This window comes from Podarcis gaigeae (assembly GCF_964106915.1).
Source record: "Podarcis gaigeae genome assembly, chromosome: 2".
In the NCBI taxonomy this organism is placed as follows: Eukaryota; Metazoa; Chordata; class Lepidosauria; order Squamata; family Lacertidae; genus Podarcis; species Podarcis gaigeae.
In genome coordinates this window covers 106,217,683-106,429,546 of record NC_139679.1, presented here as the reverse complement: position 1 = coordinate 106,429,546, position 211,864 = coordinate 106,217,683, and the positions used below count along the sequence as shown (strand labels likewise).

The following is a 211,864-nucleotide window of genomic DNA, read 5'->3' as shown; positions in this document are numbered from 1 at the left end:
TGATGGCATGTGGTGATGGTGTAGGGAATTATTTCCTCGTGCCTGGCTGCTAGCAGAAAGAGGAAAACAATGTGTCACATACAGTATGTTCTCTTCTGACAGTTCCTTCCAGGCTCTAGAGCTGGGAAGTTAAGAAGAAATGGGCATGACAACCTCCACATTCCTTTGTCATTGACACAGCTGAGTTGTCAACTGTTGGCAAGGCCATGATGGGTAATGACACACTCAGGCGCCCATCTGTGCACAGCTTCCTAAATTTTATTAGGAACACGCTGTTTTTTGTCAAAGCACTTCTGCGTGAACTGGGCAAACATCCAGATATGCTCTCTATACCGTAAGGACACTGGGAAAACACTGCTTTTATCAACTTCTCCTCAACACTATTACTTTCCATAATATGCAATTTGATAAGATAGCAAAAAACCGAATTCCTGTTTTTTCAGATGAGAACCAGCTATCTTCCACATATAATTACACCCAAAGGGAGAAGCAGTTTGCCAACGTGATGCTTTAACATCTTTCCCCTTGCACAAAGGCCAGCAAGGCATATACAGAGTTACCCTGGCTGGGACTGACTCGTCCAACATCACATGTTGGTTGGTTTGCAAATGTGGGATTTGTGCCCAGGGCCACACACACAAATGAATTTATCATGTCCTATGGCTCTGTGATGCCTGGGAATCGACCTCTTAAAATGGCAAGGCATCTTGTGACACTTTAAAGACTAGCACATTTATTGTGGCAAAAACTTTCCTAAGCCACAGTCCACACTTCAGCTTGATGCATCGCCTGTAGTCCCATGGGATGCGGAACGGGGACATACAGTAGTGAATATACGTTTGCCAATTCAAGATTCACTTTGTGCATCTGATGGCTGTGGCCCCATGAAAGCTTATGCCATAATAAACCGTAAGGTGCCGCAAGACTCCTCGTCGGTTTTTTGCTACGACAACTCGACGTTGTTTTTGCCCATCCTACCCATCTGGAAATGTTTAAAATGTGAGTCAGCACTTAAAAGACAGGAGCATTTTTGGCCACCCTGGACTGCTTGGACATTTGATCCGCCGCAGTCCGCGTTCTATGAGTGCAGCCTTTTGAACTGGGTGGGGATCTCTGGCTTCCTGTAGCATCCGTGCAATTGGCATCTGAGCTGCTTGATCCTGTCTCCCTGTCCTGCAACTGAGAAGGGTTTTCCTCTTAACTTCCTCCCCCCCCCCCCCGCAGATGTTTTGCACGATGGTTTGATGGGATCTTCTCTTGCAAGGAGCTGTGAATAAAGGATGTTCTCGTGGTGAGTGGGGTAGCAGCACGGGATAATTCAGGTCAGTGTGCTGTGCGTTGGGCTCTCTCTGCATGGAAGAGAGAACAAGCCAGGAAAGGCACATTCCAGCCCAGCTACAGGACCAGCCCACTCCGCACAGGGGAAAAGCTGGAGCATGCTCAGTCCTCGCAGGAATGGGAGCCTTCATTCACCCACCACAGTGAGAGAGAGGCACTGATGTGACACTGGCAAATCCAAACATCGAAAACAAGATGTTGCCCGTCCATCTCTCTCTCTCTATGATTTTACTCTTCTTACAATAACTTTGAAAGCGGTAGTGTGCCATGCAGTGGCAATGACTTAATGTTGGGCCTAGCGATCCCCGAGTCTTGGCAAATGTTGGAGATAAAACATTGCAAACATTGAATGCAAAAACACTGCCCGTTTAGAATGATCAAGAAATATCCACACAGCTTCGAAGGAACTGCAGGGCTCTCTCAAGAGAGACAGAATGTGGCAGAAGAGCATGTTGAATTTTCAACTTTCAAATTCCCAAAATGAGGGGTGCCAAAGTGTTTTAACATAACCTGGGAATTCAGAAGATATTTTGGTTAAATTGATATGATTTAGTTTTGGTAAGTAAAATGTGTGTAAAATTACATTGAAATCACCAATGATTGTCAAGTACTTGCAGTATTATTATTATTATTATTAAGCATTACTTGACATTTTCAGTAGGTAAAATTAAAAACTTACTTGGTTTTCCGAAACAGTTCATATGCTTCTTAATCAAACGTAGACTTACCAAGCTAAGTGTTGTCCGATCACAGCAATAATAGCAGATTTGCTCACACTCAAAAACATATTTTTAAGATCCCCCTCACTGAAGAAATTTGCAAAAAAAAAAAAAAGTTTCACCCTCCTAAAATGAAATGCCCTAATGTGGCAGTTCACATCTGGGTTTCAAAACCCTAAACACTGGGGGTAGGAGAGAGCTTTGCTCCAGTTGCTATAGAGTCCAAAGCGACCAGAACAGACTTCTCTGCCCCAAGCTTTCAGTCTTCTGAAAGTGGAACCCAGAAGCGGATTGCCACATTCTAGGCATATTGATTCACCCAGCTTTAAAAATGTTCTAAAAACCATTTGAATAAATAAAACATTTCAAATAAATAAACAGCATACTCTTTTTGTACAGGTAATGCAGAGTGGGGTTGGGTTGTTGTTGTTTTTTGCGAAACCCTATTCCTGTAAGCATGCATCAGAAAAGAGGGAAGCTTCTTGGGCTTGTCAATCGGAAGGTCGGTGGTTCGAATCCACGCAACGGCCAACCTAGCAGTTTGAAAGCACAGCAGTGCAAATAGATAAATAGGTACCACTGTGGCAGGAAGGTAAACGGCGTTTCCGTGCGCTCTGGTTTCTGTCCCGTTGCACCAGAAGCGGTATAGTCATGCTGGACACATGCCCTGGAAAGCTGTCTGTGGATAAACACCGGCTCCCTTGGCCTGAAAGCGAGATGAGCGCCTCAACCGCATAGTTGCCTTTGACTGGACTTAACTGTCCAGGGGTCCTTTACCTTTACCTTTTACTGCATCAGAAAAGAGGTGAAGGGAATCCACCCTTTTAATCACCTTTGATTCTCAGTTGGTAAGTGATCGTGAATATGTCCAGAGTTTTGGAGGAGATATATATGGTTGTCAGCTCCTGAACTGAAGACGACTCCTGAGTTTTAAAGAGACAATGTACAACTCTACATTTATGGGAGGAGGAGGAGCTCCTATTAAAGGAAAGAGAAATAACCATCAAGGTCAGAAGGGGATGGAGAACTCAGTGATGACAGCACACATGCTTTGCATACTAATGACCTCTGTTTGGGTCATTTGCATATCAAGGTAATGTGGGAACCCTGGAGAACCACTGCCAATCACTATAGACAACATTGAGTTACATCAGTGGTAGGGGAACCTCAGGCCAAGGGGCCTAATGTGGCTCTCCAGACCTTTTTATCTGGCCCTCAGGACCATGACCCCTCTCCCTGTCCCTGCTCCATGTTCTCCTGGAGTGCTTTTGCCTGGCTGGAATGTGTTGTTAAAGGGAGATATTGCCTCTTGCTAGCCTGGATTGGAAGATGTCTGAATTATCCAGCCGTGCTGTTCTTATATGATTCTGAGCATCCTTAGTGTGACAATAGATCTTTTGCAGTAGCACCCAAATATTAGCATATCCAAGCAGATCATGCTAATAAGAAATCACCGTCCTTCTGCTGTAAGGTTCAAGCACAATTGCAGTTGGGTTTCTACGCTGCTGGGAATATTGCACTTTTTCTGCACATTCATCCTGTTAAAAAACAAAAAGAGAGAAGAGGGGGAAAACCAATAATAATGATAAATACTAAAATACAAATAACGATAGACAACCAACAGATCACATCACTATGTGAATCTGAAATTAAGCATATAAATTAATACAAGCTCTCCAGATGTCCAAATTGATGCCCATGTCAAATACGTTTGAATGTAGCCAGAGTAGTGAGTTCCTCTGACCTTTGTGCAGTATACGATATGTATTTGCCCTCCCAAGATCAAAGTATCTTAGCCACCGTAAGAGCTTGGAAAATCCACTTGTGTTGTCCATCCTTTCATCTCCTTACTGCAGGTATATAGTCTAAAAGCACATAAACATCTCCAAATATCAAGGATTTTGCCACTGCAAAATTGATGCGTCAGCTTCAGACCAAAAGGAACGTCTCACTGGACAAGCCCACACCATATGCCTCAGTTTGGCACTTCCAACATCTAATTGTATTAAGACAATGCCTTCCTATACAAACGTTCCAAGCCTGAGGCCAACACCACATCTTACTGCAGTGAATTCTGCATGTTACTTTTGTGTTGTAGGAAGAAATCCTTTCTCTCACCTGTCCTCCATCTGCTACCAGTTTGCCTACAATGCCACCTCCTCTTACCTTATGATGCTCTGGTTTCCCACTCCCCTCCTGTTTAATGAAATCTTCCTTTTTTATTATTCCTGCAGACTTTTTGCCTGACAGGTTGATAATGTTTTTCCTTTATTTGCTGTTTGATATTACTGTTTTATTGTGAGGCTGTGAGTCTAACCATTGTTCACTAAACCTTGAATCTGCTCCTTTCCAAGCATTCCTCCCAGACTTTCCTAAACAGGAAACATACAATTTTGGATCGATTACCTGCATTCAAATGATGTGGCCTGTGATTGACAACACATGTAGAATTCCAGACACACCCTCCTTGAAAAAAAGGCAGAGCAATGAAATAAATACACACAGCTATTCAAATTAGGGGTCCTGATTTTAAATCGAAAGGCAGATAATTTCAGGTAATTCTGAAATTAGGCCTAACCTGATTGTAAAAATCCTAAAAAGCAGTTTGGTGGGACTTACTTATTTGAGGTTAGGCTTCCTATGTGCTTAACAGCCATGTGATAGACAGAAAGTCAACAAGTAAAGCTTTCTATTCACTGTATCTTTATGCTGTGGAAAGCTGCAACTGAATAATTTCTGCATGTCATCATGCCAAAGTGATAAAATCTATTCCTATTTGAAAATACCTCCACAGGTGAAAGTCTATTTAATTCCTCCATGAACGTTGTTATTAATGTGTGCACTCACTCACACAAACCATATTGTTTACAGTGGAAATATTTCCCAAGAACAAATCTCAATGCAGCTGCACTATCACTTTCTAGTGATCGTTCCTAAAGATAGCCTCACTTTTACGTTAAGTCTCAAAACAATGGCAAGTTAGACTCACACAAAGACCAACATCTCAAAACAAACAGGAATGCCATATTTTCCAGCTCTTGAAAGCCAGATGATGCTTGTAGCCTGATGTTGAGGCTATCATCATGTCTCTTGCTGACTATCTCCTGAGAGCAGGCAAATTTTTTCCTCATGACTGTTTTAAGAAATGACTCCCACTGTCATTGCAATTACTTCTCCCTCCCTGCAAGAAAATAACACTCTGTTCCGAAGACTTGTTGGCCTGAGACTAGGGATCCAGACTCCATCCATCAGTCACAGAAGAACCAAGGTCTGCTCTGTTGTACGTGTTTATGTGAGCAGGTTTCCTCAGAGATTAAAAAGATATCAGGTTAATAATAATAATAATATAGGGGCCTTCCGGGTCGGCGCCATCGCCGAATGGCGGACTCCCTCTGAGCTCCGGAGGGAGCCTGCTGGGTAGGGGTTGGGTCCTGCCGCGCCGGCGACGCGGGGACCCTCAAAAACCATGGGCGGTGATGCCCATGGACTTGGTGACTCGGCGGGCACCGCTTGCGCCCCCCAACCCGCGAAGGAGCCTTTTTAAAGGCTGCGGAGCGGGCGACGGGTGTGTGTGTGTGTGTGTGGTGCTATGAGTCCCCTGCTTCTCCTGCCCAGCGAAGCCGCATGCCATTCGGCGGAGAGCAACGACTTATTCTTTGGAAAATTTTGGATTTGGATTAAAAAGAACAACCCGTGAGTAAATTTATCGGACTTAAAAGGAAAAATTTGATTTATGAATTTGGAGCGAGTGGGGGAGGTGCAAAAAGGAAGTCCGCCCCCCCCCTGTTGTAGATGTTTTAACGTAAGGATTTGACAACTAAGATCGAGAGATGAACTTGTTTATTTGAAAAAAAATATTTTCACGAAGGGAAATTACAATAATTGTGCTGGAGGAGAAGATTGGTTTGTGAGAACTAAAATGCAACCCTCCCCCCCGGGAACCGGGAGCGATCCGTTATGAGAGACTGGTGAAGAGACACAGAAACTTTGACAGCTGTCAAAGTAGCTGTCAAAGCAGGAAAATAAAAGAGAACTTTGTTACGATGGCTTTGCTGGTTAGATTTGTTACAATTTGGACAAAAATTATTGGAAATAAAGGCAACAAGTTATTTGACTTTTGGGTCTGATCTGGAAAGAAATTAAGTTACCATATTCCCTCTAGAGCAGTGTTTCCCAACCTTGGGCCTCCAGCTGTTTTTGGACTACAACTCCCATAATCCCTTGCCACTGGTCTTGCTAGTCAGGGATGATGGGAGTTGTAGTTCAAAAACAGCTGGAGGCACAAGGTTGGGAAACACTGCTCTAGAGGGAGGTTGGGACATTGCAACAGTAGCAGCAAGTGGAAAAATATTATGAAATTGAGCAGGATTTGTTATCTCTTGGGAAAGCTGCAAAAACGAAGCATTATTTTGTCTACAGAGGTTTCTACACTAAAGGAGACAATGGATTTATCTATTGAAGAAAGGAAGGGACTTGACGTAAGTTTATGTTCCTGAATAAATAAAGCCTCTGTGGAGAACAAGAAGTTTCTGAATTAGAAGGTTTTTGCAGCAGAACAGGAAAAGAAACCTGAGGAATAAGAGCTGGACTAAACTCTAAGTTGGAACATTTGGGACATCCAGACTTTAAAAGGATCAAGAAACAGAATTTGAGTTATACTCTTAAACATAGAGGTCTGGATGGAAGAAGAATGATCTTTTCTGAGAGTTTCTCCGAGATTGGACTTTCTGAAATCAAAAGCTATCAAAAGACAGCAAAGTAGAACTGAGACATGGACGTGGGTTCTCCAGTTTGGCAGTAGACAGATGGATGAACTTTGGGGATCGGAACCGGGAAAAGGGGGAGGGAGATTTGGAATCCAAAGGCTGTAAAATTACATATTTTTTCTTTCTTTTCTTTTTTCTTATTTCTTCTGGTTCTATGAAAATAGGGGAATTCGTGGAAGGGAATTGGGGTCGAGCTTAGGGAAGCATAAAAATCATAAGGAGAAATGGTTAAATAAGATAAATTAATTTTGAATAAATGGGTTATTTATAATTATAATAAGGTTTTAAAATATGGGGTAAGAATTTGTGGAATTAATTTTATGGAATGGGAATACGAGAGGGGGAGGGGGGGGAAGTCCGGGAAAGATGTCAACGAAACTAAGTGTAAACTTTATTCTTTTCTTTTTTCTGTCTTTCCTTTTTTATTCTGGAAACTTTAATAAATATCATTTAATAATAATAATAATAATAATAATAATAATAATAATAATAATAATAATAATAATAATAATATAATGATGGTGGTGATGACAAAAATAGAAAGAAAAACATCAAAAAGAGTGGACATAATTTAACTATTTTTTTATTTTACAAATGCTTTCCTAGTCTTTTCCTGGGGAAATGTACTAATTATTGTGGGCGAATCTAGCTTTCAGGCAATGTCACATTTGACCTTAAGTATGGCACTCTTGTCTCATAGCTGAACGGTGATCATTCTTTACCTGCTTTATGAAAATTGTAACTTTTTAATATGAAAGAAGCTGTAGCTGTCTTTTTTTTAAAAAAGCATTTCACTAACTCACGTCTCTTATTTGCTTAAATATGCAGCTCCCAGTTGAGGGTTTGCGTCACATTCTGAGCCGATGTGCATAAAAGCATGGTGTGAAACATACTAAATGCCAAAAAACCTAACCAGTGTCTAAATTTGAGGCCTCTTTTGAGCTTGAGACTCGGGCTAAATGTCTCCCCACTCCACTAATGGGCCCTAACATTAGAAAGAGTGAATCAGATGCCTCAGAATATTTTGATTGGAAGGTGGAGTATAAACCTTCAAAAAGAAAATTCAAAAGAATCAATGTGACAGAGCAGAGACTTTAGGATTCAGCTACAAATAGCCCAACTCTGTGCCATGTGCATAGCCTTAAAGAAGAGAAGCTATTTTTGTGTGTCACTTTTTAAAAGGTTCATAATAGGCAGCTTTGTGTGAATAAAATAGGGCTATGGACTAGCCCATCCTGAATATCTGGGCTGAAGCAACAATTGTATAAACAGTTATGTAAATGAGAAATGCCACCATGACTTGTGTATACACGATACAATGAAAGCACTCACACATAAATCCTAATAGTTCACCCCACACAGAGCTACAATTCCCAACGCCTTTAACAAACTACAGTTCCCAGGATTCCATGCGGGACGTGCTTTAGATGTATGGTATCAGCAAAGACTGTTGTTATGCGGATAATAAAACAGTTTTGCCGGATCCCTTCTCAAAGCTCAGCAGATCTTCTGAAATATATCGTAAGCTGCCAATTGAAAAATACACTGAAATGGGACTAATCTACGGATATTTGGCTTTATATATAATTATGTTGTGCAATATAAAGATAAAGCCAAATACCCAAAAGATTTGCCACATTTGAGAGCGTTTTCCAAGCAAAGTGAGGTTTGCTATAGAGAGAGGACAGGATTGTAAACAAATAAATCCATGCATATTAAGGCTTTAGTTTTGTTTAATTTGCTTCAAGACCTGGCACTGAGCCTCAGCTAAAAATGCACACACACACCCTCACCTCCTAAATAAACATCGTTCACCTCATTTATTTTTATTTTTAAAAGAGAGAAAAGACCACCCTTTCTGGATGTGCGTATGTATCTGGCTGCTGGCTTTACGCAGCAGCAGCACCAGATCCCGGCGGAATCCGCCCCGCGCTTTCCCTCTGGCCTTTTCGCTGCTAACTTTTTCCAACTAAGTTTAGCTTTTGGATCAAGCCGAGGAGCGGCGCGAGGCGACTTCTTCTTTCTTTTCTTTTCTTTTTTCCCCTAAGGGGAGGACGGGGGGCGAGGAGGGTTTTCTCGGGACGGAGGCGCCGGGGCTCGGGTTAGGAAAGGCGCAGAGGCATCCAGCGGGGAGGAGGCGGAGGCGGGAACGGCCTGCATTGGGAAAGGGGTCCTCCCCATCCGGAGCGACCCACAGGCCGCCCACGCCGCCGGGGTCCTCTTCGCCAACCCTTTGGCTTTGCCCCCAATTCAGCAGAAGAAGAGCCGCCCGGTGCGCGGCATCCACGGAGCTGCCATGAGGCTGTGGGGTTTGCTACTCGCAGGTGAGTCTCCGCCAAGGATCGGGGTCGCGGCACCTGCCTGTCAAAGTCCTGGCAGGATGGCCAGGAAGGAGGGAGGCAGAGAATAGGGAGCCTCATGCTGAGAGGAGGGAGAACTTCACTTTTGAAATTGTCTGTGTGTGTGTGTGTGTGTGTGTGTGTGTGTGTCTACTTGGATAGTGACTTTTAAAACTATTTTTTAAAATCGAGGACGGCTTGAGGGCTTCTTACATCTTTTCTTGGGTCTGCATCGTGCCAACCTTGCCCTTCCCTCGGGACAGGGGGCTTCTTAACAGCCCAAACCAGAGAAATCTCCTTTTCTTCTCACACAAATGCCCTCATGGTTGTCTTCACTGTGGCCGCTCATCCTGGTGGGGCACTGCCAGGCTTCTGCTTGGCCTGATGTGCCCTGTTTGAGGGTTGGGGGCATCTCCCAGATTCCCCAGAGGACAGGCTTCAAGATGGTATAAATAGTGTCTGGTGGTCTTCTTCGCAGGACGTATGTTCTAAACTCCTACTTTCTACTTGGGGCATACGGTGGTCGAGATTATATTGGCTAAAGTGGGTGTGGGTGGGTGGGTGCTGATATTGGGGTCCTATTTGCCCCATCCTAGAATGCCTCACTGCTTGAGGGTTGCCAGCAACTGCTGCGTTCCCCAGGAACAAGATGCTATGGTGGAGAAAGCTGCACCTGTTGATTTGCCACTACCTCTGCTTCTCTCAGACAAGTAGCCCGATCCTATGCAAGTCTGCACGGAATAAACTTTCACGGATTGCAGAGGGACCCTCTGTGAGCGGCAGCTGCATAGGATCGCGCCTTAGATGTGTCTCATACGGAGGCTAAGGATGTGGGTGATGCCTGGATGGTCCATCTGCTGCCAGCGGACACCTGTTTCTGCCTCGTTCACAAGATCACACCTTCCGTTTGCACACTCGACAATCACTTATGCAGGTTGAAACCTCCACTTTGCCGACAGATATGTAATGGGGAAAGAACCCATCCCGGTTCTGGGTGTGCAACCACAAGCATTCATTTGAACAACGCTGAGGAGTTGCTAATCTGTGTCTAGTGTTCTTGAGTGCGTACCCTGAGAGCTGATGTAACAAGTTAAACATTTGTAGAGCAAGGAGCCTAGGCTTTGGCTGAAACCAACCATATGGGGTCGTGGCAATAAGCAAAGACAAAATTAGAAGGAGAGTAAAAATGTGTGTGTGTGTGTGTGTAAGTGAATAATGTCTGTGTGTGTGCATGGAAGATGCCTCTATATTTGGTTTTGGTGAAATGTTTCAGCCTCTGTGAAGTCGCTGTGTCTCCCTTCCCCTTGGTTCTTGAACTGGAGCTTATCAGCAGTAGGCTGATAATTTAATTCTGGGTTAAGTGGTTTGGGGGATAATTATTATTGCCCCCCCCCCAGATCAGCCTTCACCAGCCTGGTGCCCTCTGGATGTTTTGGATGACAGTGTTGGCTGGGGAGGGGGTCATAGGGACGTCATCAAAAACATGTGGAGGGCACCGGGTTGGCGAAAGCTGCCCTCAGTTCCTTCTTACCATCACTAACTCCCGTTTCACTTGGCAGTAGCTGTGTATTGAAAGAATAGCAGGGAGGGAAACCCACCTTTGGCTCCGAGATGTTGAGGGGCAACTGTAGGTGTCCATTCTCAGGGCTACTTTGATGCTTGGCACACTGCCGTCGCTTCACCATTTTAGCAACTAGGATGGCTAAAGACTATATATAAGCGATGGCTCTTCCTGCCCTTTTAGGACGTGCATAATGAGTTGGGTTGGGATCCTAAACCGTGCTTGTAAACACGAATCGGCCTGCTATTCCAGTTTGCTCAACTTAAAAGAGTACGATAGACAGTCTATATGTGGGGTGAGGAATTTTAAACATGCATCTTCGGTGGCAGCTTTGCGTCCACCCCACCTGCTTTGTTTTGTCTCTCCGTGCCCCTTTCCTGCCTCCAGAGTAGGGTGGGTGCCTAGTCTGCGTACTCCCACCCTCCATTCCCCCCCAACCTTGGGTTGGGGGAAGCTGCACGCCCAGCCCCACCAGCTGGAGTCTTTGTCCCTGGCTCCCTTTGAAGCTCTGGCTCCAGGGGATTTGAGGCTCAGAGAGCTGGCATGGAGCCTGGGAGCAGCCTTGCAATGTGAGAAGGTTGGGAGGGGGGCGCTAACAGGAAGGACCCACACTTGCCCCACCTCAGCAGCTGTAGAAGGAGTACCAAGTGCCGCAGTGTTGGGAATGTGCTGGCAAAGGAAGGAATGGTCCTTGAAGTTTTCTTCAGCTGCAGGGCCATCATCTCTCTCCCCCCCCCCCCCGCCCCATGTTTCCCCTTGCCAGTTTGCAGTGAAGTGGAGGGGCAAGGTTTGTGTGCAAAGACCGCTTGGCATCCAGCGGGACCCAAACTTATCCGAGCTGCGATCTCCGCTTGGTGCTGTGCCACCGCCTCCCTCTTTTTAGCAGGCTCTCCAGTGGATGTGAGCTCTTATAAAGCCATCGTTTCACGGCTTTCAGCCCCCAGCCCCCACGTTCCTTGGCGCGGGGCCAGGCTGGCCAGACAACAGAGCCAATCCCTGCCACGGTTATTTCTGGCAGGGCTGCGGCTTCCGCTCCCAGGCCCCATATAGTTGCTGAGGGCAGAGGAGGCAAGCAGAGGCATTTCACGCACACACCCCCAGCCCCACCCTTGCAGGGTGAGCAGCAGAAACAGGTGGAAGCATCTGGTGGCGGATGCCTAGCTGCATGCGAAAGGAGATGCCTAGGAACCTCCATCTCTAGCGCTGCAGTTATCTATTTGCACTGGGCTGGGATTGTTGCACTGTCAAGTCCTGGGTGTGTGGCCAGATCAAAATGGCAAAAAGACCCATCATACTGGGGGTGCCCCTTTAATCTGAATAGGGTTGGGCAACCTTCATTAGCTCCTAGTATGTTGCTGAGCACAATTCAAAGTGTTGGTGCTGACCTTTAAAGCCCTAAATGGCCTTGGCCCTGTATACCTGAAGGAGCGTCTTCATCCCCATCATCCAGCCTAGACACTGAGGTCCAGCGCCGAGGGCCTTCTGGCGGTTCCCTTGCTGCGAGAAGTGAGGTTACAGGGAACCAGGCAGAGGGCCTTCTTGGTAGTGGCGCCTGCCCTGTGGAATGCCCTCCCACCAGATGTCAAGGCAATAAACAACTATTTTACTTTTAAAAGACAACTGAAGGCAGCCCTGTTTAGGGAAGTTTTTAATATCTGGTGCTGTATTGTTTTTAACATTCAGTTGGAAGCCGCCCAGAGTGGCTGGGGAAACCCAGCCAGATGGGTGGGGTATAAATAATTAATTATTATTAATTATTATTTATGGTGAACTGACTAGATAGGTTGCTGTTATTCCTGTTTTCTCAAGGAGGAATGGAGCAAAAGAGAGAGTAGGATCCGATTACTGAAGTATACTCGGAGTCGTGTATTGATTTAATGCTCTTTATTGCAGCTCGTAGAAGTTGAATCCCCCCCCCCCAAAAAAAAACTCTCAGGCTTTATATACATTATTTACACAATGGGTCCCGTCTGATTGGCTGGTTCTGCTTCCCTCCTGGAGCCTGATTGGGCTGCTACTGCAGGCCAATCACTTGTTGCATTCTAGGATCCTACCAGCCTAATAGGCTGATTAACTTCCTCCTGGGGCCTGATTGGGCTGCTCCTGCAGGCCAACCAGTTGTTTCATTCTAGGATCCTTCCTGCCTATTGTTCTAGGATCCAAGCTTAGTACATAACAATTACCATTTTGTTTCATGGATTCTCCCCCTTCCTATGAATGGTTTCAGTGGGGCTTGCAGTGATTTGCCATCCAATGCAGTGATTTGGTCCACATATCTGCAGCATCACCAATTATCTCGACAGAAGTGGTACTTCTAGTACAGTCCCTCGAGGGTTGGATCACACTGACCTTCCCCTCCCCTCGTATGATTAAAAGCACTTTGGTAACTCTGAAGAACTGGCACTTGCCTGTCTCCCAAACTAAACAAAGGGCTCAGCCACACTTCCATAGCTGCCAGGGTTTCCAGGACAGTGTTTGAGTAGTTTCTACTTTTTGCCCTGGGAAAGCCTGCATTTTACTTGCTGAATCGGAGCAAACAGCAACCGGGTTTTCCGCGGTTATTGCCATTTGCTCCGATTCAACAGTAAAATGTGGATTTTCCTGGGGAAAGTGCCAGGACAAAAAATCAAAACTGTGCTCAGATGCAGACATAGAAATCCCAGACCTGTGCCTAGATAGCATGGAGCAAGTGTTAAGTGTGGATGAGCCTCAAGTGTGACACGAGAGCTGTGCAAATAGGAATAGCTTTCAAAAGATTTAATAGTAGCCATCTGGACTGGGTGGCTTCCATTGGAATAATGGGAGTTGGTAGTGCCCATTTGCCCCACAGGGCAAAATAAAGAGGTACCGGTATGCTTATATGATTTTCACATCAAGAGTGGGCAGCAATGCAAAAAAAGTCGCTGTGCAGTGGTACCTTAGTTCTCAAACTTAATCCGTTCTGGAAGTCTGTTCCAAAACCAAAGTGTTCCAAAACCAAGGCGCGCTTTCCCATAGAAAGTAATGCAAAATGGATTGATCCGTTCCAGACTTTTAAAAACAACCCCTAAAACAGCAATTTAACATGATTTTTACTATCTAACGAGACTATTGATCCGTAAAATAATAGCAATAGTCAATGTACTGAATCACACAATCAATCCATCAGTAGCTGAACTGGGTTCCACACAGTCACAAAAACAAAAACAAAAGAGCCGCAAAAACAAAAACACTAAATAAATAGCAAAAACAGACAGACCTCAGCATAACACTCAAAACGGAAGCGTGGCACTCAAATTGGAAGCGTGGCACTCCAAACTGAGCACATTCGGCTTCCAAAAAAAGTTCGCAAACCAGAACACTTACTTCCGGGTTTGCAGTGTTTGGGTATCTAGTTCCAGTTACAGATAGGTAGCCGTGTTGGTCTGCCATAGTCAAAACAAAAAAAAAATTCCTTCCAGTAGCACCTTAAAGACCAACTAAGTCAGTTCTTGGTATGAGCTTTCGTGTGCATGCACGAAAGAAGAAGTGTGCATGCACACGAAAGCTCATACCAAGAACTGACTTAGTTGGTCTTTAAGGTGCTACTGGAAGGAATTTTTTTTTGTTTTGGGTATCTAGTTGTTTGAGTACCAAGGCATTTGAGAACCAAGGTACCACTGTAATTCAGGATGCTTACAGACTGCTGCTGTTTTCGGGTGGAATTCAATCGCATATCGGCAATTTCAGGTTGCACCATTATGTTTGACTGGGAGGTCTTCTTGTGAAAAAAACCCAATTTCCCCAAAGGCTCAGATTTTTTTGTGATCATGAAAGTGGGTGGGGGGTGCATTGGGAAGTGTGGGACGACACTTGCTTGACATTGCCTGACCTCCCCACGAACAAATCAGAACGACTGCTCAATAAGTAGCTGGTGTCTTTCTAATCTCCCTGCAAACAGATCAAGACGACTGCCCAGTAAACAGGTCATCTGGAAGCAACCTTGGTGTGTTGACTCATAAACCAAAGAACAAAAATAGTATTTTGGTGCCAAAGAAACCCAGATTCTCTGTTCAAAACAAATAATGCTGAGAAGCAACAGTATAACAGAGTTGGTTAAATCTGAACAAATGCTCAAGCTTTGCAGCGGGCTAAAGAGTTCAAGTTGTCCCTTTCCCCTCTCTGAATGTAAAGGTTTGTTTTGGGGTGGAAAAGTAAATAGTGACGGTTGGGGTAAGTGGCGGTGTCTGTGAATGGGTGTGCATGAAGGGGCTTGACTGGAGGCCAAGTGAAATGAGCGAGAGCCCTGGAATGCGCAAGAGTTCGGTGTATTTCCAATCACTGCCTTTATATTGTCAAGAAAAAGAAAATAAGACGGTCAAAGCAGCAGATCAAATGGGAACACCCATAAACTGCTCTTAACAGGAAAACCTTTATTGTCCAAAAAATCACCTCAAATGGAGTAAATCGGATATAGTTTTGCATAAACTGTATCCTCAGGAATCTGGAGGGGGGGGGGGAAATCCAATTCTTAATCAGAGTGCCTTGATGACATCATTTCATTAAATCTGGGCATTATCCAGCCAAATTAAGTGCTTGGGAGCGCTCCTGATTTCAGTGGCAGTGCTGTGGGCTTATTTCTGAGTAGATATGCATAAGGTAAAAGTAAAAGGACCCCTGATCATTAGGTCCAGTCATGGCTGACTCTGGGGTTGCAGCGCTCATCTCGCTTTATTGACCAAGGGAGCCAGCGTACAGCTTCCGGGTCATGTGGCCAGCATGACTAAGCCGCTTCTGGCGAACCAGAGCAGCACACAGAAACGCCGTTTACCTTCCCACCAGAGCAGTGCCTATTTATCTACTTGCACTTTGACGTTCTTTTGAACTGCTAGGTTGGCAGGAGCAGGGACCGAGCAACGGGAGCTCACCCCGTCACGGGGATTCGAACCGCCAACCTTCTGATCAGCAAGTCCTAGGCTCTGTAGTTTAACCCACAGCGCCACCCGCGTCCCTAGATATGCATAAGACTGGGCTGTAAATCTCTCTCCCTGAAATTAGCGGGACTTTAAAAGTGCTCACCAGTGAGTAGACTGTGTCTTTTGATTCCATGCTCGCTTTCAAAGGTATCTCATGATAGCTGAAACCTTGGTTTTTAAAATGGGCGAAAGCAGAGATTGTTGATAATCTACATTATATGTCCTCTCCTTATTGGCGCCATCTTTCTCTCTGTTATGACCTCAGATGTTGAAGTTATATCTTTATAATATTTGGATGTCCTATCATAATCCTCTGGACCGTGGAGTTCCCTTGTCTTGCCTATTTATGGATGCCAAATCTTCCACCACTCAACCTCTGACAGCAGTCTATCTAGTGGGTCTGATTTGCACTTGAACTCCAGTTAATACATAAGTACCATCCCTCTACCATGCCAAGTTGAACGAACTCTTCCAGAGGACTTTTTTTTAATTCAGTATTCATATGGATTTGCTTGCGCAAACTTCACACTAGGGTTGGACTATGCCTGGTCTTTATTGAGCATTCATTTTGATTTGTTTACAATGTGATTATATCACAAGCAACATTCGTCCAGAGGTCGCCAATGTGGTGGTCTGCAGATGTTGCCGGACTCCAACTCCCATCAGCCCCAGCTATCATGATCAGTGGTCGGGGATCATGGGAGTTGTAGTCTAACAAACACCTGTATGTCACCCTGTTGGCTACCGCTGGTTTACGGGCTGTTTGCATGTCTTTCAGTTAATCCTTTAGTCACCCCACACTTTCTGAGACAGTTCCTCTCCACTTTCCAAACCGCAAAAAGTCAGGTTTGTTTATTTCTTTAAAGGGCAAAGCTGTCAACTTTTCCCTTCTCTTATGAGGAATCCCATTCGGAATAAAGGAATTCCCCTTAAAAAAAGGGAAACGTTGACAGCTATGTTAAAGGGGTGGATTTGTTGTATAGTGGTACCTCGGGTTAAGAACCTAATTCGTTCTGGAGGTCCGTTCTTAACATGAAACTGTTCTTAACCTGAGGTACCACTTTAGCTAATGGGGCAATTTCTGTTCTCATCCTGAAGTAAAGTTCTTAACCCGAGGTACTATTTCTCGGTTAGCGGAGTCTGTAAACTGAAGCGTCTGTAACCCGAGGTACCACTGTACTAGGATGTTGGAGCACTTTTACCTATTTAAAGTTTTGGTATGCGCTGGGATCCCCCCCGGCAGTCTGGAATCAGTCAAAAACTCCTCATATCTATTACATTTAACCATTTAAAAGCTTACAGTGGTACCTCGGGTTACAGACGCTTCAGGTTACATATGCTTCAGGTTACATACGCTTCAGGTTACAGACTCCACTAACCCAGAAATAGTACCTTGGGTTAAGAACTTTGCTTCAGGATGAGAACAGAAATCATGCTCTGGCAGCGCAGCGGCATCGGGAGGCCCCATTAGCTAAAGTGGTGCTTCAGGTTAAGAACAGTTTCAGGTTAAGAACGGACCTCCGGAACGAATTAAGTACTTAACCCGAGGTACCACTGTAATTGCATCCGTCACCTGTAAGATGAGCCGAACCTCATGGACCCAGCCACAGCGTCCCTTGTTCTGTACTCTCTGCTCCTCTCTCTGCCTTCCCTGTCTCCACAGTGCTGGGGGGAGCTCTCTGCCAGGAGCCTGAGCCCCCCCATGGCTGTTCTCAAGGCAGCTGCTACCCAAACACAGGAGATCTGCTGGTAGGACGGGCTGACCGCCTCTTCGCCACCTCCACCTGCGGCCTGCGGCGTCCCCAGCCCTACTGCATTGTCAGCCATTTGCAGGTGAGTGTTGCAGAGCGAAGGTCGGTGGGAAAATTATTTCTTTAAAGGACCTCTATTCTGAGCCGGAGAGACCCGATAAGGAAAAAGCAAACACTAGAAAACTGAGCACTGACCAAACTAGCAACTGATGCTTACTTCAGCACTGCTAACAGGACAGCATCCTCTGCTCTACCTGGAAGCAGCAGTCAAAATATTTTTATTTTTTTAAAATTGCCCAGTAGCACCTTAAGGGAAAGGTAAAGGGACCCCTGACCATTAGGTCCAGTTGTGGCCGACTCTGGGGTTGCGGTGCTCATCTCGCTTTATTGGCCGAGGGAGCCAGTGTACAGCTTCCAGGTTATGTGGCCAGCATGACTAAGCTGCTTCTGGCGAACCAGAGCAGCGCACGGAACCGCCATTTACCTTCCCGCTGGAGCGGTACTTATTTATCTGCTTGCACTTTGACGTGCTTTCAAACTGCTAGGTTGGCAGGAGCAGGGACCGAGCAACGGGAGCTCACCCTGTTGCGGGGATTCGAACTGCCGACCTTCTCATTGACGAGTCTTAGGCTCTGTGGTTTAACCCACAGCGCCACCCGCATCCTTAGAAACCAACCAGGTTTGTTCTGGGTATAAGCTTTTGTGTGCATGCTTAAGGAGCGCACACCAGGTTTGCTTCCTGCTACCCTTGGGAGAACTGCAAACACGAAGACCCCAATTCAACCTTGGGTTGGCCACACCTTCTCTCAGCCTAACTCCTTGCAGGAGGCAGGAATAAGGGAGAAACATGCATGCCACTCTGAGTTCCTCACAGAAAAGGCTGGGTGTTTTTTTAACAATAATAATAATAATAATAATAATAATGATAATGATGATAATAATAATAATAATAATAATAATAATAATAATAATAATAATAATAATAGTATTTTATTTATACCCCGCCCTTCCCGGTTCAAAAACCAGGCTCAGGGCGGCCAACAAAAAATTTAAAACACTTTAAAACACTTAATTATAAAAGCAGCATAAAATACAGTATAAAAACATGAATAACAATAAAAATCAAAAATCAATTAGGTAATCCCCAGGGCTAGCTGGCTGAACTGTAAAATAAATAACTAAAAACAAGTAACAAAGTTGGTAGGGCCCAACCCAATTGACTTAAATGACAAGAAAGGGAGTTTTAACTGCACATTAGGAAGAACTTGTTGACAGCGTGAACTGTTTGAGAGGGGAACAAGACTAACTTGGGAACTGCTGGACTCTCCTTTAAGAGGTTTTTGAGCAGAGTGTAGACTGCTCTTGAATCAGGTATACTAAAACAGCAGATCCGGTGGCTGGACTAGATATGACTTTGAAGGTCCCTTCCTGCTCTTTGATTCGATGGAAGTTTGCGTGCGCACACAAACACACAGATCATTGGCACCCTGTATCACTAGCTTCTGAGATTTCACCTAGCTCTGCTCACACATGCACACAGCTTATCCTTGCAACCTGAGGACTGTGATCATATGGCGCATGTGTAGCTCAGCATACGGGTATCTCTCTTGCAGGACGAGAAAAAGTGCTTCGTGTGCGACTCACGCCGGCCCTATCAGGCCTTGTCCAATCCTAACAGCCACCGCATTGAGAACGTGATCACCGCCTTTGCTCTCAACCGCAAGAAGGCCTGGTGGCAGTCGGAGAATGGTAAGGAGTGGGGGGTTTCATCTCTGTGAGGTTGCCACATGATTTGATTTTTGCACAGTGTGTGTTTACTTGTATACGTGTATATATTTCTTGCTTGCTTGTATAGCAGGTTCTTTCAGCTACAGTGGTGCCCCGCAAGACGAATGCCTCGCAAGACGGAAAACCCGCTAGACGAAAGGGTTTTCCGTTTTGGAGGCGCTTCGCAAAACGAATTTCCCTATGGGCTTGCTTCGCAAGACGAAATGTGTTGCGAGTTCCTGCGGTTTTTTTCCCCTTCCCCCCCCTTTTCCTAAGCCGCTAAGCCGCTTATCAGCTGATCCGCTAAAAGCCACCAAACCGCTAATAGCGCTAATCTGCTAAGCTGTCAATGGGCTTGCTTCGCAAGACGAAAAAACCGCTATACGAAGAGCCTCACGGAACGGATTAATTTCGTCTTGCGAGGCACCACTGTACTTTTAAAAAACTTTTCGACTTGATCCAAGAGGGCTAAAAACTTGGGCTTGGTTCCAAAGGTTCTCTTCCACCTCCAGAAAGCATCTTCCTCTGTCGGAAGAAAGCCACCTCTGAGTCCCACAACTTTTCGAAAATGAGACATTTGATTCTTGACTTCATGCACTGAACTCCACCATGTTAGAAACAGAAGTCCACCGTTTTGGCTGTGAGGATGTTTCCTCTCCCTCTTCCTACATTTGCCCGAGGTCCGGCACTGAGGGCCTTCTGGCGGTTCCCTCACTGCGAGAAGCAAAGCTACAGGGAACCAGGCAGAGGGCCTTCTCGGTAGTGGCGCCCGCCCTGTAGAACGCCCTCCCCATCAGATGTCAAAGAGATAAACAACTACCTGACATTCAGAAGACATCTGAAGGCAGCCCTGTTCAGGGAAGTTTTTAATGGGTGACATTTTAATGTATCTTTAATCTTTGTTGGAAGCCGCCCAGAGTGGCTGGGGAAACCCGGCCAGATGGGCGGGGTACAAATAATTTATTATTATTATTATTATTATTATTATTATTATTATTATTATTAGCACCATTTATCATCAAGTCTGTACACCCCACCCTATATGGTACATGCCAGGGACATTAAATTCCATGTTACATCAGGCAATCCTTCTTTGGAGGGAAGTTTGTGCATTTGTGTGTGTGTGTGTCCTTTCCTGCTCTCGGGGTTGTGTGTTGCCCTGTGACAAGCCCTGTCGCCTCACAGCTGGGTGAACTTGCTGTGCCCCGGTTACGTGAGCCTGCAGAGAGTGCTCTTTGTCTGGGACATGGCACGGCTGAGAGAGTGTCCCCAGAGCCCTGTTCCTTTCCTTTCTCTCCTACGCAGAGGAAATGCTGAATCATACCCAACAGAGTCCCTTCTTTCCTGGACCTGGGCCAGGCGGGGGCGGGAGACAACAGAGGAGGGGCCTGCTACTTGCAGGAACACAGTGCTGCTGCCAGTTGTGGGAGCCTTGGCTCTATCTAGCAGCCCGACTGTTTCCGTCCTGGGTCATCAGCATGGTACTTACACTGCTATGGACCCCCTCCCCAAAATCTGGTACCACCTGCACAAGAATTTTATGCATTAATCTAGAACAGTCTTCAGCAACCTGCTGCTCTCCAGACGTCATTGGACTGTAACCACCAGCAGCCCCAAACCAGTGATATATACTTTTTGGCGTGAAGTTGTCATCCATATCTGTTTCGCATTGGCAAAATCCTTGATATTTGCAGATATTAAGTATAGGCACTGATCCACACTTCCACTTGCCCCAGGTCTGGAAAGCATGATTTGCCTTTATCCCCGCCGCTCTTTAGTGCTAAATTGGAACAAATGGCAATCCACAAAAAAAACCTGATTGCTGTTTGTCCTGATTCAGCACTAAACTGTGGGTTTTCCCAGGGGGAATTGGCAGGCTGAATGGAGGTTTGTGTGAGCCCATAGTCTTTTAGTGTAAGTCTCTGAGCTTGCAGTGGGCTTGCAAATTCTGTTGCCCTACTGTGAATCTTCACGCTGCAGAAATATTATTTAAAAGTGCATTAACTGTATCACTGTTAGTACAAGGATTCACAGCAGGACAGCAGAAGTGGATTTTGAGATCCCTTTGCGAGCAATCCTGTTATGTAGTGAAGTTTCACCCTGGGCCAGCAGGGGGATACTGTATATAGTTTTCACTCAGGTCTGTAGATAGTTTTCACTCAGGTCCGCGTCAGTTATTTTAGGCGGGAAACTCTGGGCTGTTGTTGCTACAATGTTGACAGCCGGCTGCCTATAAAAGCAGGCCGGCTGAGCTGTTTGCAGTCAGTTCTATTCCAGCTTACAAAATAAAGAGCTACTTGGAGAAATCGCTGTGCCGTCTGTTATGTCAACCCACAACTTAACAAATCCATTCGTGCCTGGAAGGATAAATAACCACCATCTATTATGGGACTGTCTGAGGACCTCACTGCCCTTGTTACATTTGAACACACTTCATATAGACATCAATTTCTTATGGAAACCTATTTGGAGATTATATTATATCAGTGTTTATGTTTAGCTTAAGATGGTTATTTCACCCTCAGTGTGAGCTCATGGTAGTACTGTTATTATTAATAATAACAGTAATATCCATATATTACCTTTTCTTTGTTTTATGTATCGTAAATATTTCCCCCCCTTTGTTAGATTTGCAAATCAATCAATAAAATCAATCAATCTTGAGAAGGCTGCAGAGGGGGCCTGGGAGAGGGGAGGTGGTCTGGGGAGAGGCCTGGAAGGCCACATTTTGGCCCTGGGCCTGAGGTTCCCTACCCCTGCTCTGTATCATTGTGGGCAATTAAAACAGAGGTTCCCAGAGCTGAGTCCTATTGGATTGGCGAGGCCTGAAGCTGCTGCGTACATACACAAGGCCTAACAGGGTGTTGGCTGGACTTGTTGGGTTTCCCCCGTTTTCCTACATGAGCCAGACTTGCTCCCCAGAAAGGCACCCAACACATTCTGCGTAGCAAGATCAGTAGCGGTGAGTTAACGGATCTTCCCGCTGAGAAACAAGCCCCTGAGAAGCGTCTGAGAAACTCCTGAGCACAGTTTGAAAACTGGTTCCTCGTGGAATGGAGTTTTGCTGGGGCCTCTCTAGCACCTACCCCTCTGTGTCTGTCTCTCCATTTTATTTTATTTTTACAAATTTTATTAATTTTTCCAATTATTTTTAACAATATCACATGTAATTAACTAAAAGAAAAAGAGAAAAAGGCAGATACAATATTCCCTTCTACCCTTAGACCTCCCTCCACCCTTCCATGGTTTCCATATTTAACATTTCTTGCAGCATATTTTATCTCATTATACACGATAAAGCTATTTTTAGCCATCTCACCCCTTGCTTTTTCCTGTAAGACCAATTGCAGTCGTTAACAGGTTTATCACACCTATCAGGCAATCACCCATTCTCACCACCCTTCTGAGTAATACCCCTCCCCACCCTCTCACTAGATTTAAGGGTCTGGTGACTTCTGTTTCAGTGTTTCTGAAGACGTGTGCATGCACATAAAAGCTCATGCCAAGAACAAACTTAGTTGGTCTCTAAGGTGCTACTGGAAGGAATTTTTTTATTTTGCATATTTTATATCCTCCATTCCACTTAACGTCCATATCCTAAGTCTCTGTTATCTTAAAAAGGTAAAGGTAAAGGGACCCCTGACTATTAGGTCCAGTCGTGGCCGACTCTGGGGTTGCGGCACTCATCTCACTTTATTGGCCGAGGGAGCTGGCGTTCAGCTTCCAGTTCATGTGTCCAGCATGACTAAGCCGCTTCTGGCAAACCAGAGCAGCACACCGAAACACCGTATACCTTCCCGCCGGAGCGGTACCTATTTATCCACTTGCACTTTGATGTGCTTTCGAACTGCTAGGTTGGCAGGAGCAGGGACCGAGCAACGGAAGCTCACCCTGTCGTGGGGATTCGAACCCCTTCTGATCGGCAAGTCCTAAGCTCTGTGGTTTAACCCACAGCGCCACCCGCATCCCTATCTCAGTTATCTTACAAGTGTCATTTAAGTCCTCAGCTATTTACAGGGGTCTGTTTCTGTCTCTCCAGGTGTGGAGCAGGTGAGCATCCGCCTGGACCTAGAGGCCGAGTTCCACTTCACTCACCTCATCATGACTTTCAAGGTATGTCCCAGCTGGGAACAGGTGGGCTTCTTCTCCAGTGGAGGGATCCACGCTTCCTCAAGGACATCAGAAGAACCTTGTTGGGTTGGACCAAAGGACTGTCAAGTCCAGCATTGTGTTCTCGCGGGGATGCCGATGACAAGCCCGCAAGCGGGACATGAGAGCAGTAACACCCTCTTGCCCATGATCCTCAGCAACCGTAATAGTGCCTCTGATCATGCAGCCATCATAACAGGTCAGAATCCTGAACATTAGCCACCATCCCCCACGAAGCACGAGATCCTCGGGATGCACAAGTGACTGTCTGTTTGCGTGTCAAGACCCTGCAGCCACCCCCTTGTTGGGAAGCACATGGATATTGGGTTTATGTTATTGGGCAAATTTGGCCACTACTTTATTGAATTATAGGGACACGGGTGGTGCTGTGGTGCTGTGGGTGGTACTGTGGGTGGTGCTGTGACTTGCCAATCAGAAGGTTGGCAGTTCGAATCCCCGTGGCGGGGTGAGCTCCCGTTGCTCGGTCCCTGCTCCTGCCAACCTAGTAGTTTGAAACCATGCCAAAGTGCAAGTAGATAAATAGGTACTGCTTCGGCGGGAAGGTAAATGGCGTTTCCGTGTGCTGCTCTGGTTCGCCAGAAGCGGCTTAGTCATGCTGGCCACATGACCCGGAAACTGTACGCCGGCTCCCTCGGCCAATAAAGTGAGATGAGCGCTGCAACCCCAGAGTCGGTCACGACTGGATCTAATGGTCAGGGGTCCTTTACCCTTTACCTTACCTTATTGAATTACAGAATGTGAGCGGTATTGGCTTAGGCATTGATTGGACCTGACCGTATCTGACTCCTGCCCGATGCGCAGGAAGTCCGGTAAGGGTAAACCACCGGATGGAGGAGCCCTGTCGATGCATACCAACTCGAGCTTCCCCTGGTGTTCCCGTTGGGGTCGTGTCATGGCCCTAGCCCCCGACCCGGGCTTCGGACAAGATCAACACCCCTGGATTCCTTTAACGGAATACCCTTAAGCTTGGAGGGGCAGGTGATGGCCACACCTCACCTCCCCCATCACAAGGTCAAACAATGCCTAACCGCAACCCTAACAAAGTTGTGACGATTTCTACGAGGTAGGCAAAAACCAAATGGCCAGTGGCAATTTGCCAAGTGGAAAAATTCCTACCAGGCCCCTCAATGGCGACCAGCCGCGGTCCGTAGCAAGGCCAGTGCCTAAAACCTGCAAAATAGGGAGGGAGGGCGGGTGATTGAGGAAGCGAGCCAAAGAGGAAGCCCTCCGGCTCGCGCCTCTGTTTAAAATGGACCCGGCCACGCCCCCCGGCCAGCGGATTGGCTGGCCGGGCTCTGACGTGGCCGGGATCCCCCGGGCAACGGGGGACAAAGTCCCCCGCCCCCGGTGGGGAGTGGGTAGCCACGTGGTCCACCGCAACTCCTCTCCACTGGGAAGTGGAGCGGATTTCTGGGAAGTGGAAGTGGATGGCATCGTAGGATGACTCACCCAATCTCTGTCTGGCTGAGTCTCTACAGCACATGGAGCTGGAGAGGGGGTTGCGTCGGTGCAAACGCCCTAGCAGGAGCACTGGATTGTGTTTGCACCGCACCAACCTTGCCGCCGCCCCATCCCTCCTGGTCTGCTGCAGCAACTTAGCCAGGCGGAGGTCAGGTGAGCGGCAAAGCCCCCACCATGCTGCTGGGTTTGAAGGCAGAAGGTCTCATGTTCAAGTCCTGGCCCCTTCAGGCGAAAGGATCAGGTAGAAGGAGATGGAAAAGGTCCTCTGCCTGAGACCTGTAAGAGCTAGCAGTAGTCAGCGTGAGCATCATTGGGTTAGGTGGATCGCTGCTCTGACGCTCTATATTTCAATGTTCACATCAGAGAACATCTGCTGCCCTTCTTAGGTCCAGGCCAGAGATGACATTAGTCATGTGGTTTGTCCTTGCACGGGCAATTAAAAAGAAACGTATGCACATAGCCAACGTCAGGGTGTGTCTTGCTGGGTCCGTTTGCAGCTGTGGTGTGGGAAGAAGGGTCTTTAACCTTTCCCCCTTGCCACAGTCCCAGTTGGAATTCCAGCCCCACCAGCTCCCCATGCCTGCTTGTTTGCAATGGAAAGAGAAGCTGCGGAAGAATGGGGGTGGATTTTTATGTTCGATTATTTCCCGACGCCCCCAAACTGGGGGAGAAAATCAGAGGACATTGTTGGGAAACTTTTTTCCCCCTGTGGAAATGAGCTGTGCTTAAATTAAACGAGGGGATGATTAAACCGGCATTTCCAAGAATACGCTCGTAAACGCTTTGCTGCGCAACAAGTGACTTGCAGGGCGTCTCTCTCTTTTAATTTTGACTTTGCACGCAGCTGTGACTTGTTTTTGCGCACGATTATTGCTCTCATTTGTCCTCGCTTCCAAGATACAGGGTGGTAGCCAACCACTGCATCCTGTTGGCATGAGGATGACAGCTTGTGCAATGGGTTCCCCGCTCCTGCCTGCGCCCTCCCCAAATCTGCACCAGGTGGTTGGGGACCCTTACCTATGCTGTTGGAATCCACCCAATCCCATGGACGGATTCCTTGGATTTTTTTCAGCAGAGACGGGATGGCCATCTGTCATCGATGCTTTAGCTGAGATCCCTGCATTGCATTGCAGGGGGTTGGACTAGATGACTCTGGGGTCCCTTACAACGATTCTATGAGCCCCAGCCAGCAAGGTCGTTGGTCAGAGATGATGGGAGATGTAGTCCAACCAATAGCATTTGGAGGGCCACAGAGTTCCCAGCCTTGGTCTAGGGCCCATATGCGCTCGTCCCTTGGCAACTGGTGCATCAAGTGATGACGTCCACGTACGAACAGGTTGCGTCATAGCTCTATCCTATTCCACCCCGACTTACTAGGTGATAGTTCTGGACGCATGCAAGGATTCCCATTTTCCTCTACCCCTTGCAGACTTTCCGGCCGGCAGCCATGTTGGTGGAGCGTTCGGCAGATTTTGGCCGCACCTGGCAGGTGTACCGCTACTTTGCCTACGACTGCGCCGCCTCCTTCCCGTCCGCCTCCCGGGGACCCTTGCGGCGTGTGGACGATGTTGTCTGTGAGTCACGCTACTCGGACATTGAGCCCTCTACTGAGGGGGAGGTGAGTGAAAAAAGCAGGGCGTCCGGAGCAGTAGGATTACCTGTGGGGGTGTCAGGGATGGGCTAGATGATGAGGAGTGGGGGGAAGTAGCAGTCCGGGAACCCCCAAGTTGAAGCACTAGAAGAGGAAGGCTCAGGGCCCAGGAATTGGTGGTGGGACACTGAGGAGAGGTTGTTGTTGTTATTATTATTATTATTATTATTATTATTATTATTATTAATAATAATAATAATAATAATACCCCACCCATCTGGCTGGGTTTCCCCAGCCACTCTGGGCGGCTTCCAACAAAATATTAAAATGCAATAGTCCATCAAACATTAAACGCTTCCCTAAACAGAGAGGAATGGTTGGATGCTAAAGAAGCAACAGGCTTTAGTGAGCAATGAGAGCCTGTGACAGGGAACAGCTCAGACATAGAGGCTGAAGCAGAGGAGGGAGGGCAAGTCGCTGGTGGAGAATTCCAGGAATCTGCGTCTCCTACTGCAACTAGCTCCCCTCTCCTTGACTCCAAGGACACCCAGGGCAATGTGTAGGGCAGAACAGAGATTACAGGTGCCCTGTAGTTTGAGGCTGCTTGGGCAACATCCAGCAGAGAAGGAGACCGCCAGTCCTGGAAGCTGCTCTATAGGGGCAAAACCTGTCGGGATGTGTTGCTGAGCAGTAGGCTGTTTTCTTGAATAAAAAAGTAAACTACATTGCCAAACTTTGCATCTTGTGTGCTGACCTGCACCTGACCCAGCTCTGACAGGAGATGTTGGGGGGTTGGGGTAGAGAGATGGGTTCAGCACCAAACACACCATATACGTTAGGTCTCTGCAGACTGCTTCCTCCTTGTAGAGGCCCAGGCCAAGGGCTGCAGGATTATGCTCTTGTAAACTGACTGTTGCCCCTTGACCCTCTGCTCTTTCTTCCTTGCTCCAGGTAATCTACAGAGTGCTGGATCCAGCTATCCACATCCGTGACCCGTACAGCCCCAAAATCCAGAGTGAGTCTCTCTCTCTCTCTCTCTCTCTCTCTCTCTCTCTCCCTCTCTGTCTCTGGGAGAGGTGGTCCTTAGTGAGTCTCTCTGCGGGAGGGAGCCAGAGGAGGGAGGACCTGGCTTAGGGCAGGGAGAGGCTGGGCGTACTGTGTATTTGCCCCCCGCCCCCCAAGAGGAGTTGGATTCCCAGTGGACAAACAAGATTCTGACCTCCGAATGAGAGTAGAATCTTGGAACGTTTCTGCTTCACCAAATATTTCCATCTTAATATAACTATAAATAAATGTGCGCGCGCGCGCTCTCTCTCTCTCTATATATATATATATTACGTAGGCAGAACCCAGGCCCCGAAATTGCAGCAGTAATGTGTCACAACATTGCTTGTGCAAACCAAGCAAGAAACTTGCACACCCATGTTTATTAGGCCATGCGATCGACTGTCGTAAAAGTGGCACTACATGCACACCCTGGGCTATTGGGCCCATTCCAGGAGCTGCATCCTTCCTCCCCTGCCACGAACGTACCTTCTGGTTTGGAGGTCTTCCTACCACTTGAGATGCGGTGGGTGTAGGGCAGGTGCCGTGGAGAAGGCCTTTTCGGTTGTGGCCCCCGGGATTTGGAACTACTTCCTGGGCGAAGTATGCGTGGCCCCATCACTGTTTCCAGACAGGCGGCGGAAACGCTTTTGTCGAGATGGATATTTTCTCATTTCAGTGAGAACTTTTCTGCCTTTTTATGGAGTTGTGGTGCCGTTCTGTCGTTCTGCCCTTCTTTTGTACTGTGCAAAAGGTTGCGAGCCACCTTATGCATCTTAGCAGACGGGCGAGGTAGAAATGAATGGATGAGTCTAGTGGGCTCGTTTGGGAAACGGCAGCTTATTAGTGAATTGTGGTTTTAAATACGAGCGATCACACAATAAGGAATTCTTCTTATACATTTATATCTCTCATGGTTCCCAGTGTGGCTCCCGGGCCGGGTCTCTAGTCCATGTAGAAACATAGGTCGCTGCCCTATACTCATCCAGATGGCTGGTCCTTCTAGTTCAGTATTGTCTATGTATTCAGTGGTCTGTGTTTGCCTGAGCTGGAGTCTGGACTAAGGATTCTGAGCTCCTGTGTTCTGATTCGATACATGATTTCCAGTCACAGAACATTTCAGGATTTGGGCCTCTGCCATTGGCCCTCAAACGCTGAGTCATGATTCGCAGCTTGGAAGTTTAGGCAGCCAATCACATTGGGAGTGGGAGTGGCCCAGGCCTTCAGAAACGTATATAAGCAGTTGCTTTGTCCCTGTTGTTCAGTTCTGTACTTCAGTAAAGGTTTTTGCTGTTATCACTGCGCCTTGCCTTGTGGGAACCCACTTACACTTCAGTCTACACTGATTGGCAGTGGCTCTTCAGGGTTTCATGCAGGAATCTTTCCCAACCTTACCTGGAGATGCTGAGGATTGAACCTGGGTATGGCCCAGTGTGGTGTAGTGGCTAAGAGCAGTGGACTCGTAATCTGGTGAACCGGGTTTGATTTCCCGCTCCTCCACATGCAGCTGCTGGGTGACCTTGGGCCAGTCACACTTCTTTGAAGTCTCTCAGCCTCACTCACCTCACTGAGTGTTTATTGTGGGGGAGGAAGGGAAAGGAGATTGTGAGCCACTTTGAGACTCCTTAGGGTAGTGATAAAGCGGGATATCAAATCCAAACTCCTTCCTGTGCTTAAGTTTAGCAAGGCTGTGTCTCCCGGACCGTCTGACCATACGTTGGGAATTAAGCAGAATGTCCCTTCTGAAAAGGTATTTTGTTCTTTTCACCAGATCCAAATGGCTGAGTAAATCTTTTCTCATCACAAATAACGGATCCTCATCTTTGAGACTTTTTTTTTTTGCCTGGGGCACATTAGGAGAGATAGCAAACAATTATGAACGTGGCAAGACATTGATTTCACAGAAGAAAAACCAGCAAAGCTCAGAATGTTTCCCTCCCTGCCCCCAAACAAAGCAAAACACCTGCATCCCTCCTACACAATTGAAACGCAAGGCAACGACAGGCCGACAACTCCTGAACCAAATCAACAAACGCAGAAGAAGGAAAAACCCTGACTTAAATATATATACAGTGGTACCTCAGGTTAAGTACTTAATTCGTTCCGGAGTTCCGTTCTTAACCTGAAACTGTTCTTAACCTGAGGTACCACTTTAGCTAAAGGGGCCTCCCGCTGCCACTGCACAATTTCTGTTCTCATCCTGAAGCAAAGTTCTTACCCCGAGGTACTATTTCTGCGTTAGTGGAGTCTGTAACCTGAAGCGTATGTAACCTGAAGCTTATGTAACCCAAGGTACCACTGTATACTAAAATTTAGGAGGGGGAGAGGGTGTTGGTGGACACTAAAGGGGTGTTTGGGGGTATCACAGAGATGCCACACAATGGGGACCACAAATCCAGACAGACATACCCAACCAAGATTCCCAGTTCCTAAGAATGAGAAACATATACACAAATAGCTAGCTAGCAAACAGCTCCCTGGGATCCTAGAGTGGATGGCAGCTGGCCCTGCCTTTTAGTTCTATTTGGGGGCTGGTTAAATTTGGGCCTAGACAGATTTCTGCTTTGGCTGGTGCTCGATTTAGCTGTGGTCCCTCTCTGTCTGTCGCTCTTTCTCTTTTTCTCTCTCTCTCTGTGCGGCTGGGAATCTGTTCCCTCTCCCCTCGTCGTGGGGCGCATACTTCTGACTGGTCCTGGCGGATAGCTTGCGTGGGGCCTGACAACTCTGATATTTATAGCCCACCAAGTAGCCCAATTTTCGAACCCACAGCCCCAGCTGGGAAAGCTGTTTCCCAGTGGGGATGCTTCTCTCCCTGTCCGCCTTCTCACCCACTCCAACCTCTCTGCCCCCCCCCCCAGATCTCCTGAAGGTCACCAACTTGCGGGTGAACTTGACCAAACTCCACACGCTGGGAGATGACCTGCTGGATTCGCGGCGGGAGATTAAGGAGAAGTACTACTATGCCGTGTACGAGATGGTGCTGCGTGGAAACTGCTTCTGCTATGGACATGCCTCAGAGTGCGCCCCCCTCGCCCGTAGCCCTGCTGACGTGGAGGGCATGGTAAGGCGCTAGGAACGCTCATAGGCACACACCGCACTTGATTAGGCGTGCCGGCTCCCCCCACAACTTATTTGTTGGGTTTATTTGGTTTATATATCGGCCTCCATCAAAAGATCTCAGGGCGGTTCAGAAGATAAAAATACCAAGATACAGTGGTACCTCGGGTTAAGAACTTAATTCGTTCCGGAGGTCCGTTCTTAACCTGAAACTGTTCTTAACCTGAAGCACCACTTTAGCTAATGGGGCCTCCCGCTGCTGCCACACAATTTCTGTTCTCATCCTGAAGCAAAGTTCTTAACCTGAGGTACTATTTCTGGGTTAGCGGAGTCTGTAACCTGAAGCGTCTGTAACCTGAGGTACCACTGTAAAAGCACAAATAATTGAAACAGAATTAAACAAAACAATAATCCCCTTCCCACAAACACATTTAAAAAGCTGTGGGATATTAATCATCCAAAGGCCTGGCTGAAGAGGAATGTTTTCGCCTAAAGATATGTAACAAAGGCACCAAGCGAGTCTCCCTGGGGAGAACATTCCAGAAGCAAGGGAGCAACCACAGAAAAGGCCCACTCATCTCTTCAATTTTCTAAGGCTGCGAAGAGATGGTGCCAGGCTTACCTCAGTGGCAAGGGAGTTCTGCATTCTTGGGGCCGTCACTGACTAGGCCCTCTCATGAGCAGCTGCCACCCGAATTTCCGAGAGAGGCAATGCCATCGGGAGGGCCTTCTCCGCTGATCTTAATTCCCAGGCTGGTCTGTAGAGAAGGGTGGTGCCATGGTCTAAACCACTGAGCCTCTTGGGCTTCCCGATCCTGGATGATGGGACTTGGAGTCCAACAAGGGTACCAGGTTAAGGAAGCCTGCTTTAGCATTTCTCCTTTTACTAGCTAAAGGCAGAGGTGAGGAACTGTGCAGAGCTCTGGGGTTTTAGCCTCTGACCGCTGGGATATATTCATAATTTCCCCCAGCCATGTGAAAAAGCACATGCATTTTCAATTTTATCTTAAGGACTAGAATCATAACCCAACTACTTATTGGGGCACCAACTTAGTTCAAAATATACATAGCCAACGTGGCCTTTGTCCCCTATGTGGGGTGCAAGCATAACTTCTGGGAATGCATACCTGGGAATGCCACGGCATGCCCATGATGATGTAGGGTAGGAAGGTTGTGTGCAGTCTGAATGCAGGAAGGCAAGCAAAGACCCGCCCTCTTCCATTCACCGTGGGCGTGGCCTGGGTCTCCCCATTTCTCCGCCCGCAGGTGCATGGCCGCTGCGTCTGCAAGCACAACACCAACGGGCTGAACTGTGAGCAGTGCGACAACTTCTACCACGAGCTGCCCTGGCGTCCGGCTGAGGGGCGGCGCACCAACGCATGCAAGAGTGAGTATCTGATTATATACCACTCACGATCCAAAGATCACAGGGCAGTTTACAATATGAGAACACAAAAATACACAACACAGTAACAAACAAAATAATACTGACCCCCAGTTTAAAAGGCCATAATTGTTTGACTTAGCCAAAGGCCTGGGAGAAGATGCATGTTTTTGCCAGGTGCCTAAAGATCTATGTAACAAAGGTGCCAGGCAAGCCTCCCTGGGGAGAGCATTCCACAGGCAGGGAGCCACCACAGAAAAGGCCTGGTCATCTCTTCAGTTTTGAAAGGCTGCAAAGAGATGGCGCTAGGCTTACATCCGTGGCAAGAGAGTTCTGCATTCTCGGGGCCATCACCGAGAAGGCCCTTTCATGAGCCACTGCCCCATGAATTTCCAACAGCGGTGAAGCCATGAGGAGGGTCTTCTCCACTGATCTTAATTCCCAGGCCGGTCCGTAGGGAGGGAGATGCTGTTTCAGATACCTGGGGCTGAGGTTATTTAGGGATTCACATGGATTTGGGGCTTGGTGAGGTCAGGGCTTTGGATGTGATTGCCGCCTCTCGACAGAGTGCAACTGCAACGAGCACTCCCACAAGTGCCACTTCGACATGGCCGTGTACCTGGCCACGGGCAACAGCAGCGGCGGGGTCTGCGATGACTGCCAGCACAACACCATGGGCCGCCACTGCCAGCTCTGCAAGCCCTTCTACTACAAGGACCCCACCAAAGACATCCGGGACCCCAGCGTGTGCCGCGGTGAGAGCCTGCCAACTGTATTGGGGTGGGTGGCTGGGTGGAAACGGGGCTGGGGTCTGCATGTTTGCAGGGACGAAGAACCTTTCTTGTGGAAAGACTTTCAGCACTAGGAAAGTAACTGTGTATGCTTCATAGGGTGCAGGTTTCTGGATCGGCTGATGGCTGTCCTGACTCCCCATTCCTGCAGAACAGGAACTTGAAGGAAGAGCCTTCCTGAGGGCTGTAAATGTTTAGGTTGCTGCGATGGATAAAAAATTCAGTGTATTGTATAAGCCAAAGTCCTTCACAATGAATAACAGAGGGCCTAAGCATGGTATTCCTTTAAAACAGGGGAAGGCAACCTGAGGCCCGGGGGCCAATCGCCTTCTCAATCCAGCCCGCAGATGGTCCGGGAATCAGCATGTTTTTACATGAGTAGAATGTGTCCTTTTATTTAAAATGCATCTCTGGGTTCTTTGTGCGGCCTGCCCGGTGTTTTTACATGAGTAGTCCTTTTATTTAAAATGCATCTCTCAGTTATTTGTGGGGCATAGGAATTCGTTCATTCCCCCACCCCAAATATAGTCCGGCCCACCACATGGTCTGAGGGATGGTGGACCGGCCCACAGCTGAAAAAGGTTGCTGACCCCTGCTCTAAAATCAGACAGCGTAAGGCTATAGAGATTACAGTATAAAAATTTTAAATTACAATGCTGGAGCGAAGCCGTCAGAATGAATTTGGCTGCCAGAGATGCAATTTGTTGGAATTTATCAGCTAAGAGTTCAGCTCTCACTTCCTGGGGGGGATATACAAATTGCTAGCTTAAGACGCAACAGGCAATATGCATAATCAATCTGAGGCAGGGGGTTTAACCCTCAAAGCTTTAGATATTGACCTGAGACCGACAACCCTTACTTTTTACCACATACAGTGGTACCTCGGGTTACATACTCTTCAGGTTACAGACTCGGCTAACCCAGAAATAGTACCTCGGGTTAAGAACTTTGCTTCAGGATGAGAACAGAAATCGTGCGGTGGCAGCAGGAGGCCCCATTAACTAAAGTGGTGCTTCAGGTTAAGAACAGTTTCACCTCTGGAACGAATTAAGTACTTAACGCGAGGTACCACTGTATATAGGAATGGGGTGGGCTCAGCTTAGTGCAGGAAGTGTTTCTGCTCCTTAGCAAGCAATCTTGCTTGCTAGGTGGAATCGCTCAGTAGGTGGGATCACCTGTCCTCTCCTCCTTTGGCACCTCCTGAATCTCGGTGATGGACGTATTCATGCCTCTTCTTGCTTACCTTGGAAAGAGAGGCTTCTGCGTCGCAACCCCTGACTTCCGTGTGGCTGCACTGTAGCCTGCTGTCTTAAGGACAGGAGTCCCATCCTTTGCCTTGTGCATCACTGGCATGTGGCTCTTGGGAGGCAGCCCACTAAGGAATGTGGCTCTTGGGTTGATAAAGGTTCCTCACTCCCTGTGTTCATCTCCTTGCCTGGCGCATTTGAGCCAGACCCCTTAACTCAGGGGTCAGCAAACTTTCAGCAGGGGGCCGGTCCACTGTCCTTTGGACCATGTGGTGGGCCTGACTATACTTTGGGGGGGGGGGATGAACAAATTCCTATGCCCCACAAATAACCCAGAGATGCATTTTAAATAAAAGGACACATTCTACTCATGTAAAAACACGCTGATTCCCTGACCATCCACAGACCGGATTTATAAGGCGATTGGGCCGGATCCGGCCCCTGGGCCTTAGTTTGCCAACCCATGCCTTGACTCTACTTAACTGCTTAGCTTTGCCCTCTGCTTAGTTCCCACAGCTTGCAAAGAATATTGGCATGTGGGTTTTGCTAGCAGAGCCTTTTTTTAAAAGGCCTGTGCCTGGCCTTGGCACGTTCCCTCGAAAGCTCAAGGCCCCACTGTTTGGCATCGGTGCGGAGCGTGAGAATCTGCAAAGGTGGCAAGCCTGGAGTCCGGTTTCGGAAGCTAACGTGGAGTTGCCAAAGCCGAAATCTTCTATTTTGCATCACCAGGACCCCTTTCTTCCTGCACCTGCGGGTTGGGAGCTTCCAAACAAAGTGCTCTTTCTTTGCTGCCGAGTTAGCAGAGGCTGTCTTTGCGCAGACATTGCCATGTGGTTGCAGCAGAGCTTGCTGAGATTTAATTCGAGCAAGGTTTCTGGGCAGGCTTGGGTACTAGAACCCCTCTCTTTAAGAGCGGAAATGATTTCAAATAATAATAATAATAATAATAATAATAATAATATAATTTATTATTTATACCCCGCCCATCTGGCTGAGTTTCCCCAGCCACTCTGGGCGGCTCCCAATCAAGTGTTAAAAACAGTACAGCGTTAAATATTAAAAACTTCCCTGAACAGGGCTGCCTTCAGATGTCTTTTAAAGATAGGATAGCTGCTTATTTCCTTCACGTCTGAAGGGAGGGTGTTCCACAGGGTGGGCGCCACTAGTGAGAAGGCCCTTTGTCTGGTTCCCTGTAACCTCACTTCTCGCAATGAGGGAACCGCCAGAAGGCCCTCGGTGCTGGATCTCAGTGTCCGGGCTGAACGATGGGGGTGGAGACGCTCCTTCAGGTATACTGGACCGAGACCGTTTAGGGCTTTAAAGGTCAGCACCAACACTTTGAATTGTGCTCGGAAACATACTGGGAGCCAATGTAGGTCTTTCAAGACCAGTGTTATATGGTCTCGGCGGCCGCTCCCAGTCACCAGTCTAGCTGCCGCATTCTGGATTAATTGCAGTTTCCGGGTCACCTTTAAAGGTAGCCCCACGTAGAGCGTGTTGCAGTAGTCCAAGCGGGAGATAACCAGAGCATGCACCACTCTGGCAAGACAGTCCGCAGGCAGGTAGGGTCTCATCCTGCGTACCAGATGGAGCTGATAAACAGCTGCCCTGGACACAGAGTTGACCTGTGCCTCCATGGACAGCTGTGAGTCCAAAATGACTCCCAGGCTGCGCACCTGGTCCTTCAGGGGCACAGTTACCCCATTCAGGACCAGGGAATCCCCCACACCCAACCGCCCCCTGTCCCCCAAAAACAGTACTTCTGTCTTGTCAGGATTCAACCTCAATCTGTTTACGGTTTAAGAACCGCAGCTTGGCACAGCAGACCCGCTTTCCCAAGAAGGGAACAGATCTCTTTCAAGCAAGTGGAATGGTTTTCTTTTCTTACTAGTTTAGATAGGGATTAACGGCTTCTCTTTGTGCCTTTAATTTTGGGGTTTGCTCTGCGCCCGCCCCGGACAGCCTGCGACTGCGACCCCGATGGCACCCTCGACGGCGGGGTCTGCGACACCCACGACGACCCGGCGCTGGGGCTGATTGCTGGGCAGTGCCGCTGCAAGGAGCACGTGCAGGGAGTCCGCTGCGACAAGTGCAAGACCGGCTTCTTTGGACTCAATGCGGAGAACCCCCAAGGCTGCCAACGTAGGTATCTCCAATGGGGTTTCCCTGGGCATATCCAGCTCCTTTTCTGAGCCATTTAGATGTGGTTCTGGGTGGGCTGCTTAGCCAGTGCAGCGCACCGCATACACCAGTGGTTCTCAAAGGTTTGTGGTGCACCACACTGGTCAAAGAAACATTTCAGTGCAATGCCATATAGTATATTTTTAATTTTTTTTAAATAGTTTGCAGGGTATTTATTTATTTATTTATTTGATACAGCAAGAAAAGCAAAAAAGAGAAAACACAAATACCAAATTACACACAGGAATAACAATAGATACAGAATTTTCTCAACAAACAATAAGACATAAATTGGTCTTAACACTAAAGACCCAACCTCCCGTCTATTCCATATTTCGATTTCATATAACTTACTGCCAATACACACTTTTTATTTTATTGAATTTATATACCACCCTATACCCGGGGGTCTCAGGGTGGTTCACAGGATAAAATCAAAATATAAAACCACAAAATACATAAATAAAAATTAAAAGACAGCCCAATAGCCCCTCCCCCAAATATATATAATTTTGATATCACCAATAATAGTTTGTTTGTCTTTCTGCTGGTCATCTTTAGGGTTAATTATAAAGGTTAAATATTTTCCATTGTTTTGAAATCAAACAGATATGACATTCCAGTATTTCTGAAAGAAACGTCCTCTGTAATGTATTTCTTCAAAACCTTGTGATAATTCATTATTACCACAAGACAAAGCTACCTGCTGAATATCTTAACTGTTGAATATCTCAGTAGAGCAATCCTTGTGTTTTCACTAGTAATCAGTATAGAACAATGATTATCTGGGGGTTAAGCCATCAGATGTAAAATGAGAACCTGCAAATCTTTTCAAAATAAGAACAAGAGCATCAAGTGATACTGAGGACGATCCCTGGACAATGCTAGGAGTTGTTTCTTTTCATTTTCCAATGTATTTCTTATCAATAAAAAATTTGGTGTGATGTGAGCAAGTTTTTATTCTGAAAGTGTGGCCCAGAGAACCCCTGGCATAGAGTGCAAGACAGGCTAACCACAAACTGGTTAGACTTCAGTTCCCATCATCCTTGACTCTTGGAAAGGCTCGCTGGGGCTGATGGGTCCAAAAATATGGAAGGCACCAGGTTGGGGAAAGCTGGAACAAGACTTTGGGGAGACCTGTGCTCAAATTCCTACACATTCCTGTAGCTCACTCTCAGGACAAAAGTCGATAAAAGTGTTAATGGCGTGATCTCATTTTATCTGTTGGTTGTGGGCAACCCCCTGAACTCCTGTTTGAAGGAGGCGTGGGATGAAACCAGTGCTATTTTTCCAGAAAAAGAGGTGCTCACGGAACTCACCATGATCTCTTGTTCTCTTATCATGGCAATGGCACCCACCTTAGAGGTGCCAGAACTGAGTTCCAGCGAGTTCCAGCTGGAAAAAAAAGCCCTGGGTGTAAGAAATCTGAGTGAGTGCGTAATTAATTCTACAGATTGATGTTTGTTCCAGTTCAGCAGTAAACAGCGGAATTTCTCTGATCTGTGCCTAGAAATAACGGGACAAATGTGGATGAGCTCAGAGTCAACTGGATCGCCTACCTCCCTCCCTCCCTCTCTCTCTCTCTCTCTCTCTCTCTCTCTCTCTCTCTCTCTGCTGGCTGTCACTTTCAACTCTTAATAGGTTCATGAGAGAAGGCTTGCCCTTGCAGAAGCCATGCTGGGGCTGCCTCAGCAAGGCTTGTTCTTCTATGCACTTGGTTATTTTTGTCTTTAACCCACCAGGCTGCCAGTGCGACCCCCGGGGCACAGTGCAGGACGGGCCCCAATGCGACGCCATCGCAGGTGACTGCTTCTGCAAACGTTTGGTGACCGGGCGCAGCTGCAACCAATGCCTGGTGAGCAACACGCTGCCCCCTTCCCCCCTCCCTTTGCTTGTGTCCCCCCCCCCCCCGGACTGGCTGACACATAATTGTGTCTCTCTTTTTTCAGCCGGAGCACTGGGCTCTGAGCCCTGACATTCATGGCTGCCGGCCTTGCGACTGTGACGTAGGGGGTGCCCGCGACAACCAGTAAGGGGGCGCTGGAGAGAGCGTCCTGGGTGGGTGGGGGAGGCTGAGGAAGGTGGGACTGGGAGCACGATCCCAACAAGGGGCGCTTGAGGAGGGAGGGTGGGATAGAAACCCAATAATCAATGAGGTAAAGGGACCCCTGACCATTAGGTCCAGTCATGACCGACTCTGGGGTTGCAGCGCTCATCTCGCTTTACTGGCCGAGGGAGCCGGCGTACAGCTTCCAGGTCATGTGGCCAAGCATGACTAAGCCGCTTCTGGCGAACCAGAGCAGCGCACAGAAACGCCATTTACCTTCCCGCCGGAGCGGTACCTATTTATCTACTTGCACTTTGACGTGCTTTCGAACTGCTAGGTTGGTAGGAGCAGGGATCGAGCAACAGGAGCTCACCCCGTCACGGGGATTCGAACCTTCTGATCGGCAAGCCCTAGGCTCTGTGGTTTAACCCACAGCACCACCCGCGTCTCCCAATAAGCAATACCATAGACCAAAATGTGGGCTTTGCAAATCAGCTGAGGAGCAATCTCTTTGCATGAAAAGGACCTGCAGTGAGTTTTCCTGCAGCCGCTAGAAACTGCAGGAAGGGACAGGGCTCTTGCCCTTGGGTCCTGCTTTCGGGCTTCCCGCAGGGCATCTGGGGTGCTGGCCTGATCCAGCAAAGCTCTTTTGCTCCCCAACCCATATAGGAGGGTTTGTGAGAGGCACAGCACGATCTGCTGTGCCAGAGATAGGAAGGCGAGGTGAGGAAAGAGATGCAGCCCTCATCTCCTCTTTATTTGCTTATTTATTTATTGAATTCCTACCCCCGCCTCTCTGCTGGGGAACTCAAGGCAGCAAGCCTTGTTCATTGGCCAGGACTGAACTTGCTTAGCTTTAAGCAGCAAGGGAGCAGCCTCCCAGCACCTTCCATGCAGGGCCCTTTAGCTTGGTACTGGAGGAGATGGAGAGAGGAAAATGATTTGGGGCTGTATTTCGAGATGGACCTGGTTAATTCACACCTTCCAAAACAATAGTGGACTGAAACACAGGCACCTTTCAAAATTTGCGTTTCTCCAAACTCTGCAGTTCTCCGAGCGAGTAATGTGTGCAAAAACACGCGTGCCGGGGGAGAATTGTGCCTAACAAACGCATTCAGGGAGGGGGAAATTGCTTTGCAAAAATGTGTCTACTGGCCAAACTTGTACGTTGGGAGAAAACCAGCAATGAATTTTCACGAGGACTTGAAGAAACCCGATTTGGAAATGTGGAGAGAGGGACATAAGTGTAGAAAAATGAGAGACTGGAATAGACAGATTTGCCCATCCCTGTGCAGGAAGCGGGTGAGCGTGCTCTCATGGGCTAGAACCGCCTTCCCCGTTTGAGCCTCCCGCTTTGCCTTACTGCAGGTGTGCCATGGAGACGGGGCAGTGCCGCTGCCGCAGCCACATGGTGGGCAGGCAATGCAGCCAAGTGCAGACCGGCTATTACCGCACTGCGTTGGACCATTATACATATGAAGCGGAAGAGGCCCGGCTTCTCCAGGTGAGGACGTGGGCCTGCAGTTGCTTAAATGCAGGGGTGTAGGAAAGTGTTCTCTGCTGAATACCGACAATAGTGTCTACCCTGACCGGCCAGGGTTTTGTAGAGTTGGAAGGGTACCCTAGTCCAACCCCGTCTGGATGGCTGGGGCTGATGGGAGTTGTAGTCCAAGAGCATTAGCACCAGGGTAAAGGTAAAGGTAAAGGGACCCCTGACCATTAGGTCCAGTCACGGACGACTCTGGGGTTGCGGTGCTCATCTCGCTTCCAGGTCATGTGGCTAGCATGACAAAGCCGCTTCTGGCGAACCAGAGCAGCGCACGGAAACACCATTTACCTTCCCGCCAGAGCGGTACCTATTTATCTACTTGCACTTTGACGTGCTTTTGAACTACTAGGTTGGCAGGAGCAGGGACTAAGCAACGGGAGCTCACCCCATCGTGGGGATTCGAACCGCCAACCTTCTGATCGGCAAGTCCTAGGCTCTGTGGTTTAACCCACAGCACCACCCAACAACTAACTAACTAAGAGAAGCACAAAGCCTTACGGATCTTTCTCTTGGCAGGGAGCTGAAGTCATGGAGCGTGTGCACCTCACGGGCCACCCGGCTACGTGGACAGGGCTGGGTTTTGCCCGGGTGCTGGAGGGCGCTGTGGTGGAGTTCCAGGTCAACAATGTGCCCTTCTCCATGGAGTATGACATTCTGCTGCGCTATGAGCCTCAGGTGCCACTGCTTTACCCTACCGTCCTACAATACTTCTGCTCCATTCATAAAGAAACGGGGGATGTGCAGTTTGGGCTTCTGATCTTCACATATATATCAAACTCTTTAGCGAAGCATTCAGAGCTTTACATGAAGTTCAGAGCAAGCATTTCTCAGGGGAATAAATAAAGTTTCGCCTCTGCCCCGCTGCTTTCCCCTGGAAAACCTGCTCCTTAGCACTAAATCGGAACAAATGGAAATCTCAGAATCCGATTACCGTTTCTTCTAATTCAGTGCTAAACTGCGGGTTTTCCTGGGGGAAAGTGGCAGGAAAAAGGACGTGTGGATGAGGCCTTAGTCATATCCATCCATTTCAATGGGTCTATTCCGAGTAAAGCTTAGCTGAATATCACCCAATAGGTCAGCGACATACAATGCTTTAGCACAAAATACTGTATTCCAATTAAATAAAAAAAATCCTTCCAGTAGCACCTTAGAGACCAACTAAGTTTGTTATTGGTATGAGCTTTCGTGTGCATGCACACTTCTTCAGATACCGAGTGTGCATGCACACGAAAGCTCATACCGATAACAAACTTAGTTGGTCTCTAAAGTACTACTAGAAGGAATTTTTTTATTTTGTTTCGACTACGGCAGACCAACACGGCTACCTCCCTATATATATTAGAATTAAGAAGTCTAATCCCATAATTCAGCTTTTCAGAGTTCAGAATGTTCTGAGCTTCAGCTTGAAGAAATGTAAACTTTGAAATCGTTCGGAATTCAGTGTTGCCTTTGCCCCGGAGTTCCCAAATCTTCCAGGTCTGTTCTGGATTTCAGGGCAGCCTTCTCTCCCCACCCGGCCTGGAGATACCCGAGGTGGAACTTGAGACCATTTGCAGTCAGCTACGGCTGTTCCCCCTAAACCAAAAAAACACCTTAAAGGCTGTTTCTAAGGGGGTGCCATCTTACCCTTGGCCTGCCTCCGCATCTCATGCAGCCACATTGTAAGTCCTCCTTTTTACTCAGCTTCCAGGAAAGTGGGAAGAGGTGAAAGTATCTGTGGTCCGGCCTGGGCCCATCCCCACCAGCAGCCCCTGTGGAAACACCATCCCTGCGGACGATGTCATGACGACGGCTCTGCCACCTTCATCCCGGTGAGTGATGAAAAACATACAATGCTCCCCTCTCCCCCCTTCTCTCTCCCCACCTCTCTTTTCCTCTCCCCCCCCTCAACCTTATGCCGTATACACATTCACGCCTTGCGTTGAATATAACTTATCTGTAGAAATGACTTTATAATCTGAAAAGAGAGACGATGTACAGTGGTACCTCGGTTCTCGAACGCAACCCATTCCGGAAGACCGTCCGAGTTCCGAAACGTTCAAAAACCAAGGTGCAAAGGATGGTCTGCAAATTTCATTGAGAAAATTGAGAAGCACGCAGAAGAAGCTGTTTGACTTCCAGGGCGCGTTCAAAAACGGAAGCATTTACTTCTGGGTTTTTGGCATTCGAGTTCCAAAACATTCGCCAACAGAAACGTTCGAGAATCGAGGTACCACTGTGTGTTTTTTTGTAAACCCAAGAAAATCTCTAATAAAAGCAATTTTAAAAACCAACCAGGAATTAGTGGTCTCACCCTGGGAGAACTTCTCTTCCCTGCCTCTTACACAGACTCCTTCCAGAGCTCTGCTGAAGTCAGCAGCGCCTTCCCATCCGTTGCAGGGGACAAAGCAGGCTGCCTAGATGCGCCAGTCAGTGGGGAGCGAGCCAGTCAGTGGGGCAGGCGGTTCCTTCCCATCCTTGGCATTCAGGAAGACACCGTAGGATCATCACACACAGCAAAAATAAAATGCCAGGCCCTCCGCTCCCCTTTGCTGTAAATGGGCCTTTTCTTGCTCTGTAGGTTTGTGGTGCTGCCCCAGCCAGTCTGTCTGGAGCAAGGGCTCAGCTACACCATCCGGGTAGAGTTCACCCGCTATGGAGGACGTGACCATTTGCAAGGGGCTGCGGTGCTGCTGGACTCTGTAAGTACTGAGACTCCAGTTGCATCTTCTGTAGGGGGAACCGTGGACTGCTGCAAATAACACCTCATCTCTGCCTCCCTCTCGCTCCCCTCCCTACTCAGCTGGTCCTGATGCCACGCTATTCCTCCCTGGAGATGTTCATCGCTGGGGACGCCGCCTCCATCGCCCGCAAGGAGACCTTTGAGCGCTACCGCTGCGCCCAGCAGGCTCGGCCCGTGGTTAAGGCGCCGACGCCGGAGCCTTGCGTCACCTTGCTCACCAGCATGTCAGCCATCATCCACCAGGGGGCACTACGTGAGTGTTAAAAACAAGCAACTACCACCAACTTACAGGGACACGGGTGGCGCTGTGGGTTAAACCACAGAGCCTAGGGCATGTTGATCAGAAGGTCGGCGGTTTGAATCCCCGCGACGGGGTGAGCTCCCGTTGCTTGGTCCCTGCTCCTGCCAACCTAGCAGTTCAAAAACACGTCAAAGTGCAAGTAGATAAATAGGTACCACTCTGGTGGGAAGGTAAACGGCGTTTCCATACGCTGCTCTGGTTCGCCAGAAGTGGCTGAGTCATGCTGGCCACATGACCCGGAAGCTGAAAGCTGTACGTACGCCGGCTCCCTCGGCCAATAAAGCGAGATGAACGCCGCAACCCCAGAGTCAGCTACGACTGGACCTAATGGTCAGGGGTCCCTTTACCTTTTGCCACCAACTCAGCATGCAATACACCCTTACTGCACAAGTAGACCAGGAATGGGTTAGCTATGGCCCTCCAGACTCAAACTCCCATCCGCCCCAGCCAGTGTGGCCAGTAATCCACAGGTTGCAGTAGAGGCTTTCGCTCGCCTTAGCAAGCAATGGAAATGTTCCCAAGTGCTACAGGGGGTTCAGGGTGAGCTGAGAGAGGTGGTGCCCAAAAGGCTCACACTAAGAGGGAGCAATGCTGCTCCACATCCTTGCTAGGTTGCATGCATGGGTGGGGCTGCCCGTGCCACATAGATAATGCTTCTTGCCATCTTATACTGGAGTGGGCAAGCTGGGGGCGTGTCGGCAGCTGCCTTTGGCTGAGCCAGATGACTGGCCCAACGGCCTGCAATGCTGGAATCTTTTGCCTAGCATGGGGCTCGAACTCACGACCTTGAAACCAAGAGTCTTATACTCTACCACCTGAGCCATGTAGGCCTATACTGCCTTGCAGCAGCTCTCCAGGTTTTTGGGCAAGATACATTCGCAGCCCTGCCTGGAGATTCCAGGGACCTTCTGCATGCAAAGCAGAGGCTCTGCCACTGAGCTACGGCCATTGCAACCTCTCAGTGTCTTTCACAGGCCCTTTTATGTATATCAGGGGAAGAGAGGCTCCTGCTGGCTTGTAGCAGAAGGGCACTTCTTTCCTTTCGTTCTCCTGCCTCCTACTCACTCTCCCTTTGCCTCCAGCCTGCCTGTGCAGCCCCCAGGGATCGCTGAGCTCCGAGTGCCGTCCAGATGGGGGGCAGTGCCAGTGCAAGCCTCACGTCGTGGGTCGCCGCTGTGAACGTTGCTCCCCTGGCACCTACGGCTTTGGGCCCGGTGGCTGCAAAGGTGAGTATAATTCAGGTTCCGACCTTTCCTCCCCAAACTCTTTCATCTTTCCTTTTGAAAGCATGGGCCAATCCTCTCTGGGCTCCTGCATTTCAGTCAGTGCTGATGTAAACAGTCTGCTAGGACGGAACCACTGGGAACAGAGAGCTGTCCGGTCTCCTCTTGCTCCCGCAAACCCGCATTTGAAACTCCTCCTTGGGTTGCAGAAGAGGAGCTGCTTGCAGAGTTGGGGATGGAGGAGCAATATGGGGGGGAGGAAATGATAACATGCCCCCTGCCTCCCTCTTGCTCCTCCACCCACTATTAATCCCTCCCAGTAGCAGCTGACAAGGCAGGGGTGCTTACCTGACCTCCTGTCACCTGAGTCACCACGACTCACCCAGAAGGGGGCAGGTAAGGCAGCGGTGAGGTCAGCGCAGTGCAAACGCACCAATGGAGCCAATCCTACACTTGCACCGTGCTGACCTCCCCACCACCTCACCTCTCCCTCCCAGTAAGTTGAAGTGATGCGGGTGGCAGGAGGTCAGGTAAGTGCACCTGCCCTGCCAACAGCTACTAGGAGGGCAGAGGAACAAGAGGAGACTGGATGAGACAGACCACGAACCCAGGTTTGGTCAGCATGCTAAGCCAAACCATAGTTTAGCTCACAACAACCCAGCTGCAACAGGACCAGAGAAAAAGCAAAGTGGACTCAATCTCCCCACCTCATGTTTGCACCTTCACAGAATTCACAGTTTGTCTTAGTGTTACATGCAAACGAGCTCACTCTGCTTTTTACTTTCCTCAAGACAGCTCCTCTATTACAGATATTGTAGCACTTGCTCACAAACTACAGGGTTCGGTGTGTTTTTTTTTACAAAACTGGAGCAGCTGTGCATTTCTGTAGATGCCCTCTTTATTTTTCTCTCTGTCCTTTGATGTACCTCTTCATCCTGACGGACGCTGCAAAAATCTTAAATGATCAGGTTCAGGAAAAGATTGTGCGAGTGCATTAATTTTAATGCAAAGCAAGCACATTTCCATTCTGTGATTTGCATAATTGGATGTTGAAACTTCTCGGCACAGACTGTGAAGCACCTTAGCAGACACGGGTGAAGGGGGACGGACTGCAGCAGGGCAGGAGGCGTTCACGGATCATCACCTTGTATGTCAGGAGGAGCAGCGGCAGGGAGCGTGTGTGTGACTTCTCCCCCTCTCCCCTTGCAGTGTGCCAGTGCAACAGCGAAGGCTCTCTGAGCGGTTTGTGCGACAACTTCAACGGGCAGTGCCCATGCCGGCCTGGTGCCTTTGGGCCGCGCTGTGACCACTGCCAGCCCGGCCACTGGGGCTTCCCCAGCTGCCGCCCATGCCACTGCAACGGGCGCTCAGAGGAATGCGACCCGCGGACGGGCAGCTGTTTGCATTGCCGGGGCCACACAGAAGGAGATCGATGCCAAAGGTGAGCATCCTGGGACAGCCCCCAGTGGAAGTAGGGGGTGTATCCATGTGTATGAAGTACCAGAGGGCAAGGCCTCCTGGCGAGGCCTAACTTCCAAAGTTAGACCAAACCACGATCTGCAAACAGCCCTGGGGATGAGCCCCCACACCAATGGCAACAAATATGTTCCTCAAACCCTTTTTGTTCCCCCAAATTGCAGTTGCGTGTCCGGATTCTATGGGAACCCATCGCTGGCCTCAGGGGGCCACTGCCGGCCCTGCCCCTGCCCTGAGGCACCTGGCTCTGGACGCCATTTTGCTGCTTCTTGCCGCCAAGATGGCCGCGCTGGGACAGTAGTTTGTAGCTGCCTCCCAGGCTATACAGGCAAGTCCAACTTTCTAGCGCCCTGTAGCCCTAGGATTGGGAGCTTGAGAGGAGATGAGGAAGGGGTGTAATAGAGACAGAAGCCCACATTGTAACCTCCTTCTCAAGTCACGCTTCTCTGGGAACATGAGTGCATTGATAGACCTGTGGTCACGGTTTATGTGTGTATTGCAGTGGAGATTGGGGACCGGGCACCTTTTACCTCATAAATGACGCCTTTTATCTCACACGGCACCTTTTACCTCATACAGGCCCGCGCTGTGACGAGTGCGCTCCTGGTTACTACGGCAACCCTTGGCAGACCAGGGGGCAGTGCCAGCCCTGCGCGTGCAACAGCAACATTGATGTGGCAGATCCGGGATCTTGTGACCGGCGCACAGGCCGCTGCCTCCGCTGCCTCTACCACACCGAGGGCGACCAATGCCAACACTGCCAGGGCGGCTATTATGGGGATGCCACACGACGCACCTGCCGCCGTGAGTGTCTCTTGTGGAGAGAGATGTGTTTTCCATCTGGTGCATGGTGCTCCCATCGCTACCTGCCTAACCCTGATTCTTGGTGGTCCTTCAGTAAACGAAAGAGGATCAGGCCTCAGGCTTCCCGATTATTTTGTTAACAGCCGGCCTGTTAATTTTATGGGGGAAGGAGATCACCGCAAACACTCAGGGCTTATGGTCCCGGGGCCAGCTGCGCCTTAAATCTTAACCACATATCATTTTATTATTCCCAAGTTCGGATCTCAACAAAATCCTTAACTGTGAATGAAACCCCCTAAGGCACCTACGTTCCCTTCCTGTAAGTAAGGCCACTTATATTGAGACCCAAGAGGAAAGCTTGTCTTCAGAATGCTGTCAGGAACTTGGTGTTCTAATTCAGTATGTGTCATATTTCAGAGGACCAAGAATGTGAGCTTTTTGTTTCTTTTTTAAAAAAATAGGAAAGGGGGGGATGAAACAAAACACAAAAATCCGGTTTCTAATTCCTCAGGATTGCTAATAAGTGGAACTAGTAATGTTGCTGGTGCTAAGGTGCAGTGATAAGAAGGAAGGCTTCTTTGCCTTCCACACAGAACATGGATGGCTGCTTTATCGCACACAAAGGCTTGTGGGGAACAATTTAGGAGTCCGATTAACTGCCATGCCCCTTCCTGCCCCATATCCCCCCCCCCACAGTACCTTGCTGAAGTGTGAAAGCTGCTAGGTTTCTTATGCCCAAATGAGGTGTGGCTTCTTTTTAAATCTACATGATTGCATATTTAATTTTCGTGCCGATCCATTGCTTCGCCCTCCAAGCGGAGCCTCTTTCTTCAACCCGCCTTTCTGAAAGCACCGGTGTTTCTCTTGTGTATGGTATTTCTGTGCCTTCCCTCCTTGCAGGTTGCTCCTGTAACTTCCTGGGCACGGTTCGCAGCCAGTGCCCGTCGCAGGACCAGTGTCAGTGCGAGCGGTACAGCGGGCAATGCCAGTGCCTGCCCAACGTCCAGGGGCAGAACTGCGACCGCTGTGCTCCCAACTTCTGGAACCTGGCCAGCGGTCAAGGCTGCCAGCCCTGCGACTGCCACCCGCAGTACTCCCTGAGCTCGGCTTGCAATCAGGTTAGGATGGGAAGCTGTGTGCCGGGCGAGGCTGGGAGCCTCTAGGGCAGGAGCGGGAGGGAAGCATTTTCTTCTAGGGAACCTTCTGAGGGCCAGGGATCAGCAGAAACAAAGGGGGCTGAAACCGTGAAAGTAAATATGTACCTTTGCAGGCTGGTTTCTGTACTCCCATTGCTTCCATCCTCCATCCAGGCACTCTTTGGGACCCTTCCAATGCTACAATTCAAAGATACATTGGGGGGCAAATTAGGGCCAGTAACAGGAGTGGCTTGGGGAGGTAGAGAGGTCTGGAGGGCCTCTTTTTCACACCCCTGATCTGGTGCAAAGCTGTGTTAGAAACAAGGGGAGGGGAGGGCATAGGAACACAGGAAGCTGCCTTACCCTGAGCCAGCCCATTGGTCCATCCAGCTCAGTAGCGTCTACACTGACCGGCAGCAGCACTGCAGGGCCTCAGACAGAGATGCTGCCAGCCCTTCCTGGAAATGCCAGAGGTTGAACCTGGGACTTTATGCATGCTAAGCAGTGGATGGTGAGCGGCGGCGGTGTCGGCGTTGCGAGGCTCCCAACTGCAACATCACAGAGTCTTATCCCTCTTCATCGCCACATCGTTTGTGGAATCAGATGACCCCAATTTGACTTCAGTATTGGAGCGTTTAGATGATATTAAAAAGAGCAATACTCTGCTTCTCCAACAATTGAAACGATTGATATGTGACCTCTGCAGACTATATAATCTTCCCCAGCATCCCGATTGTTATGTACTGAGTTGAATAGGATCCAAAATGCAGCAGTCTGATTGGTCCTAGAACAATGCAGCAGTATGATTGGTCTGCAGGAACCACCCAATCCAGCTCCAGATGGAAGTGAATCCACAACCTGATTGACCTACAGGAGAATTCCGGAATTAGCCAATCACGTGCAGCCCATTGTGTAAATAATGTATATAAAGCAGATACTTTGGGGGGACATTCATTCATTCCTCCTCACCACTATGAGCTGAATAAAGAGCATGAAATCCACTCTCAACTCTGAGTATATTTCACCGATGTTGAAATGTTAGATCAACCATTGCCGACCGGCCAGAATGGAACAATGGAAGAGGTTACATCAGAAGAAGTGGAGGAGGAAGATATGGGTGAAGATATTGATCTGGATCATTATGATATGAAGGAGGAAGAACCTGTCGATGGAAAGAAGACAGAGGATGACGCCATTGAGAAAGAGAACCTGGCACTCCTAGAAAAAAATCTGAAAGAGTCAAAGGCAAGACCATCTAAATGGGTTTCTGGGTCTGCCCAGGCTTCAGATCGACTTATGAAAGAACTCAGGGATATATATAGGTCGCAGAGTTACAAGTCAGGGATTTATTCAGTGGAACTTGTAAATGACAGCCTATATGACTGGCATGTAAAACTTCTAAGGGTTGATCCTGACAGCCCGTTGCATAGTGATCTTCAAGTCTTAAAAGAAAAAGAAGGTGTTGAATATATTTTGCTCAACTTCTCTTTTAAGGATAACTTTCCCTTTGATCCTCCATTTGTGAGAGTGGTGTCTCCCGTGCACACTGGCGGGTATGTTCTCGGCGGAGGTGCATTATGCATGGAGCTGCTTACTAAACAGGGTTGGAGTAGTGCCTATTCTACAGAATCTGTCATCATGCAGATCAATGCCCACATTAGTCAAAGGAAAAGCCAGAGTACAGTTTGGAGCAAATAAGAACCAATATGACCTAGCAAGAGCACAGCAGTCCTAGAAATCACTAGTACAGTTACATGAGAAAAATGGCTGGTTCACACCTCCTAAAGAAGATGGTTAACATTGTGGACATTTCATACACTTGGACCAATGTCAGTAAAAGATTTTCCTTCCAACACAGATTCAACAATGAATGCCTCTATAACAGCCATACTGAAGATTCTAGCTCATAGATAACTAGTGGACAATCTGTTGACTGACACATCCAGCATAAGCTACAGCTGTACGATTCTGCTCTTCTGTTAAGTATCTTCAACTGAACAGTTTTAAAACTTTATTGTCTCCATGAATTAAGCATACCAATCCCCACTCCATTTTAGAGTGTTATTCCTTCAAACTGGGCTCTTGGGGTTTACTAAAATACCAGTCATTAAGATCTCCCCCTTTTTATATGCACTTATTTGTCCTTCCTTAGACCCAGCTAGGGCTAGGGGCTGAGAGGTAGTGTGAAGCAGTGGTTAGGGTGCCCGGTGAGGATCCAGATCTTTGCTTTTGTACCCTGGCAGTGGCTTCCGTGATTCACTTTTCCACGGGGCAGGGTACAAAGGGCTCGCTTTGGGGAGTTCTTGAAGTTGTCATGCAAACTGCGCCTGCCTTGTAGTTTACAGGGCAATGCCAATGTCGGCCAGGTTTCGGGGGCCGCACCTGCTCGGAATGCCAGGAGAACCATTGGGGGGAGCCCAGCCAGCAGTGCAGAGGTGAGTGCTGCGTATTCTGAAACCCTGCCGTTGCTCTGGGCTGTGCAGGGATCCTGAAAATGTTTTTATTTCATTTAAGCGAGTTTCTGGTCTTGATGCCCATGAAGGTGATGGTTTGGATTCCGAGAACTATGAATTAAATTATGTTTGCTCAGAGGGGTTTGCCCCTATTTCACATTTCAGCCCCTTTCACCTCTCCCCCCCAAAACGACACTTCCTAAGGGTCAAGAGATGCTCCAGAATTGGGTTCCTTCTGCTTGCACAGTCCAAGCCATTGTTTAAGAAAGGAGAATCTTCCTACTTCATTGAGAGTCTCCTGGTAAATTACAATGCACTGGAGACTTCCTGTGCCTTTTGTAATATTTATTTGATCATGTACTGGAAGCAAACTGACTCCTGAAGCAGGCAGCACAACCTATTAATCCAGCATTAGATTCTCAAAGGCTGACATTTGCATCCCAGTTTCAGCAAACTCGCCGGCTAAACATCCAGCACTTCATCTGACTCTCACTTGACGTTTTTCTGCCTAGTCCACTCTCTGAAGGACACGGCTCACTAAAAGGCTAGGTATCCAATCTCATACCAATATGCTTGAAAGTGCATATTAAACCACAGAGCCTAGGACTTGCAGATCAGAAGGTCGGCGGTTCAAATCCCAACGACGGGGTGAGCTCCAGTTGCTCGGTCCTACTTCCTGCCAACCTAGCAGTTTGAAACCATGTCAAAGTGCAAGTAGATAAATAGGTACCTCTCCGGTGGGAAGGTAAACGGCGTTTCCGTGTGCTGCTCTGGTTCGCCAGAAGCGGCTTAGTCATGCTGGCCACATGACCCGGAAGCTGTACGCCAGCTCCCTTGGCTAGTAAAGTGAGATGAGCACCGCAACCCCAGAGTCGGCCACAACTGGACCTAACGGTCAGGGGTCCCCTTTACCTTTACCTAATATTTCAAGCAACGGCGTTTGAGATCAACTCAGCTTCTTGATTCCGTTATGAAGCCATTTGGAGTGGGCGATTTAATACTAGATCACACTCTACTAGCACACATGGTGAAATAATAGGAATGGCATTTAAATAGGCAGAGCTAGGAGAATGTGTTTTTTACCAAGAGCGATTTGGAGACCCTGGGTTCAGACTATTAAGGGATTTGTTTCTTCGGCCATGCTTTCTGGAAAGGTGTAAGGGTGTATCCCTAGTTGGCAAAGAAAGGGGTTGTTGGTTGGAGACACAGAGCACATTGTCGTAGGAGAACTCTGCTAGAGGAAGGAGGGATACCCAGTTGCTGTGCTGGTAGCCGACATAAGGGCACAAATATTGCTGTAAAGTCATTTCAGTTTTCTCCAACTCGGCATTCATCGCAGGATGGCGGGTGGACGAAATGCACAGTTCCACTGCCAGCATCTGCATGAACTGGGCTGTGAACTGGGTACCTTTGTCAGAGACGATCCCCGACGGTAGCTCATGCAGCTTGAAAATGTGGTCTATATTACCAAGTGTTAATATCGAGACGTGGAAAATATGGAAACAACAAGGAGAAGCAGGACTAAGATGTGGAGATATGCTCCAGAGATCCAGACCGCGGGGAGCCCCAAGAAATTAATAAATACAATTTGGACTATAATTTGATCTTTTTTATTTTATTTTTTTATTTTTTTTAATTGAAGTATTATGATTGCATATTAATTATTGTTGTTGTTGTTGTTGTTGTTGTTGTTATTTATACCCCGCCCTCCCCAGCCAAGACTGGACTCAGGGGACTAACACCTGATACACAAACAAATTGACCGAAACACAACTTAAAAACAAGATTAAAATACAACGTCAAGTCTTCACCAAGGTTAACTTTCCAGACTGGTCCTACATGGGCCAGAAAAACTGGATGTTTTTTATTGGAAATAAAAAAAAATGATTTATTTTTTTTAAAAAGAAAATGTGGTCTACAAAGAGTTGGGTGGTTTCCTTGGAAGTGGGGAAGCCCTTTATGTGGGATGAAGCGCTTGGAAGAGGCCACGTGCGAAGGAATAACTCTCTCCTTTACGGCGTTTTTGGAGAGCCAGTGTGGTGTAGTGGTTAAGAGCGGTAGTCTCGTAATCTGGGGAACCGGGTTTGCTTCCCCGCTCCTCCACATGCAGCTGCTGGTGACCTTGGGCCAGTCACACTTCTTTGAAGGCTCTTAGCCCCACCCACTTCACAGAGTGTTTGTTGTGGGGGAGGAAGGGAAAGGAGAATGTTAGCCACTTTGAGACTCCTTAGGGTAGTGATAAAGCGGGATATCAAATCCAGACTCTTCTTCTCATGTTGCGTGCAGCCTGCGACTGTGACCCTCGTGGGATCGAGAAGCCGCAATGCCACCGCATCACTGGGCACTGCTCCTGCCTCCCGGGGGTCTCGGGTGTGCGCTGCGACCAGTGCTCCCGAGGTTTTGCCGGCGAGTTCCCCGCCTGCCAGCCGTGCCACCAGTGCTTTGGGGACTGGGACCGCATTGTGCAGGATTTGGCTGCTCGCACTCGCAGCCTGGCACAGCGTGCCCAGCAGCTTCAGCAGACGGGCCTCACCGGGGCGTTTGAGGGCACCTTCCGCCGACTCCAGGACAAGCTGAGTGCGGTCCAGGCCATCGTCAATGCCCGCAACGCCACCGCCAGTGCAATCACCCACCTCTTGCAGAATATGGATTCGCTGCGGTGAGTGACGCGTGGCCTTGGTTCCTGTACATGTGCAGAGGAAATGGACCTGGCTGGAGCCTAGGAGCAGTGGATAGGCAGGCTAGGAACTGAGCTGCTGCATTCAATTTTTGTCTTTTGTTTGGTTTCTCCCAAAGAATCCCAGGTACCATAGTTTGTTTTGGGAGCTGGGCTTCTCCCTCTCCCTCTCTCTCTTCTTACATTTTTTTACAGTGGTGCCTCGGGTTACATACGCTTCAGGTTACCTTCGCTTCAGGTTACAGAAACCGCTAACCCAGAAATAGTACCTCGGGTTAAGAACTTTACCTCAGAATGAGAACAGAAATTGGGCGGCAGCAGCAGGAGGCCCCATTAGCTAAAGTGGTGCTTCAGGTTAAGAACAGTTTCAGGTTAAGAACGGACCTCCAGAACGAATTAAGTACTTAACCCGAGGTACCACTGTATTTGGAAGTTTCTCAGATTAAAACTTTACCTTCACATATCGAACGTACAACATAGACACAAGATTCCCAAAGAATCTCTAGGACTTCCCTCCTCACTTTTGTGGGTCCTGTTGTTATTCATTTCCTCCTGCATCGTTTATAATAGCCCACATCTTTTACATCTCCGTTGTTTCCAAAACTCACCATTAAACTACTAGTGCTATTCCAATCCTACTAATGATTTTAACTGTTTATACAATGGTTTTTAAAATAGGTTATAAATTTCCCCCATTCCTTATTTAAATTTTGGTCTTCCTGATTTCTGATTCTTCTGGGTCTTTAGCCATTTCGGCAGAATCCATCAACTTAATCTGCCATTCTTCTTTGGTATGGGCTTTATCTTCTTTCTATCTGTGGGCCAATAACATCCGTGCAGCTGTGGCTGCATACATAAATAGTTTTTCTGTTCCCTTGGGATTTCGGCACCTAGAATTCCTAAAAGAAAGGCTTCAGGGTTGTTTCTCTGAAGAGGAGCAGTGGGTGGTTTAGTCCTGGGTGGCAATGCACCTCTTTCCCCACTGAGAGCCAGTGTGGTGTAGTGGCTAAGAGCAGTAGTCTCGTAATCTGGGGAACCGGGTTCGCCTCCCCGCTCTTCCACATGCAGCTGCTGGGTGACCTTGGACTAGTCACACTTCTCTGAAGTCTCTCAGCCCCACTCACCTCACAGACTGTTTGTTGTGGGGGAGGAAGGGAAAGGAGAATGTTAGCCGCTTTGAGACTCCTTCAGGTAGTGATAAAGCGGGATATCAAATCCAGACTCTTCTTCTTCTTCTCCCTCCCGCTTCTCACTTACATCCTCTCACCAGGCAGGAGATTGCCGATGTCACGGAAACACTGACCAGCCTGGAAGGGTTGCTGACGGCCACCCAGGACAGGAACTTCAACGCCAACCATGCTCTAGGCACGCTGGAACGCGGCGCTCGGGCCCTGAACCTCAGCCTGGCAGACCTTGCGCGCCAGCTGGAGGCGCTCAAGAATGCCAATGTGCTGGGTAAGTGCGTTTCCAAAGTGACGCAAGAAACATACACCCCCCCCCCATTTTTACCCAGCACTTTTGTCAAATGTATTATTGTAGTTCTTCTCCCCCACATCCTTTTGACTTGCAGCCTCTGCTCATGAGCCAGAGTGGAGGCCAGGCTTGTATAGGGAAGTTTTTAATGTTTCATGTTGTTTTTATATTTCACTGGAAGCTGCCCAGAGTGGCTGGGCAACCCAGTCAGATGAGCGACATATATATTATTATTATTATTATTATTATTATTATTATTATTATTATTATTATTGGGTTTTCCCATAGGTCTAGCACATGCTTCCTCAACCTTGGCCCTCTAGATGTTTTGAGACTACAATTCCCATCATCCCTGACCACCTGTCCTGCTAGCAAGGGATCACGGGAGTTGTAGGCCAAAAATATCTGGAGGGCCGAGGTTGAGGAAGCCTGGTCTGGCAGAAGAGATGCCCAGCAAGGGCCTCATAGTCCTGTTCTTTAATCCCGCCCCAACTTCCCCCGGCAGGAGCCTATGACAGTGTCCGCCAGTCCTTTGTCCAATCGCGGGAAGCTGAGCACCGGGCCAACGCTTCCACGGTGGGTTTCTCCAGCCCCGTCGGCCAATCGGCCGCATCCCGGCGACGCACGGAGCACCTGATGGCAGCCCGGAGAGACGCTTTCAATCGGCAGAATGCAGCCAACCGGCGAGCTCTGACCGACCTGTCGACACGCGTTCGAGGGCTGAGCCTGCATCGGATCAATGAGAAGGTGGGTGGGGGAAGGAAACACCACAAAGTAAAGCGTGTGAGAGCCAGAAACGGGGAACCAGAGGTGAAGTGAAGGCACAAGACAGGAGTTGACCATCATGTGAGCTGCGCACAGGTGGGCTGAAGCGAGCTGCTGACCAGCCTGTGGAGCCTCCTTTTATTGAGACAAATAGGCAAGCTAGGCAGATACATTTTGGGCTGTGACCTTTACACATCTTCCAGTCCCGAGATCGTGGGGTGGTACAAAGTTATTTTGGCACCTGTTTCCACAGCGTCATTTCCCCCTTGCACAGTGTATGACGAAGGAGACAAAAGGTCTCAGGGACTAAGGTTACAGACAGGTCTCAGACAAGGTCACGCGTGCAGGCATTCTGTGACTGCCTGCTGGTGGGGAGTGTGCTCCCTCTGGAACTCACTCACCACTCCGCAATATCCCTACACAGAGGCCTTCGAAATACCGCCAGACTTCCAGCTCTCATCGACTCCGGCCAGGGGGACTAGTGACACAGTGGGTCACAGTCTCCCCGCATCCCTGAGGTAGCCAATCAAGTCTTGGTTGAGGGGAAAGTCTCGCTCCAGAACTTTTCAGGCTGCTCTGTTAAGTTTCTGCTTAATGTTCTGTTGGTATTTTACTGCGAAATGTTCTTCTGTGGTACTTGGATGTGCACATCTTCTCTGTGAACCGCACGGACCAAAGGCGAGGAACCTTTTCCCGCCTCTTGAGGGCCACATTCTGTTCTGAACAAGCGCCTGAAGGCCACACGCCAGTGGTTGGGCAGAGCCAGAGGCAAAAATGGCCGGAGCGAGGAAGGAAACATTTTGACAGCAGGCGAGTGTCAGGGACTGGTTGGACGCAGAGGAATGGTGAGGGGGGAACCGGCTAGGGAACCCCCAAGGGAAGAAGACTCAGGGACTGGTGGTGGGATGGCGATCGCTGGTCAGAGGGAGAAGACTGGGAGGAGGGTGTCAGAAGCTGAAGAGTTAACAGGGTTCAGCGAGTGGAGGGAGTCTGGCAGAAAGAAGTCCAGAATCAGAGGTAGAAGAGGGAGCAGGACTGTGGGATGAGGGAAGCCAAGAGGCAGAGAGGAGTCTGGCTGGTGAAGAGGCCTTCCTGCTGTGACAAGCTCCCCTCCCTTCCTGGTCTCCCAGTACCAGGAGAGGCATGAAGAGGGCGGAGGAGAAATCAGCATCACATAGTCACACAAGCGCAGCCTCAGATTGCTTAGGGGAAACCCTGGAGGACTTAGGCAGCTGTGGAGAGGCAGGGCCCTTCATCTCCGCAACTGCTCCATAGGGGCAAGACCTACTGAAGAAGAGCTGCTGCGCCCATTGGGCCAGACTCTCCCGTGCCAATCCTGTTTTTTTTTTTTAAAAAAAAAACTTATTTCATGTGATATACTGCTGGCAAGTTTCTTCATGCTTCCTCCAACGTTCTTGTGCTGGTCCCGAGGGTTAACCGTGTGGCGAGGTCCGAGTCCAGTCCGAGGGCGAGGGCGAGGGTGCGGTATGGAGGCTGTCCGTCAAAGCTGAAACGGGGTTCAAGGCAGGGAGTCGGGTGAGGTCAGGAGCTCCGGCAGAAGAGCAAGACAGGGTGCAGGCAGGAACAGGCTACCAACAATGTTGCTCCCGCAATTTAGGCCTGGGGCTGGCTGACTTTTATCTGTCCTGTGGCATAGGGCGGCCCCGGTCCACAGGTGACTCGCCTCTCCTGGCCTGGAGGCGAGCACTCCTCCTGCAGGAACTTAGCTCCCTCCGCCTCTCTGCCCTGAGCCTCTGCAGCTCAGGAGAGGCTGGAGGGTTACCGGACCCAGAGGCAACCTCAGCTTCCCCTGACGGGGCTGAGAGTGGAGCACCTGCAGGCAATGGGTCCTCCATCCCCTCAGGAGCCAGAGCAGACTCAGCTGGTGCCTGCACTTGAGGATCCAGCACAGGTGAGGACCCTTCAGGCTCAAGCCCCACTCCCAGCTCAGCTGGTTCTGGAGGCGGGGAATCCTGTGCAGGCTGGGATTCATCAGGTTCAGCCTCCAAGTCCGAATCCCAGGCCATCACAGCTCTCTCCTCTAGGTGTGCGGTGCTCCAGGGGACACCCCCTGCTCCAGCAGCCCCTGCGGAGGGGCTGGTTGCCGTGACGAAGACGGCCGGCGCCACTGTGGGGGCCTCAACTGCAACGGGGCCGTGGCCACGGCCGACAACGCGCTGGATCGAGCCCGCCATGCCGAAGGGGAGCTGCGCCGCGCTGTGGCTGATGTGGATGTCCTGCTGCGTCAGGTAAGCCATCAGAGAGGAGCCGCAGAGCTCAGTGTTATAGGCAAGGTAACCCATGAGAGACTTTACGTTTGCACACATTTTGTTTCATCGGAAAGACCAACAGCACGAAGGCCTGGATGTGGTTCTCAAGGCAGTAAACAAGAGTTAGCTCTGGCTCTGTTCCTGGAATGCAATGCTCCCTGCATTCCCTAGGCCTCTGCTTCCCCCTGCTGGCTGACCAGGGGACCTGGTGTGTCCTTTGCAGGTGGCCGAGGCAAAGGCAAGGGCAGGTGAGGCGAAGCAGAGGGCACAGGCCGCGCTGGACAATGCCAATGCCACCAAAGCCCGGCTGGAGCGCTCCAACAAGGAACTGCGGGACCTCATCCAGCAAATCAAGGGGTTCCTGAATCGTAAGTGCAGGATATCGGGCTGCCCCCTATGCCAGTCCCTTATTTTCTTTTGTTCGATGTCTTTCTCAAAAAGACAGCTCATGTAACATACGGTACATCACATACCGTAAAATGCCACTTTTAAACGGCTCCCCCCCCCCCCAAAAAAAAAGATTTCTGGGAGCTATAGTTTGTTAAGGCTGCTGAGAGCTGCAAGGAGACCCCATTATTCACCCTCACAGATCAACAATTCCTAAAGTAGCTGGACAGTCGACCCCTCCTCACAAGGAGCTCTCGCAAAGAATAAACAAACAAGTGCCCCAAAAAATTCAGAAAGCAATCTTAATGTTGAAAATAATAAAATGAAAGCCAGTTGCGTTCATGTTCCTGCCAAAAAGGGAAAGGCAAAATTCCATACAAAAAAGTTAAGAATGCCCCTGCACCTCCTTATGCAAGGTCCAGGCAGGGCCGTGGGGCAAGGCAGGTGGACATATTTATCCCTTGATGGTTCCAGCAGAGTGTGTGTGTGTGTGTGTGTGTGTGTGTGCAGTGGGGGGTATTCAGACAGGGATGAAAGAAAGCAGGGCAGAGGGGACATTTGCAGTGGGTCTTGCGAGAAGCAGGGGCCTGCCGTTCGACCCGTCTGTAGCGCTGACTGACCCATCCCTCACACAGTTGACGGAGCCGACCCTGACAGCATTGCTCTGGTGGCCTCCCGCGTGCTGGAACTCTCCATCCCGGCGTCCCCCGCACAGATCCACCACCTCGCTGAGGAGATCAAGGAGCGAGTCGGCAGCCTGGCCAACGTGGACGCCATCTTGGACCAAACGGCGGGAGACGTGCGTGTGGCAGGACAGCTGCTGCAAGACGCACGCCGTGCCAAGTGAGTGTGCGAGGGCCGGAGAGGACGTGTGATGGAGGCTGCTCCTGTCGGACCCAGAGAGGAGGCCATAGGGACAGAACTGTGCTCCCCTTGGTCCTCCTCCCTTCATGAGCAGCAACTAGTTATTCAGCACAGGGAAAGGAAGTTGGGGCAGCGTAGGAGTTTGCTGTGCGGGACCAGCACCCTGTCAGGAGTCTCCACAGCTGCTGTTAAAACCTGAACTGATGGTGGGCTTATTATTAGGTTTGAACATGGGTTCAAATCCCCCCTCCTCCATGAAGCTCACCGTTGGGTCTTAGGCTGAGAGAAAATAACCTCCTTTGTTAGGTGTATTGCAAAGTTAAATGAGGAGAATTGTGAAGCACTGTGCATATCAGATACTGCTAGAAACATGGTGATGAGAGGCCCTTTCATGTGGCTGTGTTACAGGAGCTGAACAGAGTACAGTGGTACCTCAGGTTAAGTACTTAATTCATTCCAGAGGTCTGTTCCTAACCTGAAACTGTTCTTAACCTGAAGCACCACTTTAGCTAATGGGGCCTCCTGCTGCCGCCACGCCGCTGGAGCACGATTTCTGTTCTCATCCTGAAGCAAAGTTCTTAACCTGAAGCACTATTTCTGGGTTAGCGGAGTCTGTAACCTGAAGCGTATGTAACCTGAAGCGTATGTAACCCGAGGTATCACTGTATAAGGGTGGGGCGGTCACTGTTTGGGCTAGTTTGCCATCTAGGCTCAAATACAGGAGTGGTTTAGATGCAAGGAGGGCCAAACTCTCACTGATGTGGGGAAACATGGAGGCAGCTGTACAATTAGCCTTTCAAAAGCGGCGTAGTACAGTGGTACCTTGGGTTACATACGCTTCAGGTTACAGACTCTGCTAACCCAGAAACAGTACCTCAGGTTAAGAACTTTGCTTCAGGATGAGAACATAAATCCTGCAGCAGCAGCACAGCAGCAGGAGGCCCCGTTAGCTAAAGCGGTGCTTCAGATTAAGAACAGTTTCAGGTTAAGAACGGACCTCCAGAACGAATTAAGTTCTTAACCCAAAGTACCACTGTACAAATCAAATTAACTTTGCAGAGCTAAAAACCGAACAGCAGGTCGAAATGGCAAAGCTGACCAGAAAGTTCAGGAACCAAGAAGACCAAAACTTTAATAAAGTACGGGAAATATTTACAATTTACTTGAGAGACCACTGTAAGCAGATGAAAACATTAGCAGGATTGTAATAACACTTGTAATGTAGAAATTACTATAGACAAAATGGAGAGACATAAAACTTGGATGATGAAATAATATACATTTGAAAAGGTTGATAATAGGACCCACGGAGGGGAAGGTGGGAAGTCTACAAATGCAGAGAAATATCTAAATATGGATATGTATTTGGCAATGTTATAATTCTACACTTGTAAAATCAACTAAAAAATTATTTCAAAAATAAAAAGTGAACAGTGGGGAACACAAATGGTCAGCACAAGAACGCTCAGGGAGAAGCTAAGTCAACCAGATTCGTTTTCAGGGCTCTCTTTCATCCAGAGAGAGGGCTTGGCACAGATCTCGGAGGAGGGGAGGGAAGTAAACTATACCTGTACACAGAGATCACACCTGGCAAATGGCTGCCCCTAGATCTCTTACTCCCATGGATTTGTCATCCTGGCCATCACAGCAGTGGGGACGCTAGTGCACATAGCTCTGGGCTCACACTTGCCGCACGTTCTTCCCGTTTGCAGCGCTCGAGCAGAGAGTGTAAAGACTGCAGCCGAAGCAGTGAAGAAGGCTCTGGATGACGCCAAACGGGCTCAAAGCGCCGCCGAGAAAGCCATCCGCAACGCAGCCAGCGACATCTACAACACCGAGAATGTCGTGAATAGGGTAAGCCCCGTCGCTGTGCGCAGCCCTCCCCTGAAAATGTACCATAATCAAACATTGAGAAGGACTTGGAACATAATTAGGTAAAGGTAAAGGACCCCTGACAGTTAAGTCCAGTTGTGGACGACTCTGGGGTTGCGGCGCTCATCTCGCTTTACAGGCCAAGGGAGCCGGTGTTTGTCCACAGGCAGTTTTTCCAAGTCATGACTAAAAACCATCAAAACCAGAGCAGCTCACAGAAACGCCGTTTACCTTCCCGCCAGAGCGGTACCTATTTATCTATGTGCACTGGTGTGCTTTCGAACTGCTAGGTTGGCAGGAGCAGGGAACGGGCAACAGGAGCTCACCCCGTCGCGGGGATTCGAACCGCCAACCTTCTGATTGGCAATCCCTAGGCTCTGTGGTTTAGACCACAGCACCACTCGCGTGCCTTGGAACATAATTAGCTGTCAGACCCTGGACAATTCAGTATCAGACGCTGCCATCTCACTGCTCACCCCTCATTCTGGATTGTTTATGAGCCAAGTTGAAAAGCACAGGTCCCAACAGTGACCTACTTCCTATTTCTCTCCGTTCGGAGAACTGCCCTTTCATTCTTACCCTTTGCTTCCTGCAACATAACCAATTCCTGATCCACAAGAGGACCTTATTCCTTGACTGCCACGCTTACTGGGGAGTCTTTGGTGAGGTACCGTATTTTTCCCTCTATAACACGCAGATTTTTTCTCCTAAAAAGGAAGGGGAAATGTCTGTGCGTGTTATAGAGCGAATGTGTGGTCCCTGGAGCCGAAAAATCAGGCAAAAATCAAATCGCGCTTCACGGAGAAGGGAAACCTGAAAAGAGGAAGCGGCTGCTTTCCTGCATTCTGCCTCAGGGTCTTACTGCCCACCCTTCTCTGTTTCCTTGCTGTGTTTGCTGAAACGGAACATAGATCAGGGAAAGCCCCTCCCCTCCAGGCAAGCAGAGGGGTAATTCCTCTCCGTGCTCCGGTGCTGCTGGGGGAGAGGGAGAGAGAGGGGGGGAGGGAGAGAGAGAGAGATAGCTGGCTTGGGTGGGGGGAAACTTTTGCCTTTCTTTCCTCCCTCCCGTTAAATCCCTCTCCTGCATTCTTAGCCAGCTGCTTCTCTGCACACCCCTCTCATGTCCCTTCTTTGTTTTTCCTTCACTCCCCACTTAAAATGTGGTTACAAAGCATAGATCCACATGGATCCTCAGGATCTTTGCATTGGGTCACCCCAAATTCACCATCAGATCACATAGCATGTCCATGGCTACAGCCTGCCCCCCCAAAATCACGCACCCACTGTTGCCTGGGGTTGCAATGGTGCAAAAACGTGGTTAAAAAGCATGGATCCACATGGATCCTCAGGATCTTTGCACTGGGTCACCCCAAATTCACCATCAGATCACATAGCATGTCCATGGCTACAGCCTGCCCCCCAAAAATCACGCACCCACTGTTGCCTGGGGCTGCAATGGTGCAAAAATGTGGTTACAAAGCATGGATCCACAGGGATTCTCAGGATCTTTGCATTGGGTCACCCCAAATTCACCATCAGATCACATAGCATGTCCATGGCTACAACCTGCACCAAAAAAATCACGCACCCACTGTTGCCTGGGGCTGCAATGGTGCAAAAATGTGGTTACAAAGCATGGATCCACAGGGATTCTCAGGATCTTTGCATTGGGTCACCCCAAATTCACCATCAGATCACATAGCATGTCCATGGCTACAGCCTGCACCAAAAAAATCACGCACCCACTGTTGCCTGGGGCTGCAATGGTGCAAAAACGTGGTTACAAAGCATGGATCCACAGGAATTCTCAGGATTTTTGCATTGGGTCACCCCAAATTCACCATCAGATCACATATCTGTGGCCACAGCATGAAGCACAAAAATGATGCATCCACTGTTTCATTCAGAATGTTTTTTCCCTTGTTTTCCTCCTCTAAAAACGATGTGCGTGTTATGGTCAGGTGCGTGTTATAGAGCGAAAAATACGGTACTTTGCTTAAAGCTTTTTGAAAAACCAAGTCCAAAGAAGCAAGGTGAGTAGCACCCTGGATAGCTCCAAGAAGCAACAAGGCTGAGTGCTTGTCTGCACTTCCACTTGTCTAGAAAGCACGGGTCCGAGTGCTTTTTCCACTTGGCCCACGTTTTCTAGGCATGGAACCAAGCAGTTTTGCCTTTGCCCCACTGCTCCCCCCCGAAAACCTGCTCTTTAGTACTAAATCTGAACAAACAGCAATCCGTAAAGAAACACCAACCCAGTTGTTTGTTCCAATCCAGTGCTAACAATTGAGTTTCCCCGGGGGGGAGCAGTGGCGCAAATGGAGATGTGGGCGAACCCTCAGCCTTAATTAGGCCTACAGCATCCTTGGAGCAGTTAGCCCCAGCCCTGATGAGTGGAGCCTTTACTTTTAAAGGTGAGGTGTCAATGAGTTGTGGATTCCGTTGAAACGGGAGCCCATGGTTCTGTTATGGCCTCTGAGCTGGAGCCCTCCGTGCCTCAAAATGGTAATGCCATTGAGGCGTTGGCACTGAGGGCACCTCTGGCAGGAGAAGAGAAGAAGAGTTTGGATTTGATATCCCGCTTTATCACTACCCAAAGGGGTCTCAAAGCAGCTAACAATCTCCTTTCCCTTCCTCCCCCACAACAAACACTCTGTGAGGTGAGTGGGGCTGAGAGACTTCAGAGAAGCGTGACTGGCCCAAGGTCACCCAGCAGCTGCATGTGGAGGAGCAGGGAAGCAAACCCAGTTCACCAGATTACGAGTCCACTGCTCTTAACCACTACACCACACTGGCCTGAACTTCCAAAGATGGAGGGGCACCAGAGGCTGGTTCAGAGGGCATCAGAGGCTGGTCCATGATGCCCTCTAAATCCCCTGAGTCGTAGCATCTCCTCAGTGAGGTCAGCGCTCTTGTGTAGGCTGGGGAAGACCCTCCCACAAGAGTGAGATGCAGCAGACCTTCTCCAGCTTCCCATCTTGCCTCCCTTCAGATCCAGCAGCAGACTGCAAGTGCCGAAGGTCAGCTGGCCGAAGCCATGGAGCGCGTGGGTCACCTCGACAAGCAGGTGGATGCGCTCAAGATGAAACGGGCCAACAACAGCCTGGCCGCCACGCGAGCTGAGGAGACAGCCAGCGCTGCCAGGGACCGAGCTGGCGAAGCTGAACAGGTATAATAATATAATAATAATAATTTATTATTTATACCCCGCCCATCTGGCTGAGTTTTCCCCAGCCACTCTGGGCGGCTCCCAATCAGTGTTAAAAACCGTACAGCATTACATATTAAAAACTTCCCTGAACAGGGCTGCCTTAAGATGTCTTCTGAACGTCAGGTAATTCTTTATCTCTTTGACATCTGATGGGAGGGCGTTCCACAGGGCGGGCGCCGCTACCGAGAAGGCCCTCTGTCTGGTTCCCTGTAGCCTCACTTCTCGCAATGAGGGAACCGCCAGAAGGCCCTCAGCGCTGGATCTCAGAGTCCGGGCTGAACGATGGGGGTGGAGACGCTCCTTCAGGTATACAGGACCGAGGCCGTTTAGGGCTTTAAAGGTCAGCACCAACACTTTGAATCGTGCTCGGAAACGTACTGGGAGCCAATGCAGATCTCTCAGAACCGGTGTTATGTGGTCCCGGCGGCCACTCCCAGTCACCAGTCTTGCTGCCGCATTCTGGATTAATTGCAGTTTCCGGGTCACCTTCAAAGGTAGCCCCACGTAGAGCGCGTTGCAGTAGTCCAAGCGTGAGATAACTAGAGCATGCACCACTCTGGCGAGACAGTCCGCGGGGAGGTAGGGTCTTAGCCTGCGTACCAGGTGGAGCTGGTAGACAGCTGCCCTGGACACAGAGTTAATCTGCGCCTTCACAGGTACTGTGAAGCTGGGCTTGAGAAGGTCCAGGAGTCTGGCAAACATGGATAAGCATCTGTCTCCTGGGTTAGGACTGAGAGGACAGGTGAAGGAAGCATCCCTGCTGCATTGTGTACACACAGGGTGCGAATGGGTGGCTGCCCACGCAGCAGTGCAAGTTCGAGTTTCATTTTATTTTGGAAGGTTTTCTACCATGTTTCGTCATACAAGCGCCAGGCAGCTTGCAGTGAATAATGCAAAGCAAGTCTTTCTTGTGCAAATTGGTACTTGGAAATGCTTAATATTCTGTAGCTGGTACTTCATGTATCCTCTTCGTCTTGTAATTTTGGTGACGCTGCTGCCCACTCTCATTTGCTTTTTCATTTGTTTGGCTCCAGGAATTCAGTCTTGCTAGTTTCATCCTAATTTCTTAAAAAGGTAAAGGGACCCTGACCATTAGGTCCAGTCGTGGCCGACTCTGGGGTTGTGGCGCTCATCTCGCTTTATTGGCCGAGGGAGCCGGCGTACAGCTTCCAGGTCATGTGGCCAGCATGACTAAGCCGCTTCTGGCGAACCAGAGCAGTGCACGGAAACACCGTTTACCTTCCCGCCAGAGTGGTACCTATTTATCTACTTGCACTTTGATGTGCTTTTGAACTGCTAGGTTGGCAGGAGCAGGGACTGGGCAATGGGAGCTCACCCCATCGCAGGGATTTGAACCACCGACCTTCTGATGTCTTATAGGTCTTATAATAATAATAATGTCTTATTAGAAACTACCAAGCGCTCCAGCAAACTCCGGTTGCTATAATACTGAGCTGCAGAACACAATTGAAATGTGTTTCCTCCAACGAGCCCAGCCTCACCCCCAGAATATCTTCTCCCCGCTTCACCTAACAGGGTTGTTAGGAGGAAAGCTAAGGCTGAGAGATGGTGACTGGCTGTCAGTTTCTCTGGGTGTTTGTGATTCCTGCTAAATTACTCAGAGAATGAAATTGACTGACTGTTTGGAGGCAATCAGACAAAAAACAAATGAAGATGGCATCAGAGATGCTCCTTCACCCAAATGCTCTGCCAGCCACCGTGGCCAAGAGGCAGCTGTGCCTTAAGAGGGACGTCCGCCTACTTTTTGAGACTGCAGGCATGTTACGCAAAACAGGTGGAAAATAATCCTTACCTGTCAGAAAAGCATCAGAGGAGATTTTGCTGGTGTCTCTCCCGTCACTTCTATCTTTTGGTATATTGGCAGTTTGTTTATTTTGATTTTTAATATATCAATTAAAATATTATTTTTTTTAAAAAAAGGAAGAAATAATAAACAGTGGGATTCAATTCACCTGTCCCATCAGTGGAAGGCTTGTGCAACAAGGTTCTAGCTCCTCACCCCACCCCTCTAATTGGCTTGGGGGCCCGGGTGCTCAGAGAAGCCCTGGAACACCATGTGGGGCAGTGGGCAGCGGATCTTTCCACCTGACAAGCTGAAATGCTTGCCCTGATGGAACGATCACCTTAGTGCAACATTGATTGCCTCCCAAGGCTGTGTCAACCAGTGGTCAACCAGACGCCACAAACAGGAGCTGAGGACACAACCCTCAGGAGGCAGTGAAAAGCAACAACTCCACCATCACTGGCCACTCTCATCTATGTTGGCATTCCTTCCTGGCCTCCTTTACAAGGTTTTAGAATTCTTAGTTCCTCAAGGCAGGGACTTGTCCCCTTGCACCCTGAAAAGTACTATACACATTGATGTTGCTGCTGAATGAATGAATGAAAATTGGGCTCAGCAAGATGATTGGCATGAACAAAAGTAATCCACTAAGTCAGGGTTCAGCCTGTCCAGATATTGTTTGAACTCCAATACCCTATTAGCCCCAGCGGTCAGGGGTAGTGGGGGTTGTAGCCTGACAACATCTGGAGGGCCACACAGGTTCCCCCCACCCCTGCACTAAAGTCCTTCCAGAGGAGGCAAATTTCCTGCCTTTTCTTCCTGCCATCTTCCTTGCAACGCTCCAGAGATGGTGGGAAGCATAACACTGCAGTGGTGGGAAGCATAACACTACTGCACCGAGGCCTGCAGTTCCTGCTCACTGCTTGTACCTTATTTCCCGCTGCATCTCAGTTGCTGGACGGGACGCTGGGTGACCAGTACCGCACCATGAAGGACCTAGTGGAACGCAAGGCCCAGCACGTGGTCCGGGCCCGGCAGAAAGCAGAGCGCCTGCGGGACGAGGCTAAGGGCCTGCTGCGCGATGCACATGACAAGCTGCAGCGGCTGAGCAGTAAGTGCCCGGGAGAAGGGGGGAAATGTATTCTCTGGGGTGGTGTGTGACATTTCTGGGGGGGCCCCATAAACTGGATTTCACACAATTCTCTGCCTTCTAGACAGTAAACTGTGCAAATTATTATTATTATTATTATTATTATTATTATTATTATTATTATTATTATTACTACAGTGGTACCTCAGGTTACATACGCTTCAGGTTACAGACTCTGCTAACCCACAAATAGTGCTTCAGGTTAATAATAATAATAATAATAATAATAATAATAATAATAATAATTTTTATTTATACCCCGCCCTCCCCAGCCAAGGCCGGGCTCAGAGCGGCTTACAAGCAATAATAAAAACAAGTTAAATGATTACAACTTAAAAACAAAATTAAAAAATGCAAAATTAAAATATTGAAACATTAAAATATTAAAATGTAGTTAAGAACTTTGCTTCAGGATGAGAACAGAAATCGTGCTCTGGCGGTGCGGCAGCAGCAGGAGGCCCCATCAGCTAAAGTGGTGCTTAAGGTTAAGAACAGTTTCAGGTTAAGTATGGACCTCCGGAACAAATTAAGTACTTAACCTGAGGTACCACTGTATTATTATTACCACCCTGCCCATCTGGTTGGGTTTCCGCAGCCACTCTGGGTGGCTCCCAACAAAATAATAATTATTATTAATAATAATAATAATAATAATAATAATAATAATGTAACAAAACATCAAACATTAAAAGCTTACCTAAACAGGGCTGCCTTCAGATGCTTTCTGAAACTCAGACAGTTGTTTATTTCGTGGCATTGCACAGGGCGGGCGCCACTACCGAGAAGGCCCTCTGCCTGGTTCCCTGTAACCTCACTTCTCGCAGTGAGGGAACCACCAGAAGGCCCTTGGAGCTGGACCTCTGTGTCCGGGCTGAACAATGGGGGTGGAGACGCTCCTTCAGGTAAACTGGGCCAAGGCCACATGAACTTGTTTCATTTGGTTTGTACGACGGTTCCAAAATCCAGGTTTCCAAAGATTCTCTCCATCACCATCACACACAAATAGATTGAGGTGATGGAACCAGGGAAAGGAAGACCATAAATTTTGAGAGTGGGCAGGAGAAGGACAGGGAGCTACATGAGATGCCGAAACAGCTCTTTGATTGTGGGAAGCCCTGCCCAGCCCTGCCTTTTGGTGTCTTCAGTTTGCTTATTTACTTATTTTATGTATGCATAAATTTCCATACTGCTAAACCAAGAAGGGGGCTGATCTTCTCAAAGCAGTGTGCATAAAATCAAAATTAAAAACCTAAAAAGACAAAGCTCGGAATAACATAAAACCGAGTCACGTGGCAGGGCAAGTTTATGTAAATAAAAAATGTTCTAAGCTGGAATCTGAAAACTAAACACTGAAGCTGCCTGCCTAATATACAGAGAATTCCACAAAACAACTGGAATTTCATCAAGCTGCCCACGCTGTCCATTTCCATCTCTCTTGTTACGTTGTGGAGGATAGAACCATAAAGAGCCATTTCTGTTTAGAAAGCTGATAAATCCTCCAAAGATCCCATTTTGTGACACAGGACATGCTTGGATAGAAAACCTGCGAACAGGCAGAACAGGCAGCAAGCCCTGGATGTTGTAGGAGAGAGGAGATATGGGAAAGCAGAAAGCAGAAGGAGACTGCTGAGGAAGAGTGGGAGTCTAAACTCTTGCGGGAAGCAGGGCCCTTCCCGTAGAAGTAAGATATTAGGAGGGGAAGGGCAGAGCTGTGGGCAATCTCCATGTCAGACTCAAGCAACTTGTGCAGGATTCAGCATCCTGGGAATCTCAGCACTGCGAGGGGACTTGGAATTGTTGCTTTTCTCTTCCTAAAACAGCAGCAGGTGCCCTGCTCTAGCTCACGCTACCTTCTTGGCAAATGCCATCCTCCGGCAAAGCCAGGCAGCTTGCCCGGGATCTATAGATCACGGCAGCCAAGCCTCAGACCCAGTACACACACACTCCTTAATCCACCCTCTCCATGGCTCTCTGGGCACTTTGAGTTTCCAGTGGGGAGGCTGACACAAACATTCTTGATGGAGGGTGGCGGGGAAACCTCTTCCCCAAAGGGGCACATGTCTTTACTGTGTCTGCATGCCTCTACTCATTACGTCACCCTCTCTGCATAAAGGGTGAAATATACTTGGAGTCGAGAGTGGATTTCATGCCCTCTATTCAGCTCATAGTGGTGAGGAGGGATGGAAGTTCCCCCAGAATGTCTACCTTATATACATTATTTACACAATGGGCCCCATGTGATTGGCTAATTCCAGGATTCTCCTGCGGGCCAATCAGGTTGCAGATTCCCTTCCACCTGGAGCTGGATTGGGTGGCTCCTGTGGACCAATCAGACTGCTGCATTCTGGATCCTATTGTTCTAGGACCAATCAGACTGCTGCATTCTGAATCCTATTCACTCAGTACATAACAAAGGGCTTCCACTTGCGCAACAGAACTTTCTCTACCCTCCCGTCCCAAATCTGTTCTGGGGATCTGGAGCGGATTTGCTGTGGGGGAGGGAGCACACAAGGAGAGGCTGGCTGTGACCTCCTTGTCTGGAACTGCGACAGAGACACCAATGTGGAACTGTCCCTTCAGAGGCAGGTTTCAGGGAGGGGGCGGTTTTAGCAGCCCATCTTTCCCTTAACTTTTCTCCCTTTTGTTGCTGCAATTCTCTTCCTCCCTGTCCCTATTCAGCGCTGGAAGAAACGTATGAAGAAAACGAGAGGCTGCTGCAGGAGAAAGCAGCCCAACTGGACGGGCTTGAGGCCAAGATGAGGGTCATCTTGGGAGACATCAATCAGCAGATCCAAATCTACAACACCTGCCAGTGATCCGCTGTCGTTTTTTTTTTTCTCCCCCTCTCTCCCCCCCTACCCACTCCCATTTTGTAAGTCCTATTCACTGCTCCCAGTCATGTGTTTGAATAAGTCTTGGCTACCCCTGCCTAGATCTAGCTTAGTGCCCGGAGCACCGCTTCCTACGGTATCCCTTGCCACCATTGCTTGACTCTCACCCTGGCCTTTGTGGAAGCACAGCACTGCATACATCAAGGCTTCCTTAGGAAAATCCCTTCCCTGCCAACATCCAGCCCGTAAGGAAGCACTTAAGCTGCCATAGCGGAGTTTTCCCGTTCTGGTTTTCTGCTGGTCTCTCGCTCAGAGAAATAACAGGACAGGGGAAGGGTTGCCTAAAAGGAAGTTCAGGTGAGGCAGCTGCATTGCCATGCCTGTGTGTGATCTGCCCCAACCAAGGTGGCTTACACCTGTGTGTGATTAAAGGCCCAAAGGCTATTGCTCTCTGTGTTGTCTTATTCCTTTCTCTGCTCAAATCCTGGCTTGCCTTTCATAATTCACCCCAAAGTGTGTCTACACTTCTGTTTTGAACTGGAGCTGGGCCCTGGTGAAACTGCACTATGAATATGTATACCTGTGACAGCACACAGTGGGCCAACACCAGTGCTGCCTTACTAGAATAATCTTGTGCAAGGCTAATAGGGCAGATCTGTCCTGTACTGCAATTTCGTGTTAAAATAGATTTGCTCTGTGGTGGCTGAAATGTCTTTGTTACCAAAGATGAATTGCCCTCAGTTACCTCTTCTGCCTTGCCGTTTGCAATGTAAGCCGCCCAGAGTGGCTGGGGAAACAGCCAGATGGGCAGGGTATAAATAATAAAACTATGATGGTGATGATGTGTTAATCCATGTCATTTGAGCCATTAGAATGGGTGAGGAATGGGTGGCTCATAGATGCGTTTTAGACTCTTAACTTGCAGCATTGACTATGGGTTGTAGTTCATTCGCATCTGAAGGGCTACAGGTCACACATACACACTAGAACTTTGCTGCACTTATCACCAACACTCACTAAAAATGCTGTCTATCAAAAAAAAAAAACCAAAATCCCACAGAATCATAGAGGTGGAGGGAACCTCAAAGGTAACCCAGTTCTTTTTAAAAAAATAAATAAATTTTATTACTATTTTCCACACAACACGATGAAAAATATCGAAAAATAACAATACACTAAACACAAAAATCAACATTCAAAAACCAAAAAACCCAAATCCATACCTTACAAGTTAATAATATAAACATTAAAAAGAAAAACAAACTTTGACCCAGTTCAATACCCTGCCGATGCACAAAATCCACTACTACAACACCCTCGGGATATGTGCCCGGCTAAAATGGTGTTTTGAGTGATGGCGTTCATAATACTTCAGCTGTAATTTCATAATAGATGGAGCCATTCCACGTGTTCATTTCATTGACCCTCACATTGAAGGGCATAAAGAAGCCTGCCTAAACAGGAGCTTCATTGGAACATTGGGGCTTTGCAAAGAGCAACAACGCCTCCTTTGAAAAAAGGAAGTGGTACTGCAAGACTGCCAACCATTACCATCCCATGCTGGTGTTATAGGCCCTAATTCAGCTGTTTTCCCCTCTGCTACCAGATATACAAAAGCATAGTATGTGGAGCCAGTGTGGTGTAGTGGTTAAGAGTGGTGGACTCATAATCTGGTGAACCGGGTTCGCGTCTCCGCTCCTCCACATACAGCTGCTGGGTGACCTTGGGCTAGTCACACTTCTCTGAAGTCTCTCAGCCTCACTCACTTCACAGAGTGTTTGTTGTGGGGGAGGAAGGGGAAGGAGAATGTGAGCCGCTTTGAGACTCCTTCTTGTTGTCATTTAGTCGTGTCTGACTCTTCGTGACCCCATGGACCAGAGCACGCCAGGCACTCCTGTCTTCCACTGCCTCCTGCAGTTTAGTCAAATTCATGCTGGTAGCTTCGAGAACGCTATCCAACCATCTCATCCTCTGTCGTCCCCTTCTCCTTGTGCCCTCCATCTTTCCCAACATTTCCCAACATGAGAATCCTTAGGGTAGTGATAAAGCGGGATATCAAATCCAAACTCTTCTTACGCAACAGTTCTGGTGCTCAGGTATTTAAATTTGAAGTTGTTGTTCATCACAGCTCTTCATCTCTCATGCTAAGGAGAAACTAGGAATCTTTTGAGCTGCTGACTTAACAGTCAGGTCAGATGACACGGTACAGAAGAAAAAAAATATTGAACACCTATACAGATTAGGAGCCACAGAATATCAGTTGTCTAGCCCAATAGAAAAAGCAGCAGAGCAGCCACAGAGAATGTGGCTGTCAATTCCTCTTTCCCTTTGTAGGCGCTGGATCCATTTGGATGTGAACCAATTTGGTGGCAACATTGTGCCTCGCTCGAAGCAACACAATTTAACAATTTGAAAAGAATAGGAATGCTGTCAGTTACAGATAGGATATATAACTAGTATGCATTGGCAGGCTGTCAGTAGTGTTGCTGTGGTGTCGGGCAAGGTTATCACCGGTTAATAATAAAATAATGCTTATGAGGGTAGTAATTAGCCCAACCAGCATGGCTGATGGTCAGGGATGATGATGGGTGAGGTAGTTCATTATCTGGCGAACACCATGTTGACTATCCCTGGGCCTCTAATATTCGAGGTAAAACAGTCTCAAAGTCTCCCGTGGCATTTTTGACAGTGTTTCGGTCTCAGTGTCACTTCTCAGGTTTCTTCATGGCTGACAGGGCATTGGTGCTAATGGTACAGTACCAGCTCATTTCAATCCCGTTGCCATAGTGCTAATGGCACATAATACCAAGACTGTCAGTGACTGGCATCTGTTTGGTTGCCATGGCAGCACCGTGGTTGCTATGGTACCGATCTAGGTGTCAGCATCCTAGCTATTTTGCCACTGTCTTAAGAATGTAGAGACTGTTGTGATAGGAGCAGATGCAAGATCGCTAAACATGGACTAGTTCTGTCTATAACCACCACCAGCTAATCTGTGGATCCCACAATCATGGTGTTTTATAAAAGTAGGGCTTCTTTTCACGCAAGTTATTAGGTAAACAGGAAAATGTGTACAGAAAGTGGTTCTCATTTTACTGAGTACTAATTTTTCTCAAGTTTATTTAGGCAGCCAGTAACACAATTATCCTTAGACAAGACGTTCTCTGAACATTTTCCTAAACTTTTCCCCTTTTCTGAACAGGATGCAGTGAGCACACAGGCCTAGAATCAGTTTTTGCACCAATTTAAAATGTACTAGAGACTATGCCTTGTTTGGAACCAAGAAAGTTCACAATGCCTGGAAGAATGCCACATATAATGAAATACCGTATTTTTTGCACCATAACACTCAGTTTTTTCCTCCTAGAAAGTAAGGGGAAATGTCTGTGCGTGTTATGGAGCGAATGCCTACGGGTGGTGGTGGTGGTGGGGGAATCTGCTGCAGTCGTGAGCAGAGGATCCATGGTTCCCCTTCCTTCCCTCCTCCGTGGCTTGCTTTGAAACAGCAAAGCGGGAGAAGAAGTGCTGAGTGGGGAGGAGAGAGGGACAGAGAGCCTGCTTCTTTAAAGGAGCAAAGCAGGAGAGGAGAGGAGCCGCTTACATGAGTGTAAGCGGCTCCTGTCCGGTTGGTTCCTTTAAAGCAAGCAGGCTCTCTGTCCCTCTCTCCTCCCCACTCAGCTCGCTAAATAGCAGCAAAGTTTTTCAGCTCGCTAAGCCTGCTTGCTTTAAAGGAGCAAAGTGGGAGAGGAAAGGAGGCTTCTCCCCTTAAACCCCTCTTCTGCATTATTAGCAGCATCCTTCTCCACCCACCCCATGCGTGCTCCTTGTCCCTTGAGTGCTTTTCCTTCCCTCCCCACTTAAAACGTGGTTACAAAGCACGGATCCACATGGATCCTCAGGATTTTTGCACTGGGTCACCCCAAATTCACCGTCAGATCACATAGCATGTCCATGGCTACATCTTGCACCAAAAAAATCACGCACCCACTGTGGCCTCAGGTCACAGTGGCGCAAAAACATGGTTACAAAGCATGGATCCACATGGATCCTCAGGATTTTTGCATTGGGCTACTCCAAACTCACTGTCAGATCACATGTCTGTGGCCACAGCATGAACCACAAAAATCATACATCCACTATTTTGTTTAGAATATTTTTTTCTTGTTTTCCTCCTCTAAAAACTATGTGCGTGTTATGGTTGGGTGCGTGTTATAGAGCGAAAAATACGGGTAATTGGTGGAAGCAAAATGGGGCAGTAGGAGTAGAATTGACAGTGCAAAATGTGTGTGTTTTTCAAATATTGCTTAGAGAAAAAACCATTTATGAAGCCCAAAACTTTAGTCCATCTGCCGTGTATTATATACCAACATTTCCTTCCTCTTACCTGCTGTCAGGTTGTTGTTGTTTAGTCGTTTAGTCGTGTCCGACTCTTTGTGACCCCATGGACCAGAGAACGCCAGGCACCTGTCCTCCACTGCCTCCCGCAGTTTGGTCAAACTCATGCTGGTAACCTCGAAAACACTATCCAACCATCTCGTCCTCTGTCGTCCCCTTCTCCTTGTGCCCTCCATCTTTCTCAGCATCAGGGTCTTTTCCAGGGAGTCTTCTCTTCTCATGAGGTGGCCAAAGTACTGGAGCCTCAGCTTCACGATCTGTCCTTCCAGTGAGCATTCAGGGCTGATTTCCTTCAGAATGGAGAGGTTTGATCTTCTTGCAGTCCATGGGACTCTCAAGAGTCTCCTCCAGCACCATAATTCAAAAGCATCAATTCTTTGGTGATCAGCCTTCTTTCCAGATACGAAGCTTCCCTGACCCCTTGTAAGTTGGGTCCACATGACACCCAAGTTCAGCGCTATCTTGTAATGGGATTCACACACCCCACCCTCACTGCTAACCAGCCCTCCATATTAGCCTCCCATGCACAACACATCCTGCCTTTTATCTAGGGAAGGAGTGGGAACTGACATTTGCTAGAGCCAAGAGAGGCTAAGGCTTTATCCTCAAGTGGAAATAAAGCTGCTTATCACAGTTAACATGTAAAACCTTGTCATCCAGGAACAGAGGTAAAGTACGTGGTAGGCAGGTAAGCAGGCCCTAGCTCTATGCTCAGGTAGTGTTGTTGTTGTTTAGTCGTGTCTGACTCTTCGTGACCCCATGGACCAGAGCACGCCAGGCACTCCTTTTTTTATAATAATATTTATTAAAATTTCAAAAAATTACAAACATAAGAAAAAAGTAATAAAACAAAAAAATTACAAAAAACTGAAAAATTAAAAAATTAAAAACAAATCAATTTTTACATAGCTTGTCTTTCATTTATTTGTTTCCTTGACCTCCTCACACCTCCCTTTTTTGTATTCTAGTTCAATTAGTTAATTCAGTAAATCCTTTCCATCTTTGTTTTTATCTTAAACATTTATCTTAATATGTTGTACCTTTGCATTCTCACCTGTTGACAACCCATTTTTACATACTCCTTTATAACATTACTGCTAAAACCACATAACTTCATTCCAGCATCCTTCTAACATTCCTTAATTTTGCAATGTTTCTGTAGATAGTCTTTAAACTTCTTCCAACCTTCTTCTACCGATTCTTCTCCCTGGTCTCGGATTCTGCCAGTCATTTCCGCCAATTCCATGTAATCCATCACCTTCATCTGCCATTCTTCCTTGGTGGGTAAATCTTGTGTCTTCCAATACTTTGCGATGAGTATTCTTGCTGCTGCTGTAGCGTACATAAAGTTGTGTCCTTCTTTAACACCATTTGGCCGACCATGCCCAGGAGAAAGGCCTCTGGTTTCTTCAAAAAGGTATATTTAAATACCTTCTTCATTTCATTATAGATCATCTCCCAGAAAGCCTTAATCCTTGGGCACGTCCACCAAAGGTGAAAGAATGTACCATCAATCTCTTTACATTTCCAAGATTTATTATCAGGCAAATGATATATTTTTGCAAGTTTGACTGGTGTCATGTACCACCTGTATATCATTTTCCTAATATTCTCTCTTAAGGCCAGAGCACGCCAGGCACTCCTGTCTTCCACTGCCTCCCGCAGTTTGGTCAGACTCATGTTTGTAGCTTTGAGAACACTGTCCAACCATCTCATCCTCTGTTGTCCCCTTCTCCTTCCAACATCAGGGTCTTCTCCAGGGAGTCTTCTCTTCTCATGAGGTGGCCAAAGTATTGGAGCCTCAGCTTCACGATCTGTCCTTCCAGTGAGCAGGTAGTGTAGCCAAATCCAAAAGGGGGCAAAGCTCCTGCACCTTTAATGCAGAGGGAATTTCAGCAGGTGTAGCTTATCATGCAAACTACATCCACTGAAATGCTTTCATGGGGGGGGGGGCTCTGTCCTCTCTTGCATCCGGCCACCCTGTCTCCAAGTAAGGTTGGGGAAAACTCCTGGAGAGTCACTGAAGACAATGTAGTTGGTGGTCTGACTAAGTGTTAAAAACAGTTGCCTGTATTTAAATAGCTTTTTCTCCTTGTTTGATAGCTCTAAGACTTACAATAATATAATCCTCTTAATATTAAACATCGTCATACCATACAGATGCTACATTTTCATCCATTTTTTTCCTACCTAGCCTTATTTTGTTAGAAATTAAGCTTTCGCCGATAACATCAAAATATGATCTGCAAGTCTCTTGAGAATATTTTTGCACTGATTGCGTTTGTTAATGCTGTTTGTAAGTAATGTTGTCACTCACATAAATAACTTTTGCTCATGATGAAAGCACACAGACATTATCTGAAAATATATTATTGTAAATACACATGCATTTCTACACCGTCTTCTGTGCATAGAATAATATTGGGATGCTTGTATCTGCAAGGAACCATATCAGTCCTAATAGGCAAAGCAGCGGGGGGGGGGGGTGAGAAGCATTACTAGAGAGATCCGACTGATTATTATTCAGTTAGCGGGCAAAATATGCAAACGGTGTTTCAATACATAGTGCAGCAAAGGGAACTTAACCCTAACCCAGTCAGTAGATGGGGCAAAACCTTGGGACCTGTTTTATTCACAAGCAATTCATTTTTTTCATTTTGCACTGTTTGGGGTAAAGGTAAAGGTAAAGGTACCCCTGCCCGTACGGGCCAGTCTTGCCAGACTCTGGGGTTGTGCGCCCATCTCACTCAAGAGGCCAGGGGCCAGCGCTGTCCGGAGACACTTCCGGGTCACGTGGCCAGCGTGACAAAGCTGCATCTGGCCAGAGCCAGAGCCAGAGCCGCACACGGAAACGCCGTTTACCTTCCCGCTGGTAAGCGGTCCCTATTTATCTACTTGCACCCGGAGGTGCTTTCGAACTGCTAGGTTGGCAGGCGCTGGGACCGAGCAGCGGGAGCGCACCCCGCCGCAGGGATTCGAACCGCCGACCTTTCGATCGGCAAGTCCTAGGCGCTGAGGCTTTAACCCACAGCGCCACCTGCGTCTCACCGTTTGGGGACATACTAGCAAACCTGTAAATGTTTTTTCCCCAGTCATAAAGACAAAAAAGGGGGGGGGAGGGTTATGGCCCCAAATATCAACACTGGCAGGATGCAAAAAAAAAAAAATCGGTTCCAGGTCTGTTCCTCCGGGCGGAAAAAACCGACCAAAACAATGGGGGGGGGTGTGCAGCGAAGCCTTTCTTTTATGTCAGCCTTGCTGTTTTGCGAAGCCAACTGAGGAAAAGTCGTCTTAAGGCAGGAAGAAAAACAAAAACCTTACAAAGCGCTGAAATCAGAAAGCAAGGGGTGGAAGTATGAAATTTGACGTGTAACACGACTGCAGCTTCGGAAACAACGGAGTTTGCCGCATATGCCCACGCTTCACCCCCAGACTAGCCACCCCAGAGCTCGCCCAGCAGCGCCTGACGGCCCCGCCGTTGCTACCCGGTCTACTTATAGCCCGGTTGCCATGGGCTCGTCCTGTGACGCCACGCGAGCCGGGGCAGATTCCTCCGCGCCACCAGAGCGCGCGTGCGCGGAGAGAACGTTCCCCTCGCCACGTGACGCCGCCCACTTATTTATTTATTTATCGGCTCTCTCTCTCTCTCTCTCTCTCTCTCCCCCCCACGCCTCCCTCTTCACCCGAACAGCCTCGTCGTGCCCCGCCTCCTCGTCGCCGTCACGTGGCCCCGAGCGACGCCGGCTTTCCGGAAGTACGTCACGTAGAGCTCGGGCCTGGCTCCTCCTGAGTTCTCCCCTTTCCCAACCCCCACCCCCACGCAGCTCGGAACTTCAGCTCGAAACAAAAACAAACCGCGGGGGTGGGGGAGAGTCGCTGCCGCGGCCTTTCGTGTGTGCGCGCGCGCGTGCGTGCGTGCGTGCGTCCTGCGGGCGGGGTGGGGGAGGGGTGCCGGCGAGTGACTGTTGGGGCGGAGGAGGCGAAGCCGCGGCGGCGGCGGGCGAAGGTGCGCAAGGGCGGGGCCCCGTCAGCGGGAGGGTGCGCGGCGGCGGCGGCTGGGGGGGGGGCGGAGTGGTGAGCCCTGAGGGAGGGGGAGGGGCCTCCGTCGAGGTGCGGAGGGGGGAGTCACTGAGGAGGGAGGGGGTGTATCCGTGTATTTGTGTGCGTGTGTGTAAGGGGGGGTTTATAAGTGTTGAGGGACTGGGTCGTGTCGCGTCTCTTGGTCGCGGGGAGAGCTCCCCCCCCACCTTGGCCTCCCTCAGGTGTGACCCTTTTCGGCTGGAGGGTGGGGTGGGATCCAGGAGCTGTCATTGTGCAGGTGAGCCCGCTTTTGCTCCTCATGGTCTTTCCCCTACAGCAGGGACCGAAGAAGTGGCTGCAAAAAGGGCCCGTGGTCTTGGGCCTGGCGGTGCTCCGGGCTGCAGCCTTGTTTCCGTGCGTTGTAGGTGGGGTGTGTGTGTGTGTGTGTGTGTGTGTGTGTGTATAACCTCAGAGGCTGAGAGCTTGTGGCAGCCCCTGTTTCCTGTCGTGTAGGAAGCTGTCAGGTGCCAAAAAGCAGGTGGGTGGAGGCACCTGGGTTAGGCAGGCTCCCCCAAGTGCGCATGTTGCACCTCCCCCAGGAGACTTTTTCAGACACGTGGGAATAAGGGTTGTATTGTGGGGCTGGAGGATATGGCTTTCTAGGCCATGGGCTGACTCTGTGAAAGAAGCTGGGGGGGGGGGGAGTGTTGCGTGCTACAAAACCCGAGGAGTTGCCTTTGCTCTTCTTTCCAAATAAAGGCTCCTAGAAGCAGGTGGTGGAGATTATTGCGGCATGTGGTTCGTGCCAACTGGCGAGAAGTAAGGAGAGGTCCGAAAGTGTGGGAAAGAAAGTGGCTTGGTTAGGTCAGTGCAGTGAAAATAGCGTAGCTGCTTTGTTGCTGGTGTCATGAGATGAACAGCTCTTGCAGCCAATCAGGTGCCCAGAGGCAATGTTATAGCAACCAACCGTGCCACAACAACTTAGATGAGACCTCAACCTCAGCTGGTGAGCTTAGGGGCTCAAAAAAGATAGTTATTTTAGGAGTACATTAGCCCTTTCAGGGGTTTTTTTTTAGGGGGGGTACCATCATAAATACAAGGTTTATTGGTGCCAAAGTTAACCATGTAGGAGCAATTAACAGGTGTTTAATGTATTTTCTGGGTGCTTAAAACACTTTACATCTACTAGATTGTGAACCTGAGAGCAGGAGCCATCTTCTCATTGATATTTGTAAAGTACTCTGAGAGCCTTTTTGGCTGAAGACTAGAATAAAAATACAACAAATCTGTAAAGCAATCTAGCCTTCTATGGGTCAACATCTGAGCAAAATTGCAAACAAACATGAGAAATTTGAATCAAAATGATGAATTTTCATAAAGATTTTATTAAATAAAAAAATAGCAAATGGATATGGTAATGTGGATAAATGTATTTAAGGTTGGAAACATTAGGAATGGAAAGAATACAAAATCAACATAGGCAGCATGGGATACATTTATGAAGGCTCTAAATTTTGTTCTACTGCTTTGGGGATGGCTCAGTTAAAAAGGCTTGTTCTTCTGCAGTTCCTTCTTTGCTGCTTTCCAGATTTGTTTCTGGTGTGTGTGTGTGTGTGTGAATAGTGCTGTTTGTTCCTAATAAAATTTGCTTTTGAAAGACTCAGTAGCTGAGCTTTGTTCACAGTCTAGGCACTGTGGTCTGGATCTATGGGGCAGTCCTTTGTGGCAGGCTTAACTGCAAAAGATTTTCATATTATGTAAACATGATTTTATGTGGAGAGGGAAATGGGTGTGGAAGAGTTTTGTTTTTTTTTTTGAAGATGAAATGGGAGTTTATTGGTTATGTTCTAGTGTATTCCAGAAGCTGGATGTTTCTGAGAAGGAAGAATTATTCACTGGAACTTGCCACCACAAGATGTAGTGATGGCTGGCAATTTGGACTTTTAACAGTGGTCTGCCAGGAATCTCAGCAATTTTTAAAAAGGCTCTTTGGGTGGGCAAAGAGTTTGGGAACCACTGGTCTAAAGGCTATGTCCTCTGCGGCGTGGAAACCAGGATCCAGCTTCACTGACTTTGTAACAACAGGATCCCATGGGTGTAGCTTCTACAGGTTAGAATGTCCTGTGCTTGCTGATGACTGGCTCTCCCAGTAGAAGAGATAAATCCTGGATGAAACTCCAGGCCTTCTTCCCCCTCCACCCATTTCAAAGCAGTTGCTGTTCCTTACACTCAGAACAGATCAGCATTCACATTTAAGAGCCAGATGCTAGTTCTTGGTTCCTTTTGCAGTGATGCAGCCCTGTGCAGTGTGTTTTCAGGAAGGCACCGCAGTTTGGGATGTGCCCAGCTGTGGCATGTAGTGCCCTTTGTTGCTCAGGCTTGGAGAGCTTTTCACACTTCTATTCTCCATCATAGCTATTGCCTTAGAGGCTATTATTTTATCTCAGGCTTACACCTGAGTCATGGACTCCTAGCTGGGAGTGGTTTGGGTGTCTTTAATGGGAAAGGAGTCTGGCTTATGGAGTGTTCCGTCTTGTTCATACTTGGCTATTGGTAGGATTTAATTGGGCTTAGAGTTGATAGTTTAGAATTCTTAGTGAGGAAGAGCGCTTTGAAATTTTCAAACATTTCTGAAAGGCCATGAGTCTATATTTTTATATAAAGTTTATATAAGGTTAATCATGGGCAGTAGTATACTGTCTGGCAGAAAACACATGGAAAGGCAAACTCTTTGAGTATGGCGGGGTCTTTTGTAATTGATAGAAAAGTTTTGGAGTAGTAGATTTCCGTCTAGGTTGTGTGCCAGTATTCACCTGGTGTCTTGGGCCATTTGCCAGGCGTACATTGATGTGTGCCCTGGACCCTCCTTTAAAAACAACACACACACACACACACACAAAAACTGGCTTATTTGGGCAGCTGGGTCTAGAGGCTATTTTAATTTCTCACACTGACCAGAATTGGGGGTGTTATAGGAAATCAAAATGGTCTCTAGATCCAGCAACTCAGTTGTAGATCAAGCAGACCCATCCATGGAGGAGGAGGGCCACCAGAGGACCACTTTGCCCAGGGCCCCCTAAATCTGGAGGTGTCCATGTTCCTACCCATCTCTAAGGTCTGCCACTTGGGACTGTTACTGCATACCTCAGTCCTGACTGCTATGTTTCCTAGTAATACTTCACATTCAGAGTGTAATCCAGTTTGCTGAGGCCCGTGAATGGTGGGGAGTACTAAGCTCACCAGGAGCAACAAAATATAGCACGATTTTACTGGTGACGGAAGGGCAAAGTAGTGGCTCGGTGAGCTCATTGGAGATTCAGGGGACCTGGTGTTGCGTATAAAGGCTGCCAGTTGTGGACTATTTGTTGACCCTTTGTGCTCCAGGGTATTTGAAGTAATTGCCTGGGTCTTCAAAAATGTTGTTTCCTGGGTGGGAATGTGTGTGCTTCTTGCAAGGAAAGTCCTGTCTGGTCTATATCATATTTGATGCTCAGGTCATACTTCTCTTGAGGTACATACATAACCTGGCCTTTGTGCAGGCAGTTATCCTTGAAATTTAACTTCTTGAACCTACGTGGTATTTCCAAGTAAGAGTTCCTAGGTTTCACTTTCACTGTACTGTGCCCAGGAGGCAATAAGTGGGGAAGACCATGTTAAGGCTCTCTCTAACTGAATTGACAGGTGACGAATCTGAAAAAGTAAAGTATTCAATTTTGGCTTCCTTCTGACAGCCTAAGCCCAGGGGTAGGCAAACTAAGGCCTGGGGGCCAGATCCAGCCCAATCGCCTTCTAAATCCGGCCCACAGATGGTCCGGGAATCGGCTTGTTTTTACATGAGTAGAATGTGTCTTTTTATTTAAAATGCATCTCTGGGTTATTTGTGGGGCATAGGAATTTGTTCATCCCCCCCCAAACAAAAATATAGTCCAGCCCCCCACAAGGTCTGAGGGACAGTGGACCGGCCCCCTGCTGAAAAAGTTTGCTGACCCCTGGCCTAAGCTTTTCCTGTTTGTTCATGGGAGGTGCTGGAGAGTGAACCCGGTATTTGACAGCTTAGGTCTCTGAGCTGGCTAACCTGATAGTGGCAGGCAGGCTAGCAGGGAAAGGGAATTGGCCCAGTAGCTGCATGGAGTGCAGTGGGGAGCCTTTATTGCTCAGCCTGGCTGGCAGTAACAAGCAGGGGTGTCTCTGATTACCTCTTCAGAGAGCTGCTTTTACTGTATTGCTGTAACGATGTGATGAATATTTAAGTTGTAACTGGCCTCTTAGATGCAAGGCACTCAAATGGACAAGCAAATGGAGGGGTGTTGGTTGATTTTGGAAAGCCCCAGGAATTCCGTAACTTAAAGGAAATTTTACTGGCTTTTGCGCCCATTCAGAGAATCATAATAGTTTCTGAAGCAGCAGCAACCCGCATGGAAATCAACAGTCTTGTGCTCAGCTGTTTCTATTGCACCCAGTAATGGAAAGGGATCAGATAACAGCACTCTGGCTTTGACAGACTACTGAGCCACCCATTTGTTCTGGTAGTACTAGATCCTCACCAGGATGACTTTTTGTCTTACAGAAATATTGCCTGTACATTTTGACTGTGGTCATGCAATGTAAAATAAAATCCTCATCTCAAAATGCGTGTAGATAAGACCGTGCATTGAACAGGCAGTGCTTCCCATTCCGATCAGTAGTACTGTATTAAATTTTCAAAGCAAAGACATTTGTACTGGCTTTCCCTGTCTTATGTGTGTGTGTTTTTGTGTACACACACACACACACACACACACACACACACAGCACTTCAGTAAGGTTTCTGACAGCATAGGTATTTGTGTTCCTCTGCTACCACCCTTACCCATTGTGTTCCTCCATGTGCCCCCCAGGCATTTGTTCCTTGCCAGAGAGATTGACCACAAAGAATCGCCAAGATAGCTGGCTCGGGAAGAAAACGTCGCACCCCTGACCCAGACTCTGTCACCGACCCCGGCGGGCCGTTTGTCTCATCCAAACGGCTGAAAATGTCCAACAGTGCCAGCATCCCTGGCCAGAGAAGAGCAGCACGGGGCGTGGAAGATGCAACCAGTAAGAAGAAGCAGAAGGACCGAGCCAATCAGGAGAATAAGGAAAGCGAGAGACCAGTTGGCAGTGACTCAAAGAAAGGTATGGCTTTGTGCTATAGGTACCTAGTACTCTAAATCCAGTATAAATACTATGGTTGTATAAGTATGCTGGATCAATTGAAAGGTTGAAAACTATGTGCATAAGGCTGATTACTGTAGAGGAAATGGAGGGAGTACCTTAAGTTAAGGCTCAAAAGGACTCGGGACACCTAGGGACCAGGGCTGGAAAAATACTTGTAAAGTTCCTCTGTATCACTGTTACATACTTTTTGTTCATTGCACAAAGTATGCGAAACTTTCCAGAAAGTGCTACACGGAACCCAGCTGTGACACTGTCTCTACGCAAAATGTTTACAGTCATTATGCTTGCAAGACCATAACTTTACTCTCGATCAGTTAATTAGTAGTAATTGCCATCTGCCAGTTGCCAAAGTCACACCCACACCATACATTTAAAACACATGACTTTCCCCAAATAATCATGGGAACTATTATTTATTAAGGGTAATGGAAGGTATACAAATTTAATTAAGTTAGTAGTAGTAGTAGTTGTTGTTATAGCTCTGTATGGGGTAAGTACAGTTCCCTTGGGGGAAGAATGTGCTTTAAAGGTGTGTTGTGGATGTCTTGGCCATGGTTGTAATAAATTTGAATCCCCACTCTACCTACAACTCACATTGAGGGAATCAAGTCACCCTTCAACCACTCGTAACAAGCATAATTTTAAGAGTTGCTTAAAGAAGTGAGAAGGACAAAGTGTTCCATGTTGTGTGATTTTTGAATATACAGCCCAAGTATAATAGGCTGCACTAAATATGGAAGCAGAGCAAACAGATGGCATGGAGGTGTGGTGTATGCGTGTTGATATTGTCCAAGAAAGACCTTCCTGAAAAGGTGAGAATGGAAGAGAGTTCTAAAAGGTGGGCTCGGTGGGTTTGGCAAATGCAGCAGGGAAAATTGCTCCAGGAATAGAAAGGATCACAGCACAAGAGACACGGGTGTAAATCAGGAGTAGGCAAACTGTTTGCTTCCAACAGCTACATTTGGGGCAACTCAGTCAGATGGGTGGGGTACAGACAAACAAATAATAATAATAATAATTCATTGGGGATGGGCAGTGGATGAGGGGGCATACACTTTCACATGCACACATGCAAATGCACACAGAGCTCCAAAGGAGGCAAGCTAGAGGATCACAGTGATGCCATTGTGTGGTTCTCCCATTCCTTGTGTCCAGGAAAAGCTCCTTGGCTTTTACCAACAGCAATCAGCTGCTGGGGGTGGAGGAGGGACAGGCATGTTGTGGGCAGTGATTCCATTGGGCCACTCCTTACCCCCCAGCTGACAGGGGCTGACAATCTGTTTGGTGGACTGAAGGGAGCACAGCTGCAATGAGGGAGAAGGCACGTCTGGAGAGCCATCCCAGCGCACCTTTCTCATGCAAATCAGGCTCTGTGCAGCCTGCCAAATTTGATTGGTGTGCTGAAATGAGTTGTGAGTCCAGGTTGTAAGGCGTCTAAGCAACTTGCAAGTTGCTCACAGCAATGTGAGGTGGAATTTTTTTTCGAAAGCAGAAATTGTCCATTGCTTGTTTTTTCTATGGGAAAGTATCCATTTCATAAGTTCATTACCAACAATGTATGGGTGCCAGTTTCAAAGGCAATATTAGCCAAGCTTGACAGTTTTTAAATTGTACTTTTATGTTTTTTGGGACATTATCCCTAGCAAATTATGCAAGTCAGCGTATCATGCTCAGTTGTTGGGGTTGCTAGACTGTGTTGTGAGTCAATCGTTTTCAGTATCTTTGTTTTTTCTTAAATTTAAACAACATAAGGGAAGTGTGCCTGCTAATGACTTTATTTTTTAAAGAAATATTCCAATTTAAAAATCTTATGTTTTCTACACAATATACATGTAAAGCATGTTAAGTGCTTCAATTTCCACATCCAAGTAATTTAGGTTGAATACTTTTTCATTGGGACAAAAAATGGATACATTTTGTTTACTAAATACAAATAAACATGCTAGATTGAATCACTCTCTAGGGGATCAAAATAATTTCTGATGCAAAATCACCTTATGCAAATCTGAGGTTTCCGATTCAAAATTTTATGGGAAATCCACATCACTAGTTGCCCACTTGTGGTGTCAGTAGATGAAGGGAGCAAAGATTTAAGATGATGCGCAAAAGATGCGTATGTCTGGGAGACGAAGGAGAAGAAACCATGAAGAGCCTTGTGCTATGGTCAGCTGCTATAAATTAAGCTAGAAAGGGGCAGGGAGCCAATGCAGAGAGAGAAAGTCAAGCTCTTAACAGTGTTGCTCAAGGCAGTTTCTTTTGAAGGATATAATATGACTCAGGCTTTGCCATGCGCTGTTCCAAAACCAGCTGCCTGCTTCTGTGCCCTCAGCTCAATGCAAAGTTGCAGCCTTAAGGGCTGTTTTTCTTGCTTAATGCTCTCTTGCATACCCAAATGTTTTGCAAATTGTGGAAGTCTTGGACACTGGCAGCTTGCAAAACGAGTACACACCTTTCCGTTCACTATCTCCTCCACTCTCTCCAAATATTTACAAGAGAAAGGACTCTCTCTCCCCTCCCCCGCTCCATCTTTATTAATATCCTTGTGATCATTGGACAAGTGTACCATGTACACCAGGGGTCAGCAAACTTCTTCAGCAGGGGGCCGGTCCACTGTCTGTCAGACCTTGTGGGTGGCTGGACTATATGGGGGGGGGGGGTGAACGAATTCCTATACCCCACAAATAACCCAGAGATGCATTTTAAATATAAAGACACATTCTACTCATTTAAGAACACGCTGATTCCCAGACTGTCTGCAGGTCGGATTTAGAATGCGATTGGGCTGAATCCGGCTCCCGGGCCTTAGTTTGCCTAGCCATGATGTACACAATTTCAGTAAATTTAGTTAGGGAATAATTGTCATTGGATGTACAACAGTTACATTTCAAGTAATACTGCTGGTGATACTTGGAGGTGCTGTTTTTGAGGAGTCTCTCCCTTAAAGGAGAGGCAGCTTGCCACTAATTGTGGTTGATTGTGTCTGACATTATTCTCTTATCTCTCATGGTGCAACATGCAGCTCACCAACTTATTACTGCTGCTAATTATTGTCCTGTGGTGGAAAGAACAGGTCTTGAGGCTAACAGTTGCCTTTCTTTGGTCTAGATAAAAGCTACCTTGCAGCACCTCTGTTCTAATAATAAGTTCAGTTAGGGGACGAGCAGATTAGAACTCATAGCAATGATTCATCAACTCCTCTTGCTGTAAATCTTCTTACTGGGTTATTACGGCAATTGGATGTTCAGCCAGCTTAGGCTGGTTTAGTGACTTCCATCTTAAATTATTAGTTCGGTTTGCATCACTGTTTATATGTATCTCTCTCTTCCATAAAGAAACAAGCTAAAATGTTCATTTTTCATGATAAGTGATGAAAAATTAAGTCTTTAGAATATAGATAATAGTACCAATGCTGGTTTTGGATGACTATGAAAAATACATTTGGTGCAATGAAATCCTTCATTGAGCCAACTTGTGTTGAAGCGTGCAGAACAGACTCTTAAGAGCCAGTGTGGTGTAGTGGTTAAGAGCGGTAGTCTCGTAATCTGGGGAACCGGGTTCGAGTATCCGCTCCTCCACCTGCAGCTGCTGGGTGACCTTGGGCCAGTCACACTTCTCTGAAGTCTCTCAGCCCCACTCACCTCACAGAGTGTTTGTGGGGGAGGAAGGGAAAGGAGAATGTTAGCCGCTTTGAGACTCCTGAAGGGGGAGTGATAAAGCGGGATATCAAATCCAAACTCTTCTTCTTCTTCTTAACTTACACAGAATTTTTCACAAGGTAGAATATACAATTGCAAATTACCAAACGGAAGAATTGAAGAGCTTGAAAGCTGGCACATTTATTTCACCAGCAGTGGCTTTTTGCAGTGATATTTGCCCTTTATTCCCACTCTAACCTCCACCTGCAAATTAGTTCTGTAGAAAGTGACATAGTTTAGAAAGCTTCCTATGATAAAACTTGCAAGTGGCTGAGTTCAGACTTTTTTGGCCTCCAAATACCTTTCCTCTCCTCACAGAATCCTACCACACCTAATTCAGTGAATCAAGGCTGAACTTAAGGTGGAAGGCACAACGGCCAACTTGCTGTGAAGAAAGGCCTAAGAATTGCCTGTCTCTTTAAATATGACAATATATCAAGCACGTTCATCTATCTTCCCCACTTACTTAACAACCTCCCTCTCATGTTTCAAGCCTTCTCAAGCTATGCAGATTTGGTTGTCAGCCAGGAGTAAATAGGGAACCTTTCCCTGTTTTCGCCACTTCCACTTTCCTGGATTGCTGAAATTGCCAGGAAATTTCCACACACAGAGGCATGTCCCAAGTGTCTAAACTCTGCCTCTGTAGATATGTGCCCCTTCTCACAGGCTCATGCTTGACGGAAGGATCCACCTCCAGTCAGCCTCTCCCCTGGTTCTATAGGGTTAAAAATGAGGACTATTCCCCGTGTATTTATCATTTGCCGAATGTCATGGGCGTGTTGCACTTCACATTCACCTTCCTAAATTCCACACAACCTGAAGCGCTAAATTCTGCAAGGTCATGTCCTTGGAATAAAATCATTAGGCCAATGGAATCTAGGCCAACAACATTGTTTAGTCTCAAAAGAAGTCTTCACAGTGAGTCAGGCCGAGACCATAATAAGGCATTTTTTTAATTTGCAAATTATTAAAATAATATATAAGGAAAGGGACTTGCGGGGAAGGAATGGGGGCCTTTATGAAGTTTCTGGTGGGAGAGTGGGTGCACCCAATCCGTGGAGTTCCAGAGGGGGTGGTCTGTTGTTGGTTGTTGTTTTTTGGTAAAAAATGCATTTACTTTTTTAAGCTTATACCTGCGGTTTTGAAGCCCAGAATATCCTTTTGAAAGTGAAAGTCTGGGATTCTCAATAATCTAATGCAGCAATTGCTGGTGAGGGAAGCTTTGCTATTTGTCTGTAGAGAGCTGGGGTGGGGAACCTCTGATCCACAGAACTAATTGGGCCTGCCAAAACCTCCCCATTTGGTCCGCAGGTCCACTTTAGTCAACCCACACCCACCTGCGCTACATCCGATTTCATACAGCGCGTCAGGTGTAGGGCAGGTGAAGACCCGACCTAAGCCAAAGGGGAGGGTTTCAGGGGATGCCAGCCTGCAAATCCCTGTGCAAATGTTACACAGACCTCTTTCCTGCATGCATTGACAAAGAGGCGACATGGCACCTGTTGCTGCAGGCCAGGCAACCACAACAATTGACAATTTCATAAGCCTTATTTGGCTTGTTACCGTCCTCTGCGTGTTGCTGCCATTGCCTTCCTCTTGGTTGTGTGCAAGTTCCTTATCCAGGCAGCAGGACTGTGGGGATTAAAAAACAAGAAGTAAGTTTAACCTGTGGAGGACCTATTCCAAAGTGAGGAGCAGCAGAGAGATACATTGTGCAGATGCAGTGAGCAGCTGCTCATGGGCAAAGCAACACACCTCTTCTATGTTTCTTTGATCACTAGAGCCTTTCCCTGGCCTGGCGCTGGTAGAGCCCAATTGGCAGAGGGAGTCGGAGGAGGGTAAGTCGCAGGGGTGCATGACTTCAGGGTGCGAAAAGTACTGAGCCACCTTATATATCTTTGATGCGCCTGTCTGCACTGTGTGGCTGCCCCACTCCTTTTCAGGGCTGAGGGCTGCTTCTTTAACAAGCAATCTTAACAAAGCTGTGTCAGTCTAACAGCCTAACAAGCTGCCAAGGTAGCGTGACAAAAGAAGGGGGACCTTGGCTGCCGTAAAGACCTTGACGCTGGCCCATTTGAGGCATGAGAAGCACATGGTAAGATCAGCCCTTCACCAGCAGAGGGCATGGCAGTTATGTCACAGGAGAGCATCAGCTACTGCTGCCTCAAGCATGTCTGTGTCTTTCTGTTCCCATGGAAGTGATGGGTGTTCAGCCGCATTCCTCTCCGCTTTTGAGTGGGGAGTGCAGGAGAACTCAAGAATTGCCAGACAGGGTCATGCCAGTGAGCCTGCCAGCTCAGCACCCTGTCATCCTGAGAACCACCATGGACAATCGCAAGGGAAGAGGGACCTGCATCTCACAACATGCCCCAAGTGAGGATTCTTGGAATAATAGAACAGACTCTCCACCAAGGAAGGTGTTGCTCCTCAAGACACCCAGAACCAGCATGGATAATCAGGCCTAAGGGGAGGGAGTCTGGTCCTTAGTTCAAGGCCTATGTGTGGAAGCCCATCCCTGCTGAGACAGCTTTATTGAAACTCATTTATAAGCCACCTCTCCCTATGTGAACCACCTTGAGAACTTTTTGTTTAAAAGTGGTATAAATAAATAATAACTGACAGTTGCTATAGGGTAGGTTGCAGTCAGGGCAGATTACAAATGGGGCGTACTGATGATAATCCATCTCATTAATTTCCAGCATCTCATACTCATGTATGTGAACTATATATAGCACTTTAGAGCGTTCAAAGTGATTCACATACATGTTTTCCATAACCCTCATAACTGTCCTGCACAGTGTTAGCCAGCATTGCTTTTTCCTGTGCTGCAGACCTGAGGTTGAGAGATAATGGCTTACCTAGGACCACCTGGTCACTTCATGGCTGAGGTGAACTGTGAACCGCTTAATTGACTCACAGCTTGTGCTTAAGTTACTGCAGTGTTTCCCAACCTTGTGCCTCCAGATGTTTTTGGCCTACAACTCCCATCATCCCTGACCACTGGTCTTGCTAGCTAGGGATGATGGGAGTTGTAGGCCAAAAACATCTGGAGGCACAAGGTTGGGAAACACTGAGTTACTGTATTCCACCAGCTCCTAATACAATGCTGTAACACACTGTTTTTCAATACTGAGAATGTTCCTTTGGCTGCAATGGCTTGTTGCCACTGTTGAATATTCTCCACATTTTCATATGACCTGTTTAAGAAGAGTTTTGATAGCTGTCTTCCTGCCATCCTGCGTGGCAACGATTTCTGCGTTGGTTATGATGCCCTAGGAGTGCTGCAAACTTACACTCTGTTACTAACTCTGCTTCAAGTCCTGGACTCTCACATTCATGAGCTAACAGGTCACTCTGGCACTTTGCCCTTCTGGATCAGCAAGTGAGAGACTGACATCTCCATTAACCCTTTTGTTTCCTAGACCTGCTGCTGGACTGGAAGCAGAATGCTCATGAAATCATTGTGAAGCTGAACTTGGGCAGCGGAGTCCTGAAGGGAGAGGAAGTGGATACATCTTTCACAGACACCAGTTGTGTTGTCAAGTTACCAGGTGTGTGATGCAGACATTCTTTTCTTTTTCCTTTAGCTCTTAGTTGGCTGGGCATCTCTCTCTCTTTCTGTTTGCTCCTTTTCTTTTGCTCTTGGTGAACAGTAGCAGCAGTTTCCCTCTTTAAAGCAAAACTCGAAACTAGGAGGGGAAGAACCAATGAACAAGAATAGCAGCCTACTTGTCCTTAGTCTATACATGCAGGGACTTGAGGCTTCAGCCCTACCAGGAGTCAGAAGACCATAGCCTCTGTTTATGGGTAAAGAGTGACTGAAAATTGGGCATTTGAGGAATCCTGAGGTTAACAAGCAAGCAATCTGCCAAGAGAACCATTTGAGCACCTCCAGGAAGGGACATTGAGTCCTTCTCTTGGGGGACATTATCTGGTTCATAGCTTGATGATGAGTAAAGGTAACTGGTGCCTAGAATAATGCATCCTTCCTGCAGGGCAGTTCATGATGGAGGAACTGAGGAAGGAACCCTGCATGTGGCTAGAAGGACTACTTCTTTGCAGGGTGGGGTCAATGGGAACAGTTTAGGATTTTTTTTTGTTTTGTAACGCTTTGGTCTTCATTTAGCATCTGCTTCAGCACTGAATGCCACAGTCTTTGAAACCCCTAGCCCCCAAGCTTGAGGGCTTCTTAGTGGAATAACTGTTTGTGATAGCAAATTAAGGGGAATGAGTTTTCTTCCCACAGAGGCCCAAGAAGTGGCAGATAAAGATTCAACAGGAAACTTATGTTGTTCTGATTGTGCAGTGGAGAGAAAAATGTGGCATTTATTGTTGGATCCAGCAGTTTGTATAGGATCCTGCGAGACTTGTGTTTTCTTTTTTTAAAAAAATCTTATGTCCCAGAGCTGCAGAAACAGGCCTAAAAACTTGTTGTTAAGTATTTTTGTTAAGTATTTTTGTTGTGTGTGTTTTGTAATGCTCAACACACAGCGAGCAGTAAAAGTCTGGGTCAAGAGATGCCAGCTCTCGGAATAGATTTCACTTGGCCTAGTTATTTGCTATTCTCTATGGCTCTCAGCTTGCTTCTTCAGGCTTGACCGTGAGTCCCAGCCCTTCTTTTTCCATCCCTTGCAAAAAAAAAAAGTACAACATAAGTCTTTTTAAAAAATGTTACTGTGTGAAAGATTATTCACCCCAATGCAAAATGTTGTAGAACTGTAAATATTTAAAAAACAAAAAACCCTTTTCTCATGAGACTAGCACAGCACTATCCTGGTTAAGTCAGCACAGGTGTGCTTCTGTTTTCATCCAGTTGTGGCTTGGCAAAAACATTGTGAACCTCACGCTACATCAGACCATCTAGCCCAGGCATTTGCAAACTCTGGCCCTCCAGATGTTTTGGGACTACAACTCCCATCATCCCTAGCTAACAGGACCAGTGGTCAGGGATGATGAGAATTGTAGTCCTAAACATCTGGAGGGCCGGAGTTTCCCTATGCCTGATTTAGCCCAATACTGTCTTCTGATGACTAGCAGTGGCTTCCCAAGGTTTTGGACAGAGGCTATTCCTGATCTCTTGAGGGGCATTCACTAGAGAAGTCAGAGGTTGCACCTAGGACCTTCTGCCTTCAATGCACTATTCGCTGTTGCCTCTCTGTTGTCTTATTGGTGGGGGGAGTGGGGAGTGAACTGCAGCCGAAAGACTGTTGTATGTGCCCTATCTCCACCCCACCCCCCACCCTTAGATGGCCGTGAGTGGAGCTGCCAGTTATTTGCGGAGATTGAGAGCTCCTGCAGCAAAGTCCAGTACAAGAAGGGCAATATCCTACAGCTGGTGCTACAAAAGAAGATCCCGTTGCACACGTGGGCTTCACTTTTGGTAAGATTCCGCCTTATTCTGAACGTACAGGTGGGGTTTTGTTCCGTAGCTCAGCCTTTTCTGAAACCAGCAAGGATAGGTAGAATGAGAGCCGGACTACCTTTTCATAGAATCTTAGAGTTGGAATCTTAGGGTTGGCTCGGCAGTGATACACTCCAGGGAGCCGAAACACCTGCTGTGACTCTGGGCAAACAGTCCCCAACCTGTTACCCATGGCCAGCCTAAATCTGTTTCCTGTAAGCAAAGGGGCCACATTTATTATTATTTTTATTACTTACCAAACACATTTATTACCTGCCCTTTACCAAAGGTTCTAGGTGGCTTACCTCATAATACAACAGTAAGATACATACATACATAATGTATCACTAAAACAGTACAGCTGGTAAAATCCTTAACAGTAATCAAACATTTCCAAAAGTGTGGACAAAACCTTGTGCCTTGGTGTGTCTTCTTAATACCTGCAAAGCTGGGGCTAGGTGCGCATCCAGAGGCAGGGAGTTCCACAGTCACATGTCCGTTCCTGTGGCACCAAGCAGGGGATCCCCATTGCCACCCTCTGGACGTGCCTCTGTAGGTAGAAGTGGAACCACTGCAACACAGTGCCTCCAGCTCCTGACCCTTAGAGTCAGTCCTAAAGAATACCATGGTCAAAAGAGACCAAGTGGTAAAGAAAAATTAACAGTTGCACCCGCACCCTAAACACTTTTCTAACAACCATTTTGACTAATGCTGTTTCAGTCCCAATCCCAGGCCTTAAACCAGACCGAAATGGCTCTAGATAACCCATTTCTCCCAAGCATGCCTGCAAGTTGTTTCTCCCCACCCCTTTTGAGCAACTGGCCCCCAAAGGGGATATTTTCAACTGGGCAATAGCTATTCAATACTTAAGGAACTGGGGAGCTCCTCTTAAAGTGGCAGTGGTATACCTCCTCCTTAAGGGCAACAGACGCATCCATGCATACCTCCCTGGCTAGCTTTTATAAGCTGTTACAGGGAAGGTGGAGAGAATAGCAGATCACTCAAACCCTTACAAGCACCCTGCCCCCATCATTGGGCTGCCATAATTGAAATTGATCTGATACAATTGTACCAGGCAACACTCAGGACCCCACCTCAGGATTTGCTCTGTGGTGTCCTGTTCTGTTTAAATCTGAGTGATGTTATCCTCAGAGCGCCTTTTCAAAAATGTCACAGCAGGCTTCCAATAACTCAAACTACTACAAGCCCCCCATTAATGGAATTGATCCAGCATGCAAAAAGCAGATCAAGTGTATGTCTGGCTGCATCCATTAAGCTCAGTCTGAAAGGAGCCTAACTCAATATAGTAATTTTTAGCCTTTAAAAAAATTGTTCCAGAAACGCTGCAAGGATGGCTCAAGGGAGCAAACGAAGAGGCCTGCATGTAAGGAGAATGGCAAGGAAAAATCCCCTTCTGTGGTGGAGGTGCCTGAGGAGCCCCAGCCTGACAGCACAGCGGAGCCATCCAGGGGCAAACGGGAGCCCTCCAACCCAAAGCGAGGCTCTGGGAGGAACGAGGCTGCAGGAGGCAAGAGCCCAGCCAGTCCAGGACTGCCAGCTGGCCCTAGTGCCAAAAGGGCAGTGGATGTCAAAACTAGCCTGTCCGAGGAGGAAGGAAACAGCTGCGGCCTGGGGAGCACAGGACTCAGTGGGAAAGCCGGCAACCCAAGAAATGACAAGGGAGCCCAAGGCGATGCCCCACCAGACCTAAAGGTGAGAAGCGGGGGGAGAGGGGTGTGCATGGCTCAAGGCTGGGAGCTGCTGCTTTTTTGTCGTTGAGCCTTATGGCAAAGGGAACAGGCTGCACCCTTCCTCCCATCAAATGACTTGTCAGTCAAAGAAAGGGCAGACTTGGCTCTGTGGTCTGTCCCTGTGGAGAGGAGATTCTGGGATGCTCATCAGAAATGCAGGTGTGCCGTCCTTGCTTCCACTTGTAGACACATTACTGGAATTCTTCCTCGATTATTCCCAAAGGCCTTGTTCTAAAATTCACTGCGTGGTCAAAACATAGATGCAGGTACACATGTCTGGAGTTCAGAACATAGAACTCCAAGATACAAGGCTAAGGCATTTTGTCAACATGTGATACGGCCCCCTGACTCTTCCTTTGTGGGCACTGTTTGTGTGGCCAATGCCATGTCCCTGGAAAACAGGTCGGCGCGGCCTGCTCAACTGTCCGACCTAGGTTCAGACATCCCCCCCTGGAGTAGGGAAGCACTAGCTGAAGGCAGAGTGGAGGCCAAATCAGATGGGCCATCCAATGGCATTGGGGTGGTGCTTCTTCCCAGCAAACCACTTGGCCCCTCCCCCTGCCATGCAGCTGAATACTCTCAAGACTGCTTGGCCCCTTTCCAGCGTCAGGCTCCAAGCCCTTCTTCCTCCCTCTCAGACCAGTCCTGCCAAGATGTCTCCATGGAGTTCGTGACTCGTGGCCCCTGTTTTGTGGCTTGCTATCCTCCTCACTTTTGAGAACAGGCATTTCACTTGAGCCTTCCAAGTTTTAACAGCTTTCCCACCCAAGAGGCTCACTTGTCCTGTTGCTGAAGGGGCTTGAAATGACCAAGTTTGCCTGTAGGTAAACTGAGCTGGTGCTTTCTCTTTCTCACCCTTTCTGATTGCTACAATTACTAGATTAAGATGCAGTATTCCCTTGCTGTAGTGCAAGAGCTGTGGTGCAGCAATGGTTACGAGTACTGAACTGCATCCTACTGTGCAGAAAGCCGTTTCCAGGTGTTTAATGAAGCAAAAGGGCAGAAAACGAATGAATGCATTCGTTCCTAGCATCATATTATTGTTATTACTATTACTATTATTACCGTATTGGCCCAAATATAAGCAGCACTTTTTTTTCCAAATTCCGATCCGGAAAAGATGAAAGTGCGGTTTAATTTGTGACCTTTTGATATTGCTGCTGAAACAGCTGCCCAGGAGGGCCATCGGGAGTGCGGGACAATGGCATGCCACCCACTCACGACTCCCAAGCCTCCCCCAAGCTGTCAAAACGAAGGGGGAAGGCTCCTGGCAAAGTAGCATGGCTCCCCCACCCCCCAGAAGCAGCCTGGGAGCGTGGGGCAACGGCACACAGCCTGCCCACCACTCCCAAGCCTCCCCTGGCGCTGGTTTGGTAAGGTAGTGGCAGGAAGCAATAGTGTCAGAAGCAGGCGTGCAGTGCGCTCAGAACCAGGCATTGCCCACCCCTCATTCAGGGTGGTAGAGCCAGGAGGCGGGCCATACCCACAAATAAGCCTTGAATTTTAAAGGTGTGGTTTATTTGCGGGTGTGTCTTATATTCGGGCCAATACGGTACTATTTTATACCCCTGACGGGATTCAAATGAGAGTTAAGGTATGGCTATGCCCTAGGAAGAGACGCGTGTGGCGCTGTGGGCGAAACCACAGAGCCTAGGGCTTGCCAATCAGAAGGTCAGCGGTTCGAATCCCCGTGACGGGGTGAGCTCCTGTTGTTCTGTCCCAGCTCCTGCCAACCTAGCAGTTCGAAAGCACGTCAAAGTGCAAGTAGATAAATAGGTACCGCTCCAGCAGGAGGGTAAATGGCATTTCCGTGCGCTGCTTTGGTTCTCCAGAAGCGGCTTAGTCATGCTGACCACATGACCCAGAAGCTGTATGCCGGTTCCCTCGGCCAATAAAGCGAGATGAGCGCCGCAACCCCAGAGTCGGTCACGACTGGACCTAATGGTCAGGGGTCCCTTTACCTTTACCTTTATGCCCTAGGAAGGGCAGTCTTCACTAAAGGCAGTGTCCGTTTCCTTGGATTTGTTTAGTTCTCCTATGCTACTTGCCTAATCGCTGCTTTTGGTGGTATTAAGAGTCTCCCAGTTCAACTGCATCTTGTGTTAGCATGTTGCAAAGGTGTCCTTGGCACCTCCCTTAAGAATTGCATTCCACCCCTCAGGTGCCTGTTGCACACTGGTGATATTCACCCATAGAGGCGCCATGGACTACAGCTGCAATCTTTGTTCTTTTCTATTAATCATACGTCACATAATTTTATAGGAAAAGGTCGCTGTGGCATGCCTCGGGTTACATGCTTTGCAGTGGCTATCGCTGCACCTGATTGTGCCTTCTCTTCTCCCTACATTGCCAGGCTGACAACTTGGAGAGGGTGTCGGTGCCTGTGGAAACGCAGCTGCCTCCAGTCTCTGCAGACTCATTGCCCTGCCAGCTTCGGCCCTGCCCAGAGAAGAGGGCTCAACAGCCAGCCAGTTCCTCTGAGACTCCACAGGGACCAGAAGTTGCATCTGCCTTCAGCGAAGGCCTCTCCTCCTCTCCGCCATCCAGGGACACTGAGAAAAGAGGCTGGTCCGAGGACAACGATGCCCTTGAGGCTGTTGCTAATGGTGAGGGAGGGGATGGGGTTCCTGCATGCTCACCCATTTAAGAAATGGTTTGAATTGGTCTATGAAATAGCAGTGAGACCTACCTTCAGTAGAGTGGCTGGGGAAACCTAGCCAGATGGCCAGAGTATAAATAATAAAATTGTTGTTGTTGTTATTAGGCAAGAACTGGTTGTGTACAAGGGCTCTGTTTATATATATATGTGTATATATATATATTATATATATATGTAATTTTTATTGATCCCCCCCATAACAAATATGCAATGTCAGTAACATTCGACAAGGGCTATGTTTTGTACTGTTTACATCAGAATTGGGTGGAGAATTCAGCATCCTGAAAAGCTCTGTTTTTATTTTTAGAACAAGATGTTAGCCTAGGTTTGAAATTGTTGAGGCAGCAAGAAAGGCCATGGCTGGGAATGCCTCTGCCTGAGATTTACTGTTGGTCACAGTGGACAACACCAGCCTAGATGGACTTGTAATCCAGCTTGGTATATGATGTGTCCACCGGGCATTGTGTAGCCAATCACAGAAATTGCTAGAGGAGTGGAACAGTGTAATTGTTCGCAGTGGCAAGGGAGACGTGGGTCTTGTGCTCTGCATAGCTCTTTGCTGCTCTTTGTGATTGGCAGAAGCCGAAACAATTTATGTAAATTTGCATAAGGTATATTAAGTTGCATAATTTAATTTTTGGACGCTGAATTTTAACGTTTCAAGTGCACGCTGCTCCAGTGCATTCTGCAGACTAATGTCTGGTTGATCTATTTCCAACTCCTCCTACCTGACCCCAAGAGACAAACCCTATTTGAGAATTTAGGTCACATGCTGGGCTCTCTAGATCCCAGGTCGCATTTCTCTGGCTTGCTATTGCTGAGGATGGTGCAGAGGCGCTATTCAGAACCCCTCTGTTACTGTCATTATTGTCATTGCCTTTGCTTTCCCCCCCTCCCAGAACCAGAGCCCACAGTGAACCTGACGTTCGTGAAGAACGACTCGTATGAGAAAGGGAACGATTCTATGGTGGTGCACGTTTATGTGAAGGAGATTCACAAGGAGATGTCCAGGGTGCTCTTTCGGGAGCAGGACTTCACACTGTTGTTCCAGACGAGGTATGGCGACTCCTGGCTCAGAGGCCAAGTGGTTTTCCTTCCCAGAACTGGACTTTGCCAGGAAGCTGGGATTGGCAGTGGGGAAGGGATGGCTCCTGTCTGTCTCTTTTGCCTGAGCTTCTTTCTCTCTTTCCAGTGATGTCAACTTCCTGCGACTGCATCCAGATTGTGGCTCTCATACAGTATTCAGGTGGCAAGTGAAACTCAGGTATAAGACTTTCCTTCTCCACACTAATGGTCTAGACAGTGTTTCTGTTGCTCCTCCCTACCTGCACATCCAGCACCAATCTGACACAGCTCCTCTCCCTTCTGAATTAAGGTCTATGAATTAGTGTATTAGAAATCAATGTATATTACTTTACACTGGGGGTCCAGGCCTGGGACACTGGATAAAAGAGGTGCTCAGGTATCTCTTCCCTTCATAGTGACGATATTGTAGATTTTTAAAAATTGGGTTTTTTGTCGTCAGTTGCTATGGCTTTGTTTTGCTAATACACACCAGCAATCAGACATAACACAGCCAGGCTGTCCCTGCATCATAATCTAAATAAGCCTCCTACCCACTTTTCTGTTCTGTGGCACAAGAAGCAACCTTTTTATTGATCACACACTGCTGGACAGCCCAGTCTAAAGCGTGTGAACTTGTGCAAGCTGGATTGCTACTTCCCACTTTTACTTCTGCGCTGGAGAAGTGGGTACACTCTCCCGTCCCCTCTTTCCTTACTGTGCCACATGGACACAACAGTGCCAGTGGCCTGAGCCCAATTTGCCAGAAATTGTAATAAGGTGGGCAACCTTTAGCGTGGGGTCCCTTTTGGAGAAGCTTTTCCCCCTCCTCCCACCTTCCTATGTAATGGGCTGAGCACAGTACTTTGGGAGTTATGCTCTTCTGTGATGCCCAGACATCCTTAGGTTAGGTCTACGCCTCCTGTTCTCTGATCCCTGGTTGGGTTGCCTTGTTTTGCAGGAACCTCATAGAGCCAGACCAGTGTACGTACAACTTCACCCCTGCTCGCATCGACATCTGCTTGAAGAAGCGGCACAGCCAGCGCTGGGGGGGCCTCGAGGCTCCTGCCGCACGAGGTCTGCACCTTGACTTTTGTGAGCTCGCCTTGTTGGGATTCTTGAGGTTTGGCAAGGATGCTGGGGCTTCAGCGTCAGATGTTCTTATTAGTATTACTGTTTGTGAACTGCCTTGTGATTGTAAACCATTGTCTATGATCCTCTGATGAAGGGAGTTACAGAAATGGTATGAAATGAATGCGGTTGTTGGCTGGGGATGTTGAGATCATCAGTTACTTGGGGAGAGGACCAGCTCTAGATGGAGGGTGTGAATGAGGATGGATGCTCTGATGTCTGCTTGGAATCCAGAACAAGTTCCCCACCGTTTCTTTTTAAGCAAGGAAGGGCAGCCGGGCTCACTCCCGTCCTGGCGCTGGCGCAGTGAAGAGCACGCCGCTCACCTCTCAGTGCACATGTGCTGCTAACCACAAGCCCACTTTTCCCCCTTTTTAAGGTGCAGTGGGTGGTGCGAAGGTTGCCATGCCAACAGGCCCTACTCCCCTGGATAAAAGCCAACCTGGAAGTAACCAGCACCCGCTGTCCACTAAGGAGGAGGCACGAGTGGGAGAGAAGGAGAAGCCGCGAGCAGAGGAGAGCAGCCTGGACGGCGTAGCCGCTCGGACGGTGACGGAGCATGTGCCAGTGAAGCAGGAACCACTCGTCCCCTCGGTGAGAACTCCTGGCCTGAGTGAGGAGCTGCAACAAAATGTTGCTTGTGGGTGGGACAATGTGTTCCTGCTGTTTGGATGGAAATAGCCCTATGGCTGTTTTTTCTATTTGGTGCCTGAAGGTGGAGATTTGGCTGGCTGTTAGCCAGCTGAATCTGCACCTTCCAGACCTTCTCCTTTCCAGCATAAGGGGAGCCATTCAGGGAAGGGCCATTTCCTGCACTGCCTCTGAACCAGGGGGAGTGCGAGGAAATTTCCTGACCTTACATCAAGTTGAGGCAGAGAGCTTGTCACCAGCAAAGCACGCTCTACTACACACACACACACACACACACACACACACACACACACCTCTACCTACCTGCTTCTTCCCCTTCCTAGCCAGGAGGGGTATGGGAAAAGTCAAACTTCTGAAGATGGAGGTAGTGCTGGAACTAAGGCTGTTAATAACTTCCTTGGACATATGAATGCACATGTGAGCAGTCATGGGGGGTGGTGGAAGGAATGTTGCCATCAAGTTAAAAGCACTTTCTGCGCTTCTGCAAATCTCAGGGTTCCCCTAAATGTCAGGGTGCCTTCATGATTTGCATAGTTGTTGCTGTTTTGGATACATAAGGATCGGCATTCAGAGAATGTGTGTGCTTTTAGCATGTGGGAAGTGCACTGGGTGACATTAGTTAAAGGAAAATCAAAAGTAATGCAGAATATGCACCTAGGAATTGCTGGGCTGGGTCTTGCATCTTATCTCAGCAGTTGTGTTCTGACAGTGGGCAGGTAAAATCCATTGGGGAAGTTTCTACAGAAAAACAACAGAGGGCGGTACCTCCAGCAGCAGGTAATTGGGGGTATGCAACTGATAAGGCTGAACCCTCCACATATGGGTGTGATTCTAGCTGTCCATGCCAGTGAACAAAGAGCATCTATGTGATCTTCTAATTAGGGTGGATTAGCCATTTTGGGGGGGATTGCTCTGTGTATGAATAATGAATGATTTTTTAAAAAGTTAAATGTGAGCAAGGCCTGGGTTTCTGTGCCGGAGAGAGGAGGGGGAAAGTGGGGTGGTGACCACAGAAATCCAGCATGCAGAGCCTGGAAACTCTGGGCAAGACAGAGAGCCTGGCAACCAATGGAAGCTGCCTCCTTGACTGTGTTAGTGTCTTCCCCTCTAGCCCAAGCCAACATGCATGGTCCCACCCATGACTCACAGCCCCGTCAGCAGCGAAAGCGTGGAGGAAGAGGAGGAGGAGGAGGACAAGAAGGTCTGCCTGCCGGGTTTCACGGGGCTGGTGAACCTGGGCAACACCTGCTTCATGAACAGTGTTATCCAGTCTCTCTCCAACACCCGGGAGTTGCGGGACTTCTTTCATGGTAAGCTGCATCTCAGAGTGGGAACGGGGCTGGACCTGTCTCTGTGCGTACCATGGTTGGCCTTCACCTTCCACCTTCCATCACTTTTTCTCTCTCTTTCACTTACACCCCTGTAGATCACTCCTTCGAGTCCGAAATCAACTACAACAATCCCCTGGGAACTGGGGGGCGCCTGGCTATCGGCTTTGCAGTGCTGCTGAGGGCGCTTTGGAAAGGCACACACCACGCCTTCCAGCCCTCCAAGCTGAAGGTGAGGTATCCCTGCAGAAGCATATATAGGCTGAGAGGATGAGCAGGCCAAGTGGGCAGCAGGAGGCCATGTGTTTGTGTGTGTCCATGCATGCCTATGTAGTTGAGGCAGGTTCCCAGTGCTTGCGACCAAGAAGCTGCTTAGGGTTGGGCTGTGCAGTTTGTAGCAAGCTTGATTCTCAGAGAGCTGCTTGGGGTCGTTAGGGGGCAGGAACAGCTTTAATCCCCTTCCAATAGTTTCCACTAGAGCGTCACTAGCATGAGTTTGACCAAACTGTGGGAGGCAGTGGAAGACAGGAGTGCCTGGCGTGCTCTGGTCCATAGGGTCACAAAGAGTCAAACACGACTAAACAACAACAACAACAAGAGTGTCATTTGCTTTCTTCCATGTGTATTTATATTTACTGTATGCTCCAAGCAAAGTGCTGTTCTGGGGAGCACTGTTGGCAGTGAAAGCAAATTTTTTCTGCTGTCCCTGTTACAGAGTGGGCCAGTGCTCCCCAGGGGGGATCCTTCATGGGTTGCAGTGTATAAAAACCACACACACACACACACACACACACACACACACACACACACACCCCTACACACACACAATCCCTTCATGGGTTGCAGTGTATAAAAACTACACACACATACCCCTGTGTGTTGGAATAAAGGGCATTTTATTACTTGGAAGCTTAATAATGATAAATTTTGCAAGCCCAAACCATTTTTGTGCCTTCTGGCTGGAAATGATTTTGGATCGGTGGATGCCACCAGCAACCATTTAGATTCTCAAGCAGGAAGCCTCTGGGCTTTAGGAAACCTTAATCTGGACTGTGCACACTTCTGAAGCTACTTGTCCTGGTAGTTACTGTTTATCCATATAGCTCTTGAGCCCATTCACCTCTCACTTGGCACTTGCCACTCTTTCCAGTCCTGAGAGGACAAGGGGAGCACCATTTGCTGAGAACTGCAAGTGGGGAGAGTGCCGCCGTCCTCAGGTTTTGCTTGTGGGCTTCCCTTGGGCACCTGGTTGGCACTGTGAGAAGATTGTATCTGATGCTAGTAGACCCATTGAAGTCAATAGACATGACTGATGGACTTAGGTTCATTAATTTTTCTGGGTCTGTTCTGAGCAGAGCTTAGCTGGATACGACCCAGGATGCTGGACTAGATGGCCGTTTGCTCTGATCTGGCAGAACGTTCGTTCCAATCATGCTGTACAGGCGCCTGGCTCTTCATGACGCTCCTTTCTTCCTGCAGGCGATTGTGGCCAGCAAGGCCAGCCAGTTTACAGGCTATGCTCAACACGATGCCCAGGAATTCATGGCTTTTCTGCTGGATGGGCTCCATGAGGACCTGAACCGCATTCACAGCAAGCCCTACACTGAAACGGTAGATTCAGATGGACGACCTGATGAGGCAAGTCTTTATATATACACATATATAATATATACAATGGCCCAATGGAAGTTGGGAGGCCTTGGCTAGGCTGAGCCTGAAGGACCTTTGCTCACCCCTCACTGCTGTTTACTTGTTTTTGACTGCTAGATTGTGGCTGAAGAGGCCTGGAAAAGGCACAAGATGAGGAACGATTCCTTCATCGTGGACCTGTTCCAGGGCCAGTACAAGTCCAAGCTAGTGTGCCCTGTGTGTTCAAAGGTAGTGTGCCAACTCTTTGGGTTTCCTGGTTGCTTTGCAGCTCTGATCCTGCTGCGGGGCAACATGGCCTGCATCTAAAGTTGCTTTTCCTCCACTAGCTTGGTGGGAGGTGGTATTTACTCATTTTACAGGGATTATTCACCAGCTTGGACCATATCCTCCACTCCACGGTCCATGTGTCCTGCCGCCAAGGACTTTGGTGATCCTTTGGTACTGACACCTTTACCAGGCTGCCTCCTTCCTTTGGTTGCTGCCCTCTGACCCCAGACTCGCCATTTCTGTATCTCTGGGGTTTGCCAGTGCCTCCAGCACTATGTATTATGTCCAGGGGGTGCTGATTGACTGCCACATCCTATTGCTTGCAGGTGTCCATCACGTTTGATCCCTTCCTCTATTTGCCAGTCCCCCTACCCCAAAAGCAGAAAGTGCTGACGGTCTATTACTTTGCCAAGGAACCGCACAAGAAACCTGTTAAGGTAAGAGCAGCAGCATCCCAGCTGCCCAGGTTGAATCCCTTTATCTTGTGCTCTAAACACCTTCAGAATAGTGTCTACGTCACGAGTGGCCTTGAGCTTTAGAGATTTCTGAAACTCAGCGGGACATACCAGCGAAAATAACATTTGAGAGGCAAAGCAATATGTGTCGGGGGCAGGTTCCAAGTGCTTCAACTCAAAATATGTCTAAATTGCAATAGAGAGCATGTGAACGCAGGCACACCACGGGTACAGCTTTGATTGGTTGGCTAACCCAATGAGGTAAACCTGGTGCAGTTCAGGAATTACGTTGTCAAAGGAGTAAATGTTAATGAGACCAGGGATTGTGGGGGAAGACTGGCAGGGATACACACCCTGATATACCCACCCCAGCACATGTTTTCTTCCAACAGTTCCTGGTGAGCATCAGCAAGGAGAATTCCACTGCCATGGAGGTGCTAGACTCTGTGTCCCATAGCGTGCGAGTGACTCCTGATAATCTGCGCCTGGCTGAGGTGAGGTGCGGTCCGGCTGATTTCTCGTGTCTGAATGCTCCTGAAATTGTGGTTGTAAGGATTCTTAGCAGCAGTGAGGCTTGTTCATTGCATGGAAGCTTTTTGGCATTCAGATCACCTCTGGAGCTTTTTCTTTCTGTGGATGCCATGCCCTTTTCACAACACAAGGCTTGGCTGATCTCCCCTGGCTGTGGCTGCCCAGGTACCAGGGAGCCACTATGTGTACAGGAGACCTAGTGACCTGGCAGCCAAGGTTTTTGGCAGAAAAATTCCAATCAATATGCAAAATTTGGCTCTGCTTCTTGCCTTTGCTCTCGCGTCTGGCCACTTCATTGGGATCCCTTACTGCAACCTCCAGAATTTCATTTGAGTGTCATCAACACAGAACCCTACCTCTCACTAGGCTGTGCATGATGTATTGCGTGTGCACACCCACATCCACCTCAGTAGTTGTGGCATGCATTACACTGGGACTGTACATGCACACATGTTTCTTGCTTAAAAATAAAAAAAGGCTAACCACAGAGCAAATGGTGCTGCACTCAAGACTTAATCTGTACTAGGCATCACCAGGAATAAACTCTGGAGTGTCTACTAAGGAAAAGACCTGGACCAAAATCCTGTTTATTGGATGGAGCAAGGGGGGGCGGGAATTGTCATGAGCATATGGAGGGTGCATATGGAGACAACGATGGTCTAGCCACTCCCCATTCCTCCCATATGCTTACAGTTAGGGAATTAGACTAAACTGGATCCTTGCAACATATGTATCTACCGTTGCATGAACCTGAGTTGCAAATACCTCCCGCTTCTGAGAAAAGTGCTGCAAATTCATCTCCTTTTTCCTCCTCCTCTTCCTCCTACCAGCAAGTTCTCAATTCTCCCTACGCCCCAAATCTAAGACTGTATTATTGTTCCAGGCTAAGCTAGGACTCTAAAGACTCAACCTAGAGAGTCCCTCCTATTCTGTTCACACACAAAGGATCTGGTTCCTCCCCCGCCACCTCCCTTTTTAGCAGCACTATGTCTGTCTGTCTGTCTCGCCACCCCACTCCGTCCTCATCCTGACACAGTGCTGTTCTAATGAGGCTTTACTGCCACTAGCACAAACCTATATAGTAATGATGAACATTTTCCAGGTGGATCCTTGTGTAGCCAGAATAGCACCATGTGTGAGTGTAGAAACATGTGCATGGTATCAGCAGAGTTGGAGGAATTTTACTGAAATGGGGAGGGGAGGACTTTAGGGTGTGCACTCAGAACTGCTCTGAGGATTTGGCATTCCCAGTGGGCATGGCAAGGCTGTTCAGCTGTTGGAGGAAAAAAGGAAACTGGAGGAAGATGAGAAAATTGAGTATCCTGGAGTGGGGCCTGACTGGCCAGCTGGAAATCCAGAACAGGTGCACCATTCACCACAACATTTTGTTGCAGCATTTGTTGCATACCCTGCTTGTTCAGTATTTGATTTATTTATTGGATCCAGGCCAAGCTTATTGTTCCATCTTGGACAGTCCACATGCCCCGGGAAGCTCAGAAGCAGAGCAAATTGCTTTTCCCCTGGTTAACGCTCTGCCCCACACCACACCCCAACCCAAGCACCTGGTGGTCAGAAGTACATTGTACCAGAACCTGAAGTTTGCCTTTATGTGTGAAACTAGAGGGAGGAAAGGGCATCTTCTGGGCTGGACTTCACCTCCCTTTTTTCCTTTGGTTAGGTAATCAAGAACCGCTTCCACCGCATGTTCTTGCCTTCGCACTCATTGGACACGGTCTCCCCCACGGACCTCCTGCTGTGCTTCGAAGTGCTTTCTCCAGACCTGGCCAAGGAGCGTGTGGTGGAGCTGCAGGTCCAACAGGTAAGTGCCAGGAGCTGCCATTACACCCTCCATACAGGTGTATGAGAAGGAGATGAAAAGAAAGCTCTTAGGCTTTCAAGGTGAAACCTACACATTCTGTCCTGCCACCTCTTCCCAATCACCCTAAGCGGGCAATTTCTCTCCCCTAAGCGTCCTCAGGTGCCCAGCGTTCCCATCACCAAATGTGCCGCCTGTCAGAAGAAGCAGCAGTCAGAAGAGGAGAAGCTGAAGCGCTGCACTCGGTGCTACCGTGTCGGCTATTGCAATGTGTAAGCCGCCACTTCTTTTTTTTCACCCTCTCCGTAGCCGAGAGCTGTCTCTTGCTCCCAGGCTGGGCTGGGGTGGCTGCGTCGAGCCCCTTCGGCCCTCCGCATGAGACTGTTTTTGTGTTTGTGTTTCAGAGTGTGCCAGAAAACACACTGGCCCGACCACAAAGCTTTGTGCCTCCCTGAGAACATTGGCTTCCCCTTCCTCATCAGCGTGCCGGAGTCACGCCTCACCTATGCACGGCTGGCCCAGCTTCTGGAAGGTTACGCGAGGTAAGGTAGCCGGAGTATTGGCAGCGCTCTTGGGCGCTTGGCCAGCCGCCGCTGTTTGGCTCGTTTTGTAGGCTTTGGCCGAGGCAGCAAGGAAGCTTCCATTTCCTTCCTCAGTGCTAGCAGCACATTCCCTCTTCAGACAGGCTGTGACCTCTTTGTTGTTGTTGTTGTTTAGTCGTGTCCGACTCTTCGTGACCCCGTGGACCAGAGCACGCCAGGCACTCCTGTCTTCCACTGCCTCCTGCAGTTTGGTCAGATTCGTGCTGGTAGCTTTGAGAACACTGTCCAACTATCCATCCTCTGTCACCCCCTTCTCCTTGTGTCTTCCATCTTTCCATCAGGGTCTTTTCCAGGGAGTCTTCTCTTCTCATGAGGTGGCCAAAGTATTGGAGCCTCAGCTTCAGGGTCTGTTCTTCCAGTGAGCACTCAGGGTTGATTTCCTTAAGAATGGATCAGTTTGATCTTCTTGCAGTCCATGGGACTCTCAAGAGTCTCCTCCAGCACCATAATTCAAAAGCATCAATTCTTCGGCAATCAGCCTTCTTTATGATCCAGCTCTCACTTCCATACATCACTACTGGGAAAACCATAGCTTTTACTATACAGACCTTTGTTGGCAAGGTGATGTCTCTACTTTTGTCCTCTTAGCGGACGGCTTTTCCTCTCCCTGCTCAGGTACTCGGTCAGCGTGTTCCAGCCGCCATTCCAGGTGGGCAGGATGTCGCCAGAGCAAGGCTTGCAGCACCAGCCTCCCGAGAAGCCAGAGGCGCTGGCCCGGAGCAGCAGCGCCACAGTCGCGTCTGCCGCCGCCGCGGCTTCTGCCGCCGATGAGGCCTCCACCGCCATGGAGTCGGGAGATGGGGCCAGGGCCCCACACCTGCCGCAGGAACCCCAGCCGTCTCTCTCGGCCCCTGAGCTGCAGCCGGAACTGGGGGACGCCAGCGCTGTGAGAAGCAAGGTCCCCGCAGGAAGAGGCTCGGGGCTGAGCTTGGATTCGGGCTTCTCCGAGCCCTCCCTGGACACACGGGCTGACAGCTTTGTGGAAAGGGAGGGGCCCTTTGAGAGACTCCCCAAGCCGGAAGGTAGGCAAATCTGAATGGGCCTTCTTTAAAGCCCCCCACCCTACACCGGCTGCTACTTTGGGTGTCTGCCTCCCCAAGGGGTTTCTCACCACTTTTCGGTACGGCTGTTACGCCAGCGTTCCTTAGGGCTGCTTGTTGCATGAGGAGCTCTGTAGGCAGCAGGCAAATTTCCCAACAGCCTCTGCTCTCAGATACCAGAAGCCAAAGAAGGAAGGAGGAGAATCAAAATAATAAAATCAAGCAACTTTATTAAATGCTTTTGTCCCCGTTGTTCCCCAAAAGCCAAAAGTGGGATTAGGAAAACAATTTATTCCAAATGCCTCATGCTGTGTAGGGTGGAGGCTTCTAAGCAGCAGAACATAACACAGATGACAAGAAGCAAATATGAATATCCTGATGCAGGGCCGTTTCCTGTGTTTTGTGCGGTTCCTGAAGACCCCAGCCATCTCCATGGCTTTGTAGATGAAATGCTGTCCCAGCTGTGGACAGGGGGATAGGGTGGCTGAGCAGAGGAAAGAAGGGGCTGCCGGCTGAGCTGCTGCCACTCACCATCCCTCCCTTGCTTGCCTACAGCTGCCATCCCAGGTTACCAGCATCCGGCTGAGGGGCTGAGTTCCCACGCTACCCAGTTCTACATCAACAAAATTGATGCCACTAACAAAGAGCAGAAGCTGGAGGACAAAGGTGAGGGTTAAAATCTCAGGGTTCTGAAAGCAGTGCTATCTTGGAACATTTGGCTTGGCGTTTTGAGAGGGCCCCATCCTTGCTTAGGGAGATATTCTGTGGTGATAGATCTAATCTGTTTACCCAATGCAAGGTGCTGTTGAGCCCCTAAAGGAATGCATGTATGCTACTGATCAGCTCTAGCTGGGGCTGTCTCACCTGGGCTAAAATTATGCACACTCTGCACAAAAGGTTGCTATCCGCTATCTGTGTGAATCATACAGACCTGTATTTATTATTCCACATCTTTATGGTAGCTATGGGGAAGGGATAAGAAGCTATGCAAGGCACCAAGAACCTGGCTGCTGAAAATCTTAGCTGGGTGTCTTGTCCCATAGATGACTTCTCTTAGAATTCAGCTGCCCTTGGGCCAGTCCCAATTCTCAGGATGCTAATTTAAGGTTCCCACTACCACATTTGTGTGGGATACAAGCAACCCACCCGAAGGAGTGCCAAACGAGCACAGGTTCTGGGGAGGAAAGTACAGTCCTTGGAGCTGGAATTCCTGGCTTTTCCTCCTCCAGCATAGTTGACGTTGACCTATGCTACACAGTTGCAAAAACAGACAATGGGGCCTGCAGTTGTTCCTTTTCTGCTTTGTCTTGGGTATCTGTCCCCACACTCCTACACCCAGTCTTTCATTTTAAGCGGCCTTGGTGGCTTTCCCATCCGTTACTTGGAGGGCCAGCATGTGATCTAGTGGAATGTTTGGCTGCAAGCTCCGCTTGGGTGACTTGAGAGTGGAGTAATCTCCTTGGCCTGACCCCAGTTCCATCCATGTGAAATTTGGGCTTAGTAGCAACTTGCTTTGCAGGATCATGGTGAGCTATGAACAAGCTTGCAAATCTTCCTGCTCACAAAGAATTGAAACTACCTTTGATAAGGAATTGCCTCCCTCTTCTCTCATGTCTCTTGCTCCATACACCCTTTCTATGTTCTTAAACAGGAGAAAGGCGGACTGCCCCTAGTTTGGTGGTGGCCAATATGACCACCCTCTAGAAGTTATGGCGTACAGCTCCCCTAATTCCAGGCCATTGACCTTGCTGGGCTGGAGCTGATTATGGTTTCAGTCCACAACTGCTGGAGGCCCCACTACATTGGCTACCCCTGCTCTGGTTCTTATTTCTTTGGTGTTTGTTTTTGGCCTGGTGTGTTTAGATGAGTAGCACCATCTGTAAACTTCCATATCCTTGCAGGAGATGTCCCTCTTGACCTGACAGATGATTGTTCTCTGGCCCTGGTTTGGAAGAACAACGAGAGGATGAAGGAGTTTGTTCTGGTAGAGTCCAAGGAGCTGGAGTGCGTAGAGGATCCTGGCTCTGCGAGTGAGGCAGCCAGGGCAGGACACTTCACCCTGGAGCAGTGCCTCAACCTCTTCACTAAGCCAGAGGTGTTAGCCCCAGAGGAGGCCTGGTAAGAAAGGGTTCTCTGTGGGCAGGGACAACCCCATAGGCAGGATCCCAAAGTGTCTGTGAAACGTATACACTGTGCAGCTAGTTTTGGGGTTCAGATTTGCAGCTTTTGTAGGCTGGGAAATGGTTACTGCTTCCAAACACTGAAGTGATACTAGGATCATAGATTCATGGAATTGGGAGGAGACGGCCAAGGGCCATCTGATCCAGCCCTCTGCAATGCAGGAATCTCAGCTAAAGCATCTAAGACAGATGGCCGTCAAGTACTGCACAGTAGGAACTGTTGGGAGTTTGTGGAGGGGCTGAAGAGGACTGAGAGTTCTGTTGAATTCCTGGGCTCCTCAGGCATGCTTCAGCGTGTCCCAAATACAGTCACGTTCTTCTCTGAAACCATGTCAGGTGGAAGCCCCCTTCTTTCAATTAAAGAGCTCACATTCTCCCATCAGCTGAATGCTGCATACTGCAGCTGTGATCAAAGCCTGTTTCTAAACCCTTTCATCTCAGAAACACAAACAGGATGCCTTGGTCTTCCGTAGTGCGGCAAAACGGGTTGGTAAAGAGCAGAACTGGCAGCAAAGGAAGCTAACAGGACCCCCCCCCCTTTTCGCCGCGCAGGTACTGCCCGAAATGTAAGCAGCACCGCGAGGCATCCAAGCAGCTCATGCTGTGGCGCCTGCCCAACGTCCTCATCATACAGCTCAAGCGCTTCTCCTTCCGCAGCTTTATTTGGAGAGACAAGATCAACGACATGGTGGATTTCCCAGTGCGGTGAGGAGATGCTGCTGCGCTTTGTGTTCCTTTGCTCCCACTTGGACTTCGCACAGGAAAGTGCACGGAAGGCCTCTCCCTCCACTCCAAGCCTGGATCCGATGTGGCTGCAGTGCCGGGCCCTGTCTTAGCACCCAGGGTGTTTAGCTCTCTGTATGCTCAGGCAATGCTTGTCAACCCTTTTCTCTGCATTTACGTCCCATGTGGCAAGGAGGCAGCCTAATTGGCCACCCTGTTGTTTGAAAGGGAGGGCGGAACTGAAGTTGGGCTAAATCTTTCGGGAGGGGCAGGAAGCATAGGCTGGTGGTGCCTTCATGTTGAGGCCGCAGCACATTCCTCTTTCACAGGTGAGAGCCTGCTTCATCAGATGCATGTGGTGGTCAAGTGTGCATCCTTAGGTCCTCCGTTGTGGTGCATGTGTATCCACCATGTGTCTGATGAAAGTAGGCTCAAGCTACCGCTAAGTAAACTTGATCCAGTGGCTGCTCTTCTGAAATCTGCCCGTTTTGAACAGAGCAAGCTAGGAACACCTCGCCCCCCCAGTCTTTAGTTTGTTGGGATAGGGAACTCAGCCCACTTCTCAAAGCAATCTGCAGACTTCTTGTATTGCCTGCCTTGAAACACATATAGATAGGACAAGTTAAGACAGCTGTGTACCTTATTCCTATCTCTGTCCCCAGGAGTTTGGACCTGAGCAAGTTCTGCATTGGCCAGAAGGATGAGCAGCAGCTGCCCATGTATGACCTGTATGCAGTTATCAACCACTACGGGGGCATGATTGGCGGACACTACACAGCCTATGCGCGGCTGCCCAGTGACAAGAACAGCCAACGCAGTGATGTGGGTGAGTTACCGGGGCGGGGGGGGGGGAGCTTCGTGTGGTCTGGTAGCCATCGATTGTCTAGCCAAGTTCCAGCCATTGATGTAGAATCTTCTCAGAGACCTACACAAGGGAAAAGATCTTGGCTAGGGCACTCATTGCTGCTTTGATAAGGCATCAATGAGGAAGTAGCAGGGTCTTCCTCCATAGTCAGTGCTGAATGTTTCAGGTGCAAGGGAGGAGAAGGCTTGCTTCACATTTTAAGTAGGATTTAGGGCAAGATTAGGCTTTCTGCTCAGCACAGCTTGGCCTCCACCATTCATTTGCAAAGAAAAATCACTGCCCTTCCTCCTTTATGATGGGAGGTCTTGATGCAGTGTTGCACATGCACAGTCAAAAAGAGCTGGACCCCTCAATTTTATAATGAATGATTTTAGAGTGTTGTTTGTACTGTACTTTTGTACTGTTTTGTTTTTGTTAGCCGCCCTGAGCCCGGCTTTGGCTGGGGAGGGCGGGATATAAATAAATATTATTATTATTATTATTATTATTATTATTATTATTATTATTATTATTATTATTATTACTAGTAAGTTCCAGGGAGATTGTTCTGAATACTTGTTATTGCTTCCTCAGCCTTTCAAGATTGAATTTAGAGCCACACTGTAGGATTTTGGAAGACTCTGGGAAGCAGGTCTAATTTGAGTGTTTTAAGGATATACAGTGGTACCTCGGAAGTCAAACAGAATACGTTCCGGAAGCCTGTTTAACTTCCAAAACATTTAGAAACCAAGACACAGCTTCCAGTTGGCTGCAGGAAGCTCCTGCAGCCAATCGGAAGCCGTGTTGGACATTCGGGTTCCAAAGAACGTTTGCAAACCAGAACACTCACTCCTGGGTTTGTGACGTTCGGAAGCCAAAATATTAAACTCGCAAGGTGTTTGGGATCCAAGGTACGACTATTTTATTTTATTTTATTTTATTTTATTTTATTTTATTTTATTGAGTCACATTATATAGAAGTGTTTTCTAAGCAGAATCTTTTTCTTCTTCTGTGTTCTGCATGTGAGCAGTCTTGACCAGTAGGGTTGGTAGCTGGTTACTTTTTACTTCAAGAAATGAGATCCCGTTCTGGCACTCATGGCTTGTAGACATGTAGGCATTGTGGGCCAACGACCTTGTCATTCATGGGAATAGGGCTGCCATGCCCTGCACTCCCTTCTCCCTCCTAACTTCCAGTCAGTTTGTTCTTCCCATTGCTTGGGAATTTGCTGACAGCGGGATTTGGTGGAAGGGAATCTGATGAATCCCCAATACATGCTGCCCTCGACAATTAAATACACCGAAGAATAAATAGTCGTTTTAAGACTTGTGAATATGACAATAGTATTAGAGAGTGTCCATGTAGGTGGGGAAACATTTCATAGGTTCACATAGTGACAGGATCCCATTTGCCGGCTTCATCGCTCTTAGTTAATTCTGGGGTGTCCTGGCATCTTTGCAAAATCCCCCACAAGTCTGCTAACCTCTGCCAGGGAAGCAGCACCCATGAATGCACATTGGACAGCAAGGCAAGGCTGTGGGAGCTACTACGTTGGTAAGTTGTGGGCTGAATTTGGGTGAGTGCACTGGGTAGCTCTTTCCTGATGTGTGGGAGACCTGGAGACTGTGCTTGTCTTCCTGCAAGAGTGAAGGACAGGTGAGGATCAGGCAGTGTTGCCTCATCAGTGGGTCACAGAACTTGGTGTGCTTATCCCTTGCCTGTCCCCTTTCACAGGATGGCGGCTCTTTGATGACAGCACCGTCACCACAGTGGATGAAAGCCAGGTGGTGACACGATACGCCTACGTGCTCTTCTACCGCCGACGAAACTCTCCAGTGGAGAGACCCCCACGGGGGCCACCGCATCCCTCAGACCCTCGGGCCGACATGGCCCCATCTGCCGAGGCAGCAGCCAATCAGGTGAGGGCTTTGGGGGGAGCTGCCTGTCTTCCCCGCCTCGACAGGCCTGCTAACGGGCCTCGCTACTGCTGATTGAGGAGCCAAGGGACTGCTGGCTCCCCCTCACGGCTCTGGCTGGGCTGTGGGCCTCCTTCCAACAGTTGTGTCCTGGAAACATGACAAGCACTCAAGGCTGTCAGGGGAAGGTCTTGATAGAAACAGAGAGGCCCTTCTCAAGAACAGGAAGGCTACCCTGAGTCGAAGGCGCCTGCGGGTGGGGGGGGGAATTGGCTGGGGGGGGAAAGATCCCCTCAATATGGAGGGTGCCGGCTTCAGAGTTGTGGGTGACAGCAGCAAGTCCCGTTCAAAATAAAGCTGATGAGGGAATGGTGCCAAAGAAACGGCAATGCCATGGTTCCTGAGGAGCCAAGGTGATTCCAGCACTGTGCACTCGGCGCTCCTGTTGCCTTGGAAGCCTCTCCTTTCTCTTTCCCCTTGACTCTTTTCCCAGCCATTAACATGGTAGGGACCGGGGAGGCGGAAGGCCAGCACTGCTTTCTGAGGCAATGCCAGCCACCTGGACGAGAGCCTCCAGTGTGCACTTGGGTTGGGGGCACTGGCGTCTCCTGGGGTTCTGCCATGTGGTGTGGTGGCATCTTGCCCAGGACAGCTTCCTGGGCAGGGGTTAAGCTCCGAGGCTGTGCTGCGGGGCAGGCCGCATTGTTCTTGCCCTTTCTTGCTGGAGCTGGGCGGTGTGTTTTGCCCCTGGCCACCTGCCCAGCAAGCCAAGACCGATTGGAACCACATGGCCTACTCAGGAGGAGAGGATGCAGACTGATCCATTCAGAGAAGCTGCCAGAGGGGCCTGTGTGCCTTAAGCCAAGATTCCCTTTGTGCCTGTGGACTCTGGCAGCTGACCCGTGCAGCGAAACTGGCGCCTCAAACCAGCTATAAAACATCACCCTCCCCAACCAGCTTTAGAATACGGGAGGTCTGGAAGCAGCAGGAACCCCCTGTGCACAGATCCCAAGGGATGGAGTGGGGAAGATAAGACAGATTCTGCCCGCCTTTAAACCTCTATCTAGGAAATCACAGTGATTGGCTGACTGGTCTGAATGATTTTTCTGTACGTGGAAGAGCTGGTCTGTGACTGGTTACTCTGCAACTAACTCCTGTGCAACTGTGTCGTTATTGTTGTGGTTTTTTTAAAAAAAGAAATAAGAGTGATTATGATTGGCTGCCATCTCTGAATGTTCCTCATGGTTTTTTCAATTGCCAAAGCTGAGCTGTTGATTAGCTGTCATCCTTCCGAAAGATCCTCATGTTCCCACCTGCAAGCGCTTGGATGTGACTGCCTGCCATCAGATCCTCATGTTGTCACCAGCAAAAGCTCAACTGCGATTGGCTGTTTATGAATGACCCTCGTGTTCTCACCCAGTGTGGCTGAATGGTCCAGTGCATTTGCGCATACAAGGAAGTCTGGGCTGTGATGACTTTGGTGACTGGGTCTTTTGAAAGGATTGAGCTGGTGCTGACGCTTGCAGACAGGGGGGGAAGAGCTCTGACCCCAGCCAGCCAGCATGGATGCCTTACTCTGACAAGCTGGGGCTCGCTTGCCCCCCATCCTTCTGTGGCTTGTGCTGCTCACTCTGTCCCTGGGAGGCCCCCGTATCTGAACTACTGGAGCTGTATAGCGAGGGGGGGCAGAAAATCTGTGGGGCCGCGGCAGAGAGATCTGCCGTGGGAAAGGTGCGCTTGCAGGCAGGCTGTTCCGGGCAGGGGCAGGGCAGCGTGTGGGTGACTGAGGGGTTTGCCGCTGTGTTCTCACCAAGTGCTGACCCAGGTTTCCACATCGCAGGCTTCTCTGCTCTGGCAGGAACTGGAGGCTGAAGAGGAAGCTGCCAGGAGGCTGATGAGGAGCCCTTGGAGGTCTTGCAGCCGAAGAACAAGGCACCTCGCCCCAGACTGTCCCGATGAAGGCCGTGTCCGATACTTTGTCCTGGGCACCATGGCTGCCATTGTGGCACTCTTACTGAATGTTTTCTACCCACTCATCTATCAGACCCGCTGGAGGTAGTAGCAGCAGCAGCAGAAACGGCACCCAGAAGGAGGGTAGCTCACTCGCCTCAGCCTTGGCTCTCCTCCAATTACACCTTTGTGACGAAGGCCTTGGATGCTCCCTGCCAGGGTGGGTGCAAGAAGAAGCCCTATGCCTCCCCATCAAGAAGCCCTCAAGTCTAGGACCTGCTCTCTCCTGCTTGGCCCGTGTCCCACATGGATTGGCAACTGGGAAAAGGCCCTTTAAAGCACTGCGGCCTTGTAAGACTTTGGCCCGCGTGAATCACATCTGTGAACTCCAGCAGAGGCTACAGAGCTACAGACGTTAGTCTCTCTAACTGGATGGGAATCTGTTGGTCTTGGCCACTCCCTGCCTTGCGATTCCTCCTCTGTATTGGGTCAACAGCTGCCCCCTGCCCTATGTGCCTAGTAGTTGAAGGTTGTGACCTCTTACCCAGTTGGGCATCAGTGACGTGCTTCGAGGCAGGGTGGAAAAGAAGTCCCCGGGCATCTGTTCCCTCATTGTTTGAGGGAGTGAGAATGTATTGCTGACTCTTCCGAATATTGTTGGATTAGGTGCCCTCACCAGGATAGTGTTGGCTTTCAGCCAACTGCATCATCATCTTTTTTGTTTTGTTTTCTGGCATCTTACAAATCTTTCTACCGAGACGTGAGACCACAGTTCAGCTAAATGTTCTTTAGCACAGGGCCCCAGCTAAAGAGAAGACACTACTTTGACATGCCTCACAGCTCCCGCACCTGTTTCTGAACGCTTAGGCAATGTCTGCGTGCACACGAGGAAACAGAAGTGTGTCTCTGGCGTCAGAGTCGTGTGGCCTCGTGTTCTTTTAATCTGGCCCTGCAGGCTGTGTGGCTTTTCCAGTGCAGTGCAGGATCCCTCTGGTGCCTCTTTGACTGCAGGTTCAATCCTGAGTACCCCGATTTAGGCTCTTGGCTGTGGCCAGATGCAAGAGAGAGCTTGTGATCCTAGAGCCCAGGTCTTATTCTTCGCGACACCTCTTCCTTGGTTTGTGTGTCATTATTGTTTGTTGTTAATATTATACTCATAAACATTACGCAACTCTTAACATCATCTTGCACATTCTTCCCAGCACTTTTCAGAGAGGCTCCCCCACCCACCCACCTCCTTCCCTTTCGTTGCAGGGAGGGAAAGGGATATGGCCTTGTCTCCAGTGCCCAGTTTTCAGGCTGTCTAGTGCTGGTACTCCTGCTGTGCCCCAGGAAGTGGGCAGTCTCTAGCCGCACCAGTGCCAAAGAGCACAGCCTGATCCATGTGCAATTCTGGTGAGGACGTCCCGACCCTAAGGAAGATATCCTCTGCCAGCTGGGTGGATAAAGGCATTGCATTGTGCTGTGGGAAAGCTTTCACTGTGTATTTATTTATTGTATTTAATAAACCCTAAGCTGTTCTAAAGAGATATGGATGGGCTCCTTTCTTTCCCCAGCTGCTCCTTTCTTTCAGCACCTGATTTCTAAATTTAATGGGGGTTCTGCGCGTCCACACATATATCTTCCCGCTGGCTCCCAGTCTTAGCTGTTGTTTCTACTGGTTCACAAAGGGGAACCAAGGAATTGGTTGGGCCGCTCGTTGAATTGTAGCGAAATAGTACTGGATAAATTCTTTTGGTGGCGATGACTCTGTAGCTCTCTGTGTTCTGTAGTTTGGTGCAAAGCTCACTTTGCTGTTTGAGAGTTTCAGTGTTTGTGCAAAATAAGAAACCAGTTATTAGCATGGATATCTTCAAAGAAGAGTTCCAGAAGCGCATGGGCAATGTATAGTGAAATGTGTAGAAGAGGAGCTCAGTGGGATTTCAAGTCACTGGTTAGGGTAGCTTTTTTGCCCTTCCCCATTATTTGCAGGAGTAGGATGCGCTAGCTACATGCCCTTTTGCAAACTATGTTTATTATTGTTATTATATGTGGGTCACAGAGTGTAGGTTATCTTGGCACACGATTCTTGGGGTGGTGGGGCAGTTTTGTGTAAAGTAGACCCGGCTCTAGGCGGATAGCTGACTCTTCAAGCCTGGAGCAGGAGAGAATTATGAGTAAGGCTTTGTATGTATTACACTCAGAAATACTGATTTCTTCCTAAAATTTCCTAAGCTTTGACTGTTCCATAACACCAGTTCGTATTTAGATGCCTGCCTACCAGACACCATGTTTATTTGTGCCACTTAATTGAACAATATACTGATAAGACTAGCTGTAACTGCTCACACTGAAGGGACTGATCTGGCTTGCATTACTGAAACTTGGGTGAGTGAGCTGGATGGGTCCCTCTGGTTAATAGTACTGCACCAGGCTAGACTGGGGGCATCGAGGGTGGTAGTGGTTTTACTGTCCATAAAAGCACCATTTCCTTTGCCATAAAACTTACTGGTGTTGGGAAAGGCTTAGAGGGTTTGCCCCCAGTGTTGGGCTAGAGACAGATTGGGATGCTGCTGGTCTCTAGAATGCCCCCGCCCCCGATTCCCAGCAGCCTCCCTGATCAGGCTGGTTGAGGTGTTGGAATGACTACAATATCCATGCAGAGACTGCTGCTGAGCTGGCTCAAGACTTCATGACCTCTTGACAGCCATGGCTCTCTCTCATGGTCATTGGCCCAACACATCAGGCAGGGCACATTCTTGATGTAGTCTTTGCTCCAAGTGATGATAAGAGGAATGGACCAAGGAGGTGGGCAATGATGCATTCCCTTGTCATGGTCGGACCATTATCTGGTATATAAAGTGCTTAACAGCTTGACAACAGGTTACTTGTAAGATTGCCTTATCTCATGTGTCCACTTCTGCTTTGATTTGCAGACCTGCCACTGTTAACAGGTGCCACATAATATTCGTTCCGCATTTGTAAGAAATCAATCTTGTAGTGCGGCGGCAGCCACACTTGGGAACTCTCTGCCTATTGACATCAGCCAGTACTTCACTGTACTCTTTCTGGTGCCTGCTGAAAACATTTCTGTTTAGGCAAGCCTATCCAGACATGTGGAAATCTGACATGCCTTTACCTTATTTTATATTTTGATTATTTTTGAATGCTTTAAATAGCTGTTTGGTAACCATTTTTTTTTAAACTGATAATTGTAGCGTTTAGCTTTTGTAAACTGCTCCGAGGTTTTTGTTGCAATCAAGCAGGATATAAAACTTGTGAATGAAGTCAATGAATAAGGTTTATATTTATATGAACTCTTTCCCCGAAATCTGTTTCCGGACCTTCAAACAATGTGTATCTAGAGATTTCATATTGGACACAAGACAATAAGCTTCTTCCACGGCAGGGAGACGTTTGCACCCTTTGCGGCTGCTCTCTAACGCTTTGTTCTGTTTGCAGGGAATTAGCTCGCCACCCTTTGGAACCAACCTGGCTCCTGAAGTTGCTCCCGCACTGGCACCAGAGGGGGTCGCAGAGCACCCTGCTCCATCCTACAACAACATGGAGGAAGTTGACTAAGTCGTTCTGCACTGGGGGTGGGTGGGGTGTACATAAGAAGGCTTTGTTTTGTGGCTTCCCGCCCTACCCCGCCCCGGCGTCCCCCCTGCAGTGGGAAGGAGGAGGAGCTGCTGTGACCTTTTCTCAAGCACACAAGCACTTTCTGCTCCACCCCCTTCCTCCTCCCCTGCAAGCTGGAAAGGTTTCCCTTTGTGTCCCCCTACTAGAGGCTGCCCTGTGCCGGGGGAGACCCACTGAGTGCCCCCGGTGCGGCAGTTCCTCCTGCATCTCCTGCCCCAAAGGTTCTGGTTTGGTCGCCTTGCACAGAGGCAGGGGAGCTGTGGCGAGCCCTGCACTCCTTGTCTTGCATACCCAGCCTGTTCTACTGGGGGTGGCGGGTGGGGGTGGGTGTCGTTGGTGTCTGCCCCTAAGGGGCCTTCTCCCGATTTGCCATACCATGGGTGCCTGCTTCACAATATTCCACAGCCCCCCCCCCCCCCCCGATTTTTTTGCCTGCCCTTTCAATTTCCCATCTGCTCCTTCTTGGTATCCCAAGCTCAGGACACCATGGCTGCAAAATGGGCCTTCATGACAGAAGTATGCATCTCCCAGTTTCCTTGATTTCCGCACCCACCCACCCACCCACCCCTTTCACCAGCATTGCTTAGTCTGGCAGTTTGGGAGGCAACTGCTGCTATGCCTTCTCCTCCTACGTGGAAGGCATGGAACTGCGGCTTGGCCTACTACTTGGCTGCCTGCCCCAGAGTCGTTTTGGATTTCTTGGCCCCTTGGGGTGAGGAACCACTGCTAGTACCATCTCCTATTTAAATGTTTGGCTCCCTGTTCCCTTTTATCCATGCTTGGAATTGCTGTAACCAAATGAGGCTGTCCTGGGCCCATTCCCAGGGAGGCCTCAGTCTTGCTCTGTCTTTGTATAAAGTTGGTGTTTGTCTTGGGTCCCGAGTCATTAAATTCTACTCAACACCGCTTGTTCCTGTGTCTTGTGTGCTATTCTGTCTGCTGCCATGCCACCTTGGCATGGGCTCTCAGCCTGGGCAACACTGTAGAGATAAAAATGGCAACCTGAATTAGAACCTTCATTCTTTCTGTCTCCTTGGCGAATACACTCTGGGAGCTGGGAAAGAAAGGAATGGTGGCACGATTTAAACTTCTGTATAAAATTACTGTTGAATGTATAGGAAAGGACCTGTAGATCAGGAATTATTAGAAGTATGTTATGCTCCCATCATCCTTACATTCAGATACCAGGAATTTAGCTTTTCTTTTTCCCTGTGATTAGCAGAAGGAGACTTAAACAACGCAGAGTCCTTAACGTAACACAAAAAACTATAACCAAATATATTCATCACAAGAGTGATATACGTAGTGCTAAGTGTAACAGACAACTGACTGATTTCTCATGTCTCTAATTGAAATGATAAGTCTGCACATGATGATAAAGCCTTCCGTATGAGAAACTCAGAAGTTGCCGTGTCAGATAAAATATTCTGCAAATGAGCATTTCTTCTGATGTGGTAATGAATAAGCTCTCATACAGAGAGGCTGTTGATAGGAAAAAGACTGCATTATCCTTACAGGTGGGATGGGAAGGAGACTAGATAGTGTGCAGGAATTTCCACTTGAAAAACAAGATGACTAAAAAACAGTTCAAAAGGGGATAGTGTTGCACTGTGTTTTTTTTTAAAAAAAGACAACACACAGAAGCTTCTATCAGACGCTGTTGGATTTCAACCCCCATCTGTCCAGCGATCGTGACACCCCCCCCCCCCCATGGCCAGAGATGCAATAGTAGCTGTGGCCTGGCAACAGGCGGGGACTGCAAGTTCCCTACTCCCTGAATATTTGTCAGAATAAAAATCCATTGGTTTCCTGACATGTTTTCACTTCCTTCACTGAAATTATGCCCCTCCTGCCAACTTGCCTCCTAGTGAACCCCACTTGATTCTAATGTACGTGAGCCACAGAAATGCTTTGCTTCAGAGTGAATGAAAGGGGTGCTATATAGCCCAAAGGGAGAACATATTTAATATCGGGAGCACATAACAATTCAAGAAAAGGGTGGGCAGGACCTGGAAAGGAGCAGAGATCCAGCTGTTAGTAACCACTGCCAGGTTAATGTATAAAGAACTGGGAATACAAGAATGGACCGATGGCGTTCAAAGATGGCTGACAGGCTTCCACTGCCGGACACAGGTGGTCTGCTATTGCCGATCATGCTTCAGGTGGGGAACTGGAGGGGAGTTTACATGGAGGAGGAAGGAGGCCCAGCAGTCCTGAACCACCACCTTGTATGAGCTGAGGGTCAATCGAGATGAAATGGTCGGATCGGAAACTTAGCACGAAAAGGGGCATATGGCTGAAGAGAATCAAATCCCTTCTTACCCCCACATAGCCTCAATGCACAAGTGCCTTTTGCCCGCAGGGAAGGGAGCCCGTCAGAAGAGCAAAGCACCTTTGGGGGGTGAACAGATGAGGGAAGTGGGGCTGGGAGTCGTTTTGCTTTTAAAAACCACCTTCCCCCATCTGCTTCTATACATAATTGGACAAATGGACTTGTCACCGCTGTGAATAGTTATTCTGGATTGCCTGCACCAGAACTTTTCCCAGAATGGTCTGTGCAAGAGGAGGTTCCTCCGCAGGGAAGCCCGTTTTTTGTTTTTAAAAAATGGTTCTCTGCAGCCGGAGGGTTTGGAAACTGCTGGACCACGCTGTCTCCGCAATGGTGGGAAGCCCTTCAGCCTTGCCTTTGATTCTCACACTTTCCTATCTAGCCCAGGGAAGATACAATGTGCTTCCTATTGGGGAGGAGGCCCCAGAAATATCCTTGGCCTCTTTTCGCATCACAAAAGGGAGCAGCGGGCGGAGGCTGTGCCTCAGCCTATTTTTCTAAGGCATTAACCCTCACTCCTCGGCTTGAGAAAAGGGGCCTCCCGTGTATGTGTGTTTGCCCTGTGAGCCTGGTTGCTGCCTGCTATATAGGGAGACTTAGCCATGCCATGGAATTGTTTGCTCACCGGGCGCCATGGCAACCGGGCAAGCCGTCCATGGGAATGTGCTCCCAGTGCCGATTCTCATGGGCGGCTTTGGGGGTGGGGTGGGAGGAAGTGTTTGCCGGGCTGGCAAGAAAAGGAGGGAAGGAATGGGCATTATCTCGTATGGGGCAGGAAGCTATAATAATCTCCGTTCCACACATAGCGCTTCCCCGCTTCAAATGGTCAAAACGCTCTGCGTCGCCGTTTCCTGAGTCATCTTCAGGGCTGCCTGAAGACATTTTTGCTGCTTGAGGCACAGCAGCAAATGGCACCTCACTCCCACCCAGCAAATAAACTATTATTGTCCTCTGAGGTGGTCTAAACGCCTTTCCCCTGCTCCTTGGCAGCGGAAGGGGTTTGTTTTGTTTTGGTCTGAACTATTTATTTTTTGTTTTTATCCTGTATTTTTATCTCAAGAACCGCCCTGAGATCTTCAGATTGAGGGTGGTATATAAATAAAGAAATAATAAATGCAGTAACGATAAACGACAGCTTCCAGCCTTCGCCTCACAACAAAAATGGCTGCCTGAGGTGGCACCGGCTGCCTCACTCTCCCCAATGGCAGAGCCGGGCTTGCTTGGAGGGTAGGCCCATATTCTCTCAATGTAACAAGAGTGAAGGAGAGGCAAAGCTGAGCAACAATGGCTTCTCCAAGTCACACACCAGGCCTTCCAGAGGAGGCGTTTTGGTTCATTCTCATTTTCAAATTCTTCCTGCCCCAGCTTATACGTTGTTAGGAAGACCACCTTCCTTCCCCACCCCCAGGCCGCATGTGTTTTGTACAACATGGAGCCATCTTTTGAGAAACGCAGCTTCCCGTTAACGAAACACAAGTTTCTCAACCTCAGGAAGAAGTTTGACACAGCCTGGTGCTATAAACAATGCAGACGCCGCTTGGGCTAGTGGGTAGTACATTTAAAACTTTTGACTCCAGATGAAAACTTGTTTTGGTAATCTTAATATTTTAATCCATTTTTTTGGGGGGGGGGGAGATATCCAGGCAGTATTGTATCTTCCTTACGAGATGTACATCCACAGCATTCTGCTTTAGAGGCATTAATTTTATCCTCAACGGAGCCATATAGCAACTTGCTATGGCTTTAATCTTTGTACAGTCAGCTAGTTCCTGAACACACACCTCCATAAACCCCTTCCAGATAAGCAAGAGATATAATAAAAGTTTAAGGACATATTCCAGCCATGTAAAAACATTCACGGAGGGTGTGACAGAAGGCCTGAGGAAGTGGTGCGCACCTTCATCAAAGTTTTTATATTCTTGTCAGATCAACTATATTGATATCCCTCTTATATCATTTTTTCTGTTTTCTCTTTGTTAATAATACTTCTAATCCACTTTCCATCCTTATAAATCCACTTTCCTTCCACATAATTCCTTCTCGGTTTATTTTGAACCCAAAATTTCTCAACTGAAAATATTTGGAGTCTATTACCCCTTTCGTTCAATTAACTCTTGGTAGGCAGAGACATCATTATCTTGATTCAGTTGTTTTAATGTTGCCATTTCCTAACCATTCCCATTCTTTTCCCCAAATTAATCCACAATACTTCTGCACAAATCCCTTCCCACAGGGTCACCGGAAGGCTCAATTCCTTTTAAAATTTGCATGTTGAAAACAGATTGCACTATAGGATGAGAAGCCCCAGGCACCTCTTTTCCTCTTCCTTCCACCACAAAGATACTTTAGATTCCTGTTAAGGTATTTTCCTAAATCAAACCAATTGGACATTTTCTTAATTGTGTTCTGTTTGAAAGCCAGTGTGATAAAGCAGTCAGAATGTTGGACTAGGAGCTGGGAGACCTGGGTTCAAATCCCCATTTGGACATGAAACTCACTGGGTGGCCTTGGGCCGGTCAATGCCTCTCAGCCTAACCTTGCAGCATTGTTGTGAGGTTTAAATGAGGAGCAAGGGAACCTCTACCTTGAGCTTATTGGAGAAAAGGCTATAAATGTAATCAATCAATAATACGGTATACTTAGTAATGCTATTCCCTTTATTATTTCACTAAGTTTGCTTTGCTACTCTCTGTCCATTAAAACATTTATACATACTTTCTTTCCCATTCCATCGATTGCTTTTCTGACATTTTGAAAGAATCACAGAATTGTAGACTTGGAGGGGCCATGAGGGTCATCTAGTCCAACCCCCTGCAATGCAGGAATATTTTGCCCAACCTGGATCCAAACCCACGACCCTGAGATTGACAGCCTCCTGCTCTACAAATTAGAGTTATCCCAGCTTCCTCAATATATACATCTACAGACCCAGGGGATATTTAAATAAGTCTTTCTGGGTTGCCCTTTACCAGTGGATTACAAATTATTTGGAATTCTATGTTCTCATCTACACGTTAACCCTCTTCCCAAATACCTCACTGTGCAGCGTCGGCTGCTTGGCAAGGTTTATCTGCCTTCCTGATGGCCTGTGGGCTTCTCTTAAGCGGCCACCTGAAACCTTAACATTGGCCGTTTCATTTTAAGCAACGGCGGATTTTAGCCACAGGAAGGTAGATTTAGGTAAACAAGCTCGCAAAGCTAAGATGATACTTGCGAAAATGCCTGGGTGGGGTGGGAGGAGAGGAAGGGCTTCCCCAGAAAGTTTAGGCAGAAATCTACCCGGAAGGAGCCTGTGTAGTTGCACAAACTATTCTGCCCCCCACAAAGAAAGGGTTGCAACAAATGGTTGAGTGAGCGAGCCTTGTTTTCGCTTCCTGCTTAGCAACTCGGATCCCCGGCTAGAAAGCGGAACCAAACCTCTGCGCCGGGCTTTGCGCGCCTTTCGCTCCTGCGCTTGCAGAATCCAGGCCCTGCTCTCTCTCTCTCCCTCTCTCTCTGGCTCCACCCTGCCCACTGGTGCACCTGCTCGCCTCCATCATCTCCCTGCATTTCCATGGTACCCAAGCGCCACCCCGGACTCCATCTCCCGACATGCAAGCGGCAGGCCTAATGCCGGCAGCGGCGGGCCAATGAGGCGCGAGCGGGGCGGGGGCCAAAGCGGAGTCGCCGCGGCTGCTGCCTTTCTCTGCTGCGCCTCTGCTGCGAAGAGCCAGAAGCCTCGCTGCCGGAGCTGAGCGATGGAGCGTCGTCTCAGCGCTGCCCGCGCCGCCTGGTTCTGAGCTCCAGGCCCTGCCCAGACCCTCGCCCGCCCCAGCCCGTTTCCCTGGTGTAAATCCCCATCAATGAGGTTCTTCCGTCTCACCTTCAAGTGCTTTGTGGATTGCTTCTGAGACCGCGCCGAGACCCCCTCCCAAGACCCGGAGCCAGCTTTCCCGACACCCGACACCCGTCTCAGCCTCCTGCCCGCTAGCCCAGTGTGCCAATGGCTCCAGTGCCCACCGAGACCTGCTCAGGTAAGCGCCGGGTTGCATTCCGGGGTGGGGGGTTTCAGGGAGTCCTCGTTTCTCCCACCTTGCTTCCTGCTGTGGATGGGCTCAGGTAAGTAGTAGCCCGGCGGCATGCCACCTGCGAAGCATCACTGGCGACCCAGGTGAACAGAGCAGTGCCCCGTCTTGACTCCGGACTGAGACTTAGTACAATAGACTCTGCTTTCAAATGCTGCCATCACCGAGCCTCCTGAGATGGATGGGTTCAAGCAGCTGGGCTGTATCTCTCCCCGCCTTGTGCCAGAAGTACGTCCTGTCTCTGCCAAGGTGTTCCTGCTCATTGTCTCTCTCCTCTCTCTGCCAAGATGCCCTGTGCTTTGCGGCTTTCCGTGCTGTGCCCCGGGGCACACACTTTATGTACTTTATGGCTCTCTCCCTTTCTCCATTATTTCCCCCTCTCCTTTGGAAGGCAGGAGTGGCGGCAGGAGGTTTAATCAGAGTTAGGGATTCTTTTGAATACCGAACCGGGAGGGTGAGTATTCCAGGGGAACTCATGTGGAGTCAATGGGCTATGGACTCAGGGCGTGTAGTCTAAAGCAGCAGCAGCAGCCTCCAGCTTTTTCAGACCCCTTTAACCGGAACGTGCATTTGGAGACCGATTTCTTATTGTTAAATTTATCTTTATACCACATATTTCTGTGGTGGTGGAGCTGCTGTCCTGTGACCCACCTTTAACCAGCAGTGCACTACAGTTGCCATTTGGCACTGAATGCCCACATCTCCGAAGCAGTTATCCCACTTGCGGGTTCCCCATAAGGGGAGTCTGGTTGGCCCCTGGGAAAACAGTGTGCTGGACTAGATGCGCCACTGGCCCTGATCCAGCAGGATTCTTCTTAGGTTCGTGTAGGCTGGTTTTCCAAGACGAGGGCAGCTGGCAAAAAGAAGAACTTGGAGGTTTCTCTGCATCAGCCCCTTATAAGGCAACAACTCAGCTGGAGCAGAAGGTGTGTGTGTGTACATTTGTGTGAGAGAAAACAAGATTGTTTTGTGTGCAACCATCAACCTCCAATCACCTCCTCCCTGCCCTCATTCCTTTTTATTGAGAAAGCATGTGCTCTTCGTAGCATTGCCCAAGAGAATGCCCGTGAGTGGTGCCAACTAAGTGGCTGATCTGTACCCAGGCGAGGGAGGGGGGGTAGGCAAAGGGTGTCCGGCAGCCTCAGCCCCACAAGTGGGGAGGATTAGCTCCGTCACATGCCAGGGCCTTGGATGCACGTTGGCTGTGGGGGGAGGGAAGCCAGACAACGAGGAAAAGGGGCTTTGTGTCTGGGCTGTTGTTTGCCGCTTTGCTCTGCTCACAACTCTTGTCTCTTCCGGGGGCTTTTTTGTTGTTGTGGCTGTTGCAAACGGGTCATCCGCACCCTCCACTCTGGTTTTGCAGAGGCTGCTCAACACAAAAGGAGATTTTCAGGGCTTTCCCCAGGGCGAGGTTGTTTTCTTTGAGGAATTTGGGTTGTCCGTTGAGCGGGGCTGGCGACAGTGAGAGTTACGATGGTGCTGGAAAACACCCTTTCCAGTTCAGACCCCCATGTTTCTCCTATGAGCTTTGTCTCTGGCATGGCACTTCTTTGCTGGCTAGAAGGAAAGGGAGAGGAGCCGGCGAACTCTCTCTTCGGCTGCGTACACACCACACATTCAAAGCGCAGTCCCCCAAAATCCTGGGAACTGCAGTGGGCCCTGGGAATTATATGCCCAAGAGGTAAAGTGCGGTCCCCACAATTATTTGGGGTGAAATAGTGTGCTTTAAATGTGCTTTGCGTATATGGAGCGTACGCAGCCTTTATTTCAGTGGCTTCAGAAAGAAAGAAGGAAAAAGGGATCCCACCCATCCCGCAGCTCATTGAGGGTGGGGGGAAATGGAAACCAGCATGTGCAACAGCCCAGTATGCACTTCAGTGTGTGTGTGTGTGTGTGTGTGTGTGTGTGTGTGCATGCGTGCAAACCCATTGTGAGCGTGATTCCTGATGTGCGGGTTCCTGTGACTCCCTCTGCATGTGTATGAATGTGTGGATTCAGCATCGCTGCCTAGTGGGTGACTCACCACCCTGCATTGTGACGTCGAAACTAGGACTCCAGAATGAAAGAGGGTGGGTTTTTGTGTGTGTTTCCTCCCCCCCCCCCCTTTAAAGGGTTTTGCTCATTATATAAAAGGTAGGCCTGGAAAATTCCTGCCTTCGTTAAGCCGCCCAAGTGTTTCTGAAGTACTTGGCGCTCGAAGAAACGAAAAAGCAGAGATGGGCCTCAAAGGGCAGGCAGTGATGCCAAGCTAGCTCGTTGGCACAGGCAGAGGCATTGATTTTCGACCTGGGAAACGAGGGCCACTCCTGCCCTTGCCAGGCCAGGGAAGCAATAGGCTCCAGAGCAAAGCCATAGCATTCGGGGGAGTCATTTTCCCCACTGCTGGAACCCTCAGGAGAAGGTGCTCTTGTGCTCTTGGTCCTGCTTGCGGGTTTCCCACAGGTTTCTGGTTGGCCACTGTGACAACTATTAACTGTGGCATTTATTAACAGTGATTAGAATCCTTACATCACCTGTAACTCTATATGAAAAGGATTGGGGCAGGGTTTAGGGTGGTGCACTACCCAGGTGATGCTGCAGCACCCAGATGTTCTAAGGCAGCAGCTAGAGGCACCAAAATGTCACAAGCTGTAGACTTAGTTCAGCTCTCTCTGCTCCACGCGGGACCTGCAATACCTGGATGCAACCACTGCGTCCCTAACAGGTGGGTGTCCAGCCTCTGCTTCATTGCCTCCATCGGAGGAGAGCCCACCCACCTCCCAAGGTGGACTGTTCCATTGTTGAACAGCTTTCGCCAGTTCGTTGCTCCTAACTCCTTTAGCTGAATTCTGCTTCCTGGCAATTAACACTGGTTGGTTCTGGTCCTGCCCTCCGGAGCGACAGAGAGCAAATTCCTTCCAACTTCTGTGGGGCAGCCTTTTAGATATTCGAAGATGGCCATCATGTCTTGTGGAGTCTTCTCTTCTCCAGGTTATAAACTTACCCAACTTTTTTCAGCAATTCTTCTTTGTTTCCAGGACCCCTTGTGTTTTTCTTGGTCACCCTTTCCACTGACCAATGTCTGTCTTACAATGTGGCACCCAGAACTCTATTTTAGGCACAGTCAGACCAGTGCAGACTAAGAGTAGAACTATTGCTCCTCGTGATCTGTTAATGCAGCCTATGTGAATGCATTCGCTTTTTACGCCGCTGTATCTCACCGCTGGCTCATGCTTAGCTCACAATAATCTAAGATGCTTACCGTATTTTTTTGCTCTATAAGACTCACTTTTTCCCTCCTAAAAAGTAAGGGGAAATGTGTGTGCGTCTTATGGAGCGAATGCAGGCTGCACAGCTATCCCAGAAGCCAGAACAGCAAGAGGGATCACTGCTTTCGCTGTGCAGCGATCCCTCTTGCTGTTCTGGCTTCTGGGATTCAGAATTTTTTTTCCCTTGTTTTCCTCCTCCAAAAACTAGGTGCGTCTTGTGGTCTGGTGCGTCTTATAGAGCAAAAAATATGGTAAATCCTTTCCAGCTGCGTTGATACAAAGCTAGGTCTCTTTTCTCAAACCCACCAACCTCACCCAGCCCCAATCCTGTATTTTTGCTTATTGATTCTTAGTACCTATTTCTATTGAATTTCTATTGCATTTCATCTTGTTGGATTTGGCCCGGCATTCCAGCCTGTTGAGGTCTCTGACTTTTAGGGCATTAGCTTCTCCTCCGTTCTTTGTGCCATACGCTGATTTGATAAGCTACTCTTTCGCCCAAGCTGTTTATAAATATGTTTAGCAGCACAGGACCTTAAGCTGTGCGGCACTCCAGACCTTGCTCCAGGCTGATGCAGTGTTATCCATGAGCAACTCGCTGGGTACGGCTGAAGGTTGCTAAGGTATAACTAACCCATAGTAAGTGATCTTGCAAATGACACTCAGGAAAGGGTGAGCTTCCGTGGATCATTAGGTTTCCTCCCTGAAGTCTCTCTCCCAGGGTAAAAGCAAGCGCTGCTGTCCATGTGTATAATGAATAAAAACTAGGCAATTTACAGCCTGTGAAGAAAATAGCTACTAAACAAGGACAAGCCACAAAAATGTTACAATACTAAATTTTGACCAATGATCATGTCTTTTTGTTTCTTTGTCATGCGTTACGTACTGTTTTACTGGTATTTGTATGCCAAAAATGAAACAATACATTTCTGGAAAAGAAAAAGTGGAGGAGTACATTCTTTCAGGTGGCTCCTGAACCTTCCAGGTTCTGTTTCTTGCTGAAATTTTAAGTTTCTAGTCCTGTTGGTGGCAGAGATAAATGTGAAAGTTGGGTGGCAAAAATTAGGAAACCGGAATTAAAGAGACGTGCTCAAAAGGAGGAAGCTCAGGTTAATTTTCCTTTTCAGCCATAGATTGAGATTGTTCAAAAGCTGGCTTGATGCCCTGCACCTACTGACTGATTTGACTAAACCTTTGTTCTTTGCCTCGACAGAGGGCAGTGGGTGCTCAGAGCTGGCTGAGGCAGAGGGTGCCGAGGCGACTGGTGGCACAGCAGAGTCCAGCCATGAAGCGAGAGCCATCACTGCCCCTCTGGTGGTACCCATGGGCCCCGGGAAGCTGCCCGTTCCTGAGCGGGAGACCTGGACCCGGCAGATGGATTTCATCATGTCCTGTGTTGGCTTTGCTGTGGGGCTGGGCAACGTCTGGCGCTTCCCATACCTCTGCTACAAGAATGGAGGAGGTGAGGAGGTGGCCGCACGGGGGACCAGGTTTGGTGGGTGAGAGTGGGTGTCTAAACTGAGTGCGAGAAGACTGCTCTCTGAAAATGGACACTCTTTTTTGGAGGAAGAATTTGAACTTGGAGCTGATCTGGGAAGAGGCAGCTTCTATTGACTTGCAAGGAGCAAAATCATCCTGGTGCCCTGTAGTACCTAACCCATTTTTTGCTGCTCCTATGGCCATAACATCAGCTTCCCTATTCTGTGTCCTGTCACATTTTGTGGGTAGCTTCTTCTGTTCACTTCTGGTTAGCCTGGGTCAATGCAGATGATAAATTTTTGTCATTCCTAAGTGGCAGAAGACCACCGCAAGTATACAAATATGTGTGAGGTCTGTCAGTAGCAAGTGGTGTGTGGGATTTTTAATTTTTTTTATTAATTATTACTTTTATTAGTATTCTCCACACACACAAACAATGAAAAATAACAAAACACAAAAACAAGCATACAAAAAACCCCACAAATCCAAATCTTACAAATTAATAATATAAACACTAAAAAGAAAAATAAACGTTGACTTCCACCAATCCCATAGCACCTCCTTTACCTCTCATTGTGTCTTCCTGTTTTCCTTATCATCTCTATCCTAGCATCTAGATATAAATCCCTCTTTCTTATCCTTTCACTTCACAAGGTTATTCCAGACTCCGTCAGATTTCTTTCCTCGAATCTTGGCTTTTAAGGTATTCATTTAGGCAGTCCCATTCCTTTTTCATTTTACCATGTGCATTTTATCATGTGCTTGAACTTGACACAGAAGCTGCATAGAATCCTAGAACTGTAGAGTTGGAAGGGACCCCAAGGGCTATCTAGTCCAACCCCCTGCAATGCAGGAATCTCAGCTAAAGCATCCATGACAAATGACCATCCAACCTCTGCTTAGTAAGGAGAGCCCACAACCTTCCAAGGGAGACTGCGAGGAGCACGACAACATTCTCTCTTCTGCCTGTGAATATGCTCACACCCTAACTAGTTCCATGCACTGTTAGCAGTGTGCTAAGTTGTTGTTGTTGTTTAGTCGTGTCCGACTCTTCGTGACCCCCTGGACCAGAGCACGCCAGGCACTCCTGTCTTCCACTGCCTCCCGCAGTTTGGTCAGACTCATGTTTGTGGCTTTGAGAACACTGTCCAACCATCTCGTCCTCTGTCGCCCCCTTCTCCTTGTGCCCTCCATCTTTCCCAACATCAGGGTCTTTTCCAGGGAGTCTTCTCTTCTCATGAGGTGGCCAAAGTATTGGAGCCTCAGCTTCACAATCTGTCCTTCCAGGGAGCACTCAGGGCTGATCTCCTTAAGAATGGATGCGTTTGATCTTCTTGCAGTCCATGGGACTAAGTTACCACTTAGTAAATAATCATGGGGCTATTTCCAGCCAAGTTCTGTTCAGAGTAGACCCCTTTAAATTAGCGAACCAAAGTTTGTCACATCTATTAACTTCAGTGGATCTACTCTGAGTAGGACGAGCATCGGCTGCAGCCCCACCTGCCTGGTCAACAAATACCCTCAGATTGTGACTTTTGCAGCTGCAAAATTTTGCACCATCCCTGAAATGTGCCTAATCCCTGACCATGCATTATTTCTAATTGGGACCTGGTTAAGTAAGTAAGGCTGGAGACAAACAGTCGTTTTTAAGAGGTAAGAAAGAGACTTTGTCCCACTGACAGATCTGGAAACTTTTTTTTTTTAAACCCACTCTACAGAATCCTTTTATCAGAGAAGAAAAAAGTGAGACACATGCATATACTTTTGAGCAAAACTCTTTCTTACAAATTGCTTCTAACTCTCCAAGGATTGCCAGGCTCCGGCCCAGGGATGGGAAACCACTGCCTCCCCAGTTGTTACAGGACTCCAGCATCCCTGACCAGCATGACCAGTAGTCAAAGCTGATGGGAGCAGTAGTGGTTCCTCTAGCCTGACATCCATCTTTTTCCTGAGAACCTTTGTTTTCATTCCATGTGTAAATGGAAAATTGGGATAACTCTACACATGCTCAGAGGCATCATTCTGTAATGTTGCTCTGCTTCTATTAGACCCAGAGCTGAAATCAGATTCCTTAGCTGAGCCTTCTGATTCAGTGCTGGATTCTGAATTGCAGTGCTCCTGCTCCTTTCTGCTCTTATTCCTCCATGTGGGACCTTAATGGCTTTCCTTCCGTCCTGTACTCACTCTCGTGGCCACTGGGAAAAGCATAACCCACATACCCAGCTGAGGAAGTGTGTGTGCAGCATCACATGATGTTCCAGAGGGTGGGAAGGAGGGGAGAGTGAAGGAGCTGCTGTGGGCACTCTTTGGCTTCTCAAACCTTAGCCGGGTGGGAAGATTAGTCTCGGTTCAATGAGACCAGATGAGCGAACCGGCATCGGCAGATTTTGCAAGCGGATTCTGTGCTGCCGAGCCGAACAGTCTGGGATGCTTTTCTTTCAAAGGGTTTTGTAACACAAGAAAGAGGGGGGAAACACGGCAGTGTCTGAAAGTACAGCAGGCATCCCTACCCACAGATGCAAAAATCGTCAGATGAATCATTCTGTGCCCCCGCTGATTTATTCGATCCACGTAGTGAGCAACGCAATTCAAACTGGGTTTATGTATAACCTGCATCGAAAATAGCCAATGGGGGGGGGGGAATAACATAGAGGAGATAAAATCAAGGCCATGTGACTACAGAACTAGCAGAGTGAAACAAACCACCTTTAAAGGCCGCTGGGTCCGTGGATGTTAGCCATGGAGAATTTCACTTGAAAATGGAGCAGTATAAATACTGGGTCCCAGGCCTTGTCCACTGGTTTGTGTCCATAGGATTCAGTTTCTAGGACACAGAAGCAGATGCTCAAGAAAGGATTGCTTGCAGTGGATGCCAGGGAATGCCTTCAGTGCTAGAAGCTCACATGCGAACGGGGCTCCTCCTGTCAACCTGTTTGTTGAGCATTCATCCCGATTTTGCCTGCAGAAAGCTTACCTGGAGGTAGTCAGATGATGTCTGGTCCTTACTGACCCTTTGTTCTGGCGGGTTGATTGATTTGAAGTATTTGTAACACGCTCTTCGTTGAACATTTTCAATCCCAGAGCAGGGAAGAAACAAAAAAACAACAAGAAGTAAGGATATACAGTGGGGAAATAAAAATATACAAAATTACATATATTTTTTTAAGAATTCTTGGCATTGTTTTTAGAATTGGTAAAGCAGGTTTTACTTTTTTTTAGAGTTTACGGAAATGATTTATTTGTTTTCAGAACCTGAGTTTGTGTGTCTTGTATGCTGCTTTTGATGGCTTCGTGCTACAAAACTGAGCCTCACTGCAGAAGGTCCCAGATTCAATACTTTGTGTATCCTCGTAGGACATTTTCCTTTTGTCTGGAATGCTGGAGAACTGCTGCAAATTAGTGTTGACAGTGCTGGGCTAGAGAGGTTAGATAGATGCTCCTAAATGTACAAGAACCCATTGCAGAAGTAAACCGGAGCTAGGGATCAACATCCCCACCCACCCCTGAATAGCAGGTTGGTGACAACAAAGGAGAGAAAGCCATGGTTCCTGCACTACAGGGGTTGGACTAGATGACCCTGGGGTACCTCCCAACCCTATAATTCTATGGAAATGGGGAAGACTCTCAGGATCTGACTCCTTTGGGTCCACATTTCTCCTAGCATCCGTATGAAACTGCTGAGCCAGACCAGCTACTTTTTATGTAATTTATTCATTTAATTGGGTTGTTTCCCTTCACTGTTCTGTACAATTTATACTCAAACCAGCTCACCAAAAATAAAGCCTCTAAAAATATCTTAACAATGAGATGATTTAAAAGCGGGGGTGGGGGTGGGGGAATGGCACAGTTTATGTGCAATTAAGATGACAGCAGCACAGAGCGAAAGATTCAAAACAGAGCAGAAGACTAACCATGGCTACTCGGAAGGAGGCTTACTCCTAGATAAGTGGGGATAGGAGTATAGTCCTCTAAGCAGACATCAAACACACACAAAAAGAGAGTGAGGATGACAGAACTGTCCTGGGAGGGGTTTCCAGAGTTTTAAGGGGTCACCACCAAAAAGGCCCCGTCTCTCATACCCCTCCGCAGTGCTTCTAACAGCGACAGGGCTGACTCCCGATTTCTGCACAGGTGTGTTCCTGATTCCGTATCTACTAATCGTCTTTGTCGGGGGGATCCCCGTCTTCTTCCTGGAGGTGGCCCTTGGGCAGTTTATGAAGCAAGGTGGGATCTCTGCCTGGAACATCGCCCCACTCTTCAAAGGTAAAAAGTCTTGGAATGTGAACCGCATAATAAGCAGGCTATGCTTAGGAGCCACTTAGGAGTTGCTGCCAGGGAAAAGGCATATTCTCAGGGCCGGCTTCAGGCTTTTGAGTGCACTAGGCCCAAGAGATACCTGCAGTGTGCCTACCTCCTTGCTTCTGGGCCCAATCCATACAGCCCTGCAGAGGGAGAGAGCCCATGGGGAGCAATGGGGCCCCTTAAAGTGGTGTGGCCTCTGCAGGGGCCCAACACTGGCCTTAGGTAGCTCAAGAGAGTCTCCTAGCAGAGCAGAGGTTTTTCCACTTCTGAGGGTCCCCAGCGTGACATAGAGGCGTATTAGGGGTTCAGTAACAATAGACATGTTTGCTTGAAATAATGTCATCCTTCCTGACCAACTTACCCCCTCCCCAAAAAGACATTCAGATTTAGGAAAACGTCAAGGGCTCTAAGAATGTGCTCTCATGTAATCTGGGGCATGGCTTGAATTATATAGGGGCTGGGTGGAAGGCTGCCCCCTTTTGTGGCTGCCCACCCCTCAGCCAGGCCCATGCAGACTGTGGGGCGCAATTGGGAACACTTGCCTCGGGCCTTAGAGGGCTAAGCTGGCCGGGGGACTCCAGCAGGGACCATCTGCTTTTTTGAGTTTATAACAAGACTCCCAGACAAGCTTCTGTCTTTCAAAGGTTATGAGGCAGTTACAGTTTGCAGGGGGAGTCTGTGAAGTGTGGATTTCAGCAAGCCTTCCTGTACATCATTTGAGCCCTGCTGAGCAGCTCAAACAAGGCTTGCCCTTCAGGGAAGAAGACCCCAAATCTGCATGGGGATTCCATGGTGGATGACTGGCTGGGGCTGGGGGCTCTTTGGTTCAATGTGGAAACTCCTCCCTGGAAGGCCTGGCAACCATTTCGACAGGCCAAGGATGAGGAAACATCAGTGGCGCTCCAAATGTTGCACTGCACCTCCCTCCAACTCTGAACATGGGCCGGTGGCTGGCTGGGGCTGATGGGGGCTGGAGTGCAACCAGACTACCTCCGTCCTTGCTGTGGAAGAACTAACACAGCCCTGAAAAGGAGCAGCAGAGAGGGCTCCCCGAGGCCCTTTACTAAGCAACTGCTTGGAGGATGAGGACACGGACTCCCTTTGAGTTAATAGAGAGCGTGGGGGCTGCGCATGTAGACACAGGACTGAGTCTGCCTGTGAGTGGAGAATCCCCTTTCGCTACCACCAATTTTGTCACTTCTCAATACTAGCCACCAACGATTCCTCACCCCTCCAACGTTGCATTGTGCATTATTGTTGTTGTTGTTGTTGTTGTTGTTGTTGTTGTTGTTGTTGTTGTTGTTATTATTATTATTATTATTATTATTATTATGTTTTATTTATACCCCGCCCTCCCCAGCCAAGACTGGGCTCAGGTGGCTAACACCAAATATAAAAACAATTGATTGAAATACAGCTTAAAAAACAAGATTAAAACATTAAAATGCAGCCTCATTTCAGTGGAAACTCAATCAAAAACTTTTGGGGGGATGAAAACGTCAAGTCTTCACCAAGGCTAACTATCCAGACTGGGCCTACAGAGCTGGGCCTACACCAGCAAGCGAGGCAGCTTCGCAGGCATATAGATAAGGCGGGAGGGCAGGAGACGGACATGGCAGATGAGGCGAAAGGGCTGGCAGCAACGGCTGTGCAATCAGTAAATGCGTTTTGACGTATGGCCTGAAATGCCTCATATCCAGCCCTCTACGTACATTAGCAGTCAGGGTAACGTGGGGCTACCGCAGGGCTGTGAGGATTCTGCCAACACGTTGAATAATGTATTGGAAGAATTCAGAGCAAGTTTTAAAGCCCTTAAGGTTATTTCAGGACGTGGTGCCAGGAAGCTTGAAAGCGTGTGGGCCATGTCTCTTGTGATAGCTCAGAATTTGGACTGGGGGCTGAATGAGGAGCCGGGGCTTTGACGGAGTCTTGGCCTCCCCCTTGCCTTGCAGAATAAAGTGTGCAGATAAGGTAAATGGATCCTTCGTTTGTATATGAAGACACACCTCTTTTTCCTGGCTTTTGACACATGAAATTGTTGGCTATTTGCAGATTAGTTGCACTGCAGAAAGCTTGCTGGGGAGGCCACATATTCAAGAAACGCAAAGTAACTTTAGCTAGGTTTTAATAACAAAAACAAAAACTCCTTTTACATTAATTATATCAATAAGCATGACCCAACCACCAGGGTACTGAGAGAGCTAGGTGCTGCTCTGTATATACTAATACCCAACAGCTTAATTAACATAATTTAACAGCACCTTCTATACTGCTTCACAGCTGTAAAACCGGGTCAAGTTATTTGCTGTGGCCCTTAAAGAAATACACATCTTGTGGAACAATAATGAACCTTCAAATTTAAAGAGACCATTCAACAGAGATAATTTATTTTCGGGACCCACCTTATTTCTGTGAGCGACAGAAAGTTGCTTTAAACTGTTTTTAAAAGTTGTGTTTTAATTGTAGTAACACCCTGGGACCTTAGCGCGAAGGGCAGGCAATGAATAACAGCAGCAACAACATGTAGGCTATACAGCTGAGTTTCCCATGGTGCAGAATCTAGATTTCCCTGGCACAGATCTCTGCTCCCCTAGTAGAGTCCAAGCCGCCTTCCCTATCAGCTATGCAGCTCAGACAGAAAGTTGTCATGGAAGAAGAAGGTGGAGTTGGGCAGGGCTTAGGCCTAGTCTTCGCATGTAGCAGTGAGGTTGTGGGTGTTGGAAGTGCCAGAACGGACTGTAGCTCAGTGGCACCCAAAAGGTGCCAGGTTTAATCCCTGACGTATCCAAGTCTGATACCTGGGGATGTGGCCTGCTTGAAATTTTGGAGAGCTGCTGCCAGTCAGTGTGGACAGTACTGAGGTAGATGGACCAACGATCTGAATTTGGGGCAAGGCAGCTTCCAATGGATCTCAGGCTGCCAGCGAGGGGCCACCCCACTTCCTTGTTGTTTTTTTAAAAAAACAAAAAACCAGGAGATGGAAAACAGTGCTTATTTTCTATTTGCAGGGAGGTCTTCCCTTTCCTTTCACGTAAGGGAGCATTCAAGATATGATCTCTCACCTGGAAGGTAAAGTGGTACATTCTGCTCTACCAGGCTGGGACTCTACCACTTCATTCTCACTGCATGCCCAAGCCAGGCCTTGGTGGGAATTGAACATGCTGCCCTTCCCTCAGGAAGAACCGCATGCCTCCTCCGCTTTCCCCTGAGCCAGCCTCTGACCATCTCGTTTCTCCCTAGGCCTGGGCCTGGCCTCTATGGTCATTGTTTTCTTCTGCAACTCTTACTACATCATGATCCTCGTCTGGGGCCTTTTCTACCTGGTGCACTCGCTGACGGAAACCCTGCCCTGGGCCACCTGCGGCCACTCCTGGAACACCCCCCAGTGCACGGAGCTCTTTGGCCTGGGCGGCTGCGACAACAACGGCACCACCACCACCAACAGCAGCACTGCCAGAAACTGCAGCAACTTGGCTGACCAGCGTTCGCCCATCATAGAGTTCTGGGAGTGAGTGGGTGCTAGTTCCCTAAAGGGATACCTGGATGTCAGTCTCTTGGGGGGGGCAGAGCGGTGTGGGGCCTGCAGGAAAGGTTCCTGAATTCACAGGGTCAGGTGGGGAGGAATGAGGGGAGACCGGAAAGAGAGGGAGAGGAATGGTTCAGACAAGAAGGGGGTCCTACACATTTTGGCGCCTGAGGCGGAAAATTCAAAGAGTGCTTTCCAGGGTGATAAAAAAAGACAGTATATGATTCATATACATTGATTATTTACTAATATTGTTTATTCATCACCTTCAGCACACATTTCAAGGTGATGTACAAAATATAATGAAAAAAAGCTTTAAAAATAGCCCAGAAAATAACAGCGGATAAATTTAAAAACCACACAAAGAAGACACCCATTGTGGGGGCCCTTTTTTAAATATTATATCAATTATATTTACAAAAATTATTGACTATTTGCTGCCTTTTAATGGTACCCGGAATCTGTCATCTGAAGTGAGGTGCTTCATTTAGTTGGTTAGTTGTTTAAATTGTTTATAACTCACTTAATATTTTGAATAGTCGTTTAGTTGTGTCTGGCTCTTCGTGACCCCATGGACCAGAGCACGCCAGGCACTTCTGTCTTCCACTGCCTCCCGCAGTTTGTTCAGACTTGTGTTGGTAGCTTCGAGAACACTGTCCAACCATCTTGTCCTCTATCGTCCCCTTCTCCTTGTGCCCTCCATCTTTCCCAATATCAGGTTCTTTTCTAGGGAGTCTTCTCTTCTCATGAGGTGGCCAAAGTATTAAGCAATGCCTAATGGTAGAGTCAGCACTAGATAAGGACAGGGGCAAATGGTTTTTCTTCTCGTCCTCCTCATGCTCAAGCTGCGGCCCCTGCTAATTTCCCTCTCCACTTCCTCACCCACCTCTTAGGAACAAGGTGCTGCGGATTTCGGGGGATCTGGCTGAACCGGGAGAGCTCAGCTGGCAGCTGATCCTCTGCCTGCTCACGACTTGGGTCATTGTCTATTTCTGCATCTGGAAGGGGGTCAAGTCAACTGGGAAGGTAACGGGTCTTCCTTTAAAAGTGTATGTCCATGTTACTGTGGGGGACGCTTATGAGGAAGTATAACAAAGTTGGTTATGGCATCAGGGCAGGACTTTAGGGTAGATGCTCAGGACTATGCACATCAGGACAGCCCCCCAAATGTAGCAGGGCTGCCATAACACATTTTAAAGTAAACAATACACAATACCACCTAAAGCAGCCTCAGGTGGCGAGCCTCAGGCACCTGGGGGGGCTGAATGTGCCCATCCAGGCATCTCAATCTGACCATCAAGACTCACCAGCCATGCAGTCTGCCCTCTGTGAGTGCATTTGGCTGCCTGGATTATGCCCTTGAATAGTGCTAATGCCTCTTTGAGGGTTTTTAAAAACAAGATTTCATTACAGTTTTTTCATTCTACAATAAGTTAAAAGAAAGTAATGTATATAAAAACAGAGAAAGAGAAAATAAAACACCAAAGGAAAACCAAAAAAAATAAAAGGGAGAAAAAGAGGGAAAGACTTCCAATTTTCCACCTATCAGTTACATAAAATAAATTATTCAAAATACTTTTTGGAGCTGGCTGACCTGGCTGGAAGAATCCGCGAACAGAAAGAGGAGGAGTACCAAGAAGAATGGAAGAAATTTAAGGAGTATTTAGTTAAATATTCTACGATAACATAAGTAGAACTATTTGTAAATACCAAATTCGCTTAGGAATTAAATATGTTAAATTGCATAACACTATGGATAGAAGTGAAAATGAAAAGAAAGAAAGTTGTTAATTGACTAAGTTAATTTTATTTGAAAATAGTATTGGAAAAGTGCTACAATGAGTTACATGGAAATTCAGCTAGGAGGATTTGAGGAAGTCATCTAACAATGAAATCAACAGTGGGATCATAATAGCTAGGATAAATGTTTGTTTGTTTGTCTTTTTTACATTGTAATGTGTTTCTTTTATGTTTGCTATAAATTTGGAAAACCAATAAAAAAAATTGGGGGAAAAAAGAAATTATTCAAAATATCCACTCTAGAATGACATCCAGCAATTCTACTTTCTGTTAGACAATATTTTCCCTATTTTCCCAGCCAAATGTCTCAGACTAATCCATTTTCCTTTTACACAAAAAAGTCCAAAAGCGCTTCTCTAACTATTTATGAATTTGAGCAATAGCTTTTCTATAACCAAAACCTATCAGCTTTGTCTCCAATAATTTCAACTACCATTCCTCCATATTAAGCAATAATATGACGAAAATGCCTCTTGTTTGATGGATGGAGAGATGGGTGTGTCTGACTTTTGTGGGGCTGCCATGTAGCCCGGCATATATGCAGCTGTTGCCCCGCCCACTATTCCCTCTGCCTCCACCCACCACTGGCATGTGGCCCCCTAAAGGTTCCCCATGAGGCCATGTGGACCTCAAGCTGAAAAGGGTTCTCCCACCTCTTAAATAGCACCCTTCCTCTCCCTAACCCATAATAAGCCTAAAGCCTAAAATTATGTTAACTGCTCCACTGAGAACAAGTGTATATTGGCAATAATAACACACAGGGAGCGCATTACGGTCACTATTGACGGATCCATTGGCATCTTAATGCTGAAATTTGTTGTTTGTAGTTCAGAAACTGTAAGAAAAAAAACTCCCAGTGAAGATAGAATCTGAGAACATGCTGTCACTTCCTTCTTCCGATGTAGCACTCGGACCTGTAATAATTTTCTGACGGTGGTTCCACCGCTGGTGTTTGCTGGAAGGCCAACCCCCACCCAGCCACACACAACGTCAGCTAGTAACTGTCATTATACAATTGCTGTGGTGAATGGAAAAAACGTTGCGTAAGCAGTGGTAAGAAAATACCATAATCGCCGTTAAATACAAGCAAATGCAACTGGCGTCCTATCACATCTGGCGTTAATTCTTTATGTGGATGGGAGTGAGAGGTTATTCGGCCAGTGCTCTTGTATCAGGTGACACCAGAGTTGCCCTAATTTCTCCTTTGGGTGTGTGTGTGTGTGTGTGTGTTGCCTTTTGGGATGGGCGTTCTGAACATCACAAGTGTTTCTTCTGTGAAATGCGCATCTTTGTGGTGCCCAACAAATAATTTCCTAGTGTGTCTCTGAGCCAAAAAGACACATTTTAAAAAATAAGTAAAGTACTTATACTTTTCAAATATATACATTTCACTGATTTTACATTCATTTTGACATTTTAAAACTTGACTTCCTTCCCCCTCTTTCTGCGGTTCCTTAAGTTAATATGGATATGCAGAAGATAATAAATTTAACTTGCTCATTTAGTTATCTTCTTTATTTATATACTCTTACATAGCTGCAGGTTGTTACAATAATCCTGCCAGTGCTTTTATCTGTTTACAACTTATTTGTAAATATTCAATAAACCATTTCCATTCTTTTATTTAAAAAAGAGTTTTGTTCTCTTGATTTCTTGTTCTTCCGGTAAGTTTCGCCATTTCAGCATATCCCATAAGTTTTTGTATCCATTCTTCCTTTGCTGGGACTTCTTCTTCTTTCCATTTTGGGGCAAATAACATTCTTGCCGCTGTAGTCGAGCACATAAATAAATTTCTATCCAATTTAGGTAGTTCTAGCAGTTCGAAAGCACGTCAAAGTAGATAAATAGGTACCACTCCGGCAGGAAGGTAAACGGCGTTTCCGTGCGCTGCTCTGGTTCGCCAGAAGCGGCTTAGTCATGCTGGCCACATGACCCGGAAGCTGTACGCCAGCTCCCTCAGCCAATAAAGCGAGAGGAGCGCCGCAACTCCAGAGTCGGCCACGACTGGACCTAATGGTCAGGGGTCCCTTTACCTTTTATCCCTATAATTCGCAGAAGAAAGGCTTCTGGGTCCCGTCCCCCCAACGTTATTTTAAACATCCTTTTCATTTCATTATATATCATTTCCCAGTAAAAAAGACACATTTTTTAACATGAGCCCCATCCCTTCCTCCTACAGACCAGGCATCCACACCTTGCAACCCACCAATCTGAATGCAGCCACTCAGCACCCATGGGTGCTGGCGATGTCCTAAAAATATCCTTGCTTGAGGAAATTTAAGGACTATTTGAATAAATATTGCAATATAAAAAATTATAAATGACTTGAAAGAAACAAATAGGCCTAGGATTAAACTAAGTTATAATTAAATAAATGGGATTTAGAATATTAAGAAAAGAGAATAAGATGGATTATAATTGGAAATTGTTTTAGTTTAATAAAGATATTGGAAAGCTGTTACTTTCAACTACAAGGAAACTCAGAAGGGAGGGACTAGAGGAAGTCAACCAAGATGTTTAAAGGGTTGGATTTGTAAAGAATTAAGTTTGTTGTTATTGTTTATCTGTTTATTGTTCCTTTTTTCGTTCATTGGTGTATTTTTCTTTCTGTTTTTGTGTTTCATTCTGTTTTGTGGTTTTTGTTATAATTGTGGAAAATCTAATAATTTTTTAAATAATAATAATAATAAGATTCTTGCTTGGCAGGTGGTCTATTTCACTGCACTCTTCCCCTACGTGGTTCTCATCTTGCTGCTCTTGCATGGCGTGACACTGCCCGGTGCGCTAGATGGCATCATCTACTACCTGAAACCGGACTGGACCAAGCTTGCTGTCGCTCAGGTAAGAACTAGGATGGCACATTCACCGAGAGAAGGGGATGTGGAAGGTTTCAAACAGGGAAGCAGCTGGGGAAACGGAGGCTGTAGCCAATATCTGTGTGCAGGGAGGCAGGCCTTTACATCTAACTGCGCCTTTGCCCTCTGGCCAGGCCAGGCCTGGTCATGCAAGCAAGAGTTCTGCCCCACACTTGGTGGGGTTTATACCACAGCTGTTCCCCTCACCCCAGGTATGGATTGATGCTGGTACCCAGATCTTCTTCTCATATGCTATCGGGCTGGGAGCCCTGACCGCACTTGGCAGCTACAACCGCTTCCACAACAACTGCTACAGGTGAGGCCCCACACCACATACGGGTAGTCTTAAAAAGAGATCTGCATGGCTTTCAGTCCCCAAGTGTGGAATCTGCTGGCTTTGTTTGAATCCTGATGGAGACACTGCTTTTATTTAAACAAGAGTTTGTTTCCAGCCCCTGTGGTCTTGAATAAAAGCCTTGAAAATGCTACTAGGGCTTCTTGTGGCATCTATACCCTGCACCCACTAGGTCCTCACCTCTCTCCTTGTCCCCAGCCACACCCCATTCCGCAATGTGCATGTCATCTTCCAACACATTTATTGCTTCCCCTTTTCTGTGTTTTGCTATTCTGCACAAGTACAGAATTTGGTGCTGTACAGAGAATTCAGCAGCCTGACCATCTCCATTCCCTCTCTCCCTCCTTTTTAAAAGCAAGTTTACAGCTAAGGCGACAAATACAGGGCTGAAATTATGTGAACATTGCTTGGTAAAACATCAGAAACTGTGTGTGTGTGTTCGCAGTGTGTACTGAGTTGGGGGGTAAATACAGTAGCATTTTTATGACTGGCAGAAGATGAATGAATTATGCAAGGCGAAAATGTCTGCAAATGTGCTTGATTTGATCATTTATGTTGGTCACAGAATTCAGCTTTTCTTGGTGCAGATTTTAGGTTGCATTTAGCATAGAAGTCTGGGTTGCTGTTTGTTTGTTCTTTAAGTGTAGAGTATGCACAGATATGCATATTTCCTTCCATGAAACTTCTCTGTTTTCTCTATGTTGTGCGAACCCATGGGCTAGACGCCACCCTCACCCTTGTCATCAGTATTATTAATTTATATACTACTTAATGTGCCAAAATGTCTTCTAAGCAGCTTACAACTTTAATACATAGCGAGAATACTCAAAAAACGATTCCATTAAAATCACTAGTTCAGCTCAGGGGAGAGCTCGCCTGAAAGGTGTGCCTTCAGGAGCTGGCGGAATACCAACACTGATAGGGCCCCTCACATTTCAGCAGGGAGGGCATTCTGCAGCATGGATGCCGCAAGTGAAAAAGCCTCCCTCCCTCTGTTGATAATCATCAGGCCACAATAAAACTGGTCGTGTTCCATTTTGCAGATCGTAGTACCAGGCGCCAGATGCCAATATGGTTTTTCATGTCATGTGTGGTCTGCTAGTTACCTCCATGGTTGCCACCAATTAATTTGCTGCTGATGCAGGTGAAAGCTACACACACACACACACACACACACACTAAACCCTGGCAACGTCAGCTACCAGGAAGCAGGAAATGGCAGGAAACAAACCATCGAGCCACTGTTTGCATGTGTCCCTAAAGATCAAACAGGTTGCCAAGTCCTGCTCTATGACATCATACAAATTTGGAAATCTGGATAAAATAAGGAAATTAATAAATTTAAATGGAGACACAATTTGTCTCGAATGCAACATTCAAGGGAGTGTGTGGAGTTGGGGAGTTAATATGGGGGTGGAGTGCGGCAAAAGCTTCTACCCCACATACCTAGAAGCCTTTGATGCACCACCACTGTCCTAAGATGCCCTTTATGCAGGGGGTTGGACTAGATGACCCTCAGGGGTCCCTTAGAGCTCTACAATTCTATTATTCTAACTTCATGGTGACAGCAGCCAGAGTTTAGCACAGTACAGCTGAGCTTCAGGAGGGAGTTTCCTTCCAGCAGAAGATTGGATAGTGCCTATATTGTGCACTGTTTAATGCAGCTGCTTGCTGCCATCTGCGATGCAAAATCTTACCCATGCTGGAGTGTCCCCCCCCAAAAAAAGAACCCTTTGCCATCTAATGCTAGCCAACTCTGGTTTAATTTGAACCCCTCAACCTATACTTAGTGGTGAGATTCAGTCCCAGAACATGTGACAAGAGTACATTGGAACATGTGCAGAGTGTCTTTCTGTCCTCGCAGGGGGCAACTGGGTTTATTAGAGGGAAGGAAGGGTGATTTCCAGGCAGGCTGGTGTCCTGGGCACCTCTAACATGGTACAAGCATTGTAGCCTCTTGTAAGGGAGGTGAACTGAGATGGCACTGGGTCCGAGAGGAGGGTGGGCTTGTGGCTATTGACTTGCCTGATCCTCCCTACAGGGACGCCTACGTCTTGGCTGTGATCAACAGCTCAACCAGCTTCTTTGCTGGCTTTGTGGTGTTTTCCGTCCTGGGCTTCATGGCATCGGAGCAGGGCGTGGACATCTCCCAGGTGGCAGAGTCAGGTGAGCGCCAGCTGTGGGGATTTCCTCCGATTCCCACCTCATCAGTCCATTCCCCCCTTTCCCTATGAAAAGGCAGGTTCTTCAGGGTGTGGAGCGTGGGTGCAAAATAGCTGGGAGGCACCTCCAGGTAGCGCCAGGAAATAGCTCTTGTCTGAAGCCCTGGAGAGCCTCTGCCAGCCAGCGTAAACAGCACTGAACTAGATGGAGCTTTGGTCTGATTTAGAAGAAGGCAGCTCCCGTGTGTCCCTCAAGGCTCAATGGCATCTCCATTTAAAAGAACCTCAACCAGCAGCACAGGAGAGAACCTTGACTAGACCACGAAGAACTGCAGCCAATCAGAGTGGGAAGAACAGGACCGGCCTGGCCAATGGTGTGTTCTTGCATGCTAAGCTTAGGTAACTTCTTAGAATTTTGGGAGAATGTAAGAAGAGCCTGTTAGATGTGGCCAATGGCCCACCTTCATGCAGCGTCCTATAGGAAGCCTGCAAGCTGGACATGAGCGCAGCATCACCCTGCTCACCTGTGCTTCCCAGTATTCAGAGGCATAATGCTTGTGGCAGTGGAGGTAGAACAGAGCCACAGGTGCGGCTAGTAGACATGAGTAGCCTCGTCCTTCCTGAATCCGTTCAGTCCCCAAGCTGGTGGCTATCGCTGCAGCCGACACCCCTCTTAACTCACTTTGTCTCTTGCAGGTCCAGGCCTGGCCTTCATTGCCTACCCCAAAGCTGTGACGCTCATGCCACTCTCCCCTCTCTGGGCGACACTTTTTTTCTTCATGCTTCTGGTCCTGGGGCTGGACAGCCAGGTAAGCCACTCATGGGGAGCGTGTTTTTTATTGAGCAGAGCACATTGCGGGGGGAGGCACGATGCAGAAATGGCGTAGAGCAGCGGTTCTCAACCTGTGGGTCCCCAGATGTTGTTGGACTACAACTCCCACCATCCCTGAGCTCTGGCCTTGCTAGCTAGGGGTGATGGGAGTTGTAGTCCAACGACACCTGGGGACCCACAGGTTGAGAAAGGCTGGCGTAGAGGGAAAGCGGCTTCTTTTACTTGCAGAAATCAGTGGGCGGCGTTTGTGCTACGGGTTTGCTAACACGGCCGCAGACGGGAAGGTGGTGCTGTTGGAAGCATGGGAGGAGGAGGTGTTTAAGAAGTTGGCAGCCGGGAGGGAGGGGGGAAGGAAAGGAGGGAGGAAGAGCATGCCATGATAAGAAGAAGGTTACAATGGCATGATGGAAATGGGAGCGTAATGCTGTGCCCACAGGGCAAGTAAAAGAGACTGAACCAGAACTTGCCAGTTCACCTGAATGCAAATGGAGCTCATGTGTTTGCACTGCTGAGGGGGCACAGGGCGTGTGCAGAGCGCAAAGCAGGGCCAGAGAGAGTCCCAGGGGCCAGGTTGAGAGGCCTGGAGGGCCACAGCTTGACCTCAGTCCTGAGGTTCCACACCTCTGTGTTAAGCAGAGCGTAGACCAGCACCTCGTGCCAAGTTTACCCCCCCCCTCTCTCTCTCTCTCTCATATGTTATTTCATCCTGCCAGTTTGTGGGAGTGGAGGGTTTCATCACTGGCATCCTAGACCTGTTTCCGCAGCCAGCAGCAGGCTCGCCACGCAGAGAGATCACCGCTGCGATTTGCTGCCTTGTCTGCTGTATCATTGACCTCTCCATGGTGACTCAGGTGAGGCCAATGTGTGGGAGAAACCCTTTCTATACGAAACGTGAGTGCTACATGGGCTTGCCTGGGAGGGGCTGGCTCGTTTTCTGGGTGGGCCACCAGAAGCTCCTGGGCACAGTCCAAACTCCTGGGTAATAAGAATTACTCGGAAGGTGTAGTCAGTTTAAAATGCCTCTCCGCACCACCAGCACCCATGGCTTCATGAGCCATAGCCTCCCTATGTCTTCCCAAAGAGAAAAGCCATCATGCTGCATGCAAGAGATGCTCTGGCTAGGACTCCAGCCAACCTTCAGGCCACAGTGTTTCTCAAACATGGGTCTCCCATTGTTGTTGGACTACGACTCCCATCATCCCTGACCACTGGTTCTGCTAGGTAGGGATGATGGGAGTTGTAGTCCAACAAATAATGGGAGACCCATGTTTGAGAATTACTGTTCCAGGGGAGGGGAATTCCATTGACATGGGGTAACTACCGCATTGTCACCTTCCCCATGTCCCCATGATCAACCTGTCGAAAGAAGTATCCGTGATTCAGGTTCCAGCCATTAATGGTCAGGACCATTTCAGTTCCTTGGCAAGTCCCATCCTGGATGGCCGGAGCTAGAAGCTCAAGGCTTGCCCATTTGGCTGTGCTTGGGACATGCTGTTTGCAGAGAGGGGCCCGTGTCTCTGTGTGTGTGTGTGATGTGTGTCTGTGTGATACACTGTCTAAACAAGTCCCCGTGGCCCTGTCTCCATAGCCCCACTCCTCATCATGGCTGGAATTTCTCTACTTGGAATAATAATAAGCAACACGGATAATGCGCGTATTCGGTAATCGGTTCTTTTCCTGTGCCATGTGACCCTAGGGCGGCATGTACGTCTTTCAACTGTTTGACAATTATTCGGCCAGCGGGATCACCCTTCTGTGGCAGGCCTTCTGGGAGTGTGTGGTGATTGCCTGGGTCTATGGTAAGTGGCAAGGGAGACACAGGGGCAAGGAGATTTCAGGAAAAGCAAACACTTTCCCTCCCTGCACAGTCCTCTGCTTGACTCTTGCTTTGGCTCTCCCCACCCAAGGCTGCCGGAGATCTGGGTGCTGTGAATGGGGCCCTTTTCAGGTTGGTGCGGGAGGGGACGGCCTGGCTCGAGGCCCAAAACTGATTTGCTCTTCCGCGCAGGAGCTGACCGCTTCATGGACGACGTTGCCCGTATGATTGGCTACCGACCGCTGCCCTACATGAAGTGGTGCTGGTCTCTCATCACCCCAGTGGTGTGTGTGGTGAGTTGAAAGCAGTGGGGCAGAAGGTCCTGTATACGTGAAGGAGCATCTCCACCCCCACTGTTCTGCCCGGACACTGAGGTCCAGCGCCCAGGGCCTTCTGACAGTTCCCTCATTGCGAGAAGTGAGGCTACAGGGAACCAGGCAGAGGGCCTTCTCGGTAGTGGCGCCCGTCCTGTGGAACGCCCTCCCACCAGATGTCAAAGAGAAAAGCAACTACCAAACTTTTAGAAGAAGGCAGCCCTGTTTAGGGAAGCTTTTAATGTTTAATAGGTTATTGTATTTTAGCATTATGTTGGAAGCTGCCCAGGGTGGCTAGAGAAACCCAGCCAGATGGGCGGGGTATAAATAGGTATAAATTATTATTATTATTATTATTATTATTATTATTATTATTATTATTATTATTATTTTATTGGAGAAGGGCCCTGTTTCAAACATGGGCTAAATCAGCCTGGCTTTTCACACATTTGTTTTGACTTGCTGCCGAAATATTTGACTGCTGCGACTATATTTGAGCGGTCCCGTACTGGTGTATGCGTGGTGTCGGTGGTGTTTTTAGATTACCACATTCCCAGCCGAAAGAAACTTGTAGTTTGCCTACATTTAAATAGTACAGCACATACTAAGGAACACTGGTCGTTATTGTCTCTCCCCTGCACTGTGCAAAATACCTGTCCGAGTTTACTCAAATGTGATTGCACTTCTTCTTCATGCTGGATTTGTCTAACCTGTTTCAGGGGCAAGACTGCAGGGTTATCCCATTCTCCGTAGTTAGAATCATACAAGGATCATTTAGCAACGCAGGAATTTCAACTAAAGCATCTTTGACAGATCTCCTAGGAGATCTCCTCAGTCTTGTAGCCAGGTGTACTGATATTTGAGAAGGTGTGAATGAATGAATTTTATTATTACGGTCACTGACCAGTTCCGGCTCACTTACAATATCAGGAAAATCATAAAACAGAACAGGAATACATTGAATTGCAATTGGGTATAACAGAGACAGTTCAGATATAGCGGCAGTTAAAAATATATATTAAATCTTGATCACTAAAATATAACCTAAAATTTTCATTTAAAACCTTAATCATTTTGGTAGTACAGCTTGTTCCCTAAGTTTTATGGCAGTCACACATAATTTGGCCACCCTTAGTGTGATCTCTAGAGCCTTGTCCTCTACTAGGAGTTTTAGACATTGAAGTTCGGACCCATTTGGAGATTTTTGTATAACAGGAGTGATAAATACCGAGTGTATATTCCTGTAGAAATGGCAGTGTAACAAGACATGAGAGACAGTTTCTACCTCCATCAAGCCGCAGGAGCAGACTTGTTCCACGTAGGGTTTACCCTCGAATCTGCCCTGCAATAAGGCAGATGGCAGCACGTTTTGAGAAGGTGTTTTGTTTAGCACAAGAGAACTAGGACTGGGTTTTGGCTGCCACCTCTATTCCCCCTACCCAAGGCTAAAAATAATAATTATCATCTCTGGTATCTCCTCCCTCCTTCACCACTAGGGCATCTTCCTGTTCCATGTGGTGAACTACCAACCACTGACTTACAACAAGACCTACATCTACCCATGGTGGGGTGAGGCTATTGGCTGGGCTCTGGCCCTTTCCTCCATGCTCTGCATCCCCTGCACGGTCGCTTATAAGCTTCTGCGAAGCAAGGGCTCCTTCCAACAGGTGAGTAATCAGTCTCTCGCCTCTGGCCAGTCCCAGCCTGTTAGGATGGAGTTGCCAGGCACCTTGCTCTGCTGGCAAGCTGAGGCCTGCCAAGTGTCCCATTTGGTCTTCCTGGCGACGGTGCAGTTTGCTGTAGACCCGTCTAGGTGTTGCTATGAGGCTGCAGTGGTGTCCTCACATCCACACGGCGTACATTTACAGCACTGTGACAGTCATGGCTTTCCCCAAAAAGAATAATAGGAGCTGTAGTTTAAGGATGCCAGCAGCTGTTGATCTGTGATAAACTACGGTTCCCAGGAATCTTTGGGGGGAAGTCATGCGGTTTAGGAGTGCTTTAAGTGTACGGTGTGTGTGCTTATTCCAGCATAGTTATCTTTCCCTTGTTGCAGCTTGCAATCATTCAGTGTGACCTTAAGGTAAAGGTAAAGGGACCCCTGACCATTAGGTCCAGTCGTGGCCGACTCTGGGGTTGCGGCGCTCATCTCGCTTTATGGGCTGAGGGAGCCTGCATACAGTTTCCGGGTCATGTGGCCAGCATGACTAAGCCGCTTCTGGCGAACCAGAGCAGCGCACAGAAACGCCGTTTACCTTCCCGCCAGAGTGGTACCTATTTATCTACTTGCACTTTGACGTGCTTTCGAACTGCTAGGTTGGCAGGAGCAATGGGAGCTCACCCTGTCGCAGGGATTCAAACTGTCGACCTTCTGTTCGGCAAGTCTTAGGCTCTGTGGTTTAACCCACAGCGCCACCCACGTCCCAGGCAGTGTGACCTTAGAGATGCTCTAAGGAATTTGCACAGCACAGACTTGATGCCAAGCTGGATACTTCTGCTGATGAAGGTGGCTGTGAGAGGGGCCGGCCCTCTTGTTTTACAAATGAGACATGCACGCCTCCTCTGCACACTGTGCAGCCAGCTATCAGGCACAGCCATGACTGCTACGCTGAATTGCAGGCTGCTAGCCAGCCATGCTGCTAGACCTGGGGAGGAGAATGGCTTTTTGGAGCTGCCTAGCATCCGTATGATGTAATCTCCAGTCACCCAAATAAAAGCTCCGAAGCAGGTTCTGCGGTTGCTAAAGCAGCTGTTATTTATACAGTACTTCCCTCTTTCCGGCCAAGCAGCTTGCGGTGGTGCTAAGACTTTAAAAGCACAGAGAAGATGCAAGCATAGATTTGGAGAGGCAGGTGCCAAATGGGCTTCTGTGCTTATTGGAGATCCTGTTCCAAGGTTCTCAAGGATCTTGGGTTTTCCATGCCTCGGCTTCAGTCCCATTCTCCACTTCAGAACCACAGCGTAAGATTTGGGGGAGGCTTTTCTGCCATTGAAGCAGGAGGAACTTCCACTTCTCTCAACACTCTCACGCCACCCGCAAAGCTGTTCACACTTCCAAGCAGACTGAATCTGCGGCCCATCCCACTGGTGGGAAGGAGGCCTCAGTAACAGGCTTTTTAATTTTGTGGCTCCCCATGTTTGAAACCCTCTCCCCACGGATGCCCGCTTGGCTCACTCTCTGCCACTTTTTAGGAAAGGTGTACACACCTTCCCATTTACAGGTGGTGCTGTGGTCTAAACCACAAAGCCTAGGGCATGCCGATCAGAAGGTCAGCGGTTCGAATCCCCGCAACGGAGTGAGCTCCTGTTGCTCGGTCCCTGCTCCTGCCAACCCAGCAGTTCAAAAGCACACCAAAGTGCAAGTAGGTAAATAGGTACTGCTCTGGCGGGAAGGTAAACGGCGTTTCCATGCGCTGCTCTGGTTCGCCAAAAGTGGCTTAGTCATGCTGGCCACATGACTTGGAAGCTGTCTGCGGACAAACAGCAGCTCCCTCAGCCAGTAAAGTGAGATGAGCACCACAACCCCCGAGTCGTCCACAACTAGACCTAACGGTCAGGGGTACCTTTACCTTTGAGTCCTCAGAAGGGCTGTGTGTGATTTGCGCGTTGAAGAGATTTCTAGGCCATCCTTCAGCCATTGAGGACAGGGTGCAACAAAATGCTAGGTATAAAAAATTACATGAAAACGTTAAAAAGCGCAGGACGAAATCATGACAGGTGCAATAAAACTCAGCAGAGCGGCAAAGCCAAAAACTATTGTTAAAACCAGTTTGCCCTCCATGCTGAAAATGCCTGGACAGATTGTTTATTTAAAAAAAAAAGTCTTCACATGCCATCAGATTGATGTTGGTTGGTTGGTTTTGGTGTACCATTCATTTGGCCTTGGTTGCTGGTTTTAATGTACGCTAGGGGAGGGCCGCAGCTAGGGAGTGGCGAGGTGGGCCCCTGGCAGGGGATGGGACGCATGCACAAAATATGTCCATAAATATAAATATTGATTATTGTCTCATAATAAATGGTTTTAAATAGAGGGTGAATTGAATGGGTGGAGGGAGGCGGGTTGGAGAAGCGGCAGAAAGAAGAGCTAATTTGTCTGTGGCTGGGGGGGGGGCACAATCTGGACGGTTCTGCCAGGGGCGCAAGATCACCCAGCTACGGTTCTGCGCTAGGATAACATTTTAGGCTTTTCCTTTAAAGTCCCTCCGTTGTACTGATGGCTAACGGATGTAAGGACCCCGACTGTGCTAGTTTTTAAGCGAGATGGAAAAAATGCTCTATGTAAATAAACAAATAGTGAACAAGCGGACGTGCTTGTGCCTTGAGTTGCTTGTTGACACCCCTGCCTCGTTTCTCCCCCAGCGCTGGCAATTGCTGACCACCCCCGTCTGGGGCCACCACCACCTGGAATACATGACACCCGAAGCGGAGACAAAACTGCTGCCACCGCCAGACAGTCTCACTGCAGCCCCCCTGGAGAAGGCCACGCTTTTTGAGACTGTGATTTGATTTTCTTGTACCCTCTTCCTCTAGCAATAACACCAGGCACCAAGGTCAGCTGTTTGGGGGTAGCAGGGAAAGTTGGCAGTATTGGAGACTCAGCCCTTCGCATAGTCAGGAGGCTCCCAGTGCGAGAAGTCAATAAAGACCCCTGATGGCTGGTGGCAGTGGCTGCCGCGAGCTTTTCGCCGCTTTGTCGGCGGCCTCACTTGCCACCTTCCACCAGGGCCCTAGACGTGACTCTGCTGCAGTGGGGCTTGGGGGCAGGGGCTAATCCTGGCTCCCATGTGTGGTGGCCGACCGCAGATCTGTGAAGTCAATGAATGCCACAGGTCTTTGGGATGGGGCATTGCGTTCTAGGTCAAATGGCATGCGGCCACTCCAGATGGGAGCCAAGCTTGGCTCTCATTCGAAAGCACTCCTATCCCCCACCCCCTTAAAATGCATCTGGGGGGCCATTGGGGCAAGCGGTGCATGGCGGTGTGGCTGGGCTGGTGTGGGTCCTTCAGCCAATGCCTGACTCGGCCAACTGCTGGCACCATACCTGCCTGCTTGCAATTTGGCTGTGTACCTTAGGTACCTTCATACCATTAATGGGAAAGCTGTGAAATCAGGTTGGCTTGGTCTGACATCGGTAGGACGGAGGTGCTGCTAGCAGCAGGGGACAAGGGCTCCATGCACACACATACCCACCCCAGCACATGCAAACTTCCACATTTCCTCCACATGGCGCAAAGGCTAACCTCCTCTCCTCCAAGATCACCTCATCCAATAGTTTCAGTATTAGCATTCAAACCTCAGGCAAGGAGGGCATTCACTTCCTCGTACCAGATAGGCTGGACCACCCCATTCCCAGCCATCAGAGCAACTGGGACCGGCTCCATCCCAGCTTTCATTACTATCCCCAGTACAGCTCCACTAGGTCTCTTCCCCCAAACCCACCCAGCACTGCTGGACTCTAAACCTTCTGTGGGGTGCTTTTAATCCTCGGGGGCAAGTGCTGTTTGCCCACTCTTTCCACCCATCATATATCCCAATCCTCCGCCTGATCTTACCTGGTTAAGGTCTACTAATGGCATCCTGTCTCTCAGGTTCTAATCCTTCCCCGACTCTGCAAGAGAAAGCAGAAAAAGACCATCACATTTCCAGTACTCTGTGTGGCCTAGTCTCTTTTGTACCTTATTCCCCAGTCCACCTGCCACAAATCATGTCCCTTCCCACAATTTTGGTTGCACTTATGTGATCTTGATCATGTAGCAGTTCCCTTTTAATTTCTTGCCCCTACCATTATGCACTCTGCTGCCTTCCCCACGCATTCCTCCCCCTGGAGAAAGATGTCTGTCATCAACATTTTGGCTCTTACCAATGGCTTTTGGGTAGGCTGTGACTGAGGCCACTCCAGCTGGAATTGGAGGACAGAACTCCCGAAACTTTCTCTCACTGTAGAGGGAAAAGGAACCTCCCCAAGTTAATAAGAGAGAGGGGAACGGGAGTGCCAGAGAAATGGAGTGTGTGGGTGTTGTCTTGAACAAGCAGATCACCAGCTGTCCTGTTCCCCCTTCACAAACAAACATGGAAAAAACTCTTATGGAACAGCACATCACTCTCACACACAGAGACACACACACACCTTAATAGAGTTGGCAGTTTTATTTCTGTAGCTTTAACATCTGCCTGACAAGCATAAATTCAAAAGATGCAACCTGGAGGTGTCACAATGGAAACCACCACGATGATAAATTCTAGAGGAGTGCTAGTCTGTTGCAGGGGGAAAAAACAAGACAAAAACCAGCAAAGTGTCTGGTGGCACCTCAAAGTCCAGCACATTTATCGAGGCCATGAAAAAGCTCATAATCAAAATAGATTTGTTTTGTCTTGAAGCTACCACAACTTTTAGGGCATTTCCGCATGACCCGGGCATTCGTCTTGATTTATTTGCAGGGAGCTAAGAGCAAGTGTTATCCCTCCACATTTCCTATTGCATTTTCCCCGTCACTTTCCTTACTGCAAAAAGTCCGATCTTTTGGAGAAGTGAATTCAGTGTGCAAGACCTCATTTGCCGGTATGTCATTGAATCCCTCTTGAAAACAGAGGCAGTCTGGAAGCGTCCGTAGTTGCTACACCGGCTGAATTTATCCCTGCCATACAGCTGCTGCAGCAGCAATCCTGCTGCTGCTTCTTGCCCAGGTGTGCTCAGCCCCTTCTCCACCCCACTCCACCTCCACATTCTAGCGCCCAGCCATGCTGCTGCGCCTCCCCGTTGTATGTATTTGTAATATATGAGTGTTTGTGCCAAATTGGGCTGAGCCCATTTTCCTCTGCACACCAAGCTGTAATCACTACCACCACCCCATGCTATCCTAATTCTCAGCTCCCTGTTATTTTGGTTTGGTTTTTCCCCCCTCTCTCTTGTTTTTGCACCTACCCAATTGCGGTACAGATCCAACCTCTGACAATAAATATGGGAGAGATTCTGCCTGTGTCAATTGCATCTTTGTCAAAGCTGCTTCGCCTCCAGTCCATTTGGGCAAGTGGGACACTGCCCCCCACCAACCACAATCTGCCACCCCTTGCCTGCCACCAGTCCAGGGGGTGGCGCTGTCCACTTCCTTCCCCTCCTCAGTCTCCATGTTGCCCTTGTACATCTCAGCAGGGAGGATGGGGTAAAAATTAGCATTCATCGGCTCTCCCCACCATTGGCTCTGGATCCTCCTGCTCTTGGGGGTCCCTGGCTCCTGCCCCTTGAGTCCCAATGGGGCACCAGCCACCACTGACTCTGGTATGGCTGGCTGATAATGGCGACAACGGGGTCTATCACTAACAGGACAGTGATCGCTATCTAATCTTATGGCAATTGCATACATGTGAAAAAGCGGGGGGTAAAGGGATTGGGGGGCGGAGAAGCACATTAAAAATGGGAGGCCGCAGAGCAGGGTTGCCAGGTGGTACACGATTTGCATTCTGGGCCAGGTGTTGGAAAGCCAGGCCAAATCAGGCCAGAAGAAAATTGACCAAGGTGAAAGAATTACTGTACTTTTTGCTCTATAAGACTCACTTTTTCTCTCCTAAAAAGTAAGGGGAAATGTGTGTGCGTCTTATGGAGCGAATGCAGGCTGCGCAGCTATCCCAGAAGCCAGGAACAGCAAGAGGGATCACTGGGCAGTGATCCCTCTTGCTGTTCTGGCTTCTGGGATTCAGAATATTTTTTTCTTATTTTCCTCCTCCAAAAGCTAGGTGCATCTTATGGTCTGGTGCATCTTATAGAGCGGAAATATGGTAAAAAGGAAGAAAATGATCTGAGTTGGGAAATTGAGACAGGAGTGAGGGATGACAGCCCAGAGTTATTGATATGAGTCAGAGTGCTGTGGTGACCTACTTAGGAAGGAAATCTCCCCCCCACCACCACCTGCATCTTTGGATTCTGGTGGCAGAAGTCCCATCCCTTCTGTCAAATAGAGGGAACGTGCCTCTGGACAATTTTTGAAAAAAACAAAATTATGATGATTCGTGCTCAAGATGACATCAGAGCAGTTATACGCAATCCTGCTTCCGGTACTATTTGTTTATGCAAAGGTTTTCGGGGCAGACATAGGATCACGGAATCGCCATGTTGGGAGGGACCTTGAGGGTCAACTAGTCCAACCCACTGCAATGCAGAGGAATCTTTCACCCAACATGGGACTTGCACCCATCAACCTGAGATTAAGGGTCTCACGCTCCACTAATTGAGCTATCTCAACGCTCAGCACCTATTGTTTTGTTTCCTATCAGGGCATGTCCTGCAACTTCTGGTGGAAACCCTGTAACTTTTCACACCACAAATGCTCTAGGTGGGGTTAGGTTGGGTTTGCTTGGGGGTTTTTTTTTGGTCCCACATCTGTTGCTCTATAGTGCAAAAGTCCCTCTCCGGATGGCAATGATTGAATCACACTGAGGGAAGCATTGCAGAACAGCTGATGAAGCAGAATGATATGTTGGTGGTCCAGTATAACTGCACCACTAGTACAACTATTATCATGGCAATGGCATTTTTGCAGAACTCACACACACATCAAGTAATAGCAGGCAGTGCTATGCACTGCGTAGCCTTCAAAACATTGCTCTCACAGAGCACGAGCACAAGGTGGCAGCAGAAACACTGCATTCAAGCCTGTAAAATATTATTACAATCCCTTCCTCGCCAGGCAAAGGCATTGCTAGCTGAATTCTCCCAGCGGCGTATCTTGGCACGCTGTGTTGCCATGAATAGGAGAAGCAGCTGTAGCTCTTCTCTCTCTTTCTCAATCCCCTCTGTCTCTCTGAGCACCATAACCATCTTTATGAAAGGATGGCAACACTGGAAGCCGCCTTTACACTGTGTCAGCCCACTGGCCCATCTAGTTCAGTATTGCCTACACTGACTGGCAGCAGCACTCCAGGGTTACAGACAGGGGTCCCTCCCAGGCCTACCTGGAGATGAACTTGGGACCTTCTGCATACAAAGCAGGTGCTCTGCCACTGAGCTACAGCTCATAGGAAGCTGCCTACCACTGGCCCATCTGGCTTAGTATTGTCTACACTGACTAGCAGCAGCTCTCCAGGGTTTCAAATGGGGACATTCCCAATTTTCAATGTTTTCAGTATCCTGTGATGCATTCCCTCCCCAAGTCTAGACTGCCATGACTCGATGCCTACAAAGAATTGTAGAGTTGGAAGGGACCTTGAGGGACATCTAGTCCAATCCCCTGCAATGCAGGAATCAGCTGTGAGCAAACCTATTTCCTGATTGGCTGAACCAGGTTCCCCGAGTCAGATTAACTACACAGCAGCACTGGGAAATTGTCCAACCCACTGCTCGTTTTGAGATTATTATTTTTTAATCATTTTTATTATTAAGGGTTGTGTCCAGTTAAGTCACGCTCAGACTAACCCACTGAAATGAATGGACATGACTAATCAGGTAGAACCCTGAGCCATGAACACTACCTAGAAATGGACGTCAAACAAAAACGAGAGGTGTTAAGTTATTCTTCAGAGTGCTGTGCATGATGTACTCATCTTGTTCACTAAATTTATATCCCACCGTCTTCTCCAAGCAGCTCAAGGTGGTCTCATGGTTGAGTAGTGAGTTGCCGCCCCGCTCCCAGTGGAAATAAAGACACATGACACAATTATTAAGGTTAATGGGCTAAATAAGGCCACAACTTTATTGGTTACAGGTGATGAGCGGTATTGGCTTAGGCACTGGTCCTAACCGACTATATCCAGCTTCAGCCCGTCCGCTTGAAGTCCGGGAAGGGTTAACCACCAGTAGGGGGAGTCCTGCTGATGCACATCAACTAGGAACTCCCCCGGGGTCACCGCTAGGGGGCGTGCCTTAGGCCCTCACCTCCTTAGGCTTCGGACAGGGCCACGCCCCCCAGAATCCTTTATCGGACTACCCTTCCATAAGTGGGGAAGGTGATGGCGCTTCCTCCCCTCTTCCATCTACAAAACAATACCAATACCAATGCCTAACCGCCAATACCAAGAAAGTTGTGATGATTTGCTACGAGGTAGGCGAGAACCAAGTGGCTGGTGCCAATTTGCCAAGTGGAAAAATTCCTACCAGGCCCCTCAACGGCGACCAGCCGAGGTCCATAGCAAGGTCAAGGAACGAAAACCTTAAAGGGCAGGAGGGTGGGAAACAGGAACAGCTGGTAGGTGGGAAAAGAGATCCCCGGAGGCGTCTGTGTTAAATAGGGCAGGCCACGCCCCCAGAGCCAACCAATTGCCTGGCCAGGGGGTGATGCGGTCAGGGATTCCCCCAATCACACGGGGGGGGGGTTGACGCCCGCAATCCCACCTCCTCTGCAGGGCAGAAGTGGCTTTCTCCCCCCCCCCCATTTAATCCCCCCAACAACCCTGTGAGGTAGTCTAGGCTGAGAGGCAGTGACTGGCCCTACCCAGTGAGCCTCACTGCCGAGTAGCGATTTGAACTCCTCATCTCCCCAGGTCCTTGTCCAATGCTCTAGCCACTAAACCACACCAGCTCTCCACATCTTGAAACAGTCTCAAGTTCTGCATGGATATTTATTTTCCTTTCTCATCCTGAGTTTGCCAGGGGTGTGTGTGTGCTAACCTCTGCACAGTTCATGCCAGCAATGCACAGCTGGGCCATTACTCTTAAAGACTGGTAGCCGAGGCTATCCATAATAGTCCAGTCTTTTTTTTCCGCAGCCAGACAAAGGGTTGAGAAAGGAGTCCTCCTTTTATAAAGTCATGCCGTACAGCGCCAAAATGACCCACGCCTCAGCAGAGCTCTTGCTCCATTAATAACCGTAATGTCCTTCCAAGATAGCTGCAGCCGGCAACATCTCCATCTGCTGAGCAGTTCAACTGAGCAGGCAAAGCACCTTACTTGCTGCCATCTTCAGCTTCACACAGGTTCACCAAGGCTCGACAGTGATGCATTACTTAGATCTGGGAGAGATCTAAGTAATGACCCCTTCATAAGCATAGTAGTGAACAGGAGCGCGAATGCAGTTCTGTTAACCTCTGTGCATATCCCTCTCCGTATTTTTATTTTTGTTAATGAGTACTCCTTAAAAGGGACGCGGGTGGCGCAGTGGGTTAAACCACAGAGCCTAGGCCTTGCCGATCAGAACGTCGGCGGTTCGAATCCCCGTGACAGGGTGAGCTCCTGCTGCTCGGTCCCAGCTCCTGCCCACCTAGCAGTTCAAAAGCACGTCAAAGTGCAAGTAGATAAATAGGTACTGCTCTGGCGGGAAGGTAAACGGCGTTTCCATGCGCTGCTCTGGTTCACCAGAAGTGGCTTAGTCATGCTGGCCACATGACCCGGAAGCTGTACGCCGGCTCCCTCAGCCAATAAAGCGAGATGAGTGCCGCAAACCCAGAGTCGGCTACGACTGGATCTAATGGTCAGGGGTCCCTCTACTTTTACTCCTTAAAAATGCAAATAGGAGCCAAGGGAGCTTCTGAGCAGCTGCAGGAACATTTGGAGGCATGGGAGTTTAGCTATTTTACTCCCTGCTATGCTCAACCATGAGGGACATGAGTGGCACTGTGGCCTAAACCACTGAGCCTAGGGCTTGCCGATCGGAAGGTCGGTGGTTTGAATCCCCGTGACGAGGTGAGCTCCAGTTGCTCAGTCCCAGCTCCTGCCAACCTAGCAGTTCAAAAGCATACTAGTGCAAGTGGATAAATAGTTACCGCTCCAGCAGGAAGGTAAATGGCATTTCCATGCGCTGCTCTGGTTTCGGTGTTCCGTTGCGCCAGAAGCGGCTTAGTCATCCTGGCCACATGACCTGGAAAACCTGTCTGCGGACAAACATCGGCTCCCTTGGCCAGTAAAGCGAGATGAGCACCGCAACCCTAGAGTCATTCACAACTGGACTTAACTGTCAGGGGTCCTTTACCTTTTTATGCTCAACCAAATTCCCCACTCTGAAGCTGCTATTTGCATCTTAAGTGAAGCCTCCAGTTGCACCAATGGGAGCTTCCCTTGTGATGCAAATAGAAGCTTCAGAGGGGGAACTGCCAGGATAGAATAGCTGCTATCTCTACTGGTCCCCACCAGCCCGGTTCTGAAAAGGAGGTCACACCATTAATCCTCTGGCCTCCCACCACTTCTCTGACTGACTCCACTTCCCAAAGAGATTTCACAGAACTGGCGGAATGTAAATGCTGTCAGTCCATACGTTTCCCAGTTCCAGGGCTTTGGAGAGGAACAAGCAAGGGGTCTCCCTTGTCTGGCTCACAGCATCTTCCTCCAATGCTGCCTTGCCCTTAGGCTCTATTCCTCGCTCTCTCGTTGATGGCAGGCGCCTCCATCCCCACTCTTTTGAGTTTCAGTGGTTTAGCAAAGGGTCTAAACCCCTTGAAGATATAGCCAGAAGGTTGCACAGTCAACTCTGGCAAGTGAGCACAGGTCAGCCAGTGTGGTGTAGTGGTTAAGAGCGGTGGACTCGTAATCTGGTGAACTGGGTTCGATTCCCCACTCCTCCACATGCGGCTGCTGGGTGACCTTGGGCTGGTCACACTTCTCTGAAGTCTCTCAGCCTCACTCACCTCACAGAGTGTTTGTTGTGGGGGAGGAAGGGAAAGGAGAATGTTAGCCGCTTTGAGACTCCTTAGGGTAGTGATAAAGCGGGATATCAAATCCAAAACTCTTCTTCTTCTGAGTCAGGGACCCGCAGATGTTTTTGGCTGTGCTGGCTGGGGCTGATGGGAACCCAAGTCCAAAACTACAGGGTACCAGGAATGTTGAAGGATGGCACAGATGTTGGCTAAGTGGACACACTCCATGTGCTTTGCTTCTTTGTCTCGAAGAACTGTGGGCAACACCTGGCCAGTTCCTTGTGGGTGGGGGTGGGGTTTTGAGATAATATTCAAAACACTTTTTCTCTCTAACATGCATAAGAACACAAAAGGAGTCCTGCAGGAACAGGCCCACAAAGCCTTAAACAGGTCAGGACCGCAGTACCTCAAGGACCGCCTCTTTCCATATGAACCTACCCGGACCCTGAGATCATCTTCTGAGGCCCTCCTTCGTGTGCCTCCTCCTTAAGAGGTACGGAGGGTGGCAACACGAGAAGGGGCCTTCTCTGCAGTGGCTCCCCATCTGTGGAACGCTCTCCCCAGTTCGCCTGGCGCCTTCATTATACACCTTTAGGCGCCAGGCAAAAATGTTACTTTTTAACCAGGCCTTTGGCTGATCCGATTTCCATCCTATGCCATTTTAAAATGTGGGTTTGGGGGGGGGGCAATTGGGTTGTTATTTTTATTTTTATTAGGTATTTTTGTGGTTTTATATCTTGATTTTATTCTGTGAACCACCCTGAGACCGCTAGGTATAGGGCAATACAGCAGTACCTTGGGTTACAGACGCTTCAGGCTACAGACTCTGCTAACCCAGAAATAGCACCTCAGGTTAAGAACTTTACCTCAGGATGAGAACAGAAATCGCACGGTGGCAGCGGGAGGCCCCATTAGCTAAAGTGGTACCTCAGGTTAAGAACAGTTTCAGGTTAAGAACGGACCTCCGGAATGAATTAAGTTCTTAACCCGAGGAACCACTGTATATAAATTCAACAAATGATAATGATAATAGTCCAGCATCCTGTCCTCACAGCGGCCAAACACCAGATGCCTGTGGCGAACTGTCAAGCAGGACCTGAGTGCAAGAGCACTCTCCACTTGTGTGGTTTCCAGCAACTGGTATTCAGAAGCATTGCTGCCCTCCAACCGTGCAGGAGAACGTACGTGTGTGTGTGTGTGCGCGCGTGCATAGGGGGCAGGAGCACCTAAAAAGGACAAAAAAAGAGGGAACAAGCTCTGGCGCTCACTGAAGCAAGGTTCTTTATTATAGCTCTGCGTGTTTCAGGGAAGAAGCAGAAGCTATAAATAGCTTCTTCTTTAGGAGATCTATCTACCATCTATCTACCATCTATCTATCTATCTATCTATCTATCTATCTATCTATCTCTATCTATCATCTATCTATCTATCTATCTATCTATCTATCTATCATCTATCATCTATCTATATCTATCATCTATCTATCTATCTATCTATCTATCTATCAATCATCTATCTATCATCCATCTATCTATATCATCTGACAACCTTCGTATCGTGATTCTTAAGAATATAATGTGTTACATATACAGTGGTACATACGCTTCAGGTTACAGATTCCACTAACCCAGAAATAGTACCTTGGGTTAAGAACTTTGCTTCAGCATGAGAACAGAAATTGCGCAGCAGTGGCGCAGCGGCAGCAAGAGGCCCCCATTAGCTAAAGTGGTGCTTCAGGTTAAGAACAGTTTCAGGTTAAGAACGGACTTCCAGAACGAATTAAGTTCTTAACCCGAGGTACCACTGTACAGTATATACTGGCATGAGTTGGCTCTATAGAAAGTTCACATTGTCCAACAATCTTTAGCTACTCTGAACGCTTAAGCCTATCACAGAATCTTTTTATGTTTATGGATTTTAAGAATCATGGTCCTAATGCCCGTTTTCTGCCAATAGCTCCTGAAGCAGGTGAGATTATTATTATTTGTTTTAATTTATTACCTGCCTTTCACCCTAAGGTCCCTGGGGTGGGGGTTGCAACTATTAAAGCAAAAATGTTAAACACAGAAAACGCATGGTTTGAAGCATAACATATTCCTTCATATCCATGCCAGCAAAATAATTTCCTGTTAAATACCACCTGCCAGGCAGATGTTAAAGACACAGAAGCTGCTTATACAGTATTTGCAAAGAAGCCTCTTATCTGTTTTCTTAACTCTGAAACACGTAGAGCTGTAATAAACAATATGGCTTCACTGAGACCACTTTGCTCCCCCTTTATTGTCTCTCCCTCTAAAACATTCCAGAAACCAGATGCCCACCCAGAAACAGTATTCAGTGCTCAAGAAAATAGAGACTGAAATGTAAAGGTAAAGGTAAAGGTACCCCTGCCCGTACGGGCCAGTCTTGACAGACTCTAGGGTTGTGCACTCATCTCACTCTATAGGCCGGGAGCCAGCGCTGTCCGCAGACACTTCCGGGTCACGTGGCCAGCGTGACGAAGCTGCTCTGGTGAGCCAGCGCAGCACACGGAACGCTGTTTACCTTCCCGCTGGTAAGCGGTCCCTATTTATCTACTTGCACCCGGGGGTGCTTTCGAACTGCTAGGTTGGCAGGCGCCGGGACCGAACAACGGGAGCGCACCCCGCCGCGGGGATTCGAACCACCGACCATGCGATCGGCAAGTCCTAGGTGCTGAGACTGAAATGTACCATATGTTTAAAATAGGTGGCTTTCTTCAAGGAATCCTGGGAACTGTAGTTCACCTGTCACAGAACTACAGTCCACAGCACCCTCAGCAAACTCAGTCCCCAGGATTCTTCTGAGTAAGCTCTTTAAATGCACGTTAAATTAAGGTTACCAGACATCCCTGTTTCCCAGGGATAGTCCCCGGATTTACAAATCAGTCCCCATCCAAAACCCATTGAAGTTGAAAAGTGTCCCCGGATTCATAAATCTGGTAACTTTACGTTAAATGTCTGGTCTGTGAGCAGCCCTAGCTGCATCTCTGAGACCCGAGTTCAAGGCTTGCTGCGTCGCTGCTAATCACCAGCAGCTTGCTCTCAGTGGCATGCAAAGGATATTAACTTTAGGCAAAAATTAGCAATCCAAAGGGATAGGTGATTAAACAAGATCTTGCTGGCCAAGAATGCAATCACTTTCACTGTGACTTTTTAGCTGTTTCTAATTATTAAAAAGAGGGTTTTGCTTTACAGTTGGATTGTTTTGTTTTCATGGACTGAGATGGCTACCTGCAATTGCTTGCTACGGTGTGATTATCCCAGAGGCTTGCTGGGAATGCAGTAAGGATTATTCATGACATTTAATCTCATTCTTCCTCCAAAGACCCCAGAACCTGGTTCTTCCCCACTTTATCATAGCAATCCTGTAACGTAGGTTAAGCTGAGAGATCATGACTAGCTGAAGGTCATTAGTGAGCTTTGGCTTTGTGTTATACTGGGGGACACACGGGGACACATGGACACTTACAGGGGAAGGGAGAAAGATCAGTCGTAGAGCATCTGCTTGATGGTTCAATCCCCAGGATCTCCAGGTAGAATTGGGACCATAAACTTCCTGAAACCATGGGGAGCTGCTGCCAGCCAGTGTAGACAATACTGGGCTAGACAGACTAGGAATTTGATTCAGCCTACATACATGCCTACATATACTGGGATAAATGGTAATACAGTGGTACCTTGGGTTACATATGCTTCAGGTTACAGACTCCGCTAACCCAGAAATATTACCTCGGGTTGAGAACTTTGCTTCAGGATGAGAACAGAAATCGTGCTCTGGTGGCACGGCAGCAGCAGGAGGCCCCATTAGCTGAAGTGGTACTTCAGGTTAAGAACAGTTTCAGGTTAAGAACAGACCTCCGGAACGAATTAAGTACTTAACCCGAGGTACCACTGTATATAGATCAGGGGTAGGCAAACTATGGCCCAGGGGCTGGATGCGGCCCAATCGCCTTCTCAATCCGGCCCATGGATGGTCCAGGAATCAGCGTGTTTTTACATGAATAGAAGGTGCCCTTTTATTTAAAATGCATCTCTGGGTTATCTGTGGGGCCTGCCTGGTGTTTTTACATGAAAAGAATGTGTGCTTTTATTTAAAATGCATCTCTGGGTTATTTGTGGGGCATAGGAATTCGTTCATTTCCCCCCAAAAAATATAGTCCGGCCCACTACATAGTCTGAGGAACGGTGGACCGGCCCCCTGCTGAAAAAGTTTACTGACCCCGATACAGATGCTAGGATTTTTTGTTACTTATATCTCCTCCTGCCTTTCCTCCAATGAACTCAAGGCGGCAGACATGTTTTCCCGCGTCCCCCAATTTTATCCTCGCAACAACCTTCGGAGGTAGGCTAGGCAGTGGCTGGCCCGACAAGCGAGCTTTGTAACTGAGCGGAGATTCAAACCCTGGTTTCCCTGGCCTCAGTCCAGCGCTCGAACCACCGCACCACACTAGCACAGTTTAAAGGTAAAGAGACCCCTGACCATTAGGTCGAGTCGTGGCCGACTCTGGGGTTGCGGTGCTCATCTTGCTTTATTGGCTGAGGGAGCCGGCGTACAGCTTCCGGGTCATGTGGCCAGCATGACTAAGCAGCTTCTGGCGAACCAGAGCAGCGCACAGAAACGCCGTTTACCTTCCCGCAGAAGCGGTACCTATTTATCTACTTGCACTTTGACGTGCTTTCGAACTGCTAGGTTGGCAGGAGCAGGGACCGAGCAACGGGAGCTCACCCCGTCGCGGGGATTCGAACCGCCGACCTTCTGATTGGCAGAGATGGCCTACCATCCGCAACCTTACGAAAGCACTGGATCTTTACCCTCTGGACCCTGTGCTCTCCCAGTGTGCACCCCTGATCTGTTGCACTAAGTGCCGTAACATGACACAGGCGAATGGAAATTTATATTCAAATACATATTTACCCATTACATTGTAATAAATATTGCACTGCATATTTATTAATCGGAAGCGGCCTTTGTATAAGGGTTTTCAAGTGTTCAAAGCCCTTCAAGTGCATTATCTTGTAATCTTTATGACAGCTGTGTCAGGTGAGTATTATTCTTTCCCCGTTTTCACAGACGGGGGCTGGGGGGGGCCCCCCTTAGGCAACCCTGTCATCCTAAAGCCACCAACCGAATTCATCATGGCAGAGATTAAAACCCAAGACAAAAACTTCCAGCAGATGTATTTTTAAACCAGTTTGGGGGCTTTTATAAGCCTAAGCTCCTTCCACTCCTCTGAACCGTGAGAAATTCGGGAGCAGCGCTATTTGGGTTCGAGGAGAGAACACTGGAGATCACTCACAGTGTTCTTTCAATATTTGCTCTATTTAAAAATATACACAAGCAGAGCATGAAGCGGGGGGGGGGGGAGTAAGGTACATGGGAAGGGCTGCAGCTCAGCTGGCAGGGCTCATGCATTGCATGCAGAAGGTCCCAGGTTCAATCCCTGGCATCTCCAGATAATAATAATAATAATAATAATAATAATAATAATAATAATTTATTTATACCCCACCCATCTGGCTGGGTTTCTCCAGCCACTCTGGGCGGTTTCCAACGGAATAATAAAATACAATAACCTAAAGGTAAAGGTAAAGGTACCCCTGCCCGTACGGGCCAGTCTTGACAGACTCTGGGGTTGTGCGCCCATCTCACTTAAGAGGCCAGGGGCCAGCGCTGTCCGGAGACACTTCCGGGTCACGTGGCCAGCGTGACATCGCTGCTCTGGCGAGCCAGAGCCGCACACGGAAACGCCGTTTACCTTCCCGCTGGTAAGCGGTCCCTATTTATCTACTTGCACCTGGGGGTGCTTTCGAACTGCTAGGTTGGCAGGCGCTGGGACCGAGCAGCGGGAGCGCACCCCGCCGCAGGGATTCGAACCGCCGACCTTTCGATCGGCAAGTCCTAGACGCTGAGGCTTTAACCCACAGCGCCACCTGCGTCCCCATTAAACATTAAAAGCTTCCCTAAACAGGGCTGCCTTCAGATGTCTTCTAAAAGTCGGGTAGTTGTTTTTCTCTTTGACATCTGGTGGGAGGGCGTTCCACAGGGCGGGTGCCACTACCGAGAAGGCCCTCTGCCTGGTTCCCTGTAACCTCACTTCTCGCAGCGGGGGAACCGTCAGAAGGCACTCAGCGCTGGACCTCAGTGTCCTGGCAGAACGATGGGGGTGGAGACGCTCCTTCAGGTATACTAGACCGAAGCCGTTTAGGGCTTTAAAGGTCAGCACCAACACTTTGAATTGTGCTCGGAAACATACTGGGAGCCAGTGTAGGTCTTTCAAGACCAGTGTTATATGGTCTCGGCAGCCGCTCCCAGTTACCAGTTAAGCTGCCGCATTCTGGGTTAGTTGTAGTTTCCGGGTCACCTTCAAAGGTAGCCCCACGTAGAGCGCATTGAAGTAGTCCAACCGAGAGATAACTAGAGCATGCACCACTCTGGTGAGACAGTCTGCGGGCAGGTAGGGTCTCAGCCTGCGTACCAGGTGGAGTTGGTAGACAGCTGCCCTGGATACAGAATTAACCTGTGCCTCCATGGACAGCTGTGAGTCCAAAATGACTCCCAGGCTGTGCACCTGGTCCTTCAGGGGCACAGTTGCCCCATTCGGGACCCCATTCTGGGGCAGGGGAGACGACTGCCTGAAACCCTGGAGAGCTGCTGCCAGTCAGTGTTGAAAACACTGAGTCAGATGGGTCAATGGTCTGACCCGGTATAAGGCAGCTTCATGTGACCCTCTGTGCATGCTTTCCTGGCAGCAGATCCACTGTCTTACATGAGGTCTGCAGACACCCCAGCTCACAGATCTTCCAGGGTTGGCAGATCCAGCCTCCAAGGAACCAGCCGCCCGAGGCAGTAGTCTCACCATGCCTCAAGGGTGGGCCGGCCTTGTCTCCCACTCACTGGCCCTGTTTCTTTGTCTCCGAAAAAGTGGTTTCATCACACACCAAAGCTTTGATCAGCACCCTTCCCACTCTGGTGGCAGGGAAGAAGGAAGCTGCAATACCTTTCAAATTGTGATGCAGAAGGTGGGGAGCTGTTCTGCAAACTGAGGGTCACCTTCCCTCTTGGGCAACCGTGCCAGTGGTGGGGAGACTCTTGGGGAGCTAAGTCTGTGTCCGCTGGACCTGGAGTTCCTGTTCTGGTGGGTTTTACTTCCCTAACATTCCAAGCATGCAATTCTCCCATGAACATAATAAGGTGCCAGAAGCCATTCTGGGCCATGAACGAGGTTGTTCACTCACCGCAGCAATGCAAAGCATCGAGTTGTTGGCATCTGTCTATCTCAGGGGACAATGGAGGAGTGCACCTTTGCAGGTGAAGTCAAACTGTTCGAAGGTTGCGGTGGCTGTAGAGGCCGATACGGGAGAGACATGTTTTGTTGCAGCTGGGACAGATGAAGGCGCCCGGTTCTGCTGTTGCAGATGCACCGTCGTGTTTCTTCTCTCTGTGCTTCTCCCCAGGAATCCTTCCTCCTCTGGTCACTGCTTGACCTGCGGTCATCTGCAAGGGATCCCCACAGGGTGGGGTAGAGGTTGCCAGCCTTCATGCCATGTTTGCTGATGTCTTTGTAACACAGAGTTGGACTGCCAACGGGCCTGGTGCCTGAAGCCAGCTCCCACAGAGAAAGTCCTTGGGGATCCTGCCATCTTCCATTCTGTGGACAAGCCTGTGTAGATGTCGCTAAGACAGGAGAGCAAACATGCTGGGAAGGTGGACTTGGAAAAGCGCATCTTTGTTTGAAACTGCCCATGCAATGCCCAAAACCTTCCTGACATAGCACATGTGGAAGGCATTGAGGCGTCGCTCCTGGCGGCTGTAAGTTGCCCTCGACTCACTTCCATAAAGCAGCATGCTCAAAACGCAGGCTAGGTAGACCTTCGTCTTGGTATTGGAAGTTGGCATCACATTCTCCCATACCCTTTTGGGGAGGCGAGCTATTGCCATAGCTGCTGGCTCTCCCAAATCAGTACAGTGGTACCTCGGGTTAAGTACTTATTTCGTTCCAGAGGTCCGTTCTTAACCTGAAACTGTTCTTAACCTGAAGCACCACTTTAGCTAATGGGGCCTCCCGCTGCCACCGCGCTGCCGGAGCACGATTTCTGTTCTCATCTTGAAGCAAAGTTTTTAACCCGAGGTACTATTTCTGGGTTAGCGGAGTCTGTAACCTGAAGCGTATCTAACCTGAAGCGTATGTAACCCGAGGTACCACTGTATTCCGAATCGGGTTGTAGCTTTAGCAAGCTGGTGGTGATCTCTGCAAAGCCACACAAATTCGCACCCAGGCCTAGCAATTTTATATAGGCAAGTATTGCATGTAGAGCCCGCCACTTCTCCACGGAGTCCAGACCAGGTCCTCAACCACCCTGTGAGGTAGACAAGTTAATCGGCCTAGGGTTCCCCGGGGAGGAGCTTCAGGGCTCTCCACTCCTTCTAGGGTGCTGCGCTGAATTGCTTCGGCGGAAGAAGAAGAGCGGGGGCTTTTCTGCTGAGTTGCTCAGGGGGGTCACACTTCCTCTCGCTCCCTACCGGAAGAGAAGGCCTTAGAGGGCCGCTCGCGGGTCTGCGGCCAAGCGCCCCACGGAGCAGCATTAAGAATGGCTACCTCTACCTGTCCAGGGGGAAAGAACGGGGTCAGTTTCCTATATCCGCGAGCGCACCCTGCAGGTGGAGAGGGCGGCGGGGCAGCGCCCTTGGGCCCTCCCTCGCCCTGTGGCTGCGCGGAGAGGGCAGGAGCTCGCGAGGAGCAGCAGCAGCAGCAGCACGTGCCAAGCCCCTCCTTCCCTCGCGCCGCTGCGCGCCATCCAGCCCGGACCGTGGGAGCTGCCGGCTGTTGGCAAGAAAGGCGCGAGGCTCTCTGCGGCGACGGCGCGCCCAGGTTCGTCCTGCTGCGAAGCGCGAAGGAGGTTTTTGCGCGCGCGCGCGTTTTTTAATGTTTTGCGCTCTCTCGCGCGCAGCTCTCCAGATGTGCAGGCAGGCAGCGGCGCGCGGCGCGGCCACGAGCCCGTCGCCGGCTTCACAGGCTGGGCCAGGAGGGAGAGAAAGCAACGGAGCCCGCCGAGCTGGAGGGTGGCGCTGGGAGGAGGAGGAGGAGGAGGAGGAGGCGAAGCGGCAGTGCTGCTGACGGGGATGATGGCGAGCAGCAGCTCCTGGGCAGCCGCACGGAGATGCCGCAGCCGGGCTTGCGCCTTCGCCTCCGCTGAGATACGAGCCGTCGGCCCCAGGTGAGCGCCCCCGCTGCTCCGGGGACGGGCAGGGAGGCAGCAGGGATGTCCGCGGCCGCAAAGGCGGGCCAGGCCGGGGCAGCAAATCCCCAAGAGTTCCAGACGGGATAACGAGCCCGGTTGGGGGGGGGGGGACGGCCGGGAGAAAAGGAGGGACGCTCCCCACCCCCCGGGCTGGCTTAGGAGAAAGGCAGGGGGTCAGCGCGCAAGGAACGTCCCTCGTCAGGAGGCTGCTTTCTCGGGGGGGGGGGGACATGCCTAGGCGTGAGGAGAACGGTGCCCGTTGGAGAGAGACGCTTTCTGCACATGCTCCGAGGCACCATGGCCTCGGGGCGAGCCTCGTGTTTGTAAACAGGTGCCCAAGCTCAGGCGAAGTCTTGCCCTTGCGCAAAGAGCGGGGGGCAGACGCCGCTGCCACCTCTGCCCGCCACCCACCCACCCACCTGCTGTCCCCCTTTTGGCGCCAAGGTGGCCTCGTCGTCGGGGCTTCCCAGCAGAGCTCTGGCTTTCCTCCGTCGCGGAGGGTCGAGGGAGTAGCCCGGGAAGGCGAGGAGCTGCGGGCCGGCTGGCAGCAGTCCTGGCCGGGAAGCAGCTCTGGGCTTCTTCCCCGCTGACCTTGGGAAGCGACCTGCGGCTGCGGCTTTCTGCGCGAGCGGGGAGGGCAGCCGGGCAGGTTGGGCAGCAGGAGCGGGGGCGGCGGCGCGTTGCCCTCTAAGGTGGACGTGGCTCCGTCCGGGCTGGGCCGGCGTCGGGCACTCGGGACTTACGAGGGAGGATGGGGGGGGGAGCCCGCCCGCGCTTTTTGCTGGTTTGTTTGCCTAGGAGGAGGAAGGGGCGGGTTAAAAAGCCGGGACCGAGGAGAGAGGGGAGGCGGTGGGGGTGTCGTGACTTCAGGGCAGTCGAGGGGGCGGAGTGGCAGCGTAACTTGGGATTCCTGGGCCGCCTCTGGAAGGAATGGGAGAAGGTAGGTTTGGAGCGAGCCGGGTCTCCTTCGAAGGAAGTAGCAGCCTGAATACTTGGGGAGATGCTGTGGGCCCTCCCCTATAAAATTGATGGTCATTGCCCTAAAGTTGATGGGCATTGCCATTCAAACGGTGTGAATGCACCCCATCATGTGGTCAATTACGCAGGGCGGGGTTTACCTGCCCCCTCCCCAATATTATTTATCCAAGTTGGCACCCCTGGCTGTGGGGCAATCTCAGGAGCCTTTAATTTTTGAGGTGGAGAGATTTCCACTGTGAGGGAGGAGGGAAATGGGGGCCAACGAGACTCCCTCATCCTCTGAAGGGAGCAGGTGAGGATTGGCTTGGAGGTGCCAAGCTAGCTGGAAACCCTTTGGCAAACCTCTGCTGGCCTGCCACCTTATGGGTGCCAGCTGCCCCATAGTCCTTGCCATTCCCCCCTCCATGCAGGGGCCAAGATTCTGACCAGGGGTTGTGCCATGTGGAACAGGGAAGGGTGGGCAAATGAACCAGGGACAGACGCCAGCTATGCTTCCACTCCGCCATTGCAAGCTAGGTCACAGAATCATAGGGTTGGGAGGGGACCATGAGGGTCATCTAGTCCAACCCCCTGCAATGCAGGAATATTTTGCCCAAGGTGGGGTTCGAACCCATGATCCTGGTATTAAAAGTCTCATGCTCTGCCAACTGAGCTATCCCAGTTCCGCTTCAGCCATTACATATTTATGCCTCTCATCAAAGGTGCTTTTCTGGGTCCCAAAAGGCCCGCCATCCCAAGGTGGGTGGGAGGTAACCAGAGGGGGAAATAGCACCTTTTTGGTTGTGGCTCCCAGTCTGTATAATTCCTACTTGATTGGAGCCAGTCCAGGACCAAGCAAAGATTCCCCACCACCACTACCACCAAGTTGCCTGAACATTTCAGCATGTTCTGTATTTTTGTTCTATGGTATAGTTTTGCTGGATTGTATTGGGTTTCTGGCTGCTTATCTCTGTACTTTAATCTTCGTCATTTCTTTGTTTTGTAATCTTAATAGGTTGTGTGGCACCGAGGGAGTTTTATATACCGAAGCCTCCTTTGGCATCTTACGATTTAGGTGCATGGTGTACGCTCTGAGCGGCTTAAAAGTCTACACCTAAATTGCAAGATGTGGATGCAATAGACATGTTTGCAAACAGCCATATGCTAGTCAGGGGTACGTGGTTGGCTGCATCTGCCTGTTGAGCGTGCGTTCACTGAGCAATGTGTGAAACGTACCTCGGGGCACCAGGCATGGCTGTGCTTGTGTTTGACTCGGAGAGACAGTAGAACACAATGTGCCTGTGTCTAGGATCCTTCCTTGGCTGGCTGTAAGAAGAGATTATCTATAGGCAATTGAGAGGTGATCTGCATACAGTATAGCTTTTTCCCGTGTGGGAAGTGTTTCTCTGCCCTGAGAAGTGCAATGGTGTGAAACAACCCCCTTGGATCTCTGAAACAGAAATCGGCCTTAGTGTGCACATTTCAATATATGCATAGGCCACCTGTAATTTCCCAAAAGTGGGTTTTAAGGCATAGTTGGTGGGAGGACAGGGAATAGGATTTGGGGCTTTGGTTTGTCTCTTTTTGTCTTAGTATTTGACTTAGGAAATGTCTTTGGGGGAGGAAAGGGGAATATGTAGGGAGTTAGGAGTCCAGATTTTAGTCTTCCGTGGGTGAAAAGTGGGTTCTGTCGAGTGTATGTGTGTTTTTTGGGGGGAGGGAGTTGGCTGTCTTTGATTTATTATTGCTTGCAACTCTAGAGCAGACTCATTTTTCCAACGTGGCCAAGTCAATCTCACTCTGTGCCTCACTTATAAAATGAAGATAATGATGTTTCTTTGCCAAGCTGCAGGGCTTGGGAGGATAACTGATTGGTTGGGAGGTGCCCTGATACTGTGTTAGCATTGATGTTGTGGTTCTGTCGCTGCCAGGCTCCTGGTCTTCCTTTGTAGCCCACTGCCGCGCATGTTAATGGAGAGGGGAGAAGGGGGAGATGTTTATTTTTGGAGTCAGTCCAGCCTTGAGCATAAGCATAGCTTTTACTGTTTTGCCGTCTCCTCCCTGAATTATTCTACAGGTTTCGGTAGTCAAGATTCTGAATATTTAATGCGCTTTAATCCTCCCTACCATTCTCACAGTTAAGGTGGTACGTGGCTGGCATTTCTCCCCAATCTTTCAATGTGCTCTTATGGACTAGGAAATGGGGATTCTAGTCCACATTATTTTATTTATTTACTTATATATTAAAAATATTTCTATACCACTAGCTATTAAAAAATAATAATCAGAGTGGTTTACAAACAATTATATATAAATAAAGTCATACGACTGAAAGGTTAAAAAACAGAAATCAGCTCAGTATTGCCTGCAAAAACCTGACAATCACTTTAGAGATTGCACCAGAAGCAGTTTAGTCATGCTGGCCACATGACCCAGAAAGCTGTCTGTGGACAAACGCCGGCTCCCTTGGCCTGAAAGCGAGATGAGCACTGCAACCCCATAGTCGCCTTCGATTGGACGTAACTGTCCCAGGATCCTCTACATTCTCTACCTTTTTTTAACCTATAGAAATTGGGTTTGGGTAGGTGATCCAGGCAGTTGCCTGAGTAGGGTGGCCTAGACTTGAAGGCTAGCGTGCATATATCCCTGTCTCATGCTATCAATCCAGTACAGTACCAACATCAGGCATTGCATCCTGGGAGAATTCAAGATGGCAGCAGCTTGCCACAAAACAGGGCTAAGTGGCAGCTCATTGGCAATAAAAAAAAGTGTTGCTGGGTTAACACATATGTGAGTAACTGCTGAGTGAGTGAGTGACTGGCAGCCAGCAGCCATACTGCATGGGGACTTTGATGGGAAGGGCACTGTCAATAACACTGGGCAGGGAGCCATAACTGGGGAATCTTTTAAAGTCTGGCCCTGGCAATCAGGGTTCTCGGTTGTGCCAGAAGCCTACACACAAGCTAGCCCAGTGTTTCTCAAACTTGGGCCTCCAGCTGTTTTTGTACTACAGTTCCCATCATCCTTGCCCACGGGTCCTGCTAGCTAGAGATGATAGGAGTTCTTGTCCAAAACCAGGTGCAGACCCAAGTATGGGAAACACTGCACTAGCCTCTCTGATTCAGACCTTCTCCAATGTGTAGCTGCTGACGAGAGACACAATGGCAGGAGAAAGGCCAGTGAGCATACCTTGCGCTCTTTCCCTCACATGATGCTCATTGCAGAAAGGGAGTCTGGCTGAATTGAGCTATACTGACTGACCCAAGGAGTTTCGTGGCTGGGATTTGAACACAGGTCTTCCCCCAGCAAAAGTCTAATGCTGTTCTCAATACATTCAGCCCTCTCTCTCAGTTTCTTTCTTCACCTCTTCCAGGGTTAAGCCCTGGGATTTAAGCTAGGGAGACACCCTGTCTTAATGGGTGTACAGTGGTGCCTCTGTTCTTCACCCGAAACCGTTCTTAACCTGAGGTACCACTTTAGCTAATGGAGCCTGCTGTGCTGCCGGCGCGCAATTTCTGTTCTCATCCTGAGGTAAAGTTCTTAACCTGAGGTACTACTTCCAGGTTAGTGGAGTCTGTAACCCAAAGTATTTGTAACCTGAGGTGTTTGTAACCTGAGGTACCACTGTACAGTGGTACCTCAGGTTACATACGCTTCAGGTTACAGACTCCGCTAACCCAGAAATAGTGCTTCAGGTTAAGAACTTTGCTTCAGGATGAGAACAGAAATCGTTCTCCAGTGGCGTGGCAGCAGCAGAAGGCCCCATTAGCTAAAGTGGTGCTTCAGGTTGAGAACAGTTTCAGGTTAAGAACGGACCTCCAGAACGAATTAAGTACTTAACCCGAGGTACCACTGTATAGGGTTATGTAGCAGTTACAGTCCTGCTGTCCAAACTCTACAGGGATTCATATGTATTTCGTAACTGGATTAGGAACTGGGAAGGTGGGACCGTGAGGTAATAATAATAATAATAATAATAATAATAATAATAATAATAATAATACCTTTATTGTCAATGTACAACCTGTGTACAATGAAATTAACCAAGCCTCTCCCCCCAAAAAACACTCAATCTCATTGCACTCTGTGTGCTTGTCGCACAACACACCAACCCCGAAAGTCAGTTGCACTGGATGCTGTTATGGTTCCCCCCCTGTCCCCCCCCAAAAGAAGGCAGAGATATGTACTTGGACAGCTCAAGTGGTGGTGGTCTAACTAGACAGATTTCATCATCTTCACAGCAGATCATCTTCTCTTGTGGTTCAGTCTATGAGACTCCGCGGGGCAGCATGGGGGTTAATGGGCCGTGCAGAGCGGTGCTTGGCATCCTTATTTCATAAGTCTGTGTCTATGCCCAGGGGTCATTCGGCACATTAGCCGAATGCCCATAAAGCGCACACACACAATGCAGCTCGCGCACAGACCCTAAATGGTACATATTGGTTTCATAGTTCATTCCAAGTAACAGAGAGATTTGGGGGCGGGCGCGGGGGCGGTTGGATGGCTTGACAGATCTCTCTCCTTTTCCTGGAGTGTAGGGCTGGGGCAGAGGGCAGTAGCGTTTGAGGGTCCACAACAGGGAAATCTTGCATGTTTCTGAAAAGAACCAGGCATTGTGTGGGATGCACCGCAGATGATGCCGCTTACCAATATAACACAGCAAGTCTTCGCTCCCGTCTTTCTCCCCGCTCTGTCTCATCTCTGTCACTTCAACACCCGTTAATAGTTGGTCTCCTTCCACTTGCTGGGGGCGAAGAATGGAATTTTCAGATACTGAGTGATTGACAGCTTGCTGCATTGCATCCCCTGGAGTCTGCTTCGCGGCCCCTCCCCCCTCCAATTTACATAGGATGCTCTCAGTCAAACTTCATTCGCTTTTCTGCATAAGAGTCCCATAACCTTAGATCATGGGTAGGCAAACTAAGGCCCAGGGGCTGGATGCGGCCCAGTCACCTTCTAAATCCAGCCCGCTGACGATCTGGGAATCAATGTGTTTTTACATGAGTAGAATGTGTCCTTTTATTTAAAATGCATCTCTGGGTTATTTGTGGGGCATAGGAATCCATTCATTCCCCCCCCCCCAAAAAAAAATATAGTCCCGCCCACCACATGGTCTGAGGGACAGTGGACCCAGCCCCCTGCTGAAAAAGTTTGCTGACCCTGTCTTAGACGATGGTCTATACAGTATGTAGTTTCATACTAACCCAGCTGGAAGCCTTTCCTTTCCACTGTGTTAATTGCACGCTCAAGAGCGTCATCCACCAAATGGTTTCCACTGTAAAGAGACAGTGTGGTATACTGGCTAGAGTGTCAGACCAGGAGCTGGGAGAGACCAGGGTTCAAATCCCCACATGGCTCTGGCTCTCGCTGGGTGACCTTGACCCAGACACGGCCTCTCAGCCCGTCCTACTTCACGGGGTTGTTGTGAACATTAAATGAGGAGGATTGGGGGGGTTGGGAACTATGCACGTTTCTTTGAGCTCCTTGGAGGAAAAGGTGAAGTATAAATGCAATCGGTGAATGTTTGCTGCAGAAGCCCAGCTGTGTCCCAGAGCTTTCCCATAACAAAATTCTGCAACAGAAACCTGTAAAAAGTGGGTTGTGAGGTTCTTGGTCTTGGTGCAGCTGGCATATGAATACTTTCTAGAAACCCCTTCCAGCGCCACCACGTCAATCCTGCCCCATCATCAAGCACTGGAAGACTGTGCAACCCATTTGCACCCTGAATAGGGAGATGGGAAGCTGCCTTACAGTGAATCAGATGAGATCCAGTGTGGTGTAGTGGTTAAGAGCGGTAGACTCGTAATCTGGGGAACTGGGTTCGCTTCCCCGCTCCTCCACATGCAGCTGCTGGGTGACCTTGGGCCAGTCACCCTTCTCTGAAGTCTCTCAGCCCCACTCACCTCACAGAGTGTTTGTTGTGGGGGAGGAAGGGAAAGGAGATTGTTAGCCGCTTTGAGACTCCTTCAGGTAGTGATAAAGTGGGATATCAAATCCAAACTCTTCTTCTTTTTCTTCAGTCCACCCAGCTCAGTGCTGTCTGCACGGACTGGCAGCAGCTCTCCAGAGCTTCATGCCCCCAGCCTTGCCTGAGGAAGATTTCATGTCTTGAACCTGGAACCTTCTGCATGCAAAGCAGGTGCTGTCCCCCTGAGCTACGTCCATTTTGGCACTCGCTGCCCAACAGCTTGGCTGTTTCTCATTGAGGGCAGCCAGTTCCCTACCCAGGTCCTGAATTAGGTCAAGAAAGCCGGCGCACTCGTCGCAAGCCATACTGTGCTTTTCAGTCACCTGCAGGCTGGTCTTTTTTTCCGGAACGGAAAGGTATTGAACAGTGACCTTGGCTGCGCAAGAACAAGAGCGCAACACTTTTGTGCAGAAACGTTGGCCCCCACCCCTTCCAAGTGCTGCCTTGTTCGAAGGATTAAAGAAGAAAAGTCATTGCTGATGAAATCTCTATGCATGTAATTGTTTTGGTTAAATTAAAACTCTGCTTATTCCTTCCCTCCCCAACCCGCCCCCCTCCCGCCGGCCTGTGCACACCTTGCTGCCTTTGCCTTGCGCTGTTTCTGTCATGCTCAGTTGCGCAACGTGAAAGGCAAGGGATCGACTGGTGTCCTAAATGGGGAAGAGGCAGGCGCTCAAGTGCAGCCATCGCTGTTAACCCTTGTTTAGCAACCTGGATGTTCTTTTTGACAAGAGAGAAGACCAGGCCAGTCTTTAAAAAAATAATAGTCGGGCTCCAAGCCAGATCATTTCATGGCCCATGCAAAGGATTAGATACCGCTTTCATTTTGGATTAGCCTGGAATATTAACTGCAGTGTCCCTGTTCCATGCTTGCAGCGCTGCAACCGTCATTGAGCCAGTGCAAAGAGTAGCAGGACAGAGTATAGTTTGGCTTGGAGTGGAAAGCCAAGGTGGGGGAGCTGGAGTGTTTGGTATTTTTTAATTTATTTAATCATTTTTTCAATACAAACAACGACCACAAAAAACACATACAACAAAAACCGCAATAACACAATTTAACGTTTCAGATTTGAGTACTGATATACCTATGACTACACCTTTTTAACAATACTTCCCCACCTGTCATCCCCCTACTTCCCACCACCGTCCGACTTATCGCTTAAATATTAAATTCCTTCCAGATTTCTTCATATTTAGCCATTCTTAATTTGCGTCGACATGCAGTTCGTTCGTATGTGGCTAGTCTGTCCATATTGTCAATCCATGTGCTCAATGGAATCTTTTTGCGGCTTTTCCAATTCATCAGAACAAGTTTTTTTGCTTCTAATATGGCACGGTACATCCATTTTTTTTGACGAACTGGATTGCTTGGTACGAAATGAGACAATTGGAATAGTGGGCATATCAGGAACCTAGCAGAACAGAGAATCAGTGTAGTGCAGGATTATCCAAAGAAGAAAGTGGTTTAATAATGGGCGAGATAGCAACTATCTTGCCACATGGAACACAAATTTTTGAGATAGCAGCTAACTCTGTCACATTGCTTGGATAAATATACAGTACACAGCTTTTCCAGATAGTTTAAATGACTGCTACTGTGGACCATCTGGCTAAGGAAATGATTAGATAACCTAAGGAAAGCTCTGCCCACATAGCATTCTGCTCCCATTGTGGCCAACTTGATGCCTCTGGGAGGCCTACCCCCCCAAAAAAAAGAAACTGGGGGGGGAGTGGCATTCTACCTCTCCAAATTCCCAGAAACTGATATTTGGATTTGATATCCCGCCTTTCACTCCCCTTCAGGAGTCTCAAAGCAGCCAACTTTCTCCTTTCCCTTCCTCCCCCACAACAAACACTCGAAGTATACAGCCTCTGACCCTGGGTGCAGTACAGTGGCACCTTGGTTCTCAAATTTAATCCGTTCCGGAAGACTTGCTCCAAAACCAAAGCATTCCAAAACCAAGGCATGCTTTCCCATAGAAAGTAGTGAAGTACGGATTAATCCGTTCCAGACTTTTAAAAACAACCCCTAAAACAGCAATTTAACATGAATTTTACTATCTACCGAGACCATTGATCCATGAAATGAAACCAGTACTATACTATAAATAAAACAGTACTGTAGATGATAAAAATTAAAATTAATTTTTTTTCTTACCTGTACTGAGTCATTGTTTGGATGGGGGGCTTTTATCCATTCCCACAGTCAATCAATCAATCAGTAGCTGAACTGTGATCCACACAGTCACAAAAACAAATTAACTGAAAAAGCCTCAAAACAAAAAATGCAAAATAAATAGCAAAAACAAAAGCACCAAATATAAACTCCAAATATCACCTCAGAACACTGCAATCAGAAACGGAAGGCTTGAATTACAATGGGGGGGGGCCACAAATTAGCAGCGTAATAGGAATCATGGGGGGACTCAAAATGGAGCATGTTCGGCTTCCGAAAAAAAGTTCGACAACCGGAACACCTACTTCCGGTTTTGCAGCGTTCAGGTTCCAAGTTCGTGAACTAAGCTGTTCAAAAACCGAGGTGCCACCGTATTGATATTATTATCTGTATTTCAATGGCTGTCCCATGAAAGATGGAGCAAGCTTGTTTTCTCCAGCTCTGGAGGGTAGGACTCGAACCAATGGCTTCACGTTAGGAGATTCTGAACTAAACGTCAGGAATAACTTTCTGGCAGTAAGAGCTGTTTGACAGTGAAATGGACTCCCTCAGGAGGTTGTGGACTCTTTCACTGGAGATTTTAAAGCAGAGGTTGGATGGCCACCTATTGGGGATGCTTTAGCTGAGATTCCTACACTGCAGGGGGTGGGACTAGATGACCCTCGGCGGTTCCTTCCAACTCAATGATTCTGTAAAATGTTTAATACAGTACAGACACTCAATTTGTTCAGGAGACCTATGTACCTTTTATAGTGCTTTGCTTTCAGAATTCGTTGTACACGGCACGGCTTCTTTACCAATTCATGAGATGTAAATCACTACTAAGGGGGGGGGGGAACTCCCTCAGGTAATTAGTAGGCCTGTCACTAAAGAAAACTTAGTTGATTAATCTTACAAGTTGTAGCTGATTAACTGATTAATCAAAATATTTCTGAATTTGTATATGGGGGGAACCAAAACTAATGAAACAAAGCATACGTCTTTTGCTTCCAAATGGTGTGTGTGTGTGTGTGTGTGTGTGTGTGTTTGCGTGTTTGCGCATGCATCACGAAGACATCTGAAGGCAACCCTGTTTAGGGAAGTTTTAAATGTTTGGCGTTTTACCGGGTTTTTAATATTCTGTTGGGAGCTGCCCAGAGAGGCTGGGGAAACCCAGCCAGATGGGCAGGGTATAAGTAATAAATTATTATTATTATTATTATTATTATTATTATTATTATTATTATTATTATTATTTCTTCGTAGAAGCAGCACCTCCACCCCTTTCTCATACAATACAAGTAAAACGCCTCCGATAAGAATTGCCTTTCAACTCATGTCTTGCTATTTTCTCTCTTAAATACCTGCCAGCTAAGATTCCACTTCATGGATCTGACAAAGGGATCTTGAATCCCTGAAAGCTTATGCCACGATGAATTTCTTAGCTTTTAAGGTGCCACCAGATCCTTTGTACTTGTTGCTGCAAGAGACTTAACGCTAACAAAGATGCTTGCTTGAGACTAACGAGAGACTAATTTCCTCTCTGGAAATGCTAATAAGACAGGTTTGTTTGCCATCCTCAGTTTTTGTACGCACTTGTATTTAAAAATAAATCAAAATCCCCTGCTGATTATTTGGTCTTTTCTAGTCAATGAAATCGCAGCTGATTAATTGAATATTGCACTCTTAATAGTTCGGCTCAGTCTGTGGAAACACCGCCTCCTGCACAGTTCCCAGCTCTTTCTAACTTCCCCCTTGCTGGTTCTGCAGTTGCATTTCTTCATCTTAAAAGGCACAAGTAGCAAATATTCATCTCTCTGGGGAAAGCTGGCATTTGACTCACTGGAGATGTGCTAGTGTCCACCATCTCTTACCAGCATCTAAGTGCTATTTTGTAAAATAATAATAATATCTCACATCCTTCCATGTATTAATCCCCATCTTTTCGATATTTTAAGATGAAATGGATTTCCCTTTTCTTGCAGGGGGCTCTGTCAGGGTTCCTCTGCATTGTGAGCTTTGCAGCATATGATTTCCCTCTCTAAATTCCATGGGATATAAAACTCCCTTTCCCCAGGGAAATGAAGAGTAGACAATCATCCCTTTCTTTCCTTGGGTCCAGGCGGGCTTTTATTTGCCCAGCCCTCGAGGCATGTGTGTCACAATACACTGTCTTGCCTCATGAGCGCTCACGTTATCCTTGAAGCAGACACAGTTGACATTGCTTCATTAGCCTCATTAGCAGGTTGCTGTGGTGCCAGGCTTTGAAGGCTTTGTATTAATTTACATGCAAACACATATTGGGGAGGGTGAGTTGACACTGCGTCCTGGAATGGGGGAAAGAAGCTGGGGGTATGCTTTGTTTAACCTTAAAAGCAGAGGCCCTTGCAGTTCTGTGCTAAGGCATTCAGAAATTTTGCAACCACAAAGCCCCTAATCACACCATGGTAAGGAGCGAATGTTACTGTATGCATTCAGATTTTATTTTATTTTACGGTGGTACCTCAGGTTACAGACGCGAACTTCAGGTTACAGAGTCTGCTACCCCAGAAATAGTACCTCGGGTTAAGAACTTTGCTTCAGGATGAGAACAGAAATCGCACGGCGGCAGTGGGAGGCCCCATTAGCTAAAGTGGTACCTCTGGTTAAGAACAGTTTCAGGTTAAGAACGGACCTCCAGAATGAATTGAGTTCTTAACCCGAGGTATCACTATATTTTTGTAAATGGTTGGAGCAGGGAGTGCTGGGACTTAACAGAAAATCATGATGTGGATGAGTGTACAAGAAGAGGAGAGGAACTCAGAGCATTGATAAAGTACAGTACAGTCGCGCCTTGGAAGTCGAACAGAATCCATTTCGGAAGTCCGTTTGACTTCCGAAATGCTCGGAAACAAAAGCGCGGCTTCTGATAGGATGCTCCTGCAGCCAACTGGAAGCCGCAGAAGCTGTGTCAGATGTTCGGCTTCCAAAAGAACGTTTGAAAACTGGAACACTCACTTCCAGTTTTCGATTGTTTGGGAGCTGGAACATTCGACTCCCAAGGTGTTCTGGTGCCGAGGTACGACTGTACTCCCTGGCTGTGGGAAATCCCATTCTAAAGTCTCAGTGGTTTTCCAGGGCTGCAATCCTATGCATACCTTTTTATAAAGCCCTACATGGCTTGCATCCAAGCTATTTAAAATACTATATTTCCCTCATACAAACCTGCCTGAGATCTTTGGGGAGGCCCTTCCCTTGGTCCCAACCACCCTTACAGGGTGGGGATGCAGGACAGGGCCTTCTCAGTGGCTGCTCCCAGACTGCAGTACTCCTTCCCTAGTGAACCTAGACTGGTTCCCTCCATGTTGTTCTTCCACCGACAAGTCAAGATTATTTTTGTTCCAACAGGATTTTGGGAACTGACTGCTTTTAATTAAAGGGCTGATGCCAGGCTGTTTTTATAGAAATTATTTGTTATGTTATAAATATATGATGATGGTGATGATAATTGGGAGTAAACCCTACTAAATATGAACAAGGTTGCAGCCTTTTTTCTTTTCTTTTCTTTTTAAAGTAATAGACAAGTTTGTTTGGTCTTATCTCCTCAGGCATTACCTACCACTTACGTATTTGTTTTTTTGCATCCTTTAAATATGCAAATTATTTCACAATCCTTTTCTCATCTGGGGGTTACCAGATTTTCAACTGGCCAGTGTGCAGTTAACAGTTGCTTGGTGTGCAGACAGACACACTGTGAAAAATGATGCCTGCTGGTTTCTGCACCTCGTTGTTGCTCTTAAAAGAAAGCAGGAGAAGAGGTTAGAACATGTTATCCTAAAACAACAGCCCTGCAAGATAGATCACGTGTGTTTATTTAAAGAGACATGCATGTAGGTATGTTTCCTATGCCCATGGAGCAAATTTCAGCTTTAGAGAGATAATTTAAGCGAGGAGAATAAAGATAAAGGTGCCCCTGACCATTAGGTCCAGCCGTGGCCGACTCTGGGGTTGTGGAGCTCATCTCGCTTTATTGGCCGGGGAGCCGGCGTACAGCTTCCGGGTCATGTGGCCAGCATGACTAAGCCGCTTCTGGCGAACCAGAGCAGCGCACGGAAACACTGTTTACCTTCCCGCCGGAGCGGTACCATACTGAAGAGCAAAAAGGTTTCCCCTTTTTTCTTAAGGTGCATTCTGGTTCCCCTCTCCCTTGGGCCGCTATAATTTATTTCTTTTCAAAAATGAGATTCTGATCGGTCACATCTAGCAGCTTGTGGCCTTCTGCATTGTTCAGGCAGGAAGTGCAAGCTGCGAGAGTCTTTTCTTCCTCAAGGCCATCTTGTAAATTCATGGCTGAGCAAGGATTTGAGTCCATTTCGATCTCCCAACTTACTGGACCATAAGGAAGAGACTGCCTCTTCGTCTCTGGATTCTTCACACTCTGCTTGAGAGAGGTCCCCACGTTCCATGCTTATTCTCGGGTTTTGCTGTCCCAAACAATTTTTGGTGGCTCTGTGCCCCCCTGGTCTAGAAGGAACCCCACGCAGTGGCTCTGTACAGGCTGGTCCATTAGGCCTCTGCGCTCCAACCTCTGTCTGCCCAAAGCCAGCCACTACCTGCCTGGCTGTAGGCCTCTTTCATTAATCTCAGCTTCGCCCATGGTTAGGGCAGAGCCCTACTCATGCCAAGGGGCCAGCCCCTGTCACTGCTTTCTTTTGTGACCTTATGTAATTTCCTCTCATCAATTCCAGAAGGTTTCTCACCTTTCCTTGCTCTTGGGATGCTTAAGAAAGCGCTGCTCCCCCTGACTCATTCTTTCCCCCCGATAAAAAAAAAAATCCTGATAAAATATTAGCTGCACAATAGCTCCTTTCTGGGTTTTGAGGAGTGAGACTCATCCCTTGTCCCTGACACTCCCAGCATCTTACAGCACCTCTCTAATGAGTCACGCGAGCAAGACACACACAAACACCCCACCTTCCACGCTGCCACTGTTGACGGATGGGTCTGTTAGCGGCTGTGGCCCACGCCCCCTCCTGCCAGCTCCGTGGAGATTTATGCCTTTAATATCCCCAGCCGTATAAGGGTTCTCACAGCAGTGAAGCAGCCCCCAGGACAAGTCAGCGTGCGGAAGGGACTTCTTGCACCAAGAGTCTTAGTTAACATCCTGAAACGCAGCAGTCTGTGGCTGGGAGACGGGGGGAGGAGAAGGGAACGAGGCTTGCTTCACAGTCAACCTTTTTCCTGTGTGGATATTCTTTGGGTAGTAAGAGGAAAGTGTCTTATGCCCTTATGCGTAATGAGCGCATGCATGTGCAGCGAAACATGCACACAGGTATGTGTGTTAAGGGGGGAAAGGCTATAGCTCAGTAGTGGATTCGTTCAGCTTGTTTACAGACAGCCTGGGGTTCAGTCTCTGCCATCTCTAGTGGTTGGTGTGTTTTTTCTTTGAGGATTAGCTAGCAGGTCATGGGAAAGACCTCCCGTGTTTTGTAAGATCCTGCACACCTGCCGCCATCCAGAATAGGCAGCGCTACATAGACAGATAACCTGATGATACAAGTAAAAAAACTGCTCCTTTTTCCTTATGGGGTACCCAAGAGCCCATACAGGGTCCTTTTGTAGATTCTCTATCGGTAGGAGAAAATAACAGCGACCAACCAGAGAATATTGAGAAGCAAAGCAGCTAGTAAGCCTGATCTTTATTAACTGTTGCAACAGGGTGCTCCCCAACATATAGACATTTTAAATTGCCCGCCCTGGAGTCCAAGACCACCCCAGAAACATCATACATACATCACAGAAGGGGTGTAGCCCAAGACCACCCCCCAGATACATCATACCTACATCACAGAAAAGGCGGTCTACAACAGAAATCTGAGTGCGTTGTTTATCTCCTGTCTGGCAAGTTACCTGATTGCATTATCTGGATTTTGGCCACTCTTTTGTTATTATAACTACTTAATTCCTGAATCTAGGTCACAGGCTCACACCATATCTTGAATGTGCCCTTAAGATTTGTAAGGACAGGATTTGTGAGGAAAGAGACAATGGGGAGGTTTCCCACTTTGAGCATGCAGGGAAATATTTGAGGTTAATTTGTTCAAGACCTTTTCTGTGGGGTTTCAGACATGTAGTTTATATATACAGTTATGAACATTTTTTTATATATATACGTGACCTTAAAATTCTTATAACACTGATCTTGTACAAGGTTGCTTCCCTATGTACACATGTCCACACACAAGCTTTTTTTTCCTACATGGAAGCAATAGTCGTGTCAGGAAAAAACCATCATGTATGAAGCTACCTAATAGTACTGCCACTATCCTGCAGTCACAGCTTTTCACTCCCCATCTAGCTCTTGCCTAAGACATGGCCACACTGAGCCAAACCAGTAGCCCACCCAGTTAATATGGACAAATGAAGCTGTTCTTAAACCAGTGGACCAACTCTGTATATCTGGTCTGGGTGTGCATCAGATTTGGACAAATCTTGAGCTGAGACAGGGTGCTTCGAGGGGTTTAGGGGCAGGATTGATAACGGGTTTTCCCAAACTTGGGTCTCCCGCTGTTTTCAGACTACAACTCCCATCATCCCTAGCTATCAGAATCAGTAGTCAGGATTAATGGGAATTGTAGTCCAAAACACCTTGGCACCCATGGTTGTAAACCCTGATCTATATGAAGCTGCGTGGGAAGGTGGCGCTGTGGGTTAAACCACAGAGCCTAGGACTTGCCGATCAGAAGGCCGGCGGTTCGAATCCCTGCGATGGGGTGAGCTCCCGTTGCTTGGCCCCTGTGCCTGCTCACCTAGCAGTTTGAAAGCATGCCAAAGTGCAAGTAGATAAATAGGTACCACTCCAGCGGGAAGGTAAACAGCGTTTCTGTGTGCTGCTCTGGTTCTCCAGAAGCAGCTTAGTCATGCTGGCCACATGACCCAGAAGCTGTACGCCTGCTCCCTTGGCCAATAAAGCAAGACGAGCGCCGCAACCCCAGAGTCGGTCACGACTGGACCTAATGGTCAGGGGTCCCTTTACCTTTACATGAAGCTGCATGAGTTGAAGCAGGGTCCCCTGAAGTGCTTCATTGTGCCTTGGTGGTTCAGTGGTGGTGGTAGTGAGCTTTGCAGAAACCAAAAGTTATTTCTCTAGCTTATGGAAAATGCCAGACTGAGGCAAGGGGGGATGGAATGTGCTCCTTTGCACCTAACAGGTATAGCTTGTAATCAGGTGTATTTATTTCGCAAGTGCTCTCCAATCCCAATGCTTTGGGGAAAGGAGCATCTTTGCAAGAGCAGAACATGCATCTCTAAATCATCGGCATGAGTGGAGAGCTCCTTCACAACTGACAGACCTAGCTCATGATCAGAGCGAATGGTTTTACCCTGGAAGCAAATCCCTTTTAGTTCTTCCCACCCCAAAATCAATGGTAAAGACACAAAAGTCCCTGGGGCTATTTGACTGCAGTTTGGCAGATTTCTTATCCAGAGGGGCACTTCTCACTAATGCCTGTAAATTTCATTTTAATTCTGCACGTGGGAACACGTGGGAAGTTTAAGTGATTCCTTTTTCACCCTAAAAGTGCAAAAGCTGCCCTTGCAGGAAAATCACTGTACCTATCTATCTGAAATTTGGCAGTATCTGCTCTCAAAAGTGGCAACCTTGCCTGCAAAGGTTATGTAATTGAAATACTTTATTGTCAGTTGTACAACTTGTATACAGTGAGATTACACGAGCACCCCTCCACTCAGCTCTCTTAGTCTTAATTCCCCTCGTTTACTGACGCACACCCACCAAACCCAAAAGTCAGTTGCCCTGTTGTTATATTTTCATTCAGCAGCCTAACAGCCCACGGATAGAAGCTGTTCTTTACCCTGTTGGTGTGACTAATCACGCTTCTATATCTTCTGCCTGAGGGCAGGAGATCAAGAAAGTGCCGGCCAGGGTGTGAATCATCCCTGAGAATTTTCCTCACTCTCCTGAGGCAACGTTCTTCCGCAATGTCATCCAGTGGATTCACGGGACAGCCCATAATATCTTGTGTTGTATTCACCACCCTCTGTAGGCACTTCCTATCAGTTGATGTCAAACTAGCGTACCAGACCGTGATGCAGTATGAAAGGAAACTTTCTATTGTGGACCAATAGAAGGAGATGACCAAATGTTGATTGACATCCTTCTTTCGCAATACTCTGAGGAGATGGAGTCTCTGTTGGGCTTTCTTAACCACCTAGGTTGTATTGCTTTTCCAAGTAAGGTATTCACTGAGATAAACTCCTAGGAATTTAAAGGAAGAGACTCTCTCCACACAGCCCATACATACATACATACATACATACATACGTTCTGCCCATAAATAAATATTGAAGTGTTGTTTTACCCCTTAGTGTTTTATTTTCTTCCAAAAGGTGTCTTGCACAATAGCCCCTGGGCCTATTTGTCTGAAATTTGGCAGGCTTTATCCACTTTGGAGGCACTAGTGTGCCTACAAATTTTATCCACTTCTGCTGAAAGGGGAGGGAGTTAAAGCCTTTTTTTAAAAAAATCCAAATAGTGAATTAAGGGCAGATTGGTGGAGAGAAACTAACAGGATTTGAACAGACTCAGAACAAAATCAGACAGCCTACAAAGCAAGGTGAGCTGTTTCCCCAAGGCACTGAATCATGGTCCGAACTGAATCTAGTGGATGGTACACACTCCTCCTATTTTAGTCTGGTGCTGCCTATTCTGCATGGTAACCTGACAACTGCGTTTTGTGGTAACCAAAGTTTCTGAGAAGTCTTCAAAGGCAGCTCTGCATACAGTAGTAGATTGTCAGTAGTTCACTCTAGAGATGACCATGGTGTAGATAGCTGTGGCCAGGCTACTGCTATTTTATGCAAGCAGCCAGTCCAAGACTGCAGTAATGGGAACTTTGCTAAATAGCAGCAAAAGTCAAAATGAAAACATCAAGAGGGAAATTATGCAAATTGTGAATGTAGGTGTGGATTCATTAGATGGCCCCGCCACCCGGTTAATTAGGTGGCCCATAGCTGTCAATTAAATCAAGGATTATGCCCATGTGTATCTATCAAAGTACGGTAGCCTCTGAATGCTTATGCTGCAGTACATTTGTTAGCTTCTAAGGTGCCACAGGGTTTCTTGTTTTTGCCCTCTAGCCCTCAGGCCATTAATCCCACTGTGGAATAAGGTTCTTTGTATAGACCATGGTGCAGCCCTTCTTCCTTCCTCACTTCTGCCCCATCCTAAAAAGCCTGCCACTGACTCCTGCACATCTGAGAGTGCTGGGCATGCAGAGCCTTTTTTGCTTGGTTATTGTGGTAACTACCTTCTGATGCATATGGGACGCGGGTGGCGCTGTGGTCTAAACCACAGAGCCTAGGGCCTGCCGATCAGAGAGTCGGCGCTTCAAATCCCCGCGACGGGGTGAGCTCCCATTGCTCGGTCCCTGCTCCTGCTAGCCTAGCAGTTTGAAAGCACGTCAAAGTGCAAGTAGATAAATAGGTACCTCTCAGACGGGAAGGTAAACGGCGTTTCCGTGCGCTGCTCTGGCTCGCCATAACAGGCTTAGTCATGCTGGCCACATGACCCGGAAGCTGTACGCCGGCTCCCTCGGCCGCAACCCCAGAGTCGTCCATGACTGGACCTAACGATCAGGGGTCCCTTTACCTTTTACCTTCTGATGCAGTACATGCCACCTGGGCTCAGTCCAGCAGGTCACCCAAGCCCAGTGTTCCACCAGTAGGTGCCTTCCTCACTATCCCCTGTCCCTTGCACAGGGACAAGAGCTTCTGCTAAGGTGCTAGCACCGCCCCCGATGATGCCCAGAGATGGGACCCAGCTGTGGCTTGAGGGCTCCAGTTGTGCCTTCTGTTGGCATCAGCAGTTCCCTTCATTCCCAGCTACATAATACCATCGCACAGAACTGGAGGCTGTTGGTGGATTTGATCCCAGCCCCCACTAGAGATTTAGGAAAAACCAATCCACGTTTCGTTAGCTTTGTGTTCAGTCAGGGGAAGGGGATTTCTGTCTGCCTCTTTGGGATTTTATAATGCCGGGAGGTAAGCGCCCTTATTGGAGTTGGCCTGGCATAGCTTGCAGCCCTTGCCCCAGGCTTTCTTGGGAGCCTTCTGCAGAATTATACCTGGATCAAAATTATGCCTTGCGCAGCCATTTTATGAGCCAAATCTGCTTTGATCCTCTTGAGTTTGGTTTCCAGTTTCCAGCAGTGCACCCTTCTCCCCTGACGACGCTGGATAAACACCTTCCTCATCTGCACGATTTCAGAGTGTGGCAATTTCATTCTCATTCATTCCAAGTGTGCCGTGCTCTGCCTGCAGCCCCTTCGCCCTTGTCTAGCAGTGCACTTTACACAGATTGCAAAATCGGGGTGCCTTGCATCTTGGTTTCTCCTGCAGCTTTTATCTTTTGAATAGGATCTTAATCTTCCTGCCACTCCAAGGTTCGCAGCAGTGCCATTATTATTATTATTTTGCCTCTCCATTGTCTGCAGAGCATCTGTGATGTTGTTCCATTTTCAAATCCAGCTTTCTAACAATTTCTCTCTGCATCAGTTCATATGTTCCATATGCTTTCCCACTGCCACAGTTCTTTCCCGTTATTGAAAGGTGAAATAAAATGTTATTGAAGTGTGTGCAGGAGAAAGGCTGTAGCTCGTTGGATAGAGCATCCGCCTTGCATGTAAACGCTCCCAGGCTCAGTCCCCAGCGTCTCCAGGTAGGGGCTGGGAGACCAACCTGCCTGAAGCCCTGGAGAGCTGCTGCCAGTCAGTGTAGACAGTACTGAGCTAGATGGAGCATTGGTCTGACTTGGTATACAGCACAACAGCTTCCTATGTTCTTGTCTGCAGGCAGTACTGCTGGGCATCATGCTAATTACACTGATTACCTGGGGCCTGCTGGGAAATGGACCATAATCCACCCTTCACGCAGGACAACTTTTCTTCCAGTTGGTTGGAGGGCAAGAGACTCTAGTCCAGGGCTGCACACTAAGCCTGTGCCAAAGCTGTGAATTAAAAAAAACACAAATAACTACTCTATCAGAATGAGCAGGGATTCTTCCAGTGGAATTCTGGGACCTCATTGCCCACTGGCTGCCATTAAATCAATTGCTATGTATTGTGGGGAACTGGTTGAGTTTTCGCACGACAGGCAGACAGCATCAAGGCCAAAACGGAACAGATAGCCTTTGAATGAAGCAAAGAGCCCAGCCTGAAGAAGGTTAGTCAAACAGAGTGGCCCTGCCTTTCGGGACATGATGATGAGCAGAACGCTTCTGAGTCAGGCTACATAAGGCTCCCAGTTCATCAGGGCCTGGACAGTGCCACAAATTGGCAGAGGAAGGATGAAAAGAAGGTGTGTAGTATAAAAGAAAAATAGCAAATTATTCAGTTATGGTGTGATCTGCCCAACTTTTTCCTGGCATCACAGCTGAAACAGAAGCATGAATACCTTCTAAGCAAGTGCTGGTTCAGCCATCAGCCTGGCCTCTTTACCTTCATTCCATGACAAATGAATGCCATCATCCCCCCCAATTCATTATTTGCCTTATTAATGGAAAGGAAAGGCTTTTTCCTAATGTGTAAAACTGCTGGGGGTAGGGAATGGGGGAGTGACGAGGCTTCATCATGGGAAGCAGTTACTCAGCATACATAGCCATATCCTGCTTTAAATATGCAGAATTGTCCCTTGAGTTTAGCACTGGAGAGGTAAAGGTGTACTTCAGTTTAAGGCAACGAGGGCTTATCCATACTTAACCTTTCCTCCACTTTTTCCAGGCACCGTCCACACTTAAAAGCTGAGTGAGCGTTTTTCTGTTGCTCCAGAACTTTCCCCACAAAAAACCACTCTTTAAAGCTCAATCGGAGCAAACAGCAATCCACCGAAAACCCAAATTGACATTTGTTCCAATTGAGCACTAAAGAGCAGATTTTTGCAGGGTTTAACAACAACAACGAGCGCTCAGACACTCAGCTTTTAAGTGCAGGCCTGTGCCTAGGAAGAGTGGGGGGAAGGTAGGTATGTGTAAATAAGCTCTCAGCATGCTTCCCACGGACGCCCACTGCTTTAAAAACACTGCACATCTTCTAACACACCAGTTTGACTCCACCCCAGAGACGCACTCAGTTGTCTCTCAAGACAGACGGATGCCAACGACTTTGCTTTAAATTGCCTTCTGTGTCCAATAACCAGTGGTGTGGTGGAAAAGGAAGACTAGGGGAGAGCAGCGCTCTAGGAAGTTTTTCTGAGCAGGAGTGGTGATGCCATCTGCCAGAGCACTGGGGGTAACCACGGGATCCTCCTTGTTCTGGCAAGTGAATAAGGCAATAACAAGACTTTACAATTGGGTTGTGGTTCAGATCAGCACAGAGGAAATCAGAGTGTGAAGAAAAATATGCAGAAGCTGGGTACCCCTTCCTTATGGTGGGATTCCATTGCATCCTTCGCTGTGGGCTTAAAGGGCTGCACGTTCCATGGGGGCATTGCTCCACTGCAGAAGGCACCTGCATGGGCTGTGTTCTGTTGCTACGGCCGTGCTTGGAGTTGTGCTCTGGGATGGATGTGGGATGTTCCTTTGCCCTGCAATGCTTTGCAACGCAGCTCCCTTTTTCTTTGGTTTTTCCTTTCCCCACCGCTACTCCCATCTCGATGTGCATATATTTCATATTGCAGCCAGATGCTCAAGAGCAGCTGTCAGCAGCCCTAGGCAAAGCAGCTGTGCAGGGGACAGTGCCTTCTGCTTTGGGGTCATTAGGCTGTTTTCCTTTGGCCTGTTCCAGCAGGTCCTTTTTCCCCCTAATGCAATTTAAATAAAATGCTGATAGGCTTACTTTCTCCAATCATCTACTTCCAGGATTCAGGTCTTCAAGCAGTAGAAAGTGATGGATTGATAGCAAAGAACAAGTAGACGTTACATGTGCTTTTATAGCTTTATTGCTGGTTTTAATTAGTTTTTGAGCATTTTTAAATAACTGTATTACATTGATAAATTTAATGGGGATTTTTTTTTGTTCATCACTTTGAAGTTTTATTAAAATCAAGCATTATATACACGTTGTTAAATAAAACAAAAACAGATGAAGAAGGGAATGACAAATGGCAAGAAGACTCAGATTTGAAAGGAGATACAGTATTGATTAGCGGGGCTGTTCAGAGCAGCCTCTTCAGGGTTAATTCTTCTGCCATAGGAGGGGGAGGGGGGGAACCAACGTGCATTTTACAAATTGGCAGGCTGGGAAGAAATAGGAAAAGGAACAGCTGAGGCAGAATTCTTCCAGGACTGAATCAAGCCAAGCTCTTGAGTACAATTCATGAGCCTACTAGACTGCTTTTGCCAAGTTTAGGATTGCACTGTTAATCAGTTTGAAGTGTTTCCATTAATCAGCATGTTCTACTCTGTATATCTGAGGAGTTCATTCCTACACACTGTAGAGAGAAGTTCTGCATGCACACACACTATACATTTAAAAGCACATTCAAAGCACATTTACCCCTCAAAGAATTATGGGCATTGTAGTTTGTTAAGGGTTACTGGGAATTTTAAATTGGTGAGTGGTAAACTCCAGTGCCCAGAAATATTTGGGTGAAAGAATGTGCTTCAAATGTGATTTAAATGTACACAGCTACCTCTGGGCCTGTAATTCCGCAAGCTTTGAGTGGGTAATGTGGTCCTCTGAATGTCATTGGACTCTTAACTCCTGGCTTCCCAGTCAGCATGACCAGCAGTCAGGAAAGATGGAAGTTGCAGTCCAATGACATCTGGAACGCCACAGGCTCCCCACAACTGAATAAAAAGCACCAGAAGTTCTTCAAGGCCCTGAAACCCCCTATCTAAAACTTTCTTAAAAATAACAAAACTATGCAGAGATTCTCATGAACTTTGCTCAAGTACATTGACAATAATCTGACTTTGAGTAGGAAACTCATATGGTATGAGATGCACCATTCTCAAAATCTGCTCTTTAACAAATCCTGTGGCTGGAGAATGTTTGTTGTGGTAGTGAGCTGGTGGAGAGGCAGAGAGGCTTTGAGTCCACCCCCCCCCCCCCACACACACATCTGTGCAGGAGGGAGGAAAAACCATGGCGCAAATAATAACAATAACAATAATATTTGTACCCCACCCATCTGGCTGGGTTATCCCAGCTACTCTGGGTGGCGTCCAACAGATATAAAAACATAATAAAATATCAAACATCAACAACTTCCCCATATGGGGCTGCCTTCGGATGTCTTCTAAATGTCAGATACAGTGGTACCTCGGGTTACATATGCTTCAGGTTACAGATTCCGCTAACCCAGAAGTATTACCTCAGGTTAAAAGCTTTGCTTTAGGATGAGAACAGAAATCGTGCTCTGGCGGTGCGGCAGCAGCAGGAGGCCCCATTAGCTAAAGTAGTGCTTCAGGTTAAGAACAGTTTCAGGTTAAGAACAGACCTCCGGAATGAATTAAGTACTTAACCCGAGGTACCATTGTAGTTGTTTATTTCCTTGACAACTGATGGGAGGATGTTCCACAGGGTAGGCACCACCACCGAGAAGGCCCTCTGCCTGGTTCCCTGTAATTTCACTTCTCGTAATGAGGGTGGAGACGCCCCCTAAGGTTATACTGGCCCGAGGCCATTTAGGGCTTTAATTGTCAGCACCAAGACTTTGAGTCATGCTCCGAAATGTGCTGGGAGCCGATGTAGATCCTTAAGGACTGGTGTTATATGGTCCCAGTGGTTGTACAAGTGGCATTTCCAAATGTTAGCACGCTGGGGTGTATTTGTGCTTTGCTGTGCGTGCTTAGTCACCCTTCTCCTGTTCTACATGACAAGGAAATCATATTCCCCCTCTGGGTCAATGTCAAAGGCATTTTATTGGCAGGAGAAAGAAGACAAGTCTTCCCGGAATTTAAGGGGTAAATTCTTTTTTTGCTCTGGAATATGTCAACACGATGCCTGGAACACAGCCATCCCCCAGGGACCTGACCTGATGGGTGGTTTGTTTTTGGTTTTTTTAAGTTTTAAAGGTTCCTTTTCCATCTCTGACTCAGTAACAGGCACCTGCTGTTGGATAATGCTGTATTCATTGTCTGCTTCTTTCTCCCAGGATTGTGCATTAAAAATAATTATTCTCCCAATCCATCTATTTGCAGAAGTTTCTTTCGTGCTTTGGGCGAATTGTTGCAGGAAGGGTGTGTGTGTGATACCTGGCTCAGTCAGGACCAGACTAATGGTGAGGTCTGGAGATGTCAGGTCTGCTGAATTATTATTCTTTTGTTTAAGGCTGGGCTGTTTGTGCCAATATGTATTGTGGCGAGAGGTGGGGTTAACCCTTTCCCCTCTCACTGTTTTTTTTTTCCATTTAATAACACCCCAGTCCTGAAGTTTGTTTCTATCCTGCAAATGAAGGGGCAGTGGGGAATTCTGGTACCTTTATGCAATCAGACAGCATAATCTGAGATTCGAGGACATGATTTGTGCCTGGCGTTCTCTCTCCTTACTACTCTCCCGCATTTATACATGCTCAGTTATTACTAGGTGTGAGCGTGCCTTAAATTCCACATATTTCACTATAGCAGAGCCATTTTCTACCGTAGCAGTTCTGTGCCGTTTTATTGCAGCACACAAAACTGACAGTAGCTTTGATTCGTTCTCTCTCTCTCTCTCTCTCTCTCTCTCTCTCTCTCTCTCTCCCTCCCTCCCCCCCCCCCCCCGGATAATTCAGAAGTTGTCATTTTAATTGGCGGCCTCGTGATTTGAGCGTTTTCGAGATTTGATTGCTGGCTTGTTTTGCTTCTTGAGTCACTGGGAGTTGCATGGCGCCCAGTGGGGATTAAATGTATATATGAGTGGATTGTGTTTTGATTAGCACTAGTTTTGTTTTTAATTATCTAGCGCATGGCGGGTGGGGGTGACAGGACACACACACGCCAGGAATCTTGAAGGCTTCAGTTTAAGAGAACGTTACAGATGGAAAGTGTTCCCCACCCCCACCCCTTGTTTATTTATTAGATGTCTCACCTGCCCTTCATCACAAGGTCTCTGGGCAAGATACAGCAATGGAATATAAAATTATAAAAACAAATAAAACCATTGCAGCTATAAAGACACGCAAAACGGCATAATATTTAGTATATGCTGTGTCCGACATCTTCCTTCCCACTGCAGCAAATCAAGTTGCCACCAGCTACATTTGGGTCTCAAAGCTGGTACAAGTGAGTGCAGTTCACACTTGGCCAACGTGTCAACTCTCGTGATACTTGTGCCATGTTGAATCTTCATCGGATTTCTGCAGGGATCATGAGACACACCGACCCCTTTCATTTCCCCCATGATATGGAACTTGATGCTGAGCGTCTGTAAAACCTCCCAGCCTTATTCCTCCCTTAAGGCAAGGCAGCCTCAGTCCCAGGAGCCAAATGCAAGCCTCTCTGGCCAACCAGAGACCTATGGCTTATTTTACATTCGTTGTTCTGCTTTTGCCTCTAGCCCCATCCTCCACTGCCATGTGGCCCTTGGAAGGTTGTCCAGAACAGAATGTGGCCCTCAGACTGGGGGAGGTTCCATGTTCACATGGCTTTAAAGAGCTGGAGCAAACCAGACTGCTAGTAGAACTGAGCTGAGTGAGCATGCAGCCCGCTTGGTCGAAGGTCTTTCTGAATATACAAGCACAAACCATCTTTGAGGACCCTAAATTGTGAGGAGAGAGTTCGTACCGCTACCTGTTGGAAGATTAGGTTACATTAAGCTGTAATTTCTTCAGTGCCTTTCCACACACACAAACTAATAGTGCTCAGAGCATCTTACAATATAGGTAGCGGGTGGCGCTGTGGTCTAAACCACTGAGCCTCTTGGGCTTGCTGATTGGAAGGTTGGTGGTTTGAATCCCTGCAATGGGGTGAGCTCCCGTTGCTCTGTCCCAGCTCCTGCCAACCTAGCAGTTTGAAAGCACACCAGTGCAAATAGATAAATAGGTACCCCTGAGATGGGAAGGTAAACAGCATTTCCGTGCACTCTGGCACTCGTCACGGTGTCCCATTGTGCCAGAAGCAGTTTAGTTATGCAGGCCACATGACCTGGAAAGCTGTCTGTAGACAAACACCGGTTCCCTCAGCCTGAAAAGTAAGATGAGCGCCACACCCCATAGTCAAGTTTGACTGGACTTAACCATCTAGGGGTTAATGTATTATAAGAATAATACATAAAAGCCCAGGAAGGCTGGGGAAACACTGGCCCCAGGATCATTCAGTTGGTAGAGCATGAGACTCTTTAATCTTAGGGTTGTGGGTTTGAGCCCCAGGTTGGGCAAAAGATTCCTGCATTGCAAGGGGTTGGACTAGCTGATCCTTGTGGTCCCTTCCAACTTTACAATTCCACAATCTTCTACAAACAGCTGTGCCTGAAACCCTGGAGAGCTGCTGCCAATACTGAGCTGGATGGTCTGACTCCGCCGTAGGGATTTAATCTTGTTTTAAAAGTATTTGGGTATTGTGCCTGTGTTGTTGTGGTTTACAAATCCCGCTACAACTAAATCTGGCCATTGGCCATGCTTGCTGGGGCTCATGGGAGTTGTAGTTCAGCAACATTTGGAGCAGCAAAGGTTTCCCACACCTGCTTCAAATCATACTCACTTGGTGAATACCAGAGAGAAGCCTTTTCCACAGCAGCAACTCTCTCAGAGAGCCAGTGTGGTGAAGTGGTTAAGAGCGGTAGTCTTGTAATCTGGGGAACCGGGTTCGCGTCTCTGCTCCTCCACATACAGCTGCTGGGTGACCTTGGGCCAGTCACACGTCTCTGAAGTCTCTCAGCCCCACTCACCTCACAGACTGTTTGTTTTGGGGGAGGAAGGGAAAGGAGAATGTTAGCCACTTTGAGACTCCTTAAAGGGAATGAAAGGCGGGATATCAAATCCAAACTCCTCCTCTTCTACTTCTTCTTCTTCTTCTTCTTCTTCTTCTTCTTCTTTTCCTCAGGAATTTCCTCCTCAGGGGGAATTTCTCTGCGCTTTTAAGCGCTGCTTGAAAACATTTTGATTTATGATTAGTTTTAAAGCTGTGTATGCTGACTTGCTTTTCACAGATTTTCTTAGGTTGGCTAGTGTAGGTGTTTGTGTATGTGTATGTAGGATATAAATCGATCCATCCATCCATTCCTGAAAAACAAACGCCTTACTTTTGTTTCAAAATGACTTTTCGGGGCCATCTGCCGAGAATCTGATATCAAGATGCCCAGAAAGACCTTTTTATTGGATTCTACAACTTTTTTGCCTTCCTCGGGGACTGCCAGCCAGCCAGTGTGTGCTAATGAGCAGAGTCGGACTGGAATTTGAGGTCCCTTCCCTGCCACAGGCATATTTGTGACCTTCAGGAAACCACTTTCCGTCCCAGTTCCCCCTCTGTAAATTGGGAACAAAGAATGATAATACACATATAGTGAACCACTTTACAAATCGAGGCGGCAAAATGCTGTATATAAGTGATAAATGATGGTACCAGGAACACTTCCATGGGCTGTTAAAAGAAGGAATCGCAACATAAAATAGAAGAAGATGTTTAAATTGGCTTATTCTGTTTATATATAGAAGGCAATGAACAATTGAACCATAAAAACAATTACTAAAACAGAATGCCTGAACTGGAGCAAACGACAGCAGGAGAATAGTAACCGCCTTAGATATTAAGAGGTTGCACAAATAGATTGGCTTTTATCTAAATGTAGCTAGAGAGTGAGGGCTCGGTGGAAAACTTTTATGGAAGCTGTTCCAAAGCTGCAGTATCTCAAGTTACGAGGCCCTAACACAGATACCGCAGTGGAAGCTCAAAGAAAGATAGCACCCAGAACAACTTTATCATGTGAGGATTGGCAAGCAGTTTGTGTTAGGATTGTCCTACTCTCGTGTAGGACCCTGGCAGAGACACATGCCCGACTGGCATGTTCTCTCCTCCTGTTCGGTCGGTCGGGAGCTTCAAAAGCTTTCTTCAGCCCGAACTTCACAGCGACTGATACCAAGAAGCATCAGCACACTTAGGGATCCTGCAATTTGCGTAACAGAACTCAGTAGCACAGCATTTTGGCTAATCTACATTTATTTACATATACAGTCATACCTCAGGTTATGAACACTGTGGGTAGCGCGTTTTTGGGTTGTGGACTGTGCCGAACCCGGAAGTACTGGAACGGGTTACTTCCGGGTTTTGGCACATGCGCAGAAGCACAAAATGACATCATGCGCAGAAGCGCCGAATTGCGTCACACACGTGCACAGACACAGCACTTCAGACTGCGACTGCTGCGGGTTGCGAACGTGCCTCCCGCACAGATCACATTCGCAACCAGAGGTATGACTGTAATACACCTGGAGCATTCTGCTTTAGCTCCTTCCTCTTTCTCACCAGACACCAAAGAGAGAAAGGACAAAGGACAATAGTCCCACTTCACGGAACACAGTAACACAAACATCCTGTCTCTGTCACTTCCCACACTGTGGAATGAAAACATACACCATCATGTGATAGACAACAATCCCATGACTGCAAACACGGAGGAAGAATCCTAACAGTTTGATCATCAAGTTCCGGGTGGGTCACATTAACAATGAGGAAAATACCCCAGTTCTGCTTTCTTGCCCCCATTTTTTGACATACAGGGAATGCTGATTGCTGAACTTCTGACAGCAGCCTAATCTGTGGGGATTTTGTTTCAGCTAACCTGGTGTCTTGGCATGTTTGGTCTTCAGATTCCACTCCCCTGAAGTATAAGGATTTGGATAAGCTCCAGCATTAATTTTAGAGGGGGGTAGTGGTGGTGGTGCCTAATTAGTAGCTTCTTCAATGTGTAGAACATTGAGAGCTTTCTCCTCTGATGCACTGATGGCTCCTCTGAAGTTTCCCAACCCATTTATAATTAGTCCCAGGTATATATAACTGAACATTTTCAGACTCTCATTCTCTCTGTAGGGAAGGTAACATACAGCTTGTTCTTTGTGACTTGCAGTCTCCTGGTGTTCTTAACATTCTATTATGTAGAAAAGATGACGTTTTCTTTTCCTAGCTGAAAGAAATTTAGAATGAAAAGACAGGTGTAACACTCTTTAGAAAGTCACTGTGGTTTTATTCACTGTGGCTTCAGTTTCCTTATAGTGTACATAATATTTGCAAGTCATATGCTGGGTCAGCTCCCAGTATCGCCTTTCATGTTTCAGAAAGGCATGTTTCATCTTTTAAAAATAGTTAACAAACAAACATTCACATCTCACTTTACCAAAATAAAGCATCCCCTCACAAATATTTCAAAATCAGCTGCATAAATGCCGTAAGGATGATTTCTGGGGGAATAGGTTGATGATGTTGCAGGCACTAGCCAGTTAAACCCACCATGAATAAGTTTCCCTGGAAATGCCAGAAACTTACAAAATCAGTTTGTTTTTCTGAACGCATTCTACGATGCTAAAACGAAGGTGTGTTTTCTGGGTATTTAACCAATCACCATAATAATTCCAATGTTGTGTCCCTCTTTACTCTGAAAACTCATCAAAACTGGAATAGTTTAACCTGTTTTTATGTTGGTGTGGCAATTTAAAGGGGTGGGGTGGGGTTTGCCACTAGTTCCCCTTCCATCCGTTCACTGACAGCATATTATAAAAACCAGATTGGCAGATTGGTTTGGGAACCACGAACCATGACTAGACTGGGATTCAGATTTCACCTTGTACAGTATATGACATTAGCCTGAAGGCCTTTTCTCAACCATAAAGCAGCCTTCTGAAGGGGCACTTTGTGAGACAGGAAGAGAGTGCGTAACCCGTTTATCTCTGAATCTGTCCACCCACCCACCTGCTTTTTCCCTAATGGGGTCCCATAACTGTTGGGAGTAAAACAGGCAGAGGCGAGTTGCAAAGGAAGAGTACTTTCCAGTGGAAAATGGGCTCTCAGGGTATATAACTGATAGCTGCAGTTCAGCCCTGACATAAGGCTATTGACTCCCCTTTCACCTTAAGTCAAGGATCTGTTCCAGACTCACAAGTCCTCCCTTCTTTAAAAGGCTTTTTGTTTATGACCCGTAGGGCGCCAGTATTACAGAACATGGAAGTTTCGCTGTAGTTCATCTTAGGAAGATGATGGTGTAACTATGCCATGAAACATAATATGAGGCATTTTCCTAGAGCCGTTTGTGAGGAAAGGCCAGCAGGCCGATGATGTACAAGCTGGAAAGCACTGGGTGCAAGTTACATCAGCCTCCTTTTAAATCATGTATATATGATTTAATATGCAAATCTTTTTGCGATATTTATCCGATCTATTCGTATTATTATTATTTAGATGATTTATAAACCACCCTTTGTAAAAGCCACAGGGTGGTTTACATAAAATCGATAAAATAACACAATCCTTCGAAAACATGTAATAAGTTTAAGACAGTTCTCGGGGTTTTTTATGTTGATGAACAAAAGACCTTCGAATTAAGGCATAATTCCACACAGACACACACACAGCAACTGTTATAAATACATAAATACATTTTTTTTTAATGTTGATGAACAGAAGACCTTCGAATTAAGGCATAATTACACACACACACACACACACACACACACACACACACACACATCCAGCAACTGTTATAAATACTGATATACTGCCTCTGAAATTCCTATCACAGCACATGAGGGCTTCAAAAGGGCCACCACAGCAAATAGCCATGGATAGGCACACCCTCAATTAGTATGGCCTTATCTCTTTTTAAAACCGTCTTAAGTCTAACCTAGTGGCTGCCACATCTTGTGGAGTGAATTCCCTGAATTGATTATGTGCTGTGAGAAGACGCACTCCATTTTGTCTGCCCTTAATCCCCTGCCTATCAGTTGGGTTTTTTTGTGATCCTGAGTCCGAGCATTGTCAAGAGAGAGGGACAACTTTCCCAGCATTACGTTCTAAAGCAGGCAAGGCTGCATTTCTCCTTTCGAGGGTAAGAGGACTTCGGTTTGTTTATTGACCAAACCAGAGGACGTAATTTTGGGAGAGAGGCTCATTTCTCTAACGTTTTAAAACCTTAGTCCAAAAAGTTTCCCCAAAGGCTTAAAATCGGTGAAGGAAGCAGTCGTGTGTGTTTTTTGTGTGCACATTTTGTTGGTAAGCAACTATACCATACAGATGCAGTCAGTTACATTCTTTACAGGCGAGAAATACCGTACGTTTAGCTGTTGTGAATTAAAATGTGATTAACAGATTCCAGATTAGACTTTGAGGAGGGGGAGCTGCTACTGCTGCTGTTGCTACCATTGCAGCAAATGTGTGCAATGCCAAGGTTTCCTCAGGTGAAGTCTTCTCTGCTCTTGGATAACCAGTCTGTTCCAGCCGAGATTCATCCAAGGAAACCATGCTTCAGCTCAGACATGGGATCACAGGGCTGCTGGTATTTATTATTTACAATATTTCAAGGCCTCCCTTTGCACACAAATCAATTGCAGGGTGGTTCACCACCTATTATGCAACCATTATACGCAGCCTAGAATGCTTTCACAGGCGTATTTCTACTCACTTTGCACCCCCCCCACCTGCCTGCATTTCAAACAGTAGGTTAGATTAAGGTTAGATTAAGCAACATAAAAACAATTACAAAAAAAAACCACCACAGGAATATTCCACAATCCACAAAGATTATCAAGGGCCTAAAATAAGTGCCACAAGTGCAATAGAAATAGTAAAATAATCCCTGAAGGGGTACTTGGAAGCAGGCATGAAGCAGCTCAGGACCGCAATACCTCAAGGATCGCCTCTTTCAATATGAACTTAGCCGGACCCTGAGAGGTCCGGAGGGTGGCAACACGAGAACGGGGCCTTCTCTGCAGTGGCTCCCCGTCTGTGGAATGCTCTCCCCAGGGAAGTTCGCCTGGTGCCTTCATTATACACCTTTAGGTGCCAAGCAAAAACATTCCTTTTTAACCAGGCCTTTGGTTGATCTGATTTACATCCTGTGCCCTTTTAAAATGTGGTTTTGGCAGGGGCGGGGCGCTATTGGATTGTTGTTTCTATTTTTATTATGTATTTTGTGTTTTTATATCTTGATTTTATTCCGTCAACCGCCCTGAGACCCCCGAGTATAGGGCGGTATATAAATTTAATTAATGAATAATATCACAAAATAAAAAATGACAGTTGGTAGAGTAGACCCACTGAAATTAATGAAGTTAGGCCCATTAATTTCCAAGTACAACTTAACCTGAGGTATCACCCAGTGCCATTCAACTCCACGAACATTTTGCTATCAAAATGTCATATCTAGTTGATTTTAGAGATGCGTGACTGAGGCATATCAAAAAAAGAAAAGGTACGCTCTTGCATACAAACTTCTCTAGCCTGTTACGACTTCTTGGAGAAATCTTATATGTATTTGTTTATCCTCTGCATGTATTTCTTCACTCTACCTTTTTGTCCAAAACCTACATGGAGGCTCACATGGCATTAAAACCCCGCAGTCTTCTTTCTCAATTGCTGAATTTTGATTGGGATAATTTGGCTCTGGCTCATTCTAAACTGCCAGAAGGAGCTGGTGTTGGTTGGCATCTCCCTCAGTTTGTGCTAATTTCTGCCTTGTGTTGTGCTTTTCGTTTTCCTCCCCCTTCTGGAACGGCACCGGTCGATAGTCACACAATATGTTACAATAAAATATGAATCCGTTTGTGTCCAGATTTTGTGAATTTCATTCTGGAAGTGGATCCCCCCCCCCCCCCGAGTAACATCGTATAGGTAGCTTATCCAGCAGTTTCTCTTTCTTTTATTTTTCCTTGTGTTTTCTAGGGGCTAAGCTCACAGTAGCGGCAAACGTACGTATATTAACCCTTCTAGGAAAAAGCAGCTTCAGAGGGAGGTGGTTTTCAGCAAATAAGTGGCAGGCAGAGGGTGCTTAACCCTTCTCTCACCGATTTTCCTGCTGTGAGCAGCTTTACTCCATCATAAGATATTCTTGACTTCTGTTTGCAGAGGCAAACACATCTGGCTTCCAGAGTTGGAGCAAGTAAAGGGGGGCGGTTTACAGGGGGAAATCATCAGGTGGGGAAGGGTTAAACACAGCCTTCCTCCTTCACTTTACCACTGAAAATTGCCCATTCCTCTGCCTTGGAAGGAACAGCAGTTAGGGGTTACATATCTAAAACTGTGTAGTTTGGCCAGGAGGCAGATTAGTTATTTAGCTCTTGGGGAAAGCAGAGTCTGGAGTCTTCTCCACCTGTGCTAATGCTTTCCTGATTTGTGGGGGCTTGGAAGGGAGGGGGCTTGGAGAATGCCCATGTTAAGTTCAGTCACTGCTAGAATCCCATAGCGGACAGTTTCCTCCCTGCACAATTCAATGTCTCTGAATCCACAAATCCACTCGTTTTCCTGCAGGCGACTGTCTTTTCTGTCTTTCATGCCTGCTTCCAAGTACCCCTTCGGGGTTTATTATGGTGGGTAGGTGCGTACAGAATTTCAATTCCTGGAAATCTTTGCTTCATGATCACGGAGGACGTGTTAGAATACATGCACAGATAAGCGCTTTTGAAAACTTCAGCTGCTCAGGGGTGAGGGGAATACACAATGGCTCTGCATCTCTTATCAATGCTCTCTTAACTGTTCCTTACTTGGATAGTGGGCTTGAGTGACAGGGAAACCTCATCCATTAAGGGGGGGGGGTGTGCCAGTGATTATTGCATGGCAAAGGAAAGGCATGAAATTTTCAGTGAAGTTAATGCACAGATTGCATATCTGTTTCACTCCATGGTGGTGGTGCAGAGATCTTTCACCTTGTGGTAAGATGTCCCTGTTGTTGCTTTGGGGGGGGAGAGCAAAACAAAACCCATTCTGCCTATTGGGGTTAAGCTAGGATGCCTATTTCATTCCACCTTCCCATCACCTAGGCCAGCCTTCTGAAACTGGGTGCCCTCCAGATATTATTGGGACTACAATTCTCATCCTCCTCAGTGAACCACAGCCTTCCCCAGCCCACTAGGCTGTGGGAAGGCTGGCCTAGGTGATGGATGGGATGCCAATGGCAAACTTTGTGACGTGAGGAAGACTCCTCAGGGTTCTAGTTAGCCCCAGGTGTAAACACTGTCCCAGGCTGCTGCTGTCAATGCAAAGGTTCATCTTGCTGCTTTGATGATACTTGATGGTACCTCTCTCTCCCCACAGGTGAGAGAGCTGCCTGCAACCCCAAGCCCATTCGTTCCACGGACTATGCCCACACCTCCATGCCCTCTCAGCCATGGAGACTCCCATGTTCGACACTATCCTGGAGACGACGGACGGGGTGACCCCTGACCCCAGCTGGACGCTGCCCTACCCGCTGGGCTTCCAGGTCTCCCTGACGGGCTTCCTCATGTTGGAAATCGTACTGGGAGTCAGCAGCAACTTGACCGTCTTGGTGCTGTATTGCCTGCAGGCTGGCCTGGTGGACTCTGTCAGCAACATGGTGACCATGAACTTGCACGTGCTGGACGTGCTCATATGTGTGGTGTGCGCCCCACTTACCATGGTGGTGGTCCTGGTGCCCCCCGACCGGGCCGCCACACTGCTCTGCTGCTTCCATGAGGCGTGCATCACCTTCAGCAGCGTAGCCACGGCCACCAACGTGCTGGTGATCAGCCTGGACCGCTACGACATCTCGGTGCGGCCGGCGCAGCGTGTGCTGACCCCTGGCCGCGCCATCCTTCTCCTGGCTGGTGTCTGGGTGCTGTCCCTGGCTGTCTTCTTCATACCCTTCCTCGAGGGCGAGCTGGGCCACGCCAGCACGTGGCAGAACCGCACCGTGCTCTGCGTCGGGCCCGAGGAGTTCCACGCCGAACTCGGCACCTCCTACCACCTGGCGATCCAGATCCCCACGTTCTTCGCCGCCGTGGCCGTCATGCTGGTGACCTACGCCAAGATCCTGCAGGCCCTCAACATCAGCATCGGCAGCACCTTCAAGCGCAGCCAGCGCCACAAGACCAAGAAGAAGAAGCGGCGGAAATCGGCAGAGCCAAGCGGTAGCGTGGCGGCCGGCGGAGCGGAAGCCAAGCGGCTCTCTCAGCCCGTGCCGGCGCTGCCGACGCCACCGCCCATGGGGGTGCAAGCCTCGGTCTCTGTGATCATCGCCCTGCGGCGAGCGGTGAAGCGCCACCGTGACCGGAGGAAGCGCCAGCGGCGGGTTTTCCGCATGTCCCTGCTCATCATCTCCACCTTCCTGTTGTGCTGGGCGCCGCTGTCTGTCGCCAACCTGCTGATCCTGTGCCTGGGACCCAGCCCCCTGATGGGCAAGCTGCGCGTCTGCTTCCTGGCCATGGCCTACGGCACTACCATCTTCCACCCGCTCCTCTACGCCTTCACCCGCCAGAAGCTGCGGAACGTGCTGCGCAGCAAGCTGAAGAAGCGAGTGGTGTCGGCCCTGCAGGTGGACCCCGCGCCCGGCGGCACCGTCATCCACAACTCCTGGGTGGAGCCGCCCCGCAAAAGCTGCAAGGGCCGGCTGCGGAGTAGTGACGGAGCCGAGCGCTGCCTGACTGAGGCCGCTAAGGAGTGAGGCGTAGGGGGCCGAGCCCTCAAAATGGAGGTTCAGCAGAGATTGGGGGTGGGCGTACGAATCTTCCGCCTCACCCAAGCTGGTGAGCGGCGAGTGCCAAACACTGAAAGGGGAGGGAGGCACAGAGGCCGCCAGAAACTACAACACTGGTGCTAACCCCTCCGCCCAAAGCCACCGAATGAGAGAAGTGGGGGTGAGCCGATGTCTTAACGAAGCAGCGAGGGTCAGCCATCGGCGCCTTGCCGAAACCCCAAGGGTTTCTGGGTAGGGTGTGATACTGATCCCTCACAAAAGGCCCTGCAAGGCCTTCCCGTTGCCAACGCTGAAACCAACCGACAGTCTGAGGTAAAAGACGAAGGCTCGAGCCTTCCCACCCATGGCACCGGCCAATTCACCACACTGAGACCCAATATAATGATCACTACTACTACTCCTATTTAATGTTTATATCGGTGCCAATAGTTGTGCTAAAGACATCCACTCGGGTGAGGTCCCCTGCATATAGGGTCCTTGTTCCCACATGGCAGCGAGCGAGTGAGCTTCCCCGGAGGCCTAATCAGCCAACACACGTTTCTCTTTATTGCTGGCTAAGTCCGGGAAGGCTAGAACAAGTTCTCTGCCTGCTGATGGAAGTGGAGGAAGAAGTCTAAGAAAGCTTTTTGTGGCTGCGGAGAAAATGCGGGTTTGGGGAAGGGGTGAGCCTCACGCAGCTCTCGGCCCCACTGTTTTGCTGTGCTTTCCTCCCCAGAGCCCCTTAGATTAGGCAAGCGACACACTGTTCTGTTGCATCATCCCAGGCCTCTGCCGTCCCCAGAACATGCTACGGTTTGGAGGTGGGTTTAAGTACAGTTGTAGATCTCCCAGTACAATGGCTGGAGCTTGGCAAACATACCTTTCTGCAAAGGTTTATGTTAGGCTCTGCGCCCACACACCACTTCCATATTGGGACCAGTTTCCCAACAACCTACTTGGTGTTTTTTAAGGCTTCAGTACTGCAGACGCTTTATTTCCTTGCCTCTGCCATCGCTGGTGGCCACTGACTCCCAGCATCAGATGCTAAGTGCAGCTGCAGTTCTGGATTTGAAGGTTCACGACAGTACCAAACAGCAACAGCTTTTTGAGGGGAAAGGGGAGGGAGAAATGGACCGCTCCAATCAGAGGAACAGGGACTGTAGGTGTAGACGTGCCCCAAGCAACCCTGGATGTCTTGTTTAAAAAGAGGCCAGACATCAATAGCTGCCTTATGCCAAGCCCACACCATTGGGTTCCATCTAGCTCCGTATTGTCTGACTGGCAGTCCAGGGTCTCAGGCAGGGGATATTCCCAGCCATACTGGGAGATAGATCAGGATTAGAACTGGGCATTTTCTGCATGCAGAGCAGGTGCTCTGGTACCGAGCTCTGGCCCCGCCCTCCTTGCAGCCAGTATCCTCTAAGTAACATGGTCTGGAAAGAGGACCTAGGCATACATCAACAGCAGAGTTGGACCCAGCCCTTTCATACTGTGCCTCTGGGGGAACAGAGGGGAGTGGGGGAGACGGTATGCCAAATGGAAGGTGCCAAGAAAGAAGATTCCACCTAAACATTAGGAAGAACATCCTGACAGTAAGAGCTGTTCGACAGTGGAATTTGCTGCCAAGGAGTGTGGTGGAGTCTCCTTCTTTGGAGGTCTTTAAGCAGAGGCTTGACAACCATATGTCAGGAGTGCTCTGATGGTGTTTCCTGCTTGGCAGAGGGTTGGACTCGATGGCCCTTGTGGTCTCTTCCAACTCTATGATTCTATGATTCTAAGGCTTGGGATTGGCCTTTATGGAGCAGGCAGTGAAAGAGCTGCCCAAGGGTGCTATTTGTGTACTAGGGGAGCTGGGTGCAAGTCCCACTGGACTTGGTGGAGCTTACTTCTGTTAGGCACTAACGAAAGTTGCAGCACTGCCCAAGATACAGGCACACACCTGCCCAGCCACTCGCAAGAGATCATTTCCTTGCCGCTGTTACGTTGAAGGTTGTCAGGAGGGAAGGAGAAGAAAGCCCTCAGTCTACCAGCTACAATTCCGCTCCTTGCTGCTTCCCAGAAATGCATGAGGAGCATATGGTCAGCTGCTAGGCAGTCAGTTCTCTCCCACACTCTGCCTTAGAATAGGCCCAGAATCCTCTGGCTCATCAGCACCCGATGGCGGGAGGAGCAGAGAAGTGCCCCTCAAAAGTGTGTGGGCGCGTGGCAAATGCTGAATAGATCACGAAGCTGGCAAGCGCCTCTAGAAGGACTTTTTTTTTCCTTAACGGGTCAACGGCAGCTCATTATAGTTCCTTATTTCCGAGCTTCTTAAAAACTTGGCATTAGACTGGTCCTTTACCTAGACTTACTGCAATACAAGAATATACACCATCAGACTGTTAGTCTATTGCAGACGAGGATTGGCACCTATTGGCGGCAGCACCTCAAAGCTTCAGACCAGGGTTTTCCCTAGCCCTAACCAGAGACTAAACCTGGGATATTCTGCATGCAAAGCCACAGCCCTTCCCTGGTATCCACAGAGCCAGGCCACACAAACTGGCCCTGTTGCATCCTTCCTTCATGCCAACCGCCAGCACCATTATCAACAAAAGACTTGCTACGTCTTCCTCATTCATCCCACGTGGCAAAAGAAAAAGGAAGGGGGGGACTTGTTGGAAGTAACATTTGGGTGCCCAGCTTCTTCCTGCCAGGAGTCTGAAGGCGGATTTCACACGACTGTCTCGTCTCTTGTGTATCGGTGTAGTCTAGCCATAGGTGTCATATTCTGGAAGCTGTAACATGGCCACAGTTGAAGGCAATAAAAGAGCTGGTGAGTTGTGTGTGAAATGTGTCAGAAATCGCGGGGGGGTTCCCAGAGGATAGAACCAGTTGGCATCACATGAACAACCCACTGCCCCTTTTAGATAAAGCTAGAAGTCGCAGATTCATCCCGGCAGAATGGGATCATCTCAGTGGTAATAGATTGTGCTCGTATTTTCCCAGAGGTAGTCTCACTGGAAGGGAGAGCAGAAACAATTACCAAACGCCTCACATCCATATTTTCCTGTGATGTCCTACTGATACACCGAAGCCTTTCTGAGTGTGGTTCTTCCTCTGGACTGTGCTATCTGCCAAAGGCGTGTAAGTAGGGAATTCATGGTGGCTTTCCCCCATTATAGAAGAACTTTGCCTTGGAGAATAGTAAACCTCTTGAGTCTAAACCTCTTTCAGGCTGCTTTATTTCATCTGGGTTAAAAGACTTGGCTTGACGTTTTGCCACTTTGCGTCTGTCTCATTCACTTGCTCTGATCTTTAGCCTCAAGCTGCCCTGAGACAATCCAAAATACAGATGAGTAACCTTTTTTTCTGCTGTGGGTTGAGGCAGGCGCAGGGAACCTTTGGTCCTCTGAATGTTTCTGAACTACAACTTGCACCATTCCTGGCCATTGGCCCTGCTTGCTAGGGTTGATTAGAGTTGTAGTTCTGCAACATCAGAGCCAAGACTGGGCAATGTCACCCTCTTTTGTCCTCTCTCCTTGCCACTCTTTTCTACCTCTTTATAGCGCCCCTTTCCCTCCCTCTGCCCAGTGGGCTGCCGAACAGCTCTTGCCAGAGGTCAGAACTAATCCCTTACAGAAAGCTTTTAGAAATTGGGCTGGGGTCCGCATAAAATGGGCCCCACTCCAACAAATGAATCATGAGATGTAAAGAGCAGCCACAGTCTGTGACCACGTACCGGCTGTGGTTCATAAAATAAATAAATAAATGGGGAGGGGTGACTGATCTTTGCAATTCTTACGTTGCTTTCTTATGTGACATCAAACCTGAGTTGTACAAATGACAGAACTTTAGGTTGATGTATGGTGAGAACAGTTGTTTGCTTTAAAAATGTACAGTGGGAGAAGATCCCTATTTGGCACTTCGTAATTATAGAGTCACTCCTTTAGAGTGTGGGAAGGCACCTGCCAGCTCCTTTAGAACAGGTGCATAAATACAAAAATCTAGATATAGGACTACAGCAAAGTAATGTGGAGGGGAAAGGGGGGTTGGGAAGAATGGAAAAGCACAACACATAGGCAGTGTTTTTCCCCACTAAGGACCGGGTGTTTATTTTCTGTGCTGGACACTGCCCTGTCACAAGCAAGCCGCATTCAAGGAGGAGTTGACTTGCTCATTATAGTCAATAGTGGCAATCAGTTTTTTGAGGAAAAATTGGAAGAGTCTGCTGTCAAAATGCCAACAGTCTCCCGCTAAGGCAACTGCTGTGGCAGCACAGTGGGGCTCTTCGACATCATTTTCACATGGGGAGTGTGTTTTCTGAATGTGCTTCCACCTAGTGAGATCTCAGTTTTGCTTTTCAATGGATGGCCGAGGTGCAGTAAATCTCAGGTCTCACCCAGAAGGGGGAAATACCTTGAACATCAAGCCAAGTACAATTTTTCATTGCTGTTATCAACTACTGGTAATTGCTGCTTCTTAACAACACATCCTACCCTTCCAGAGCAAAACCTAGTCACTGCAAAAGCTGAAATATCTTTTAGAATCGAGCATTGTTATTTCTCTCTTCTGGGGGTAGGGCAGGTATCAAAATGAGCAGTAGTATTAAATAGGAGGTTCCCCTCCGCCCAATAACACCCTTCATTTATGCAATGTTCCACCAAACAATAAACTGATTTATTAGGATCGGTCAGTCTTAATCCCAGTAAGTCTTTAACCATGGTTTACATGCAAACAAAGCCAATAGTTTTTATATGTGATGTAATAAATATATGCGGGTCTGCTTACATGATCAGATCACTGATCCAAGTAGCCAAGCATTGGCCACTATGACTGACAGCATTTCGAGGTCTTTGGTGAAGGGGCCTTTCCAAACTTTAGTTGTCTGCAATTCTGTAACTGGAGAGTTGGCAAATTTAAGTGGGGGCTTTGGTCATGCAAATGACATGGTACACTACTGAGTTGGTGCTATTCTTGGGAGCAGATATTTGGTCGATTACGTTCCTATTCCATTCTTTAGAAAGCTTTGGACTGTTATGAAAGCCCATTCACTACAGACACATATTTCTAACTATGGCCCACCCCTTTAAGGTTTACATGTTATCTTAAGGGTTGCAGCTTTTCATTACCAGAACTCTGTAGTTGTGCAGACACAGATCTGCAGAATAATTTTACACTGGCAGCTCTGCTGTGTGCATCTGGAAACCAGTGTGAGAGGGCAAACCTTATGAGGAATGGTTGAGAGAATATGGTATGGTAAAGAGAAGACTCGGAAGAGATATGGTAGACATCTTCAAATTAAAGAGCTGTCGCCTGGAAGATGGAACAAGCTTGTTTTCTCCTGCTAGGACCCAAACCAATGGATTCAATTACAAGAAGGGAGATTCTGACAAAGTCACAAAGAACTTTCTGACTGTAAGAGCTGTTTGACAGTGGAACAGGCTCCCACGAGAGGTGGTGGACTCTCCCTTCCTTGGGTTTTTAAAAGCAGAGGTTGAATCGCCATCTGTCATGTGAGATCTAGTTGGGATTCCTGCACAGCAGGGGGTTGAACTAAATGACCCTCCTCGGGGTTCCTCCCAACTCTACAGTTCTATGATCTGATCCATCTTCCCTGCAGCAAGCCCTAGGCCCTGCACTGCAGGCCAGTATGGCTGCTCTGTGGCGCCGTGCAGGTTATCTAGAACAATGTTGGCACTAGTTTGCCCTGTGCCATTCTGCATTCGATTTAAGATGCATGAGATTTACCTTGACGTTTCCTGCCATATCAGAGCTGCGGCTGCAAATTATGCAGACGTGCGGTCTAGTTGTCCTTGATGTGGCTGCAAGCCTTTAACAAACATATTTGCAATTACTGCTTCGCAATGTCAGCAGAAGTTAATTTATGTAGCCAAACCCAGGGACGGAAGACAGAGGGGCTTAATACATTTTCAGAGGAGGAAAAGCCTCACTTCCTAGCTGCGTGACACTGGTTAGCTTCCCTGTACTGTGATGATTCTTCACCTAGTCAATTTTTCATGAGCCTTGAGAGGACGATAAGAGATCAAGGGTATGTGTCTCAAAGTCAGTTTTTTTAAAATGCCAACTGCGTTTGATCCTTAAAGAATTGCTTGTGGCTGATTTCATTTCGGATTCTCAGCAAGGGCACATTGCTCACCAAAAACGCACCCAGCTTTTCTCCTGCAGACTATTCCTGCCTTGTACATTCTGCCTAGATTGTAAATGCTAGAGTGGGTGCTCAGTGCCAATCAGTATGGGCACTCCTCAGTTTGAAAGCGGTCTATTCAGGGAAATTCAACCTTTTCGGTCGTCCCCACCACAACTACAATGTTTTGAAATTTGCTGCTGATGTCAAACACCATCTCTCCCTCTCAATGAATGCACTTCACGTTTGTTGCAATGTGCTACCTGTACCAAGTCCTGCTGCAGTAAGGTCACATTGTAATTTACGGTCTCCCACGACACCTCTCTCTAAATTCCCCACAAGCCCTCCTGTACAGCTCTCCACACATACACTATGCTGCCCTTGGAAACTTGTAAGCATTGTTGGGATAAGGAGTCTGTGTTATACCATTCAAAAGCACTCCACTCTCCTCCCCTTCAATTCTAATATCCTCTGCACAGGAAAATAACCCTTCTGCCTTTGTGCTTTAACTCCTAGCTGTAAGTGAAATAGTTATTACCCTGCTCCTGCAGCGAGGGGAACCTATTTCCTGTGCTCAGACTCAGCCCTGGAAGGATGGAAAGGAAGAAAGGGAACGGCATGCTTCTCTGAGGTTGTGCAGAAAGCTTTCCTCATGCCACTGCGTAGCTGTAGTCTGCCTTCTTGCTTGTGAGAGAAAGGGACCAGTGCTTCGAGGTTAAAAAGGAGGTCAGACACATTTAGGCCCCATCTGTGTCGTACATTTAGAGCTGTATCATATGAATTTAAATCTGTCTCCCAAATAACCCTGTAGTTTCTTAAGGGAGCTGTGTGCTGCTAGAAGACCCCCCTGTTCCCCTCACAGAGCTACAATTCCCGGCTCCCTGGGGAAAGGGCAGAACTGTTAAACCCCTCTGAGAGTTGTTGCTCTGAGGGGACGGGGGACGGCTGCCATACGTCCAGAATTTCGCAGACGTAGCCAGGATTTGTCCGTCGAAAATGCCGTATGGCCGCTTGTGGCGCTGTGGGTTAAACCACAGAGCCTAGGACTTGCTGATCAGAAGGTCGGCTGTTCGAATCCCCGCAACGGGGTGAGCTCCCGTTGCTCAGTCCCTGCTCCTGCCAACCTAGCAGTTCGAAAGCATGTCAAAGTGCAAATAGATACTGCTCGGGCGGGAAGGTAAATGGCGTTTCCGTGCGCTGCTGTGGTTCGCCAGAAGCGACTTAGTCATGCTGGCCACAT

The 211,864-nt window shown here is 48.2% G+C and overlaps 4 protein-coding genes, 2 long non-coding RNA genes and 1 pseudogene across 27 annotated transcripts; 6 read left to right on the top strand and 1 right to left on the bottom strand.

Moving 5' to 3' along the window:
- The first annotated feature begins 8,721 nt into the window (after positions 1-8,721).
- On the top strand, positions 8,722-69,567 carry LAMB2 (laminin subunit beta 2). Its single transcript, XM_083722353.1, has 33 exons — positions 8,722-9,147; positions 17,321-17,490; positions 19,022-19,157; positions 23,215-23,288; positions 26,236-26,424; positions 27,349-27,412; positions 30,300-30,502; positions 31,765-31,885; positions 32,449-32,637; positions 35,883-36,062; positions 37,844-37,956; positions 38,051-38,130; positions 39,517-39,652; positions 40,214-40,372; positions 41,381-41,508; positions 42,258-42,378; positions 42,480-42,672; positions 43,803-43,946; positions 45,153-45,384; positions 45,584-45,747; positions 45,999-46,223; positions 47,124-47,341; positions 49,698-49,794; positions 52,099-52,471; positions 53,760-53,944; positions 54,468-54,709; positions 56,773-56,976; positions 57,221-57,365; positions 58,020-58,227; positions 59,961-60,102; positions 63,110-63,286; positions 66,084-66,243; positions 68,962-69,567. The coding sequence occupies exons 1-33, from the start codon at positions 9,120-9,122 to the stop codon at positions 69,096-69,098; spliced, it is 5,337 nt and encodes a 1,778-aa protein (XP_083578479.1). The 5' UTR covers positions 8,722-9,119; the 3' UTR covers positions 69,099-69,567.
- LOC310837961 (ubiquitin-conjugating enzyme E2 Q2-like) lies at positions 48,392-49,526 on the top strand (annotated as a pseudogene). The gene has a single exon. The product of its transcript is annotated as a ubiquitin-conjugating enzyme E2 Q2-like (transcript).
- A 7,504-nt stretch (positions 69,568-77,071) lies between the features above and the next one.
- USP19 (ubiquitin specific peptidase 19) lies at positions 77,072-118,904 on the top strand. Of its 16 annotated transcripts, none has more exons than XM_083723087.1 (27): positions 77,201-77,262; positions 82,406-82,682; positions 88,201-88,257; positions 89,842-89,970; positions 91,666-91,799; positions 93,159-93,533; positions 95,925-96,177; positions 97,130-97,286; positions 97,423-97,494; positions 98,254-98,369; positions 98,803-99,017; positions 100,186-100,384; positions 100,501-100,634; positions 101,882-102,040; positions 102,170-102,280; positions 102,646-102,756; positions 103,167-103,268; positions 104,984-105,124; positions 105,275-105,393; positions 105,526-105,663; positions 106,339-106,745; positions 107,319-107,429; positions 108,665-108,881; positions 109,496-109,648; positions 110,329-110,492; positions 112,246-112,430; positions 114,268-115,904. In XM_083723087.1, exons 2-27 carry the CDS (start codon positions 82,541-82,543, stop codon positions 114,484-114,486), a joined length of 4,320 nt encoding a protein of 1,439 aa, XP_083579213.1. In that variant the 5' UTR covers positions 77,201-77,262; positions 82,406-82,540; the 3' UTR covers positions 114,487-115,904. The 16 variants fall into 16 exon arrangements, with proteins under 16 accessions (XP_083579209.1, XP_083579213.1, XP_083579219.1 ...); XM_083723093.1 differs by lacking the exon at positions 114,268-115,904 and adding an exon at positions 117,819-118,904 and having other exon boundaries at positions 77,240-77,514; XM_083723086.1 differs by having other exon boundaries at positions 77,240-77,514.
- LOC310838211 lies at positions 118,282-120,412 on the bottom strand. Its single transcript, XR_014560810.1, has 2 exons — positions 120,008-120,412; positions 118,282-118,978 (listed from the first exon to the last, which is right to left on the bottom strand). It is a non-coding gene; the product is annotated as an uncharacterized lncRNA (long non-coding RNA).
- A 3,327-nt stretch (positions 120,413-123,739) lies between these two features.
- Positions 123,740-154,051, top strand: LOC310837445 (sodium- and chloride-dependent creatine transporter 1-like). Of its 4 annotated transcripts, none has more exons than XM_083724054.1 (14): positions 123,740-124,340; positions 128,853-129,101; positions 133,250-133,381; positions 136,661-136,928; positions 137,840-137,972; positions 141,453-141,587; positions 141,814-141,917; positions 143,998-144,122; positions 144,815-144,927; positions 145,664-145,801; positions 146,647-146,749; positions 146,959-147,059; positions 148,577-148,747; positions 151,440-154,051. In XM_083724054.1, exons 1-14 carry the CDS (start codon positions 124,310-124,312, stop codon positions 151,584-151,586), a joined length of 1,950 nt encoding a protein of 649 aa, XP_083580180.1. In that variant the 5' UTR covers positions 123,740-124,309; the 3' UTR covers positions 151,587-154,051. The 4 variants fall into 4 exon arrangements, with proteins under 4 accessions (XP_083580180.1, XP_083580182.1, XP_083580181.1 ...); XM_083724056.1 differs by lacking the exon at positions 123,740-124,340 and adding an exon at positions 126,417-127,095; XM_083724055.1 differs by lacking the exon at positions 123,740-124,340 and adding an exon at positions 126,436-126,460.
- On the top strand, positions 129,560-131,965 carry LOC310838205. Its single transcript, XR_014560797.1, has 2 exons — positions 129,560-130,150; positions 130,484-131,965. It is a non-coding gene; the product is annotated as an uncharacterized lncRNA (long non-coding RNA).
- Positions 154,052-168,390: 14,339 nt separating the features above from the next.
- LOC310837765 (G-protein coupled receptor 22-like) lies at positions 168,391-206,045 on the top strand. Of its 3 annotated transcripts, none has more exons than XR_014560613.1 (3): positions 168,391-168,525; positions 203,123-205,089; positions 205,122-206,045. XR_014560613.1 is itself a non-coding variant. In XM_083724841.1 (2 exons), exon 2 carries the CDS (start codon positions 203,196-203,198, stop codon positions 204,486-204,488), a length of 1,293 nt encoding a protein of 430 aa, XP_083580967.1. In that variant the 5' UTR covers positions 168,552-168,871; positions 203,123-203,195; the 3' UTR covers positions 204,489-206,045. The 3 variants fall into 3 exon arrangements, 1 of the variants encoding a protein (XP_083580967.1); XR_014560614.1 differs by lacking the exon at positions 168,391-168,525 and adding an exon at positions 168,552-168,871; XM_083724841.1 differs by lacking the exon at positions 168,391-168,525 and adding an exon at positions 168,552-168,871 and having other exon boundaries at positions 203,123-206,045.
- The last annotated feature ends 5,819 nt before the right edge of the window (positions 206,046-211,864 follow it).

What these genes read in the sequence shown, in the direction of transcription:
- LAMB2 (XM_083722353.1), top strand. Translation starts at nt 9,120, where the DNA reads ATGAGGCTGTGGGGTTTGCTACTCGCAG. An exon ending in GGACCCCAGCGTGTGCCGCG is followed by an intron (nt 32,638 to 35,882) that starts GTGAGAGCCTGC and finishes CGCCCCGGACAG; the next exon opens with CCTGCGACTGCGACCCCGAT. An exon ending in GAACCCCCAAGGCTGCCAAC is followed by an intron (nt 36,063 to 37,843) that starts GTAGGTATCTCC and finishes TTAACCCACCAG; the next exon opens with GCTGCCAGTGCGACCCCCGG.
- LOC310837765 (XM_083724841.1), top strand. Translation starts at nt 203,196, where the DNA reads ATGGAGACTCCCATGTTCGACACTATCCTGGAGACGACGGACGGGGTG.
- LOC310837445 (XM_083724053.1), top strand. Translation starts at nt 127,325, where the DNA reads ATGGCCATCATGTCTTGTGGAGTCTTCTCTTCTCCAG. An exon ending in CTCCCAGGTGGCAGAGTCAG is followed by an intron (nt 144,123 to 144,814) that starts GTGAGCGCCAGC and finishes TGTCTCTTGCAG; the next exon opens with GTCCAGGCCTGGCCTTCATT. An exon ending in ACCTCTCCATGGTGACTCAG is followed by an intron (nt 145,802 to 146,646) that starts GTGAGGCCAATG and finishes ATGTGACCCTAG; the next exon opens with GGCGGCATGTACGTCTTTCA.
- USP19 (XM_083723078.1), top strand. Translation starts at nt 82,541, where the DNA reads ATGTCCAACAGTGCCAGCATCCCTGGCCAGAGAAGAGCAGCACGGGGC. An exon ending in AGGAACCACTCGTCCCCTCG is followed by an intron (nt 99,018 to 100,185) that starts GTGAGAACTCCT and finishes CTTCCCCTCTAG; the next exon opens with CCCAAGCCAACATGCATGGT. An exon ending in GTTGCGGGACTTCTTTCATG is followed by an intron (nt 100,385 to 100,500) that starts GTAAGCTGCATC and finishes ACACCCCTGTAG; the next exon opens with ATCACTCCTTCGAGTCCGAA.